General features: G+C 48.3%; 5 protein-coding genes, 1 long non-coding RNA gene and 3 other non-coding genes across 18 annotated transcripts; 4 read left to right on the top strand and 5 right to left on the bottom strand.

Moving 5' to 3' along the window:
- Positions 1-10812: 10812 nt before the first annotated feature.
- ZFR2 (zinc finger RNA binding protein 2) lies at positions 10813-58883 on the bottom strand. 6 transcript variants are annotated; one of them, XM_053580017.1, is made up of 18 exons: positions 58762-58883; positions 35345-35528; positions 34527-34863; positions 34165-34436; positions 29927-30109; positions 28330-28498; positions 26545-26705; positions 25461-25580; positions 23180-23319; positions 22137-22245; positions 21501-21691; positions 19976-20147; positions 17362-17500; positions 14729-14823; positions 14256-14351; positions 13531-13642; positions 12701-12798; positions 10813-12113 (listed from the first exon to the last, which is right to left on the bottom strand). In XM_053580017.1, exons 1-18 carry the CDS (start codon positions 58812-58814, stop codon positions 11925-11927), a joined length of 2820 nt encoding a protein of 939 aa, XP_053435992.1. In that variant the 5' UTR covers positions 58815-58883; the 3' UTR covers positions 10813-11924. The 6 variants fall into 6 exon arrangements, with proteins under 6 accessions (XP_053435992.1, XP_053436001.1, XP_053435982.1 ...); XM_053580026.1 differs by having other exon boundaries at positions 10813-12042; XM_053580007.1 differs by having other exon boundaries at positions 11973-12798.
- Positions 58884-68273: 9390 nt separating this feature from the next.
- On the top strand, positions 68274-125134 carry ATCAY (ATCAY kinesin light chain interacting caytaxin). 2 transcript variants are annotated; one of them, XM_053579934.1, is made up of 13 exons: positions 68274-68656; positions 71526-71643; positions 89811-89869; positions 93998-94219; positions 96706-96891; positions 97268-97370; positions 99013-99144; positions 102894-102980; positions 109114-109212; positions 111751-111786; positions 113355-113426; positions 114728-114760; positions 117942-125134. In XM_053579934.1, the coding sequence occupies exons 2-13, from the start codon at positions 71567-71569 to the stop codon at positions 117949-117951; spliced, it is 1116 nt and encodes a 371-aa protein (XP_053435909.1). In that variant the 5' UTR covers positions 68274-68656; positions 71526-71566; the 3' UTR covers positions 117952-125134. The 2 variants fall into 2 exon arrangements, with proteins under 2 accessions (XP_053435909.1, XP_053435919.1); XM_053579944.1 differs by lacking the exon at positions 114728-114760.
- On the bottom strand, positions 111806-142308 carry LOC128577710 (uncharacterized). The gene is made up of 3 exons (XR_008377617.1): positions 142248-142308; positions 112880-113154; positions 111806-112768 (listed from the first exon to the last, which is right to left on the bottom strand). It is a non-coding gene; the product is annotated as an uncharacterized LOC128577710 (long non-coding RNA).
- Positions 119899-120002, top strand: LOC128580351 (small nucleolar RNA U13). The gene has a single exon (XR_008378645.1). It is a non-coding gene; the product is annotated as a small nucleolar RNA U13 (small nucleolar RNA).
- NMRK2 (nicotinamide riboside kinase 2) lies at positions 125860-130837 on the top strand. Of its 2 annotated transcripts, XM_053579982.1 has the most exons (7): positions 125862-126012; positions 128373-128463; positions 128940-128988; positions 129083-129233; positions 129736-129807; positions 130096-130202; positions 130501-130837. In XM_053579982.1, exons 1-7 carry the CDS (start codon positions 125987-125989, stop codon positions 130584-130586), a joined length of 582 nt encoding a protein of 193 aa, XP_053435957.1. In that variant the 5' UTR covers positions 125862-125986; the 3' UTR covers positions 130587-130837. The 2 variants fall into 2 exon arrangements, with proteins under 2 accessions (XP_053435963.1, XP_053435957.1); XM_053579988.1 differs by lacking the exon at positions 129736-129807 and having other exon boundaries at positions 125860-126012.
- Positions 142309-168445: 26137 nt separating the features above from the next.
- Positions 168446-182903, bottom strand: DAPK3 (death associated protein kinase 3). 3 transcript variants are annotated; one of them, XM_053579902.1, is made up of 9 exons: positions 182781-182903; positions 180859-181008; positions 174711-175071; positions 174362-174491; positions 173999-174047; positions 172650-172676; positions 172118-172270; positions 170239-170284; positions 168446-169699 (listed from the first exon to the last, which is right to left on the bottom strand). In XM_053579902.1, the coding sequence occupies exons 2-9, from the start codon at positions 180918-180920 to the stop codon at positions 169163-169165; spliced, it is 1365 nt and encodes a 454-aa protein (XP_053435877.1). In that variant the 5' UTR covers positions 180921-181008; positions 182781-182903; the 3' UTR covers positions 168446-169162. The 3 variants fall into 3 exon arrangements, with proteins under 3 accessions (XP_053435877.1, XP_053435882.1, XP_053435890.1); XM_053579907.1 differs by having other exon boundaries at positions 180859-180946; positions 182781-182898; XM_053579915.1 differs by lacking the exon at positions 180859-181008 and having other exon boundaries at positions 182781-182899.
- A 3363-nt stretch (positions 182904-186266) lies between these two features.
- EEF2 (eukaryotic translation elongation factor 2) lies at positions 186267-195986 on the bottom strand. The gene is made up of 15 exons (XM_053579797.1): positions 195832-195986; positions 194471-194685; positions 193393-193574; positions 193093-193304; positions 192586-192764; positions 192285-192390; positions 191331-191444; positions 190523-190661; positions 190198-190393; positions 189465-189723; positions 188856-188963; positions 188111-188464; positions 187695-187877; positions 187461-187593; positions 186267-186981 (listed from the first exon to the last, which is right to left on the bottom strand). The coding sequence occupies exons 1-15, from the start codon at positions 195832-195834 to the stop codon at positions 186788-186790; spliced, it is 2577 nt and encodes an 858-aa protein (XP_053435772.1). The 5' UTR covers positions 195835-195986; the 3' UTR covers positions 186267-186787.
- Positions 192847-192911, bottom strand: LOC128580311 (small nucleolar RNA SNORD37). The gene has a single exon (XR_008378610.1). It is a non-coding gene; the product is annotated as a small nucleolar RNA SNORD37 (small nucleolar RNA).
- An 11687-nt stretch (positions 195987-207673) lies between the features above and the next one.
- LOC128580042 (U6 spliceosomal RNA) lies at positions 207674-207776 on the top strand. The gene has a single exon (XR_008378403.1). It is a non-coding gene; the product is annotated as a U6 spliceosomal RNA (small nuclear RNA).
- Positions 207777-222160: the final 14384 nt, after the last annotated feature.

Raw genomic sequence — 222160 nt, 5'->3', positions numbered from 1 at the left:
GATATGAGCCCATGGTTTATTTGGATCAGAGCCACAGGACCAGTAGCTCCAGAGGGAGTGAGCTCCCCATTCCTGAGGAATTGGCCACTTTGAATCACAAAGAGTCCATAGATCTTCTGGTCCCCCAGAAATGGCAGCACCAGTTTTTCCTGCCTTCTGCTAAGGAGCTAGGGGACTCACCCCCACTTCCACCAGTCTGAGTTGGCAGCTGCACTATCAGACTGGATTCTTCACCTTCCATACCTTATTCTTCGTGCTGTCCTGTCAACTTGCCCTGTCCACTTGATTTCAAAAATTCTCTGATCTCCAGGCCACTCTCTGGTTCAGGCTGGTGACTCTGCAGTCTCTTCCCTGGCCTCCTGGCTGCCACTTTCTAATTCACATCCAAGAAAGGGAAATGTGACTATGGCCCTCTCCCACTCTGAATCCTTCCATGGCTCTCTGCTGCCCACAGGACAGAGCCTAAAATGTTCAGCTTGGCATCTTGAGCTCTTCATGTTCAGTCTCCAGCTGATCTCCCATGTCTCATTTCCTTCTGGTCTCACCAAACACCTAACACTCTAGTAACTCTGAACTGCAGGAGTTCCCATGCCTGTCAATAGCTGTTCCCTCTGCCTGGAATGCCTTTTCCCCCTCGTCTAGCTGGCATTTCCAAACCTCACCTTCCCATGTGAAACTCATGTGGTACCATGTTTGTAAAGCCTTTCCCGTGGACATGTCCCGAGGACATGTGGCACCATGTTTGTAAAGCCTTTCCCGTGGACATGTCCCGAGGACATGTGGCACCATGTTTGTAAAGCCTTTCCAGAGTGTGGTTCCCCTGGAAGAACCCCTTGCTGAAGGCACCAGCTCTCTCTTCTTATTGTAGAATGGGGGCATGGACTTGGCCATATCTCCTTGGCCTTGGTGACTGAGCCTATTGTTCTGCCTGAGAAGGCAGCCAGTCTGGAGGAAGATTCCGAGGGAAGAACTAGCTTTCCGAGGAACCAGTTATGCCTGGAGTTCATACAACACCTAATTTTGGAAGCCAGTCTTTGTGATTCCTTTAGGAGGGGGCTCCTGCTACTTATAAACAAAGGGATTTCTAATATTCAAACAATGGTACCAGATATGGGGTGTTGAAATTAATAGACTGTACTGTAGAATTAGTGAGTTGAATTAGATTGCCCTAACCCTAGCTAGAAAGAGGGATGTCTCAAGTTTTTCCTTCCACAAGTTGATAAATTTGCATTCAGAGTCACATGGCATTTGGCTCCTGATACTTGCAATTCACAAGCTTGATGAACACACTGATCTCAAACTTCTAGAGATCACTGGGGCCAGTCTCATTTTAGAACTGGCATAGTTGAGACTCAGAGAGGCAAGGCTACTTGCCTGTGGATTCACCCAATGGGATGGCAAACTTCTTATTCTTCTTTACAAATACTGTTAAACATCATAGTAGGCAATGAACATAGTAGGCAAAGAGTCACATAACAGGCATCTCAGTTAGGATTAGAATCAACTGCATGGGGGCAGCACCTATGGCTAAATGGGTAGGGTGCCAGCCCCTTACACTGAGGGTGGCGGTTTGAACCCGGCCTCAGCCAAACTGTAACAAAAAATAGCCGGGTGTTGTGGCGGGCGCCTGTAGTCCCAGCTACTCAGGAGGCTGAGGCAAGAGAATCACCTAAGCCCAGGAGTTGGAGTTTGTGACACTATGGCACTCTACCAAGGGTGACATAGTGAAACTCTGTCTCTAAAAAAAAAAAAAATCAACTGCATGGGATGGAAAACCCCAAATAACTCGAATTAGATGGAAATGAACCACGACTGAGGGAGATAATCCTGGGAAGTGTCAGAGACCCAGGCTCTTGCCACATTGTTGATTTGCCTTTCTCAGCACATCAATTTCCAGCTGTTAATCTAAGATGGCTCCTTAAGCTCCATCCATCCCCTCTGCAGCCAACAGGAGGCAGGAAGGGGCAGAAAAGGGCACACCTCTTTCCTTTAAGGACTCTTCCTGGAAGATGCACATGATAATGTTGCTTCATCTCGTCAAGTAGAATTTAGCCATGTGACAATACTAGGAGCCAGGGAAGTTGGGAAATTTAGTCTTTACACCAGAAGAGGGGAGGCAGGAATACCAGTCTCCTCTTTCTCAAAGGTACTAGGCATGCTTCTGCCCCAGACCCTCAGGGGTCTTGGACAGTTCATTCCCTGATGTAAATTCAGCACCTGGCTGGCACATAGTAGATGCTCCTAAACATTTTTTAAACCAGTGAATACTGGGTTGGTGGTGGTAACAGGTGGTGCCTGTCCCCCGTGAAATGAGCACTCTCATTGTACTCATTTCAAAGGTGGGAAAGCCAAGGCTCAGAGGGGGATGAGGACACAGGAAGTGGTGGGGCTGGGCTCTGACCCCAGGTGTGTCCAATTCCAGGGCCAAGTGCCCATAGAATGGCAAGGTGTCAGGCGTGTGGAAAGATGGAGAAAGCACTGGTGGCTGAGTCTTTTAAATCTGGAGGACAGGCTGGGAGAATGGGCTGGGAGGCCCACCTGCAGTTGGACACAGGGACACCTGAGCCACTGTGGTCTTGAGGAAGCTGTTGTTTGCCCAGCTGGCCCTGAGCTCTGCTGGAGTCTACACAAGTCAGATCAGACCGCCCCAATTAGCATACCTTTACATTTCAACACCCTGCCCGGGGGCTCAGGAATTCAGGGGAAGAAAGCTGGCTCTTTCTAGGAAAAGTACTACTGTCACTAGCTTTACAACCAGAGTTGCTGTCTGCTAGGCCACTCTCAATTCATTGAATGAAGCCTCTTGGGGCAACCTGCTTTGGGTGCTAATAGGAACACTTGCCCTGTCTTCCTCATACTAAAGATGAGTTGGGCATGTCATTTTTCCAGCCACATTTGCAGGTTTGATTTGTGCAAAGTGGATCTGTGTCACTTTCGGCCTGAAAACCTTCCCTTGGCTCCTGCTGTGCTTAGGACACAACCTGAGTTCACCTCCATGACCTACCCAATCTACGGTCTGGTTGCTGTCCCTTCTCTACTCTTGGGTCCTTCCTCGTCCTCTGGTTCACTCAGCTTCTGGCTCACTGGCCTCTTGCCAATTCCTCAAAAGCTGCAGGTGAAGCCTGGCCTCAGGGCCTTTGCACATGCTATTCCTACCTCCTGCTACTACATCCTTCCCCCAGCCCTCCTGGAGGCTGACTACCTTTCAGCCTCTTTGACTTCACCAGGAGACACACAAAGGCCCTCACAGAACAAAGAACACAGAGACATATGAAAGGGTGAAGACCGAGAAAGACACCAGCTGACACGTGTCACCCTGGAAGGCAAGATGTGTCTGTTGAGAGAAGTCTCTAAGTCCCTCCTTGAGGATCATTCTTGATCCTCTTGAGACCTCAAACTCAGGGCTCAGCAGACTTTCTTTGCAAAGGGCCTGATGGTCTGTGCTATGACTATGTAGCTCTGCCACTGTGGTGCCAAAGCCATGGTAGATAATATGAAAGCCAATGGGTATGGCTTCATCCCAGTAAAACTTTATTTATGGGCACTGAAGTTTGAATTTTGCATATTTTTCTTTTCTTTTCTTTTTTTTTTTTTGTAGAGACAGAGTCTCATTTTATCGCCCTCGGTAGAGTGCCATGGCATCACACAGCTCACAGCAACCTCCAACTCCTGGACCTAGGTGATTCTCCTGCCTCAGCCTCCCGAGTAGCTGGGACTACAGGCGCCGGCCACAACGCCCGGCTATTTTTTTGGTTGCAGTTTGGCCGGGGCTGGGTTTGAACCGCCACCCTCCGTATATGGGGCCGGCGCCTTACCGACTGAGCCACAGGCGCCGCCCGAATTTTGCATATTTTTCACATGTCATGTAATATTATGATGTTTTCAATTTTCACCCCAACTATTTTTTTTTTTTTTATACACAGCTTTGGTTCATGTTTTAAAGTGTATTTTTATTTACAAAATTAGATGATGCATTACAAATCCCAACTACTTACAAATAGTAACAAAACCCCAGATTTAGTTGGAAGGTGCTGTACAAATATAAGACAGAAGGTTAGACACGGCCCTCAGGCTGTCATTTGCTGACCTTTGCTTTCTCATAGTCTTTATTTTCCTATAAGTAGGTGGATTTCTCAATCTGTGAAATTAAATGTGTCTATATTCATGGCATGCAGCAAGCTATCAATAAGTGCTTAAAAAATTAAATCCAAAGTATATAAACAAAGCTCCCCAACTCAACAATGATATTCTCATGGATCTTCTCATTAAAATGAATATTAGCCAATATTTATAGGGTGTTTTACTGTGGTGAAGACAAAACAATTTATGTCCTACTCCCCTGGGGCATCTGTTGCTGTTTCCATAGGCTGTTTCTCTGGGATTTACCTGCATTTTTCCAAATAATGTGTTTTACATATCTCTTGATTTATTGGGTCGATGCTATTTTACTGATTTCCTATTCCTGAAGGCTGAGATTTAGCTCTCTTAGGCATTTTGCTCCCCCTAGTAGTTATATAATGATTATTAGTTAAGTGAAAATTCAGAGGTTGGGTGGTGCCTGTGGCTCAACGGGGTAAGGTGCTGGTCCCATATGCCAGAGGTGGTGGGTTCAAGCCCAGCCCCGGCCAAAAACCACAAAAAAGAAAAAAAAAAAAAGGAAAAGAAAGAAAATTCAGAGGTTATGTTATTATGTACAAATGTTGTTCACAGTGCAGCAGTGTACTCCAGGAACACTTATTTCCTAAAATGTGCTTTTTGATTTCCCTGAAGCTAATCACTGCCTTTGTTTTCTGTGTCTGTAACTCTCCACTGGAGCTAACTTCTCCATTCGGGGCTGTTCTGGCCTCTCTTCTCTTCAGCACAAAGGGATTCCCAGGATGTAGCCCCTATTTCTTGGGTCTGGGTCTCCTTATTTCTTAATTTGCTCCCTTGTTATGGGAATGTACATTCTCTGTGGTTTCCAGAGAAAGTGTTTTACATCTGCCCTCCTAGGTAATTAACTGGTGGTTTGGCTGAGGACAGCAATTCTGGGTGGTAGATAATTTCCTTTGCCCTGTGTCTTCCAGCCTCCAGTCTTGGGCAGCCAAATGATCTGAAGCTGTCCTGCTTCCTTATCTTCTATTTGTCTTATGATTGGTTTGTTTGTTTCCTCTCTCTGAAAGCTCGTAGAATCTTCTTATTCCCCACATTTTGTACTTTCACAGTGGTGGGGTTTGTGTGGTTTGATTTTCACTGGTTGTGCTGAGCACTTGGTGGACTCTGTCTCATGTTCTTTTCCTAGCAAACTTTCTTGAATGATATCATTAGTGATTTCTTCCACTCTGGTCTCTCTGTTCTCTTTGTGGAACACTTCTTTGTCATATGTTGGCCACCTTGGATTGATCTTCTCATTCTCTTGACTATTTTCCTTTTTGTCTTTTCATTCTACTTTTTGGGAAATTTCCTTTACTTTGTTTTCAAACCTGTCTATTGTCTTTTTAAACTTGACTACTGGACTTTTTTTTTTTTTTGCAGTTTTTTTGCCAGGGCTGGGTTTGAACCCACCACCTCCGGCATATGGGGCCAGCATCCTACTCCTTTGAGCCACAGGCACCACCCAACTATCAGATTTTTAATGCCCAAGGGCTCTTTCTGATTCTTTGATTCTCTCTCTCTAGTTTTTTCTTTGCTTTTAAATTTTATTTTATCTTATTTTATTTTTGAGAGTCTCATTCTGTTGCCTGGGCTAGAGTGCCATGGCATTAGCTTAGCTCGCAGCAACTTTAAACTCCTAGACTTATGTGATCCCCCTGCCTTAACCTCCTGAGTAGCTGGAACTACAGGCTCCCACCACAATGCCCAGCTAATTTTTCTGTTTTTAGTAGAGATGTGGTCTTGCTCTTGCTCAAGCTGGTTTCAAACTCCTGAGCTTGAGGGATCCTCCCACCTCAGCCTCCCAGACTGCTAGGATAGGCATGAGCCAGATTGTTCCTCTTTAAATGGAAAATGTATACTTGTTTCTTAGCTACTATATCTTCTGTTATCTTTGAGGATGATATACATATGAGGCTTTTTTTTTTTTTTTCCTGTCTCTGGTATTTGAATCAGGAACATAAGGATTTTTCTGGAACTACTTTCTTCTGCTCTTTTTGTCTCTCTCCTTCAAGCTACTTTTATTTTCTCTTTCTGGGTTTTGGCCTCTTTCTTGTCTAGCATTTTGGAGGGAAGGCATCTGAGGTTACCATTGTGTGGGTGACTTTCATTTAAACAGCCTGTTTTTACAACCTCTCATCTTTGCCCTCCAAGGTTCCTGGATCCCTAAGCCTGAATCTTTCTGTGAAGCAAGAGTTTATTTTATTTAATTATCTGTTTATTTGTTTTATAGAGACAGGGTCTTATTCTGTCACCCAGGCTGGAGTGAAGTGTTGTCATCATAGCTTACTATAGCCTCGAACCACTGAACTCAAATAATCCTCCTGCCTCAGCATCCCAAAGCACTGGGATTACAGATGTGAGTCACTTCTGCATTATAATTTGTAATTTGAAAATAATCTAAATGTCCAACAACAGGAGAATTACACTGTATTCATTTGATGGAATATAATGCAGCTATTAATATTATGTATATTGGGTGGCGACTATGGCTCCGTGAGTAGGGCACCGGCTCCATATACCATGGGTGGTGTGTTCAAACCTGGCCCCGGCCAAACTGCAACAACAAAAAATAGCCGGGCGTTGTGGCTGGTGCCTGTGGTCCCACCTACTCGGGAGGCTGAGGCAAGAGAATCGCTTAAGCCCAAGAGCTGAAGGTTGCTGTGAGCTGTGACCCCACGGCACTCTACCAAAGGGTGACAAAGTGAGACTCTGTCTCTGAAAAAACAAATTATATATCTCTTTACAATAGCCAAAAGGTGGAAATAACCCAGATATCCACCAACATGGTCCATCCATACACTGGCATATCACTCAGCCATGTCAAGGAAGGAGGCTCTGACACAGGCTATAATGTGAATGGACCTTGAGGACATCGTGCTCAGTGAGAGAAGCAGACACAGAAGGACACACAGTGTGAGATTCCATTTATATGAAATGTCCAGAACAGGCAGATCCACAGAGATGGGAAGTGGATTAATGGTTGCCAGGAGCTGGGGGAGGGGATGGGGAAGGACTGCTGATCGGGATGGGGTTGCTTTTTGGGGTGATGGGTTCTGAAGTTAAATAATGGTGATGGTTGCACAATATTGTGAATTCACTGAATGCCACTGAGTTGTACACTTTGAAATAGATGAAGTGGTAAATTTTACCACAATTTAAAAAGATATGTCTGGTAAGTTCATCAAAAGAACTGAATTAAATGAAGCATAAACATAAAGCACATGGTAATCAGGTAATAAATCAATGTTGTTATAATGTCAAGTGAAGAAGAGCAGATCTCAGAATTCTATAAGTAGCCCACCCAAAGCCAACAGTGCATTAAAAAAAAAAGCCAAAGGATAGGCCGGCCACAGTGGCTCATACCTGTAATCTTAGCACCCTGGGAGGCTGAGGCAGGAGGACGGCTTAAGCCCATGAGTTTGAGGCTGCAGTGAGCTGTGATGATGCCACTGTGATGTGTAAATATAATTTAAAAAGAAACTGAAGGGAAACAGAGTGTTCATAGCAATTCATTGTTTTGTTTACCTTTTTTCATTTTTCAAGTTTTTAGTAATAGGAAAAAGCCAATACATTAGGAGAAAATTTTATTTTATTTATTTTTTCTTTTTTTCTTTTTTTTTTTTAGAGACAGAGTTTCAGTTTGTCGCCCTCGGTACAGTGTCATGGCATCACAGCTCATAGCAACCTCCAGCTCTTGGGCTTAGGTGATTCTCTTGCCTCAGCCTCCCTAGTAGCTGGGACTACAGGCACTCGCCACGACGCCTGGCTATTTTTTTTGTTGCAGTTTGGCCAGGGCTGGGTTTGAACCTACCACCTTGGGTATATGGGGCTGGTGCCCTACTCACTGAGCCACAGGCACCGCCTGAGAAAATTTTATTGTGGAAAAATATACATAACATAAAATTCGCCATCTAATCACCTTTAAGTGCACACTTCGGTGTCGTCAAGCACACTCACATAGCTGTGCAACCATCACCACCCTGCATGTCCAGAAATTTTTCATCTTCCCAAACTGAAACTCTGTTCCCATGAAACGCTAAATCCCTAACCTCTCCCCAGTCCTGGTACACACACTTCCACTTTTTGTCTCTGTGACTCTGACAACTCTAGGGATCTCCTGTGAGTGGAATCTCACACTGTGTGTCCTTCCGTGTCTGCTTCTCTCACTGAGCACAATGTCCTCAAGGTCCACCCACGCTGTAGCCTGTGTCAGAGCCTCCTTCCTTTTTCGGGCTGAGTGATAGTCCCGTGTGTGGATAGACCCTGTAGTGTTTGTCCATTCATCCCTCCATGGACACCTGGGTTGCTTCCATCTTTTGGGCTATTCTGAGTCCTGCTGCTGTGATTGTGGGTGTGCAAGTATCTCTTTCCAGATACATTTTATTTTCAACACCTGGGTGGCTATAATCTGGGAGCTCAGTTTTCCACCAGGCTGCCCTCCCCACCTTTGTGAGGAAACGTCCCCTGCTCATGTGCTCAGCAGACCCCTGATCCGCTTACCTGAAACATCTTCTCAGCCCCAGTAGCTAAACTCGGAGGTGGCCAGGGATCAATGTGACTTATTGCAGGCCAGGGACGCAGTACATTTTCACGGCTATCTTGCCATGTTATCCATGACCTTGCAGATGCAGTTGATGGATCTGCCCTTGCATTTCTTTCTTCCCTAAACTGCCTGACAGATTTGGTTCCAGCCCTGCCCACGGACCTGCATCACTTCCCACGCTCACCGGTGTCTCCTAGCAACCCGGCTCACAGCCAGCACCTGCATCCAGGTCCCCGCTCTGGTTCTCTGGAGGTGATTTTCTGCCCCCCCCTGCAGTTTGCCTTCTTGAGTCCAGAGTCTTCCTGCCACCTGCCAACCTGCTCTGGGGTCCCCTGTCCGGTGGGATGAGGACTGGGGAGGAAGAGCCAGAACTGATTGCTGTTTAGTCCCTTGCTGGGCTTTGTCACTCAGACGGTTCTTCCATCTGGACCATATCTTCTGCTAAACCAACTGCTTGGTTTTTGCTGTTGCACTGCCTAAACTTTGGTTTTGGTAGTTGCTAGGAGGGCTGATTTAACTCTTTGTCAACAGGGCTGACTTTTAACTGCCTGGTGGCGGAGGTGCCATCTGCCTCCCCCTGCCCTGGGAGCCAGAGATGGGGATGATGATGAGCCATGGGTTGGGAGGCTTCTGAGAAGAGCTGCCCCCCAGGACAGAAGGGAGTAAGCTGGTCTGTGCCAGAGATATTCTCCTGCAACCGCACAGACACAAATGGAGTTCTCTCAGTCGCCAGGGAGAGACTTGAGACTCGTCTTTGGGTGGCAGCGTGTGGTTTTAAGTCACAAATCAAGGGGGCAGGGATCAGGGACATGCAAAAACAAACCATCCCTGACACCCCATTGGTATGTGACTGTTAAGCATTGAGTGGAGGGTTCTTCGGCTGCAAATGTCCACCTGGCCTGCTCCAGATACAGGGATGCAGCAGTGCCGGGCAGAATTCACATTCTCAAGGGGAAGACAGAGGACACATCATTTCGAGCAGGGACATGTGGTTTAAAGGAAAAGAACAGGGCCACCAGGTAGGATGAGGGGGCCAAGGAGGCCTCTCTGAGGAAGTGGCATTGCCTCTCTGAGGCAGATGACACCTCTACCACCAGGCCCCACAGAGGGGGAGCCACCCATGCAGGTCAAGGGAAGAGCTTCCCAGGCAGCCAGAACAGCACATGTGAAGGCCCCAGGGCATGAGTGAATTTGGCTCCCTAGAGGATCAGCAGAGCATGGTGACAGATGGGCTTGTGGGGGGCTTTGCTAGGATTCAGGGTTTTACCCAAGTGCAGTGGGGACCTCTTGAGCATTTAAGCAGTAAACAGAGCAGAGGATGGAGAGTATAAAAATAGAGACGATAGGATTTCCTCATGGATTGGCTGTGAGTGCAAAGGGATCCAGGAGGCCTCCTGGAGGTGGTAGCAGTCAACCTGGGCAACTGAGTGAATGGCTTAGGAAGGAGCCCAATGGCAGAGAAGTCACCTGTCCCCTGGAGAGGTCTGAGTGGCTGGGTGCCAGTCAGTGGATCCTTTTTCTGACAGACACTGCACTGCCAAACAAGCCCCCTCTCTAGCCACCTGGCTTTCCTCTTTGGCCTGTGCCTGAGAAGGGGTTCCTAACAAGCATAGTCAGTGCTCTAGGCCAACAAGTGCCACCCCACCCCCTCCTGCTGAGCTGTCCCTACCACCTTTCTGCCCTGCTACCCACCTGTTCCTCATGGGCTGGAAGCCCCATCACAAAACTTGTCCACTGTGACTTGTATTTTCATCTGAAGCCCTTCTGCTCACCCTTATGCGAGAGCTTGTAGAGCTCGCTATGGAAAAGCCATCTCTCCCAAACTCAGCTTAGCTGCCTCTCAGGAGCCTCTTGCCCATCTCGCTGAGTCTCCTGGGCCACAGAAACTTCTCCAAGCTAAGGCAGAGTGCTGGGCCACTACCATGGGGTATGTTGACCGGTTTCTTTGTATCCACTAGGATCCCCGCACTGGATGCAGGGATGGCTGAGGGAACCCCTGCCTGAGGGAGCAGCTCTAGCCCCTCTGACCCCTCTCTGCCCACACTTGGGCTTCAGGGCCTCTGGGAGAGGGGGATGGGCTCAGAGTTCAGGGTCACCTGCATCCTGTGGGAAGGACTGCACAGCCCACACCAGAGGATGAGCACATCTCCTTTATTTCTCCCCTCAGTTTCCAGGTCGCTCTACAAAGACACCTGGAAGCTAAGCAACACACAGGCTATTTTTCAACACAGAAAAACAGAACCAAGTTAGTCAAATGACCACACAGACCATGTCTGTTGAAAGGTGGCCTTTCTCACTCAAGGCCAGTGGGCAGCCAGCTAAGGAAACTCCTGGCAAGGGGAGAGGTTTGAATGGGCCAAGGTGGGAACCAGATAGGGGGTGCCCTATATCTCCCAATTCCAGGAGGCCCCCTGTCTCTCACCAGTGTCCACAGGATGACTTCCCTCTCAGTTCCCAGGAGCAGGGCACAGGCTGAGACCTGTGTCAGGGAGGGAAGGAGGGAAGGAGGGAAGGAGGGTGAAAGGTGGTCACATCACAGAGTAGCTCTTCTCTGTGGAAGGCACTCAGTGGTCCACGGTGTTGAGTGGGCATAGGGGTGTCTCTGGGGTCAGGTTCACAGCACTGGGGACACAGGTATTTCCCCAGGGAGGCCCCAGCCTTCATCTTCACATGTTGGCAATGTCATTTGATACTCCGCACAGGGGATGATCCAAGCTCAGACCTGCCAGGCTCCAGGCTGCAGCACTGGTCTGTTTGAAGCAGGCTGGGTTCAGGGGATCTTAGCCCCAGGCGCTTCTTCAGCCTCATCCCATACGGGGTGAATGTGATGACCAACACAGGCCAGCTGGTCACATGCAGCCCCCAGCACCCTACTCTCTCTGGTCCACCCTCTATGGCCTCCTCCGGAACTTGAGGGCCAGTCTTTCTGACATTGGGTCCCATCCAAAGGAAGTGATTTAAAAACCCACATCCTCTGAATGCCACAGGGGGAGTGTAAAGCTAGCAGGAAATACTGGGGTTCGGATACTGGTACATGTGGTACCCAACTGCCTGCCCACCTGGGCGTGGGTGGACAGGGCCCCAGAGAGAGGGGTGCTGCTCCTAGTGCTGGGTGGTGTGACTTTTCTAACGACGTATGCACAGTGCTTTTTAAAAAGAAACCTACGGAACGTTACTCGGAAGGGAAATACCACTGTGCAACGGCCAGGTGACAGCAGTTGGCCGGTGTGCCCATATGGGGGGTGGCTCACACAAACCCCTCTCCATTCCGCTGGCACTGCTTCTTCTCATCTGCACCTTCCTTGCCTTTCTCGGCCTTCCCTGGCTCCAGGCACCTCTTCTGGGAGCCAGTCCCAGGCTGGCACCTGGACTGGGAAAGTGGGTCCATGCCCAGGAACTTGTGGATCTGCCGGAAGGCCAGTAGGCGCAGGGCATACTGTGGACACATACAGTCCATCAGGATCCCTGCCTAGCCCTGCTCCCTGAGTTTGGGGACACAGGAAAGCTGGCATCTGTGGCCACCAAGGGATAGCCAGGCCCATCCTGTACCCTTGAAGATGACTCTTCTTGTGACTGCTGAGTTCAGGTCACTGCAGGGCACAGGGAATCATCCTGGGAGTAGCTCAGTGTCAGTGGATGGCAGCAATCTGCCTAGGAAGCCCCTGGGACACCAGCTCTTTACCACTTTTGGGGGCCCCAAATCTTGCACTACTAGCAATTACATTCATTCCATTAAAGGCAATTCATAAACTTGGACCCAGTATAATTTGGTTTTTGCATTGCTGGAGCATATATAAACACATATGCACACAAGAAAATGTGTGGGCTGGCGGCAGAGGTGGGGGCCACAGCTGGGATTTTATGGACCATGGTGGGGTTCAGGACAGTCCCTGCTACCCACAGGCCACCCTCCTGCCCCCAGACACCTCTCCCGGGCAGGCAGGAAGGAAGAGGAACACTGGGCCGTTTCAGGCACAGCCATAGATAAGACCTTAGTGTGACCCCTGCCGCAGAGCCTCCTACCTGGGCACTGGCTGTCACATCTTCCCGTTCTTGAAGGGTCATGGGCTCGAGGGCGTCCTTCTGGCCTTTCTCGCAGGGATCCTGGAGCCCGGGCCCATCTTTGTGAGGAGTGTAGGGCAGTGAAGAAAGAGAGAGTATCCTTGTGAAAGATGGCATGGCCACTGAGGGCTGGTCAGCGCCTGCACCTGCAGCACCCAGACCTGTGGTTCATGGGTGGGCTGCCCTCTTGCAGGGGTGAGCAGGAGTCCTGTCTGGCTCCCCACAACACACCAGGTGACCGGGGCCTTCCAGCCTTTGTTTGTAAGTGCATGTGTGCCTACGTGTGCGCCTGCCCATGTGTGTGCACGCGCACATGCATGCACGTGTTCATGTAAAAGGCCCAGATGAGGAGCCTGATGCTTTCTCCTCCTTTTTTCCCTTAATTTCATACCGTGTCACTAAAAATCACTGGAAAACACTGCTTTCCAGATCTGACTACCACCTTCTTGTGTGAGTGTGTCTCATGCCCTCTCTTCCCTTTGCTAATGTAAAACACACTGCATTGAATATCTTTGCACACACACTGATTTCTGGTTATTTCCACTGAATGTTCCAGGGAGGTGCTCACCTGAGTCACCCCAACCAAGGGCAACCCCTCTTGCTGTGCAGGAAGTTATGGGGGTTCATTATCTGCCCTCCTTCTGGGAGCACATTGTATATCATAGGCCACTCTCCTGATGGGTGTGGGAAGTGTTTGGTGACAGTAGCTCTCTGTGCCATGGCCATAGCCATTGGTTTCTGGAATTTACTGCCCACATTCTGGGCTCTCTGGCCAGGGCCTAGCGACTGACCTTTCAGGAGCATCCCTGTGGCCACACACTCCAGCACCCGCCTCACAGCATCCCCAGGGCCCAGGGGCTCAGTCGCACTGCTCAGGGCCTTCTCCACCAGCAGTTCCATGGCCTGGTTGCAGGGGGTGGGGGGTGACAGGGTGGACACTGTGCTTTAGGGGAGCAGTGGCAGCCCCCACCCAAGGAGTTTTCCCAGGATTTGGCCTAGGGAGGTTTGGGGTCTTGGCAGGGACCTGGGGGTCTCACTGGGGGCTATGTGGGCTATTCTGTAAGCCTTGAGGGACCCCTTTCCCTTTCTCTCCTCTTCTCATTGGGATAGGCTCAGAGGCCTATGGTCAGGGAGAGAAGGTGCTGAAGCCATAAGAAGTTAGGGCCAGGTTGCCCAGAGGCCATTATGGAGCTGAGATGAGAGTACCCTGGCTCCCTCTCCTCTACCCAGACCTCTCCATCCCATTGCCACCAGGTCTGGGTGGATACCACTCATTTTCATGGTTTGCTCCTGTTTGCATGCTGTGCTGCTCTCATTGTCTCAAGGTTTGGGGTTTCAGATGACAGCAGGCAAATGAGGCTATGGGGAGGACCTTCTCCCAACCCCAGGGGATGCTGTGCCCCACCCCCCCACCACATCTCTTGGGTGCTAATGCTCCTGTAAATCCCTTTGGGGAAGGCCTCACCCTGGGAAAAGGAACACATGTCAAGGCCTCGGAGCCCTTGGGAGTCCTTACCCAGGCTGGCAGGGACCCCCAGGTGGGCAGACGCTGGCAGAGGTCCCGCAGGATCCTGAGGACAAGAACGCATTGCTGCAGGATGCTGGCACGAGCCTTTGAGGAAGAAGCACATGGGCAGCTCTGAGGGACTTCTCTGTCACATGGCAGGGCACGGGGCCAGTTCTGGGCATGAGGCCTGGGGAGGACAACAGGGAGCCAAGCAGCTAGCCTTAAATGTGGCAGGAGGAAGCTGAGTCTGCTTCCAGACAGGCACAAGCCCACTGATCAGAGCTGGCTAGCAGATGGCCATTGGACAGGAGCATCCCCACCTCAACAGCCAGGAGCCAGCCCTTGTCAGGTTAGCACTCAGCAAGGACAGGCCAAGCAATGGGTCAGGAGGCTGTTCCTAGGGTTCCTGTCTATCTGTACAGCATTGGCTGTTGTCTCCAAGCTTGTCCTGCTGTGTCAACCCTAACCCTCCTACCCCCAACCTGGAACCACTTGGCGTGGCGCAGGGCAGCCAGGGACTCGAGGCACTTGTCAGGGCTCAGGACATCTCCTGGGTCAGGGTGAAGCTCCTTTACTTCTAGAAGAAAAACAGCACACGTCCTGGAAGCTGTGTGGGGAAAGTACTCTATCCCCCTATTTCCCCATGTCCCTGTCCCCCTGCCCCCCATCCTACTCTGCTCCCACCCCAGCAGATCGCTCAGGTTGTGGCCCTCTCCAATCTTTAAGCCTGATTTTGTTTATCTGGGAAACATGGTTCCTCTCACTTGTCCTCCTGGGACACAGACCAGAGAAACCTCATCCCCTCCCACATTCGGTGCACAGTCTGGAAGGGTTGACCTTTCTCTTGACTGAGTTACTGAGTGGTACCGGCATTGATCGTCTTGGGAATCCAATTAAGGTGAAGTTTGGGGAAAGATAAAACCAGCCACATTTCCAGAAACTTCCAAAGGCCAAAGGCATCATGAAAAGGGAGAAAGTAGGTTAAATTTCAACACGCCCACTCATTGACGACCTAGGCCCCAGGGTTTGGGAAAAATGACATCTGTTTTCCCTTCCTTATTATTATTAATTTTTTAATACAATTAAGATTCCTGCAGAATTCCTCATGATTACTCTTCAAGCATATTTTTTCTCATTTAGTTATGTAAAATAGCACTAGAGGCCCTGGCTTATTTAGGGCCTGAAGAAAGATTCCCTGTTAGTCTATAAATGTCCCCACCCGGGGCAGTGCCTGTGACTCAGTGAGTAGGGCCCAGCCCCATATACCGAGGGCGGCAGGTTCAAACCCGGCCCTGGCCAAACTGCAACAAAAAAATAGCCGGGTGTTGTGGTGGACGCCTGTAGTCCCAGCTACTCGGGAGGCTGAGGCAGGAGAATCGCCTAAGCCCAGGAGTTGGAGGTTGCTGTGAGCTGTGACGACACAGCACTCTACGGAGGGCAACATAATGAGACTGTCTCAAAAAAAAAAGTCCCCATTGGTTTCTGTCCATCATGGGCAAATTACTCCTCTGTGCTGATGGGGAAATGCCACAGGTGCTTATGTGGATGTGGCTGTGAGAAGTTGCCTCCCCACCATGCTGGCCAGAAAAGGCTGACAGGAAGTGTGGTTTCACTGGGGGCTCAGCTGTTAAAGATCCTTGCAGAAGTATTTCCTGTCCCCTAATCCTCCACCCAGGCCAGGAAGGAGCCTCTATCTAGTGACCACTGACCCTCAACAACCACCCCACTCCTCAGTCTTCTCCTTGTTTGTCTCCGGGCTTTCAGCTAGAACTGAAAGGCATTTTCCTCCTCTTTGTTTATTTTTTAGATGACTATTTATGACAACGGAGGGTGGCTTTCTGTTTAACCCTTAAAAGGCTCTCTCTTTTTTTTTTCTTGGGTGAGGGGTTTGGAGACAGAGTCTTGCTCTGTTGCCCAGGCTGGAGTGCAGTGACGTCATCACAGACCCTAGCAGCCTGGGCTCAGGTGATCCTCCTTCCTCAGCCTTCCAAAGTGGGTGGCATTATAGGTATGAGCTGCTGCATCTGGCCAAAAGGGTGGCCTTAAAAAAAAAAAAAATCTTGGTCAGGTGCAGTGGCTCATGCCTGTAATCCTAGCATTCTGGGAGGCCAAGACAGGCGGATCGCCTGAGCTCACGAGTTTGAGACCAGCCTAAGCCAGACTGACCAGAGTGAGCACTCATCTCTAAAAATACCCAGGTGTTGTGGCGGGCGCCTGTAGTCCTCTACTTGGGAGGCTGAGGCAAAAGAATCACTTAAGCCCAAGAGTTTGAGGTTGCTGTGAGCTGTGATGTCACAGCACTCTACCAAGGGTGACAAAGTGAGACTCTGTCTCAAAAAAGAAAGAAAGAAAGAAAAAACAGAAAAAAAACTTAAGCTTTAAAAATGAATCAATCGAAAGAGAACCATTAGTAGTTCATGGCCCTTGACTATGACTAAACTATCAGGAAGGGGTTCAAGGGTGATGGGAGTCTGGAAGACAGTCCTAAAGATTTTTCTAGGAGATTCTGAGGCTGGTGGGGACTGCAGGGAGCACAGCCATGCAGTGCACCTCTGATGTCTGCCCTGGCCTGGCCCCATGCCCACACTCCCGGGCAAGGCAGGTTGGACTTCAAGCTCTCTGAGCCCCCATGTCCCAAACAGTGGCACTGGAACCAGAGGGGTCTGCTGTAGTCTCTTGGGATGGGCAGAGAGAGTCAAACTCATCTCTTGCCGTGACCTGGGAGAAACAGCTCAGACCTGATTGGCCAACACCAAGGCTAGTGTCATCTGGGCAGGGGAAGCAGGTGCCCAGTGCTGGCTTGGCAGGTGAGGGACAGTGATGTGATGTTGCTCACCTGAGGCAGTGTCTGCCACCAAGGCTCCAAGCCCATCTGAAACTCCGCCTCTAACTCCCTTCTTTCACTGGCCCAAGACCCAACATGTGTGTGACCAGCAGTACCCAGAGGGTGGGGAAAATAGACATGCCAGGAGGCTGCTGTCTAGGCATTTCTGTCCTGATAGGCTGGATGCTGCCCTCTGCCTGGGCATGAGTACCCCTGGGGAAGATGCGTGCGTGTGTGTGGGGGGGTGGGGAGGGGATTGTCGGTGGGACAGGACAGAGAGCTGGGCTGCACCTGGGTCCGTGGACAGGTCCTTCCGCATCAGGGTTGAGGTAACTGACACAGTGACCTGCATTCTGGGCTCCTGGCAGGAGGTGATGACAATGTTGGCTTCCAGGTCGGAAGAAACCTCATACTTATCCTTAGTCACCACCTGGGAGATGTAAATACAACATGAGGCCACATCATTCCAGCCCAAAGTCATGTGGACATAGTGGCCTGCAGCTTCATCTCCCCAGCTCTCCCATGCTCAATGGTTTCCAGAACCTCCCAGTGACCTAGACAGCCTTCCAGGAGTGCAAACATATAAAGATAAATACAGACAACAGACCCTGTGATGTAAGGAGCCTCTGTATGTAAAGAATGCCCACAACACAATAACAACAAGATCAGCAACCCACTAAAAATCTGGCAAGGAAATAACAGAAAATTTGTAGAAAAAGAAACACAAATGACCATTTTTTTGTGTGTGTGTGTTTTTTTTGGCCGGGGCTGGGTTTGAACCCGCCACCTCTAGCATATGGGACCGGCGCCCTACTCCTTGAGCCACAGGTGCCACCCCACAAATGACCATTTTTACATAATGCTGCAAATTACCCCATGGCCAGAGAGAAGCAAATTAAAATTCTAAGGAGATGGTGCCATTGCCTATGCAGCAACCTGGCCTCCCTGCCCACTGTCAGGGCCTACATGCTGTCTGTGTTTGCCTGAAGTGCATCCCTCTCCCCATCCTCAAGCTCCTCCCCATTCAGCGCCTCTGAACTGCAAGTTTGCCCCTAGGGGCTCCATCCACATCACTGGGGCCAAGGCACTGCCAGTATTTCTTGAGGCCTTGGCTATCTTTGTGGGGCTCAGGACTAGTCTTTTGCCTGGGCTGTGAGAATTCCAGAAAGCAGGGCCTTCATCTGAGCCATCTTTGTATCCTCCCACCTCCAGTATTTATTGGAAACTATCATATTGTAGGTGTTCAAGAAATGGGAGATTAATCGAAGTTGGAATGCCACAATCCCTGCTTAAATAACTTTAGACACCCCCACTCCCAGTCCCTGTAAATAATCTCTTTGCATGGCCCTCAGGCCTGGCTGGGTGTAGACCCACCCTTCTTCTCTGATGCTCACCTGTTCTGACTTCGGGTCTTCAGCCTTTGGCCTCTGCAGGTGCTGTTCCTTCTATGCAGAACACTGCCCACCTCCTATCTTTCAAATTTTACCTTACATGTTCCATTCTCTGTGAGGGCACAGACTTCCTGCCACCCTGTCCCTGCTCTGTACCTCATACACAATTTTAATTTCTTCACAGAAGAAAACTGTAAGTTATCTTCCATAGGTCCCTGTTTATTCTGTCCCCCTGACCAGGGTCTGCCCAGCCTCTGGTTTCCAGTGCCTGCTAAACAAGTTGGATGGGTGATGCTGAAATATCCCAGGGATGGCAGATTTGCAAATCTGGAGATGATTGCTACTCGGGAGGTTGAGGCAAGAGAATCACCTAAGCCCAAGAGCTGGAGGTTGCTGTGAGCTGTGACGCCACAGCACTCTACCAAAGGGTGACAAAGTGAGATTCTGTCTCTAAAAAAAAAAAAATCTGGGGATGATTTTTTTTTTTTTTTTTTGAGACAGGGTCTCACTCTGTTGTCCAGGTTGGAGTGCAGTGGTGTTATGTCATCATAGCTCACTGCAGCCTCCAACTCCTGGACTAAGTGATCCTCCTGTCTCAGCCTCCTGACTATAGGCACACACCATTCTGCCTGGATGATTTTTTAAATTTTTAGTAGAGACAGGGTCTCCCTGTGTTGCCCAGGCTGGCCTCATACTCCTGAGCTCAAGTGATCCTCCTGCTTCAGCCTCCCAGAATGCTGGGGTTATTGGTGTGAGCCACCTTGCCCTACCTGGGTTTTTCTTTTTAAACCTAAGATGATCAATTCAACTCTCAGTGTGGTTGTTCATGTGAGAAAAGTATAAGGAACTACTCTGGAGGGAGAGAAATTCAGCTGCCAGCCTCAGTCCTGAGTTGGGCTTTCTCCTCTCCTCACATCTTACTAAGTCCCAGCAACTTCACAGTCTTGGCTGGAAACACTTTCTTTTTTTTTTTTTTTTGAGACTTTTGAGAGTCTCACTATGTCCCCCTTCATAGAGTGCTGTGGAATCACAGCTCACAGCAACCTCAAACTCTTGGGGTTAAGCCATTCTCTTGCTTCAGCCTCCCAAGTAGCTGGGACTACAGGTGCCCACCACAACACCGGACTTTTTTTTTTTTTGTGCAGTTGTCATTGTTGTTTAGCTGGCCTGGGCCGGGTTTGAACTCGCCAGCCTCGATGTATGTGGCCAGCGCCGTAACCACTGTACTACAGGCGCCAAGCCATGGCTGCAAACACTTTCTGTGCCGTTTTCACATTATCCTTTTTAATGACGGGCTTTGGTTCTATTGGGTGGTGGGGCATTTGAATTAATTTCCAAGTTTTAGCCTAAACTCCCTTCACAAGGAGACCCTGAATTTGCCAGCACTCTCCCTTTGCAGCTGTGTATAAAAAGGAAGTCTTGGTGGTTTTTAATAGAAGTGCCTTTTGTACTATCAAGTTGTATAGAAACAAATATGTCCCCATCTGAGGTCCTGAGAGGATGCCTGGGCTTACCAGGAGCTGCTGGGGCAGGTGCTCCACAACCCTCCGCAGCAGGCAGTGTGTTGGCTTCTCGGAGCAGAGCAGGGCCACATGTACCTTCCTGTCCCCACGCAGGAGGAGGCCTTTCGCCAGGAGGCCAACTCGCATGACACCTTTCAGGACCCGAGCAGAGGGGGCATTGCCACTGTCAAGACAAAGCCACAGATGGGCACCGTCAGGTGAGAGGTGCTGGGTACCCCACTGCTCTGCTCATGAGCTACAGGGACCCCGGCGACTTTGCCAAGCCTCTGTGTGCCTTGGTGCCCTCATCTGTAAAATGGGAGGGCCCAAGCCCCTCTGTCAGAGACATCTGCTGGGGTTAAATGAGACAGCATGAGATCTGGGAAAGATGCGCTGCCAGGCACGCCTTAGTGTTTGCAGATGAGTAAACATCTGAGTGAGATGGCAAGTCTGGACACTGTTTTCCTTAATCGTCTGCAAATATTAAGCCCAGGTGCACTTCTCCAGGTACAAAGACCCCACTGTTCTCGGACTTTCTTCATCGGGTTTTGCTGCTCCGTGTTTGGGCTTTACACAGGCTCCAGGGAGAACTGAAGAAAATGCTTCTTTGTACCTTCAGTACTCTGGCATGAAATAAATTCACATACCCACCTAGATGCAAAGGTTTGAGGAGATCCTTGGGCATAAACAGAGGGTGGGCTCGTGGGTGTTTGTGTGAAGAACTTTGTAACTCACATGAGCAAGGCGCACATCTCCTGTGTGGAACAAATGTGATGGCAAAAGGAAGCTCCCTATGGTAAGTGGGATCGGCCAGACGCAGAAGGCCATGCAGTGTGTGATTCCACTTACATGAAACGTCCAGAACAGGCAGATCCACAGACAGCAAGTGGATTCATGCATGCACTGAACCAAAGCGGGTTAGTGTTTCATGGGGACAGAGTTTCACTGTGGGAAGATGAAAACGTTCTGGAGATGGAGGGTGGTGATGGCTGCATAGCAATGTGAGTGTTGTAATGCTGCTGAGTTGTGCACTTAAAAATGGTTAAATTGGTACGTTTTATATTATGTGTGTTTTACCACAATAGAAAGACATTAAAGAAGGAAGATGAAAAAGAAGCTACCCAGAAAGGAAGGACTTGGCAAAGCTAACTCCTCTTGGATGGCGGAGCTCTGTAACAATTACTGAGAGTGCAAAGGGACTTTCTTGTTGGCTAATAATCACGGGGGCTCAGAGGTTGATTCACTGGGCTCTTGGTGCCATGAACTCCTCTGATTACGTAATCACTGCAAGAGGCGAAGGCAGCTCTGAGTCCCATGGGACCTCCTTTCTCAGATGTGGAAACTTAGGTTTACAGAGCTGCTCAATCCCTTATGATGTCAGAGCAACACCTGTCACCAATTGCAGCTCAGCCTCCCTTAGAGCCCCGAAAGCCTAAGCTCTGAGATTTGGGGAACTTTCTGCAGCTTGTGGGGGCCACAGTGTGCCCTAGGCTGATCATAAGTAAGGCCCCTGACTGGGGGCTGACCCTCCAGTTACCTGTGCTCGCTGCCTTCCTCCTCCTGGCTTCTGCGGTCCTCCTGGGCCAGCACATTGGACACCAGCTTGAGGGCCCGTTCCGAGTGGGAAACAGCTTTGTGCACGGCCTGAAGCTCCTCCTCCGTGGGGTAGATGGCGGCGTGCCTGATCATCACGTGCCGGTCGGTGCTAGACTGTGGTCGCCGCCTGGGCTGTGGGGCACATGCATGTCAAGGGAAAGCTAGTGGGAGACTCTTGGGGAATGATGGGCAGGTGTCTGTGGCCAGCCAGGTGAGCATCCAGCTCACACCGAGAGCCATGAGGTGCCCTAGTCCTTCCTGGCTAGCTGTGGAAAGCCCTGGCTGAGCGGTGTGGGCTGATGGACTCCCACCACTTTGATGATATTATTACATCTCTAGGTCAGAGGCTTTTGCTCTTCCCCACAGGAAGATGCAAATCCAATGTTCCCATTCAACCCTGGGGGACAGGTACATCTGTGAAGGGACAAGAGGGGCCCCAGTGTTGGGACAGACAGAGGCTCAGGGGAAGGTGATAACCCCCACCCTCTAGCACCACTTGTGAGTCCTGGAAGAGGCCAGGTCCTAGTGCTGTGTGAGAAGGTCACCTGGCATTTCCACACAGAGGGCCTCTGCCTACCGGGAATGCGGTGGCAGGTGCCCCAGGCTTGCCCGTGGGGGTAGGAGGGGTACAATCAGGTGACAACTGCTGCTGCTTATCCTCGGTCAGTGCCTCTTCCTCCAGCCGCCTGTGGGGACGAGATGGGACAGACAGAGCATTGTCTGGCCAGCCATGGAACCCCATGAGGGTCACAATGGAGACAGTCAGGCCTCCTGTCCCCATCTAAGTGGGCAGAGCCTGCTTGCTCCCTCTGTGGCTGCTCCTTGGCTTTGCAAGGGGACTAAGAAACTGGGAAAGGCAGGGACCTGGCCAAAGTCACACCCTGGGGGCAGAAGGGACCCAGACTGTATGGCCACAGCCCTCCGGATGTCTTGGTCTCCTTCCTAGCCACAGACTTGCTACCACTGGAGCCTTTATAAATCAGACACTGTATCAGAAAAGCTTTGAGATCAGGCACCATGGCTCCTGCCTGTAATCCTAACATGGGGAGACCGAAGCCTGGGGATTCCTTGAGGTCAAGAGTTCAAGACCAGCCTAAGCAAGAGTGATACCCCATCTCTGCTAAAAATAGAAAAACTAGCCAGGCATTAGGGTGGACTCCTATAGTCCCAGCTATTCAGGAGGCTGAGAGAGGAGGATCTCTTGACCCCAGGAGTTTGAGGTTGCTATGAGCTGGCTGACATCATAGCCCTGTAGAGCTGGGGAAGGGGATAAGATGGAGCAAAACTCTATTACCACACCAAAAAGAAAAAAAGAATGTTTTGAGATTGCTCTAAAGTGTGAAGGAGGATGACATGGTGTGTTGATGGTCAGGTGGCACAGTGGACACCAGGCCACTAGCTCCTGTGAATCAGGTTGGCATGCGCTGCTCTTCAGCCTGTCTTCCACCAACACCCTCTGACTTGCCAGTGCCAAGATGGGCCCACTTCCCAGCTCCTGCCTGGGAGCTGACATAAGGACACCCCAACATTAGTGGAGAGTGGGGGCTATTTGGTGTGGGGTTTGCTCTCCTTCTTGAGGGCCGGGCTGTGTGGGGAGGCCTTGGTGCAGTCAGGCATCACCTCCTTTCCTCATGCCAGCGCCGCAGCTCCTGCAGCCGTTCCCTGATCAGGTGCCGCTGCTTCCGTATCCTGCCCTCCAGGAGCTTCCGAACCCTTCGGCTGGGCCTGACGGCGATGGGGAGATCAGGGTCTACTTTTTTCTAGAAAGGTAAGAGCTTGAGAATCAAGACCTTCCCATAGATGAGGATGCTGGGGTAGGTCTCAGGGCGCAGGGAGAGGTCCAGAGACTGACACCCTCCTGTTATGTTATTTATGGAATGGTTGGGCAAAACTCCCAGAGTCTTGAAACCCTCACCCCAAAAGCAATGGTGGTGACATGGGGAAAAAAACAACAACTTTCACAGTTAATAGATACCCTGGTTTATATACTTGACAGAAAAGTTAAAGGGAAGAAGTGCAGGGTACTATTGGCAGATGACATAGGTGTCATGGAAATTCAGTGACAGAGCACCTGCTGATTCTAACTAAAAACACCCATTCCCAGTCAAAACCATCCATGGCAAACACCACCTGTGGGAAATCCAGCAATACACACAACAGAACCTCTCTGTAAGGTGACCATCCAAGGGATGGTAACAAACTGGTCAACATATGGAGGTGGTCAACATAAGGACATAGGCCTACTGTACGAATACATTAATGTGATGTATGTCCAGTGTATGAAAATTAGGTCAACTTGAGGAGGTGATCAGTATAAAGAAGTGGTCAGCTGCAGAGGTGCTACTGTATTTTTTTTTTTTTTTTGAGACAGTCTTACTTTGTTGCCCTTTGTAGAGTGCTGTGGCATCATAGCTCATAGGAACCTCAATATTCTTGGACTCAAGTGATTCCTTTGTCTCAGTTTTTCTTTTTTTTTCTTTTTTGTTGTTGCAGTTTGGCCGGGGCTAGGCTTGAACCCACCACCCTCGGCACATGGGGCCGGCGCCCCACTCACCGAGCCACAGGCGCCGCCCCTCAGTTTTTCTTTTCTTTTCCTTTTTTTTTTTTTTTTGAGACAGAGCCTCAAGCTGTCGCCCTGGGTAGAGGGCTGTGACATCGCAGCTCACAACAACCTCCAACTCTTGGGCTCAAGCGATTCTCCTGCCTCTGCCTCCCAAGTAGCTGGGACTACAGGCGCCTGCCACAATGCCCGGCTATTTTTTGGTTGTTGCCGTCATTGTTGTTTGGCAGGCCCGGGCTCAGGTGTATGTGGCTGGCGCCTTAGCTGCTTGAACCACAGACGCTGAGCCTCAGTTTTTCATTTTTTGTGGAGACAGAGTCTCACTCTTGCTTAGGCTGGTCTGGAACTTGTGAGCTCAAGTGCTCCACCCGCCTTGGCCTTCCAGAGTGCTAGGATTACAGGTGTGAGCCACCGTGCCTGGCCAGTTCTACTGTATTTTAAAAAGCACTGCCAATTCTTTCACTATACTTCATGTTTAGTGCTTAGTACAGTACTCAGAATTGCCAAGTGTCATCAAGGAATATTGATTGGTGGAACAGCCCAAGTATCCACCAACAGATGAATGGATGAACACAACATGGTCCATCGACACAGTGAAATATCACTCAGCCATGAAAAGGAAGGCGGCTCTGACACAGACCACAAGGTGGATGGACCTTGAGGACATCATGCTCGCTTACCCACTCACCCATCCATTCACCCATCCCCTAGTTCCTGAGTCCCCCTCTGTGCAGGCACTAGGCCAGGAGCTGACCCAGAACATAAACTGTGAGTAGAGGCCAAGGGGGAACATGCCCTCATCTCTCAGGAAGTGTGGGAGGAGCAGAGTGAGCATCCAAAGCTCAGAGAGCAAGGAGAGCTCAGGGAGCTGACCCTGCAATCTGGCTCAGACTGCTGCTGGGCAGCACTGCAGGGAAGGTCCCCTGGGCAAGAGGAACAGAGGTGAGGCATGAAGGTATACAGAGCCTCTGACCCACAGCAAGGGCCAGGGGGTTACCCCTCACCTCTCAAGCCGGCTGAGGGGTGCCTGGGAGGAGGCAGGATACCTAGTAGAGGAGGGTTCCTGGAGGCAGCTGCAGAGCCCAGGGGACCCAGTGACAAGGGTGCCCCCTCCAAGCAGCAGCAATGCAAGACAGGACTCAGGAGGGGCACAGGGACCTGAAGAGACCACCTGGGACTCAGTTCCAAGAAAGCAAAAGGCCACTTTTGAGACATGAACCAAGATGTAAAAACCTGAAAATTCCCTCCCCCCAAGCCCCTGTTTCCACATCAATCGGACCACCAGGTGTGGAAAAGACTCCAACCACAGAGGTCCCATCTGAGCACCCCTGCTGGACACACCTTGTACTGCAGCCGGTGCCGCCGCCCCTCCAAGTGCATGTCCCTGGCCTTGGGGTCGTTGAAGCTGCACTCGCACAGCTTGCAGTGGAACCGGATCACCTTCCCTTGGTCGTTGCACACCTGAGACACAAATCACAGCTGAGCACCTGATAGGTGCAAGGCCTTGGAGAGTGTGATATGACTGACACCCAGCCACTGAGCTGAACCCTGTGTCTGTCTTTTTTGAGTCTGCTGAGTGGTTTTGAGCAAGCCCAAGCTTCCCTCTGCCCCGTTCCCTTCCTCCTCTTGCACATGTAGCCAAACCCACCTTGGGTGCAGTATCCCCCACCCTGTTTCATTGACTTTTAGGTGTCTTATCTATTTTCTTAACAAAGTGACAGGGTCTCCAATGGCATGATCCTAACTGCTAGAGTTATTTTGGACTGGACAAAATAAAGAATGCTGAATTGGTTGACCCAAAACAGGAATATGAGAACAGAAACTTCCAGCCACATATAGGTCATTAGGATGCTCAGAGGAGCACTTAGGAACTGGCTGCAGAGAAGCTTTGGAATTGACACAAGCCTTGCAGGTCCACCAGCCCCAACTCTGATATCTGTGGGAAGCCAATCCCAGCCAAAGGTTGGGATTCAGAATTCCACACCATTGGGTGCACGCACAGGGCTGACCAGGCTCTGAAGGCCACAGGCTTGGCCCAGAGATTTGGACAGGGTTGGGTTCTACTGCTCACCAGCCTGGCCTTGGCTGGTCCCCAAACCCCTCAGGCCCCATAAAGGGACCAGAGAGAAGGGCCTCCAACCCCTCCCTGAGCATTTAATGGCTCCGATCCCCTTCCAGATGGGCAGTTCCATAGGACACCACATCAGGAGATGCCTCTGCCCATCTCAGGCCTTCACTAGCCCCTGAGCTGTCAAGTGGCTCTGCATGGGGCTTGGGCTCGGGGGCGGAGGGGTAGTTATCTGTGCAGCTCAGGGACAGGGATGGCTTTGTGAATCTGGCTGCCTCCTAGGAGGGTCCTTCTCAAGCTGAGCCCACACAAACTGGTAGCAACCAGGGTTCAATGGCCAAGATGGCCTGGACTTACCTCCTCTACATAGTCGGGGCCCACCAGCTGCCCAGCACAGCAGGCTCTGGAAGCATGTCCCATGCCTTCTTGAGGGGATACTCCTCTGGGCCCCTCTGATTTGGGTCGGGCTGGCTTTCCCTCCTGGGGTCTACTGCCTGCTGCCTGTGGCTCGGTGGGGCCTGAGAGGAAGAACAATGTCACTAACAACATGATTCAGCCAGAAACCACACCATCTGCAACCCTGCAGGTGTGCAGGGCAGAGATCCACACAGAGGGGGCTTCCTACTTATGAGTCAGTGGGAACCACTCCCTGCAGTGGCCTTTCCTGCCAGCTTATGTCACAACTGAGAAAGCAGCCAGGACGATATGAATTCACAGGGCTGATGGGGACAACCCTGTCTTTTAGTCCTTGTTTGAGAAATTCACCAATGGCACAAAAGCTAGAGCCCTCAACTGATCAATAACAAGGCATCAGGCACTCCAAGGGTTGCACTTAACCTGGCCCCACGGGCACTGAAGGATCATAGGACAGATGAATTTTCTTTGTTATCAAAACCACTTGATGATGGGCGGTGCCTGTGGCTCAAAGGAGTAGGACGCCAGCCCCATATACTGGAGGTGGCAGGTTCAAGCCTGGCCCTGGCCAAAAAAAACAACTCTACTTGATGATTAGATCTACAAAATCACTTTATTTATTTATTTGGGAGACAGAGTCTCACTATGTCACCCTCGGTAGAGTGCTGTGGTGACCCAGCTCACAGCAACCTCAAACTCTTGGGCTGAAGTGATTCTCTTGCCTCAGCCTTCCAAGTAGCTGAGACTACAGGCCATAATGCCCTGCTATTTTTTGTTGCAGTTGTCATTGTTGGTTAGCTTGCCTGGGCTGGGATTGAACCCCCAACTTTGGTGTATGTGGCTGGTGCTGTAACCACTGTGCTACAGGCACTGAGCCAAAATCATACTATTATTCCAGAAGCAGGGATGCCAAGGCTAAAAATGAAATGAGGCCCCCATGCATAGTACGGTGGTCCAGGGCGGACTTTCAGGCAGACTGGGTTTAAATTCTGCCTCCAACTGATGGTGTGGCCTGGGGCCAGGTCCTCTACCACCACATGTTGGCCTTTCCATCTGCATGTTGGGACTAGTGACTCATTGATTTTAAAGAGCTGGTGTGGAGGGAATGTCAGGCAATGCACACAGAGCAGTTAGCAGATGCCTGATGTTTCATCCTAGTTACCACTGGCTCAACTGGAGTCAGCTCTCACCCTGTCATGTGCATAGCTAGGTCTCTGCACACACCATGCAGGGAGGGCAGGGCCACAGGGGACAACTGTAAGCAGCCTATTTTTGTTTCCTGGTACCTATGTAACTCTGAATCAGAGCTCAGTTCTTTCCCCGTGAGCACCAGGGCATGAAGAGGATTGCTTCCCGTCAGGGTGGAGGCAGCAGCTCAGGAACTTCTCCAGGCCCAGGACGGGGTCTTCCAGAAAATGGCCAGCAGCCTAGCACCAGCCCACACTTCACGGAATAAATAGTATCACCATTTCACTGCTTCTGCCTATATGTCCTGGATGTGATCTCAGTGGCACTAGAGTTTGGAGCAGGGAGAACCTGTCCTATCTGGTGGAAACATGGGAAACATAGCACCAGCCTCCTGGGGTCTGCTGTCACCATCCACCCCAAGACAAAAACATACCCTCAAGTTGTCTGGATGATCACACCCTGTGATTTTCATGGGGCAGTCAGGGCCTGGCCAGCACGCAGACATGCCCACAGACATACTGAGATGGTAGGGATACATACCCTCACACAAAGCCTTTGAGGCCACAGCTCTCCTTGCCAGTGCTGGCTGGCCCAGAAAGTGCACGCAGGGGCCAGCGGGGTCCTCAGGCTCAGGGGTGTGCTTTGAGGCCAGGGGGGCTGGCTCGAGGGTTGGAATGGGCTTCCCCAGCTTGGTGTGCAGCTTGACGACCTGGAACAGACCCAGGCCCTCTGTCAGGGCCACCCTTAGCCTGACAGACCACTGAAAGAGGCAAGAAGGGTGTCACAGGCACTTCCTGGTTAAAGGCACTTAGCAGGAAGGCTCCAGCTGGACAGGGCTACTCTGTGGCCTCAACTTGCTAACAGCCACCTTGGACACATCGTCCAGCTCCAGGTGTGACACTTTCTCACAGCTCAGACCCACACCACCTCCCCCTTCAGCCACAGGGTCCCCTTGACCTCCAGACCCAGCCCTAGCCTGGTAGGAGAAAAACCTGTAGGTTGGCCCCACTGGACACCAGCTCCTACAACCACCTCCATTCTCTCCTCTGTGCCTATTGGTTTATCCCCCTGTGGTTCACACAGGTGTCAGGAGCCCATCCTGAGGTCAGCAGGAGAATGAGGAATCCCCCATCCTCTCATACAGGCATCCCATCCCCAAGGTACCACACGGAGGCTCCATCCATTCCACATAAGAGGACATAACACAGGAATTTTTTTTTTTTTAACCAAGTTCTCACAGTCTCATTCTGCTGTTCTGCTGCCCAGACTAGAGTGGCATCAGCCCAACTCACAGCAACCTTGAGCTCTTGTGCTCGAGCGAGCCTCCTGCTGCAGCCTCCCATATAGCTAGGACTATAGGCACCCACCACACTTGGCTAATTTTTCTATATTTAGTAGAGATGGAGGGGTCTCACTCTTGCTCAGGCTAATCACAAATTTAAGGGATGCTCTTGCCTCGGCCTCCCAGAGTGCTGGGATTACAGGTGTCAGCCACCACACCAAGCTACAATATATGCATTTTTAAGGCCTCAAGAAAACAGTGAGATTAAAGCAGGAAGCAGGAAAAGCAAGGCCCTGAATAGAATGTACAGTTGGATCACATCAAAGGATACACTGTCTGTGGCCACACTCCAACACCATGCTTTCTTAAGGGCCTGGGGGTGAGTCCCCAGAACATCTTCCCACTTTTTTTTTTTTAATTTTCTTTTTTTTCCCTTTCTTCCTTTAGCGATTCTCTTGCCCTTTGCCTCCCAAGTAGCTGGGATTACAGGCACCCGCCACAATGCCCAGCTTTTTTTTTTTTTTTTTTTTTGGTAGAGATGGGGTTTCACTCTGGCTCACTCCTGCTCATGCTGGTCTTGAACCTACGAGCTCAGGAAATCCACCCACCTCGGCCTTCCATAGAGCTGGGACTATAGGTGTGAGCCACCATGCCCAGCCACATCTTCCCACTTTTGCATGGTGACTGGGGACTCCTCTGATAACTAGAAAAGGAGTGTGGCTCTGCAGGGATGAAGACACATGGGCCCGGGGCAGGAGAAGCTCGTCCAGGCTCCCCTCTGACCTTGCTTTCTGGGTCTCAAATCCTGACCACGGAATCATGGTCAGAGCGTGAGCCTGACTGAGGGACTTGTACCTTCTGGTGCCTGGCACCCTGGATGTGGGCTGCATAGGTGTCTGGTCCTGTGCAGGACACAGCACACAGGCCACAGTGCAGATGTCCCTGCATCCCACGAGGGCTGCTGTCAGGCTGCACACCTGTCTTCTGAGCTGCCTTCTTCTTTTTGTGCCTCTGGCCTTCTAGATGCTCACGGTAAGTCTGTAGCAGGGAGGGAGAGGTGGGCTGAGGGGCATCTGCCCAGCAGACACTGCCCCTCCCCTGAAGGCCACCTACAGGCTTAGCAAATGGGAGCATAGTGGGTGACAGAGGCCCCGTCCCCATCTTGCCACCCCCTGGCACCTGCGAGGCTCAAGAGTCTCTTCATTAAGTTTAGTTGACAGACTCAGAAGCTTAGACCAGAAGATACACGGTTTCCACCCTTTTCTGAAAAGAGGTTCCTTTTTTTTTTTTGAGACAGAGTCTCACTTTATTGCCCTTGGTAGAGTGCCATGGCGTCACAGCTCCCAGCAACCTCCAGTTCTTGGGCTTAGGCAATTCTCTTGCCTCAGCCTCCTGAGTAGCTGGGACTACAGGTGCCACCACAACGCCTGGTTCAAACCCGCCACCCTCGGTATATGGGGCTGGTGCCCTACCCACTGAGCCACAGGCACCACCCTGAAAAGAATTTCTTTTTTTTTTTTTTTGCCGTTTTTGGCCAGGGCCAGGTTTGAACCTGCCACCTCCTGTATATGGGGCTGGCACCCTACTCCTCAAGCCACAGGCGCTGCCCCCTGAAAAGAGTTTCTTAAGAGAGCATCCTCAAAGAGATCACACATTCAGTTTGCAGGGTTCGGCTGTAAACAGATAAGCCCAGCTTTTCAAAGAGTGACCTCAGAAACTGAGCAAGGATGTATGCTACCCGGATGACGCAGCATCCATTTCATTTTTAGAAAACTGGCTAATAGACTGAGGGGCTCCGTATGTGGGGGACTACACTTGAGGGAAGCTCTGTGTGAATGAGTCACAGGCCTCCGCATCCGGGACTGACAGGCTTAGAATATCTAATGGCATCTGGGGAATGATTGGTACTGCCTGGCATGGAATCCTGGACTTGATTCTTTTGAATCCTGAAACCAGGCAAGCCACAGCCAGGACATTTCACATGAGCCATGAAACCAACGCGCTTTAGCCACGCTGAAAATGAATATTCTGCAGAATAAAAGTGTCCCTGAGAACACATAAGGAACTGGGGACAGGGTGGCGTCTGTGGCTCAGTGAGTAGGGCACTGGCCCCATATACCGAGGGTGGCAGGTTCAAACCCAGCCCTGGCTGAACTGCAACAAAAAAATAGCTGGGCGTTGTGGCGGGCGCCTGTAGTCCCAGCTGCTCAGGAGGCTGAGGCAGGAGAATCGCTGAAGCCCAAGAGCTGGAGGTTGCTGTGAGTCCTGTGACATCATGGCACTCTACTGAGGGTGGTAAATGAGACTCTGTCTCTACAGAAAAAAAAAATTAATTAAAAAAAAAAAAAAACTGGGGACATTGATTCGTTCCAGAAAGGAAAAATAGAAGTGAGCAGAGGGGACATTTTTCTATGTCCTCTCCAGAATTTAGGAATTTTGAACCTTGTAAGCATAGCAACTGAGCAACTGATAATATGCACATAAGCACACACACAAACTAGGAAAAAGAGTCTATCCATGGAATAGAGAAGAGTCTAGAAGAATACACACCAAGCTGCTCCCAGTAATTATTTCAGGGTGCTTTTGGTGTACACTGCAATGGTAAACTGTGGGCTTCAACACACATTGGCTGGATTTCTATCCTCGTCGCTCATACTAACTCTGAGTTCCTCGAAGTACTGTCCCTCTCTGAGCCTCAGGCATTTCACCTGCCACATTGGGCAGATATGAGGATTAAATAAGCTGGCTCGGTGTCTATGGCTCAAGCAGCTAAAGCGCCAGCCACATACACCTGAGCTGGCGGGTTCGAATCCAGCCCGGGCCTGCCAAACAACAATGATGACCGCAACCAAAAAATAGCCGGGCTTTGTGGCAGGCGCCTGTAGTCCCAGCTACTTGGGAGGCACAGGCAGGAGAATCGCTTGAGCCCAAGAGTTGCTCTACCCAGGGTGATAGCTTGAGGCTGTCTCAAAAAAAACAAAAAAACAAAACAGATTAAGTAAGCAATGTAGGGCAGCGCCTGTGGCTCAGTGAGTAGGGTGCCAGCCCCATATACCGAGGGTGGCGGGTTCAAACCCAGCCCTGGCCAAACTGCAACAACAAAAAAATAGCTGGGCATTATGGCAGGTGCCTGTAGTCCCAGCTACTCAGGAGGCTGAGGCAAAAGAATTGCCTAAGCCCAGGAGTTGGAGGTTGCTGTGAGCTGCGATGCCATGGCACTCTTTTGAGGGCAATAAAGTAAGACTTGGTCTCTACAAAAAAAAAAAAAAAAAAAAAAGCAATGTAATAGATTAAACAGATCACATAATGTGCTGGACGGTGCTCTAAGCACAGGTTAAGAGCACATGTTTGCTATTTTGAACATCTGTATTGTCAGACTAGCTACCATGAACACAGACTATGTGTGTGATGAGAACAAAGGGGGCATTCTAGAAAAAGGCACATGGTGGATGCTGCTGGCTCCAAGGGACTCGGACTAAAGCCCAAGGCCCTGTTCCTGGCCCCTTGGGCTAGCCTGGGGGGCTTCAGGCTTCTCCTCGTGGAGACCACACAGAAACTGTACTACCTTGGACTTAGGCCACTTAGAGGGACACCTGGAGGAAGTGCAAAAGTATCACCATCCCAGCTCCTGGGAATGTCGTACCAACCCAAGTCCATTATGAGTAGCAGATAAAGACCATATGGGACAGTTTACATGTTTATGGCACTTGGAACCCTACCCACTGGGCTGAGGAGTCTCACTCTTGCTCAGGCTGGTCTAGAACTCCCGGTCTCAAGTGATCCTCCTGCCTCGGCCTCCCAAAGTACTAGGATTAAAGGCATGAGCCCCTATACCTGGGCTGCATTATTTCTTATAACTACTTGTGTGTCTACAATTATCTTCAGAAAAATTTCAACTTAAAAAATGCAATGAGTATTAGCCAGGAAGAACAAGAGCTGGCGTCTCTGGGGCATATAACCTGTGCACTAGGCACTGTGCTAAAGGCTGGCTTGTTTGGGCACTGTCATTTCTCCAGGAGGCAGGTCGTAGCCTTATAACCTTTCCCACCAGGAGGCTCAGAGAGGCCATGCTGCTTGCTCTGGTCTAACGAAGGGTAGGCTTGGCTAAGTCCAGAGCCCACGCTTGGAATTCACACATGCGACATGCCCTGCACATCTGCCCAGGGGGACATCAAGCACTTCTGCCAAATGCTGCTTGGGAGGAGTCCAGGAAGCATGTGGGGAGATGCTCGCGTTTTGTGTGAGGAACCCAGAAGACATGAATTTTCATATTCAGCAAGATCCTCATGATGTAAAATAAAAATCACACATAGAAATAAAAATGAGAATAAGCAAAGTTCACCCTTTGCTAACGAGCATTCATTTCACAATGGAAGAAAGCATGCTTTCTACACACACTTCTACCTGAGGACTCTTCAAAGGAGGCCATGTCTCTCCCAGCATGAGGGGAAGAGCCATGACCAGGAAAGGGCGATGGGGTGGGGAGGGGTCCCAGCCTGGCCCTGAGCTGATAAGGTTTTCTGGAGGCTTCTCACACAGACTCAGTGACTCTCCATGGCCCAGAGCTTTCTTTCAGAATATTAAAAATAAAAAAAAAAAAAAAATGAGGATGTTGTTTTGCCAAGACAGAGCTCTAGGGTCTAATTATCTTTCCAGGAAATGAGCCCACAACTTCAGCTGGGTTATTTTTGAGCTTTACAACCTCAAACTTACATATCTGATGAGAAGAGACTTCACTCGTGTGTCCCAAACGCCACCCTACAAACACACATGCACACAGGCATGCACACACACACTTTAGGCTTTAGCAGAATATCCAGCTCCATATGTCTGCCCATGGTTCTGCTTAGATGGCCCCTCAGCAAAGGGATGCCATTGCCAGCTGCCATGGTATTTAAGACTAGGCCACTGAGGTCCTGGCAATGCCAGGCCTAGCATCTGTTTCTTCCTCTGGAATGCCACAGGGTCTGTTTAAGGCAATTCTGACACATACTCTATGGTGTAAGTTCAATGACAAGCCTTGATTTGGCAGGCAGTGACTCTGACATTTGGTACTCTGAACTCTGTCCTACTGAGGGAGGAGAGTAACTGACCTGGGGACCCGCACAGCTGATCTTGCAGATGTCGCAGTAATGAAGCTGGGGTTCCCTGGGTACCTCCTTGTGCTTTGGTAGCTTGTTGGGTAACGGTGGCTTCCAGCCAGGCCTGGGGCTTCTCCCGGAGCCCGGGGGCATGGGCAGCAGTGGAGGCTGTATGGGTGGGGGCCCTGGGAGAGGTGGGGGCTGCCTCTGGGGGGACAATGGTGGAGGATAGTGAGGGTGGGCCACAGGGTAAACCAGCACGTCACAGCTTGGGTAGTTTGTACCTAAGGAGCACAGAGAAAAATGAGAGAGGGAGCAAAGACCAGGGTAACCACGCAGGAGCAGAAAGACAGATGGGAAAACACTTGTCTTACCAGTATGCGGGGCATTGGTAGGACTGTAGGAGGCCTCAGGGTAGGAGGTCATGGTGGATGTCTTGGACTGGACACCTGTCACCATAGAGTAGACATAGCCTGATATCGAAGTGCCCTCTGGCTGCCCGACTTTGGCTGGGAGCACTTGTGGAGACTGAGCATAGCTGTGGCCACCCCTGAGGCTAGGCTGCCTATAGCTGTCTTTGCTCTCTAGAGGACAGGCACAGGCTCCTGGCAGGTCTGTGGTCGTGTGCCCGGGTTGGCAGGCAGCAGACTGGAAGCTCTGTCTGTCTTCATAGCTGCTGGTGACCACTGACCATCCGTACCTATAACTGTCCTGCAGGAAGGTTCCACAAGAGAGACAGAGAGAGAGGGGAAAGCTACTTAGAGCCAAAAGTGAAACCATACTTGTTTATCCTCTCAGGACACCTCTGTGTCACCAAGACAGTGACAGGGCCCCAGAGAAGGGAGAGGACGAAGGTGTCCTGGTCCATCTGGAGTTACATGCCAAGGCCACTGCCCCAACCTATGAGACTGTTCTCCTCCTTGACAAAGCTCTGTGCATGACTGTCCCCCAAAGTCCCCCGGGGCTCCCCTCTGTGGGTGTAAAGGTGGCAGGTTCCCCTTTCTCCCTTGAGGGAGTGATTCTGGTTTCATTCTTCCCTGTTTTGTACATAGCACCAGCAGAAAATGCCAGAGGGAAGACCACTATGAAGACTCCCGAGAGAAGGGGTTCAGATGGGGAACTCACTCTACCCACTCACACCACTATGCTCTGATGTTTTCCAGCAAGGCTGGCCAAAGAAGAGACAGGATACCTGGTAGGTGGCTTCGGTGGTGGGTACAGGACTGGGCTCCGAGGGCTGGCTGCTGTCAGTGAAGTCCTGGCTGAAGTGTGGCTGATACTCACCGTGCCCTGCCAGGATGGCTGGGGGAAAGGCCTGGCCCACAGCAGGGCCCCTTCCAGGAGAGGGCTGGGGAGGAGCCATCGGAGGCTGAGCACTAGAATCACAAACACACAGGAGCCCGACTGGATCAGATCAGGTTCTGAGGCACACTTGAGTCAACCACAGAAATTCCAGCCAACGTGGGACTGGAGCTGCATGGCTTCCCTTCATACAGCACTTTCTGTGACCCCTGAACATTGTGGTGACCTTCCCATGAGCCTACGTCTGGTTTTAAGCAATTTTCACAGATTAACGCAGTCTCACGACACTGCCATGAGGTTGCGACTGTCCTTGTACTTGTTTTATAGATGAGAAAACTGAGGCACGGGAAGTGGCAAAGTTGGGACCTGAACTCATTCCACCACTTCTCAGATAACCTACTTGTGCAGTGGGTCTTTTTCTTAACATCAAGATTCTCCCAAAAAAGAGAATCTTGATGGGTCATCCTTCGGTGTTAATGGGGGATGCAACCCAGGACCCCCAGAGGATAGCAAATCCACAATGCTCAAGTCTGGTATAAAATGGTGTATGTAGTGTTTGCACTTAAACTTTGCATGTCCTCCCAGGTACTGTAGTTACCTCTAATTACTTACAATGACCAATACAACGTGAGATCTGTGGAAATGCAGCAGAACCTCTGTAAGCTGACCACCCAGGGACAGTAGCAAACTGGTCAGCATATGGAGTTGGTAAACGTTAGGAACTAGGCCTGCTGTACTGACACGTACATGTGGTGCATGCCTGGTCTCTGAAAATTAGGTCAAATGAGGAGGTGGTCAGTGCAGGGAGCTGGTCAGCTATGGAGGGTCTGCTGTAGTCATCATATTGTATCATTTAAGGAACAATGACAAGAAGAAAAGTCTGTGCACGTTCAGTACAATTTTTTTAAAAAATATTTTCAATCCTTAGTTGGTTGAATCCATGGATGTAGATCCCACAAGACAGAGGGATGACTGTGTTTAAAAATTATATATATAATATGTACTCTTTTTATGAGACAGAGTCTTGCTCTGTTGCCCAGGCTGGAATACAGTGACATCATCATAGCTCACTGCAGCCTCAAACATCTGAACTGAAGCAATTCTCTTGCCTCAGCCTCTGGATTAGATGGGGCTATAGGTGATGCCATTGCAAGACTATGCCCAGCTAATTTTTTTTTTTTTAAGACAGTCTCACTGTCACCCTTGGTAGAGTGCCGTGGTGTCATAGATCACAATAACCTCAAACTCCTGGGTTTGAGCAGTCCTCTTGCCTCAGCCTCCTGAGTAACTGGGACTATAAGCACCCGTCACAATGCCTGGCTAGTTTTTCTATTTTTAATGGAGACAGGATCTCATTCTTAGGCTAGTCTCCAACTCTTGAGCTCAAGCAATCCACCTGCCTCAGCTTTCCAGAGTGCTGGGATTACTGGCATGAGCCACCACACCCGGCCTAATTTTTAAATTTTTAGTAGAGACAGGGTCTCCCTATGTTGCCCAGGCTGGTCTCAAACTCCAGGCCTCAAGCAATCCTCAGACCTTGGCCTCCCAAAGTGCTGGGATTACAGGCATGAACTGCCTCGCACAGCTGACTTTTTTGTAACAAAATATCTGACACGTGGAACAACATAATAAATGCATGCTATTGAGAAGTGATACATGCCAATGTTTTGCTATATGTATCTGTGTCAAAGCTTATTTTTTAAATAAATAGAAGTGAAGCTCCACCCAAGTCTTATTCCCCTTCCCTCCTCCGCTGGGTTGGCAGTCTCTTGATCAATCATGATTTTTACACTTTTCCTCCGTATCCACCAGTCTTCCTATGACACAGGTGGTGTTGTTTTTCTTTTTCTTTTTTTTTTTTTTAATTTTAAGGTGGTGTTGTTTTTCAATGTTACGTGTGTGCAAAGCTACATTCTTATTATGCATCTTATGCTACAACTTACTTCTCCAATGTCCTCCCAAACCTTGTCTGGAACGTGCTCCTATCTGTACAAGTACATGTGGTTCATTCATTTTAACTCATATGGTTACTCCCTGTGCAGCCATCCTACCTGGGCAAAGAGTCCCCTGGCTGGGCTCTGAATTTAAGAGCTACATCATCTGATATGGAACCACCAGCTATAACTGGTATACAATACAATGTGGATGGAACTTGAGGACATGATGGTCAGTGAAATAAGCAAGACTCAAAAGGACTAATCCTGTGTGATTCCACTTGAAAGAGATCCCTAGAGTTGTCAGGTTCACAGAGACAGAGTAGAATGGTAGGTGCCAGGGGACAGTTTTATCAGTGTTTTACATTAAAATTGCATTTTTGATAAAAATACACTTAATTTTTGCACACTCTGATTTTAACAGCATCGCCTGGTTGAATCCTTGTACCCTCAGGCATCCATGTGGGGAAGGAATTTGTTTCCCTGGGAGGCTCTGGAACAGAGGGCAAAGCTTGTGGCCTCAGTCTCTCACATCCTTTTCTGTGCTCTGCAGTGCCCCAGCTGCCATGACAAGGTACCACCCACTGGGCAGCTTAAGCAACAGAGATTTGTGGTCTCAAAGTTCTGGCATCTAGAAGTCAGAGATCAATGTGTGGGCAGGGTGCAGACAGCCACCTTATTCCTGTGTCTTCTCATAGTCGCCCCTCTGTGCGTATCTGTGTCCTAATCTCTCCCTCTTATGGGGACCCTAGTCGTATTGGATTAGAGCAAACCCTAATAATCTCATTTCAATCTAATTTTACTCTTTTTTTTTATTGTTGGGGATTCATTGAGGGTACAATAAGCCAGGTTACACTGTAATTTTACTCTTTAAAGAGTCCATCTCCCATGGGTCAGCACCTGGAGCTCAGCAGCTAGGGCGTCAGCCACATACACCAGAGCTGGCGGGTTCGAATCCAGCCTGGGCCTGCCAAACAACAATGACAACTACAACCAAAAAATAGCCGGGCGTCGTGGGGGCACCTGTAGTCCCAGCTACTTGGGCGGCTGAGGCAAGAGAATCACTTAAGCCCAAGAGTTGGATGTTGCTCTGAGCTGTGAAGCCACGGCACTCTACCCAGGGTGACAGCTTGAGACTCTGTCTCAAAAAAGGAAAAAGACTCCATCTCCCAATCCAGTCACTTCCCAGGGGCTGGGAGTGGGGCTTCAACAAATGAATGTGCGTGGTGATTTTCCTGATGTGAAAATCTTGATTACATAGATGTCGTTTTTGCTGAAATTAAGGCACATAAAATAGATTTTATGGAATACATAATCATTAATCGATTAGTATGTTTTAATTTTATTTAAAACATCCAAACATCATCAGCCCATCAACAGAAATGCCACGATACACACAGTAATACACTTGCCTTAGTGAGACTCTGTCTCTACAATAAATGAAGAAAAGTTAGCTGGGGGTGGTGGTGCATACTTGTAGTCCCAACTACACCAGAGGCTGAGGTGGGAGGATCATTTGAGCACAGGAGTTCAAGGCTGAAATTAACTATAATGATGCTGCCTGAGCAACAGAGTGAGATCCTGTCTGGAAAGGAAGAAGGAAAAGGAAAGAAGGAGAGAGGGAAGGAGGGAGAGAGGAAGAAAGAAAGGGAGGTTCCTGCAAGTTGGAGGGAAACCACTCAGGGGCCATGAAACAAATTATGCCGTGATCCAGCCTAAGGGCCATGGTGTGAGCAAGTGAACATAAATTGTGCAATAAACACCGGAATGGCAAGAATCCCCTTTAAATTCACATAAAGAGTAAGAATTGGGACCCTTCTGCTAAACTACTTCATTCAGGGTATTTTTTTTTTAGAAATGAGAATTTTTAAAATTCTATTTTAAATCTCAACAGCATGAAATATCATTTACATTTTCAGAACAAGGAAGACCATCTTCTGGCTAAGGGGGAAAAAATGTCATTATGGGCCTTTTGAGCTGCCAAAAGGCCTGAAGAATTTTAAAGATCATGTTACTTTTGCTGGTTGCACGGTGAGAAATTCTGTTTGTACAAAATACCTGAACAGAAAGTAGAAGAAATCCTTAGCTAGCAACCTAATTCGTTTAGACATTGGACAGATACTTACTGGGTGTGGTGGGGAGCCAGGTGCCATTACAGCAGTTGGGAATGACAAGACCCAAGTCCTGTCCTTGAGGAGGGATGTGGGTGATACTCTGGGGAGATGACTAATAAGCAAAATAATCACCCCTGACCTACAGGGTGGTGGATGGTTCTAGATGCTGTGGAGAAGGCTGCAGCAGAGACAGGGGCTGGAGTGTGAGTGCAGGGCTTCATTTTCCCATTGGGTGGGTGGTCAGGGAGGGTGCCAGGCCTGGAAGAGGTGAGTGCCTGGAATCTGGACTGTTCAGGAAGGCCGTGTTGCTCAGGAGAGGGTCGGGGATAGCTGAGGTGGGTGGATTTCACAGGCTGTTACCCCGAGCAGAGGAGGGACATGTTCTGCCTTATAGCAGAGCCTCTCTGACTGCACGGCCTGAACAGGTGGAATGGGGGAGCAAGAACAGAAGTGGAAGGTGAGAGAGGCTGTGGTGGTGGGGAGGAGGCGTAGGTCACAGGATGAGGCTGAAGGTGGGGATGAGGAGGGAACATGCCCCCACTTTGGGGTCACACGCCTCCAGGTGGCCCTGGAGCAGGGAGTGGAGAGAGAGGCATGTGCTTGCTTTTGGTACTCAGTCTGAGGTGCCAGTTAGATATCCAGAATCCTGCAGGGCGGGCAACTGTGCAGGGATGAGCCTACAGCTCCAGAGGGAGGCCTGAGTGGGAGTCAGAGATTGGGTGTCAACAGAGTTTTTTAAAGATTGAGATATGCTCCTCACACCATAACATTTACCCTTTAATGTGCACACATCGGTGGCATTCAGCATGCTCACAATGTAGTGTAACCACCACCTCTTAACTCCAGAACATTGCATCACCTCAAAAGGAAGCCTGTCCCCATTAGCAGTCACTCCACACCCCTCCCCAGGCCCTGGTGACCAGGAATCCACCTCCTGTCTCTGTGGGGTTGCCTGTCCTGGCCATTTCATATAAATGGGATTTCACACTGTGTGGCCTTCTGTATTGGATGTCATCTTAAAGCCCTGAAGCTGATGAGATGTCCAAGGCAGGCTGTAAGAATTTTAAGGGCCGGGCAGCTGGGGCCCTTTGACCACTTGGGAGGAGAAAGAGAAACCTGCGGAAGTCAGAGAAGGTGCAGCAAGGGACTGAGGAAGGCTTGTGACTCACTGCAGGGTCCTCAAAGCCAGAGAAAGCCTGGAGGCAGCAATTGGCTATGTCCAAGGCTGGTGGCCAGCTCTGTGAGTCGAAGTGATCAATGGAGACGGGACTGACTACAACTGTCATGGAATTGAGGGACAGAAGCCTGGCTGGAGTGGGCTTAAGGGAGATCAGGAGGAGGGAAACATAGGCAGAAAGCAGAGACAGCTCTCTTAGGTTTGGCTGTAAATGGAAGAGGAGAAATAGGGAAAACAGGCCACGAGAGCACAAGCCATGAAAAAGTCATATTAGTATCCAAATGTGTTAAAGACCTGAGAGACTAGGGTGGCCGAGAGGATGGCCTTCGCTAGGTTGCTGGGTATGAGTTGACAGATGGGTGCTCTGGGTGATCCCTTCTAGGGAAGGCTCCGATTTTCTCAGTGGATTAGAAAGAGGAAATATCCTGGGGGAGAAGAGGTACAGAAATGCAGGAACCAGGGAAGTGCCACGTGGCTGCTGGGCTGCTGGAGGTTGTGATCATGAATTTGTGTCTTCCCTGGCTTCAGTGACAGAGGTGCAGGTGCTAAGCAGGTAGGGAGTTAGATTTAACCAGGGCCTCACGTTAGCCCAGGGAGGTGAGGATGTAGGCAAGGACTCATTGCAGTGAATGCCTCTGGAGTTTATGTTAAGGCCCCCAGAGATGGCCACATCCTAACTCCTGAACCTGTGAACATGGCGCCTCCCATGGCAAAGGGGGTTTGTGGACATGGATGTTAAGAATCCCGAGGAGGGGATGCTACCCTGGATTATCTGGGTATGCACACAGGGGCCAGAAGGTCATAGCACAGAAGGCAATGAGATGATGGGAAAAGAGACAGGAGTGTTGGGGCGACAAGCCAAGAATGCCACAGCTTTCAGGAGGGGAGAGGCAGGAAGGAGTATCCTCTGCAACCTGCTTGATTTGAGCCTAGTAAGTCTCATCTGGGACTTGTGACCTCAAGAACTGTGAGATGGTAAACTAATGCTGTTTTAAGCCGCTAAGTTTGTGGGAATTTTCTCTGTACAGGGCCAAAGAATATTTCGGGCTTTGCAGCCACACGGGCTCTGCGGTATTTTCTTCTTTGTGGTGTGATTGCTTTTGTTTCATACAGCCCTTTAAAAATCAGGAGCTCAGGGGCTGTGATGTACAAAACCAGCCAAGCTGTCTGAGGTGGAAAGTAAGCAAGCAGCTGAAGTCTAGGAATGTCACATAGGCCTGCAACAGAACCGCTGAAGAGACAACCTGGGAGATCTCCAACGCCTGAGAGGGGAAGTCAGGCTCTTAGGCCCTGAGAGTGATGGCTGGGGATTAGGGAGGGGTGGGCAGGGTTAGAAAGGGTCACAAGGAAGAGGAGGGAGGCAAAGATGGGGGCTAGGAGGAAAGCTAGCCATTCTTGTATTAACCATGTTTTTATTTCCTGTATTTGTGATGTTTTGATGGCCATGGAGAGACCATGCTACCTCCAGGGCCAGCCAATTCTTAGATGGCAGAGGGCTTGCTGGGAACACAGCTTCCATACACACAAGCCACCCACTCCTAAGATCCCCAGCCCTCTGTTCTCTAACTCTCACACACTGAGCCAGTCTCCGTCCTGCTCTGTCACTCCAGGGCCAGTGTCTTAGTCCATTTGTACAGCTGCAACAGAACACCACAGACTGGGTAATTTATAAAGAACAGAAGTTTATTTTCTCATAGTTCTGGAGACTGGGAAGTCTGAGATCAAGGTGCTGGGACTTGGCTTCTGTTGAGGGTCTTCTTGTTGCATCTTCCAGGACTGTGTCCTCACATGGCAGAAGAGGAAGTGAGCAAGGCAGCCCAACCCTGCCCCTGCTCAACACCTCTTTTAAAGGGAGTCCTCGGGGCCTCATCATCTAATGCCATCACACTAGTGACATCTACATTTTGGAAGGGACACATTCAAACCATAGCAGCCTGATACCCCGCAGCCCAGAGACCCCAGGATGATTCACACGGGCCAGTCCTAAGCTGCCTTGCCTGGGCCGAAAGCCCCAACAATGACTATGGTGTGTGCTCACCTGAGTTCCTGCTCCTGCCTCCTGGCCACCTCAGTGGTCCCTAAGTGGTGTGGCAGTTTCTCAGGAAATGTGAGTCATAAGTTCTCCTTTCAACACCACTAGCTTTCTTGCATTGTCACTTAATTATGGCCATTAACTTATCGCTCTGAAGGTACACAAGACACTCCCCTACAGCACAGAGGTGAGGAAGAGAGGGTGGTGTGGGACCTGGAGCCAGACGGCCTGGCTTCCGATCCTGGCTCTACCCACTGTGGGGCCTTGAGTGAGTTACTTTATCTTTCTTGGCCTCTATTGTTTACTCACCTATAAAATGGGAACACCTCATGTGTTGGAATGTGCGGCAGTTAAACAAGAACTCTCGTAATACGGGGTCCAGCACATGGTAGGAGCTTATAATGTAGCCCAGGGTTGCCAGAGCATCCAATTGTTTTTCAGGAGACAAAATCTCACTCTGTTGCCCAGGTTGGAGTAGTGTGGCATCATCATAGCTCATTGTAGCCTCCAATTCCTGGGCTCAAGCAATCCTCTTGACTCACCTCCCAAGTGGCTATAACTACAGCCTCCCAAGTGGTAAGCAACTTTTTCTCTTTTTTTGTTGATATGGGGTTTCACTATGTTGCCCAAGCTGGTCTGGAACTCTTAGCCTCAAGAGATCCTCCAACCTTGGCTTCCCATAGTGCTGGGATTACAGTTGTGAGCCATCATGCCTGACCCAGAGCTTCCAATTTTAGGCAATGCTAGAAATCAGGGTTTTGAGTGACATCTCCCAATTTTTTTTTTTTTTTTTGAGACAGAGTCTCACTATGTTGCCCTCGATGGAGTGCTGTGAAGTCACAGCTCACAGCAACCTCAAATTCTTGGGCTTAAGCAATTCTCTTGCCTCAGCCTCCCAAGTAGCTGAGACTATAGACACCTGCCACAACACCCACTCTTTTTTTGTTGCAGTTGTCTTTGTTGTTTAGCTGGCCCAGCCGGGTTCAAACCGGCCAGCCTCAGTGTATATGGCCGGTGCCATAATCATTGTACTACAGGCGCCGAGTCGCCATCTCTCAATTTTTAAGTGCTGGCAACTAATTCAAATAAAGTAAGCAAAACATCTGCACAAGCCAAAGAAAGCAAGTGTGAGACTCAAATACCACCTGCAGGCTGCAAATTTTCAGTGTCTGAGCTACACTGAGGGTAGTACTTGGGGGAGGGGAGTACTTGGGAAACAATAACAGAGTCACAAATTTACTCTAAGTAAAGCCTGCTCTTAACCAATGAGCCTAAGCTCACCCACTGTCACTGCACTGCAGCAGTTGACAACTGCTGTCTCCTTGACAAGAACCTATGTTGCCTGCTGGATGGGAAAGGCAGGAAACTGGGGGAAGCATCAGTTGCCCAGCACTTGGGCAAAGCAGTATTTAAGCCTATCAGTGTTAATGCACATTTATCTTTTCTTTCTTTTTTTTTTTTTAAGCAACCTGAAATGCTCCAAAAAGTTCACATACAAGCCTTCACTGGAATTCTCATCTGTGGGCCCAAGGATACCTTTGGATGGCTTTTCAGCCTCAATGTTTGTTATGGGAAGTTAAACTCTTTGGGATACATCTTCTAGATTAAACTTTGGAATCCAAAGGTGACAAGACCCACTGATATCATTTTACTCACACAGTTACCAAACTCAAGGGGACATTGAAGCCCAGAAGATAGAAGGGATTCTTCCAAGGAGTCCAGGTCCCCTGACCCAGAGCTCCTTCCTTTGGGACATGCTCTCACTTGCTTCACAGGGAAAAATCAGAACCTCGAGTGCAGAACACATTTTAGAAGGACACACTTTGGAATCCACAGGTAGAAGCAGGTGATGAAATGCTTTAGGAAGGCCTGGAAGAAAGTCACTACTTGTTTGCATATGATGATGAACCCTGTTGAACATCACACCGAATAACTCAATAGGAACACACACACACATATATACAAATGAAGCCAAAAACATCTGGCATCCAAGGAAAAAAGATTTCCCTGGAATCATGGGGCTGAAAATCTCATTGTTCTGTTTAAATCATGGACTCCCATCCAAGAAATGGCTCATCACCTATTTACCTATCAACGCAAGTGCATAGCACTCCCTACGTGGCATAAACCACACCAGACAGAATCTGAGTACCAGCCAGTGGGAAAACTAAGCATGAAAGAGCACCTAGCCTTCAGTGCTGCTCATAGAAAATCTCCACTCCAGCACCCCGCCCTCAGTGAGTCTTCCAGGAGTATCTCAGGACAGTATCTCAGGGCTGGGCAGCACTCAGATGGGGATGATGTGCTGTCTGGGGGTCTGGAGAGACTACTTCCCAAGTGCAATGCCAAATGCTAGTATATTCAGTGAAGACAGTCACCAGGGAAAATACATTGAAATCGTTTTGTTTTGTTTTTTGAGACAGTCTCACTTTGTTGCCCTGGGTAGAGTGCTGTGGCGTCACAGCTCACAGCAACCTCAAACTCTTGGGCTTAAGAGAGTCTCTTACCTCAGCCTCACAAGTAGCTGGAATTATAGGCACCCGCCACAACACCCAGCTATTTTTTTTTGTTGTTTAGCAGGCCTGGGTTGGGTTTGAATCTGCTAGCCCCGGTGTATGTGGCTGGAGCCCTAACCACTGAGCATGGGCGCTGAGCCTGAAATGTTTTATTGTTAATAAGATCACATTTCAATTGTATGTTCGCACAAACACACGCACACACCCAGCCATTACTTCACTTGGCACATCGGCTCACAAAGATTATACATTCATATCCATATCAGTCCTGATTTTTTTCTTTTCTTTTCTTTTTTTTGAGACAGAGCCTTACTTTGTCGCCCTTGGTAGAGTACCGTGGCATCACAGCTCACAGCAACCTCCAGCTCTTGGGCTTAGGCAATTCTCTTGCATCAGCCTCCTGATTCTTTTTCTTTTCTTTCTTTCTTCCTTTTTTTTTTGCAGTTTTTGGCTGGGGCTGGGTTTGAACCCATCACCTCAGGTATATGGGGCCAGTGCCCTACTCCTTGAGCCACAGGCACTGCCCACCGATTCTTTTTCTTTTTTTTGAGACAGAGTCGCAAGCTATTGCCTGGATAGAGTGCTGTGGCTTCTTAGCTCACAGCAACTTTCAACTTGGGCTCAAGTGATCCTTTTGCCTCAGTTTTTCTATTTTTTTAGTAGAGACAAGTTGCTTTCTGCTCAGGCTGAAGCAATCCACCCGTCTTGGCCTCCCAGAGCACTAGGATTACAACTGTGAGACACTGTACCTGGCCAACAGTCCTGATTTCCTTTTTTTTTTTTTTTTAAGACAGAGCCTCAAGCTGTCACCCTGGGTAGAGTGCCGTAGCATCACAGCTCACAGCAACCTCCAACTCCTGGGCTCAAGTGATTCTCTTGCCTCAGCCTCCCATGTAGCTGGGACTATAGGCACCCACCACAACGCCCGGCTATTTTTTTGGTTGCAGCCATCATTGTTGTTTGGTGGGCCTGGGCTGGATTCAAACCTGCCAGCTCAGGTGTATGTGGCTGGCGCCTTAGCTGCTTGAGCCATAGGCATGGAGCCCAGTCCTGATTTCTTAAATCAATTTTTTTCTTTTTTCTTACCATGAAAGCCTTATCGTGCATTCTCCATTTGAAATGTCCATTTCAGATCTGGATAACCTGAAAATAGCCCAATTTATTAGAAAGGACTTCTGTTAATTAACTCCTTAGGTCTTGAGAGATACCAAAAGGATTTCATTCCTCCACCCCCACTTGCAACATTCTTCTTTAAAATGTAATCAAGGGGCCAACTTCAGATCAGGACTAGCCTGGTTCCTCAGGACAGAGCCACACTGGGCTGGTTGGGATCTTCAGATAAGAACCAGATTCTAGATCCTGGTACTGAGAGTTTCCTGAGCCTTGAAGGTGAGCCAAACTATTCGGCAGCAGAACACTGGGCATCTCTTCCATGATGGAGCCACCTACAGTCCCAGCTCTCTCCTGTTGCTTTAAGGGGGAGAAAAACCTCCAGAGTCACTTCTATGCTGGCCTTCCATGGTGCTGAAAAGGAAAAGGTCCCTGTAAGCAGCGGGCTGTGTGGTAACCCCTGCTGGTCAAGTGCCTAAGGATGCTGTCTTGAAGATACCAGTGGGCTGGGAGAGGTGGCTCACGCCTATAATCTTAGCACTCTGGGAGGACAAGGTGGGTGGATTGCTTGAGCTCAGGAGTTAGAAAACAGCCTACACAAGAACAAAACCCCATCTCTACTAAAAATAAAAAAAACTAATGAGGCATTGTGGTGGGTGCCTGTAGTCCTAGTTACTAAGGAGGCTAAGGCAAGAATTTGAGGTTGCTGTGAGCTATGATGCCACAGCACTCTACTCAGGGCACCAAGTGAGACTCTGTCTAAAAAAAAAAAAAATATATATATATATATGTAATCTGATGGTAATACTAACTTTCTAGAGCAATAAAGTGACTATAATGTTAAGAAAGAAAGAAAAAAAAAAGGCAGCGCCTGTGGCTCAGTGAGTAGGGCACCAGCCCCAGATACAAAGGGTGGTGGGTTCAAACCCAGCCCCAGCCAAATTGCAACAAAAAAAAATCTGGGCATAGTGGCGGACGCCTGTAGTCCCAGCTACTTGGGAGGCTGAGGCAAGAGAATTGCCTAAGCCCAAGAGTTTGAGTTTGCTGTGAGCTGTGATGCCATAGCACTCTAAACAGGGTGATAAATTGAGACTCTGTCTCTACAAAAAAAAAGGAAAACAGATACTATGCTGATTAAGCTGAAGAGACAGTATTAGGTACAGACCTTCCCAGAAGCAGGACAAATAAAAGAATTTCCAACCAGAATCGGCTCAACATAGGGCTGCTTTTTTTTACTGCTATGAACAAAACTGGCCAACATTTTGGGAGAAGGGGCCACCTATATAGCCCCAGCTCTCTCCTGTTGCTTTAAGGGGCAGAAAAACATCCAGAGTCACCTCTATGCTGGTCTTCCACATGAGCCTCTCATGTCAACAGGAAGCAGGACCAGCCAATACGAAGTTCTCGAAGGCAAGTAGGACAGACAGCCAACCACAAGCCCCGGATTCCACCAATGGAATTAAAATGACAAGGAAGCCACTTTCTTTTTCTTTTTTTTTTTTTTTTTAATTTTTACAATATTGGCCTTTTATTTATTATTATTATTTTTTTGTAGAGACAGAGTCTCACTTTACCGCCCTCAGTAGAGTGCCATGACGTCACAGGACTCACAGCAACCTCCAGCTCTTGGGCTTCCGCGATTCTCTTGCCTCAGCCTCCCGAGTAGCTGGGACTACAGGCCCCACCACAACGCCCGGCTATTTTTTGGTTGCCGTTCAGCCGGGGCTGGGTTTGAACCCGCCACCCTCGGTATATGGGGCCGGCGCCCTACTCACTGAGCCACAGGCACCGCCCTGGCCTTTTATTTTTAATATCTATTATGCCATGAATTCATAGGGAAAAGGTTCAAGCAGCTCAGGGAGGTGCCTTGCCATTGAATGTGACAAAGCTTTGTATGACTATTATGCGATGAATTCATGGGGAATAGGTTCCAGCATCTTATATTATTGTTACATGGGGTCTCTTGGTTATTGTGTGCTATGCTGTATGCCTATTATGAAATGAATTCATGGGGAATAAATAGGTTCCAGCAGCTAATATCATGGTTCCATTGGTTCTCCTGTGTGCTATACTATATGCCTATTATGCCATGAATTCATAGGCAACGGGTTCCAGAGCTCAGGCTCCTTTCATTGGTTCTCACAAAGTGTGCTTCTGTGGGTAGAGCAGGCTGGCGTTTCAGCTGAACCCAGGTACCTTTTTCTTTGGCTTCTTTCTCTTTATGATCATTTTCCTTCACACATTTCAGGAAGCGATCTCTGCTCTTAGAGTGCTTAATATCCTCAATACTAACATTAATCCTCTCAGCAAGAATTTTGCCCTTGTTTATTTACAATAGTGCCAACAGCATGCTGGGTAACACTGTAGACTCTTCCAGTTTTGCCATGGTAGCATTTGTGTGGCATGCCTTTTTGAATAGTACCCATTCCCTTGATGTCTACAATATCACCTTTCTTGTAGATTCACATATATGTGGCCAAAGGAACAACTCCATGTTTTCTAAAAGGCCTAGAGAACATGTATCAGGTGCCTCTCCTCTTTCCTTTTGTGGTTGTCATTTTGGTGAATTACCGGAAGATGGCGTCTCCAGCAGAAAGGGGAAGCCACTCGCTTTTAAAATATTTTTTTTTGAGACAGAGTCTCACTATGTCGCCCTTCGTAGAGTGCTGTGGCGTCACAGCCCACAGCAACATCAAATGCTTGGGCTTAAGCAATTCTCTTGCCTCAGTCTCCCACGTAGCTGAGACTACAGGTGGCTGCCAGAACACCTGGCTATTTTTTTTGTTGTAGTTGTCATTGTTGTTTTTTAGCTGGCCTGGGCCGGATTTGAACCCACTACCCTCAGTGTATGTGGCCAGTGCCCTGCTGACTAAGCTATGGGTGCCACCTGCCACTTGATTTTTAAAACATTCTTTCCAAGGGCCTTAGGCCATCACAGTTCACTCTGCTCTTGAGAAGAGAAACTTTTTTTTTTTTTTTAGAGACAGAGTCTCACTTTGTCACCCTCAGTAGAGTGATGTAACGTCAAGCTCACAGCAACCTCCAGCTCTTGGGCTTATGCAAATCTCTTGCCTCAGCCTCCTGAGTAGCTGGTACAACACGCGTCTGCCACAACAGTTGGCTATTTTTTTGTTGCAGTTTGGCCAGGGCTGGGTTTGAACCCTCCACCCTAGGTATATGGGGCTGGCGCCCTACTCACTGAGCCACAGGCACTGCCCATTGAGAAGGGAAACTTACCAAGTACTTAACCTCATGCAGTAGAATTGGCTTTTCAAGACACAAAATGCTGCAGAGGCTCGGCGCCTGTGGCTCAGTGGCTAAGATGGCAACCACACATACCCGAGCTGGCTGGTTCAAATCCAGCAGGAGCCCGCCAAACAACAATGACAGCTGCAACCAAAAAATAGTCGGGTGTTGTGGTGGGCAACATAGTAGGACTCTATCTCAAAAAAAAAAAAAAAGAAAAAAAAACGGGCAGTGTCTATGGCTCAGTGGGTAGGGCGCAGGCCCCATATACTGAGGGTGACGGGTTTGAAACCGGCCCTGGCCAAACTGCGGCAAAAAAATAGCAGGGCGTTGTGGGGGGCACCTGTAGTCCCAGCTACTCGGAAGGCTGAGGCAAGAGAATCGTCTAAGCCCAGGAGTTGGAGGTTGCTGTGAGCTGTGTGATGCCACAGCACTCTACCAAGGGCAATAAAGTGAGGCTCTGTCTCTAAAAGACAAATAAATAAATAAATAAATAAATAAATAATTTTTAAAAAGACTCACAACATACAAAAACAGTAGGTACAGAATGTCCATTTCCAACTGGCAGATACCTTGGTACCTGGGGACATACAAGGAAACAATTATCAATCTCTTGTGAGGCTAACAGCATTGAAAACCAGTCCCTTAGATACCACTCAGCTACTTTAAGAAAAAGGAAGTATGTTTTAATGAGCCTATAGGTGGTACCAAAAAGTTCTTCCTACAAAGATTCAAGAGTATCTTGAATAAACAACACATTTCAGATTTCAAGTGTCCTACCTACTGAAAAAGACATGCAGAAAACAAAGAAGCAAAAAAACCCTCATGTTTTTGCAAAGTTCCCTAATTTTAGTCTGAATGAGATGGTACCACCTAGCTTATGTGAATGAGCCACCGAACAACTTAGAGCCTTGATCAAAACAAAAACTGGGTTTAAGGACCAGTTGCGATGGCTCACACCGGTAATCCCAGCACTCTGGGAGGCCGAGGCAGGTGAATTGCCTGAGTTCGAGAGGAGTTCGAGACCAGCCTGAGCAAGAGTGAGATCCTAAAAACAGCCAGGTGTTGTAGCCTGTATTCCTAGCTACTTGGGAGGCTGAGGCAAGAGAATCACCTGAGTCCAAGAGTTTGAGACTGCTGTTAGCTATGATGCCATGGCACTCTACCAAGGGTGACAAAGTGAGATTCTGTCTCAAAAAAATAAAAATAAAAACTGGTATTTACTTCTTTTTTTTTCTTTTCTCTTTCTTTTTTTTTTTTTTTTTGAGACAGAGTCTCAAGCTCTCACCCTGGGTAGAGTGCCATGGCTTCATAGCTCACAGCAACATCCAGCCCTTGGGCTCAAGTGATCCTCTTGCCTCAGTTTTTCTATTTTTAGTAAAGACTTGCTCAGACTGCTCTCCAACTCGTGAGCTTTTGCTCAGGCTGGTCTCCAACTGGTGAGCTCAAGTAATCCACCCATCTCAGCCTCCCAGAGTGCTGGGATTACAGGGGGAGCCACCATGCCTGGCCTGATATTTACTTAACACAAAGGCCTGAGAACCGTCTTAAACAACTAAAGCCAGTCAAAATGGAAGGCTCTTCCTCCTAGTTGTGAAATGCACAGTTTCTTTAAATCATCAGACATATTGGCTCGGCGCCTGTAGCTCAGTGGCTAGGGCACCAGCCACATACACCAGAGCAGGTGGGTTTAAATCCAGCCTGGGTCTGCCAAACAACAATGACAACTACAACCAAAAAATAGCTGGGGCTCAGCACCTGTGGCTCAAGTGGCTAAGGCGCCAGCCACATACACCTGAGCTGGCGGGTTTGAATCCAGCCTGGGCCCGCCAAACAACAATGATGGCTGCAACAAAAAATAGCCGGTGTTGTGGCAGGTGCCTGTAGTCCCAGGTACTTGGGAGGATGTGGCAAGAGAATCTCTTAAGCCCAAGAGTTTGAGGTTGCTGTAAGCTGTGACGTCATGGCACTCTACCAAAGGTGACAAAGTGAGACTGTGTCTCAAAAAAAAAAAAAAATCATCAGACAGGGCGGTGCCTGTGGCTCAAGGAGTGAGGCGCCGGTCCCATATGCCAGAGGTGGCGGGTTCAAACCCAGCCCTGGCCAAAAACCAAAAAAAAAAAAGAAAATCATCAGACATATCTATGGCATTGTCGTCTACATGATCTTCTCATTATTAAGTTTTTTCAAACATCAAGCAGAACTCACACCGTGGAGGCAGATGTCATATGTCCACAGTTCTAATTTGGGGCTGGTCTTTAAAAACTAGAACATTTCACACAGAAGGGGGTCTGTGAATTCCCAGCCCACATGACCATAACAAGTTGAAGGTTAACAAGCTGGCCCTTGCACTCCCTGGTTTGAAGTTTCATAAACTCTCAACTTACAAATATAAAATACAAAGAGAAGGGACATGGGGTTTACAAATGCCCTTCTCATATTTCCCTTATTTTTCCAGGTCTATCTATTTATTTATCCAGACCAAGGGTCTTTGTCCCCTAACCATTATAACCACAAAAAAGAACACCAACTACACTCGACGTGAAAAAATCATTTTCCAGGGTCATTTTAAAATGCTTTAAAATTTGATGTATTTCTTTTGATAATTCTAGATACACACACTGGTAAACTCAAAAGACAAAATATAAAATAAGACTAAAAAAAAATCCAGAAACAGAATCGGCCTATGGAAAAAAAAAATACATTTCTTGGGAAACCCTACTTCAATGTTTATGAATTAAGTTTTGGTTCTAAAACAGATAAAATGAAAAATCAAAATCCACACTTCAAACATTTTTAATCTACCTAATTCCTTGTGATATGCCCTCAGATAGCATAGTTCTGTCATTTAAAAAGGTTTCCTGAAAATATACTTAAACCAAGTTTTCACTTTCATTCCAGAGCAGCCTCTCATGATTCTCTCTTAAGGAATTCTTTCAATCCATCCCAGACACACATTTTAGCCTTCCTGAGAAAGGCCTTTAAATAAATGGCAGCAAATTCATCTGCCTTGCTATTCCAGAGTCAAATCCCAGACAACTCCATACTCGGACAAACGGGCAGTACAGTCACTTATTAGGATGCCACAGTCTCAGCTGAGTGGCCACAGCCCTTTTCCTGGATGTTTAGAGCAATGCTACTTTTGGACATGGTAGGGGTGTGTCCCAGCCCCTGAGAAAGCAACATGAGATTCTCAAGGGCAGCCTATGCTTCTTGGACCTAAACGGGGTCAGGTTTCCTCGGGAAGGGCTTGGAGAATACGGGAGGGCAGACATGGAGACTGGGCTAGGTATGACAGGTGGCAGGCAGGGGTTCCCTGAGTGTTAACAGGCTATCTCTGTCTCTGACACTGGCACTGCCTGGGCTGTTCCATGGGCTCCTGGCCTTTCCTAAGCTATCTGCTGTCTATGAGAAAGATTACTGAGAGGTACAGTTGGGTTATCTTTACTTTCCCCATGACACCCAACTAAGTGCTTTCTTGGCTTTCCCACTCTGGAGGGAGTTTTTTTATTTTTTTTCTTTAGGCAGAGTCTTACTATGTTGCCCTCAGTAGAGTGCCATGGCATCATAGCTCACAGCAACCTCAAACTCTTGGGCTAAAGCAATTCTCTAGCCTCAGCCTCCCCAGTAGCTGGGACTACAGGTGCTCGCCACAACGCCCGGCTATTTTTTTGGTGCAGTTCTCATTGTTGTTATAGCTGGCCCGGGCTGGGTTTGAACCCGCCAGCTTCGGTGTATGTGGCCGGTGCACTGCCCACTGAGCTATGGGTGCTGCATGGATTTTTGTTTTCTTCTTGTCCAAAAAGTATAACCCTAGGCCACAAATCTGACCAGGCCCAGGTCACCATGTAAAGAATGACAGTAGCCAGCAGGCACAACCTCTAAGCTGATGTGGCCAAGGCTGGGCTGGCCACTGTGACTGTCTGCCTAGCCTCAAGTATGACCCAGTGTAGGGCAAAGTGCTAGCTTGGGAGCCATACAGCACTGACTCCTATCTGGACCTGATCATTTGCACCATTGGGTCCCTACAACGGTTACTGCATCCCTGAGCCCCATTTTCCTCACCAGCAAAATGAGCATCACAACACTCACCTCGAAAGATTACTGAGGACTCAACAGATGTCCTCCATTATGTAAGGCTGAGACTTACATAATGCAGAGAACCAATAGCAGTAATCGCTATCATTACCCACCACCAACAGAGCTGCAAGGGATTCCAACCACATCTGCAACTTCCTGACATGTTCCAGAGGCAGGAATTCAGCTCAAAGTTCATGCTGAATGAACCAGCTTATAAAGATAGAGCAATCAAGTATTACAGCCAAATCTAGCAGTCCTTGTATTCAGATTTAACAAGAATGCAAGCCAATGAGGTGGTTTACGCCTTTAATCCCAGCACTTGGGAGGGCAAGGTGGGTGGACTGCCTGAGCTCACAGGTTTGAGACCAGCCTGAGTCAGAGTGAGACCTTGTCTCGAAAAATAGCCAGGCTGACAGCACCTGTAGCTCAGTGGGTAGGGCGCCAGCCACATATACCCAGGCTGGCAAGTTTGAAACTAGCCTGGCAAGTTTGAACCCAGCCCGGACCAGCTAAAACAACAATGACAACTGCAACAAAAAAAAATAGCCAGGCATTGTAGGCGCCTATAGTTCCAGCTACTCGAGAGGCTGAGGCAAGAGAATCAGCCCAAGAGTTTGAGGTTGCTATGAGCTGTGATGCCATGACACTCCACCAAGGGTGACATAGTGAGACTCTGTCTCAAAAAAAAAAAAGAAAGAGGGCGGCGCTTGTGGCTCAGTTGGTAAGGCACCGGCCCCATATACCGAGGGTGGCCGGTTCAAACCCAGCCCTGGCCGAACTGCAACAAAAAAATAGCCGGGTGTTGTGGCGGGCGCCTGTACTCCCAGCTACTTGGGAGGCTGAGGCAAGAGAATCGCTTAAGCCCAGGAGTTGGAGGTTGCTGTGAGCTGTTTGATGCCACGGCACTCTACCTAGGGCTATAAAGTGAAACTCTGTCTCTACAAAAAAAAAGAAAGAAAAGAAAAGAAAAATAGCTGGGCATTGTGATGGGCACCTGTAGTCCCAGCTACTAGGGAGGCTGAGGCAGGAGTTGAAGGTTGCTGTGAGCTATTATACCACGGCATTCTACCAAGGGTGACAAAGTGAGACTCTGTCTCAAAATAAACAAAAAAAAAAAAATAGAAAAACTCTCAACTAATACAGGCTGTGAAAAGAAATAAAAATAAAAATAGAAAAACTAGCTGCACTGTGGTGGGCACCTGTAGTCCCAGCTACTCAGGAGGCTGAGGCAAGAGGACTGCTCAAGCACAAGAGTTTGAGGTTGCTGTGAGCTACGACACCATAGCTATGTTGCACTCTACCCAAAACAAACAAACAAACAAACAAACAAAAAAATGCAAAGACATAGCCAACTGTGCAATATCAGTGAAACTGTGACAAATGACAGAACTGCTAAATGAAGACAGAAATGTAACGGAGACAGCCAGCCTGTCATTTTCCACTGGTCTTGACTTCCAACAGCCCGCTTTCAGCTTTCAATATTCTCATAACTGATGTGATTTAAACATGTACAGGCCCTATTGGACTTCCTTACTTGCTCTTGGCCTCACAACTAAAAACTACACTCAGTGCTAATTAGAAGCACTTTCCAATTCAATTTTCCATATGTGATCAATCCTTCGTTCTGAATACTTATGGCACTAACTTGAACTCTGGCATATACCTGTAATCCCAGCACTTTGGGAAGCTAAGGGGGAGGGTCATTTAAGGCCAGGAGTTCAAGACCAGGCTAGGCAATACAGTGAGACACCATCTTTACATAAAACAGAAAAATTGGCTGGATATGATGGCATGTGCCTATAGTCCAGCTCCTTGACAGACTAAGGTGGGAAGATCAGGAGGTTAAGGTTACCATGAGCTGTTATCAATCGCACTGCTGCAGTAAGCCTGAGTGAGACTCTATGTCTAAAATAAATAAACAAAATAAAACTCTTATTATAAAAGAGATTCATACAACCATATGAAAAATAAATTATAATCAACATTATCAATAGGTACTTATAAACTTTTCTATGCCTTCCAGAGTAAATATGTATCCAATTCCTACTGGTCTACAGCTAAATAGTTCAGACCTCCAACCCTACTTAGAGATGGCAACATAAGGAATGTTCCTCCCACGGCTATGGTTATCAATTTTATTTTTTTACTCTGGGTGCAGCGGCCAGTTATTAATTTTGTTTACTCCAGGCACAGTGGCTCACACCTATAATCCTAGCACTTGGGAGGCTGAGGCAGGGGGGACTACCTCAGCTCACCAATTCAAGACCAACCTGAGCAGGAGTGAGACCCTGTCTCTAAAAAATAGCCAAGCACTATGGCAGGCACCTGTAGTCTCAGCTACCTGGTAGGCTGAGGCAAGAGAATCACTTGAACCCAAGAGTTTGAGGTTGCTATGAGCTAAGATGCCACAGCACCCTATTAAGGGTGACCAGGTGAGATTCTGTCTCAAAATAAAAATTATTTTTTTATGGTTATCAATTTTATAACCCAAGAAAATCCAATCAAAACTTCCAAGAAATAAACTGTTATTTTTGTTTTGGTAATTCATTAAATGAGCTTTGTAAGTACTGTTGTCCAAATGCCACCATAAAGTTAGTTCTCACAAAATCAATTATCTAACCGGTTTTTCTCTGGCACATTATCTAAAACATGTATACTTTAAAAACCAAAATTTCTTTCCATTTTTTTTTTTTTTGTAGAGACAGAGTCTCACTGTACCGCCCTCGGGTAGAGTGCCATGGCGTCACACGGCTCACAGCAACCTCTAACTCTTGGGCTTATGCGATTCTCTTGCCTCAGCCTCCCAAGCAGCTGGGACTACAGGCACCCGCCACAACGCCCGGCTATTTTTTGGTTGCAGTTTGGCCGGGGCTGGGTTTGAACCCGCCACCGCCACCCTCGGCATATGGGGCCGGCACCCTACTCACTGAGCCACAGGCGCCGCCCTTAAAAACCAAAATTTCTAAGCAAAATTCATTTCCCCCAAAAGAGATGTCTGGTTAATTTAAAATCATTCACATAGGCCGGGCGCAGTGGCTCATGCCTGTAATCCTAGCACTCTGGGAGGCTCAGGCGGATGGACTGCTTGAGCTCACAAGTTCAAGACCAGCCTGAACAAAAGCAAGACCCTGTGTCTACTAAAAATAGAAAAAAAACTAAGGCAAGAGGATTGCTTGAGCCTGAGTTGGAGGTTGCCGTAAGTTATGACACTACGGCATTCTACCCAGGGTGACAGCTTAAGGCTCTGTCTCAAAATAAATAAATTAATTAAATAAAATCATTCACATAATGCAGGTTATCTAGTTTCAAGGTTTTGTGAGACTGAAATTTATTTTGATATGATCCACATGTTATTTTTAGCTTTAGTTAATAGGTACTCTTTTTCTCAAAGAATAACACACTCTCTTGGAGACAACTCTAAAGACAGTCTAACTCCACATTTGGTTTGTGGCAGTTTCATACCTTGGCTACATGTATATTGTATTATCTAAATCATCAGAATATAGACAAGAGCTACACTAATATGTGTAAGTACAAATTCGAATCAGTAATTCAATAGATGACATAAACATCTTCTGAAGCTCAGTAACTACCTATTTGAACAGTATAAACATTCAATTTCTCCTCTGAAAGATAAAGTGATTTTCCACATCTGACCAAAGAATGCACTGGCAAAAGAGAGAAAGCAAAAAGAGAAAGAAGTTGGGCGCCTGTGGCTCAGTGAGTAGGGCGCGGGCCCCATATACCGAGGTTGGTGGGTTTGAACCTGGCCCGGTCAAACTGCAACAACAACAACAAAAAAAAGCCAGGTGTTGTGGCGGGCTGCTGTAGTTCCAGCTGCTTGGGAGGCTGAAGCAAGAGAATCGGCTAAGCCCAAGAGCTGGAGGTTGCTGTGAGCTGTGATGCTACAGCACTCTACTGAGGGCGACAAAGTTGAGATTCTGTCTCAAAAAATAAAAGAGAAAGAAATTGTAAGTTGGCGGCGCCTGTGGCTCAAGGAGTAGGGCGACGGTCCCATATGCCAGAGGTGGCGGGTTCAAACCTAGCCCCGGCCAAAAACCACAAAAAAAAAATAAAAATAAAAAAAATAAAGAAAGAAAGAAAGGCTGTTCATCACTCTCTATCCATTCCTCCTCCGCTCCCCACCCACTTAAAAAAAAAAAAAAAAAAAGAAATTGTAAGTTGTTTCTGACAATGGGCCTCTGGGGCAGAAAAAAAGAAAAAGAGGCCCAGCTTGCACGTGTAATCCTAGCAGTCTGGGAGGCCGAGACTAGAGGATTGTTTGAGGCGGGGAGTTTGAGATCAGTCCAAGAGTGAGGCCTGTCTCTACTAAAAATAGAAAAATTAGCCAAGGTACACGCTGCCTGCAGTCCCTGCTACTCCGGAGGCTTAGGCAGGAGGATTGTTTGAACCCAGGAGTTTGAGGCTGCAATGAGCTATGATGATGCCTCTGCACTCTAGTTCAGAGTGACACCACCAGACTCTGCTCCCCGCCAAATCTCAATCCTCACCCCTACATCCTCTCTGCCCCATCCCTCCCTCACCCTCCTAGTTCCCTGTCTTCTCTTCCCCATCCCAGGTCTAGTCTCCTGCGAGATCAGGTCCCCACCAGGACTCTGCTTTCTTCTCTCCTACCCGCATCAGAGTAGCTCCTGCTCCCGCCCCTCTCCCTGCCCAGCACCCTCCTAGGCCTCTCATCATCTGATCCCCAGGGTCGTCTCCTGTCCCCTGCCCACCGCAGTCCCCTGCTCAGTGTAGGCCCACCTAGAGCACTGGGTTCCCACCCGGCACGGCTCAGGTTTCTCCCCCCACCCACCGGCCTGGGACTCCTCCCACGTCAGGAGCCCTCTCCTTGCTCCTGACAGGCACAAGTCGGCTCCTCAGATATATCCTGCGAGATCAGGTCCCCACCCAGGACTCAGCTCCCCATCCCGCATCTCGCCGGGTTCTGACCAAGAGAGCACCGCGCCGACTCCTCATAGCGCGGCTTCCTCCGGGCCTGGGGTCAGGGTCAGGGTAGGGTCCAGAGCCAAGACAGGGCGCGGGGGGCCGGTGAGGGGCCAAGCCAGATGGGTGGCCTGCGCTGCGAGGCCTTTACCTGTGCTGCGGGTTGTCGTCCACCTCTGAACTGTAGTAGTTACTCGCCGCCATTTTCGCGTCTTACCCGAGCTCCGTCAGGCCGGTGACATCACCTGCACTGCCCCCGAGCCGCGAGCCGGGCCCCGCCCCTGGTGCAAACCTCCCGCCTTCCAGCCTCTCTGCTCTGGGGGACTCTGTCTAGAGCCCCGCCCAGCGGAGAGGCCCCGCCTCCTATCAGAGTCCCGCCCACTCAGGTGGGAAGTCTTATTCACGCAGCGCCTGCCTCCCTCAAGTCCCAGCCCTTATTCGGAACCCCGCCTTTTAACTACTCAGATGTGGGGGTCTCTGCAGGGTAACCTTGGGAAAGATTTCTGAGACTTCCTACTCAGGACCTGATCCTTCAATCCTGCAGGATCCTCGGGACCACATGAGTGTGCCCATCTGCATGGAGCTCCTCTCGCAGCGGTTCTCAATCTGTGGGTCGCGACCCACAGGAACTGTATTAAAGGGTCGCGCGGCATTAGGAAGGTTGAGAACCACAGCTAGAGGATGGGTTTTCTTTTTGTCCCAGTCAGGTGGGTTTGAGAGCCCTGCTGACCACCTTCTGGCTGGGTGGATGAGGCCCTGCTGACATGGCCAACTTCTGCTTGTCCCTTTAGCATCCTCTGGGTATCAGCCACTAGTGGGGTTTCTAAAGGCTCACTCAGTGCCCCAAATTCAAATATTCAGTGCCTCTAAATTGATGATTCTGAAACAGGGGCAATTTGCTAAGGGCAGCTTGAGAATGTATGGAGACCTTTGTGGTTGTCAACCAATTAGAGGGGATCCTGTTGCTGCTGTCATTGAGGGGATGGAGGCCAGGAACACTACTTGGCACCCTGCAGTGCCCCAGGACAGCCCCGCCACAGAGAGTGATGTGTGTGGCCTGGCAGGCCCAGGCTGGATTTGAACCTGCCAGCTTTGGTGTATGTGGCTGGCTCCTTAGCCGGTTGAACTATAGTCACCGAGCCAATGTGGTTGGTTTTTTTAAAGTTTTTTTTTATTTTCCCTTATAAATTTATGCTTTTAAGTTGATCTACCACAAATTTTTTTTTGTAGAGACAGAGTCTCACTTTATGGCCCTTGGTAGAGTGCCATGGCCTCACCCAGCTCACAGCAACCTCCAACTCCTGGGCTTAAGCGATTCTCTTGCCTCAGCCTCCCGAGCAGCTGGGACTACAGGCGCCCGCCACAACGCCCGGCTATTTTTTGGTTGCAGTTTGGCGGGGGCTGGGTTTGAACCCGCCACCCTCGGTATATGGGGCCGGCGCCTTACCGACTGAGCCACAGGTACCGCCCCAATGTGGCTGGTTTTAAGAGATATTTAATGAGCCACTTATTAGAGTCTGGACCATTTGGAGAATGCAGCAGTAAGCAAAACTGACATTGTACTAGCCCTGTGGGAACTTAGAAGCAGGGAGGCAGATCTTAACCTAACTTTTATTACAATCTTGTACGGTACTTTAAAAGTTAATAACAATTTTATTGAGGTATAATTCACACACCATACAATTCACCCATTTAAGTGTGCAATTCAATATTTTTTGGTATATTCGTGGACTTATATAAGAATCACCACTGTCAAATTCCAGAACATTTTTATTACCCTAAAAAGAAATCCCATATCCATTACAAGTCACTTGCCATTCCTCCTTTCCTTCCGTCCCTGGCAACCACTAATCCACTTCCTGTCTTTGTGGATTCACCTGTCCTGGACATTTCATATAAATGGAATCTTATACTAGGTGGCCTTTGTGTCTGGCTTCTTTCACTGAGCACAAGGTCCATCCACATTGTAGCCTGTGCCAGGGTTTCCTTCCTTTTATTGTCTGGGTGTAGTGGCTCACCCATGTAGTCCCAACTACTCAGGAGGTGGGAGGATCACTTGAACCCAGGAATTAGAGGTTGCACTGTGCCACTGCACTTGAGCCTGGGTGATAGAGTGAAGCCCCGCCTCTAAAGAAAGAAAAAAAAGTCTTGTCTTCTTAACTCTTGAAGAAGGCTTTCACATTATTTGAGTTTTTGATAATGAAGTATTACAGGAGTTAAAGTAAACAGCGCATGGGTTAACTATTGTAGGGTGGTGTTCCTTTGCTTCCTTATTATGAGCAGATACCAAGCTAGTTATTTCTTGGTCGACACCATGGAGAGTCCAAAGTGCCAAGGGAAGCCACATTTGGTGATTTAGTAGATGGCATTCTTCCATCCGTGTCGTCATGACCATGCATGTCCACTAGGAATGGTCTGGCAGATCTGGCCAATGTAGCCTCCCCTGCCCTGCCCTGGCTAAAGTCCAGTGTGATAATTACACGTGGTATCCCTCCAAGTCCCTGCAGTTCTAATTAGATAATGAAGATTTGCATCTTCATTACCAAAGTGGACCTGTTGTAGTGTTTTCTCTCAGTTGCACAGTTTCTTTTTCCTATTATTTATCACAAGCCTTGTCCTAATTGCATTCCATGCACAATCTGATCTAGTCCTCCCAATAGCCCTCAGAAGTAGATACAGTCAATTCTCACAAGTTCTGCTCTATGAAGTCACTGTGAACACCAAATCTGAGAATACTGACCATCACTTTTAAGGGAAACACAGGGATAGGTTCCAGTGAGATGTTAGTCACCACATTTTTCCCAACTGGTCAAAACATGACCTCATTTTATGTCTTTCTGTTTCAAGACTTCTTATTTAGCCTATGTGTGGTGGCTCATGCCTATAATCTGAGCACTTTGGGAGACCAAGGCAGGAGGATAGCTTGAGACCAGGAGTTCAAGACCAGCCTGGACAACATAGTAAAACTTGTTTCTACAATAATACAAAAATTAGCCAGACATGGTGGTGTACCCCTGTAGTTCCAGCTACTTGGGAGGCTAAGACAGGAGGATCACTTAAGCCCCGAAGTTCAAGCCTGAAATGAACTGTAATAATGCCACTTTACTCTAGCTCAGAGGACAGAATTAGACCTTGCCCTGAAACAAAGAAAGTAAGAGAGAGAAAGAGAGAGGGGAAAAAAGGAAAGAGAGAGAGAGAGAAGTGAATGCAATTACAGGCATAATAATGAAAAAAGCCTCAAAATTTTAAATATATGTTTTCAATACATATGGTACCTAGGTATCCACCAGAAAAGTGATAGCAATTGCTGCCCACCAGAAGCATAGAGTTCCCATTTTCACAATTGCATTTTAGTGTAAATTTTATCAAATATAACACGAAAAATATGTGTAATGGAGAAAGAATAATCTTTTCAACATATGGTGCCAGGACAATTGTATTTGTTTATACTAAGAATGAATTTGGACCCCCATGTTACATGTAGGGATCATATACAAAAATTAACCCCAAACGAATCAGAGACCTAAATGTAAGAGCTAAAAGTATAAAATCCTGGAAAGAAAGCATTAGACTAAATCTCCCTGACATTCAGTGAGACAGCAGTATCTTAGATAATGACACCAAAAGCCCAAATAACAAATAACAAATATGGTCAGGTACAGTGGCTCATGCCTGTAATCCTAGCACTCTGGGAGGCCGAGGCAGGTGGATTGCTTGAATTCAGGAGTTCCAGACCAGCCTGAGCAAAAGTGAGAGCGTGTCTGTACTAAAAATAGAAAAAACTAGCCAGGACCAGGTGGCACCTGTGGCTCAGTGAGTAGGGTACCAGCCCCATATACCAAGGATGGTGGGTTCAAACCCGGCCCCAGCCAAACGGCAACAAAAAAATAGCCGGGTGTTGTGGTGGGCACCTGTAGTCCCAGCTACTCAGGAGGCTGAGGCAAGAGAATCGCCTAAGCCCAGGAGTTGGAGGTTGCTGTGAGCAGTGTGACGCCATGGCACTCTACCGAGGGCAATAAAGTGAGACTCTGTCGCTACAAAAAAAAAAAAAGTATATATATGCATAGTAATAATAATAAAACTTTGGGTTGCACCTGTGGCTCAAAGGAGTGGGGCACTGACCCCCATATACTGGAGGTGGTGGGTTCAAGCCCAGCCCTGGCTAAAAACTGCAAAAGAAAAGAAAAGAAAAGAAAAAACTAGCCAGGCATGGTGGCAGGCATATGAGGAGGCTGAGGCAAGAGAATCTCTTGAGCCCAGGAGACTAAGGCTGCTGTGAGCAATTTGATGCCATGGCACTCTACCCAGGGTGAGAGTGAGACTCTTTCTCAAAAAAAAAAAAATTATAAAAAAACCAAGACAACTTAAAAATGGGAAAAAGAAATGTACACAGCTATGATTTAATTTAAAAAAAGAGGGAAAATGAAAAAAATGGGAAAAAGATACGAATAGATATTTCTGCAAAGAAGGTATGCAAATGGCTGATAAGCACATGGAAAGGCACTCAGCATTGTTTGTTGTTTGTTATTGAAAAATGCAAGGGGTGGCGCCTATGGCTCAAGGAGTAGGGCGCTGGCCCCATATGCCGGAGGTGGTGGGTTCAAACCCGGCTGTGGCCAAAAACTGGAAAAAAAAAAAAATGCAAGCAGAAACCACAAAGAGATACCACTGCATACTTTCTAGGATAGGTTTTTTTTTTTTTTTTAAGTTGAAAAATAAGTCCATGTGCAGTGGCCCACACCTGTAATCCTAGCATTCTCGGAGGCTAAGGCAGGTGGATTGATTGAGCTCACAAGTCTGAGACCAACCTGAGCAAGAGTGAGATCCTGTCTCTACTAAAAATGAAAAACTGAGGTAAGAGGATCGCTTGAGCCCAAAATTTCTTTGATTTATGATGCCATGGCACTCTACTAAGGGCAACAAAGTGAGACTCTATCGCAAAAAAAAAAAAAAAAGAAAAGAAAATAAACAAGTGTTGGTGAGGATGTGGAGAAATTGGAACACTTGTGCATGGTGGCTGGTGGGAATGTAACGTGGTGCAGCCACAGTGGAAAACAGTCGTGAAGCTCCTCAAAAAGTTAGACATAGAATTACCGTAGGATCCAGCAATTCTACTTCTAGGTATCTACCCAAAGGAACCGAAAACTGATATCCAATCAAGTACATGAACATATATGCTCATAGCAGCACTATTCACAAACAGCAAAAAGGTGGAAACAGCCTCAAATGTCTGCCCTTGGATGGATGGATGAATACAATGCAGTCCATCTACACACTGGAATACCACTCAGCCATGAGAGGAAGGAGATGCTGACACAAGCTACAATGTGACACGCTCAGTGACAGAAGCAGACGCAGAAGGACAAATACTGTCTGATTACACTCACAGAAGGTCCCTAGAGCCTCAAGTAACAGAGACAGAAAGTTGAATGTTGGGTTCCAGGGCCTGGGAAGTGGGTAGGGAGTTCGTGTTTTATGGGGATAGAGATTCTATTTGGGAAGATGAGAAAATTCAGGAGATAGAGGGTGGTGATGGTTGCACAGCAATATGGATGTGCTTAATGCCACTGAACTATGCTTTTGAAATAGTTAAAATGTAAGTTTTATGTTACCTATATTTTATCACAATTACAATCAAAACAAAACAAAAACAGAGATAGAAGCCAGCTCAGCTACAGCACCACGGATAGCTCCCACGGCCCTCTCCCATTGGCCAGGGACTGCTGTTCTTCGATCACCAAATCCTTCCGGGCAGGGCTGTCTGTCCCGATGGCCTTTCTCCCTCTTCACCCATCTAACTCCTACCTACGCCTCAAGGCGTGACTCACATTGCCATTGCCCCTGCCCCATACCAGGAAATCTCCCCAAGGGCCAGGCTTCAGAGAGACCTCCAAATCAGCCCAGTCCTTTGACTACCTGTTTCTGTCAAGCAAATGACAATTCTCTGAGAGCAAAGTCTTACCCACATCGTGTGCATATGGACTGGTCTGAATGTCCCCTTTGCTTAACAAAGTGTCTCTTCTAAGAGCTTCATTTCTTCCAGCCAGGAGGTGGGAAGACCTTGTGCCAAGGTCTCTGGGCTCTCTCTGTCCTCATCAGGGCTTTCTGCCCCCACTGTGGGGCAGGTTGCCTTAATGCCTGCGGTTTGAAGGGGTCAGACTCTGATGTGGTGAGTGAGGGGACCAGCCTAAGTAGAACATCATCAAATGTCTGTGAAGGGAGCCATCATTCGTGCATCCTACCTGCATGTCCTGAACGTCTTTGCACCAGGAGCTGCTGCCCTATGCGGAGAATATATTGGTAAATGAGACCAACTGAGTCTCTACTCTCTGGAAACTTATACCCTTGTAAGGGGTGGAGGGGCAGAGAATCAACAAACAAGTAAACAACCATTAACCATTTGAGACTATAGTGGTAAGTGCTATGGTTAGTGGTAAGTGCTGTGAAAAAAAATCAGGTCCCTTCATGAATGAAACAGAATTACTAGACCAGGTATGGTGGCTGGTAATCCTAGCACTCTGGAAGGTGAGGTGGGTGGATCACTTGAGTTCAGCAAATAGATTGCTTGAGCTTGGGAGTTCCAGACCTGCCTGATCAAGAGTGAAACCAAGTCTCTACTAAAAATAGAAAAAACAGCCAGGTGTTGTGGCAGGTGTCTGTAGCCCCAGCTACTTGGGAGGCTGAGGCAAGAGGATTGCTCAAGCTCAGGAATCTGAGGTTGCTGTAAGCTATGACACCATGGCACTCTACCCGGGGGGGGGCAGAGTGAGACTCTGTCTCCAAAATAAATAAATAATAAAATAGAATTAAACTTAAAAAAATAGAATTACAGGGCAGCTCCTGTGGCTCAGTGGGTAGGGTGCCGGCCCCATACACCAAGGGTGGCGGGTTCGAACCCAGCACCGGCCAGCTAAAACAGCAATGATAACTGCAACAACAACAATAACAAAAGCCAGGTGTTGTGGCAGGTGCCTGTAGTCCCAGCTACTCAGGAGGCCGAGGCAAGAGAATCACTTAAGCCCAAGAGTTGGAGGTTGCTGTGAGCTGTGATACCACAGCACTCTACCGAAGGTGACAAAGTGAGACTCTGTCTCAAAAAAAAGATAGAATGACCCCATAATTCACTCCCAGGTATATACCTAAGAGAATTGGAAACAGGGAGTCCAGTACTTATATATACATGTCTACAACAGCATGATTCACAACAGCCAAAAGGTGGAAACAACCCAAGTGTCCATCAAGGGATGAATAGATACATAAAATGTGGTCCATACATACACTGGAATATCACTCAGCCATGAAAAGGAAGGAGACACTGATACCAGCTACAGTGTGGATGGACCTTGAGGACATCGTGCTCAGTGAGAGAAGCAGACAGAGAAGGATACACAGTATGTGACTCCATTTATATGAAATGTCCAGAACAGGCAGGTCCACAGGGACAGGAAGTGGATTAGTGGTCACCAGGATAGGGAGGGAATGGGGCATCACTGCTCATGGAGACAGGCTTCTGTTTAGGGTAATGAAAGCGTTCTGGAACTAGATAGCTGTGATAGTTGCACAACACTGTTAATGTCCTAATGCCATTGAGTTGTATAGTCTCAAATGGTTAAAATGGTAAATTTTAAGTTGTACGCATTTTATTAGAACTTTTTTTTTTTTTTGAGACAGAGTCTCACTGTATCACCCTTGGTAGAGTGCCATGCCATCAGAGCTCACAACAACCTCAAACTCCTGAGCTTAAGTGATTCTCTTGCCTTAGTCTCCCAAGTAGCTGGGACTATAGTAGTTGTCATTGTTTTGTTGTTGTTGTTGTTTTTTGTAGAGACAGAGTCTCACTTTATCGCCCACGGTAGAGTGCCATGGCGTCACACAGCTCACAGCAATCTCCAACTCCTGGGCTTAGGCGATTCTCTTGCCTCAGCCTTCCAAGTATCTGGGACTATAGGCGCCCACCACAAGGCCCGGCTATTTTTTGTTGCAGTTTGGCTGGGGCTGGGTTTGAACCCACCACCTTTGGTATTTGGGGCCAGCGCCCTTACCCACTGAGCCACAGGCATCGCCAGGAGTTGTCATTGTTGTTTAGCAGGCTTGGGCTAGGCTTAAGCCCGCCAGCCTCTGTGTATGTGGCTGGCACCCTACTCACTGAGCTACAGGTGCCAAGCCTATTAGAACTTTTTAAAAAGTTCATACTACTTAAAAAAAATTCAAACTAGGCAATGGAATAGAAGGTGATGTTGGGACAGACAAGGTAAAGGGTGATCTGGGAAGGCTCCTCTGAGGAGATAACGTCTGATCTGACACATGAATAACACGAAGATCTGATGGAGAGCATTCTAGGCAGAGTAAACAGCATGTGCAAAGGCCCTGTGGTAGGAATGAACTTGATGTGCTCACTCAAAGAACAGGCGAAAAATCACCCTAGTAAGTAAGAGGAATAAGAGAGAACAGATACCTCTTTTTTTTTTTTTTTTTTCAGATACCTCTTTTTACCTAGGGTCATATATTTTGTTTCCTGGGGTTGCTCTAACAAAATACCACACATTCGGGGTCTTAAAACAACAGAAATGTCTTCTGTCACAGTTCTGGAGGCCAGAAGTCTAAAATCAAGGTGTGCACAAGGTTCCTTCTAGACTCTCTGAGGGAGACCCATGTCATGCATCTTTCTTGCCTTCTGGTGAAAACTAGGAAATCCCTGGTGTTCCTTGGCTTATAGGAGCATTACCTTGCTCTCTGCTTCCATCTTCACACAGACTTCCTCCCTTGTATGTCTTCTGTTTTCCCTCCTTCTAAGGATACCTGTCATTGAATTTGGTATCCACCCTAATCCAGGACAGTCTTATTTCAAGATCCTTAACTTAATCCCATCTACCAAGATGCTTTTTCCAAATAAGGTCACTTTCACAGGTTCCAAGTGTTGGGGCATACCTGTGTCTTTGGGGGACATTATTCAACTGGCTACAGGGTCTCAAAATAAAAAAACGGCAACAGCAAGACCCATGTATAGAAAGCCTTTCCCGTGCTCTGGCACCATACTCAGCACTCTCCATGCACTATTCGGTTACTTCCCGAAAGGCTGGTGCTGTAAAGTCTCCATTTCATTGATGAGGAAACTGAGGTCTGGTGGGTGAGATCCGTTCAAGCCCCCTGTTAGTCTAATTTTGGGGCCTGCATTCTCAGCTCTACACCATTCCATCCTCTCTTTGAACTCCTCCAGGTTGGGGCCACCCCTGTGCACAACTTCAGGGGGCGCTGTTTCCACAGCAGCAGCATAGGGCAAGCTTGTCTGAGAAAATGCTGCCTCCCCAGAACTCAGTCTAGTTCAGGACACACATCTCCATCAGCTGGTTGTGGCTGTGGGAGTCTTATGGAACTACAAAATGGGGACCTCTCGTTGCCTCGTTAGGGGATGCCTCCCATGCCTTTGAAAGAAGTGCCACCAAGACCTTCTTCCCGTAACCCCACTCTCAAAGGAATGAGGCCTATTTACTTATTTGTTTGTTCCCTGTTTTGTTTTTAAATCTGTGATGCGCCATCAGAAAATTACTCCTGCATCTACCCTGCCGTGGTTCTGAGAGATGCTTTGCTTTCAGCCAATGGAGAGGCCGAGATTCCGGCAAGGGGCTGTGCTCTATGGTCAGGCCTGCCCCACTGCCACCACCCTCCAACCTCCTGCACACAAAAGCAGCGTAATTAACTGTCTTAAGAAAGCCGGAGCCTCTGCCAGCTCCGAGTTAGGAAGAAGAAAATACCTCGGTGACAGAGCGCAGGCAGTGATTATGACAGAGGACCGAGCTGCAACAGCCCTGCGCAGGGGAACCTATAGCTAACCGGGAACTGTGTTCCCCACCCCTGGACAAAAGAGCCCCTCGAGCGCTTGCCACGTTGCCCTGAGTGACCTTCCTTGGATGCAGAATCCGCCCCTGTGAGCATCTTCTTTCTTCAATGCTCTGAAGGCCTGGGGACCGCGAGAGATGCCCGGCTGCACCCGGCCAGGGCTGGTCTTTGTTTGCCAGTGAGGAGGAGCAGAAGCCGCAGCTGCGGAGGTGAGTGCATGTACCTTCCTTTCTCCCAGCTCTGCCAGGGATGCTTTATCTGGAGACATTTGCTGCTTCTAACTCCCTTTCCAGCAGATGGGGTGGGTGGGAGCAGAGAACCACAGTCTTGTGACATGCCGGAGGCTCCCACATCCCTGGGAACACACCAGCGCGGCTCATCTTCCACGCACCCTGTTCCCCCACCCCCTCCAAGACAGAGATTTGCACCATTTTCAGGACACTGCTTAGAGTTTAGGCGGATAAAAAAACCTGTGCAGCTGAAATGGACCCGTCCCACCTTCGTGCATTTCCTATTTATAACACCCAGAGGGACGAGGAAAGCCACCAGCAGCAGATTTGGAAGGAAGCTTCTCTAAGTGTGTCGATTAAAGCTTGCCTGTGGTGTGAAGAGGGAGGAAGGTGATTAAAGACACAGATGCCTCTTCTTTCTCAGAACTTGTGTGAAATGTGCTAATAATTTGACAGCAGAGCTCAAATGAACACCTCTTACCTGTCCCTTCCTTCCTGCCTCTTTCTGCCTTCTTTGCCGCCCCCAAATGTGAAGCCAGAAAAGAATCTAAATGCGGGAGTGTACGCCGTACACTGAGGACCCTTCACATCCTGTATTTAGAAGATTATGGAGCCAACACATGTGGCTTCAACAGTGGGTCCACCCCACCCCACCCCAGGACTAAGGAAAATTATCCCTGGGGGCTGAAGTCACACTCAGCACGGGATAAGGAAGACAGATGCAAAGACCACTCCCTCCAGATAGCAAATGAATTTCTCCTGATGATGTAAACTTTCCCTTGCAGTAAGGTTCTGGGCAGGTTGCCATTGCCCATAACATCCGGAAGGGATTTTTTTTTACCCCCATATTCTGAGTTACCGTCCCTCCTCCATGAATGAATGACGACATTCAGCACAGAGAACTGAGTGAAAAATTCTTGGGGTGGGAGGGTCTAGTTTAGTTAACCGCTGCCCCTTCCTGCTTCCTGCCAAGCACTCACCTGCCTTGGTCTCCCTCTGGGTCCTACCTCACTGAGCTGCAACTTCTAATGCAGGCCCACCATCCATGTACTGGGCTTTGGGTGATGGGTAACGGGCGATGACACACTGTAAGCCATGCACCAGCTTCCGAGAGGGGCAGCTGGGGCGTATATGAGTTGAGGGAGGCCTCAGATGCTGGAAAGTGGACACAACAACACAGGAGCTATTTGGAGGATGGAAGGAGGTAGCAGGGTGACAGAATAGGATTCCCTGGAATGATTGCTAAACAGGGGCCTAGGTGCTAACGTACAGAAAAACAGCTGTTTGCTTGAAAACAGGTTTTCTCAGCCCAGGATCTATGGACATTCAGAGCCCAGTCATTCTTGGTTGTGAGGCGCTGTCCTGGGCTGATGGTTGAACACCATCCTGGCCTTCACCCCGGAGCACTGCCACCCCCAGTTATGATAAACAAAATGCCTCTAGACATTGCCAAATGGCACTGGGAGTGGGGGAGGGATGGCAGAATCGCTCCCTGGTGTAAAAACCACTGGTTTTAAAGCACAAAACAGGTGATGTCAGATGAATCATAAGATCCTGGAATGTTATTTATTTTATTTTTGTAGAGACAGAGTTTCACCTTATCGCCCATGGTAGAGTGCCGTGGCGTCACACAGCTCACAGCAACCTCCAGTTCCTGGGCTAGGCGATTCCCTTGCCTCAGCCTCCTGAGTAGCTGGGACTACAGGCGCCCGCCACAACACCTGGCTATTTTTTTGTTGCAGTTTGGCCAGGGCCGGGTTTGAACCTGCCACCCTCGGTATATGGGGCCAGTGCCCTGCCCACTGAGCCACAGGCGCTGCCCAAGATCCTGGAATGTTATGCCTGGAAGTCATCCTAGAGGTCATCTCTCATTCAATTCTTTCATTTACAGACAGGGAAACTGAGGCCCAGAGAGGTGAATGGTATGAGAGTCTGCCATGCCCAAGAACAGATCCCAATTCAGTCTCTCTTGGTGGCTCTGATACTGCCTTGACCACCACAAAGAGTTCCCCACCCACTGTGGGATACTCAGAATAATAAAACAAAATGGGCATTTTGTGGTTGGTGGTGATGATCTCTTTCCACACTGCCTTTGTTAGTACAGAGGTCAGCAGATTGTTAGGACTTGCTTCTTCTCAGGAGGACAGAGGGGCAGAACAGGTGGCTTGGTAAAGGTGACCAGGTAAAGATGAGCTGTAGTTAATCAAGAACTCTTAGAAAGGAGGTAAGTTTAAGCATATCAGTTGTTCACACTTTAGTATAAAGGACTGTTTGGATTTATTGTTTCCCAGTTGAGGTACAAGGTAAGGGAGGAAGGATGAGTCTATTTGGATTATGGCTGTCCTTGAAGAGGGTAGAGTTTTGAGGTTCCAAGGGAGGGGTACTTGTACCTGAAGCCTCAGCCCCTCATTTGAGTTTGAACTCCAGATCCACCTGGATGTTCTCAGCTCTCTATGCCTCTGTCTTTTCATCTGTAAAACAGGGGAGCCTTGGGGAGGTGCTGCACATGGGTGGGTAGACTGTTGTTATGATTATTGTGCAGTAAAACTTGTTCGGGCTCAGTGCCTGTGGCCCAAGCGGCTAAGGCATCAGCCACATACACCTGAGCTGGCGGGTTTGAATCCAGCCCAGGCCTGCCAAACAATGACAGCTGCAACCAAAAAATAGCCAGGTGTTGTGGTGGACACCTGTAGTCCCAGCTACTTGGGAGGCGGAGGCAGGGGAATTGCTTGAGCCCAGGAGTTGGAGGTTCTGTGAGCTGTGATGCCATGGCACTCTACCCAGGGTGACAGCTTGAGGCTCTGTCTCAAAAACAAAAGAAAAAACTTGTTGTTTGGTTCCCCTTCAGGGCTCATCCCTGCTTCAAGACGGTACCTCTTCTTGGTTCCTATGGGGACCACGGAAGCCACACTCCGGATGGAAAACGTGGATGTGAAGGAGGAATGGCAGGACGAGGATCTTCCCAGGTAGGACTTACAGGCTCCTGAGTCAGTGTGAAGGGACTAGGCCCTGTGTCTCTCCCAGGTGTGGTGTAGGGAATACTGCAGTGTGCAGTGAAAGTTTTCTGGAACTGCTGGCTGGCCAGGGTGTCTCTAAAAGGGAACTTGTCAGAGGCTGGTCTGGTTCTAATCCACTTGTTTTTACCTCCACATTCTTTGACGGCTGAGACCATGTGTGTAAGACTTCACTGTGAACTCAGCAGACTAGTCCGGGCCAAGTACATAACAGATATTTAAGATTGCTTTCTCCCCACCCAAAGCTCAAAAAGAGCTCTCATTCCTACATTATTTTAAGAATTTTAAACGTTCTCCTAAAACTATTCCCCTGATACCACAGTATTCTTACCTGGGGCTCCATGAAGCCAGGTGAGAGCATATTTTTACATGCAGCAGCAAGAGGAACCCTGTCCTACCCTAGCTTAAAACCCAGGCAGACTGGGGGCAGTGGCTCAGGCCTGTAGTCTCAGCACTTTAGGAGGCCAAGGTAGGAGGTTTGCTTTGGGTCAGGAGTCTGAGACCAGCTTGAGCAACACAGGGATACCCTGTCTCTACAAAAAAAAGAAACATTAGCCAAGTGTGGTGGCAGGCTCTTGTAGTCTAAAATACTTGGGAGTCTGAGGCAGGGAGATCACTTGAGCCTGCAGTGAGCTATGATAGTGCCACAGCACTCCAGCCTAGGGGACAGAGCAAGACCCTATCTCAATAAAAGAAAAAAGGGTGGGGGTGCTTTGTGGCTCAGACCTGTACCTGTAATCCTAGCACTCCTGAAGGCCAAAGTGGATGGATTGTTGAGTTCAAGAATTTGAGACCAGGGCGGCATCTGTGGCTCAAAGGAGTAGGGCGCTGGCCTCATATACCGGAGGTGGTGGGTTCAAACCCAGCCCCGCCCAAAAACTGCAAGAAAAAAAAGAATTTGAGACCAACCTAAGCAAGAGCAAGACCCCGACTCTATTAAAAACAGGAGAACTTGGGGCGGCACCTGTGGCTCAGTCGGTAAGGCGCCGGCCCCATATACCGAGGGTGGCGGGTTCAAACCCGGCCCCGGCCAAACTGCAACCAAAAAATAGCCGGGCGTTGTGGCGGGCGCCTGTAGTCCCAGCTACTCTGGAGGCTGAGGCAAGAGAATCGCTTAAGCCCAGGAGTTGGAGGTTGCTGTGAGCTGTGTGAAGCCACGGCACTCTACCGAGGGCCATAAAGTGAGACTCTGTCTCCACAAAAAAAAAACAAAAAACAGGAGAACTAGCAGGGTGTTATGCTGGACACCTGTAGTACCAGCTACTCAGGAGGCTGAGGCAGGAGGATCACTTGAGCCCAAGAGTTCGAGGTTGCTGTGAGCTATGACGAGAGAGTCATGGCACTCTACCCAGGTGACAGAGTGACACTCAGTCTCAAAAAAAAACCTCTCAGGGCGGCGCCTGTGGCTCAGCGGGTAGGGCGCCGGTCCCATATGCCGGAGGTGGTGGGTTCAAACCCAGCGCAGGCCAAATTAAAAAAAAAAAAAACCTCTCAGGTAAATGCCTATTCCATTGAAAATTCAGTGTCTAGCCTCCCCCTGCATCTTCAACCTTACTTCCCCTCACTCTTCCATCCCCTGTAGCTGCAGTGGCTTCTTGACTGGCTTACCTTACCTTCAGACTTTGCACTGGCTGTTATCCCCCAGCCCAGAATGCTGTTTGCAGTTGCTCAGCCTGCCTCGCTTAATTCGGATCTCTGCCCATGGGTCACTTTTTTGGTCAGAGCCTCTATGACCCCTTCATTTCCTCTTCCCCAATTTCCTGAATTTTCTCCCTCATCAATCATGGTCCTCCACAAAGATAGCCACACATCCTGATCCCTGGAATCTGTGACTGTTACCTTACCTGGCAAAGGGCACTATGCAAATGTGATTACGTTAAAGGACCTTAAAATGAGGAGATGATCCTGGGTTACTCCGGTGGCCCAGTGTCCTCACAGGGTCCTCACACGAGGTGGCAGGAGGGTCAGAGGCAGAGAAAGAATAGGGCAGATACTGTACTACTGGCTCTAAAGGGGGTCAAGGAGCCCCAGGCTGAGGAATACAGGCTCCAGATGCTGGAAAAGGAGAGAGATAGGCTCTCCCCTGGGTTCCCCAGGAGAAACCAGCCCTGCATAGTGAAACTGATTTCAGGGATACTTCTGGCCTCTAGATTTATATGAGGAAGAACATGTGTTGTTTAAAGACAACATCATAGTATTTAGTTAGGAAGAGACACTGTACCACCTGATATGCTGAATGCTCCACCAAACAGAGCCTCCCAAGAGCAGAGATCTTTGTTGGTTTATCTTTGTTTTTTTTTTAGAGAGACAGAGTGTTTCACTTTGGTGCCCTCGTAAATGGTGTCATAGCTCACAGCAACCTCCAGCTCTTGGGCTTAGGTGATTCTCTTGCCTCAGCCTCCCAAGTAGCTGGGACTACAGGTGCCCGCCACAACGCCTGGCTATTTTTTTGTTGCAGTTTGGCTGGGGCCAGGTTTAAACCTGCCACCCTTGGTATATGGGGCCAGTGCCCTACTCACCGAGCCACAGGTGCCACCCGAGATCTTTGTTTTAATCACTACTGTATCCCAGCCTGACAATAGTGCCTGGCATATAGCTGGTGCTCAATAGATATTAGGTGAATGGGTGACAATCACTAATGGAAATAAAAAAAATCATGCAGGAAAGGAAGCTGTATGCATTTGCTACTGAGATGCATGATCTTTTTTTAGAGCACGGTCTTGCTTTGTCATCCAGGCTGGAGTGCAGAGATGAGAGCTCACTGCAGCCTCTAAATCCTGGGCTTAAGTGATCTGATCCTCCTGCCTCAACCTCCCAAGTAGCTGAGAATACAGGTGTGCACCATCATGGCCTGCTAATTTAAAAAAAATTTTTTTGAGACAGAGTCTCACTCACCTTGTTGCCCTGGGTAGAGTGGCATAGTGTTATAGCTCACAGCAACTTCAAACTCTTGGGCTCAAGACACCTTCTTGCTTTAGCTTCCAGAGTATCTGGGACTACAGGCACCTGCCATAATGCCTGGCTAGTTTTTCTAATTTTTTTTAGTAGAGATGGAGTCTCACTCTTGCTCAAGCTGGTCTCAAACTCCTGAGCTCAGGAGGTCCACCTACCTCAGCCTCCCAGAGGGCTAGGATTATAGGCGTGAGCCACTGTGCCCAGTCTTAAAATATATTTTTTTAGAGATGGGGTCTTGCTGTGTTGCCCAGGATGGTCTCAAACTCCTGGGCTCAAGCGATCCTCCCGCCTCCCAAAGTGCTGGGATTACAGGTTTGAGCTACTGCTTGCATCCAAGGTGCATGATTCTGATTTCTTGAGTGGAGACAACTGCTCATCCCTCTCTTTGAATGCAAGGAATTCATTCCCAGGCCATGAGGTTAAAGAGTTAATTATATAAACTATCTGGGGAGGTATTGTCAAAAGGACTGGGTGTGTTCAGCCTGCAAAGAGAAAATTTGACAAAGAATCTCCAGCTCCAGAAAAATTTCATTCTGGGAAGTTTCCTGAGACCAGAACTAGGCTGAAAGAACAAGCCTGAAAAAGACAACTTTAAAGGCAATACAGAAGAATGCTTTAAAATGATAGGTCTTCTTGGAAATAAATTGGGCTGACGTAGGAGGTTGCTAGCTTCTTGTCAATTCATGTCCAAGTGGGAGTGGATACCCACTGTGGAAGGTGGATTCCCATATTAAAGACTTCAGCCCTCTTCTGAATCTAGTCACTTCCAGGCTTCTGAATCTGGGCACCTGTGTGTTTCTTTCTAGCCAGAGGTGCCTATTCTCAGAGTAGCTGAGACTCTCTTGTCTGCCTGGTACCAATATCTGTGGGAGTTTTGTCAGAGAGATGGTCCCTTGGTCAGTGCCTATATCTCCTATCCATTCACCTTTGCAATTTCCTTCTCCCTTCTATGTGCCCTTCTAGAAGTCTTTCTCTTCAACTCAATATAAATAAGAATAATGCCTGAATATATAGAGTCACCAGGCTGGGCATGGTGACTCATGCTTGTAATGCTAACATTTTGTGAGGCCAAGGCAGGAGGATTAAGACCAGGAGTTTAGACTGGGTATGGTGGCTCATGCCTATAATCCTAGCACTCTGGGAGGCTGAGGTGGGTGGATTACCTGACCTCAGGAGTTTGAGACCCACCTAAGCAAGAGCAAGACCCTGTCTCTAAAAATAGCTGGGCATTGTGATAGATGTCTATAGTCCCAGCTATTCAGGAGCCGGAGACAAGAGGATCCCTTGAGCCCAGGAGTTTGAGGTTGCAGTGAGCTGTGATAAGGCCACCACACTCCAGGGCAACAGAGGGAGGTCTTAGGAATACTCTGGAATGAGAAAGAAATGGTTTTTAAGGCAGTCACTTGCTCCGGATGTGCCCCAGAGAAACATTTAAGGCTTCAGTTTCCCCATGTGTAAAAGATGGAATCAGATAGTGTGAATTCTGTGAGTTTCTCCCAGCAGCAGCCTGGCTTCCCAAAGAGTCTCTGTCCAGTCCTCAGCATCACTCTCCTGTCCCTATGAACTCTGGCCTCCACCAAGACCAAACCATCAGCTTCGAAAATCTTCAACTTGTCCTAGGCCTCAACTTTGAAAACCTTCATCAACCATGTGTCTCAAGGCAGAAAACCCCAAACCATCATAGACATAAAAATATCCTCTATGACTCAGCACAGACCTCTTGCTATACATTCTAATATTATTTATCAAAAAGAAATAAGCTTCAGAAGCAGATGGCCATGGTGCAAATCCCAGTTCCCCAACAGGTTTGCTCTGCCACCTGGGGCAACTTTTTGGGCATCCTAGTGCCTCTTGTTTTCTTAACTGTAAAATACGAATAATAATCTCACTCATGAAATTATGAGATTTAGCTGAGACTGCAGAGATAGGCTCTTGAAATAATGAAGGCTGCGCAAGTAACTAATCATCCCTGCCATGACTATTATTATTAGGTTGTATCTTGTTCGCTATTTTTCCACCAATATTTTTAAAAGTTTTTCTGGCCAGACACATGGGTTACAAACCAGCACTCTTGGAGGATGAGGTGGGAGAATTGCTTGAGGTTCCAGCCAGCCTAAGCAATATAGCAAGACCCTGTCTCTATGAAAAATATAAAAATTAGCCAGGTGTGGTATACACATGTAGTCCCAGCTACTTTAGAGGCTGAAGTGGGAGGATTGCTTGAGCTCAGGAGATTGAGGTTGCATTGAGCTGCTGTGGCACTCTAACCTGAACAACAGAGCAATATTCTGTCTGAAAAAAAGAAAAAAAATTGTTTTAATTTAGAAAACCTAGCCCCTCACCTAAGCCTTCTTGAGACAAAAGTGGGGCTAAAGGCAGCTGCAAATGTGAACTGGAGGCCAACTCTGGAAGGCGTTGAGGATGTCTTTCAAATGGACTTTTCTCAGCTGCAGGGGGTTCCTCTCCCGGTTCAGTAGCTCAGTGTTTCCAGGACAGTGGCATTGCTGTGCAGCCCTGGGCTGTGAGCCGTGCCTGTGCCAACATGGAGCTTCATGCATGAGGCTGCTGTCCTCCTCATCTCTGGAAGAATGAGTGCAGCTCCTTGGTGCAGCGCCCAGCTGCAGCCACACATAGGCACCTCTGTCTGGTACCAGACAGCTTGCAGTTCTGTTCCTTCCAGCTCCGGGGGCCCTGGGAGGTGTGTGTGTGTGCTTCCCAGAGGGATGTCAGAGCGCGGTGCTCTCTGTCCTTCCATCATTTTCCTTGGCTCTTTCCCTCCTTGCCCTTCTGAAGACTCCTATGGAGCTAGAGCTGAGAGCAGCCTGGAGATTAACTAGCTTGCTGCCTCAATTTCTCCATGCATTCATTCTAATAACATGCACCAACCGTCCAGCTGTCCTTTATGCCCTCACAACCCAATTCAAGATGACAGCTGGGTTCCTGGCACTTCAAGAGTCCCTGGGTGGAGTCTGATTCCCAGCTGGAAAGAATGAAAAGGGTTGAACTGGGGAAGGAGACTGGGAGTAGAGGCCACCCATTCCAAGCAGAGAGAGCAGCATGTGCAAAGGCCCTGAGCCCGGTGGAAGTAGGTTGAAGTGGGAGGTTCATTTGAGTCCAGGAGCTTGAGGATTCAGGGAGCCATGATGGCACTGTAGCCTGAGCAACAGAGTGACATCTTGCCAAGCAGGGAAACCAAGGCTGGGGACTGCCTGTCTCGGTCTCCCTGCTGAACAGGAGCAGGTTTAGGTTAGGTGTCCAATGGGTGCCTTAGGCTTATAGTCACCAACCCCCAGGCCATAGACCAGTATGGGGCTGAACAGCATCACTGCCTGAGATTTACTTCCTGTCCCATCCCCCTTACTTCTGTCCATGGAAAAATTATCTTCCATGAAACCAGTCCCTGGTGCCAAAAATGTTGGGGACCACTGCTTCAGCCTTTTTCCTTCACCACCAAGAGGTCTGGGTTTTGTTTGTTTGTAACTTTTTTTTTTTATTGTTGAGGTTTTTTTGTTTTTTTTTCAGTTTTCTTTTTGCAGTTTTTGGCCGGGGCTGGGTTTGAACCCACCACCTCTGGTATATGGGGCCAGCGCCCTACTCTTTTGAGCCACAGGCGCCACCCTGTTTGTAACTTTTTATTTTGATATAATTCCAAACTTTGAAAAAAATTTTTATAAGAATGGTATAAGGACTATCTCTATATCCACACCAGGATTATCCAGTTGTTGACATTTTGCTTTAGCGTTTTCTGTGTGTGTATGTGTGTGTGCATGCGCGGGGATATAGATAGCACCCAAAATCCATCATCTGTATTTCCATATATAATGTGGAAAGATATTATATATATATATGTATCTGTATAGCTATATGTAAACACAGCTAGAGTGAAATCAGCATTCATCTATCTCTGTATATAATACAGAGGATAGTATGTACAAGGAGAATAGCACATATAGAGAGCACAGTACAGTCATCCCTTGATATACACAGGGGATTGGTTCCAGGACCCCCAATATCAAAATTCACACATACTCAAATCCCAAGATCGGCCCTGTATAACACACATGTATAAAAGTTGGCTCTCCATATACAAGGGCTTCATACTCCTTGAATACTGTATTTTCAATCTGAGTTCAGTTGAAAAATATCTACATATAAATGGACCCACAAAGTTCAAACCCATGTTATTAAAGGATCTACTGTGTAGAGAGAGAAAATAGCGTGTGTGTATGTGTACATATATATATAGAGAGAGAATACGTATATAGGTGTGCACCTGTAATCCCAACTGCCTGGAAGGCTGAGGCAGGGAGGATCACTTGAGCCCAGGAGTGTGAGGCTACAGCAAGCTATGACTCCAGCCTGGGTGACAGAGAAAGACCTTGTCTTAAAAAAAAAAAAAAACAATAGTATGTAGAGAGAGAATAACACAGAGACAACAATATGTGTAGAGAGAATAGCATATACGTATGTATACAGAAAACAGTGTATGTATAGAGAAAGTATAGTGTGTATGTGTCTATCCATAGAGTCCCATATCCACCTATTCTTCTATATAATAAAGTTTGATCTGTAGGGGTTCACTTATAGGCAGACTTTTTTTTTTGTAGAGACAGAGTCTCACTTTATTGCCCTCAGTAGAGTGCTGTGCCATCACACAGCTCACAGCAGCCTCCAACTCCTGGGCTTAGGCGATTCTCTTGCCTCAGCCTCCCGAGTAGCTGGGACTACAGGCGCCTGCCACAGTGCATGGCTATTTTTTTTGTTGCAGTTTGGCTGGGACTCGGTTTGAACCTGCCACCCTTGGTATATGGGGCTGATGCCCTACCCACTGAGCCACAGGTGCCGCCCGGCAGACTTTTTTTCTTTCTTTTTTTTTTTTTTGTAGAAACAGAGTCTCACTTTATGGCCCTCGGTAGAGTGCCGTGGCATCACACAGCTCACAGCAACCTCCAACTCCTGGGCTTAAGCAATTCTCTTGCCTCAGCCTCCCGAGTAGCTGGGGCTACAGGCGCCCGCCACAACGCCCGGCTATTTTTTGGTTGCAGTTCAGCCGGGGCCGGGTTTGAACCCGCCACCCTCGATATATGGGGCCGGCGCCTTACCGACTGAGCCACAGGCGCAGCCCCGGCAGACTTTTTTTTTCAATAAATACATTGGACTCAGTGGTTAAGGTGGGCCTCATGCTTCAGGGCTGGTGGGTTCGAACCGGGCCTGGGCCTGCTAAACAAACAAAAAAATAGCCAGGCGTTGTGGCGTGCACCTGTAGTCCCAGCTACTAGGGAGGCTGAGGCAAGAGAATTGCTTGAGCCCAAGAGTTTGAGGTTGCTGTGAGCTATGACGTCACGACACTCTACTAAGGGTGACAAAGTGAGATTCTGTCTCAATAAAAACAACAAAACAGGGCGGCACCTGTGGCTCAGTGAGTAGGGCGCCGGCCCCATATGCCGAGGGTGGCGGGTTCGGACCCAGCCCCGGCCAAACTGCAACAGAAAAATAGCCAGGCGTTGTGGCGGGCGCCTGTAGTCCCAGCTGCTCGGGAGGCTGAGGTAAGAGAATCGCGTAAGCCCAAGAGTTAGAGGTTGCTGTGAGCCGTGTGACGCCACAGCACCCTACCCGGGGGCAGTACGGTGAGACTCTGTCTCTACAAAAAAAAACAAAAACAAAAACAAAAAAAAAACCAACAAAACAAACACATTGGAAAATGTTTTCGAAATTTCCAACAATTTGAAAAAACTTGCAGAGGAACCACACAGCCTAGAAAAATTAAGAAAAATAATAAGAAAAAGTTAGCTATGTCAAAAATTTTTTTAAATGAGAAAAAGTTAGAATACAAAAAATATATGTAGGTATGAGTTTATTTTATCATTTACAACCATAAAATGTGCACACCTCTATTACAGAGTGTTGAAATTAGGAAAACATATGCATCCAAACACAGACAACACACGGCACCATTCATAGCCTAAGGAAGTGTGAGCAAACACAGAGGTGCAGTTTATAATCACAACTGAATAAAATTAATGGCATTACATGCCGTACTCCCATCATCATTCCATGGCCACCTCCTGCTTCTAGTACAGTGAGCGCCACACCACACAACGCTAATTGTCTCCACACGAGCAGCTTGTTCTCTGGTATCACAGTAAAATGCGGTCTCTTGAGGTTCTCATGTGTTTTTCATCCTGTTTAGCACAATACCATAAACCTTGAACACCACCAGAGGACCCGTATGTAAGTGGCACTGGTGATGCTGGAGAATCATAATATGATAAGAAAAAGTTGAATTGTTTTGTCTGTACTGTAAATTGAACAATTGTCTTCCATTTCAGACAGATGATTCTGCTTGTGAACAGATGCCAGAAACTTACTGTATTGATAAATACAGTACTGAACTGTAAATGTATTTTTTCTTTCTTACGATTTTCTTAATAACATTCTCTAGCTTACCTCACTGTAAGAATACAGTATACAATCCACGTAACATACAAAATCTGTGTTCCTCAACTTTTGTTAGCAGTGAGGTTTCCCATCAAGAGGAGGCTATCAGTAATTCAATTTGGGGAGTTAAGTTATATGTGGATTTTCAGCTGTGCAGGGGTTAGCGCCCCTAATCCTGAGTTGTTCAAGGGTCAAGTGTATAATAAATATGTGTCTGTTTACATGTATGTATATTTTCTAATTATTTGAAAATAAATTGCAGATACTTCTGCATGTATTTCCTCCAAACAAGGAAGAATTTATGTAATACTTTCTGACATACACACAATGCAATTATCATAAGCAGGAAATCTTACAGCATATAATACAGTTGTCCGCATACAAAATTTCACCTTGATTGTCCAATAATGTCTCATAAGGCCATTTAGCTCAGCCTCACCCTAAAGCTCAGGTCCAAGACACAGTCTGGGACCATTCAATACATTAGGTTGTGGGTCTCCCTGGAGGTGTTTCTCCCAGGGATGTGACTCCCAGGGATGGGCCTCCTTTAGCGTGGAGCAATTCCAGAGCCCGTCTCTGTCTGTGATAACCTGGACATTTAGAAAATATCAGATGGTTACTTCAAAGAACACCCTTAGGGGTGTTTGTGTCTGTCTGTCTGACGTTTCCTCACTATCAGGTGTGTGTTTTAGGTAGGAGGCAGCTGATGTCAAGCTGTCCCACTCCTCTGATGTGGGCTGATACTAAGCTAGCCCAGTGCAGGTCCCTGTCTCTGAGAAGGCTATTTTCTCTTTTGTAATTGACGAGTGTCTACAGGAGGCCCTGAGACCATGTAAAGAACCCACCTTCACCAAACTTGCAGCATGGGTGATGATTCCTGCCCAGCTTGTTTGTTACCAGGATGTGCACGTGCCTTGAGAGGGGGCCTGAGTTTCCTGGTTGTGCTGCCACAACCCAGTACCACAAACTGGGTGGCTCAAAACAATAGAAAGTTATTCCCTCACCATTCTGGAGGCCACAAATCTAGACTCAAGGTGTCCACAGGGTCAGCTCCCTCTAAAGACTTGGGGGGTGGGAGGTTGGGCGGCGACTGTAGCTCAGTGGGCAGGGTGCTGGCCACAAACACCGGGGCTGGCTGGTTCTAACACGGCCCGGGCCTGCTAAACAACAATGACAACTGCAACAACAACAACAATAGCTGGATGTTGTGGTGAGCACCTACAGTCCCAGCTACTTGGGAGGCTGAGGCAAGAGAATCGCTTGAGCCCAAGAGTTGGAGGTTGCTGTGAGCTGTAACTCCACAGCACTCTACCCAGGGCAACAGCTTGAGACTCTGTCTCAGAAAAAAAAAAAAAAAAGGGACTCTGGGAGAGGATTCTTCTTTGCCTCTTCTAGCTTCCAGTAGTGGCCGGCAATGCTTGGTACTCCTTGGTTGTGGCTGTGTCACTACAATCCCTGCCTTCATTGTCACGTGTGGCCTTCCCCCCTTTGTGTCTTTGCCTAAACTTCTGTCATCTTATAAAGATATCACCATTGGCTGAGTGGCGCCTGTGGCTCAGTGGGTAGGGCACTGACCCCATAAACCGAGGGTGGCAGGTTCAAACCCGGCTCCAGCCAAACTGCAACAAAAAAATAGCTGGGCATTGTGGCGGGCACCTATAGTCCCAGCTACTTGGGAGGCTGAGGCAAGAGAATCGCCTGGGCCCAAGAACTGGAGGCTGCTGTGAGCTCTGATGGCACAACACTCTACTGAGGGCAACAAAGTAAGACTCTGTCTCCAAAAAAAAAAAAAGCCAGGCGTTGTGGTGGGTGCCTATAGTCCCAGCTACTCGGGAGGCTGAGGCAAGAGAATCACCTAAGCCCAGGAGCTGGAGGTTGCTGTGAGCTGTGATGCTACAGCACTCTACTGAGGGTGACACAGTGAGACTCTGTCTCAAAAAAAAAAAAAAAGATATCGCCATTGGATTTTAGGGCTTATTCTACTCTGGTAAACCTCCTCTTAACTTCATGACATCCGAATGAAGGCCCCCCTGCTTACAGGACTGAGCATCTGGACTTGGACGTATCTCTTTGTGGGGGAGGACACAATGCAGGCCATGCAGTGCACTTTGCATGTGAGGGAACCCCCCACTTCTTCCCTGAGCGACCCGTCACAGGCTTTGTGCAGAAGCTCCACAGAGAGCCACCTGCTGCACCTTGGGCCCCTGGGGGATCGACAGGTCTGGATATTTGAGGTTTTCCTGGGCTTGGGGGAAATAACGAGCTCACCTGGGCTTGAAAACCACAGATCCATGAATGAGCAGGGTGGGCAGTGCACCACCAGTCAGGAAGCAGTGGGCTAGAGTCAGCTTCTCTGGGTCCTGTAATCTCAAACCTTTGTTGAACTGCTGTGTTTGGAGGCTATACCGGGTGCCTCAGCCTCGTGACAACATCCTACCGCCATGACACCCCATGCCTGCCCTGCCTCCTCCCCACCCTCATTGCTCTCTGTGTGCCAGGCACCCTGATCTGCTTTCTGATCTGTTCCCTGAATTCACCTTTGCCCCAGCTGTTCCTTCCATCTGGGGTGCCTTTCTCCCAGTCTCCACATAAAAGTCACATCCTCAAGGAAGCCTTCCCTGACCACCCCAGAAATGATTCCCTCTTTCTCCACCTCTATTTTGTTCATTTTCCTTGTCATAAGTCTCACGTCTGCTTTGTTCATTTTATATGCCTACTTGATATCTTCCTTATACATATATGATTTGTTCTGAGAAATCGGCTCGCCCAATTGTGGGGGTTAGGGGCAAGTCCGAAACCTGCAGGGCAACTCTCAGGCAGGAGGTGGTGCTGCAGCCTAGAGGCAGAATTTTTTTTTTTTTTTTTTTTTTGCAGTTTTTGGCTGGGCGGGGTTTGAACCTGCCACCTCCAGTATATAGGGCTGGCTCCCTTTGAGCCACAGGCGCTGCCCTAGAGGCAGAATTTCTTCTCTCTCAGTCAAATCTCAATGTTTGCTCTAAGGGCCTTAAGATCAATTTTCACATAGTTGAGGAAAATCTTCTTGACTTTAAAGTCAACAACTGTAGATGTTAACCACGTCTGCAAAGTAAGCAACATCTAGACTACTGCCTGATCAAATAACGGGGTGCTGTTACTTGGTGTTGACACTGAAAGCCACCCATATCACCCTCCAAACTGGACACTCATTAGCCTGGACCCCTGCATCTGTCTCATACAGCCCCGTGTCCCAGAGACCAGACACCTGACCTATATGGTCATGTGACATGGAATGACACTTTGGTCAGTGGTGGGCCACGTTATACAACCATGGTCTCTTGGCATTATAATGGAGTTGAAAAACTCCTGCCCCTTAGTGGCATGGTGACTGCTGCAACATTGTAACACAATTACTTAACTTTTGCATAACTTTAGTGTGGCCTGAGTGTACATGTTTGTGAAGCATGCAACAGTGCACAAGGATGCCCTGGGCCTTTGCATTCACTCATTGACTCACCCAGAGCAACTTCTGGTCCTACCAGCTCCATTCATGCCAAGTGCCCTATACAGGTGAACCTGTTCTATCTTTGATATTATATTTTTACTGTACCTTTCCTCTATTTAGATACACAAATACCTTTGTGTTACAAAAGCCTACAGTATTCAGTGTGGTGACATGCTGTGCAGTTGACAGCCTGGGAGCAAAGGACTACACCATGTGGGTAGTCCTGGGTATGCAGCATGCTGTGCCTCCTAGGTCTGTGTGAGCACTCTGTGATGTCCATACAAAGATACAATTGCCTAACAATGCATTCCCCGTTGCACGTGACTGTATTTGTTAAAAGAATGAAAAGTAAAGTAAAAAAAAAAAAAAGAAGAATGAAAAGTAGGTGTCAGCACTGTTCCCATTTTACTGATAAGGAAAACTGAGGCTCAGAGAGAAGGCACGGCTTGGTCTCCCTCACCACTTCTGTGCCGCACTGCTGGGATACCTTCTGCAGTGTGATGTTTCAGCTGGAGCCTGGTGACAGTGCACCTGATGAGAAGCCGATGTCAGATGTGCATGGACAGCCCAGAGTCAGAAAGCTGACTTACATCCTGATGAGCATCCAAGCCAGTGCCGGCTGCAAAGCAAGAAGAATTTCCCTCTGGCAGGAGTTGTTGGTGGCTGGACAGCTGGTAGAGATTTTTTTGTCATTGGAGTTCATGCACATGCGCCAATTGGGCAGGAGGGGGCAGTCAAGCGCAATGACAAAGTGCTTGGGGCTGGTGTCAGGGGATGGAATCCCAGCTCTGCCGCCTTGAACAGTTCAACGTGGGCAGGATCTTCTCACTCAGCCTAAGTTTCCTCTTCTGTACAATGGGCATCTACATGCCTCATCAGGTTATTTTATGGAGTAAATAAGAACATGCTGTGACAATCCCAGTGTGTTACATGGTGGATATCCTGCATAAGTTATGTTTCTAGATGATTCTACAAGAGGCACTGGAAACTCAGATGCTGATGGGTGCTGGGAAGGCAGAGAAAGAAGCCTGAGGAAAATTCTGAGGGAGAGCATCAGAAGACAATCCCTGCTGATTGTTAGATTGTTATCCGCTGGGAAGGAAAGGTCTCCTGACTCAAGAAGATGGAAATCTAGGCCTTTTGGTCACATCTCTGATTTAACAGTAAATGTAAAATGTTTCTGAATGCTGTGTGGGCAGGACGCAGCTAGGTTTGGTGCATCAGCTGTCAGCCTGCAATTCTGTGGCAGCATTTCGGATAATGTTGTAAGTGGTTAACGTGTTTCTTACATAGCAGGCACCGAGGTGTGAGTTGACTCTTCAGCCTCAGTGTGCCTCTTTAAAACCTTCTTCTGACTTTATTTTAAGCTTTTTCTTTTTTTTTAAGTTGAGGTGAAATTCTTACCACATAAATTAACCATTTGAAAGTGCACAATTCAGTGGCATTTAGTGCACCCACAATGTTTTTTTTTTTTTTTTTTTTTTTGTAGAGACAGAGTCTCACTTTATCGCCCTTGGTAGAGTGCCGTGGCATCACACAGCTCACAGTAACCTCCAACTCCTGGGCTTAGGCCATTCTCCTGCCTCAGCCTCCCGAGTAGCTGGGACTAAGGCGCCCGCCACAACGCCTGGCTATTTTTTTGTTGCAGTTTGGCCGGGGCCGGGTTTGAACCAGCCACCCTCGGTATATGGGGCCGGCACCCTGCTCACTGAGCCACAGGCGCCGCCCAGTGCACCCACAATGTTGTACAACCACCATCTCTATCTAGTTCAAAGATATTTTCATCGCCTCAAAAGGAAACTGCATTCTATTAAGTCACCCCTAAACCCCCAGCCCCTGGTAACCACAAAATCCAGGTCCGGTCTCTATGGACCTGCCTGTTCTGGACATTTCACATAAATACAGTAACACACTGTGTCCTTCTGTGTCTGCTTCTCTCGCTGAGCACGCTGTCCTCAAGGCCCGTCCACGCTGTAGCCTGCGTCAGGGCCCCCTTCCTTTTCAAGGCCGAGTGATACTCCTGTGTGTGTATGGACCACTTTTTATGTATCCATTCATCCCTGGATGAACACTTGGGTTGTTTCTACTTAGGGGCTTTTAGGAATCATGCCGCTATGCTCATTCAAGTATGAGTTTTTGTGTGGACAATGTTTCTGTTTCCTTTGGACACCCTTCTGTTATAACCTTTTTCATCCATGGGAGCTGGGTGACGTCTGCTTTATCCCTTACCTCCAGGACCAGCTATGCCCTAGGAACACAGTAATTCTTCAAAGAACATTTCATGAATGAGTGAATGGGGAGAAGAGGGTGGGGGGAGGAGCACTGCAATAAGGTTGCCAGCTCATGCCCTAAGCAGAACAGAGGCAAGGGAATAAATATTCTTTCAAAAAGAAAAGGAAAAAGCATTTCCACCATCCTTCCTGTCTCAACAGCTAAGCAGGCAGCGCTGAGTTGCAGAGAAGAACAAGCTGCCTGGCTTCCCTGAGTCAGCATTCCCCATGGCTAGGAGCTCTGGCAGCCCCAGCAAAATGGTTCTGCCTGGAATGGAATGTTTTGAGGGGAGCAAAGGAGCCGGAGCTCCTGAGTCAAGCTCAGGCAACCTGAGACCTTTACTTCAAGTAGTCCAGGGATTGCCAGAGAGCCGTGCAAAGTCTGAGCAGGGATCCAGGGCTGCATTAAAGGGACATCAATATACAGTTGGCTATATTTCTTTTTTTTTTTGTAGAGACAGAGTCTCACTTTATGGCCCTTGGTAGAGTGCCGTGGCCTCACACAGCTCACAGCAACCTCCAACTCCTGGGCCCAAGCGATTCTCTTGCCTCAGCCTCCCGAGTAGCTGGGACTACAGGCGCCCGCCACAACGCCCAGCTATTTTTTGGTTTGCAGTTCAGCCGGGGCCGGGTTTGAACCCACCACCCTCGGTATATGGGGCCGGCGCCTTACCGACTGAGCCACAGGAGCCGCCCGGCTATATTTCTTAAAATAAGCTTTATTATTTAGAACAGTTTTAGATTTACAAAAAAGTTGTAAACTTGAGTTCCTGAGTACTTTTCACCCAGTTTCTCCCATGATTAGCAGAGTACATTTTTTCTTTTTTTTTTTTTGTGGTTTTTTGGCCAGGGCTGGGTTTGAACCCGCCACCTCCGGCATGTGGGACTGGCGCCCTACTCCTTGAGCCACAGGCGCCACCCCAGAGTACATTTTTTCAATTAATAAAGCAAGATTAATATATTTTTAGTAACAGAAAGTCCACACATGATTCAGGTTTTTTTTTTCTTTCTTTCTTCTTTTTTTTTGATTCAGATTTTCTTTTTTTTTAGAGATGGAGTCTCACTCTGTTGTCCAGGCTGGAATGCCCTGGCACAATCACAGCTCACTGTAGCCTCCAACTCTTGGGCTCAAGCTATCCTCCTGCCTCAGCCTCCCTAGTAACTGGGACTACAGGCGTGGACCACCATGGCTTTTAAAAACTATTTTGTAGGGTGGCGCCTGTGGCTCAGTCAGTAGGGCGCCGGCCCCGTATACCAAGGGTGAAGGGTTCAAACCCGGCCCCGGCCAAACTGCAACAAAAAAATAGCCGGGCGTTGTGGCGGGCGCCTGTAGTCCCAGCTACTTGGGAGGCTGAGGCAGGAGAATTGCTTAAGCCCAGGAGTTGGAGGTTGCTGTGAGCTGTGTGATGCCACGGCACTCTACCGAGGGCCATAAAGTGAAACTCTGTCTCTACAAAACAAAAAACAAAAAACTATTTTGTAGGCTCGGTGCCTGTAGCTCAGCAGCTAAGGCACTAGCTAGCCACATACACAGGAGCTGCAGGGTTCAAACCCAACCCAGGCCTGCCAAACAACAATGACAACTTCAACAACAACAAAAATAGCCAGGCATTGTGGCGGGTGCCTCTAGTCCCAGCTACTTGGGAGGCTGAGGCAAGAGAATTGCTTAAGCCCAAGAGTTTGAGGTTGCTGTGAACTGTGATGGCACGGCACTGTACCGAGGGCAACATAGTGAGACTCTGTCTCAAAAAAATAAATAAATAATAAAAATAAAAACTATTGGGCAGTGCCTGTGGCTCAGTGGGTAGGGCGCCGGCCACACATACCGAGGGTGGTGGGTTCAAACCCAGCCCTGGCCAAACTACAACAACAAAAAGAAAACATCCAGGCGTTGTGGAAGGCGCCTGTAGTCCCAGTTACTCAGGAGGGTGAGGCAGAGAATCACCTAAGCCCAGGAATTGGAGGTTGCTGTGAGCTGTATGACGCCACAGCACTCCCGAGGGTGATAAAGTGAGACTCTGTCTCTACAAAAAAAAAAATAATAATAATAATAATAAAAACTATTTTGTAGAGATAGGAGTCTCACTGTGTTGCCCAGCCTGGTCTTAAACTCCTGACCTAAAGCAGTCTTCCAGCATCAGCCTCCCAAAGTGCTGGGATTACAGGCATGAGCCACTGTGTCCAGGTTTATTCAGATTTTCTTAGTGCTATTCCCCTAATGTCTTTTTTTCTGTCCCAGGGCCCCCACCCAGGATCCCACATGATATTTTGATGTCATATCTCCTCAAGCTCCTCTGGGCTATGACAGTTTCTCAGACTTTCCTGCAGTTGTGTGCAGCCCACACCTCGTAGGGAGTTCTTCACCTCCCTGAGGGTAGATAGCTACATAAATTATTTGCAATTCTTCTGCAGGGAAGATTTGTCTCTTCTTCCCTGCTTATTTATTTATACCAGTATGGACTCATGGACATTTATTTTCTACTTTGGGTGATAATCCAATATTTCATTATTTATTCAGTTGCTCATATTCTTCCAGCTTTGGCATGGTGACTTCTTATGGTTGACGCTTCTGTGCTATTTTCACACTCTTTGCTGCATTCGACAGCAACTCATCAGAGACCAAACCCTGTAAGTCACCCTAGAAAGAATTCAATTCATATTCCAAATGATATGAAGCCATGAGATACAGGATGAGACCTCCATTTTCTGCGGGCTTTACCTTTCCCCATCCAAAAATCTCTGAAAGTCTTAATATTAATTGGATGATCTGAAAGGAGCCCTCCAGTATTGCTATCTTATTTTTCCACACTAAGAAAAAATGTATTTGGGCCCAGAAATTCCCCCAAACTAAATACATTTTGTTGCTGTTGTTGTTTTGTCTGAACTCACTTGGCTGGACCCATCTGGTCACTTGGTGCTCTTCTGGCTGGATCTGCGGTGCCTGGTGTGATGCCCACTGCTGGTTGGGTCTGTAGGCCACTCCCAGAAGAGACGGGGATGGAATTGCTTGGCAGCCCAGCAGAAGACACATCCTGTAAGTTTCCACATGCCCAGAAACGGGTCCATTATTTTCAGCTTTCAGTTCTTCCTGGGGCTGTTACTATAAAAATATCAGAGGCCACACCTGCTGGGTAGAATGTTTGGGTCTGAAACCTGCAGAGGAAGTGTCCAGATGGTCAGTGAGAGCACTGTCTCAAAGATGGCTTGCACTGTTGCTGTGTGTCCTTGAGCTGATTACTCAACCTCTCTGTGCCTCTAGTTAGTGATCTAAATGTGGTTAGCCATCTTCTTGCAGAGGGGACATGTAAGGTTGTGATACATGCAAAGGGTTCCAGGAGGGTGCCCTGGGAGCCTCTGCTCCTGGGATCCAAATCTCCAGACATCTCCTAGCACTCTGGAAGGCTGAGGCAGGTGGATTGCTTGAGCTCACAAGTTTGAGACCAGCCTGAGCCAGAGTGAGACTGAGTATCTATAAAAAAAAAAAAAAATGCTGGGTGTTGTGGCAGGCACCTGTAGTCCCAGATACTTGGGAGGTTGAGGCAAGAGAATCACTTGAGCCCAAGAGTCTGAGGTTGCTGTGAGCTGTGATGCCACAACACTCTACCAGGGACAACAAAGTGAGACTCTGTCTCAAAAAAAAAAAATCTCAACATCAGGGACAGGTGTCTCCAAAGTGGGCCCTGAGGGGTAAACCCAGCTTCCCCAGCTCTTATGATTGTGCAGGATTTACCAACTTACCAGCTCCCTTTTCCATCCTCTCTGGTGTTTCATCTCCTAAATGCAGGCACCAGAAAGGAAGTGTCCACATCATTGTCCCATGAGTATTTGGGGCTGAGCTGCAGCAGCCCCTGTCACCTCAGAACTCCATCCCAGGATGGGCAGTGGAGGAAGGAAGGAAGGGATTCCTGACAGGGACAGAGCCAGCCTGGGAGACAAAGAAGAGGGAACACTCACCAGGTCCCAAAGATGTGTCCAGCCCACAGCCAGGAGTATAAGCAGCCACCTCTGGTCCCTTGTATGGATGTCCCCATATGCACTAAAATCTGTATGAGGGCCCTAGGGGTTGCCATAATGAACCACCACAGACCAGGCAGCTTAAGTAACAGAAATTTACTTTCTCCCAGTTCTGGAGGCCAGAAGTCCAAAGTCAAGATGGCCCAGGTCCTCCAGAGGCTATGAGAGAGGGTCTGTCCCACACCTCTCCCAGCTTCTCCTTGGTATTCCTTGGTATAGAATCATCACTCTGATCTCTGCCTCCATCTTCACATGGCGTTCTACCATTGTGCATACTTGGGTCCAAATTTCCCCTTTTTGTAAGTCATAATTGGCTTAAGGGCCCACTGTACTCCCATGTGAGCTCATCTTAACCAATTTCATCTACAATGACCCTATTTCCAAATAAGGCCATATTCTGAAGTCCTAGCATCAGTTTCCAGCCTTTTTTTTTTTTTTTGTCTTCTTCACCATGGAAGAATTAGAGTTGCCTTGGGCCACACATTAAATACACAAACACTAATGAAAATTGATTTGCAAAAAAAACCTGTGCATAGTTTTTGTGCTAGCCAACATCACCAGATAAGCAAAAAAAGTCCTCACAAAATCAGCTGCAGGTTGGACACCCCTGTTAGGGTAACTATGACATGAATTTTGAGAGGACACAATTCAACCCAGAACACTCTGTCTTCCGATCCCTCAAAAAATGTGCAGCCTTCGACGTGCAAGATGTAGTCACATTCATACCATTCAATGTCCTCAGAAGGCTTGGCCCACCCCAGCATCAACTTTAAGTCCAAAATCTCATTTAAGTTTCATCTGAACCAGATACAGGTGAGACTCACATATGGCTCATCCTAGGGTGAAATTCCTCTCCAACCTCGAGCCTATGAAACCAGACAAGTTACCCACTTCCCAAAGAATGACTCTGGGGCAGGCAGAGGCTGCATGTTTTCATTCCAAAAGGGAGAAATTAGAAGGAAGAAAGAGATTGTAGATCCAAAGCAAGTCTGAAACCTGGCAGGGAAAATTCCATTTGACATTTTCCTTTTTTAGGGCAAATTTTGTTTTTAAAGCTGGAGAATAATCCTCTTTGGCTCAAAGCTCTGTCCTCTGGGCCACATGGTGGCATTCCTGCCTCCCTGCTAGTGACAAGTGTCACGTCAGCACCTTCAGTCCCACTGTCAGCTTTGTCTTATCAGGAAGAGATAGCAATATCTTTTATCAAATACACCTAATTCACCACTCCAAACCCACTTCCAAGGTTGGGTGACCCAAGAGGACTAGAGTCTAATCCCAACACCGTCCCTCCCAGCAAGCTGGTTCTGCATCAGACTCCGCCCCCCTGTTTCCATCTGTGAAATAGGTACCATATCCTTCCACACAAACTTGTGGTGAGATCTAGAAATTACATCAGTGCCCAACACCTAGGGTTTCTTAAGCATTTTCTACCAAATGATTTTTGTTCTTAATCATTTTCTACCAAAGCACACATTTATGTCCATTTTCTGAGGCAGGTACCTTTGACCAGCTATTTAGGGACCCAGTAGTTTAAAGGAAAAAAAGAAAAACAATAGAGGAAGCTGAGCATCGTGGGTCATGCCTGTAATCCCAGCACTCTGGGAGGTCAAGGCAGGATGATTGGTTGAGACCAGCAGTTTGAGACCAGTCTGAGCAAAATCAAGACATTGTCTCTATAAAAAAATAGAAAAATGGCTGGGCACAGTGGCTCACACCTGTGATCCTACTACTCTGGAGGCCGAGGTGGGTGGATCTCATGAGCTCAGGAGTTGGAGACCAGCCTGAGCAAGAGCTAGACCTCATCTCTACTTAAAAAAAAAAATTGCCAGACATCGTTGTGAGTACCTGTATGTAGGCGCAGCTACTTGGGAGGCTGAGGCAAGAGGATCACTTGAGCCCAAGAGTTTGAGGTTGCTGTGAGTTATGACGCCACAGCTCTCTACCCAGGGTGACAAAGTGAGATACTATCTAAAAAGAGAGAGAGAAAAGAAAAAGAAAAACTAGCTGGGCATTGTGGCATACACCTGTAGTCCCAGCTACTCAGGAGACTGAGGTGGGGAGATCACTTGAGTCCAGGAGTTCAAAGCTGCAGTGAGCTATGATGATGTCACTGCACTCCAGCCTGAATGGCAGAGCAAGACCCTGTCTCAGACAAACTACAATGTCTGAATATTCAAGGAACTCAAACAATTCAACAGTAAAGAAAAAAACTTATAATCACATTAAAAAGTGGACAAAGGACATGAATAACATGAATAGACATTTCTCAAAAGAAGATACACAAATGTCCAACAGGTGTATGAAAAAATGATCAACATCATTAATCATCGGGGAAAAGCAAATCAAACCCACAATGAGATATCATCTTCCCCCAGTTAGAATGGACTGTTATGAAAAACACAAAAAATAGCAGGTGTTGGCAGGGATGTAGAGAAAAGGGAAGTAACTCTTCTGCACTGTTGGTGGGAATGTAAGTTAGTACAGGCTCAATGGAAAACAGTATGGCTCAGCCTTGTAAAAATAACTAAAAATTGAATTACCATTCAATATAGCAATCCCACTACTGGGTATTTATCCAAAGGAAAAGAAATCATTATATCAAAGGGATACCTGCACACACACCCCCACCCCCCCGTTTATTGGAGTCCTATTTACAATAGCAAAGATATGAAATCAACCCAGAGTCCATCAGTAGAGGACTGAATTAAGAAAACGTGTTTTAGGCCGAGCTAGGTGGTTCATGCCTGTAATGCTAGCACTCTGGGAGGTTGAGGCAGGTGGATTGCCTGAACTCACAGGTTCGAGACCAGCCTGAGCCAGAGCAAGACCTCATCTCTAAAAAAAATAGTTGGGCATTGTGGCGGGCGCCTATAGTCCCAGCAACTCAGGAGGCTGAGGCAAAAGACTCGTTTGAGCCCATGTGTTTAAGGTTGCTGTGAGCTGTAATTGGAGGCAGGGAGTGTCCCCATAGGAGAGTGGTTATGACATTTACAACTGCCATGAAAGGACAGCCACTGAATTCTACTGCTCCACACGATGGGATCGATATGGGATTGAGCATAGCCTCTGTCCCCACAAGATTGGAAAATGGGGAAGAGAAAAAAAGAAAAAAGAAAGAAACTTTTTTGTTTTTCCCCTTTCCCTGCAGCCCCTCCCAATACGCTGAATTTTAACGGAGCTCATCGTAAGAGAAAGACACTGGTGGCCCCAGAGATTAACATTTCTCTGGATCAGAGTGAGGGCTCCTTGCTGTCCGATGACTTCTTGGATACCCCTGATGACCTGGATATTAACGTGGATGACATCGAGACCCCCGATGAGACCGACTCACTGGAATTCCTAGGAAATGGCAATGAATTAGAGTGGGAAGGTGAAGGTCATGGGTGTCTCTACAGCTTGCTGGAGCCATTGTCCCTTCATCCTTGTAGGCCTAGAGAGTGACAGGTGGGGCAGAGTCTCCACCTGGGCTCCAGAAGGGTCCATCCATCATTCACCCCTGCAACTTGATGCACATTTTTCTTGTGGGCTTATGAATTTTTCGGGGGGACATGGCTGTCACCAGATTCTCCTGTGACTGAAATCCAAACACCCTGCATCGATTGATGCAACAAATATTCACTGAGCATTTACTCTGGGGGCAGGTCCAGATACAAGTGCTGGGCATGTGGTGAGAATGTCACAAGAGAGATGGTTACAAAGACAGACACAAAGTAACGAATCAAATGTGCACAAGACCATTAGTCATCAGTGCTGTAGGGAAATAGCGTGAAGTGATGGAAAACAACGGTTGTTGTCACCGGGGCCGGGGGGAGGGGCAATTCAGCCCCCCAGGGGATACTTAGTAATGTCTAGGGAAATATGTGGTTGTCACAACTTGAGGGTACTTCTGGCATGGAGTAGGTAGAGGCCAGGGAGGCTGTTCAGCACCCTGAAGGACCCAGGATGGCCCCACCCCAGAGAGTTATCCAGCCTCAAATGTCCACAGTGCCCAGTGGAGAGAAACATTGGGATGGGCATGGAGGCTCTTAAAGGATAGTCTGCACAAGCCACCCTGAATAGGTGTCATTTTAGCTGAGAACCAGGGGCAAGACAAGGATCAGAAAGGTCTCCAGTGTGACTGACATGGGGGGATGGGCAAAGGAGTAGAGGAAGTGGAGGGCCCAGGAGGTTGCAGGGAGGCGTTTCTTTTATTCCCACTAGTCAGTGGCCTCAGGATCCGCCAGATATGATCTCCAATGTGTTTAGAAACCCTGTCTGTGGCATCCAGGGAAAAACGGATGGTGGGAGAGGGACTTGGAGGATGGTGTCCTGGGATACTGTGGTGACCCTGGGGATGGAGAGAAATTAGCAGGTTTGGGGTCCCCTTTAGAAGCAGAGCCCCAGCACTTGCTGTGGGGGAATGTGGGGTGTACAGTGAAGACAGGGTCAGAAATGACACCTTGGTTTCTTTGGCCTGGGTAGGTGAGTGTATGGATGTGCCATGTCCTGAGGCAGGAAGAACAGGTGGGGGAAAGGGAGTATTTTAAGAATGGTTAAGAACCCTGAGAACACTTGTGATCCCAGCAATCTGGAAGGCTAAGGTGAGAGCATCGTTTGGCTCAGGAGTTTGAGAACAGCCTGAGCCAGAGAGAGACCCTGTCTCTACCAAAAATAGAAAAATTAGCCAGGTGTTGTGAAGCCTGTAGTCCCAACTACTCAAGAGGCTGAGGCAGGAGGATCACTCAAGCCCAGCAGTGTAAGGTTGCTGTGAGCTGGGCTGAGGCCATAGCACTCTAGCCTAGGGCAGAAGAGAGAGACTCTGGGGAGAAAAAAGAACCTTGAGAAGCCCAAGAGAGGCAGGTGATGTGTAGAAGATTATATAGCAAGTCCTTTGGAGAAATGGGGTCTACTCAGGTTACCTGATTTGCACCTCCCTGAGCACCTTCTTGGGTTCCACAGCTTTAAAAAAAAAAAAGAGAGAGAGAGAGAGAGATTAGTATTTGTAGGTGGCATGATCCAACTTGGAGTTTTAAGAACAACTCCTTAGGCTCGGCGCTTGTGGCTCAAACTGCTAAGGCACCAGCCACATACACCTGATCTGGTGGGTTCAAATCCAGCCCAGGCCTGCCAAACAACAATGATGGCTGCAACCAAAACACAGCCGGGCATTGTGGCGGGTGACTGTAGTCCCAGCTACTTGGGAGGCGGAGGCAGGAGAATCGCTTGAGCCCAGGAGTTGGAGGTTGCTGTGAGCTGTAATGCCACGGCACTCTACCCAGGGTGACAGCTTGGGGCTCTGTCTCAAAATAAATAAATAAATAAATGAAAATAAAAATAAAAAACAACTCCTCAGAGGTTGAGAGACAGACTGTAGGGACAAGTTCAGAGGTGGCTGGATCCAGACACAAGAGAGACAGGGCCCTGGAGATGTAAGGAATGCCAAGGGCTGGGCAAGATTTGGCGACCGCTAGAGCATGGTTAATGAATCCAGATCCCAGAACGAGGCATGATCCTGCCTCTCTGTGTGCCAGGCTCCCAAGAGAATAAAAACCAAGCACCCCTGCCCTGGAGTGCACTCACGGTTCAGGAAGCAACCCTTTTCACGGGCTGAGAAGCCCAGAGAAGGGGCCAAAACTATCAGAGCACTCTTGGGAGGCCAGCAAAGGAAATGTCTGAGAAAGCTCTCTGGGGAGGTGGCATGTAAGCTGGGTCATGAAGGGGAAGTAGGGGAGGAAAATGGGCCAGCTTCTTGCTCCCAAGAAGCAAAAGAAATGTGGCCTCCAGCAGCAAAGGGAGACACAGAGGAAGGCTGGGTGGGCAGCTGGGAGAGGTCTCAACTCAGATATTTCTTCAGCTCACCCCCCAGTCTGGTTCCAGATGACACCCCTGTGGCCACAGCCAAGAACATGCCTGGGGACAGCGCGGACTTATTTGGGGATGGTGCAGCAGAGGACGGCAGTGCTGCCAATGGGCGCCTATGGCGGACGGTGATCATTGGGGAACAAGAGCACCGTATCGACCTGCACATGATCCGGCCCTACATGAAGGTGGTCACCCATGGAGGTGAGAGTGACACAGCACACCCTCCCAGCTCCAGCCAAGGCTGCCGGGCAACTGGAGGCCATCAGTGCCCCTCTTTGGACCTTAGTCTCTTCATCTGATGCCTGGAGATGTTAAGGTGTTGACTCGCTTGGGGTGGGCAGATGGAGGGCAGAGCAGAGATTTCAGGGCATACCCTGAGCGCCTCTGCACTTCCCCACCAAAGGCAGAGACTGCTCATAGGGTTGCTGGCTCACCTGCCAGGTGCTGCAGCCCAGAGCTGTGCCCTCCTGAGCAGGGTGGATGTGGTAGGTAGTGCATGGGGCAGCTCAGATCTCAGAGAGGAATGTGGCGTCGCTGCCTGGGAGCTGGGGGCCACTCACTGACTGCCTCCCCACAGGGTACTATGGTGAAGGCCTCAATGCCATCATCGTCTTTGCCGCCTGCTTCCTCCCAGACAGCAGCTCCCCAGACTACCACTACATCATGGAGAACCTCTTCCTGTGAGTCTCCTCCCTACTGCAGGCAGCCTCCAGCAAGTTCTGGGGCCTCACTGGCCTCTGGGGGCACCAGAAAAGGGTGTGGCTGCCACAGACCTCGAACTGAATCCCTGGTGGCCCATCGACTTCCCAGTGGCCTTCTCTGTGTCTCCCAGTCCTCCTCCACCTTCTCATCACATCATTGTTATTACCATTTCTGTCATTTATTGAGCATTCACTATGTGGCAGCCACAGGCCAAGTGCATCCTGCCTTTACCACAACCCTATGGGATAGATGCCATTGCCTCCCAGCCTATGGGTGAGCAATCTGAGGCACAGAGATGCTGGGACAGTGTGATTATAACAGATAACAGTTAATACATAGAAAGCACCTGATGATATTAAGATTCAGTAAATCGTTAGTACTCTTACCATTTTTATTAAGATTTCCAGGCCAGATGCAGTAGCTCATGCCTATGATCCCAGCGCTTTGGGAGGCTGAGGTGTGAGGATCGCTTGAGGCCAGGAGTTGAAGGGCTGCAATGAGCTATGATGATGCCACTGCAAAGGAACCTAATGGAAAAGGAAGGGAAGGGAAGGAGAAAGAGTGAGAGAAAGAAAGATTTCCATTTTATGCAGGAGTGCTTAGGTGCCAGGTTAGACCCAACAGCACAAGAAGGGGAAAAATGTGGTAAGAAAGAAGGAGTCTGGGGAGTTTGGAGGGTGCTCCTAGCATGGGATGATGGTCAACAAACACCCTGCAGTGCCCAAGACAGCCCCTCCCCATAAAATGATCCAACCCCAAAGTCAACGGCCGAAAGTAAGAAATCATGATCTGTCCACTTCCCTAGTATGTGTTTATCTCTTCATTCATCTGTCTCTCCACTCATCCGTCCAGTCACTAGCGATTTCTGGCTATGCATCTGGGGATACTAATGAATTTAATACAATCCCTGCCCCTAAAGATCTCATAGCCAGTGGGAAAAGGGCTGCCTTTTTGGATTCATTCCTCCTCTTCTATCTTACCTCCCATTGCCAAGCTCTGTTGGTTGGTTCTCTGCAGAACATCAAACATGCAGAGGTTTGTCACATGGGCCTTGGACAAGAGGAGGTAGCCATGGAAGGTCAGAGCAGAAAGTAGCCCGAGATACCATGAAGCCCGCCTCCCTAATTTACAGACAGGGAAGTAGAGGCTGAGAGGGAGGAAAGTAGTAGAGGCCTGAGAGGGAGGGATTTTTCCGGCATCACTCAGGGAAAGACAAGTCTAAGGTGGATGTGAGCCCTCCTAACTTCTGGTGCCAGAAGTAAAGAATGCCTGCCACACCCCTGACTCTCAATGGGCACCTGCTTCCTGCTCTAACTGGGGATAATGGCCAACCCTCAGGTGACATTAAATGAAATTATGCATATATAAAACACTGGTAACTAATAAGTGCTCAATAAAATAGTAGCTTCTGCAATGATGGTGCCCACTGACACACTTGCGGGCTGGGCAGGGATTATCTACCTTCACCAGCCCTGGAGTGTGTCAGGACACCAGACAACACCTGAACAGGTGAGGCTGGCCAGCCGGGATGGGGGTAGCAGCAGACAGGGCAGGGGACACAGGTGTCCTGATGCTGGTCTCCTCCACGTTGGGTCTCTGCCTTCTGCACCCGGCAACCAGGTACGTCATCAGTAGTTTGGAGCTCCTGGTGGCAGAGGACTACATGATCGTGTACCTGAACGGTGCCACACCCAGGCGGAGGATGCCTGGCATCGGCTGGCTGAAGAAGTGCTACCAGATGATTGACCGGAGGTGAGGGAATTGAGGTGAAGCTCTCCGGGTGCTCGGGAGCAAGCGGGGTATGTGGAAAAGTTACACAGAGCATGGGACCTCTTGTGTCCTTTCAGAGGTCCTTCTGAAAAGTGGCATAGTGGATTGCGAGGGCTATTGTGACACAGTACCACTAACCAGGTGCCTTAAGCAGCAGACAGTTAATTTTCTCTTTCAACTCTGGAGGCCAGAAGTCTGACATCAAGGTGTTGGCAGCACTGGCTTCTCCCAAGGTGTGTGAGGGAGAATCTGTCCCACATCTCTCTCCTAGCTTCTGGTGACTGCTGGTAATCTTTGGGGTCCCTTGGCTTCTAGATGTATCATCCTAATTTCTGCATTTTTTTTTCCTGGGGCTGGGTTTGAACCCACCACCTCCGGCATATGGGGCCAGCGCCCTACTCCATTGAGCCACAGGTGCGCCCCTAATTTCTGCCTTAACGTTCACATGGTGATCTCCCTGCGTATATGTCTGTATCCAAATTTCTGCTTTTTATAAGGATTAAAGGTCCACATTACCCCAGGGTGATATCATCTAAACTCACATAATTGGCTTGGCGCCTGTAACTCAAGGGGCTAAAGCGCCAGCCACATACACCAGAGCTGGCGGGTTCAAATCCAGCCCAGGCCTGCCAAACAACAATGACAACTACAACCAAAAAATAGCCAGGCATTGTGGCGGGCACCTGTAGTCCCAGCTACTTGGGAGGCTGAGGCAAAAGAATCACTTAAGCCCAGGAGTTGGAGGTTGCTGTGAGCTGTGATGCCACGGCACTCTACCAGGGCAACAGCTTGAGGCTCTGTCTCAAAATAAATAAATAAATAAACAAACAAACTCACATAGTTATATTTACAAGGACCCTATTTTCTATATGAAATGGGGGGATTTGAGGAGGTAGAGGTTTTTTTTTTTGCACTTTTTGACTGTGGTGGCCTGGGTTTGAACCCGCCACCTCTGGCATATGGGGCCGGCATCCTACTCCTTTGAGCCACAGGTGCCGCCCCAAGAGGTAGAGATTTTGAGATGCATGCAGTTGCCTTTTTTTTTCTTTTCTTTTTGTTTTGTATTGTTTTGTTTTTTTCCATTGAGACAGAGTCTCACTCTGTGCCCTGAACAGAGTGCAGTGGCGTCTTTATAGCTTACTACAGCTTCACACCCCTGGGCTGCAGGGATCCTGCTGCCTTAGCTTCCTGTGTAGCTGGGACTATAGGCACAGGCCATGATGCCCAGATGTCTTCTTTTGCTTTTTGCCATGATGCCCAGCTGTCTTCTTTTGCTTTTGCTTTTTTCTTTTGCTCATTATTGCTCAGACAAGTCTCGAACCCCTGAGCCCAAGCAATCTTCCTGCCTCAGTCTCTCAGAATGCTAGGATTACAGGCATGAGCCACCTTACCAGGCTCCAAGGACCCTATTTTTATTTTTTATTTATTTATTTTTATTTTTATTTTTATTTTTATTATTATTTTTTTTTTTTGCAGTTTTTGGCTGGGGCTGGGTTTGAACCTGCTACCTCCAGCATATGGGGCCAGCGCCCTACTCCTTGAGCCACAGGTGCCACCGGGACCCTATTTTTAAACAAGTTCACATTTCAAGCCAGGAGTGGTGATTGAAAAAAAAACTGAGGCAAGAGGATCACTTGAGCCCAAGAGTTGAAGGTTGCTGTGAGGTATTGACATCACCACACTGTACCCAGGGTAACAGCTTGAGACTCTGCCTCAAAATAAATAAATAAATAAACAAGTTCACATTCTGTGAGTGCACAGGTCAGTGGCATCAAGCACACTCACATTGCTGTGAAGCCTTCACTATCCTCCATCTCCAGAACTTTCTCATCCTCCCAAACTGAAATTCTGTCCCCATGGAGCATTAACTCCCCACCCCTTCCCCAGCCCCTGGCACCACCATTCTACTTTCTGTCTCTGTGACTCCAAGGACTCTAGGGACCTCCTGGGAGTGGAATCACACAGGATGTGTCCTTCTGTGTCTGGTTCTCCCACTGAACATCATGTCCTCCAGGTCCCTCTGTCCTGGAGCATGCGTTGGAATTATCTTCTTTTATAAGGTTGAATTATATTCCATAGTATGGATACACTATATTCCATTTGCCAATTCATCTATCAGAGGATAGTTGGTTTGTTTTCACCTCTTGACTATTGTGAATAGCCACAGAATGCTTTTTTTTGTTTCTGAGACAGAGTCTCATGAAGTCGCCCTCGGTAGAGTGCTGTGGCGTCACAGCTCACAGCAACCTCAAACTCTTGGGCTTAGGTGATTCTCTTGCCTCAGCTTCCCAAGCAGCCAAGACTACGGGCACCCACCACAACACCCTCAAATCCCCTCATTTCATATAGAAAATAGGGTCCTTGGAAATATAATTATGTGAATTAGTTTATTTATTTATGTATTTATTTTTGAGACAGAGCCTCAAGCTGTCATTCTGGGTAGAGTGCTCCTGGGCTTAAGCGATTCTCTCGCCTCAGTCTCCCAAGTAGCTGGGACCACAAGCGCCCGCTACAATGCCTGGCTATTTTTTTGGTTGTAGTTGTCATTGTTGTTTAGCAAGCCTGGGCTGGGTTCAAACCTGCCAGCCCTGGTGTTGCATGACCAGAGACGCAAAGGAACAGCAGCTTGGTCGTGGGTGTAAACTCGCTCCTGTAATTATTAAGTCAAGAAACAGACTACACGGGATAGGATGGCATGTAGCGAAGTTCTTTATTTAGGGGTTTGATTTTATACCTTTCTAGTCACGTACACACTTAATTTATTATCTGTTAGTTTCACCATTACCTTAATTTACTTATCTGAAATCAACTTGAAAGGAAATATCCTGTTACCATATCAACACAATCACTTTTGCAGTAAACATCTTCTTCTAGACACTGACTAATCTCTGGACAGGTGTCTAAACAAAATCATAAAGAAGAAAGTAGCCACAGGAGAACAGAGTTAATGGAAGAGTACCTTCAAGCATTCACTCAGTTTACTCAGTATGAAGTAACGACTGTGTCTTTTCCTCAGGGCAGAGCACCTATAGACCTCTGACAATGTGTTGTTAACATACGTCAACCCTCTGGCCTGTATCTCTGAGGAAGGGCGGCATGCCCTTTGATCTCAGGCTTCACGGGGCTCACAGCTTCAGAGAATGGGCTTGTGGAATTTTAACTCCAGTCAAGCCAACTCTGTGTGTGTCCCAGGGGGGCCCAGGTGCCTTAAGCCTCTGGAAGAATAGCAAGTCATTTTAAATGCACACTGAGTTCACTTTGTGTGCTTGATGTAGGATATGTTTATTTCTAAATATTATCCTACACCTGGCGTGTGTGGCTGGCGCCTTAACCACTGAGCTACGGGTGCCAAGCCGAGAATGATTTTTTAAATTGAGCCAGCTACCACATCCTTGCCCCCTAGTTAGTGGACATGCTGGTTCAAAACCTGGGTACCTGGTTTGCTTACCCTGCACCACGTGCAAGAATCTCTCCCTTGCCTCCCCCTCCCTCACCCCATGGTCATAGGGACTAAAAGGTGTGTCTTTATTCTGCCATGGGATCCATGACTCTTGGTTAGGACAAAGATTTGAGCAGAGGTCTGACGGTACCTGACACTACATGCAGAATGAGCAAATGTGTGGCAAAGGCTTGCCTGGGGCTCTCCCTCCCTGCTCTTCTCCCTCCCCGGACCCCTCCGTCCCCAGGGTTCTCCCAGGAGCCCATCTTGCTTCCTTTGCCTCCCTATACAGATTACGGAAAAACCTGAAGTCCTTGATCATTGTCCACCCTTCCTGGTTCATCCGGACTGTGCTGGCCATATCACGCCCCTTCATCAGGTGAGACGAGGGGATTGGAACCTGCACTGGACATCCCATGAGGGGGTGTGTGTTTAATCTGCATTTTCCAACTTCTCTAAGATGAATCTGTACTATTGCTTTAAACAGTTGTAAATGATATATATGTATAGTTATTAAGCGACAAACACAGGAAAAATAAGAACAACAATTTCTCATATATTGAATGCTGAGTACTTGTTTTTTAGAGACAGAGTCACATTCTGTCACCCAGGCTAGAGTACAGTGGTGTGTCTTCATAGCTCACTGAAGCCTCCAACTCCTGAGCTCAAGTAATCCTCCACCCTCAGCCTCCTGAGTACCTGAACTACAGGTGTCCGCCACTATGCCTGTCTAATTTTTAATTTTATTCATAGAAGCAGAGTCTCACTATGCTGCCCAAACTGGTCTCAAACTCTTGGGCTCAAGAGATTCCCCTTGCCAGCCTCACAGAGTTCTGGGATTATAGGTATAAGCTACCATACCTGGCCTGTTGAGTATTTTTTAATATTTACAACCACAACCTTGTGAGGGTGATGTTATTGTGTCCATTTTATGGATGAGGAAACTGAAGCTTAGAAGAGTCAAGGAACTCATTCAGAGGCACACAGCAAGGGCTCTAGCCTCCCACTCAACCCCCAAAGTTCAGCCTTGCTCAGTTAACTTCAGAATCTGTGTGGCATCCAGTGGGACACCAGGAATGTATCACCTATGCCTGACCATGTCCACATCAGTGGGTCAATAATGTGATGACCCAATGCATGTGTGGGTTGGGGATCCCCAAGACCACTCCTTCAGGTTCAATGATTTACTAGAAGGACTCATAGAACTCAGAAAAACTGTTGAACTCATGGTTATGATTTGTTCCAGTGAAAAGATATAGAGCAAAATCAGGAAAGGAAAAAAGGGGCATAGGGAAGTTCAGGAGAGATCAGAAGAAAGTGTCTAGCTCCACCTCTCCTTGTGGAGGCTTATAGGCAGCCCTTAAATTCTCCCAGCAACAATGTCTGACAACACATACAAACTATTGCCAACTGAAAAGCTCACCTGAACCTCAGTGTCTAGGGGTTTTGTTGGGGGAACCCCCACGTGGCTCACCTTAGTCTCCTCCCCTCTAGAGTTCAGACTGAAGTAGTGTGGACCAAAGCCCGGCCATAAACTACATCATAAGACTTAGAGGGCTTAAGGCCCCAGGTAAACAAAGAGACTCTTATGAGGCAAGATAATCCAAGGGTTTATAGATTATCTCTCAGGATCTGCCAAGAGCCAGTTATTTTTTTGGAATGGGCAAGGTTTGAGCACTCAAGCCTGCAGAGTTAAACCTTTATTGCACAATTTAAAAGTGCCAGGGAAAATCAGTGTAACCTGGCTTATTGTACCCTCAATGAATCCCCAACAATAAAAAAAAAAAAAAATTGAAAAAAAAAAAAGTGCCAGGGAAAACAGATCAAGTGGGATAAAATTAGGCATGTTAAATGCTTTATTCAATCTGATAAAATGTGATATACATTTAATTTAATCTAATTCAAGGCTGGCAAGGTGGCTCACACCTGTAATCCTAGCACTCTAGGAGGCCAACGCAGGTGAATCCTTTAAGCTCATGAGTTTGAGATCAGCCTGAGCAAAACTGAGACCCCGTCTCTACTAAAAATGAAAAACTGAGACAAGAGGATCACTTGAGCCCAAGAGTTTGAGGTTGCTATGAGCTTTGACTCCATAGCACTCTACCAAGGGTGACAAAGTAAGACTCTGTCTCAAAAAAAAAAAAAAACTAATTCAAAACATTAAATTAAACAAAAATAATAAATAATTTCCACATTCCCAATTAAGAGTTTGGGGTGGTGGTGCCTGTGGCTCAGTGGGTAGGGCACCAGCCCCATATACCGAGGGTGGAGGGTTCAAACCCAGCCCCAGCCAAAACCACAACAAAAAAATAGCCAGGCGTTGTGGCGGGCGCCTGTAGTCCCAGCTGCTCGGGAGGCTGAGGCAAGAGAATCGCCTAAGCCCAGGAGTTGGAGGTTGCTGTGAGCTGTGACGCCATGACACTCTACGGAGGGCGATAAAGTGAGACTCTATCTCAAAAAAAAAAAAAAATTTGGTCTGAGTTAAAGAGACAGAGATAAACTGTGATGGTGCACATCACAGTATGTGTGATTTTCTTTCTTTCTTTCTTTCTTTTTTTTTTTTAGAGACAGAGTCTTACTCTGTCGCCCTCAGTAGCTTATGGCAACCTCCAGTTCTTGGGCTTATGCTATTCTCTTGCCTCAGCCTCCCGATTAGCTGGGACTACAGGCACCTGCCACAACGCCGGCTATTTTTTGTTGCAGTTTGGCCAGGGTCAGATTGGAACCCACCACTCTCCCGTATATGGGGCCGGCGCCCTACCCACTGAGCCACAGGTGCCGCCAGTATATGCAATTTTCAAGGAAGTAAGTTTAGGCACGCTGTTTTCAAGGACTCCTAAGCACCCTAAAGGGACTTATTTGCATATCACTGAAATTAAGTGAATAATACACTGCCCCGGCCCGCGGGGAATTCAACGGGGACCTGGGAAACAAAGGGGTCAGTCGAATAAGGGGACAAGAGACACGAAAGAATGAGAGCAAGTCAAGAGTCTGATCAAGCTCCGTCGAGTTTATTTTTCAGCTGGGCTTATAAGCACACAAACGAGGAAGTAACTAAGGGCTATTCCTAGCAGGGCGGGGAGGGGGCTAGTTTCTGCAAAATTACTAGGAGAAGGACCCTAAGGCGGGGGGTGCATTTTTGAGGAGATAAGCAAGGGGAAAGTACCGTTGCTGTTTACGGTTGAATTCCTGAGAATAGTTTGCTCGTAAAATCAAGATAGCAAGGGGCATTTTTGTGATATGTTTTGGCTCCCGGCAATACACTAATTAGGGATTGTGTGCAATAATGAACAACCCAAGCCGTCAGTCCTTTATACAATTCAATAACTTCAATATGCTTTTGCCTTTAATGTAGATAATTGTATCACTTTTGGTTTCTTTTCTATTAGAAAATGTTGAGAAGCTCATTTGGGGCTCAAAAAGGTGGTGGATAAAGCTGCCCCCATTTGAAAGCCAAGGAGGCCTGTAATCCTAGCACTCTGGGAGGCTAAGGCAGGAGGATCCCTGGAGCTCAGGTGTTCTGTGCCAGCCGAACAAAAGCAAGACCCCAATTCTACTAAAAATAGAAAAATTAGCCAGGCTTTTTGGTGAGCACCTGTAGTCCCAGCTACTCAGGAGGCTGAGGTAGGAGGTTCACCTGAGGCCAAGAGTTTAAGGTTGACACCAAGACACTCTCTACACAGAGTGACAGAGTGACACATTAAATCAATCAATCGATCAATTAATGTTTTTAAAAACTGACTTCTATTTTTAAGATAAATAATTAATTAATTAAAATAAATAAAGGGGCTTACCAAGGTGGCTCACACCTGTAATCCTAACACTCTGGGAAACCAAGGCAGGAGGATTGCTTGAGCTCAGGAGTTCGAGACCAGCTTGAGCAAGAACAAGACCCCATTTCCACTAAATAGAAAAAAACTAGCTGGGCATTGTGGCAGGTGCCTGTAGTCCCAGCCACTCATGAGGCTGAGGCAAGAGGATCTCTTAAGCTCAAGAGTTTGAGGTTGCTGTGAGCTGTGATGCTGCCATGGCACTATACCCAGGGTAACAGGTGAGAGTCTGTCTCAATAAATAAATAAATTAATTAATTAAAAAAAGAAAAGAAAGCCGAGGAAACTTGATTGTGAGCTGCTATACATGTAAGGTTTCATGATTGTAACTTAAAAAAATACTTCCGTTAGGCGGCGCTTGTAGCTCAGTGGGTAGGGTGCCAGCCATATACACCCAGGCTGGCAGTTTCGAACCCAGCCCTGGCCAGCTAAAACAATGAGAACTGCACCAAAAAAACAGCCGGGCATTGTGGTGGGCACCTGTAGTCCCAGCTACTTGAGAGGCTGAGGCAAGAGAATCACTTAAGACCAAGTGTTTGAGATTGTTGTGAGCTGTGATACCACAGAACTCTACCGAGGGCAACATAATGAGACTCTGTCTCAAAAAAAAAAAAAAAAACAGGGCGGCGCCTGTGGCTCAGTCGGTAAGGCTCCGGCCCCATATACTGAGGGTGACGGGTTCAAACCCGGCCCTGGCCAAACTGCAACCAAAAATAGCCGGGCGTTGTGGCGGGCGCCTGTGGTCCCAGCTGCTCAGGAGGCTGAGGCAAGAGAATCGCTTAAGCCCAGGAGTTGGAGGTTGCTGTGAGCTGTGTGAGGCCACAGCACTCTACCGAGGGCCATAAAGTGAGACTCTGTCTCTACAAAAAAAAAAAAAACAGAAAAAAGAAAAAGAAACTTCTGTTTGTTCCACGATGATCTAAACGCTGGGTAGATGCCTTCCCCTGGAGTACAGTTCTCCCTCCTGAGAGCCCCTGGTGAGACAGAAATCTTGATTTATAGGACATTTTCTCAGTTGAGACACAGATATCAGTTTCCAGTGATAGATGTGTTGGACATTACCATGTCATGGTCACTGTGTGACTTGGGCTTGTATTTACAGACCAGCTCTCAGAGCTGCAGGTGTTGTTCTGTACACAATTAAAAAGAACTTTGTAACAAATTGTTCCAACCCAGACTTACTTAGGTAGGATCTGGACAGCCTTGACAAGATGGGTGGGGGCATTTGCCTTTTACCCAACCCTCACATCAACTACAGAGAGACCTCCTGATCTGAAGATAATTGGGTTTTCTGAATCTTAAAAATGAATTCAAACTGCATGAAAGCAGCTGGAGGTGTCATTCACTTTAGTACTCAATGGCCACTTTGTGACTAACTAGGGGAAAATATCTCTATAATTTCCTAGTCATTTACCATTTGCCTTCTGCTAAACAACTGGTTTATTTTTCCCTGATGGATGCTGTGAATTGTATTATTCATCATGTGTCTCTTTCTTGGTGTTAGATGTCAGAAAACTTGAGCTGAATTTTTATCTAACCCCTAAAAACATAAGCAAACTGTCTTAACATACTTTTATATATTTCTGCTCTATTTTACATTTCTGACATTGGTCTTCTATGTTTCATCCTTAAACTTTTGTTTTACTTTGTAAAGAGCTTACATTACATTTCACCAAATGTAGTTTAAATGTCTTTCTTTTCTCTTTTTTTTTTTTGAGACAGAGTCTCACTTTGTCACCCTTGGTAGAGTGCCGTGGATTCACAGCTCACAGCAACCTCAAACTCTTGGGCTCAAGTGATCTTGCCTCAGCCTCCCAAGTAGCTGAGACTACAGGCACCCACCACAATGCCCAGCTAGTGTTTTTAGAGGTGGGATCTTGCTCTTGCTCAAACTGGTCTTGAGCTCAAGCAATCCACCCACCCTGGCCTCCCAGAGTGCTAAGATTCCAGGCTTGTGCCACCATGCCCAGCCCTTTAATTTCATCTTTAAAAGAATAACCATGAGTTTGAAGCAACATGCTGGTGATAAAAAACTTGAGTTCAGACAGCCGGAGTTCAGGTTTGGACAGGAGGGAGCCATTCATCTGTAAAGAAAGGAGAGTAGACAGCTACTCTCCAAGGCAGAAGGCTTGCTTGAGGCCAGTAGTTCAAGACCAGCCTGGGCAATATAATGAGACCCCACCACTACAAAAAAGTTTCTAAAATCAGGTGGGTGTGGTGGGACACACCTGTAGTCCCTGCTACTTGGGAAATGAGGCAGGAGGATCACTTGAGCCCAGGAGTTCAAGGCTGTAGTGAGCTATGATGATGCCACTGCACTCAAGCCTGGGTGACAGAGCAAGACCCTCTCTCAAAAAGAAAGAAATGAACAAATGAACAAAATTATGGGAAAACTGCCCAGAGTCCAATAGAATCTCCTTGCCTCTTGATCTCTGTCATATGAGATCCCCATTCCCCAGGGACAGATGGAGGGGGTGCGTGGCACTGCTTGCCAGGGCTTTGGGGCAGACCTGGGACCTGCCCTCTCCACCTAAGGGAAGATTGAATCTGACCTTGGGTGGGTCAAGGTGGGGAACTTTGAACATACGTGCTGGGATATCCCAGAATGGGGTCCTGCATGCATCCCTGGCCCCATTGCTCTGTCTGGACCTTGGTAACCCCAGCCTCTGCATCCTCTGTCAGCGTCAAGTTCATCAATAAGATCCAATATGTGCACAGCTTGGAAGACTTGGAGCAACTTATCCCCATGGAGCATGTCCAGATCCCAGACTGCGTCTTGCAGTAAGTGTCCCTGGGCCACCTCCACCCTAAACACCCCACCTTCACCCCAAGGCTCCTCCCTGCCCAGTCCCCACAGATGTGGGAAGCCAGCAGTGATGAGAAAAGCACAGACATAAATGGGGACTAGAGCCCACCCATTTTATTACCTGGAGCTTTTCAGGGACCACTCTCAGAGCCTGGGGACTGGACGAGCAGCTGCAAGTTTTGCTCTTTTTTAGATAAGCATCACATCAAAATCGCCTCCCTGTCATTTCATGCCATAGAAAAGTCTCCTAAAGCATTTTTTTTAATTGTGGTAAAATACACATAACATACAATTTACCATCCTCACCATTTTTCAGTGCCCCGCTCAGCAGCATCAACACACTCACTCACATTGCTGTGCAGCCATCACCACCCTCCCGCTCCAGAACTTTCTCATCTTCCCAAACTGAAACTCTGTCTCCATGAAACACTAACTGCCTGTCCCCTTCCCAGCCCCTGGAACCCACCACTCTACTTTCTGTCTCTGTGAGTCTGACAACTCTAGGAACCTCCTTCTGAGTGGAATCACTCAGGATTTGTCCTTCCGTGTCTGGCTTCTGCCACCGAGCATGATGCCCTCAAGGTCCATCCACACTGCAGTCTGTGTCAGAGCCTCATTCCTTTCCAATGGCCGAGTGAAATCCAATGTGTGGATGGACCACATGTGCTTATTCAGTCACCTGTTGATGACACTTGGGTCATTTTGACCCTTTAGCTATTGTGAGTAAAGTTGCTATGTACAGGGGGGTACAAATATCTCCTTGAGCCCCTGCTTTTGATTCTTCTGAGTATGTGTCTACGAAGTGGGATTGCTGACAATTCATGTTTAAGTTTTTGAGGAACTACCATACGATTTTCCATGGAGACTACATCAGTTTACATTCTTGGCAGCAATGCACAAGATTTTAAGCATCATCTTTCAAATTTCAATTTGTATTCACTCGAGATTGAACAGTTGTCAAGCTATGTTTTAAGAAAGTCCAAATTTTCTCCTAACACTGATAAAATGGTTGTTTTTCACTCCCATGGTCACATATTCAGAAAATATTAAAAACCTCTTTTGTCACATAGACATCTATAATCAAAAATGAGTATATTATACTCAATATTTTAAAAATTCAGAAATGTAGGGTGGCGCCCATAGTTCAGTGGGTAGGGCGCTGGCCACATACACCAAGGTTGGCAGGTTGGAACCCAGCCTGGGCCAACTAAATAGCTGGGCATTGTGGCAGGTGCCTATAGTACCAGCTACTTGGGAGGCTGAGGCAAGAGAATTGCTTAAGCCCAAGAGTTTGAGGTTGTCATGAGCTGTAATGCCACGGCACTCTACCCAGGGCAACAGCTTGAGACTCTGTCTCAAAAAAAAATAAAATTCAGAAATGTAGAGGGTCAAAATAATCAGTATTATCATGGCTTAATTCTAGGCATAAATAAAAATCCATAATAGGGCGGCGCCTATGGCTCAGTCAGTAAGGCGCTGGCCCCATATACGGAGGGTGGTGGGTTCAAACCCGGCCCCAGCCAAACTGCAACCAAAAAATAGCCGGGCGTTGTGTAGTCCTGTAGTCCCAGCTGCTCGGGAGGCTGAGGCAACAGAATCGCTTAAGCCCAGGAGTTCGAGGTTGCTGTGAGCTGCGTGAGGCCACGACACTCTACCGAGGGCCATAAAGTGAGACTCTGTCTCTACAAAAAAAAAAAATCCATAATAAACTAGGAAAAAATTTAAATGAACAAAAACACTTTTTCCTTTGCTCCCAAACAGATGTTTACTAATATAGATAAAAGTATAGCTTTTGTAGCTTACCCCAAAAAACAAACAAATAAAATATTTTCCAAGTGTCCTGTGTATGCATCACTTTTAATGGCTGCATAATATTCCCCTATCAAGCAAGTGTAATTCTAGAGAGGCCTCTGTCTGTGGTTGCCAAAGCAACACATGTGAGGTCAGAGAACAGGACAGTGCAGGGTAGCAGTTTTCAAGCCACAGACCTCTGCCTGTGTTTATAAAGAAAGTTTTATTAGCACACCATTATGCCCATTTGTTTAAGGTCATCTGTGGCTGCTTTTGTGCTGCATTAGCAGAGTTGAGTAGTTGTGACAGAGACCGGTCATCGAAGCAAAAAACATTTATGTCCTGGCCCTTTGTAGAGAAGGTCTGGCACAGGGATATGTAGATTAACCTATGTCAGGAGGGCATTGCCTTATAATGGCACTGTCCAATCACTAGTGTTGAATTAAGCAAAAAATGTCTGATGAGTCACATCTGCACCAATGATGGAATACACTAGCAAAATAGTTGTTCCCTACCTTAGGGAAATTTGCAAAGTAGATACAGGAAATGTGGGGAAAAGGCAAGAAACTATCAGCTTGGGTTATATACATTGCTCTGCAGCCTGGGGTGTTCATATATGACTATGAGATTGTTTCTCTGCTCACAAAGGAGAGGAAATTTCCCCCAAAGTATATCTACCCGGGAAAAGAGGGTTGTGTCTGACACCCTTTTCTTCCTTTCAGATATGAGGAGGAAAGACTCAAAGCCAGGAGAGAGAGGTACGTGTAGAGTGCCCTCTGCCAGGGCTGGGGGCTGGGCTGGGTCCTTATGTTGGGGATGCCCAGTCATTTCCACTTAGCAAGGACCAATGTACTGTGCACAGTTCAAGACCCTTCCCTTCTGGTGAGGGCTTTAGAGTTAGACCTGGGTTCATGACACCTCAGGAACAAAGTAACCAACTTGCCAAAAAGGATGGGCACAAACATCATGCTCAACAAAGAATAATTGCTGGCCAGGCACGGTGGCACACACCTGTAATCCCAGCACTCTGGGAGGCCGAGGCAGGCAGATTGCCTGAGCTCACAAGTTGGAGACCAGCCTGAGCCAGAGTGAGACCTTGTCTCTAAAAATAGCTGGGCGTTTTGGTGGGCGCCTGTAGTCCAGTCCCAGCTACTTGGGAGGCTAAGGCAAGAGAATCACTTGAGCCCAAGAGTTTGGGGTTGCTGTGAGCTGTGATGCCACAGCACTCTACCTTTCCCAAGCCAGGGTGAAGAATAAACAAATCATAGTGGGAATGGTGGGGAATGAGAAAATAAGACACACAAGGGAGAAAGATCACACAAAAGATGAAAGTGATGGGGCCAGGAGGTCTGGAAGAGCTAATGGCTGCAGCCAGCACCAGACCCTGTGAACAGCTTTATTTATATAGTACCTAAACTAGGTTGCTATACTAACAATGTTGCAAATGAGCAGAGAAAGCAAGTGGGAATACTTTCATCTTACAAGGCTGAGGGGCAGTAATAGTATATGGGGTAAAGATTAACTTATGGAGAGAAGGCTATGTGTTTTTGGCAACATATAGGAAAGTACACAGAAGCTATGTGACTTCTGGCAGAGGGAGCAAGAAGAAAGAACTATAGTTTTAGGCAGGGAGGAGAAGCAGTTTGGGGGTCGTTCCTTGAACACATCTCCCAGGCTGTGGGGGTCTTGCCACCTCCCAATCTTCTGCACTCCACGACTACAGAGGGCAACAAAGTGAGACTGTCTCAAAAAAAAAAAAAAGAAGAATTGTTATCATGGTAACATCAAGTTCTCCTTTGAAGCCTGATACTCCCTCTTGATAGACACAGAAATGCACCCTCACTAACTTACTCGCCCAGTGTCCGTTGCCAGCACAGCTATTAGCATCACACACAGAATTTCAGAACTATTCTGGCCTTGACCGGTTATGGAGTTCTTGCACCATCTCCTGGGTACTTTTGAATCCCCTGTGAGAGCCAGGCAGGGTGAGGATTCCTATCAGCATCTTTCAGCCTGGGAATCTGTGGCTCAGAGAGGGCAAGGTACCACCCAAGGCCACATAGCAAGTCCATGAGTGAACTGAGGCTTTCTGTGGTTCAAAAGTATGTATCATGCCTGACGCCAGCCTGGAAGGAAACAGAGGCAAATAAGACAGAGTCCTGATTCTGGAAGTTTTCTCAAATAGCATAGGAGAGGGACACCTCACTAGACATGGAAAACAGGACCCAGAAGTAAGGGTAAAGCAAAGAGCCCAGTGGGGAGCTGAGAGCCCCTCAGCCCAGCCTGGCTGGTCCCTCCCTTGACACCTCATTCTTTGTGCACACAGCGCGAGGCCTCAGCCAGAGTTTATCCTGCCCAAGTCCGAAGAGAGGACAGAGGCAGCAGCAGTGGAGAACACGTAAGTGTGCAAGTGACTATGGGGCAAGACCAAGGGGTACCAAGGCCCCAGAAGCAGAAAATAGAAGTAGGCGCTGCCTTAGCCTCGGAACAAGGTAGGACACAGAATTGCATGGTCTGCACATCACTGAGCTGGTCCAGCTCATTCACCACCCCCTGGGAGCTGCAGGGGTTGACCCACCTCAATGGGCTTTTCCCGGAAGGGGCTGCCCTCAAACTGTTCCGCGAGTGCCCACAGGAGCCAAAACTTGGGTGTTGGGGCAGGAGGGTCCCTACACAGAGTGAGAAGTCAAGTGTACTAGTCACTGGTTTTCCCCAGACCTCCACCTTAAGCCAGAATGACTCAGAACAGCGTGAACATTTCAGCCCTACTCTGTCCTAACTGTGACTTCACACACATCCATAACCCTCTGGGCCTCAGTGCTGTCACCCGTAAAGTGGAGATGACAACAGGGCCATGTGAAGATTGAATAAAGGAACCCACATTAATGCTCATAACGTCTCACTGAGTTCAAGGCGGAGCTCGCATAAATGTCCAATAAAAGTTACAGTGATGTTATGCTCCCTTGATCAGATGTTATCATAATGTTATCATAATGATGAAAGGTGACTTTTGTACAAGTCCCAACAGATAGATTCAGCCTCCCCAGGTCATGCCCTAAGCAACAGTATTTTTTTTTTTTTTTTGCAGTTTTTGGCCAGGGCTGGGCTTGAACCCACCACCTCCAGCACATGGGGCTGGCGCCCTACTCCTTTGAGCCACAGGTGCCACCTTATTTATTTATTTTTTTTTGAGACAGGATCTCACTCTGCCACCCTGGGTAGAGTGCCCTGGTGTCACAGCTCACAACAACCTCAAACTCTTGGGCTTAGGCGATCTCTTTGCCTCAGCCTCCTGAGTAACTGGGACTACAGGTGCTCACCACAACACCCAGGTAGTTTTTCTATTTTTAGTAGAGATAGGGTCTCACTTTTGCTCATGTACGTCTCAAACTCCTGAACTCAAGAAATCCACCCACCTCCACCTCCCAGAGTACTAGGATTACAGTCACAACACCCAGCCCTAAGCAACAGTATCGATTGCATTTTGTATAAGTGAAAAGCCTTGGCCAATTTGCTCAAAACTGCACGTTCAGGCTTGTTTGTTATGCAGCAGATGCACATTGATGCCTGCTTCATACCAGATAAAGATGAAGCAGTGTCAGCCCTCATGGGGCTCACAGCCTCCACCAAGAGGTAGAAAATGCCCAGGCACCCAAAACTAGGCAAATAATAACTCCAGGCCCCCTCTGTCTCCCACAGATCTGCTCCAGCCATAGAAGACAGGGAAACAAGGTGAGTGTGATACAGTCTTGGTGCCTTTTTCATTTTATTTTATTTATTTATTTTTTGAGACAGAGTTTCACTGTGTCGCCCTCGGTAGAGTGCCGTGGCATCACACCTCACAGCAACCAAACTCTTGGGCTTAAGCGATTCTCTTGCTTTAGCCTCCCAAGTAGCTGGGACTATAGGCGCCCATCAAAACAACCAACTATTTTCTTGTTGCAGTTGTTTAGCTGGCCTGGGCCGGGTTCAAACCTGCCAGCCTCGGTGCATGTGGCCAGTGCCATAACCACTGTGCTATGGGTGCCGAGCCTTGGTGCCTTTTTCAAAATGTCCTAAGTGGAGGGCCAGGCATGGTGGCTCATACCTGTAATCCCAGCCCTTGGGAGGCTGAGGCAAGTGCCTGAGCTCACAGGTTCGAGACCAGCCTGAACTAGAGCGAGGCCCTGTCTCTAAAAATAGCTGGATGTTGTGGTCCCAGCTACTTGAGAGGCAGAGGCAAGAGAAGCCCTATGGCCGAAGAGTTTGAGGTTGCTGTGAGATACGACGCCACGGCACTCTACCAAGGGTGGCAAAGTGAGATTCTGTCTCAAAAAAAATGTCGGGGGGAGGGTGCCTGTAGCTCAGTGGGTAGGGTGCCGGCCCCATCTACCAAGGGTGGTGAGTCCGAACCCAGCCCTGGCCAAACTGCAACAAAAAAGAGCCAGGCGCTGTGGTGGGCGCCTATAGTCCCAGCTCCTTGGAAGACTGAGGCAAGAGAATTGCCTAAGCCCAGGAGATGGAGGTTGCTGTGAGCTGTGACACTACAGCACTCTACCAAGGGCGACAAAGTAAGACTCTGTCTGTAAAAAAAAATTTTTAAATGTCCTAAGTGGAGCCTAGACCCAGGACAATTACCCCACGACTTATGTGGGGCAGGGGACGCTATAGCCAGGAGTCAGGGAGGCAGCGCTTACCACAACCAGTTGGGCTGCTCCTGCGCATCTCCTGGGGGCACCTTGATACAGGCCAGGATGCAAATGAGACCCAGAGATATGCAAGGGTCCCCTAAAGCCCACAGCCTGCCTTGTGTCAAGGGTTCCCAAGACCACCCTCAGGCTCAGTAATTTGCTAGAACTCAGCAAAATTATTGTACTCACAATTATGGTTTATTGCAGTGGAAGGATGAAGTTGAAAATGAGCAAACAGAAGAGGTGTAGATGGTAGGGTTCAGGAGAGACCAGGCAGAAACTTCCAGGTGTCCTCTCCCAGTGGGGTTGTGCTGACAGCCCTTAATTCTCCCAGCAAGAATATATAACAATACACACAAAGCACTGGCAACCAGGGAAGCTCACCTGAGCCTTGGTGTCCAGGGTTTTTATTGACAGTCAACTACATAGACATGGCTTACTGTCCACATGGCTGATCTTACTTAAGCCTCCAGTCGCTCCAGAGGTCAAGTTAACACTATACAGCCCAAGTTGCCACTCTAAATCACATTGTTAGCATAGACTATCTGATAAGACCCAAGGTGTACAAGTAAACAAAGACACTGAAACTCTTACCAGGCAGGATAAGGCCAGTGGTTCTCAACCTTCCCAATGCCACGACCCTTTAATACAGTTCCTCGTGTTGTGGTGACCCTCAACCATAAAATTATTTTCATTGCTACTTCATAACTAATTTTGCTACTGTTATGTAATGTAAATATCTGATATGCAGGATGGTACCCAACAAGAAAATTATAGACCAATATCACTAATATTGATGCAAAAATACTCAATAAGATCCTAATAAACAGAATCTAACAACACATCAAAAAAATTATACACCATGACCCAGTGGGATTTATCCCAGGGTCTCAAGGCTGGTTCAATATACATAAATCTATAAATGTAATTCAGTATATAAACAAACTAAAAAATAAAGACCATATGATTCTTTCAATTTATGCAGAAAAAGGCGACCCCTGTGAAAGGGTCGTTCGACCCCCAAAGGGGTCATGACCCACAGGTTGAGAACAGCCGCACTAAGGGTTTAGCAATTAACTCTTAGCAATCCAGGAAAAGGCCACACTTTTCTTTGGAATGTGCAAGGTTTATCTTCAACTACACACTCACACAAATCGGTAAGATGGCTGGACACATGCCTTACTACCTGTGTGACCCAGGAAACCCCAGGCTGAAAAATACACTTCAAAAATAGTCTTATTTTAAACTTCAAAAATAGTACTGCCTCAGAGGCACTGAGTAGAAGTTAAGTTCTCAATGCATTTCTGAAAAGACCACCTCAACTCAAGCCTTCTGGAGATGAGTTCACATCCTCAAACACAGAACACATAAGGAAATCATCCACCATGAGTGAAAATCAGCAGATACAACACATAGAATTACACCCCACTCCGGGAGATCCTTAGGGTGGAGCTGATAAAATAAGCACGCTTAAAAAAATTAAAAACACAAAAGAAGGAATTATAGGAAGTGATGGATGAATGGATGGGTGGATGGAAAGATGGGTAGGTGAATTTATGCATGGAAAGATGGATAGAAATATGGGTGGATGAATGATGGATGAGTAGGTAGGTGGGTGGGTGGATGGATGAATGATTGATGGATGGATAGACAGACGGATGGGTAGGTGGGTGAATGGATGGTGGATTGACGGATGGATGGACAGATGGATGGGTAGGTGGGTGAATGGATGGATGGATTGACAGATGGAAGGACAGACGGATGGGTAGGTGGGTGAATGGATGGTGGATTGACGGATGGATGGACAGATGGATGGGTAGGTGGGTGAATGGATGGATGGATTGACAGATGGAAGGACAGACGGATGGGTAGGTGGGTGAATGGATGGGTGGATTGATGGATGGATGGACAGACGGATGGGTAGGTGGGTGAATGGATGGGTGGATGGATGAGGGGTGGATTGATGAATAGGTGGATAGATGGACAGATGGGTTGAAGCCTCCTTCGGTCTGATTGAGAGCACAAGTCCCAAGGGTCTGTTTTGCTGGGGCACCAGGAAGGAGGCCCCCTTCAGAGCCTCACTTGGAAAGTGGGTGGCAGGTGGCAGGCCCTAAAGACCAAGTACATTCTTGCTGTTAGAGCTCCCCCAAACCAGGTTAGATCATTCTTTTGAATGCCACATATGTGGAAGAACATTTTCCACTTTTAATAATAATAACAAGTGGGCCTATGTTTCTCTCTAGCATGTCCTGAAGTGATACAAGTATAGAGGACACAAAAGAAGATTCCAGATGTCAGGAACCCTTTGTAAGACTCCCTCCGGCCCTGGATCTCATCCCTCCTCATCTTAAGTCTCAGTCTTCTGAGGGTGCCAGTTTCCTCCACTCTTCTCTGAAACTCAATGTTCTTTTTAGCTGCTTGAAAACTTAAAAAAAAAAAAAAAACTATGCAGTATTCATGCATTCCAGACGAGGGCCGGGTCTGGGTTCTCTACCCCTCCACACTCACGAGCTCATAGGCCTGGAAAGTGAGAACTGCAGGGTATGGACCACGTGGCCCCCAGCGGCCTCTGTTCCTGCTCCAGCCCTGCAGCGCCCTCACACACACCACGTGCTGTCCCAGCTGGCCCCTGGCCAGCACCAGGCACAAATTTCAAGACCCTCCTCCTGGTTGTCATCTGTAAACTATCCTAGGTTGGAGCCACAGACACACCCCCATCCCCGGCACTCTAGCTGGGTTTGCATTTGTTCGTGTGCCTTTCCTTCCAGAACACAGCCCTGGGCTAGAAGCTCGGCTCCTTCTTTCCTCCTCGCTGCAGGGCCATGTCCAGGGCCACTTCCCAGCCTACAACCTTCTGTCTAAAATTCACACCCATGGTTTTTCACTGGACCTTCCCCCTTTGCCTCTAATAACACCTACCTTCTCTGGAAACATCAGAGGCCCCAGCACAAGTCAGACCTGCTGCTAGTCATTCTTGTCCTACCATTGCAGAATGACACTCCACCAATTTAGAATATTCTCTAGCCCCTTTAACTCAGATGCCACACACTACAGGGCAATCCAAACCAGTACCTCCAACCAAGTGAATGAACTGTGTCCACCTCACCACTCCCCCACCCAAAGAGGCTGGCTCCAAAGTGGAAGGGCCCAGAAGCAGAAAGATACAGGGTATTAGACGTTCAAATGTTTTGAACATCACCTGGGAAAATTGCAGTGGGGGACTGGCTGTAGCCACCTGCACTCCAAGCCGGGAGCAGCGGGTCCTCACTCAGAAGGAAGATTTACTCCTGGATGAAAGACAGACTTTTCTAACATGGTCCAAACACCATCACCTGGTCAGGTGGCATCTAAAGCAGTGAGCTCTCCATCTCTGGACGCATTTAAGAAAAGGCTGACAATGTTTGCAGAAAAGTGGTATGGGAGGTCCCCTCTAATCCTGGGTTGTCTCCATGTCTATGAAACTGAGCAAAACTGGACCAGGCACACTCTCCAGGCCCCTTTCCCTGGCTTTTCAGTTGTCTTCTTAGCAAATGCTTTTGAAGTTCAGTTGACCAGCATCACAATTTACTGAGGTTCTTGGCCTCAGTGGAAATGTTGAGAGCTTCCCCACCAGGAACAGCAAGGAGGTATGTTTTGGATTATCCCAATGACTGGAAGGAAGCTGGTGGCATTTAATGCTGAGGGGCAGGGATGAGGAACAATTTGCTGTATAGGACAGGGACCTGGACATCCCACTGCAAAAGCCAGCAGTGCCCACCTACAGCAAGCCAGGGTTTTTGAGGGGTCTTGGGCCTGCAAGCCCCACTGTGGAGGTACTGGCTATGCCAGGGACATCTCTGAGTCCCATCATCCTTCTAGTGAGGCTGGGACATTTGGAGGTCTGGTGTGTTTTTTTTTAATTTATGTTTCCCAAATGTCAAATAAAGGACAAAGGCAGGGATGGTGTCCTAGGGTCAGAGCAGTGGTTAGTGGATGGATGGTGATCTCTTGTCGCTCTCCAGAAGACCTGGCCACCCTGGGGCCCTGCCCATGGCACCTGCTTTTACAAAAGGTGCTCTGTGAATCTGTCTGGCTGCCCAAGATCCAGGCCCTGGTGGTTGGCCATGCCCACCTGAGGTCGACATATGATCCAGAAGGCCCCAAACTCCTACCCCAATGAATGGCATCTCTGCCTCAGCCAACACAAGATGACAGATGCTCATCCTTTTGTAGTTCATAAGCGTGATGATTGGGTTTTTATTCACATGCGTGAGACGTGCCTCCCACAAACCTTGTCAAGACATCAGCACATTACCCATCTGATGTTAAGAAAAAAAAATGACAGATGCCATCAGACCAATCTGATAACAGAGCCTCTGGCAGATGCCAACCGGGCCTGGCCACCACCATGATTTGTCTCCCATGACCAAAGGGATATTGTTCCAGCATGAATCTTTCTCCCACAATAATGACAATAACTCCTGAACTTTGATCTTCCTTGAAGACAAGGGCCTTCTCCAAGCCAAGTAGAAGAGCCAGAGGTGGGAACAGACTCATTCTACCCAACTGGACAATTAATTATTGTGCCTATAGTGGTAGCAATGTGACAAATAAGACCCTACCCCACCCTCAAAGCACCTGTTCGCTGAAGTCTGGCCCCACAAGAAAGCCCCATGGGGACCACTTGTGATGCCATGGCCGACCCACTGCCCCTTCAGATCACCAGCGCAGCAACAGACTATGGCAAGCAGGACCTCAACTCAGCAGACAGACCCTCCAGAGCAGAAGGAGCCCCTCACCCCGAAAGGCTACAAGCCTGTGCCTCTGGGCTGGTGTCCACCTGTCATCAGTTTGGACAGCTCTGTTCAAATAGAGCCACCATCCCCAGGTGGTCCACTTCTGCACCATCCACAGATCAGTTATGACATATTTATATCTGGGGGGGTAGGGGAAACAGTTTTGGACAAAATTCAACAGACCCTGAACCCTTGTCCTAAAGAAATGTTCGATTTCTCTCTGGTGACACATGATACTTCCCCCAAAGAAGTATCTTAATTAAAATTAAATATTTATTATTTAAAATCTAGGTCATATGGGGCGGCACCTGTGGCTCAGTGAGTAGGGCGCTGGCCCCATATGCCGAGGGTGGTGGGTTCAAACCCAGCCCCGGCCAAACTGCAACAAAAAAATAGCCGGGCGTTGTGGCGGGCGCCTGTAGTCCCAGCTGCTCGGGAGGCTGAGGCAAGAGAATCGCATAAGCCCAAGAGCTAGAGGTTGCTGTAAGCCATGTGACATCATGGCACTCTACCCGAGGACAGTACAGTGAGACTCTGTCTCTACAAAAAAAAAAAAAAAAAACTAGGTCACATCCACAAATTTTGTTTTCAGGACTCATGCATTTAACATTTATTGTATGCTGTAATTTGATGAATAAATGATTAAGAGAAGGCCAAAAAAAAAAAAAAACCTCCCCTCAAAGTCATAGCTCTCACACCCAGCCCTCCTCCCGTGGCGAGTTTTGTGGTTTTTCAAAAGGAGAAACAATCACTTTGATTACTATTGTGATGTGAAGACATCATCTCCATGAGCTCTGGGGGATTTTTATGTGAAATAAATAAACTGTCACTGAAAAGGAGGTCTGTGCGTAAGATCGTTATTTTTAAAGTTAATGAATGTTTTAAATTCTTCTCAGTTGTCATGTATAATAGGGTAAATATTATTAATGACTGCAATCAATTTAACCAGAAGATTCCTCTGTTCTTTTTTGTTTGTTTCTTCTTCTTTTTTTTTTTTTTGAGACAGAGCCTCAAGCTGTCACCCTGAGTAGAGTGCTGTAACATCACAGCTCACAGCAACCTCCAACTCCTGGGCTCAAGCAAGTCTCCTGCCTCAACCTCCCAAGTAGCTGGGACTACAGGTGCCCACAATGCCCGGCTTTTTTTTGGTTGCAGCCGTTATTGTTTGGCGGACGTGGGCTGGATTCGAACCCACCAGCTCAGGTGTATGTGGCTGGAGCCTTAGCCGCTTGAGCCACAGGCGCTGAGCCTTTTTGTTTGTTTTTTGAGATGGAGTCTCACTATGTCGCCCTTGGTAGAGTACTGTGGTGTCACAGCTCACAGCAACCGCAAACTCTTGGGCTTAAGCGATTCTCTTGCCTCAGCCTCCCACGTAGGTGGGACTACAGGCACGTGCCACAACGCCTGGCTATTTTTTGTTGCAGTTGTCATTGTTGTTTAACTGGTCCGGGCTGAGTTTGAACCCACCACCCTCGGTATATGTGGCTGGAAATGTTACCACTCTGCTGCGGGCGCCGAGCCTCCTCTGTTCTTTTTAGAAGTGACAGGAGCTTTTGACACCAATACATTTCATTTGGGGGCTCTCACACACTTCTGGGCGTAGGTCTCAGCTCCATGGGTCAGCAGCTGTTTGAACTTGGGCAAGCCCATCATGGCCGTCACAACCCAAAACAAGTGACTGAGGCAAAGATCTCAATCACTGGAGATTTATAAAGCTAGAGTTTGAAGATGTGCCCAGGGAACAACACAAACCACAGAAGCATCTATGATCTTTGCTGTCTGTTTTTTGTTTTTGTTTTTGAGACAGAGTCTCACTACATCATCCTCCGTAGAGTGTTACGGTATCACAGCTCACAGCAACCTCAAACTCTTGGGTGTAAGTGATTCTCTTGCCTCAGCCTCCCAAGCAGCCGAGACTACAGGCGCCCGCCACAATGCCCGGCTATGTTTTTGTTGTAGTTGTCATTGTTGTTTAGCAGGCCTGGGCCAGGCTCGAACCTGCCAGCCTCGGTGTATGTAGCTGACACCCTACTCACTGAGCTACAGGCACTGAGCTGAGCTTTGCTCTCTGAAGAGGGATTTGGAAACTTAGTATTTAAAGGGAGAGAGTTTACATTAAGAAAAAGGAGGGGGGGGTGGGTAGAGGGAGGGGGATCGGTGGGATCACACCTGTGGTGCATCTTACAGGGGTATTTGCGAAACTTGGTAAATGTAGAATGTAAATGTTTTGGCACAGTAACTGAGATAACGCCGGAAAGGCTATGTTAACCATTGTGATAAAAATGTGTCAAATGGTCTATGAAGCGAGTGTATGATGCCCCATGATCATATCAATGTATACAGTTATGATTTAATAAAAAAATATATATATATAAAAAAAAAAGAAAAAAGAAAAAGGAGGGTGGGGTAAGCACTGAGGCGAATGGTTACATTCTGTGAGACTTTGGTTAATGCCCAGGAAATCTACATTTCACATAAGATAAGGCAAATGTTAGAAGAGAACAAAGGAGTGAAGGAAGAATCAAAAAAAAATTTTTTTTTGAGACAGAGTCTCAGTTGGTCGCCCTCAGTAGATTGCCGTGGCATTTTAGCTCACAGCAACCTCAAACTCTTGGGTTTAAGCAATTCTCTTGCCTCAGCCTCTCAGGACTACAGGCGTCTGCCACAGTGCCCAGCTATTTTTTAGGGATGGGGTCTCACTCTTGCTCAGGTTGGTCTCGAACTCTTCAGCTCAGGTAATCCACCTGCCTCAGCCTCCCAAGTGCTGGGATTATAGGAGTGAGCCACCATGCATGGTGAAGAATCAATTTTTGGATGTCCCTGGGTAGGTGGAGGGAGAAATGACTGATCTTGTCTTCTGTTTTGCACCTGAGAAAATAAACTTGTAACCAAAGTCATTAGTGTGGAATCCAACAGACTTCAGTTTTCTGAGCTAGACTTAGCCAGCAGATCTAAAGTTACAATTTGCATGTCATTATGTGTGAGAGGTCAGGGAAGAATTTCTTTATGAATGATCTGTGGGGGCATCCCTTGTGGATGCCTGAGGCCTTTTACCTTTCTATGCATGGAGGCTAATGCATAATGTTCATAATGTTCATAACAGATATTTATTTGGAATGGGGGCTGCATGACTTAGCCTCCAGGTTTGATCTTCCCTTTTGCATGAGGAGTCAGGGCGTGGTCCTGAGATTTTCGTTTTCCATGGTAGGCTGCGTCCCCCAGCCTTTGATGGGTACAGTGATTAAAAGCAGTCCTTGACCAAACTGTAGCAAGAGTCTTCTTTACCTGAGTAATCCCCGTCCTTGCATGCCCTCCAAGAGCCCAGTCGCAGCAAGAATTCTGCCTGTTGGGCAGTGCCTGTGGCTCAATGGGTAGGGCGCCGGCCCCCTAACCACTGAGCAATGGCGCCAAGCCGACTATTTTTAGAAATGAGGTCTCTCTCACTCAGGCGGGTCTCAAACTCCTGAGCTAAGACAATCCACCTTCCTCGGCCTCCCAGAGTATTAGGATTACAGATGTGAGCCTCTGCGCCCTGCCTGGTCGGGGGTTTTTTTTGTTTGTTTTGTTTTGTTTTTTTGAGACAGAGTCGCACTTTGTCCCAATTGCTACAAGGGGGCCATGGCGCGGTGTCACAACTCACAACAACCTCAAACTCTTGAGCTCAAGTGATTCTTTTGCCTCAGCCTCTCAAGTAGCTGGGACTATAGGCACCTGCCACAACACCCAGCTGTTTTTAGAGATGAGGTATTGCTCTAGCTCAGGCTGGTCTTGAACTTGTGAGTTTAGGCAATCCACCTACCTTGGCCTCCCAGAATGCTAGGATTATAGGTGTAAGCCACAGTGCCCAACCTCTGGTTGGTTTTTTTTTTTGAGACAGAGTCTCACCGTGTTGCCCTGGGTAGAGTGCCATGGCATCATCACAGATCACAGCAACCTCAAACTCTTGGGCTCAAGCAATCCTCTTGAGTTTCCGGAGTCGCTGGGACTACAGGCTCCCGCCACAATGCCTAGCTAATTTTTCTGTTTTTTAGCAGAGAGGAGGTCTTACTCTTGCTCTGGCTGGTTTGGAACTTCTGAGCTACAGATGCGAGCCACCACGCCCAGACTCTGCAGGTGTTTTTAACCTTTGTCTTGCATGTTATGCCCTATTAGTGATCTAGTATCTTAATGTTACAAGAATAACTCCAAAAGAGAGGGGGCATAACTCAGTGTGTCTGACCACCCTTCTCATGACTGGGCAACTCAGTTTTAAGGTTTCTTTCTGGGGTACCATTGGCTCTGAGGAAGTCTATTCAGCCAGCTGGTGGGGGGCTTAATATTTTATTTTAGTTCACAGCACCCTGAGCAAAGTCTACCTTACCATTTTGATAAGCATCAGAATAATTTTTTCCCTTTGCCGACAGAAACAGGGAATCAATAGGACGGCTCCTGTGGCTCAATGGGCAGGATGCCAGCCCCATATACGGAGGGTGGTGGGTTCAAACCCAGCCCCAGCAAAACTGCAAACAAACAAAAAAAAAAAAATAGCCAGGTGTTGTGTCAGGTGCCTGTAGTCCCAGGTACTAGGGAGGCTAAGATAAGAGAATCACCTAAGCCCAGGAGCTGGAGGTTGCTGTGAGCTGTGACGCCACAGCACTCTACCAAGGATGACAAAGTGAGACTCTTGTCTCTTAAAAAGAAAAAAGGAAGGGCGGCGCCTGTGGCTCAAGGAGTAGGGTGCCGGTCCCATATGCCGGAGGTGGCGGGTTCAAACCCAGCCCCGGCCAAAAACCAAAAAAAAAAAAAAAAAAGAAAAAGAAAAAAGGAACAGGGAATCAACAATGGGGCCCCCGCCCCAGGCTACTATGGGCTGAGATGAGTGATTCCTGGCCATGCCATAGACACACCAGGAAGGGCCCCTTGTGTCATGCTGAGATTTTCTGGCCAGGAGCCCTGGTCATCAGGGCAAAATTATCTTGTGATTCACCACCATGGATCTTAAGCCCACCTTGGCCTCAATATCCCTGGGAAAGGAAGTTCCCCAAAGCGTCTTAGCCCATCCAGGGCTTCAGTAGGTGGGCAGCTGTTGCTGCTTCTGGCAGGGGTGAGCTCTATTTCCTTGGCACCATCAGAATGAGTCTTAATGTTGGGGTCAGGCTGAGGATACACAGTGTGATATTTTTAGGGAGGGCAAATGTAGAGCTGGTGATCTGAGCTCTCTGGCCAAGAGGGTGGTGCAGGGGAGGGGAAGGAGGAGGGAGAGACAATCCTTAGTCTGGCCAGAGTGACTAATTTAGGCAAAAGGCAGCCAGGAGCTATTTCCATTCAAGGTGGGAACAGGTGCCCTTCCCTGACTGCTGCGAGCCTTGCCCTCCCCACCCCCCCACCTCTTCATGGGGGCCACCTCCCTCTGGCCACCTCTAGATTGCCAGACCTATAAAGGCCCTGGGTTGGCTCCATGAAGGGAAGCCCAGCTAGGGCCGCCTGGAAGCCACCCACCCAGCGCTGTCCTCACCGCCTCTCCACTCGTGGACATGAAGCTCATCGTGGGCATTGGAGGGTGAGCAAGGAGGAAGAAGAAGTGGAGGAGATGGCAGATGAGGAGGAGGGGGAGGAAGGGACACGGGATAGGCGGGAGAGGCTGGAGAATTAAGGGAAGGCTGCAGGTGGCACCTGAGGTCAAGGGCCCATTACCCAAGGTCTAAGTCAGGCGTCCTCAAACTTTTTATTTTTTTATTTTTTTTTTTTTTTGTGGTTTTTTTTGGCCGGGGCTGGGTTTGAACCAGCCACCTCTGGCATATGGGACCGGCGCCCTACTCCTTGAGCCACAGGGGCCGCTCCCTCAAACTTTTTAAACAGGGGGCCAATTCACTGTCCCTCAGACTGTTGGAGGGCCAGACTATAGTTTAAACAAAAAAACTACGAACAAATTCCTATGCACACTGCACATATCTTATTTTGAAGTAAAAAGCAAAACGGGAACAAATACAATTCACACCGCTTCATGTGGCCCGCAGGCCGCAGTTTGAGGACGCCTGATCTAAGTAGTACAGGGAGGATACTCTGCCCTGGGGGTGTCTCAATGCCCTCAGCAGAGAAAGAGGCTGGATACTGAGGTCAATTTTTTATTCTTCAAATAGAAATCATTTCCCCCCACTGATTATCCTTAGCATCAAAAAGCAAAAATCTTAATTTACATTTCCCACTAGAGGTAAAAAAAAAAAAAAAAAAAAAAATCATTCCGGATAGAAAATTAACCTAAGTGCAGAAGACCCTAAAACCACTTGGGGCCATCATTGGAGAACCCAGGGACAGATATGTGGGTGAGTGAGATAGATCCCCACAATGTCTTGGGCAGGACGTGTGTGTACACCTGCCTTTGAAGCCCCTTGTGTGTGACCTCAGGCGAGAGCCTCTTCCTCTCCCTCTCCTTCAAGACTCAAACTCTCTGCTTTACCAGCAATAATGAGGGAAACGTTTAATTGGCAGGGCTGCTTCCCTAAGCTGCCCCAACCCCCAGAAAGAACCAGAGCTTGGTTTAATGCCCCACCTCTTGAAATTCCTGTTTTGTGCAAGGGGCATTTATTTTCATTTTGGAGCCAGTTCTGCAAATTCTGCAGCAAGATGTGAGCACAAGAGAAGGCTTTTGGGCGGCGCCTGTGGCTCAGTCCATAGGGCACCAGTCCCATATACCCAGGGTGGCGGGTTCGAACCCAGCCCTGGCCAGCTGAAACAGCAATGACAACTGCAACAAAAAAATAGCTGGGTGTTGTGGCAGGCGCCTGTAGTCCCAGCTACTCAGGAGGCTGAGGCAAAAGAATCACTTAAGCCCAAGAGTTGGAGGTTGCTGTGAGCTGTGATGTCATAGCACTCTACCCAGGGTGACAAAAAGGAGACTCTGCCTCAGAAAAAAAAAGGGGGGGCGGCGCCTGTGGCTCAGTGAGCAGGGTGCTGGCCCCATATACCGAGGGTGGCGGGTTCAAACCCAGCCCCGGCCAAACTGCAACCAAAAAATAGCCGGGTGTTGTGGCGGGTGCCTGTAGTCCCAGCTACTCGGGAGGCTGAGGCAGGAGAATTGCCTAAGCCCAGGAGTTGGAGGTTGCTGTGAGCTGTTTGACGCCACGGCACTCTACCAAGGGCAATAAAGTGAAACTCTGTCTCTACAAAAAAAAAAAAAAAAAGGAAGAGAAGCCTTTTCCTGACAACCTATATCAATGTCATGCATCTTCTCACCTGCTTCTGAGTAACATATGGGGGCCCTCTATTCCCCTTAGTCCTTTTTAACAGCTGCTATGTTTGTTCCCTTGTCTCACACCCTGCTTTATGGCCTGAATTCCTACCATAGTGATAATTGGGGCAAAGAGAATTGGATTCCACAAAGGCTTCAAGGGTGATCCTTGTGTTTTGTAAGCTCTGGGAGTCAAGATTTCTTGTTCTCTTTTGCCATGGGGTAACCAGCCCTTCTCAGGCAAACCAGCCCCTGTATGTTGCCAGCTGTATTTTTTTCCCGTTTCCTTTTCTTTTTGTCTTTTCCTGGTTATGAACAAGGTTGTACATCAAAGGAGGTTGTACATCATGGGTTTGCATGAGGATGACGTCAGCCCACACGTATTAAGGAGTACGTGGAATGTCCTTGGTACATGCTAAGTCTGTGTATGTGTTAGCTTTGTTTCAATGCTTTCTGCCTCTTTTCTCTGCTCAGAAAGCCTTCTCTTATCCTCAGTGAATATAAGTGTTCTCTTTTTTGCACTACAGTTTACAGTTTTCTGTTTTCTGTTTAAGTCTAATCCTGAAGAGATCATTTATAGGGAGGTCCTCAGACCCAGACAAGCCCTGGTGGGCCTGAGGCTTCCCAGCCGAACTGCCTGGCTTTCTCCCAGCGGAGGGGTCTGAGCAGCCTCACACACGCTCTCTCACTAGTGTGACCAATGGTGGCAAGACAACGCTAACCAACAGCCTACTCAAGGTGCTGCCCAACTGCTGTGTGATCCACCAGGATGACTTTTTCAAGGTGGCTGCCCTTCCCCGGGGGTGGAAGGGGAAGGGGGCACAGTCAAGTGGGCAAGCACCAGCCTCCACTCCCTGCCCAACCCCTCTTGGGTGGCTCTGGGAAAGCAAAGGACACATGCCCAACCCACTATACTGGACACAATTACAGTGGGGAACCCCCATTAGACTGATGGGGAAACAGCAGTCCCCACAGCATTGTGACCTTCTGAGTAAATGCTCTTTCTTCCTGTGCACCTCAGTTTTCCCATCTGTCAAATGGGCTCTGAGCCTGCCCTGGCTGTACTGTTATGGGTGAAGGCTAACGAAATGAGAGAGACAATCCAGGTGCCACCCTGGGCCCCCTTTCCTCCCAGGACCTTGGAAGCTGTAAGCAGCAGCCCCACTGAGGGCTTCCACCCCAGCCGGGCACTTCATCACCCCAAGGTGGGGGTGAGGTAGGAATAAGCACTGAGCCCAATTTGGGCTCCTCTGTTTCAGCCACAAGACCAAATAGCAGTTGGGGAAGATGGCTTCAAGCAGTGGGATGGTAAGGCCAACAGCGGCCCAGTCTTGCCTACACCTGGTCCCCCACTGTCCCTGGGCCCCAGCCCTCCTCCAACACCTGCCCTGCCCACCCCTAGTGCTAGAGTCGCTGGACATGGAGGCTATGCTGAGCACCGTGCAGGCCTGGCTGAGCAACCCTCAGAAGTTCGCTCGTGCCCATGGGGTCAGCGTCTGGCCTGAAGACACCCACATCCTCCTGTTAGATGGCTTCCTACTCTACAGCTACAAGTGAGTATGTGTGAGCTAGTCCCAGCCCTAAGGATGCAGACCCTCCTGCGTGGGTCCTCCCAGGCTGGGTCTGGACATATTTCTGTGTTGACTAATGGGACACCAAGGTCCAGGGGCAACAGGAGGGCAGGAGTCAGGGACAGAGCTGGAATCAACTCAGGTCTGGGCCAAACAGCGGAACTTCCTGGGGAAACTGAGTCCTCCTCCTAGAACTTCAGCCTTTTCAGACAGACCAGGAGCCTGAAGTGGACCCTCTAGCCTTGCTGTGTGACTGGGTAAAAACTTGTACTGCTCTGTGTCCGTCCAAACAAGGGGAAAGGCGTAACTCCATTTTGCGGGGGAGGTTGCTGAAGGGATGTTGGCCAATGCTGGTTCCCTCCCTGACCCCTAAACTCACTGGCTCAGACACACCCCACCACCAGAGGCCAAGGCCATGGGTATATTTTGACCAAGGTTGCAGAGAAGCTCACCGGGGCTAACCATATCTTCTTCCCCTGCCCAGGCCCCTGGTGGACTTGTACAGCCGCCGGTACTTCCTGACCATCCCCTACGAAGAATGCAAATGGAGGAGAAGGTGGGGCTGGAGGCTGCAGGGCTGGGGTGGGGGTTCCCACAGGTCCTGTCCACCATGGGACCATGAATGAACCAGAAAATGCCACTGGACATGGCAGGCAGGAGACACTTAGCCAGCCAGGGCTATGTGCCAGGAACCCTAAGCCCAAGGCCTGGAGAGTGTGGCTCCTGGGGCCACTGAATTAGGGTTCCCTTTCTCAGTGCCTACTGTGGCCTAGTTCCAGGGCCTGTTCTTGGCCTGACCTTGGGCACCATGGCTATTCCTAATTCTTGCTGTCTTCCTGGATAGTACACGAAGCTACACAGTCCCCGATCCTCCCAACTTGTTTGATGGCCATGTGTGGCCCATGTACCAGAAGTATAAACAAGAGATGGAAGTGGATGAAGTGGAAGTGGGTAAGGTCCTGAGTGAGACCAGGCCTTTTCCTGCCTGGGGGACCCTAAGCCCAGCTCCTCTGTATCCTAAATGCCCTTTAAGCCTCCCTACTTTGGGAAAACTGAAAGTCCCTCCTCAAGTGTCACCACCAGTCCTTCTTGCTGTTGCCCCCAGAAACTGTTTGATTCCAGCAGGCTGACCCTGCCGGTTGGCTTCCCTAGAGCTAGCAGGCCACCTGTGCCCCGGGCTCTTGCCACCTTCCTCCTGGCAGCATCTCTGGTGACCCGGCAGCCCTGACTGGAGCTTTTCTGATTCCAGTCTACCTGGACGGCATGAAGTCCCGAGAGGAGCTCTTCTACCAGGTCCTGGAAGACATTCAGAACTCACTCCTGAATGACTCCTAGGCCTCCGCCACCACCTTGGTTCACCCCTCCAGACTGCAGGGACCCAGACACGGTTGTGGCCACAGAATAGCCAGGCCTGCGGTGTCCCAGCCAGACACTTCATGACGGTTTCCCTCTGGGGAGTCTGTGTAGACGTGGGAGAATGGAGGCCCCACCCCCAGTTCTGTGTCTCAGGGCTCTGGGTCTCAGCCCCAAGCTATCCTTGTGACCTTCACATGGCTTGAGTTATTAAACTGGGTCCTGTTTTTTAATCACCAGTGTCCAGCATGTTCTGTTTGAGGTCCTGTCCCCTCTCCTTGGTTCATCAGTGGCCACTTAATGTGCCCAGTGGGCTGCTTGTGTGTGTGGGGGGGTGTCTGTGAAACCTTAGTTTCACCAAAGGAGAAATTTCCTGGGAGCTTTCACGAATTTCCTGAGGTTGCCCTGGCTCTTCCCTGACCTTATCCCTCCTCTACCCTCATCCTGTCTTTGTTCTCTGTGACGGAACCAGAATGTTCACAAAGCCCACACTTCCTGTCCAGGAACTCATGTCTCCCTGAATCCTCCCAGCAACCTTGGTGAGACATTATTTATGCCCATTTCATGGAGGGGTAAACTGAGGCTCAGCATAGCTGGTGGAGCTGAAATTTGAATGTAAGTCTCCCCAGACGACATTCTTTTTGCCCAGGGCTGGCAGAAGGGGTTGGGGCACCCCTTGACCTGAGGGTGACACCTCATGGCCAGCCATGGAATTTCAGTCATCAGCCCACAGCCCAAAGGCCTGAAAACCTCTGTAGTCCAGACAGGTTTGGACAAAGTCAGTAACCATTTACAAATTATAGGGAAGAGGAGAAGAAAAGAAAAAATCCATAATCATATGACCCAGCAATTCCACTCCCAGGAATATACCCAAAAGAATTGAAAGCAGATGTTCAAACAAAAGTGCATTCACCACTCTGGGAGGCCGAGGGGTAGATTGCTTGAGCTCAGGAGTTCGAGACCATCCTGAGCAAGAGCAAGACCCTGTCTGTAAAATATAGCGAGGCATTGTGGCAGGTGCCTATAGTCCCAGCTACTTGGGAAGCTGAGGCAAGAGGATCACTTGAGCCTAAGAGTTTGAGGTTGCTGTGAGCTATGATGCCATAGCACTCTACCCAGGGCAACAAGGTGAGACTCTGTCTCAAAAAAGAAAAAAAGAAAAACTAGCAGGTGTTGTGGCCTATAGACCCAGGTACTGGGGAAGCTGAGGCAAGAGGATCGCTTGAGCCCAAGACTTTGAGGTTGCTGTGAGCTATGATGCCACATAATGAGACTCTGTCTCCCCCAGCCCCAAAAAAGCGCATTCACAAATGTTCATAGCAGCATGATTCACAATAGCCAAACGGTGGAAACAGCCCAAATGTCCATCAAGGAAAGAATGGAAAAACACAGTGTAGTCAGTCCATATGATTAAATATGATTCAGCCTTGCATAGTGAGACTCTGTCACAAAAAAAAAAAGAAAGGGTGGCACCTGGGGGCTCAGTGAGTAGGGCTCTGGCCTCATATACCAAGGGTGGCAGGTTCAAACCCGGTCCTGGCCAAACTGCAACAGAAAAATAGCCGGGCGTTGTGATGGGCGCCTATAGTCCTAGATACTTGGGAGGCTGAGATAAGAGAATCGCCTAAGCCCAGGAGTTGTGAGCTGTGTGATGCCACGGCACTCTACTGAGGGCAATAAAGTGAGACTCTGCCTCTACAAAAAAAAAAATATATATATATATGTATGTATGTATATATATATATGTATATATGATTCAGCCTTAAAAACAAATGAAGTTCTGGGCAGTGCCTGTGACTCAAGGAGTAGGGCACTGGCCCCATATACCGGAGGTGGCAAGTTCAAACCCAGCCCCGGCCAAAAACGGCAAAAAAAACATAAATAAATAAAAAGAAATGATGTTCTGATCCATGCTGCAAAGTGGATGAACCTTGAGGACATTAAGAGAAAGAGGTCAGTCACAAAAAGACAGGAAACATCCAGAACAGACAAATTATACAGATAAAAAATGGGTTTATGGTTGCCAGGGTCAGGGAAGGGGAGTGAAGAATGACTGCCAATGGGGATGGGTTTTATTTTTGAGTGACAAAAACCTTATGGAACTGGAGAGGCAGTGGTTGCGCAACATTGTGAATGTAGTAAATGCCACTGAATTGTTTACTTTAAAGTGGTCAATTTTAAGGCTCAGTGCAGTGGCTCACGCCTGTAATCCCAGCACTCTGGGAGGCCAAGGCAGTTGGACTGCCTGAGCTCAGGAGTCTGAGACCAGCCTGAGCAAGAGGGAGACCCCGTCTCTAAAAAATAGTCGGGCGTTGTGGCAGGCAACTGTAGTCCCAGCTACTTGGGACACTGAGGCAAGAGGATCACTTGAGCCCAAGAGTTTGAGGTTGCTGTGAGCTATGATGCCATGGCACTCTACCCAGGGTCACAAAGTGAGACTCTGTCTCAAAAAAAATAAAAAATTTAGGCTCAGTGCCCATAGCACAGTGGCTACAGCACCAGCCACATGCACTGAGGCTGGCGGGTTCAAGTCCAGGCTGGGCTAGCTAAACAACAATGACAAATGCAAGAAAAACATTGCCAGGCCTGTAGTGCCAACTACTTGGAAGGCTGAGACAACAGAATTACTTAAGCCCAAGAGTTTGCGATTGCTGTGAGCTGTGACACCACGGCACTCTACCAAGGGCAATATAGTGACACTCTGTCTCAAAAACAAAGTAATAATAAATTTTTAAAAAATAAATAAAATGGTCAGTTTTATGTTATGTGAATTCCACCTCAATAAAAAGAAAAGGAAAGCAGGAAGGGAGAAGGGAGGGCATGATCTCATGGGTATGTGACAGTCCCAGTGTGCGTTGCTTCCTTGCTATATTTGGAGTGAGTGGAGGAGAAGGTGGTAGAGCAAGGCCTTTGGGCATCCAGTGCCTGCCCCTAGCTTGCCCCATGGCCCAGGCACCTCATCTCACATCCCCAGGCTTCCCATGTGTGGGGCATGTAATGGGCTTTCTGTGTGCCCCTGCTCTTCTCCACAGAACTGGCCAGGCACTGGGGCAGTCCTGTGAGCTCTGCCCCTGTGAGTGCCACTTCTTTCTTCTGCCTGGCTCCAGAACAGGAGTCCCACACTCTCAGGAAACTGCTCAATTCCTCTGCCCCAGCCCAGAGCTGTCCCCCCTCCCCCAGTTCATGCCCTTCACTTCTTCCCTCCTCTGGCCTCCAGACCCACCACAGAGCAAGGCACAAAAGAGAGCATGGAAAGCAGAGGGCTGATAGATTAATGGAGGGATGGACAGATGGACTGACAGATGAGTAGATGAGATGGATTGACAGATGGACAGAGGAATAGATGGACAGAGAGACGAATGGAAGGGTGAGTTGACCAATGAGTTGATGGATGGATAGAAGGAGAGGTGGATGCATGTATGGATGGATAGTGAGTGGATGGATTGGTGGGTGGAATGGATGGCTGGACAGGTGGGTGAGCAGATGGATGGATAGGTGGGTGGATAGGTGGGTGAATGGATAGTTGATGGATGGGTGAGCGGATGGATGGATGGAAGGGTAGATGGAGGGATAGATGGACAGATGGAGCTGAGATCTGCTTTCTCCCCACCAGTAGCTGCTGTCCCATCACAAGCCCAGTGCTATTTCCTGTTTCCAGGCTTTGCTGCCAGACCAGCGGATGTAGGTGAGTGAAGGGCTCTCCCTTGGTACCCAGCTCAGCAAAGGCCTCATGGAATCCCTCTCCCCAACCCAAAGACCCCATTCAGGTCACCTAACAGGTGACCAATTTGTCCTTGATTGCTTGGGACTTCCTCAGTTTTAGCCATAAAAGCCCTGCATCCTGGGAAATCCTTCAGTCCCTGGTGAACCAACAGGGTTGGTGGGTCTCCTGAGCTACTTGCCTGAGGGGACATCAGGGGACCTTACAGAGAGGCAAAAGGGCTCACAGCCAGAGAGTCAGAAGGGCCCAAGCTGTGTGTGCTCATGGCTTGGAACCTCCAAGAGTCCTCACTTATTTAAGGAGAATTTGAATCTGTTAAGTCTCTCCCTGTTCAAAACAAACAAACAACAATAAAGACTATATGGGCTGAATTGTGTTCCCCCCAAATTCATATGTTGTCTCTCCAACACCCCAGAGCAGCTGAGTATGTGAGGAGCCAAATAAAAAGGTAATTAAGGTACAATGAGGCCATTAGGGTGGGCCCTAATCCAGTGTGACTGGTGTCCACATAAGAAAAGGAGATAAGGACACAGACAGACACAGAGGGATGACCATGTGAGGACACAGGGAGAAGATGGCCATCTACATGCCAAAGAGAAAGGCCTCAGAAGACACCAGCCCTGCCAGCACCTTGGTCTTGAACTGCCAGCTTCCAGAATGCGGGACATTAATTTTCTGTTGTTTAAGCCAGCCAGTCTGTGATATCTTGTTATAGCAACTGGAGAAGACTAATGCACACACCATAGTGAAAGTGAAAAGACAACCCAGAATGGGAGAAAAGATTTGCGAATTATGCATCAGATAAGAAACTTACATCTAGAATATATAAAGAATTCTTACAACTCAACAATACAAAGACAAACAACCCAATTTAAACTTGGGCAAAGGATATGCACAGACATTTCTCCAAAGAAGATAACAGAATAGCCAAGAAGCACAAGGAGAGAGGCTTGACATCATTAACATAGGGAGATGCAGATCAAAACCACAGTAGATACCCCCACACCCACCAGCACAGCTGCGGTCAGAAACACAGACAATAACAAGCTTAGAATGTGGAGGAACAAGGGGAGGTCGAGGTGGGTGGATTGGCTGAGCTCAGGAGTTCCAGACCAACCTGAGCAGGAGCAAGACCCCATCTCTAAAAATAGTCAGGTGTCATGGAGGGCGCCTTGTAGTCCCAGCTACTCCAGAAGCTGAGGCAAGACTTGCTTGAGCCCAAGAGTTTGAGGTTGCTGTGAGCTATGTCCCAACTACTGAGGATGACAAAGTCAGACTCTGTCCCCCCAAAAAGAAAAAAACGTAGAGAAACTGGATCCCCTAAGAACATTACTGGCAGGAACGTCAAAAGGTGCAGCTGCTGTGGGAAACAGTTTGGAAGTTTCTCAAAAGGTGAAAGGTAGAGTACCACGTGACCCAGCAATTACGCTCCTACGTGTATATTCAAGAGAACTGAACTCACGTACAGCCACATAAAAACTTGTAATGCTTGTTGACAGCAAGCAGCATTATTTGTAATAGCTGCGATTGATTTCATCCCATTTTCCAGTATGCAAAGAAAAAAGTAGAAACCCGCCAAATATCCGTCCATGAATGTATGAATGGATAAATGTAATATGGTCCTACATGCGATGGACTATCACTGAGCTGCCACAAAAAAGGACAAGGCTCTGACACAGGCTACAACGTGGATGGACCTTGAGGACATTGTGCTCAGCGAGAAAAACAGACACAGAAGGACACACAGTGTGTGACCCCATTTATATGAAATGTCCAGAACAAGCAGATCCACAGGGACGGGAAGTGGATTTGTGATCACTAGGGGCTGGAGAGGGAGGAGGGAGTGACTGCTGACAGGTATGGGGCTTCCTTTTTAGGGGAAAAGAATTTCCTAAAATTGCTTTCATTAATGGTTGTATAACCCTGTGAATGTACTTGAAAAATTACAGTATACACATCAAATGGGTTGATTGTATGGTATGTGAATTCTATCTTCATATGACTCTTTTAAAAATCCTTAAGGACTTGATAAGAAACAAAACAAAACAACATATGCACAATGTGACTTGTATTTTATTCATCGGTATTTTCAATATTTGTGACTTTAATAAAAAATGCGTTAATGACCATCTACTCATTAACAGCACATTACTGCCACACTAATAAATTGGACTTATAATGCTTTAATGGGATACTAAACAGTTCATTCAACATCAGCTTCTATGGCCTGATTTCTTTATACAGCCTAAGAGCTAAGAATGGTTTTACTTTTTTTTTTTTTTTTGGAAAGACAGAGTCTCATTTTATCACCCTGGGCAGAGTGCCGTGGAGTCACACAGCTCACAGCAACCTCCAGCTCCTGGGCCTAGGCAATTTTCCTACCTCAGCCTCTGGAGCAGCCAGGACCACAGGTGCCTGCCACAATGCCTGGCCATTCCTTATTGCAGTTTGGCCAGGTCCGGGTTCAAACCCAGCACCTTCAGTAAATGGGGCCAGCACCCCACCCACTGAGCCACAGGAGCCACCCTTTTTTTTTTTTTTTCAGAGAGACAGAGTCTCACTTTGTTGCCCTCGGTAGAGTGCAGTGGCTGTCACACAGCTCACAGCAACCTCCAGCTCTTGGGTTTAGGCGATTCTCTTGCCTCAGCCTCCCAAGCAGCTGGGACCATAGGCACCCACCACAACGCCCAGCTACTTTTTGTTACAGTTTGGCCGAGGCCAGGTTCGAATACACCACCCCACTCATTGAGCCACAGGCACTGCCCCAGAATGGTTTTACATTTTTAAATGATCAGGGGTGGGGTGAGGGGGGGAAGAAGTAAATTTTCTGACACGTGTAAATTGTATGGAATTCGAATTTCAGTGCCTATAAATAAAGTCTTATTGGCACTGGGCCACATTCATTTGCGTACGTGTGGTCTGTGGCTGCTTTGGCACTACAATGGCTGAGTTGAGTCTCTGAGACAGAAATAGTCTAGTCTGCAAAGCTAAAAATATTTACTATCTACCCTTTTGCGGGAAATGCAGGCTGACAGATATGCATGGTCTAGAGTTGGGGATAGGCAGTGTCTGAGGTCCCTGTGCCCTGAAGGACGGGCAGGAGTGCAACAAAATGAGGAAGAAGAGGACATTTGCCAAGGCTTGTCCTTTGCCACAGCATGAAACATGGTAAGGATGATCTGCCGGTCACTGTGCCCAAAATAGTCCAGGACAGGGACACAGGAGAGGTGGTTCCAGGGCAGCCAGAGCTCTGCATGGCCACTTAAGCACATTGGTCATTATTGTTTAAAAAAAAAAAAAAGAAGATGAACAGTAGAGTGCATAAAGTGACCAACTCAAAGAAACATGATGACAAGTGTTAGCGAGGATGGGGAGAAACTGGAACCCTTCTGCACCGCTGGTGGCAATGCAACATGGTGTAGCCAAAGAATTAAACAGAATTACCATAAGACTCAGCAAGTCCACTCTTAGGTATCTACCCACAGGAATGGAAAGCAGAGATTCAAAGAAATACCTGCACTCCCATGTTCACAACAGCACCATTCACAAATAGCCAAAAGGTAGAAACAGCCCAAATGTCTATCTACAGATGGATGGATAAGTACAATGAGGCCCATCCACACACTGGTATATCACTCAGCCACTAAAAAGAAGGCGGCTCTGACAGAGGCTACAGTGTGGGTAGACTTGAGGACATGATGCTCAGTGATCGGAGTCCAACACAGAAGGACAAATCCTGACTGATTCCACTCATAGGAGGTCCCTAGAGTCAGAGTCACGGAGACAGGAAGTAGAATGGTGGGTGCCAGGGCCTGGGAAAGGGTAGGGAGTTAGTGTTTCATGGGGACAAGAAGAATGAGAAAGTTCTGGAGATGGAGGGTGGTGATGGCTGCATAACCAAGCACATGTGCTTAATATCACTGAACTGTGCACTTAAAAATGGCTAAAATGGGGCCTGGCACAGTGGCTCACACCTGTAATCCTAGCAGCACCCTGGGAGGCTGAGGTGGATGGATCACTTGAGCTCAGGAGCTCGAGACCAGCCTGAGCAAAAGCAAGACCCTGACGCTAAAAGTAGCCATAAATTGTTAGTCACAACTTTTCTTTTTTTTTTTTTTTATCACCCTTGGTAGAGTGCCGTGGTGTCATAGGTCACAGCAACCTCCAACTCCTGGGCTTAGGTGATTTTCTTGCCTCAGCCTCCCGAATAGCTGGGACTACAGGCACCTGCCACAATGCCCAGCTATTTCTTTTTGCTGCAGTTTGGCCAGGGCCGGGTTCAAACCCGCCACCCTGGGTATATGGGGCCAGCACCCTGCCCACTGAGCCACAGGTGATACCCCACAACTTTTCATTGTATAGACATTACTATAGTCCCAGCTACTCAGGAGGCTGAAGCAAAAGGATCACTTGGGCCCAAGAGTTTGTGGTTGCCATGAGCTATGATGCCACAGTACTCTACTGGGGGCAAGAAAGTGAGGCTAAAATGGCACATTTTATGTTATGTGTATTTTACCAAAAATGTTTTTCTCAATGAAAACAAAAGCATTAGTGTAACTAACTCATCCCAGTTTGCCTAGAATGGTCCTAGTTTTAGCACAGAAGGTCCTGTGTTCCCAGGAAAACTAGGAGAGTTAGTCACCCTAAAGGGAACCAATAGCTGGGAGAAGTCAGATTACTCCACGACCCATTTCTACAGGGTTCAAAAAGGGAAATGGACTTGCCCAAGGTCACCTAGCAGAGCCAAGGTTTGAGTTGGGTCTGTCAAATGTCAACCCTGTGGTCTTCCACAGCTAAGAAAGAGTGGCCAGGCTGCTCCCATAACCCTGTCTGGACTGGTGTCTTCCCTCCCATATCCTGGGAAGAGACCCTGTCAGCCCTCCCAGTATGGTCTGAGGGGCCCAGGAAATCTCACCCCAGTGCTGCCTGAGCTTGGCCAGGCTCTAGGCACCCTGATTAGTTACACCAACCCCTGTTTGCTTTGTAATCCCCACCCTCCAAAGATACAACCAGTGATTTGAGCTTCTCAAAGACACATCAGATGCAACCCCTCCTGCTTCCAAGATTCCCTTCAGTCAGCCATGAGGGGACACCCTGAAGCCACACAGGCCAGAATGCAGACGGGTGGCTCTGGAATCCAGACGCCTTGGCCCAAACCGTGGCAGGCCCTGCCACTCCCTTGACAAGCTGGCCTCTAGCAGGCAACATTTCACCTGTGTGCCTCAGTTTCCTCTCTTGTGTGCTCAGCGCAGCACTGGACACTGGTGTTATGGGTGCTGCTAGGTTTACAGCCGGTGCTGCTGTTCACCATGATAAAGAGGCAAGACTGGCTACCACCCAGGCCAGACCCCACACCAGGTCAGCCCTCTAGGCATCCAACAGGGTTCAGGCTCTCCCCACTGCTCACTCTGTGAGGTGTGTGCAATAGTCCCTTTTGTAAAAGAGGAAATGGAGGTTGAGGGAGCAGAATCCTGTGCCCAAGGACAGGTGGAATAGAGATTGGAAGCCAGGGGAATAAGCCTGGCAACCCAGGTGTGTCCACTGTCCTGTGCCTGGGCTAATATGAGGATCCAGGTGCCTAGGGGCTTCCTTTACTACAAGAGAGATGCCCCTGCCACAGGCTCCAGTTCCCTGGGATTCCCTCAAGGTCCTGCTGATTCCCCAAGTCCCCCAGCACCCACCTGCCTGACTCAGCTCCTCCGGAGCCCTCATCCCCATCCTGCCCTCACAGTAGGGGCTACAGCTGCAGAGACCCCCAAACTGTGCCCTGGTTAGTTTTTCTCATGGGTCTCACTTATCCTATTGATTTTAACTAAATTCCTTTGGAAAAGACACTTAATAGCATTACACAGGAAAACTCAAATATTCTGATATACGTGAAAATAAACTTTAGAACTACTAAGAAATGCTTAAAATCACCTGAAGCCACCCCCATGGTCACCAGCACTGAGTGCCCTTGCCTTCCTTAGGTCAGTGGTTCTCACTGGGGGACAATTCTACCTCCCACAAGGGACACTGGGTGATATATGGGGACATCTGTGGTTGTCATACTAGGGGGGCCTCCTAGCCTCCCAGGGTGGGTGGGAGCCAGGGACTCAGCACCTGCAGTGCCCAGGACGGCTCCCACCCCAGAGGACCCACCTTAATGTCCACAGTGCTAAGGGGGAGTGACCCTTCTCTGAAGGGCAGTCTGCCCACACACACACACACACACACACACACACCTCTACTCCGTTGAGGTGCCCTGGGACACATAGTGCACACATGGCCCCAGACACCAACCCATCCAGTGGCTGACACCTCTCCGGCTGACACCTCTCTGGCCAAGTCATGCTCCAGCCCCAAGGAACTTGGCCGGGTGAGGCTGGGCTTTGTTGAAGGTTCCCTGATAGGGCCCCTTCCCTGACCGCTGCAGGCCCAGAGTGACCTCTGGGGCATGGGGGAGGACAGAGGAACTGAGGGCCACCTGCCCAGTCTTGTGGGATTCAGGGCTCTCTGTGTGCCTGCATGAGGTCAGGAGACTAGTGCCTAGAATAGGGACCGCTTAGTTGAGGGCCCCCTGGGAGGCATTACAGAGGGGTGTCTTGGGATTCCAGGGGCCTTAAGGGGACAGGTGGAACCCCATTAGGCCAACTAGGAAGCCAGTCTGTCCCCCCTCCCTGCTGGAGAGATGTTACCCCACCTGACCCTCAACACAGTCCCTTCCACGCAGGACCAGAGCACCCACCCCACCCCCTGATCACCCAGGCCCGGGACTCTGCACTGGGGCCCTTCCCCAAAAGTCCTGACAGCCACCAGAAGGGAGAGACTGAAACCCACCTGGCAGAGGCCCTGCGGGGCAAAGGACTGAGCTGCAGGGCTGACTCCCCAACTCTACTTCAGGTCTCCCCTCCCCCAGGCATCTGACACTCAGGTCAGGTAACACTCGGTGGCCCTTAATCAGCAGTTATACTGCTGCCGCCACCCCAGTCCCACCAGTGCCAAAGCTGTCATCTCCAAAGGCCACCTGGCTCAGGTGCCCCAGACTCCTAGCCACCAGGCCCCTAAAACGGGCTGTCCTCAGGGACAGGTGGGGTCCAGCCAAGGCCTGGGGCCTGGGGAGAAGCCAGTTGCAGGAGCAATAGGGTGTGGCAGATGGCCTTAGACCACTGCATACCCTCGGCCCTGCCCAGGAGTCCCCCACATCTGTCCAGCACATTCTGGGGTGAGCTGGAAGTCCCAAGAAATTATCATCTCCTCCCTGTCCCCATTACTCAATGAGGTCGAGAAACGACTGAGCCTGAAGAAGACCAGGGTCCATCCCTCTTCAAGGTTGAGAAGTGGTGGTGGGGAAGCTGGGCAGCTCCCAGGGTTCAGCCAGTGCAAATAGGGCTCACTCTGGACACAGCCTGTAAGTCCTCCCATAGAAGGACCTTCAGACTGTGAGACCCTAGAGGGCCAGGAGACCCCAGGACAGATGGGGGTGAGGGAGGGACAAAAGAGAGGGACATAAGGGAAGAAGACCCCTCCCTTGTCCTTGCATTCACCCCCGGCACTGAGGGGAGTCATCACCATGGCCACATCACTGCAAGATACACATGCATCCTTAGGGTTTCCTGGCCTGGGTTGAGGGTCCCAGCTCTGTCCCCTCTGGGGCAAAGATAACTAGTGAGAAGGCCCAGCCCCCAGACAACTGAGCCACCTCCTTCCCCTCCCCACTGCTATCTTCTCCACTCTGCCTCAGGCTGAGACAGGCCTAGGCTGTCCTGGAGGCCACCAGACCTCCTGGGACAGCTAAGTGCCACCGAGCATCTGTGTTTCAGACGTCCTATGAGTGGGGTATCTCATTTCGCCACTGTTCTGTGTCTCACTTTCAGGCCACGACATGGGGCTGGTCTGCATGGGGCCGAGCAGAGGGACAGGGAAATGGTTTTGGTACTTACTTTTCTTTTTGTCTCACAACAGGGGGGTTAAGGTTCTCAGGGGCTGAAGGAGCCGCTGGGGGCTAGCAGGCCTGGCTTTATAGAAGCCTCCCCACCATGCCCCGGGCACAGGGAAGGCAGTTATTAATAGCAGCAGTGGCTGCTTGACCGTGTATGGTCAAGGGCCCCACTGGGGCTTGGCTGGGCCCAGCCCTGCTCCTAGCACCTGCTTTGAATGCTGGGCCCTGTGCCAGGGCAAAGAGCACACAGAGCGTCCTCTAATCTACAAAAAGTGGCTATGCTCACTCAGCCCAGCATGATTTGGCCATTACCATGTCTGAGCCCTGCCAATCTAATAAGATTCATAGTGAGGGGCCCCTGCTATGTGCCAGATCCTGAAACACCCCTTCCTTCCACCTTCAGCACCACCTTGAGAGGCAGCGGAGTCCCTGTTCCTCAGGGAAAGGGAGGCAGTAATGTTTGCCAAGAGCCCAAGCAGAATTTGTTCAAACCCAAGGCTGACTCAATTTGCAAGGTATGGAACCCAATCCCAGATGCAGCATAGGGCCTAAAATTACAGCTCACTGTCCTGTGCTGCTTTAATGTCTCCAGGAAGGCTTTCCCTAGACTCCTACACACGAGATTCCCTGGCCAAACAGCCCTCCTCCATCGGAGACTGGGCACAATTCCTTCTTATCCCTGAGTAGCATATTTCAATTCCCTGCAAGCCCCAGAATTTTTTTTTTTGAGACAGTCTCACTATGTCACCCTGGGTAGAGTGCTGTGGTATCACAGCTCACAGCAACCTCAAACTCTGGGCTTAAGCGATTCTCTTGCCCCAGCCTCCCAAGTAGCTGGAACTACAGGCGCCCGCCACAACGCCCGGCTATTTTTTGGTTGTAGTTGTCATTGTTGTTTAGTAAGCCCAGGCTGAATTTGAACCCCCCAGCTCTGGTGTATGTGGCTGGCGCCCTAGCCACTGAACTACAGTTGCTGAGCCATCACACCCCAGAATTATTCGAACAAGCCAGTCACTTCCTCTCCCAGGATCCAGGAGCCACCTCACCCTCTTGTTATTATATAGCCTGCCTCTCCTGGTTGGTCCCAAACACAGCCCCTATGTGGCTCTGAGGGATGTTCCATGTTTCCCTCCCCTAGACCGTGAGCATAGTCTGGCTCATATTAGTTGCCCGACATGTTTAATCACTGAAAGCCCTAGGTTGTTGGCACACATTAACCACTTGCTTCCTGCCCCCAGTTCCCCTTGTTCTCACAGCAATTTGGGTTGTTTTTTTTGTTTGTTTGTTTTTGAGACAGAGTCTCACTTTTTGCCCTTGGTAGAGTGCTATGGCATCACAGCTCACAGCAACCTCCAGCTCTTGAACTTAGGCGATTCTCTTGCCTCAGTCTCCTGAATAGCTGGGATTACGGGTGCCAACAACAACACCTGGCTATTTTTTCGTTGTTGTTGCAGTTTGGCAGGGGCCAGGTTTGAACCTGCCACCCTCGGTATATGGGCCTGGCGCCCTACTCACTGAGCCACAGGCGCCGCCTACAATTTGGGTTTTCTGTTGTTGTTTGAGATAGGGTCTCACTCTGTTGCCCAAACTGGAGTGTAGTGCCAAAATTATCACTCACTTCAACCTTGAACTCCTGGGCTCATGGGATCCTCCTGCCTCTACCTCCCACTAGCTGGGACTATAGGCATGTCCCATCAAGCCCATATAATTTTTATTATTTTTTGTAAAGAGAAGGTATGGGATGTTATAGTATTCTGTCCAAAATAATAATAATAATAATGTAGAGATAAGGGCTTGCTGTATTGCCCAGGTTGGGCTTGAACTCCTAGCCTCAGGTGATTCTTCCACCTTGGCTTCCCAAAGTGATAAGATTACAGTCATAAGCCACTGTGCCTGGCCTAACAGCAATTATTAACTACTCCTTTGTCAAAGCAGGAGATAAATCCAGGGTCACCAGGAGAATCTATGAGAATGCCCCTGAAAATGGCATGACAAGCCACTGATACCCAGAAGCCTGGTTGCTCAAGGTGTTATCTGAGACTAAAAGTGAAAGAGATGTGCCCCGCCCACCTTACCCCACTGCCTCATCTCTGTGACAAGATAAACCTGAGAGGTTTTGCCCTCCTCTCTTCCTCCTTGGCCCAAATTGAATAAATCTTCGTCTATCTCCAAGCACTGGGGTCAGTGTCTGTCTTTAGCTGCACACAGGGTACACCAGCCTGAATTTGGGGTTCAGCAGCATGAGTGATAAAATGCTGTTGGGTCTCATCTGTGCAGTGTCAGACACCCTCTGTCCAGACATCCCTGTGACCCTTTTCCAATGCCCTAGGATTGAGTTGGCTCCTAACCCAGACTGCCTGGCCCTTGAGATGTGCCTACCACCACACTCTACTGGGGCCCCACAAGCCAAGTCTGCTCAGTAGAAGCAGAACAGACACCCACAACACAGGGAGCTGTAGGCCGTCTCTGGATATAACATGGGGGGTGCTGGGCAAAGAACATGCCATCACTGGCACTCCCCTATGCTAACCTTGGTCCTGGTGATGTTTCTAAAACTTGCTCTCACTAGGTGGGCTTCAGCCTCCTACCCCCTCCTCTGCTTCAACCTGGTCTGGCCCCTCCTGCCCCTGCTCTTTGCTGGCCATTGGCATTACCCAAAGTCCTCCTGCCCATGCAGGAATCCCACAGGCCAGATTCTACTGACCCAGAAAGACCAGGCTTCAGCCCAGAGCTGGCAACAGGTGTTTTCACCACCTGGAAATCAAACCAATGACTATCCCAGCCTGGATGAGCTGACAACTGGAGCTTACCTGGGACAAGCTGATTCTAGCCATAATCACGGGACTACCCATAGCACTGTGCCCAGGGTGGATTCCCATGATGGCTATGCATCAACCTTAGAGCCACTATATTCATTTTGGAGCTGCCATACCAAAGCACCACAACTGAGGGCTTAGAACTTCAAAAACTTACTCTCTCACAGCCCCAGAGGCCAGGAGTCCACCATCAGGGTGTCTATAGGGCCATACTCCCTTTGGAGGACCCAGGGGATCCTTCCTGCCTCTTCTGGCTTCCAGGGGTGGCTGGCAATCCTTAATGTCCCTTGGCTTGTAAATGCATTGCTCTAGTCTCCACCTCACAGTGTTTTAGGGTTTTTTTGTTTGTTTGTTTGTTTTTAGAGACTGAGTCTCACTTTGTCGCCCTCGGTAGAGTGCTGTGCGTCACAGCTCAAAGCAACCTCCAGCTCTTGGGCTTAGGCAATTCTCTTGCCTCAGACTCCCAAGTAGCTAGGACCACAGGCGCCTGTCACAATGCCCAACTATATTTTTTGTTGCAATTTGGCAGGGGCCAGGTTTGAACCCGTCACCCTCAGTATATGGGGTCTGCGCCCTACTTACTGAGCCACAGGCGCCACCCTTGGTTTTTGTTTTTTGAGACAATCTCCCTCTGTTGCCCTGGATAGAGTGCTGTGGTGTCACAGCTCACAGCAACCTCCAACTCTTGGGCTGAAGAGATCCTCTTGCCTCAGCCTCCTAAGTAGCTGGGACACAGGTGCCCACCACAACATCCAGCTATTCTTAGAGACAGAGTCTCACTCTTGCTCAGGTTGGTCTGGAACTCCTGAGTTCATCTCACAGAGTGTGAAGATTACAGGCGTGAGCCACTGTGCCCAACTGCCTTCTTACAGAGACACCTGTCATTGGATCAGGGCTCACCCTTACTCCCGTGTGACATCATCTTCACCAATTACATCAGCAAAGACCTTATTTCCAAAGAAAGTGCCATTCCTAAAGACTGCATTTTATTCTCTGCCGCTGAGCTCAGGCTCCCCTGCTGTCAAGTGACCAGAACTTGACCCTCTGAGGATTGGGGGATAGGTAGGGGACCCTCTAGGCTGCACCTATTAACCAGATCAGAAGTACTGAAATATTTTTTATTGTGGCAAAATATCTGTAACATAAAATTACCATCTCAACCATATTAAAGTGCACAGTTATGGCATGAAGAACATACATTGCTGCACAACCTCTCTGGTGCTGTCTCCATCGTGGTCAGTTGCAGTCACAGGACACCACAGATGGGGGCACTGTAAGCAGCGGCCATTTATTTCTCACAGATCTGGAGCCTGAAGTCCAAGATCATGGGGCCAGCATGGTGAGGACCCACTTCCTTCCCACATGTCCTCATATGGCTCTGTCTGTGTCTTATTAACGTACTAATTCCGGCTCAGCATCTATAGCTCAAGCAGCTAAGGTGCCAGCCACATACACCAGACCTGGCTGGTTTGAATCCAGCCCAGGCCTGCCAAACAACAATGACAACTACAACCAAAAAATGGCCGGGTGTTGTGGTGGGCGCCTGTAGTCCCAGCTACTTGGGAGGCTGAGGCAAGAGAATCGCATGGACCCAGGAATTGGACGTTGCTGTGAGCTGTGATGCCATGGCTCTCTACTACCCAGGGCGACAGCTTCTGTCACACACAAAAAGGTACTAATTCTATCATGTGGGTCCCACCCTGGGGACCTCATCTATGCAAAGGCCCCACCTCCAAAGACCACCCCATTGCAGGTTAGGGCTTCAGTGTTATGCATGTGGCAAATGCCAGCAACCACCCACCTTCAGAACTTTCTCATCCTCCCATACTGAAACTCTGTCCCCACAAAACATTAACTTCCAGCTGGGTGAGGTGGCTCACACCTGTAATCCTAGCACTCTGGGAGGCCAAGGTGGGTGGATCCTTTTGATAGGCTTAGTGGGCCTAGGCTAAGACAGAAAGGTGTTAGGCTTAGGCTATAATGGAAAAATATCAGTTAACTTGTGGCAAATTTCTGGACTGCAAGCTTTAAGAAAAAGAAATGAAATAAGTCTAGTTCACTCCCAAGATAAATGAGAAAGTACTAATTGATTTCTTGCTTCTAGTTCACTCCCAGTTTATTGCTTGGCTAACTCCCTGGGAAACAGACCAGGAAGTACCAACTGTCCCCCGACTGACCTTTAAACAATACCAAATGAAGAAATTACTGAAACTAAGATGTATGGAGGGTGCTTGGAGAATGGGACTGAAGACCCCATTCTTGGCAAAGGAAAGCACCCCCAGAAAAAGAGGAAAACTAAACAGTAAGCTGAGTGAGTCGGAACAAAGAAAAGCCAATTAAGTTTACATTTAAGCTAGCCTTTGCTAGCAAACTTCTTGCCTTTACTGAAACTCTAGCCTGTTGGGGACACAGTTTACAAACACCCTGCTGCGTCTGTGAGCACTCTGAGGAGAATAATGGTCATAGAAGAGGCTATGAAAATGTCCTAGAAAAGATACATCTTCTAGGGTGTTTCCTGCCCATTAAACAGGCAAAGCAGGTACTCATTGTGGAGATTTGCATTTGCCTGGGGCAGAGACCAAGGGAGTAGCTCAAGCTCTGAGATCACAAAGGAAATTCCTCTGTGGTGGTGATGGGAGGAAAATGCCTCCCTCCCATGGATCCCTCAGAGGAGATTAAAGGCTGGTGGGGTTTTAATCCACAGAGAACTAGCGGAGTTTAACACCTCCCTAGAAATCTGTGGTGACATCAAGCAGGAGGTTCTCCCAAAACCAGGCTCAGATTTCAGATTACTGAAGGCCACCCTTAAGGTTAATAATAATAACAATAGCAGCTGATATGATCAATCTATTGACGTCTTTGTTCCCACCCTCATCTTACCCTATGGGCAAACAGACTTCAATCAAATCAGAGTGGAGCACTCTGGGCCATTGCTGGAGTCCCACATCGGGCAATGGACTCCTGAGCTCCACTTTTAATTCTGCTCTATGTCTCTTGTCATTTTTTGCCACTTTATATTTCCTTAGCTTCAAATGCACAATTTAGATTCATATACTTTTGTTCATTTGTATTCCGTATTGTCTAGTTAACATATTATAATTTGTGCTTCTGCTCTGTTGCCAGCCTTTGGTGTGTGCTGGCCTCCTACAGGTTCCTTTGATCCTTCCTTATGCTGAAGATTTGGAAAGCAGTCACCAGAAAGCCTGCCCACCGTACTCAATTTCCTTACATTGATGTATGAACCAAGTTAGTGAATAACCCCCCAGCTTGGCTCTATGCCTGTTCTCGCTATCTAGAAACTACAGTTTTAGTAACAAAAACCCCATCAAAAGTGCCACCCCATCCTCCCAGTGAGAGAGCAGGCCCCGTAAGCCAAGCTGACGCCATTTTGTATACCCCCAGGAAGAGCCAATCAGTTATAGGCGGGAAAGCACCCAATATTCTGAAGCTAGCACAGCCAATAGAATTATGACAGGTTGTGAATCAGCCAATCAGGAAGGTTGGCAGTTGAAACCGCTCTCACTGTGACCATTCACTATAAAACCCCTTGTGTTCAGAGAGGCGGGGCTCTCAGCTCTCTCCTGCTGTGCCAGGTACATCTGAGGGTTCAAGCTCGAGCTTGAATAAAGGCTCTTTGCTTTTGCATTGGATTCAGCTCCTGGGTGGTCTTTGGGAACTCCGTGATCTGGGCTTAACATTTGGGGGCTCATCCAGGATTCCCAAGACCCCCGAGGACTCCAACCCGAAGAGCTGGTAAGTGTTAAGTGTTGGTTTGAATGTTTCTGTGTGTCTTTCTTTTCTGTTCTGTTCGTGTTCTCAGTATAGGGCCCAGAGTTTAGTGGTGCTGGGGAGGTCTAGGCGGATGCGTTAGAGGGCCACTGGCCTGGGGATTCGGAAGACATTCCAGTGCCTTCTGAAGGGGATTTGATCCCTCTGGTTTCTTTGAGTGGATGTAGCAGGTCACTCCCGCGAAACGGCAAAAGGCTGTCGTCCCAGTTTCAGTTTTGCCTTCAGTCACTCAGAGGACTGGTACTGTCTGTCTTGTGCGCGCTGTGTGTGTTTTTTGTCTTGCATTGGATTGTACGGACGAACAAAATGGGGACAGGCAGAAACAAGAGGAACAACCCCTTTGTCTCTTATTTTAGAACACTTTAAGGACTTTAAGGACAGGGCCCAAAGTTTGGGACTTATTGTCAAGAAAGGCAGATTAGAAATTTTCTGTAGGAGTGAGTGGCCCACTTTTAATGTGGGCTGGCCTGCGGAAGGGACTTTCCATCTCCTGATTATTTTCCAAGTTAAGGACATTGTGTACCAGCTGCGAACTGGTCATCCTGATCAGGTTCCTTATATCACCACCTGGCAGGACCAGGTAGAGGACCCTCCTGCCTGTGTCAAGCCAATTTTACCACCTCCACAGAGGCAGCCCGACATGGTCCTCATGGTTTGTAAAAAAGCTCATGGAAAAAAAAAACAGCTAGAGCCACCGCGCCACCTTACCCCGTCCTACAGGGTGGTGTGGAACCAGAAGACCTTTATCCTCCCCCTTACTGGCCTCCTCCCGCGGGCCCACCACAGCAGGGACAACTTTCCTTAGGAGAGGCAGAGGTGGTGGTGGGGCCAACGGGGAGCCCACCTTACATCAGACAATGGGCCCATTGTTAACAGCCCCGGCCAGCGGCTAACTCCACCGCATTGCTGCTCCGAGCTGTAGGGCCCCCAGACAAGGACGGGAGCCAGCCCCCTCATTATTGGCCTTTCTCCACAAATGATCTGTACAGTTGGAAGATGCAAAACCCTAAGTTCTCAGAAAAGCCTACAGCTCTCATTGATTTGTTAGACTCTATCCTTTTTACCCACCGGCCCACTTGGGATGATTGCCAGCAGTTGTTGCAGGTATTATTAACAACTGAAGAAAGAGAAAGAATTCAGACGGAGGCCAGGAAGTCAGTCCCGGGCAACGACAGGAACCCCACTGCAAACCCAGCACTGATAGATGCCGCGTTCCTGCTAGTTCACCAGGACTGGGACTTCAGTACGGCAGAAAGTAAGGAGAGGCTCTGGGTCTACCGCCAGGCTCTGATGGGGGGGTCTCTGGAGAGCGGCTCGGAAGCCGACTAATCTGGCCAAAGTAGGAAATGTACAGCAGGAGAAGACTGCATCTCCTGCAGCTTTTTTTTACAGTTTTGGCTGGGGCTGGGTTTGAACCCGCCACCTCCAGCATATGGGGCTGGCGCTTTACTCCGTTGAGCCACAGGCGCCGCCATCTCCTGCAGCTTTTTAAGAGAGGATCGTGGAAGTGTTTCGTACTTACACGCCCATGGATCCAGAGGCTGAGGAGAATAAGGCCGCTGTCATTACGGCCTTTGTTAATCAGTCTGCCCCGATAGTAAAAGAAAACTTCAGAGAATAGATAGGCTAGCTGAGAAATCCTTACAAGACTTATTAGCAGTGGCAGAAAAGGTATATAATAATATACCCCAGAAGAGAAACACACCCGAACTGCGGCAGCTACAAGCAAGAAACAGACACAGGAGTTAGCCAAGATTTTGCTTGCTTCCACGGCAGATTCCCCCAGAGAACGAGAACGGAGGTTGCGGAAGCTTGCCACCAGAAACGGTAAGGAGCCATCCCTGGGGGAGCACCCACGATTGCGCAAGGACCAATGTGCATACTGCAAGGAGAGTGGACACTGGGCCAGAGACTGTCCAAAGAAACAGGGCCATCCCCAGGGTAAAACACACATTTTGGAACTTGGGGAACCCAGTGATTAGAGGGGTCAGGGTTCGGATCCCCTCCCCGAGCCCAGGGTAACTCTCAAAGTGGAGGAGACTCCCATAGACTTTTTGGTTGACATGGGAGCTCAACATTCAGTTTTGATTGAGAACCAAGGCAAGTTAGTTAACAAAAAGTCCTGGGTACAGGGAGCCACCAGGATGAAACAGTATTCATGGACTACCTGAAGAACTGTTGACTTAGGGAGGGGCCGGGTATCCCATGCTTTCATGGGCATCCCAGACTGTCCATATTCATTCCTAGGTAGAGACCTTTTAACCAAAATTGGGGCCACAATTTCCTTTGGACAAGGTAGCCTCCAGGTCATGGACAAACAAGGGCACCCTCTTCAGGTCCTGACAATGCTCCTAGAAGATGAACATAGATTCCACCACCCAGAGCCAAGCCCGTCCGAGTAAAACAATATCCCATGTCGTTGGAGGCCAGGAGAGGAATCCGGCCACATATCAGGCACCTCCTCGAAGCGGGGATTTTAATTCTCTGCCAAATCATCCTGGAACATTCCTCTGCTGCCAGTCAAAAAGCCCCATACCAATGACTACCGCCCGGTGCAGGACTTATGGGAGGTCAATAAGCGGATACTGGACATACACCCAATCATACCCAACCCGTACACTCTCCTAAGTTCCCTGCCCCCCTACCAAATCTGGTATACAGTACTAGATCTAAAAGATGCTTTCTTCAGTCTGCCCTTGGCACCCCAGAGTCAAGCCCTGTTTGCTTTTGAAAGGTGCGACCCAAAACGGGGCCTTAGTGGGCAGCTGACCTGGACCCGCCTACCACAAGGATTCAAGAACTCACCAACTATCTTTGATGAAGCTCTACATGAAGATCTGGGTGAGTACTGCAGGCAACACCTCAATCTCACCCTCCTCCAATATGTAGATGACATCCTGATAGCTACAAATAACAAACAAAGCTGCAAGAGCAGTGTACGGGACCTGCTCGATACCCTAGGGAATCTGGGATATCCGGCATCAGCCAAGAAGGCCCAGATCTGTCAGACAACAGTAAGTTATTTGGGCTACATTTTAAAGGATGGGCAGAGGTGGCTTTCAGACGCCAGGAAAGATACGGTTCTGAAGATCCCCAGTCCCAGTACACCAAGACAAGTTCGGGAGTTCCTGGGAACTGCTGGGTTCTGTAGATTATGGATCCCCGGGTTCGCTGATGTAGCCAAGCCCTTGTACGAGGCCACCAAAGAAGGGCAACCTTTCCGTTGGTCGGAGGACAATGGAAAAAGCCTTTCAGAACCTTAAAACTGCCCTGCTGTCCTCCCCTACGCCGTGCCTCCCAGACATCACAAAACCCTTCCACCTTTATGTGGATGAGCGCAGAGGCATAGCCAAAGGGGTGCTAACCCAGACTCTGGGGTCATGGAATCCGCCGGTGGCATACCTATCAAAAAAACTGGACCCGGTAGTGGTGGGCTAGCCCCCACGTTTACGCATTATAGCAGCTACAGCCTCAATGGTTAAGGATGCAGATAAGATAACCCTGGGACAGGAGCTGGTGATAACCACCCCCCATGCCATCAAAGGAGTGTTGAAACAGCCACCAGATCAGTGGATAAGCAACACCAGGTTAACCCATTACCAAGGGTTACTGTTGAACCCTCCTGGATTCAGTTCATGCCCAGCACTGCCCTCAACCCTACTACCCTGCTGCCCAACCTGGACGCAGAGGCAACCCTCCATGACTGTGTAGACATCTTGGCTCAAGTCCACAGCCTCCGGCAAGATTTAACTGACCAGCCACTGCCAGATGCAGAAAAAAACTGGTATACAGATGGCAGCAGCTTCATGAAGAATGGACGCAGGTACGCGGGGGCAGTGGTAGTCTCAGAGACTGAGACGTTCTGGACAGGGGCCCTCCCCACCGGGACCTTGGCGCAAAGGGCAGAGCTTGTGGCACTCACCAAAGCCCTAACTTTGGGTAAAGGAAAAAAAGTAACATCTATATAGACAGCAGGTATGCATTTGCCACCGCCCACGTCCATGGCGCCATATACCAAGAGGGAGGCCTACTAACCACAGAAGGAAAAACAATTAAAAATAAACAAGAATCCTAGTTTTACTGGCTGCCATCTGGTTACTGAAAAAGTTAGCAATCATTCACTGCCTGGGACATCAAAAGCTCAACACCCCAACAGCCAGAGGAAACCACCGGGCAGACCAGGTAGCTAAGGAGGTGGCCCTTGTAGCAGAACTGGTGCTGGCTGTGCAGCTTCCAGACCCCAGGTCCCCAGAACTGCCTGACCAACCAGAATGCCCCAAGGAAGACATCGTATGGATAAAGAAGATACCCATGACCCAGGACCTGAACAGATGGTGGCTCACCTGCGACGGTAAAGTCCTCTTACCTGCCTGCCTGGGACTGCAGGTGTTGCGCCAAATGCACAAAGCTACCCACATGGGATCCAGAAAACCGAAGGACCTCATCCACCATGCCAACATTAAAATTGAGCATTTAGACACCAAGGTAAATCAGGTAGTAACGGCCTGCAAGGCATGCCAATTAACCAACGCCAAGGGCAGGCCCTACCAGCCAAGGAACCCGATTATGGGGCAATAAGCCCGGTGCCTACTGAGAAGTGGACTTTACCAAGATAAATCCCAGGAAATATGGGTACAGATATCTCTTAGTCTTTATAGATACCTTCTCAGGATGGGTGGAAGCCTTCCCCACCAAGCATGAAACCGCCTAGGTAGTGTCCAAGAAGATGGTAGAAGATCTTCTACCCAGGTATGGATTCCTTACCCTGCTGGGTTCCAACAATGGACCAGCCTTTATCTCCCAGGTAACTCAGGGAATAGCAACCACTATAAGGGCAGATTGGAAATCACATTGTGCATACCAGCCCCAAAGTTCAGGGCAGGTAGAAAGGATGAATAGAACCCTAAAGGAGACCTTAACTAAATTAACCCTAGAGACTGGCGGGGACAGGGTGGCTCTCCTTCCCTATGCCCTATATAGGGTTAGGAATTCCCCTTATGTGCTAGGACTTACCCCTTATGAAATTATGTTTGGTAGACCCCCTCCCATCACTCCCAGCCTACAATCCAAGATCACAGCTGAATTTGAGGACCATGACTTACTCTTTTCTTTGCAATGCCTCCAGTGAGTCCATTCAGATGTCTGTCCTGCCCAAGGCAATTTACGAGGCCAGATCTTACCCAGAACCACATAAGTTCCAGCCGGGCGACTGGGTCTACATCAAAAGACACCAGCAGGAAATGCTTGCACCTCAGTGGAAAGGACCTTACGTCGTTGTCCTGACAACCCCCACCGCCCTCAGGGTTGACGGTATCACTTACTGGGTCCACCACACCCACGCGAGATTGGCTGATCCCTTCGCCATCAAGGAGGACTTTGTCCCACAATGGAAGGTCGAGCAGAACAAAGACAACCCTCTGAAACTCAAACTCACACGTTCTACGCTGCCTTCCTGACGCTACTATTGACTGTATGCACATCCTCCTCAAGTCCACATCAACCCCTAAACGTCACCTGGCAGGTCATCAGCACTAGTACGGGGACTATCTTGAATCAGACCTCGGGGAATCACCCACAAGGCACTTAGTTCCCCAAGCTCCTGGTGGACATAGAAGACCTCATAGATACATCAGGGTGGGGAAAAGATCATTTTTATGTATGCCTAGACCACTGGGTAGATAAGTGTGGAGGGGAAGGAGTCTATTTTTGTGCATCATGGAGCTGTGTTTCAACGGGCCAGATCTGGTGGAGTGCCCCCAAGAAAGGAGATTTCATAACTGTAAAAAGAAAAGTAAACCCTGGTTGTCGCAGAACTTCAGTTTGGATCAGAACTAACCCCTGGTGTGACCCAGTAAGCATAACCTTCACCCCTGCAGGCCGCACAGCACTAGAGTGGGAAACCGGAAAGACTTGGGGCATCCGGTTATATGATTGAATCAGGATGGGTTACTGAGACAAAGGAGGGCTTTTTACCCTCAAGGTGCTGTACACCGCCATCACCAGCACGCCCGTAGCAGTGGGACCAAACCTAATCATAACACCCCCGAACAAACTCATCCCACTGGGAATCCCTCAACCTACTCCAGGCAACCTGGATACAGACCCCATTTGGAACCTCCTCACCAAAACATACCAAGTACTAAACACATCTAGGCTGGACCTTACTAAATCCTACTGGCTATGCCTTGATGTGAAGCCTCCTTACTACGAAGGTATCACCCTACAAGGCAAACTTACAAATGCCACTGAGGCAGGCGCTTGCCGCTGGCAACAACAAGGTTGGCCCTTGATCACCCTCCAGTCGGTCTCAGGGCAAGGAACCTGTGTGAGGCATGTAACCCCTACCTATCAGCACTTATGCAGTAATACCCATAACTGGACTGAGACAGGGTATCTCATCCCCCCCCCAATAATACCTGCTGGGCATGCTCTACTGGACTAGCCCCTGTGTCCATACCTTAGTCATGAACTAGACCAGTGATTTCTGTATATTAGTGCAACTCATCCCCAAACTGATTTACCATGAAAAAGAGGCAGTGTATCGGAAAACAGGGACTTATGGTTACCGGGCAAAGAGAGAGCTGATAACTGCCGTTACACTATCTGTCATATTAGGACTGGAATTAGCTGGGCAGGAACAGAAATCTCATCACTCGGGTGGCACCTGTGGCTCAAGGAGTAGGGCGCCAGTCCCATATGCCGGAGGTGGCGGGTTCAAACCCAGCCCTGGCCAAAAACCACAAAAAAAAAAAGAAATCTCATCACTCATTCTATAGGATAAACACTATGGTGCCTTAAGATCCGCCATAGATGTGGACATAGAAAGGCTCGAGAAATTTATTTCTCACCTCCAGGAATCCCTCCCTCACCTCCCTCTGGGAGGTAGTGCTCCAGAACAGAAAAGGGTTAGACCTATTATTCTTACAGCAAGGTGGCTTGTGTGTGGCCTTAGGAGAGGAATGCTGTTTTTATGCAGACCACTTGGGGATCATAAAGGAATCCATGGCATTAGTTAGAAAAGGCCTCCAGAAACGCAAGCTAGAACGAGAGCAGTCACAGAGCTGGTATGAAGCAATGTTTAACTGGTCCACCCTTGCTGGACCCCTGCTTATCTTGTTACTACTGCTGACTATTGGACCTTGTGTAATCAATAGACTCCATTGCCTTTGTTAAAGAACGAGTGGGGGCAATCCAACTCATGGGGCTCAGATCACAGTATATTCCCTTAGCTGAAACCCTGGAGATGTCATCCTCAGTGGCCCCAAGATTGGGACCTCTGAGGTTACAAGTCAAGGGGGGAATGAGAGAGCAGGCCCAGTGAGCCACGCTGATGCCATTTTGTATACCCCTAGGAAGAGCCAATATTGGGAAAGCACCCAATATTCTGAAGCTAGCACAGCCAATAAAATTATGACAGGTTGTGAATCAGCCAATCAGGAAGGTTGGCAGTTGAAACTGCTCTCACTGTGACTGTTCACTATAAAACCCCTTGTGTTCAGAGACTGGGGGCTCTCAGCTCTCTCCTGCTGCACCAGGTAGAGCTGAGGGTCTGAGCTCGAGCTTCAGTGAAGGCTCTTTGCTTTTGCATCGGACTCAGCTCCTGGGTGGTCTTTGGGAACTCCTCAATCTGGGCTTAACACCAACACCTGAAGAGGTGAAGGATCCTGTCCTCAACACTCCGCCTTACCATCCTTGCAGCCCTTCAGTCCCTCGAGTCTGTATTCCTGGTTTAAGTTCCGCTGGTTTAGATTCCTGGTCTGAATCCCTCTGGTTTAAGTCCCTGGTTTGGATCCCTCTGGTTAATTTGGTTAATTTCTCTGGTTATCAGTTTAGTTTTTGTTGGTCCATTATTGTGTTATCAGTGTGCCTTTTTGTGCCTCTCTGTGCTTCACAGACACTTGTCTTTTTAAAATAAGTTCCTCCTCTTCTAAGGCAAATACCCCACTGGGTTGTTTATTAAGGCATTTTAAAGGTATTTCCTCTACAAATAAGAGTGATAAATATAAAATCAAGTTTCTAAGGAACATCTTCAACCCTTTGTGAGCTCAAATAGCCAACTTTCAGTGTGGGCTGGTCCCCCAAAGTCTCCTTTAACCCCTTTCTCTATTGTCAGGACTGGCAAGTGATAACAAAAAAGTTGGGACATCCGGTCAGCACCCCCCATATCACTGACCTGCTGTTGTTTATAATTACTCCATTTTTTAGTCATCTCACTTCCCAGAAAAAAAAAAAAAAGAGTCCAGGCTGCCAATTGGGTGGCATGAGAAGTGTGCCAAAAAAACCAGTAGGACTTTTGGGTGGTGCCTGTGGCTCAGTGAGTAGGGCGCTGGCCCCATATACCAAGGGTGGTGGGTTCGAACCCATCCCTCGCCAAACTGCAACAAAAGAATAGCCAGGTGTTGTGGCAGGTGCCTGTAGTCCCAGCTACTCAGGAGGCTGAGGCAAGAGAATTTCCTAAGCCCAAGAGCTGGAGGTTGCTGTGAGTTGTGACACCACAGCACTCTACCCAGGGTGACAAAATGAGACTCTGTCTCTTTAAAAAAAAAAAAAAAAAAAAGAGTGCAAATGTAGATCTTGCATGACTAAGGACTGGGGAAATGCTGGCTAAGTGGAAAGCTCAGATTCCAGGTTAGAAAATAGGGTAGAAAAAGGTTAAAATTGTGTACATGTAAGTTCTTAGAGACTGAATGAAACAGATAACAATAGGCAGGCTTTCGCGCACTCCCCTTCACAGGGTGAAACAATTGTGTGAGTGGCCCCTGTTTGTAGCTCAGTGTTTATCCCAGCTGGAACTTATCTGTGGTTTATCTGAGGAAAGAAAATAGAAAACACAGGGAAAAGGGAAACCCACCCCACTGAAAACCATACTGAAGCATTTTTTTTTTTTTTTTTTTTATTGTTGGGGATTCATTGAAGGTACAATAAGCCAGGTTACACTGACTGCAATTGTTAGGTAAAGTCCCTCTTGCAATCACATCTTGCCCCCATAAGGTGTGACACACACCAAGGCCCCACCCCTCTCCCTCCGTCCCTCTTTCTGCTTTTCCTTCCCCCCAACCTTAATTGTCATTAATTGTCCTCATATCAAAATTGAGTACATAGGATTCATGCTTCTCCATTCTTGTGATGCTTTACTAAGAATAATGTCTTCCACTTCCATCCAGGTTAATACGAAGGATGTAAAGTCTCCATTTTTTTTTTTGTGGTTTTTTTATGGCCGGGGCTGGGTTTGAACCCACCACCTCCGGCATATGCGACCGGTGCCCTACTCCTTGAGCCACAGGCGCCACCCAGGTCTCCATTTTTTTTAATAGCTGAATAGTATTCCATGGTATACATATACCACAGCTTGTTAATCCATTCCTGGGTTGGTGGGCATTTAGGCTGTTTCCACATTTTGGTGATTGTAAATTGAGCTGCAATAAACAGTCTAGTACAAGTGTCCTTATGATAAATGGATTTTTTTCCTTCTGGGTAGATGCCCAGTAATGGGATTGCAGGATCAAATGGGAAGTCTAGCTGAAGCATTTTTTTAATTTTTTTTTTTTTTTTTTTTTTGTAGAGACAGAGTTTCACTTTATTGCCCTCGGTAGCTGAAGCATTTTTTAAAAAGGCTTGTGAGAGACTGCTATAACTATGTCTCCAGAAAAATAGAAAACTTTGAACAGAAATAACTCAAGAAACTTATTGTTCAGGTAACTATGTTTCCTTTAAAATAAAATTAATTTTAAGCCTGTTATTAAAATCCAAAAGTTTGAAAATTGTAAAACCACCACCTCTGTGATATTTCTAAAGTTACTAGTTTCAACTGTGAGCTTATCTAGAGAGTATGGTCTGCAGGGTGCAGCCAACTTGTGCTTAAGGATAAATGCTGAAAAAGAAACAGAGTCAAATTTCTGAGTGCACCTCAGCCTAAGAATGAGAAAGATCCCTGTCTAACCCTAAACAAGAAAATCCTGTATCAATATTATATTCCATAAACTGTCCCTCATTTTTATTTTTATTTATTTTATTTATTTATTTATTTGTTTGTTTTGTAGAGACAGAGTCTCACTTTACCGCCCTCAGGAGAGTGCCATGACGTCACAGGACTCACAGCAACCTCCAGCTCTTGGGCTTACGCAATTCTCCTGCCTCAGCCTCCAGAGCAGCTGGGACTACAGGCACCCGCCACAACACCCAGCTATTTTTTTGTTGCAGTTTGCCAGGGCTGGGTTTGAACCTGCCAGCTTCAGTATATGGGGCTGGCACCCTACTCACTGAGCCACAGGCGCCACCCTGTCCCTCATTTTTAAATGTAATAATTTGGTTATTTAAATTATTTGGGAAAGTAAATCTTTGTCAAAGAAAAAGATTCTTACCTTTTAAACCTTCTAATTGTCAGTCTAGCCAAGTAAATAATTAACTTCATAGTACACTGTAATGCTATTTTGTTAAAAAATGGGCTTTTGAAAGTGAAAGAAATTAAATAGAAAGAAAAATGGAAACTCATAAAAGGAAATTTGTAAAGGAATTTACATGTAATCCAGTTAACTATGTATTATCTTTAAAATCTTTTAACTTGTAATCTTGTTTAAAGAAATACTTTAGGGCAAAAAAAAAAAAAAAAAAGAAATACTTTAGGGCTCAGTGCCTGTGGCTCAAGTGGCTAAGGCGCCAGCCACATACACCTGAGCCGGCAGGTTCAAATCCAGCCTGGGCCCGCCAAGCAACAATGATGGCTGCAACCAAAAAATAGCCAAGCGTTGTGGCATGTGCCTGTAGTCCCAGCTACTTGGGAGGCGGAGGCAGGAGAATCTCTTGAGCCCAGGAGTTGGAGGTTGCTGTGAACTGTGATGCCTTGGCACTCTATCCAGGGTGACAGCTTGAGGCTCTGTCTCAAAAAAAAAAAAAGAAAAGAAAAGAAAGAGAAAGAAAAAAATACTTTAAACCTTTAATATTTGACAAAACTTCTGAAATGAAAACTCTAAATTTAGTCTTTTTGAAAAGACATATTAAGCTTATTTGAAAATATATAGGAAACATTGTCAAATGTGAAATAATAGTTAATTTTATATAAATTATATTTATATGTATATTCCAATATTATAAAATATTAGTCTGTCTTGGTATATATTATCAGTAATAATTTTAATTTGTCTCAAAAAATTTTTTTTGTAACTGAGTCCAAAGTTTGTCCTTCAAAAAATATTAAGAGAAACTGATGAATTCTCTTGAATTCAAATTTATAACATCTTTGAAAATTAAATACCTTTGAATAAAAAACAACTTTTAGAACTTTGATTGGAAAATTAACACGTCTACAAGTATTGCTAACCTAACTTCAAACAGAACAGAAGTCAATTGCATGGAACTGAGCAGATTAAGGCTTTTTGTTTGAAATTTTATTGATTCTTTTTGTGTCCTGTTTTTCAAAAGTCAAGAAAACCATTTTCTCTTGTAAGTTATTTGTAGCTTTTCTTTCTTTTTTTTTTTTTTTTTGCCAGGGCTGAGTTTGAACCCGCCACCACTGGCATATGGGGCTGGTGCCCTACTCCTTTAAGCCACAGGCACTGCCCTATTTGTAGTTTTTCAAGCAATGTATGTACTTATGGGCAGAATTTAAAACATGTATTTTTTTCTCTCTCCTTGATTTCTCCGGAATTTAAAAGCCATTTGTAAGTATTCTTAATTTCTAATAATACAGTTATTTGCATAAGTTTAGTAAGAATCTGTTTTGTTCTATAAAACATAATAAAAACACTGGTTATTTCACCAAGACTTTAGCTGGAATAGCATTTCCAGAGATGTCCAGACTGCATTAAGGAATTAAGGTTGACTTTATAAGACCAATAAAAAAGCCCTTTGGAAAAACTGGCCAGATACCCATCAATAACATTTCCTGATCTGTGGTAAGTAACAAAGGTTGCTTTCTGACAGGTCTGGGAATCAAACTGTACTTGGGAACCTCAAGAAAAGAGGAATTTACCCAATGCATACAGGTATCTAATGGCACAGATGAAACCTGGGCTTTCAAGTCTAACCTGAGATTCCTTATAAAAAGTTCCAGAAAAGCCAATTTTAAAAGAAAAAAAAAAAATGGTGGGTGGGGCCTTGGTGTGTGTCACACTTTATGGGGGCAAGACATGATTGCAAGAGGGACTTTACCTAACAATTGCAATCAGTGTAACCTGGCTTATTGTACCCTCAATGAATCCCCAACAATAAAAAAAAAAAAAGCCTAGATGGGAATAATTATACTTACCATACATTATGCAAATAATCAAACCCAGTGTACTGAAGGTACAATTTATTTTGACAACTAAGTTAATTCTATTATAATTTATCTTTAGTAAAAAGAGAAATTAGAGAGAGAAAAAAATGGTTCAAGGAGAAAAGAGGCTGTGGGCCACCTGTATTAAATCCCAGCCTTGTCTATAATGTCAGCTCATAAAATGAAACATAACTGTTTTACTAATCTGTTAAATGAAATTAAGAAACTGAACAAAGAGTATGGAATTAAACTCAACAAGAATTGTCTATTGGCCACACTAAAATATTTGTACAGTATTAAACGTTATCTGCTGTGTCTATATAAATACCTCAAGAAAAATTGAAACCTGAATGAGAATAATGTAACTGTAACATAGCCTCATAAGTAACCCCACACCCAACCAATGTACAAGAATACCTTAACTTCATCTGTCAGTAATAATTAACCATGTTCTATTTAATACAGCAAAGATGAAAGAAACCCTCACCTAAATTTCTCACTGCTGACTAAAAAAAACTTCACTACCCTATAGAAAGCAAAAGTAGGGTGGCGCCTGTGGCTCAAAGGGATAGGGCGCCAGTCCCATGTGCTGGAGGTGGTGGGTTCAAACCCAGCCTCAGCCAAAAACCACAAAAAAAAAAAAAAAAGAAAGCAAAAGTAACTTTTTTTTTTTGAGACAAAGTCTCACTTTATCACCCGTGGTAGAGTGTGGTGGCATCACAGCTCACAGCTACCTCCAACTCCTGGGCTTAGGTGATTCTCTTACCTCATCCTCCCCAGTAGCTGGGACTACAGGTGCCCTCCACAACGCCCAGCTATTTTTTGTTGCAGTTTGGCTAGGGCTGGGTTCGAAACCCACCCCCTCAGTATATGGGGCTGGTGCCCTACCCACTGAGACACAGGCACCATCCAGCAAAAGTAACTTTTAAAACAATCAACATGCCCTGCTCCAGCTACATACTGGAAGCTGGCTGGTCCATGCATGGCTGAAACCTGAGAAAACTTGCAGAACATGTCTTAAATCTTTAAACTTTAAGAGAAGAGGAGAAAAAAATGTAATTTAAAATTAATGATTTAATTTATGATCCTAGACCAGGGGGATTGATAGACTTAGTGGGCCTAGGCTAAGAGGGATTGATAGGGTTAGTGGGCCTAAGGCTAAGACAGAAAGGGTGTCAGGCTTAGGCTATAATGGAAAAATATCAGTTAACTCCTGGCAAATTTCCAAGCGTCAAGCTTTAAGAAAAAGAAATGAAATAAGTCTATTTCACCCCCAAGATAAATGAGAAAGTACTAATTGATTTCTTGCTTCTAGTTCATTCTCAGTTTCTTGCTTGGCTAACTCCCTGGGAAACAGACCAGGAAGTACCAACTGTCCCCCGACTGACCTTTAAACAATACCAAGTGAGGGCGGCACCTGTTGCTCAGTGGGTTAGGGTGCTGGCCCCATTTACCGAGGGTGGTAGGTTCAAACCCAGCCCTGGCCAAACTACAACAAAAAATAGCTGGGTGTTGTGGAGGGCACCTGTAGTCCCAGCTACTCAGAGTTGGAGTTTGCTGTGAGCTGTGACACCACAGCACTCTACCAAGGGTGATGAAGTGAGACTCTTTCTCTTAAAAAAAATAAAATACCAAATGAAGAAATTACTGAAACTAAGATGTATGGAGGGAAAGTACTGAAAACAAAAATGTATGACGTATGGCTAACTAACCACAAAATTCTGCTTCTATACAATGCTTGCTTGCTAGCCCACCCAAATGCACCTCGACAGCCTGCACGCCAACCAGGATGCAGACCAAACATTAAAAACCCAACCCCTTAAAAAAAAAGAAGAGAAAAACCCGACCCCTTTAGCACTAGGGGCTGCTCTCAGAAACCCCATGTTGGGACACTGAGGCAGTCATTGGCTGGCTCTTCAATAAAACTGCTGTAAATTTGACTTGTTTGGCAGTGTGGTCCTTGTGGAACTTCTGGGCACAACACTTTGAGCTCAGGAGTTCAAAACCATCCTGAGCAAGAGTGAGAACCTGTTTCTTTTTCTTTTTTTTTTTTTTTTAGAGACAGTCTCACTTTGTCGCCCTTGGTAGAGTGCTGTGCTGTCACAGCAACCTCAAACTCTTGGACTAAGGCAATACTCTTGCCTCAGACTGCTGAGTAGCTGGGACTACAGGCGCCCACCCCAACGCCCGACTATTTTTTGGTTATAATTGTCATTGTTGTTTGGCAAGCCCAGGCTGGGTTTGTACCTGCCAGCTCTGGCGTGTGTGGCTGTTGGCCACCATAACACCTAGCTATTTTTTGTTGCAGTTTGGCTGGGGCCGGGCTTGAAGCCGTCACCCTCAGTATATGGGGCCGGCGCCCTACTCACTGAGCCACAGGTGTTGCCCCTGACCCCATTTCTAAAAAAGTATGTGGGCATTGTGGCAGGCGCCACTTGGGAGGCTGAGGCAAGAGAATCGCCTCCCAGCTACTTGGGAGGCTGAGGCAAGAGATACGCTTGAGCCCAAGAGTTTGAGGTTGCTGTGAGCTGTGACACCATAGCTCTCTACTAATACTCTGTCTCAAAAAGAAAAAAGAAACACTAACTCCCCACCCCTACCCAGCCGCTGGCACCACCATTCTACTTTCTGTATCTGTGAATGTGACAAGTCTAGGGACCTCCTATGAGGGGAATCACACAGGATTTGTCCTTTCATATCTTGCTTCTCACTGAGCATGGGCTCCTCAGGATTGATACGTCAGCCATATCAGAGCCTCCTTCCTTTTTTATAGCTGAATTATATTCCGCTGTATATAATTGTGTTTAACCACATTGTGTTTATCCATTAACAGACACTGTGGGCTGTGCCTGTGGTTCAGTGGGTAGGGCGCCGGCCCCATATACCGAGGGTGACAGGTTCCAACCTGGCCCTAGCCGGGCCTTGTGGTGGGTGCCTGTAGTCCCAGCTACTCGGGAGGCTGAGGCAAGAGAATCGCTTAAGCCCAGGAGTTAGAGGTTGCTGTGAGCTGTGTGATGCCATGGCACTCTACCGAGGACCATAAAGTGAGACTCTGTCTCTACCAAAAACAAAAAAAAGAATAGCCGGGCGTAGTGGCGGGTGCCTGTAGTCCCAGCTACTCGGGAGGCTGAGGCAAGAGAATCGCCTAAGCCCAGGAGTTGGAGGTTGCTGTGAGCTGTGACGCCAGAGCACTCTACCGAGGGCAATAAAGTGAGATTCTGTCTCTCTCTAAAAAAAAAGACACTTGTGTTTCCACCTTTTTGCTGTTGGAAACCCCGACGCTGTGAACACGGACGTGTAAGTATCTGTACAACTCAGAGGTTCTTAAATATTTTAACAGCTGATTTGTGGCTCATCACACTGGGCTGTGGCATGTGTCATCCTGGACCTCTGAAGCAGACGCCGGTCTCCAGGACTGGGGGCTGGGAATGCCCGGCTCTGCAGCGCCACCTCGTGGCTACATTCTCACATGGCTCCCTATTCTAGGCTGAAGTCTGCCCACAAGATCAGCAAACTCTAGTCCCATGGCCAAACACAACCCCCTGCCAGATTTTGCAAAAAGTTAATGCTGGGGGGAAAAAACAAAAGTTAACGCTGGCACCCAGCCACGGACACTCAATTACCTATTATCTATGGCAGCTTTCCCACAGCCATGGCCAGAGGTAAGTAGCCACAACCAAGTCCTGCCCTTTACAGAAAAGCCTTCCTGCCTTCAAGACCCAAACCTCAAAAACGATCCGAGCAGCTATGTCCCTTGGAAAACCTGCGTGGGTGAGAATTATGAAATGGTCATTGTTCCTGCACTGGATTTTTTTTTCTTTGCTTTTATTGTTTTATTCATCACCAGAGCATCTGAAAAACAGTAATACACATTTGGACTGTCAGGGTGGTGTCAATTCCAGCCGGAAACTTGAAGGGAGCACACAAAGTCTTGTGGGCAGCAAACAACTCCTGCCAGCAATCCGTGATCTGAGCTCACTGCACCAGAGAACTGTGGGGTAGACCACAGCGAGGACTGCCATCTCTGGGGCAAGGAGAGCCTAAGGCTCCCAGGGGTTCTGCCTTTACCACAGAAGGCAAGTGCTTGCCTCAGGGTGCTGGCAGTGGCATGAGGCAGAAAGAGGAAAGCATGTGTGATTGATTCATCTAACTCTCTAGCACTTGTACCAGGGGACTGAGGAGAGTTATTTATTTATTTATTTATTTATTTTTAGAGAGCCGCAGCTGTCGCCCTGGGTAAAGTGCTGTGGCATCAGAGCTCACAGCAACCTCCAACTCCTGGGCTCAAGTGACTCTCCTGCCTCCGCCTCCCAAGTAGCTGGGACTACAGGCGCCTGAAACAACACCTGGCTATTTTTTGGTTGCAGCCATCATTGTTGTTTGATGGGCCGGGCTGGATTCAAACTCACCAGCTCAGGTGTATGTGACTGGTGCCTTAGCCACTTCAGCCACAGGCGCTGAGCCTTTTTTCTTTTTCTTTTTCTTTTTTTTTTTTTGAGACAGTCTTACTCTGTTGCCCTTGGGTAGAGGGCAACGGCAACCTCAAACTCTTGGGCTCAAGCGATCCTCTTGCCTCAGCCTCCCAAGGAGCTGGGACTACAGGTGCCTGCCACAATGCCTGGCTAAAGTGTTTTAATTATGCAAAATACACATAACAAACCTTAGTCAGTTAGGGAGTACAATGCGGTGGCTATCGCCTGTGTTAAAGCCAACACTTTTATTTAGTTTCTGAACATCCCATCAACCTCAAAAGCAAGCCACGGCTCGGCACCTGTAGCTCAGTGGGTAGGGTGCCAGCCACATGCACCAGGGCTGGTGGGTTCAAACCCGGCTAAAATAATAACAATAACAACAAAAAATAGCCAGGCATTGTGGTGGGCACCTGTAGTCCCAGCTACTTGGGAGGCTGAAGCAAAAGAATCAATTAAGCCCATGAGTTTGAGGTGGCTCGGAGGTGTGATGCCACTGCACTCTACCCAGGGCGACATAGTAAGACTGTCTCAAAAAAAAAAAGTCAAAAACAAAGCCCCATCCCATCAACACTCCTTACCCTCTCCCCAGTCCCTGGTGACCAGAAATCCGGGTCTTATCTCTGGATCCGCCTGTTCTGGACATTTCATAGAAATGGAATCTCACACTGTATCCTTCCGTGTTTGGCTTCTCTCACTGAGCATGATGTTCTCAAGGTCTCCAGTTTGTGGATGGGCCACATCAGGTTTATCCATTTATTACAATGATATATACTTGCCATGTTTCTACCTATAGCAGCTTTTACAAATCATGACAATGTGAACATTCACATATAAGTCTGTGTGGATACGTGTTTTCCTGTTTGCATTCATGTGCTAAAACCACTAAACTGCACTCTTTAAAAAGGCGAATTTAGGGCTCAGTGCCCATAGCTCATTGACTAGGGCACTGGCTACATACACCAAGGCTGGCAGGTTCAAGCCCAGCCTGGGCCTGCTAAACAATGATAACTACAACCAAAAAATAGCTGGGCGTTGGTGGTGGGTGCCTATAGTCCCAACTACTTGGGAGGCTGAGGCAAGAGAATCACTTAAGCCCCAAAGTGTGAGCTTGTGAGCTGTGATGCCATGGCACTCTATGGAGGGTGACATAGTGAGACTGTCTCAGACAAAAAAAAAAAGGTGAATTTAGGACTGGATGCAGTGGCTCATGCCTGTAATCCCAGCATTCTAGGAGGCCGAGGTGGGTGGATTACTTGAACTCAGAAGTTCAAGACCAGCCTGAGAAAGACCCCGTCTCTACTAAAAACAGAAAAACTGAGGCAAGAGTTGGAGGGTGCTGTGAGCTGTTGCCACGGCACTCTACCCCAGGCAATAAGCTTGAGACTCTAAATAAAATAAATAAAAAATAAAAAGAGGAACTTGGCTGATCACAGTGGCTCACTCTTATAATCCCAGTGCTCCAGGAGGCTAAGGTTGGAGGATCACTTTAGGACAGAAGTTCAAGAACATTCTGAGCAACATAGCAACACCCCATTCTACAAAAAATAGAAAAATTACCTGGGCATGGTGGCACCTATAGTCCCAGCTACTCTAAAGGCTAAGGTGGGAGGATCACTTCAGCCCAAGAGTAGAAGGATGCAGTGTGCTATGATGATGCCACTGCACTCTAGCTTGGGCAACAAGGCAAGACCTTATCTCAAAAAAAAAAAAGAGAGAGAGAAACTTGCCCCTCAGTTTCTAGAATGAGGCAATAGAGCTATACCCAGGGCCACCAGCTCTGGAGAAGGAAGGAGCATGTGAGAAGGGCCCCTCTTTGGAACTGTATTCCAGACCCAGGACTAAGCTGGACTGTGTCCCCTACTGAGGGCCACCTTTCAAGCAGGATCCCCAGTGTGGAGGCAGGAGTGTCCAACATATGACATCACAGCATCTCAGAAGGTAAGAGGACAAGAAATCCCTCTGACCCAATTCTGGCTGCCTGGACACTTCTATCTCATTGCAGAAAGATTCAGGCAGGCTGAGGACACTCTGAGGGTCTGAAAGACCTGCCCCCACAGATCTACCCTCTTTTTGTTGTTGTTGTTGCAGTTTTGGGCTGGGGCTGGGTTTGAACCCACCACCTCCAGCATATGGGGCCATTGCCCTACTCCTTGAGCCACAGGCGCCGCCCCTCCCCCCCCTTTTTTTCAAGGTCTACTCTCTTCTTCCAGAGAAAAAAAGGCTGGCAAGGGACCGCAAGAAAACAAACACAAAAGCCAGCCGGGCGCAGTGGCTCACACCTTTAATTTCAGCACTTGGGAGGCCAAGGTGAGTGGATTGCCTGTGCTCACAGGTGAGAGACCTCATCTTTAAAAATAGCCAGGTGTGTGGGCGGTGCCTGTGGCTCAGTGAGTAGGGCGCCGGCCCCATATGCTGAGGGTGGCGGGTTCAAGCCCAGCCCCGGCCAAACTGCAACAAAAAAAATAGCCGGGCGTTGTGGCAGGCGCCTGTAGTCCCAGCTGCTTGGGAGGCTGAGGCAAGAGAATCGCTTAAGCCCAAGAGTTAGAGGTTGCTGTGAGCCGTGTGACACCACGGCACTCTACCAGAGGGCAGTATAGTGAGACTCTGTCTCTACAAAAAAAAAAAAAAATATCCAGGTGTGGTGGCGTCTGTAGTCTCAGCTACTTGGGAAGCTGAGGCAAGAGAATCGCTTAAGCCCAGGAATTTCAAGTTGCTGTAAGCTATGACACCACCGCTCTCTACTGACGGTGACAAAGTGAGACTCTGTCTCAAAAAAAAAAGAAAAAAAAGAGAAACCCTCAGAAGGGCATGCCACTGGATGGCCAAATGCTGGCTGTCTTCTGCCAAGGCCCGAACCACAGAGAACATGTAGATGTCAGAGAAGTCAGTATTTTATTTTTCTTGGCTTGCAACAGGAGCATTCTTGCATAGGAGTACACAGGCAATACAATGGAGCTCAAGAGGGGTATGCAGCATATGCCACCACAGGGTGGGGTACAGGCCTCACCACAGAGGGCCTGGGTACAGGAGAGGCTGAAGACCCCTCTGCCAACCACACACCAGGTCCCAAGCCCCTGCCTCACATTGCAGGTTCCTGGCAGCCTGACCTCTGGCCAGCAGCCCCAGCATGCTGGGGGCTATCCCCACCTGCCCAGTCCCCCTTGCTCCCACTTCACCTGTCCCAAGGACTCCTCCTAAACCAAAGGGCAGCACATAACAGTGCCCAACAATGCTGTTTCCCTGATCCCCTCTGCAGCCCACAGGGCCAGAGCAGCACTTGGACAGCCACTGTGGCTCCCATGACCTGTCTGTCCTGATAGTCCCAGCCCCTCGCAGAGCACCTGGGGCCATGCTTCCCTGGAAGACCCTACCATCAGCGATGCTGCAAGACAGAGGGGATGGGCTGGGAGTGAGGGGTTGGCCCAGGCCCCTGCCCCTCCTGGGTCCAGACCTGGGCTCTTCTCACCTCAGTCCCCAGGCTGGGATTGGCAAGGGCTAAAACAGGGATGATGGGAGAACCAAGGCCCCTGGGGAGGCATCCCCGACTCAGGCCGGGGCACTGGCTGGCACGAGGGCTGCAAAATACCTAGCGGAGGCCACACTCCATGGCCTGCAGCTTCTCCTGGTCCAGGGCCCGTACCAGGTCCTGCACAAACCGCACCTCAGATGCCACCTGCTTGGCCAATGCCTCATAACGGTTCTCCAGGCGGCTAAAGCGGCGCTTGAGCCCACTGGTCCCCAGCAGGGCACCCCGGGCCTCCTCCTGGGCCTGCCGCTTGAGTGCCTCAGTCTTGTGTAGTTCCTGCCGCAGCCGCCGCAGGTCTTGACCCAGGCTGTCACTCTCCTCACGATACCAAGCCTCCTTTTCTTCGTAGATGGCGGCCAGTGCCTCCATGTCCTCATGGCACAGCCGCCGGCTACGCTCTAGCTCACGTAGGCCCTCCTCAGCTGCTGCCACCTCCTCCAGCACCTTAGAGAAGCGCTCAAAGTTGACATAGGAGTTGTTGGGTGGCATGCTCGAGTGTGACTTGATGGTGTACTCCTTCAGACGCGTGGTCTTCAGGCGCCGCCGCTCGGGCTTCTGGCCTGTGTCCTCGCTGCGCACGTTCCGCCTCCGGATTGCCTACAGGGAAGGCCAAAGGGAAACTGCAGAGGTCCCAGCTGCAGTAGTCACAGCTACCTGGACCACATCCGCTATTCCCCCTGCTCACATCCAGGAATCACATTTTATCAGCACCACGGTTATCCTTGCAGCTTTCTTCAACAACCACAGAGCCACATCACTGACAGACAATACCCAGCAGCTGTCCAAATGTTGCTCTGGCCCCAACCCACACAGCCATATGCATTTACCCATGGGCCCTCCAGAGAAAAGGGCTGCTGGACCCTGGCCCAGAGTTCCTGAGTCAGCCCCCCTGGACACAGACTTGGGCTGATGACCCTACCAGGGTCTCAGCAGGACAACAGCAGCCCCAAGCCAGTGACCCAGGCTCCAACACCACCTCTCAGTGTGAGCACCTCCCACTGCCCAGGCCACTATCTGGAGACCATCACCAGACACTGGGGCTCATCACATCTATACCCCTTTAGTGTTGGGAGACCACCAGGACCCCACAGAGAAAGCTGAGGCAGCCAGCCCCCACAACAGCCCCACCCCCTTACCTTGATCCAGGAGTGCTCCAGGCTCTGGGCGATGGTCATTCTCCTCCTGTAAGACACCCCCACCCTGCCCTGGTTATGACATGCAGGCCACCCGCACAGTCTTTCCCCCAGTGCAGGGGAAAGGCTGGGCAGAAAGCAGGGCCAGAGAGTCCAGCCTCTCCCACTGCGGCAAATGCAGCCAGCTGGGCCCTCCCAGATTCGCAGCCCCTAAGGTTACCCTCCAGCCTCTATTCAGCCAACCACAGGGGGCTGCAAGGTTTTCAGGAAAGTTTGTCAACAGATTTGAGACCTGGGGCTAGGGTTACAAACTCAGCTGTCCACAGAAGGGGCCAGATGGCCAGGGGAAACTGAGACAAAAGGGAGAACCTATACACAAGGGAGGGTTCACTGTTGCCAAGATTCTCGACTTTTCTAGGGAAAAAAAATAGTCACCTGGAATTTTATATAAAACCCATTTTATCAGCCGGCAATAAATTTTCTTTAAAAAATGACATGGGCAGCTGGACAGTGGCTCATGCTTGTAATCCTAGCACACTGGGAAGGTGAGGCAGGTGGATCACCTGAGCTCAGGATTTCAAGACCAGCCTGACCAAGAGTGAGATCCCGTCTCTAAAAATTAGCCAGGTGTTGTGGGAGGCACCTATAGTCCCAGCTACTCAGGAGGCTGAGATAAGAGGACTGCTTAAGAGTTTGAGGTTGCAGGCGGTGCCTGTGGCTCAGTTGGTAAGGCGCCGGCCCCATATACTGAGGGTGGCGGGTTCAAACCCGGCCCCGGCTGAACTGCAACCAAAAAATAGCCGGGCGTTGTGGCGGGCGCCTGTAGTCCCAGCTACTTGGGAGGCTGAGGCAGGAGAATCGCTGAAGCCCAGCAGTTGGAGGTTGCTGTGAGCTGTGTGATGCCACGGCACTCTGCCGAGGGCTATAAAGTGAGACTCTGTCTCTACAAAAAAAAAATAATAATAATAAATAAATAAATAAATAAATAAAAATAAAAAAAGAAAGCTGATGCATTAAAAAAAATAAATAAATAAAAATAAATAAATTAAAAAAAGAGTGTTTGAGGTTGCTGTGAGGTATGACGCCGGACATTCTACCCAAGACAACGGAGTAAGACGCTGTCTCAAAAAAATATACATATATATAGCAAGGAGGTCGAGCGTGGTGGCTCACACCTATAACCCCAGCATTTTGGGAAGCCCAAAGCAGGAGGATCACTTAAGGCTAAGCAAAAGAGAGACCCCATTTCTATTAAAAATAGAAAAAAAATTTTTTTTTTTTTTTTGTAGAGACAGAGTCTCACTGTACCGCCCTCGGGTAGAGTGCCGTGGCGTCACACGGCTCACAGCAACCTCCAGCTCTTGGGCTTACGCGATTCTCTTGCCTCAGCCTCCCGAGCAGCTGGGACTACAGGCGCCCGCCACAACGCCCGGCTATTTTTTTTTTTGTTGTTGCAGTTTGGCCGGGGTTGGGTTTGAACCCGCCACCCTCGGCATGTGGGGCCGGCGCCCTACTCACTGAGCCACAGGCGCCGCCCTAGTCAGGCATGGTGGTGGGCACCTGTAGTCCCAGCTGCTTAGGAGGCTGAGGTAGGAGGATCTCATGAGCCCAGGAGTTTGAGGCTGCTGTGAGCTGGGTCAACACCACAGCACTCCAGCCTATGTAACATGGACCAAACACTGCCACTGGTTTGCTACCTCCGGCCCAAAGAGAAAGCCAATCCTGGTTCTCAGCTTCAGGGAGGTGTCACTGGAAAGAGATTAATTCTTGAGGCTACCATGAAGGGAAGAAGGCCACTCAGCCACTCATCTCATGCCCCATCTTATTCTAGATGCCAGGGTCAATCCCGTAACCCCTTTGCTATCAGCCTCCACACCCGTACTTGGGGTCTTTGACAAGCAGTCGGCGGATGAAGTCCTTGGCCAGCTCACTAGTGTTGCCAAAGTACTCCTCATCAAAGTCATAATTCACAGCTGAGATGTTGGTGAGCGTCTCCTGCTTGGTCTCACCCAGGAATGGGGAAGCGCCGCTCAGGCTGGAGGATAGGAAGGGAATCAGTAAGGCCCCTAGGTACCCGCCACAACCTCACCGCCTCCCAGGCTGCCCCCAACTCTGTCCTGTTCTCAATAGGTTATCCACACACCCACCAGCCCCTAGAAACTGCCCCCAGGGAAGAGCTGAGGGTAGGTCCCTTCCTCAAACATTCAGAAGGAGACCATGCTGGCAGCCAAGAGTCAGGAAAAGGGGGATACACACTCTCCCAGATTGAGGCTTGCACCTCTTCATACGGCAGCATCCTGCCTTCAGAACTCTCTAGAAGCCCCTGAGACAGCAACCACACAAAATCATTCTTTCACTCATTCATCCACTATCCACCTCAGCTGGTGAAGGCAGGACAGCCACCAGATACTTACAGAATGTAGGTGATGACACCAATGCTCCTGAGGACAAAGACAGTAGTCAGCCCAGTGGCTATACTCACATAAGATTACCTCCCACTCTCTAAAAGGCCATAAAACCCAGAGGCTGGCAAGGTGAAAGGCTGAGGAAGTCAGGCCCAAGGCCAGGCAGGCAGCAGGTCTGTCTCCCTGAGGATATCAGGAGCTGCATGGTCTGCTCTGCCTCCAGGCTCCACAGAGTCTCTGGTCCAGTCCCTTTCTCTGCCTGGCTCTGAGGTCTCAGGATCTGATAACCATGCACCTTCCACCACAGCTGCCTGTCAAAGTTCAAACCAGCCAGGGGTAGGGACAGAGTAGAGTACACAATGGCCCCACAGATGACCAGATCAGGCCAGACAAGCCTAGCCAGTCCACCCACACAAGGGGACCCTCCACAGGGCCTGGTATGGTCTCAGGCAGGCTAGAAAAATCTTTCCAAAATGGATCAAGCTTCATGGCCACAAATGAACTCTATCAGCTATTCACTAGTTTAATTTTTTTTCTTGAGACAGAGTCTCACTATGTTGCCCTTGGTAGAGTGCTCTGGCATCACAGCTCACAGCAACCTCAAACTCTTGGGCTTAAGTGATTCTCTTCCCTCAGCCTCCCAAGTAGCCGGGATTGCAGGCACCCACCACAACGCATGGCTATTTTTTTCGTTGTTATTGCAGTTATCATTATTGTTTTAGCTGGCCCGGGCTGGGTTTGAACCCGCCAGTCTCAGTGTATGTGGCTGGCACCTACCCACTGAGCTACGGGCAGCACCCACCAATTTCTTTTTCTTTTTTTTTTTTTTTTTTTGTAGTTTTTGGCCAGGGCTGGGTTTGAACCCGCCACTTCCGGCATATGGGCCCGGCACCCTACCGCTTTGAGCCACAGGCGCTGCCCCACCAGTTTCATTTTTTAACAGCGCTTTAAAAACGTGAAAACCGGGTGGCGCCTGTGGCTCAGTCGGTAAGGCGCCAGCCCCATATACTGAGGGTGGCGGGTTCAAGCCCGGCCCCGGCCAAACTGCAACCAAAAAATAGCCAGGCATTGTGGCGGGCGCCTGTAGTCCCAGCTACTCGGGAGGCTGAGGCAAGAGAATCGCTTAAGCCCAGGAGTTGGAGGTTGCTGTGAGCTGTGTGAGGCCACGGCACTCTACCAAGGGCCATAAAGGAGACTCTGTCTCTACCAAAAAAAAAAAAAAAAACGTGAAAACCACTCTCAGCCCACAGGCCAATCAAGCCCGCAGCAGGAGTTGGCCCAGCCCATTCTGAGGCCCCCACAGCACCAGAGCCCCATGGATGGCTCCACCTTATCTCAGGCCCAGGCTCCACACTCACCACATGTCTGCCTCTAGACCCAGTGGCTCATAGTTGACAATCTCAGGGGCTGTGGGACAAGGAGACAGAAAGTCAGGTGCTGAGAAAACACTGGCCAGCTAAGAGGACCACAGCTTCATCTCAAGAGTCTCAGGATGCAGACTTTGGGTCAAGGCTTTAGCAGCTATTTCTGCACTTGGGAGTGAGCAATATGGCAGGGCTGGCCAGCAGCAGCACCCCCAGTGCCAGGCCAGTGCCAAGCCCAGGAGGGAGAACCTGGGAGCTATAAACCGGGGCCAGGCATGACTCATCCCATGCTCAACAGGACTCCTCAGACAGCCCTCACCCCCACCTGGGCCCCAGATGTACCCTACCAGGCCTTACCCACAAACTCTGGGGTGCCAAAGATGTTCTTGAACTCATTTCCTGCCTCAATCTTATGGGCAATGCCAAAGTCAATGAGCTTGATCCGAGGGTTGGGCACATTCTTATCCAGGAGCATAATGTTTTCTGGCTAGAGTAGGAGAAGGCCTCAGTGACTGCTGTCAACCCAGCACCTGGCCTACACCTTTGGGGACAGTCCCAAACCTTCCCTGGGAACCTCAGCCCATGGGTCCTAGGCCAGGCAGTGACAGGGTCAGGAATGTGCAACCTGTGCCACCGAGATTTAAGCCCTCACTCTGGTCCTCATCCCCTGCATTGGGCAAGCTCAGGTAGTCAGGCTAGGGCTTACCTTGAGGTCAAAGTGGGCAATGCGCTTGGAATGCAGGTAGTGGACGCCATCCAGGATCTGCTTAAGGAACTGGGTGGCCTCATCCTCCGTCAGTGACTCCTTCTCTGCCAGGAAGTCAAAGAGCTCCCCACCTGACACCAGCTCCAGGATGAGCACCACATCAGTCTTATTCTCAAAGATGTCATGCAGGGTGATGATATTGGGATGCTGGATCTCCCGCAGGATGTTTACCTCCCTCTCAATCTCCTCCCGGCTCACCCCTCGCCGGCTGGAAGATAGGCGGCGCTTCTTGATGAACTTGGCTGCATACTCCTTGCCCGTGCCCTTCTGTTGACATTTCCGCACAATTGCAAACTGGCCGCTACAGGTAGAAGAGGGATGAGATGAGCACGGAATAGGGGAGAATTCCTGGACAACTCCCCTTCTCTTCCGGGTGTGACCCTGCCTAGAGAAAAACGACCCAGTGCCTGGCTAACAGACATTCCGCCCTGGGTACCTAGCAGGTATATGGATAGGTGAGCACAGAGTAACACACTAGACACCAGCATTGGAGCATTTCTGGACAGTGTAAGGTTAGAAAACACCCAATGCATAGCATATGTAGAGGGAACTGGGAAGAATTATGTTCAATCAAGTAGAATTTTATCTAGGCTCGAAGAAAAATGGGGCCACCTCTTCACGTGCAGACTAGAAAAGGTAATCACAAGGACTTGCTAAGTGGCACAGGAGATGTGGGCTTTTTATTTTAAAAAGTCTATAGGACGCGAGGCAACCTGTTAACAGCAAGATCCATCAAGAGCAACGGAAGCTCAGGTAGAGGAGGGGAGTCCACTTCTTAGGTGATGCAATTCTATCCTGACTGAATTTTTCAGGCAGGTTTCATGGGTTTCATTTTATCTTTTTTTTGGAGACAGTCTGAAGCTATTGCCCTGGGTAGAGTGCCATGGTGTCATAGCTCACAGAACCTACAACTCTTGGGCTCAAGTGATCCTCTTGCCTCAGTTTTTCTATTTTTTTTTTATTAAGTCATTTGTACATAGATCATGAATACATTTATGCCACTATGGGATTCAATATGTTGATTATTTAAGTTTTTCTATTTTTAGTAGAGATAGGGTCTTGATTTTACTCAGGCTGGCCTCGAACACCTGAGCTCAAGCTATCCACCCACCTCAGCCTCCCAGAGTGCTAGGATTACAGGCGTGAGCCACTGTGCCCACCCGGATTTTATAGTTTTTAAAAATCTGATGGAAAGGGCGGCGCCTGTGGCTCAGTGAGTAGGGCGCCGGCCCCATATGCTGAGGGTGGCGGGTTCAAACCCAGCCCCGGCCAAACTGCAACAAAAAAATAGCCGGGCGTTGTGGCGGGTGCCTGTAGTCCCAGCTGCTCGGGAGGCTGAGGCAAGAGAATCACGTAAGCCCGAGAGTTAGAAGTTGCTGTGAGCCATGTGACGCCACGGCACTCTACCCGAGGGCGGTACAGTGAGACTCTGTCTCTACAGAAAAAAAAAAAATCTGATGGAAAAAACTGACTTCAAACAAGCTCCTTCTACACAAGCAGAGTGGAAGAAATACACACACTCACAAAACAAGAGAAAAAAGTGAGGACTGCGGCATCCTGCATAGCTGCTCGGGGACAGCAGTGGCTCCTCAGGAACTTAACACAGTATCCACATGACCCTATTTTTCCACTCCCAGAAATTCAAGAAAATTGAACCCAGATGTCCACAAAAATATTTATCCATGAATGTTCATAGCAGCAAAATTCACAACAGCCAGAAGACAGAAACAACCCAAGAGTCCATCTATAGAAGAATGGATAAATCCAACACATTTACCCATGCACTGGAATATCACTCAGCCAGGAAAAGGAAGGGAGTCTCTAACACAGGCCACAATGTGGATGGTTGCACAACTCTGTGAATGTACTAAGTCCACTGAATTACCTACTTTAAATGGGTGAACTGTATAACATAAGAATTCTATCTCTAGCCGGGTGCTGTGGCGGGTGCCTGTAGTCCCAGCTACTCAGGAGGCTGAGGCAAGAGAATCGCTTAAGCCCAGGAGCTAGAGGTCGCTGTGAGCTGTGTGATGCCACAGCACTCTACCAAGGGCCATAAAGTGAAACTCTGTCTCTACAAAAAAAAAAAAAAAGAATTCTATCTCAATAAAGCAGTTCGAAAAAGAGGAAGAATGGAAAGAGAGACTTCGTACCCTACTCCAGGGTGCTGTCCAAAGTCCTATACCATCCAGGTACTTGGTCAAATCAACTATCAATATAATTCAGGAGTTGACAGGGAAAGGCCAGACGGTAAACATTTCAAACTTTGTGGTCCATGTGGTCCCTGTTACAATTGTTTTTACAACCCTTTTAAAAAGTAGACTAGGTTGGCCGGGCATAGTGGCTCACACCTGTAATCCTGCCACTATGGGAGATTGAGGCAGGTGGATTGCCTGAGCTCACAGGTTCAAGACCAGCACAAGCAAGAGTGAGACCCCATCTCTAAAAAATAGCTGGGTGTTGTGGCGGGTGCCTGTAGTCCCAGCTACTCCAGAGACTGAGGTAAGACTATCGCTTGAGCCCAAGAGTTTGAGGTTGCTTGAGTTGTGACACCACAGCACTCTACCAGAGGCAACAAAGTAAGACTCTCTCTCAAAAACAAATACATAAAAATTTAAAAAAAGAAACAATAAATAGGCTCAGCGCCCATAGCAGTGGTTACAGCTACAGCCACATGCACTGATAGTGGCGGGTTCAAACTCAGCCCGGGCCAGCTAAACGACAACAACTGAAACAAAAAATAGCCAGGCGTTGTGGTGGGTGCCTGTAGTACCAGCTACTTGGGAGGCTGAGGCAAGAGAATCGCTTAAGTACAAGAGTTGGAAATTGCTGAGAGCTGTGATGCCAGGGAACTCTACCAAGGACAACATAGTGAGACTCTTATCTCAAAAAAAAAAAAAATAAAATAAATAAATAAGAATGAAATGAAATGTAGGTCCTAGCCCTCTGGGAGGCCTTGACTGGTGGAATGCCTGAGCTCATGGGCTGAAGACCAGCCTGAGCCAGAGTGAGACCTCATCTCTAAAAAATAGCCAGGTTTTGGTGCCTGTAGCTCAGTGGTTAGGGTGCCAGTCACATACATGGGGGCTGGCAGGTTCGAACCCAGCCCAGGCCTGCTAAACAACCGACAACTGCAAAAAAAAACAAAAACAAAAACGGGCATTATGGCAGGTGCCTGTAGTCTCAGCTACTTGGGAGGCTGAGGTAAGATAATCACTTAAGCCCAAGAGTTTGAGGTTATGAGCTGTGATAGCTGTGCTGTGCTGTGCTGTGCTCCCACAGCACTCTACTGAGGGAGACACAGTGAAACTGTCTCAAAATAAATAAATAAATAAAAGGAGGCTGGGCACCGAGCTCAGTGGTTAGAGACCCAGCCCTGCATAACAGGGGCAGCAAGTTCAAGCCTCACCCGGGCCTGCTTAACAATAAATAAATAGGGCGGCACCTGTGACTTAGTCGGTAAGGCGCCGGCCCCATATACCGAGGGTGGCGGGTTCAAATCCGGCCCCGGCTGAACTGCAACCAAAAAAAAAAATAGCTGGGCATTGTGGCGGGCGCTTGTAGTCCCAGCTACTCGGGAGGCTGAGGCAAGAGAATCGCTTAAGCCCAGGAGTTGGAGGTTGCTGTGAGCTGTGTGATGCCATGGCATAAAGTGAGACTCTGTCTCTACAAAAAAAAAAAAAAAAAAACAATAAATAAATAAATAAAAGGAAGAAATTAATGACACTACTAGAAAATTTCAACAAATTACCTCTGTGGCCTGCATAATATATCTATTGAACCTTACTGACATGGAGTTGCGTGATTCTTTTTAACAGTTGTATCACATTCTACCCACAGAATCAGTGGCTTGGGAGAACCACTTAAGAGGTGCCCTTAGCCAAGCGCAATGGCTCATGCCTGTAATCCTAGCCTCTGGGAGGCTGAGGCAGGTGGATTGCCTGAGCTCATAGGTTCAAGACTAGCCTGAGCAAGATTGAGACCCCATCTCTATAAAATAGACAGGCTTAGCACCCGTAGCTTAGTGAGTAGGGCACCAGCCACATACACTGAGGTGGTAGGAACCCAGCCCGGGCCTGCTAAACAACGACAACTGCAACAACAACAACAAAAAATGGCGGGCATTGTGGCAGGCGCCTGTGGTCCCAGCTACTCGGGTGGCTGAGGCAAGAAAACCACTTGAGGTCAAGAGTTTGAGGTTGTTGTAAGCTGTGACACTACAGCACTCTACCGAGGGTGACATAATGAGACACTGTCTCAAAAAAATGAAATAAAATGAAATAAAATAAAATAAATAGTTGGGTATTGTGGCAGGTGCCTATAGTCCCTTGAGCCCAAGAGTTTGAGGTTACTGTGAGCTATGACACCATAGCACTCTACCGGAGTGACAAAGTGAGAGTCTGTCTCAAAAAAAAAAAAAAAAAAAATGGGTGGCGCCTGTGGCTCAGTGAGTAGGGCGCCGGCCCCATATGCCGAGGGTGGCGGGTTCAAACCCGGCCCCGGCCGAACTGCAACAACAACAACAACAAAAAAAAATAGCCGGGTGTTGTGGCGGGTGCCTGTAGTCCCAGCTGCTCGGGAGGCTGAGGCAAGAGAATCGCGTAAGCCCAAGAGTTAGAGGTTGCTGTGAGCCGTGTGATGCCACGGCACTCTACCTGAGGGCGGTACAGTGAGACTCTGTCTCTACAAAAAAAAAAAAAAAAAAGGTCTCGGTACATGTAGCTCAAGCAGCTAAGGCGCCAGCCACATATGCCAGAGCAGGCAGGTTCGAATCCAGCCTGGGCCTGCCAAACAACAATGACAACTACAACTAAATAGCCGGCCTTTGTGGCGGGCGCCTGTAGTCTCAGCTACTTGGGAGGCTGAGGCAAGATAATCACTTAAGTCCAGGAGTTGGAAATTGATGTGAGCTGTGATGCTACGGCACTCTACCCAGGGCAACAGCTTGAGGCTCTATCCCAAAAAAAAAAAAAAAAAAAAGGTGGTGTTCTCATCTGCTGTTCATATACACATTGCTACAGCAACTACCCCCATTCTTAATTCCACATCCACGTATGTATGTATTTTCACTGATTTAATTCTCAGAGATGAAATCAGTGGTTTATAAAAAGAATACAATTTATAAAAAGAATAAATTTTTCCTGGCCTTTGCCACACTACCCCCTAGCAGGAGATCCTAATACATTTTTCTGAAGTATGAGATTTCTCAGGAGGAGGAGGTAAGGGTGTGCCTTCTTTACCACGCTAACAAAGGAAATTCCTGAAGGAAAGATTTCAGGATCCCAAATGAGCCTGAAACACTCTCTAGCCTGAAGCATCATGACTCAGTTATTTACATTCCCTTCTGGTGACATCAGGGGGCGGGATGAGGCAGCTCCAGGAAGGCTGGCCAACAGCAAACTCACCAAATAAGGTTTGAGGCTCTACAAAAAAAGGGCAGGCCTAATGGTGCGGGGCTGGCTGGCCTGCATGGGGGTGGTAACTGGGGGACCCTCCAAGGCCCAGACAGGCAGGAAATCAGCAGCCTTGCTAGAAGGGGAAACCTCAGCCATTTCCCACAAGAATGCTAAACAATTGGTAGGAGTGTAGGTCTAGGCAGAAGGCCCCCAATCCCCTTTAAATGTGCAAGAGCTGGGAAAACTTGAGTGTCTCTCAACAAAAAAAAGGATTTTTTATAATCTAACATGTAAAGAGCTTAGAGAACAGATCTTTGAATAACAGAAATAGCATCTATTGCTCTCATGCCACGTGCAAGGTAATGTACAGTGTATTATTAGGTGCTGTACCTACTCAGTTACTTTTCTCCCCAAAGAAAATACACAGAGGATGCTTAAGAAATAATTCACTGTTGGGCGGCACCTGTGGCTCAAAGGAGTATGCCAGAGGTGGCAGATTCAAACCCAGCACCAGCCAAAAACTGCAAAATAATAATAATAATAATTCACTGTCGGGGCTGTCTGACTCGACACACCCCAAATGCGTTCCACCAATAAATGACAGTAACACATTCTTTCTTGGGATAAAAAGAGAAAGGCCAGGAAGGGTGAGTTACTATTCAGGAGTCCCATGTTCAGAGGGGATTGCTCACCTGCCCAGTTCTTCTCCCATCTCATAGTGGTCCTCCACGTCTTCCTGTCTGAATGTGGACATGGCTGGTCTGCCTTCTAGCTTCCACTCTGGGAAAGCAGAGACACAGCAGCCTGGAGACAGGATCTTAAAAAGTTCCCTAACCTTTACCCTGAAAGAGACACAGAAAGAGGCCAAACAGGAGCTGAGAAGCCAGCCCTTCCTCCTAGGTAGAGAGATCTGCTCACCAAACATAAAGCTCACATCACTCCAAACTGAAGTTCCTAATTCCTCAGAAAGATGCTGCATTTAGTGGGCTCATCCTTTTACATGTCACTGCTTTTAGATGCTGTAACCACCCTCCTGCCACATAATTGATTCCCCACAAACTGCCCACGTTCCCCTTTTTTAAATTTATTATTTTTTTTGAGACAGAGTCTCACTCTGTTGCCAGGATAGAGTGCCATAGTCTTAGCTAGCCGCAACCTCAAACTCTTGGGCTTAAGAGTTCCTCTTGCCTCAGCCTTCCAAGTAGCTGGGATTACAGGTGCCAGCCACAACACCTGGGTATCTCTAGTAGAGACAGGGTCTTGCTCTTGCTCAGGCTGATCTCAAACTCCTGAGTTCAAGCAATCCACCCATCTCAGCCTTAGATTGCTAGGATTACAGGAATGAGCCATCCAACCTAGCCCTTTTATTTATATTTTAATTCAATTTTTGAGACAGGGTCTCACGCTGTCCCCCAGGCTGGAGTGCAAGTGACATCATCACAGCTCACTGCAGCCTCAAGCTCTTGTAGTCAAGCAATCCTCCTGCCTCAGCCTCCCAAGTAACCCACCTAATTTCGTCTATTTTTGGTAGAAATAGGGTCTCACTCTTGCTCGGGCTGGCTTCAAGCAATCCTCCCATCTCAGCCTCCAAAAGTGTTAGGAATACAGGCGTGAGCCACAGAGCCCAGCTCCACATCTTTGTCTTTCCAGGCCAGACCTCCCAACCTGCTCAGCCAAAGCACACATTCCCCCACATTCCTACAAACTCACATTTTTCATGCCCCCAAACCCCAAGGAAACATTCCTCCCTGTCCAACATCCTAACTGAGTTCTCATTCCCAACATATTCCATCCCGCCCCTCCACATATCCCCCAACCAGGACGGGTCTATTAAGACTTTCATCAATGAAGTGACACACCCCAAACCCCATCTCTTACTCCCTCCAGTCCTTACTTCCCCAGGAACTAGACCAGGACTTCCAGGCTCCTGCAAGCCCACTTCTACCTCCAGCTGACCTTCACCCTCCTAACAAAGATTAACCTCTTGCTTCTCTTAAGCTGGGCGAGGTGGCTCACTTCTGTAATCCCAGCACTAGGGAGGCCGAGGAGAGTGGACTGCCTGAGTTCAAAGGTTCAAGACCAGCCTGAGCCAGAGCTAGACCTCACCTCATCTCTAAAAATAGTCAGGAGTGTGGCGGTCGCCTGTAGTCCCAGCTACTTGGGAGGCTGAAGCAAAAGAGAATCGCTTGAGCCCAGGAGTTTGAGGTTGCTGCGAACTGTGACGTCACAGCACTCTACCAAGGGTGACAGAGCTGTCTCAAAAAAAAAAAAAAAACCCTTGCTTCTCGTACCAAAACCCCAACCGCAGTGTCCCCCAATCCTCAAACCAGCCCCCACAAAGTGCCGGATCTGAATCTCCATCGTCCTTCACCTGCTCTCACCCCCAACCTCCGCACAAGCCCCAAAGCAGATGCCAGGAGTGATTCTTTATTCCCCAAGGCCTTCCCAATCCCCAACGTTCCAGCTCAAGAAACCCTGAGGTCGCCACGCACCTCGCAGGCCCGGCCACCCAAAGCTCCCCATATCTGTCTACCCTTACACCTCCCCATCCTCCACGGATCCCCGAGGCGCCGCTCCAGCCCCACTCAACCCGCCGACCAAGCCCGCTCCTCACTCTCCGCGGCCCAGTCCAACTCCGCCGCCGCCACCGCAGCGCTGGCCCCGGACGCCTCTGCTCTGGCCCTGCCGCTTTGGGCCCCGCGGTGCGCCTGTGCTGACGTCACCACGTCTGCCAGTGCCGTTCTCCGGAGGCGAACCCCACCGCCCGTTGGTCAACGTGCCTGCCGCTCCTCCCGCACCCTGACGCCCCGCCCCCCGTTGCTTTTCCGATCTCTGCACCCGGATGCAGCTTCGCCATTGGCCAATCGACTCACTCGCCCTGACCTGATTGGTTGTAACAGACCCCAGTCAAGAAAAGGGAAGGCCAACTTCCGCCCCCAGAACATCCCGCCCACCTCTCCTCTGACCCTGGTCCTGAAGCTGCGAAAACGTATGCTGAAGCGCTGCATCCGAGCTGCCTTTTTTGAGCGTAAGCTTGAATAGATGGCCCAACCGTGTTTGAGGGCACAGAGCAGCTCCTGGGATGGGCCCTGAGATTACTTTAATTCCCATACGGCAGTTTTTTCCTCTGTAAAACGTTACCCAGTTTCTAAATACTTAAATCAACACAGAAATAGTTGGTCGCGTTACTATTCACAGGATCCTTTTAGAACTCCAGTTTTTCTCAAGCTAGATGGTAAAAGTGAACATTTTATTGAGACTTAGAACATACCAGTAGACACCATGAGATATATTATTTCCCCCGTTTTACAAAAGACACAGCTAGATAAGTTAAATAACCTGCCCAAGGTCAAACAACTAGGATGATGCCCAGATAGATCGGCCCAAAGCCAAGGCCAGATGGCATCAGACGCCAAAACCTTGTTTATTTTGGCCACTGATTGCCCCAACTTCATCCCCTGCCACTATTTACGCCATTTGCCCTACCAACTAAAACCATTTTCCATGCTTCTCACCTCAAGCATTTCATTCCTATCTCAGGTCTTTCAAGTACAAACAGCACCTTCTCTTGGAAGGCCCTCCACCTTGTACCTGGGTGGCCCTTTATAGATCTCATCAAAGAGTTTTAAGTACAGACCACCTTCTAACCGTCCTGCTGGGAATAGAAGCCACTCTGCCCCCTCTGCAAACCAAGCAGAAGGTACACTGGTGGACTTCTCTTTGCCACTTGACCCTTTACCCCCTACTCGTTGCTATATTCACGTCAAGTTTAATCAGTGCAACGTAACTCTATAGAGTTAACGTTTCTCTGAAAAGTAAATTGAACATTTTAGACTTAAGGCAGGGAACTTTTTCAATGCTATAGAATTAGACATGGGGGAAATGTTAAGAGTGGGAAATATATTGAGTGGCACCTGTGGCTCAAAGGAGTAGGGCACCAGCCCCATATGCCGGAGGTGGCAGGTTCAAACTCAGAAAAACTGGTGGCCAAAATCTGGAAAAAGAAAAGAGTGGAAAATATGGCCAAGTGTGGTAACTCACACCTGTTAACGGGAGCCACAGTGAGCTATGATGATGCCACTGTATGTGCTCTCCAGCCTTAAGAGACTCTGCCTCCAAAAAATGGCTCATGCCCATAATCCGAACAGTCTAGATTCTAAAGGATGAGGTAGGAGGTTTCTTTTGAGTCAGACCAGCATGAGAAGAGATCCTGTCTCCACTAAAAATAGAAAAATTAGCTGGGGTGGCGCCCATCACTCAGTGGGTAGGGGGGGCTGGCCACATACACCCAGGTTGGCAGGTTCCAACCCAGGCCAGGGCAGCTACATAATGACAACCGCAAGAAGGAAAAAAAAAAAAAGCCAGGCGTTGTGGCTGGCACCTGTAGTCTCAGCTCCTTGTGAGGCTGAGGTAGGATTGCTTGAACCCAGTAGTTTGAGCAAGATGATACCAATGCACCCTAGCCTGGGCAACAGATTAACTCAAAAAACATGCAAATCTAAGGGGAATTTAAGAAAAGCAAGCTTGGGCTCAGCACCTGTAGCTCAAGCAGCTAGAGCACCAGCCAGACACCAGAGCTGACAGGTTTGAATCCAGCCCAGGCCCACCAAACAATGACAACCACAACCAAAAAATAGCCAGGCTTTGTGGCCCGGCGCCTGTAGTTGCTTAAGCCCAAGTTTGAGGTTGCTGTGAGCTGACATCACGGTACTCTACCCAGGACAACAACTTAAGACTCTTGTCTCTTAAAAAAAAAAAAAAAAAGGAAGCTTGCTTTTAGGTGTGGTTTCTTTTACTATTTTTTTTTTCTTTTTCTTGGACAGTCTAATTTTGTTGCCTTGGTAGAGTGCCGTGGCGTTGTAGTTCATGGCAACCTCAAGGTACTGGGTTCAAGTGATTCTCAGCCTCCACAAGTAGCTGGGACTACAGGCACCCACAACACCCAGCTGTTTTTAGAAACTGGTGTCAAGGGCGGCGCCTATGGCTCAAGGAGTAGGGCGCCGGTCCCATATGCCAGAGGTGGCGGGTTCAAACCTAGCCCCGGCCAAAAAAAAAAAAAAAAGAAACTGGTGTCAAAACTCCCAAACTTAGGCAATCCACCCCACCTTTGCCTCCCGAAGTGCTAGGATTACAGGCTTGAGCCACAACGCCTGACCATCTCCCACTTTATTAGCCTTTTTTTTTTTTTTTTTTTTTTTGTAGAGACAGAGTCTCACTTTATGGCCCTCGGTAGAGTGCTGTGGCATCACACAGCTCACAGCAACCTCCAACTCCTGGGCTTGAGCGATTCTCTTGCCTCAGCTTCCCGAGTAGCTGGGACTACAGGCGCCCACCACAACGCCCGGCTATTTTTTGGTTGCAGTTCAGCTGGGGCCGGGTTTGAACCCGCCACCCTCGGTATACGGGGCTGGCGCCTTACCGACTGAGCCACAGGCGCCACCCCACTTTATTAGTCTTAATCCACCACCTTAAGAGGACTGTGGCATCATGACTACCTGAAACTCTTGGGGTCAAGAGATCCTCTTACCTCTACTCCCAAAATGCTAGGATTACAGGTGTGAGCCACTATGCCCAACCTGAAATTTTTTTTGAGACAGAGCCCAAAGCTGTAACTCTGGATAGAGTGCTGTGACATCACAGCTCACAGCAACCTCCAACTCCTGGGCTCAAAAGATTCTCCTGCCTCTGCCTCCCAAGTATCTGGGACTACAGGCACCCACCACAATGCCTATTTTTTGGTTGCAGCCGTGGTTGTTTGGAGGGCCCAGGCTGGATTCAAACCTACCAGCTCAGGTGTATGTGGCTGGCCCCTTAGACTCTTGAGCCACAGGTGCTAAGCCCAACCTGAAATATTTTAAAACTTCAGTTCCTTGGTGCACTTGTCCTACTTCTCGTCCTCAGCAGTGCCACCTCCACCACCCCACTGAGTTCCACTGGGCAAGCACCCACTACTCAGACAGCCTCTTCCCCTTGTGTCTCAGGCACCTGAACAACCGTTCTAGGCTGCATTGACCTCTGGTCCTGGCATAGCACTGAAGCCTTGATACTGGATTGTGGGAGCCCTGCTCCCCTACAAAGATGCCACAAGAATGAGACAGAATGAAGTCACCACCGTATCAAATTTATTATTCCAATGGCACTAACACAGCTGGAGTTGCTCATGGTCACACCACACAGGACTCCCTGCCTTCTAGAAATTACCTACCCGCTGTTCCTTCCTCCTTTCTGGGGGAAAAAACCACACTACGGGCCATTTGCCCAAATATACCTCTTAATGCATTCATTTAAAAATTTTTGGACATCTGAGTTTCCCTCTGAAGAAATGGAAAAAAAAAGTTGAGTGTCCCATCCCTCCTCCCTCTGCCCCACCGGCCAAATCAGTCCCTATAAAGAGGGCATTTCTGCTGCCCCGCAATCTGGAAATAAATATCAAAAGAAACAGCATCAAGTGTTAATGTTGAGCGATGGCCCCAGAACCTCTCAGGTGGAGCATCAATCACTGTGTCGTGTCGGGACAGTCTCAAGGTGTTGTCTGAGAATGAGGACGTTTTGCTGTGGTCAAACTGAGTGTGGGTGCTGAGCCCATTCCACCGAAGTGGGGGGCACTGCAGCAGGGGCAGTCTACAATTTGTCCAGGAAGTTGTCCAGGGCTGGGATGCCTTCCTTCAGGCCTTTGCGCTTACGGGTCTCCGCCACAACCTGGCTGGGGCGACTGGTGTGGTCAAAGGGGTCTCCGGGCAGGATCTGCCAGTGGTCAAATACGCACTGGGGGAAGGCCTGGCCACCTGTGTTGGACCTCAAGTCGGCAGTGAAACCTGTAGGGGAAGAGAGAACAGAGACAAGGCTCACTGGGCTACCCAGGAAAAGTGGGTCCTACAGGAACCCAGGATAGCTTGTTGGCCCCACAGGCAAACATGTATGAGAGGGTGACTAGGACACTACCCCTCAATTTCAGACAACTAAGCACTGAAATAGCCCTTTATAGTGGTGAGCTATATAGCCCAGCTGCTCTTTCAGCCCCGTCCCTGAGACATTCCTAAACTACATGCCCAAAAGCCTTCTCAACTTTGGGGTAGCAGAATCTTTCCCCCTACACTTAAGTGATTTGGAGTCTAATAGGGTCTAGGACTGGGTTGCCTCCCAAGTGCAGAAGGCAGCAGACTATACCAACTGCTCCCAAAGAAGCCCAGGCCACATGCCTTGCCAAACCCAAATTAAGCTAGATGTCTGTCCCTCCTGACCTGGCCTGACTACAGCCTGCTGAGATTTGTAAGCACACTGAGCTGCCACTTACCAAAGGACTCATTGACGGGCAGGTAGGCTTTAACAATAAACATGGGGGTGCCAGCCACCTGGGACTCCTCGAAGACATGGCCCCGCTTCCTGTTCAGTACACCGTATATGCCACCAACCACTAGTTCTGGACACTGCCATGAAAGGGAAAGAAAGCCACTCACTCAGCAGCCGTCAGGCAAAATATCAACCATACAGATCTCAGAGGGCATGGGCTAAAGGGAAGGCTGCTCACTTGTATTTCCACAAGGTAGATGGGCTCCATGAGCCGGGGCTGGGCAGTCAGCACACTGGCATACAGGCAGCGCCGGGCTGTGGGGATGATCTGTCCTCCCCCACGGTGGATGGCATCCGCATGCAATGTCACATCATGAACATCAAAGCGCACACCCCGCATGTTCTCTTCACACAGTGCTCCCTTATGAGGGCAGAGAAACAATCAGCTCCCTGTGTCAAGCCCTTCAGGTCTTAGCCCCAAGCGAACCTGGTGCCTCACATCTTGCCTACCTCAGCAGCTCTCATCCTCACCAGGGGCCACACGCTACAAGCACAGATGAGGTACCCATACTCCCACACAAGTGTTTGCCTCCTGGGCCTGACACAAGCATCCCACTGAACTCCCAACTTGGCTCACAAGAGCTATGTCCCCACCTCCTTGGTGGCCCACTGGAAGCCAGCCACCACGCTGTCCTTGATTTCATTGAGGTACTGCACGCCCTTGGTGATGTCAGTGAGAATGTTTGGGCCAGTGCCATCAGGCCCAAAGCACCAGATCTTGCGGGCCTCAGCCACATCCCACTCGTACTTCTCAGCCAGGTATCGTGCCCGCTGCTTCAGCTCCTGGCGGGCAGACACCTCGCCCTTGTCGATGTCCTCAGCCAGACCATCAGGGAAGGGCCGAGCCTTCATGTAGAGCCGGTTGTGCTTGTTGGGGGACTTAGAGAGGCAGAGCACACTGGACTCCTCGCTAACTGTCTCACGATATGAGACAACTGGGTCAGATTTCTGCAGAAAGAACAGAAAGGTCACACCCCAGAAGGGAAAGGTGATCTTCACAGAATTCCTAAAGCTTTTCCCAATGAGACACAGTTAACACAGCAGTGGTGTATTAAATTGGAATAAATTGAACCACATATTTGTTAAGTACAGGGGCATGGTCTACCCTGAAGTCTGTACCCACTGCCAGCAGGACCCGGGAGAGACAGTAGCATCCACTGGAAAATAACAAATAACAAAAGCTTTGCAAGCAAGCCTGGCCTGAGCCCATGGAGCACATTGCTATTTTCTTACAGAGAGTAAGGGAAAGCTAGCATGCAGATAATTCACAACTAGAGCACGCAGTGGCAAGGCCTAAGGAGGCTGGTGTGAAGGGTGTGGGAACAGCGCCCTTGTTCACCTTGATGGGGATGCAGGCGTGGTCCTCCTCCAGGTCCTTCAGGCAGATTTCCAGGTGCAGCTCACCGGCGCCCGCAATAATATGCTCCCCAGACTCCTCAATGATGCACTGAAAAGGCCAAGCATGAGCCCTGGGTACTAGCCTAGCACCATACGTAGGCCCAGGGATAGTATGGAGACGTGGACTCGAAGGATGAGCACAAAGCAAGCCTTATGTATCCTCCAGCAAAAGAGGCTCACCTGCCCCAAAATAAGGACTTAGGGGAAGCATGTCAGAGATTTGGGACACCCAAAGGCAGCAAGAAGCCCTATAACTCCTGCCACTAGATTCTGGCCTCACTATCCTTAAACAAAATTTAAGATCCACACAACCCACAGTAGACATGTAGAATCTAAGTAGTCTTAAAAAATGGAGACAGCAGTCACCCAGGCAAGAAATCACCACCTGAAAGGCAGCAGTTATACCTGGGAAGGTACAGGCCCACCACAAACCAGAGATCCCTACTTTCATGAATCTCTGAAATCTTAAAACCATAGCAACCAACTCAGCCACACCTCAGACCACAGCAAATGCTACCTCTACAGGTGGCATCTGTTTTCCCACGCCTACCTGCACCATGGGGTCAGACTTGGCCAGGCGCTTTAGCCCCTCCACCAGCTTAGGCAGGTCAGCTGGGTTCTTGGCTTCCACGGCAACCCTGACAACAGGGCTGACACTGAACTTCATCACCCTCATGTTGTGGGCATGCTCAAAGGTGGTGATGGTGCCCGTCTTCACCAGGAACTGGTCAACACCCACCAGGCCCACAATGTTCCCACAAGGCACATCCTCTATGGGCTCCACGTAGCGGCCCATCATCAGAATTGTTCTGTGGAGAGGAGGGGTCAGTGGGTCAAAAGACAAGGGTTGGCCAGGTCACATCCCAAGAGGCAAGACAAGGCCTTTTTGGAGCCAAGCACTGACTGCATTCCAAATGTAACCCAGATAACTAACTTAGGCGCCGACTTGCCTGCGACACAGATCAGACTCCTGAGGAGCTAGAACAAGTGCTAAGCCACAATTGCTGCTGGGGTAGGGATGCCATTAAACATCACCTTTGCGGTCACTGCCCACTCTGAACATGGGACAAGACCGTTGCCTGGAACTCAAGGACATTTACATCCAACTCTGAACTGGCTTCATGATACACACAGTTGATCAGCTCACTTCCCCAGAGACTCTACTCATCCTCACTGGGCCATGACAAAATAAGCTGGAAATAGCTTAACACTACCCTCTCCATACCCTCCTCAGCCACCTGCTAAACAGGGAAGCAACCCACCATAGGTAGTGAAGTGCTCACCTCTGGATGGGCTTCAGGTAGAGGTCCTCCTTCTTCCCGGGGGTATAGTTGGGCCCCATGATCCTGACCTTCAGGCCGGTAGACACCAGCCCCGAGAAGACACGTCCGAAGGCATAAAACCGACCTTTGTCGGAGGTTGGCACCATTTTGGAAATGTACATCATAAGGGGGCCTTTGGGGTCACAGTTTTTAATGCCTGAAAAGACAGATAAAACCCAGCTAGGACAGCCTTATTGCTCTGCAGTCTATCCTTCTAGAACCCTTCCCTGGAAGGCATCCTGACCAGAGCCACATGCCATAGCTCAGCCACTCATGATCCACATACCCATGGCAGCCTCGTCGTCTGGGGGCCCCTCGTACAGAAGTTCACAGCGGTACTTCTGGGCCGTCACGGGGGAAGGCAGGTGGATGGTGATCATCTGCAACAGGGCATCCCCAGCAGGCAGCCAGCGGCGCATCACAGCCTGTGGGACAGAAATAGAAGGGTTTGCACAAGAGTTGGGAGCACCCCAGGATGAGCTTTCCTTTCCTTTCCTGGGGATCTGGTAAGTGAACAGTAGAAACTATGTTCTCCCTAAAAAACATGCCCTTTATTTATTTTTATTTATTTTTTTTTTGGTAGAGACAGAGTCTCACTTTATGGCCCTCGGTAGAGTGCCGTGGCCTCACACAGCTCACAGCAACCTCCAACTCCTGGGCTTAGGCGATTCTCCTGCCTCAGCCTCCCGAGTAGCTGGGACTACAGGCGCCCGCCACAACGCCCGGCTATTTTTTTGGTTGCAGTTTGGCCGGGGCCAGGCTTGAACCCACCACCCTCGGTATATGGGGCCGGCGCCCTACCGACTGAGCCACAGGCGCCACCCAAAAACATGCCCTTTATAGAAAGGGATCCATGCAGTGCATATGCCTGCCCATACACACCGTCCCAGAGGAGGCTGGCTGTGATGCCTTAAGGTAAAGAGCCCAGAAATCAGAGGTCACAAGAGAGACTGATAGCCATCTCCCTGATGGGGATTCTCAGCCCCCAAGGACCAGGGTCTGACCACCCATAAAAATGGCAACCTGAGCTCCACTTAGTTCAGAAAGGACTACCTAACTGGGCTTTACATAAGGACCAGAACCTCCTCACGCACCTTCAGCAGAGGTTTGCCTTCTTTGTCCTTATCTTCACTGTCCAACTTGATGTCCAATTTTTCAATCAGTTTTGCTGTCTCCTCTTTCTTGAAATTCATGATTGCATGAAAGACCTAAGAAAATGGGAAAAGTTTAAGTAACCTGCTTTCAGCCTAAAGCCAGGCACAGAACAGCAGCTACACTGTATAAAGCCTGACCCACTTACCACCAAGGGCATGACCCAAATGAGCAAATCCAGATAAAGCCTTGTGGTAAATTACTTGGGTAAGGGGGAAAAAAAGGGCACCTGATTGGCAGGGAAGTAATTTATTTTTTGTAGAGACAGTGCCTCACTTTTCAGTGTCTCCAGCTCCTGGACTTAGGCAATTCTCTTGCCTCAACCTCTGGAGATTGAGGGAGTAGATGGGACTACAGGCGCCCGCCAGAATGCCTAGCTTTTTTTTTTTTTTTTATTGCAATTTGGCCGGGGCCGGGTTTGAACCCACCACCCTCGGTATATGGGGCGGGTGCGCTACCCCAATGAGCCACAGGCACCACCTGTAAAAAATGTTTAATTTACAATATTTTAGACTCCTATGAAAGCCCCCACCTACCCTCCATCTAACCACCATCTACTAGAGAAGCCCTCTCGTCCTCACTGTGCAAGTCCTGAAAATACTTTCTCACCCACCTACTGAACCTCCTGCCCCTGCCCTGTTAGGAACCATTAAGTGAAAAGATTTTTTTTTTTTTGTAGAGACAGAATCTCACTTTATCACCCTCGGTAGAGCACCGTGGCATCACACAGCTCACAGCAACCTCCAATTCCTGAGCTTAGGCGATTCTCTTGCCTCAGCCTCCACCCTACCCACTGAACCACAGGCGCCACTCCGAAAAGATGTTTTTATTACCACTAATGGAGATGCCTGACCATGAGCACCTGCTGTGGGGCTCAACTGGGATCTAATCCTCACCTTGAAGATGGGATCTAAGATGAGCTGACAGAACGTCCGGGGAAGCTTCTTTCCGTCAGGGCTGGTGGCTGACTTGCTGAATTTGCCATTGGCTGGGTCAAAGTACCTAGCAAGAGAAAGCCCAGCCCAACCAGGTTAGGGGGTTGCAAGAAACCAAGGTAGCTATGAAGACTAGAGCATGGGTAGAACTCCACAAGGTGTCTGGTGAGCTTGAGCTGTGTCCTGAACACCACTTCCACGCTGCTGGAGTGTCACAGATTCCCCCTGCTCTGTCCTCCCCTCTCCTCCCTGTGAAGCTCACCGGTCACCCCACAGCTTCTTCATCATGTCCTCCACTTTCCTGGCCCGCTCAGCTGGCCCAAGCTGGCCCTCGCCCTTGGCTGCAAACTTGGCCACATACATCTCTGCAAACTGCTTCAGGGTGAAGGCCCAACCATGGAGGCCAGACCCAAAACCCACAGTGCCAAGGACAGGGTCAATCTGGGAAAACAGAAAAAACGTGAGCAGGGTTTAGTGGGGCCCTGGGCAGATCTGCAGCTGTAACCCCACCAAACACCATATGCCTCAGATACTAGATTTCTTCAGTAGACATCAGGTCAAAGTGAAGAAATGTCAGTCATCATGTACAGGGGCCCACCCAGCCCCACCTGCAGGCAAGCCTCAAAGGCTTGATCCAATCAGATACAGAAACATTCCAGCCCTTTTCTCTTCCACCCCGCTTCCTGAGGTGAACATTCTTCTAATCTCAAGTCCCCAAGGACACCTCCTGGGCCAGGCAGAAAGCCCTTCAACTTGCAGGGACACATACCATGATGTTGCCCATGGGGCCGCTCTCGCCCTCCCCGTAGGTGGAGATGATGACATTCACGTTCTCCACAATACGCTGGAAGGTCTGGTAGAGCTCCTCAGGCTCCAGCTGCAGCTCAAGCAGAGCACGGTCCATCTTGTTCATCATCAGTACAGGCTTGATGCGCTCAGCAATGGCTTGCCTCAGCACCGTCTCTGTCTGCACACACACGCCTAGAACAGGCAGGAGAAAAAGCACCCATCATCCACAGGTGGGGATGGCCCAAGTTCCAGGCCCTGCTGCTGAAGACCTGCTGCTTACCTGACACACAGTCCACCACCACCAAGGCGCCATCGGTGACTCGGAGGGCAGCTGTCACCTCTGAGGAAAAGTCTACATGCCCAGGAGAGTCAATGAGGTTGATGAGGAAACCAGAGCCATCCTTGCTCTGCTTAATGAAGTTCAAGTCATTTTCAGAAAGCTCATAGAAAAGGGAGATGGCACTGAGGAGAGAAGGGTAGGTTAAGACTGGAGCCACACTTGGCCCTCAGCTATCCTACCCACCCTAGGTTGCTCCCAAGGGAGCCAGTGACATCCCCAAAAGCCAGAGCCACCACTCAGCACTCTCCACCCTGTCCCCTCCCCTTCTTGATTACTCATCCCTAGAGTTAAACCTCAGGTTTCCCACACAAGAGCTGACCCACCCACTGCCTCTACCAGGGATGGGGACTCCAGGTACCAGTCTCCCACACCAGCTCCTCAGAGCCCCTTCTGGCTCTGCATACGTCGCACCTGACTCAAAATAGTGACCAAGCAAGACTAAAACCCCAGAGACCACTTTTGCCCTTTCTTCTTCCCTAGCCCCAGCTAAGATTAATCAGAGAGAACCTTACAACATTAACATCTGATAACAGAACAGACGGCACTGATGGTCACTATGCCCTAGTGACCTGTGCTTGCCCTTTCCAGTCTCATCCTTCTCCTATTTGGGGCCAAGACAGTCACAGGGGGCTATCCTGTCAATGCAGGTAGTTTTCAGCATCCCTCCATGCCAGTTACATTCTCCCTATCAGGGAGCAACGTATCTCCTGATGTTACCAAGTATCCCTTGGGGTCAGATATACTCCCCCAAAAGTGAGTACTAGGTTAAGCCTCCACTTCAAAAACCCCCAGCTCCCAATGCCCTTTCACCCGTGCCTCTCCCAGTTGTCACCCTGGATAGAACCTCACCCCCACAGCATAACACAGGCCCTAACACACCCCAACATTGACTGGGAAGGTCTGAGGAGGAAAACCACGGTGCCCACAGGTCTGTCCCACCAACTTAGCCCATTGCTGCTAGCTGCCAAACCAGAGTGGCTAGTCCCCACCCAGGTCCACAGGGCACCAGGGAGCTCACGTTGACTTGATGGTGATACAACGCTCCTGCTCGTCCTTCCGGGTGTCAGTGAATCGTGTTTCCCCAGCCCGGGCCGATGCAATGATGCCTGCCTTGCACACCAGGGAGTCTGTCAGCGTGGACTTGCCATGATCCACGTGGGCAATGACAGACATGTTACGGATGTTGGCCTTCTTGTCCATAATGGCCCGGATCTGGTCTACCGTGAAGTTCACCTGAGAGAAATGAGGTGGCTCAGATCAGCCTGGAACTCTGGGAACCCAGCCTGGCACAAAACATCCAGTCAACACCAAAACTGCCAGGTCAAAGGCCAGGAAGGAGTTGGTGCTGTGGTGGCCCACAATGCCAGCCCTTTAAAACCACTCCACCCCCAGCTGCTCGGGAGGCTGAGGCAAGAGAATCCGGTAAGCCCAAGAGTTAGAGGTTGCTGTGAGCTGTGTGACGCCACGGCACTCTACCGGAGGGCAGTACAGTGAGACTCTGTCTCTACAAAAAAAAAAAATAATAAAAAAATAAAATAAAACCACTCCACCAATCTCAAGGCACCACTGATTCCAGCTGTCATTCAGAACTCACAACCCAAAAGACAACAGCATAATCCCAAATATGATCGATTTCTTCAACACCAGGAACAACACTGGGAAATTCTACATGTCAAATATGAAACTAATAAAACCAAAACCGTCTCCAGGCTGTTGTTAGGCCACCCTGGCTTCCCTCAACCAAAAAAAAAAAAAAAGCTTCTTAAAAACGCAAGGTCACCCTTCTCCCCGGGGAATCAGAAAGATCCGCAACCGCCGGATATCAAGGCCCAAGAACAACGCTAACCGGCAAAAATCCATGTCCCATGGCTCAGACCCCAGCTTTTCCCACTGGAGAGTCAAAGGAAAGACTAACGCCCAGGCTGCAGTTATCACGAGGCTTTCGAGGTATAAAGAGAAAATTTTCTTGCGTCGCTTCCCGTTTGGCCATTTCCCCGCTGTCCAAGGCCCCTAGCAGAAAATCGAACTCAAACTCGCGGCCTGCGGGTTACATAAGGCGCCACCCCGACTCTCAGCTTCTACCGCGGTGCCCGCCATTACAACCTCTGCCACATCACCGCACCCCACCCGCGTTCACGCCACCACCCCAGCACCAACCGGGCCCGAGCTCTCGTAAAGAACAGCGTCCCCGGAATCCGAAACGGGGCTCGGCGAAAAGGGCGACGCGCCGACATGGCGGCGGCCGCTTCCCCATACCCGACTCAGCCGCCGCCATGTATACGCTTTATCCGGTCTGCTCCAGCGTCCCAGGGTAGGCAGCGCCAGCCCCGCAGAGGACCCGCCGCAGTTCCGGGACAACAGCTGAACAGGGCTACTCACCATGGTGGCGGATGGCGGTGGATTCTTCCAGGTAGAACCAAGCGAGGCGAGTCGCGCCGAGGATGGCGGCGACGACGGCGGAAGAGAACGCTGACGTCAACACTGAGCCTTTTGTAGGCGGACGCCGGCTGGGCGGGTCATATGACTGCGTTGCGGGGGCGGGACAACGAGGCGCGGCACGCAGGCGCACAGAGATGCGACTCCTTGTTAACCCAGTAGGTGCCAGCCCGGCCTATAACAGGTTATGGGGTTGGCGTCCGAGGGGCAGTGGTCGTACCCACTCTGGGTCTGGACTGTGGTTTGCACTGTTGAGGTGTATAAAGCGGAGAGCGTTGTTTTAGCGAGAATAATAATCAGAAAAACTGCATTAGTGTGCAAAATGTCAAGTACTTGTATCAAAAGCACAGAGCAAGGTGAATACAGTCTGTGAATGAAACCGAAGTCAATTTGCTTGTTTGAACATTGTTATGTAAGCAGATACCAGTGGCAGAAGCTGAGAGAAAGAACACTCACAACCTCTCTGTATTGTTTGTCAATCTCTTGCCTATCATTTCAACATAGAAAGCTTTTTAAAAGCAGGTATTATACAACTATTATGTACCGATAATAACTTAAAATACTGTGTATAATTTAAAATGGTGTTAATCACTTTTAGCCCACAGGTACTTACTGAGTGTCTACTATGTACCAGGCATCATTACAGATGTGGATAAAGCAGTGAATAAAACGCCTTCCGGGCTTCATCAAACTGCTTGTTCTTACACTAGCTAGTAGGGTTGCTCTGTGCCTCAGTTTCCTCTTCTGTAAATTGGGAGGGGGGAATAATCAGTGTTAATTTGGGGGAGGTAGTGTAAAATAAACTGAATACATGCATGGGGATTAGCACCATGCCTGGCAACCAACGTTCAATAAGTTAGCTATTTTAATCACCTATCAATGCTCTTAATAAAACATTTATTTTCGTGCACTCGTTTGCCGTGTCACAGGCACTGGCTTAAGCACTGACTTAAACTCTTTCTTTGCGCAATCGCATTTTCTCTTCCATTTCTTCTCCAGGGGGAGGCGCAGGAAGACTGTTTAGCATTTGTGTCCTAATCTGACCCTAAAAAACAGTGTTATGTATTTCAGATCTTTCGCTCGAGGAAATGAATTAACATTCAATCGAATATCTTTATGCTTTATAAAGAACCCAGCTCAATGCTTGGCACCTAGTAGGAGTTTTGTAGTTACTTGCAACGTTAAATGATGTCCTCCTAGCGCAATTCTGAAAAACCCGTTCAGTAAATCTTACCCCAAACTCACTCTATAAAAAAGGAGAGCGACTTCAGTGCTTTTACTGGCTGAGAGAGGGGGAGGTGAGCGTCTACAAAAAGCAATGCAAATTCGAAGCTGGACTTTGGAATAAACCATTCACTCCTCCCTCTCCCTGAAAATTTTGCTTTGTGCACTTTGCTTATACAGCTCAGTCACAGCCCTGCTTTCGTTTAATCAGAGATTGCTATTGCCATCACCATTTAACCTGGGGGAAATGGGGCGACTAGGAGATGGTCAATAAATACCTATTGAATGGGTGAGGCTCAGAGCAGCCAAGGGCGTGGCAGGGAGCAGACGTCAGCAATACCTGGAGCTGGCCTCGTGTCACGCTTTATGTTCACTTCCAAGGCAGGCTTATAAGCCATTTGAGCTGGGGCATACCTTTTTTCTTAACAGATTAGTATCTGGTTTCTCATTCTTCATAATTTTTTTTTTTTGAGACAGTCTCACTATGTCGCCCTCGGTGGAGTGCTATAGCGTCACAGCTCACAGTAACCTCAAACTCTTGAGCTTAAGGGGTTCTCTTGCCTCAGCCTCCCAAGTGGTTGGAACTACAGGCGCCCGCCACAACGCCCACCTATTTTGTTGTTGTAGTTGTCATTGTTGTGCTGCAGGCCCAGGCCAGGTTTGAACCCGCCAGCCTCAGTGTATGTGGCCAGCGCCCTAACCTCTAAGGACGAGTACGGAGCCAATTTATTTATTTATTTATTTACTGAGACAGAATCTCGAGCTGTCGCCCTGGGGTAGAGTGCCATGGCGTCAGCAACCTCCAACTCAGGCTCAAGCGATCCTCTTGCCTCAGTTTTTCTATTTTTAGTAAAGATGGGGGGTTGGTCTCACTTTTGCTCAAGCTGGTCTTGAACTCGTGAGTTCAAGCAATCCACCCGCTTCGGCCTCCCAGAGTACTAGTATTACAGGCGTGAGCCACCGCGCCCGGCCCTTAATAATTCTTTTTATGTTTAAATGTACCAAACGCCTACTGTGTATTGGGTTCCATGTTAGGCACATCGCAGCCGTTTCTTCCTTACACAAACAGGAGCATTTGAGATGCAATGCCTAGGTTTTCATTAAAACAGAGTTGAATTTGCTATGGAGTGAATGCATTGCTAGTATGAAATTCTAATGTAATGTAAGTTATAGAACCTTGGGGAGAGTTTAAGGGGGACAGGGAAATACCTCCTTCGTGGGCAGGTGTTCAACTCCACAGCTGCACGAATGGAGACAGGTGGAGGTGGGAAGGACCTCTCCTCATTGTCATTCCCATACTCACGATAGCAGAAATTGGAGTATTATCAGCCACAGTCAGGTTTGCCGTAATTAACAGAGTAATAAATATAGTCTGGAGTTAAAGGGTGAGGAACAAGGGAAAGAAAAATCACACGCCTGCAGGGAGATATCACTGCGCATGCGCCCACTGCAGCACCTAGCAAGGACAGAGACCTCCGCAGCGGCGCCTGCTGACCAGCAGTGGCCACTGCACTTCTCTCGGTGCTGACTTTTGCTACATACTTATCGCTTATTAAGAGCTGGCCATACGCCCTTTCACTCAATTAATTAATTGATTTGCTTAATTTTCCCACACACTGGGCTTTACGTAGGCTCGTTTATGCCTGAGGATCAGAGACTTAAGACTTTTGCCCAAGGTCACACAGCTACTAAGGGTGGGTTCAAATCACATTCAAGAGGACTCAGTTTCAATAGGAAACAACCCTAACCCACTATTCCCTAGATGTATTATTTCAGATTTGGTTCCCAGACACCCCGAGTTTAAATTCTGGTTCTAACTTCGCTGGCTGTGTGACCTTGGACAAGTTACTGAACCTCCCTGAACCTTAGATGCTACATGTAAAACACTGAACAATGACAACCTATTTTATGGGGCTCTTGTGAGACTTAAAGAAATTAATATATGGGGCAGTTCCTGTGGCTCAGTGGGTAGGGCACCGGACCCATATGCCGAGGGTGGTGGGTTTGAACCCAGCCCCAGCCAAACTGTAACAAAAAAAAAAAAAAAAATAGCCGGGTGTTGTGGCAGTCACCTGTAGTCCCAGCTACTTGGGTGGCTGAGGCAAGAGAATTGCCCAAGCCCAGGAATTGGAGGTTGCTGTGAGCTGTGATGCTACAGCACTCTACCGAGGACGATAAAGTGAGTCTCTGTCTCTAAAAAAAAAAAGAAAGAAAGAAATTAATATATGAATAAAGCACCTAGTTTTTTTTATGAAATCTTTGTTTTTTAGAGACTGTCACTTTGTCACCCTTGGTAGAGTGCCATGGCTAATTTTTCTATTTTTAGTAGAGACAGTGTCTCATTCTTACTCAGGCTGGTTTCCAATTCCTGAACTCAAGCAATCCATCCCTGAGCTCAATCCTTGGTTTCCCAAAGAGCTAGAATTACAGGCCTAAACCACCTCACCTGGCCATTATTATTTTAAAACTAGGGTCTATGGTGGTGCCCATAGCTCAGTGGGTAGGGCACCAGCCACATACACCAAGGCTGGTGGGTTTGAACCCAACCAGGGCCAGCTAAACAATGACAACCACAACCAAAAAAATAGCTGGGCATTGTGGTGGGCGCCTGTAATCCCAGCTACTTGGGAGGCTGAGGCAAGAGAATCACTTAAGCCCAAGAGTTTGAGGTTGCTGTGAGCTGTGACACCACAGCACTCTACCTAGGGCAACAGCTTGAGACTGTCTCAAAAACATAAAAATGCAGTGCCCGTTGCTCAGTGGGTAGGGCACCAGCCACATACACTGAGGCTGGCAGGTTCAAACTCAACCCCGGCCACCTAAATGACAATGACAACTGCAACAAAAATAGCCAGGCATCATGACGGTCACCTGTAGTCCCAGCTACTTGGGAGTCTGAGGCTGGAGAATTGCTTCAGCCCAAGAGTTTGAGGTTGCTGTGGGGCAGGACGCCATGGTACTCTATGGAGGGAGACATAGTGAGACCCTGTCTTAATTAATAAATAAACAGGCTCAGCGCCCAGAGCTGGCAGGGTCGAATCCAGCCCAGGCCTGCCAAACAACAATGACAACTACAACCAAAAAATAGCTGGATGTTGTGGCAGGCACATACAGTCCCAGCTACTTGGGAGGCTGAGGCAAGAGAATCACTTAAGCTCAAGAGTTGGAGATTGCTGAGCTGTGACAACACGGCATTCTATCCAGGGTGACACAATGAGACTCTGTCTCAAAAAATATAAATATAAATAAATAAATAAACTGGGGTCTATATAGGTTGCCCAAACTGGTCTCAATCTTCTATCCTCAGGCAATCTTCTCATCTCAACCTCCCAAATCACTGGGATTACAGACATGAGCCACCACACCTGACCCAATAAATTTTTTTTAAGCAAAAAGAAAAAAAAAGTCCACAAAACATAATTTTCAATAAAGATCAATATTCCAGATTCTCTCTTTTGCCCCAGGTTCCAAAGGGTGCTTCGTTATTTTAATCTCAGCCCTGCTAGATGCCCTAACTCCTTATTGGATTACATTCTCCCTGAAGTGCTTTAGGGAAGTACATTTTTTGCCCTCTCTTGACAGTTATTCAAATAGGTTTAGGGAGGTCTGGTGAGGTTGTGAGGTGAGAATCGGAGCTGGAAGCAAAACGCCTCTGATGGCTGAGCTATGCAAAACCTTAATAACCAATAAAAAGCTCTTGTCTTGGCTGGGCACACTGTAATCCCAGCACTCTGGGAGGCCAATGTAGGAGGACCACTTGAGCTCAGGAGTTCAAAACCAGGCTGAGATCCCATCTCTGCTAAAAATAGAAAAATTGGGCTGGGCGAGTTGGCTCACACCTGTAATCCTAGCACTCTAGGAGGCTGAGGTGGGTGGATTGCCTGAGCTCACAGGTTCAAGACCAGCGTGAGCCAGAGTGAGACATCATCTCTAAAAACAGCCAGGCATCGTGGCGGGCACCTACAGTCCCAGCTACTTGGGAGGCTGAGGCAAGAGAATCACTTAAGTCCAAGAGTTTGAGGTTGCTGTCAACTGTGATGCCATGGCATGCTACCGAAGGCGACAAAGTGACACTGTGTCTCAAAATAAATAAATAAATAAAGATAGAAAAATTAACCATGGCTCGGCGCCTGTGGCTCAAGCAGCTAAGGCGTCAGCCACATACACCTGAGCTGGCGGGTTCGAATCCAGCCCAGGCCTGCCAAACAACAATGACGGCTGCAACCAAAAAATAGCTGGGCGTTGTGGCGGGCACCTGTAGTACCAGCTACTTGGGAGGCGGAGGCAGGAGACTCGCTTGAGCCCAGGAGTTGGAGGTTGCTGTGAGCTGTAATGCCACGGTACTCTACCCAGGGTGACAGCTTGAGGCTCTGTCTAAAAAAAAAAAAAAAAAAAAAGAAAGAAAAATTAACCAGGTAGGGAGGGGGATTGGGGCGTTGGTGTGTGATACACCTTTTGGGGGCAAGACACGATTGTTAAGAGGGACTTTATCTAACAAATGCAATCAGTGTAACCTGGTTTCTTGTACCCTCAATGAATCCTCAACAATAAAAGGAAAAAAAAATTAACCAGGCATAGTGGCCGTTACCTGTAGTCCCAGGAGGCTGAGGGAGGACAATCTCTTAAACCCAGGAGTTTGAGGTTATTGTAAGCTAGGGTGACTCCATAGCACTCTAGCCTGGGGCAACAGACTCCTTCAAGGAAAAAAAAAAAAGGGCTCAGCACCCCTTGCTCACTGGTTAGGGCGCTGGCCACATACACCAAGGCAGGTGGGTTCGAACCCAGCCCAGGTCTGCTAAACAACAATGACAACTACAACAACAAAAAATAGCTGGGAGCCAGAAACTGTGGCAGGTGCCTGTAGTCCCAACTACTTGGGAGGCTGAGGTAAGACAATCACTTAAGCCCAAGAGTTAGAGGTTGTTGTAACACCAGGGCATTCTATCAAGGGCAACATAATGAGACTGTGCAAAAAAAAACAAAAACAAACAAAAAAACACTCTTTCTGTGATTGTTGTGCAACCCTAGCTTACAGAGGCATAGCTGAGAATCTCAGCTGGACTCCACCTTCTGCTCAGGGCTTTAGGCCATGATTTTAGGGACTTCCTTTAGAGCCTTCAGCAAACTGTTTTACATTTCTTTGTTTTCAGGCTGCCCTATGGGACTTTCCACGAAGCCCCCTCCCTCCTCATCTTCAGACACTGGTGAATTTTCCCTGGTTTTCAATTTCTCCCCAAACCCAGTTCCTCCCATCACTCAGACCTCAGGCACTCCATGGGTCCAACAAATATTTGGGGTGGGGGGAAACACAGCTGTGAAGGAAAACAGACAAATACTGCCACAAATCAAACCTCTCAAATTGTGCCAGAAGATCCAAGTAGGAAGAACAAGGAGAGGGCCATATTCCCCAGCCTAGGGGATCCTGAAGGGCCTCCTGGAGGAGGTGACTTTAAGTGTTATTTGAAAGCTGAGTAGGAGTTAACAGAGCAAAAAGGGGAAAGCAATCCAGGGAGAGGGTGAGAGGCATGAGTAGGAAGTAGAATGGAAGCCTGTGAAGCTCCCTGCACTACCACCTCTAAGACAGAATAGGCACTCTACCCGGAGCAATAGAATGAGACTCTGTCCCCCCGCCCAAAAAAAAGACAGGAGAATAAACACAGGAGCTAATACTGCATGAGATTACCAGAAAACAAAAACAAAACAAAAAACACAGGAGTGGGCTCTTTGGATGCACTGGCCAGGGCTTGACTTTAGAGAACAAAGTCTTAAAGCTTACACCATAATCCTAGCACTCTGGGAGGCTGAGGTGGATGGATTGCTTGAGTTTAGGAATTGGAGACCAGCCTGAGCAAGAGCAAGACCCTGTCTCTAAAAATAGAAAAAACTAGCCTAGTGAGCGTTGTGGCTAGTCCCAGCTACTTGGGAGCCTGAGGCAAGAGGATCACTCTTGCCCAAAAGTTGGAGGTTGTTGTGAGCTATGACACCATGGCACTCTATGAAGGGCAACAAAGTAAGATTGTGTCTCAAAAACACACACACAACAACAAAACACACACATGCACACAAAACAAAGTCTTGGCTCAGCACTTGCAGCTCAAGTGGCTAAGGCGCCAGCCACATACACCTGAGCTGGCAGGTTCGACTCCTGCCAAACAACAAGGACAGCTGCAACCAAAAAATACCCGGGCGTTGTGGCAGGCGCCTGTAGTCCCGGCTACTTGGGAGGCAGAGGCAGGAGAATCGCTTGAGCCCAAGAATTTGAGGTTCCTGTGAGCTGTGATGCCACAGCACTCTACCCAGGGCGACAGCTTGAGGCTCTGCCTCAAAAAAATATAAAACCAAAGTTTTTTTGTTTTGTTTTTTTTTTTGCCCTCGATGGAGTGTTGTGGCATCACAGCTCACAGCAACCTCAAACTCCTGGGCTTAAGCAATTCTCTTGCCTCAGCCTCCCAAGTACTGGGACTGCAGGCGCCCTCCACAATGCCCAGCCATTTTTTGGTTACAGTTGTCATTGTTTTAGCAGGCCCCGGCCGGGATTGAACCCACCAGCTTCAGTGTATGTGGCTGGGACCCTACTACCTGAGCTACAGGCATTGAGCCAAAAAAACAAAGTCTTAAAGGGCCCAACGGAAAATATTTTGGCTTTTAGGACCAAACAGTTTCAGTTAGAGCTACTCAGCTATGCTGTGATAGCACAAAAACAGCTATAGATAACATATGAACAAACAGACATGGCTGTGTTTCAATAAAATTTTATTCATGTGCACCAAAATATGAATTACATACAGTTTTTATGTGATTTGAAGTAGGCCCCACCCCAGAGAATAATCCAGCCCCAAATGTTGGTAATTTTGAGTCTGAGAAACTGCATCAATCATTTGGAAAAGACATTGAGCGCAATCCCTAGTCACATGATACATAAAAATAAATTCCTGATGGCTCAGATGGCAAAAGCCTCTCTCCTTCCCCGTTCAAGGTGTAGATTTAAATGTGTGCAGCCTCCTAGGACCTCAGCAGAGCACGTGATCGTGGGATGCAGAGTCTTTTGCAGGTCCATGACATCCTGTAACCCCAGGAGTCTCAACTAGCATGATTTCTGCACCCAGGGACACTGGCAACATTTGTGCTCTGCTCTGGGCAGAGGCCAGGGATGCTTCTCAACACTTTACAATGCCCAGAGTAGCCCCATCACAGAGAATTATCTAGCCCAATTGTCAACTGTGCTGTGCTTGAGAGACCATGAACATGGTTGTTTAAAATTGTAATGTGAAAAAATAAATAAATAAAAAATAAAAAAATAAAATTGTAATGTGCTCAGGCGGCGCCTGTGGCTCAGTGAGTAGGGCACCGGCCCCATATGCCAAGGGTAGCGGGTTCAAACCCAGCCCCAGCCAAACTGCAACAAAAAAATAGCCGGGTGTTGTGGGGGGCACCTGTAGTCCCAGCTGCTTGGGAGGCTGAGGGAAGAGAATCGCGTAAGCCCAAGAGTTAGAGGTTGCTGTGAGCTGTGTGATGTCATGGCACTCTATCCAAGGGCAGTACAGTTAGACTCTGTCTCTACAAAAAAAAAAAAAAAATTGTAATGTGCTCTAATTAATTCAGAGTTTTCATGTGTTCATTGTGTTCACCATTCCACACATACTTAAGTGAACACTTCCTTTCTGACCAACATTGACACACTGGGAACATAGCCCAGGTGGGTCTTAGAGTTTAGTGAAAGTGAAGCAGGGAGAGGATGGGGCAGGTTGTATAGTGCCTCCCTCACAGGGAGGCTTTGATTTCAAAGGAGGTGGGAGCCATCCAGGGCTGTGGGCAGAGAACGGCCTTTCTCTGACACAGGTGCTCCCAGGCATCCTCTAGTGGCTGCTGTAGGGAGGACAGGCCATATGAGAACAAAAGTAGGAGCCTGGAAACCGCTAAAAAAAAAAAAAAAACTGGCACATTGGCTCAGCACCTGTGGCTCAAACGGCTAAGGCGCCAGCCACATACACCTGAGCTGTTGGGTTCAAATCCAGCCCAGGCCCGCCAAACGATGACAAGGGCAACCAAAAAATAGCCGGACATTGTGGCAGGCACCTGTAGTCCCAGCTACTTGGGAGACAGAGGCAGGAGAATCACTTAAGCCCAGGAGTTGGAGGTTGCTGTGATACCACAGCACTCTATCCAGGGCAAAAGCTTGAGGCTGTGTCTCAAAAAAAAAAAAAAAAAAAACTAGCAGATTCCCAAAGTTCAGTGTTCCTTAAGGCCAACAGAGACCCACTGTGTGAGCAGCACCCACTTGTGCCTATTGCACTGGACATGGGACCCAAGAAGAGGAACAGATGCCAACATGATATTAACTCTGTGCATAAAAACATCCTTTGTGGGCGGCGCCTGTGGCTCAAGGAGTAGGGCGCCAGTCCCATATGCCGGAGGTGGCGGGTTCAAACCCAGCCTCGGCCAAAAAACCACAAAAAAAAACAAAAAACAAAACATCCTTGGTGGGTCAAGAGTGTTTGCTGAGCTGGGCACCTGTACTCAGTGGTTAGGGCGCTAGCTACATGCACCAGGGCTGGGGGGCTCGAACCCCGCCCAGGCCTACTTAAAAAAAAAAAAAAAGTGTTTGCTTTTTCCTATAATCCCAGCACTTCCAGAGGCCAGGAGTTTGAGACCACTCTGGACAACATTGCAAGACCCTATATATAAAAAATAATAAGTTACCTGGGCATGTACATACCTGTGGTTCCACCTACTAAAGAGGCTGAGGTAAAACTCAGCGCCCATAGCACAGTGGTTACGGTGCCAGCCACATACACAGAGGCTGGAGGGTTTGAACCCAGCCCCGGCCAGCTAAACAATAATGACAACTGCAACAAAAAATAGCTGGGTATTGTGGCAGGCGCCTGTAGTCCCAGCTACTTAAAGGCAAGAAAATCACTTAAGAGCAAGAGTTGGAGGTTGCTCTTAAGCCTAAGAGTTGGAAGTTGTTGTGAGTTCTAATGCCACAGCACTCTCCTGAGGGCAACATAGTGAGACTATGTCTCAAAGAAAAAAAAAAAAAAGAGGCTGAGGCAAGACAATCACTTGAGCTCAGGAGTTTGAGGTTGCTATGGGCTATAAGGATGCCACTGCACTCCAGCCTAGATGACAAATTGAGACACTGTTCCTAAAAAGTTTTTTTGGAGACAGAGTCTCACTTTGTCACCCTTGGTACAGTGCCATGGCATCATAGCTCACAGCAACCTCTAATTCCTGGGCTCAAACAATTCTCCTGCCTTAGCCTCCTGAATAGCTGAGACTACAGGCGTTCCCCACAACGCCCAATACTTTTCGAGACAGGGTCTTGCACATGAGCTCAGGCAATTGACTCACCTCAGCCTTCCACGCCTTACAGGCCTGAGCCACCATGTCTTGGCTATTTTTAAAATTTAAAAACATCCTTTGTTTCTTGTATTTTCTTACTTTGTTTTTTTGTGTGTGCCCTCAGTAGAGTGCCATGGTGTCACAGTTCACAGCAACCTCCAGTTCTTGGGCTTAAGCAATTCTCTTGCCTCAGCTTCCTGAGTAGCTGGGACTACAGGCACTCACCACAACACCCACCACAACGGCTATTTTTTTGTTGCAGTTTGGCCAGGGCCAGTTTTGAACCCGACATCCTCAGTATATGGGGCCAGCGCCCTACTCACTGAGCCACAGGTGCCGCCCTGTTTCTTGTATTTTCTGCCAGCTTCCATGAAACAGTGACAGGCTTACTTGTTAAGGTGAAATACCAGAATATTGACAGAGTGCGTGGCTCACGCCTGTAATCGCAGTACTCTGGGAGGCCAAAGAGGGTGGATTGCTTGAGCTCAGGAGTTCCAGACCAGCCTGAGTAAAAGCAAGACCCCCGTCTCTACTAAAAATAGGAAAACTGGCTTGGCGCCCCTAGTTCAGTGGTTAGGGTGCCAGCCACATACACTGGGGCTGGCGGTTTTGAACCTGGGCTGGGCCTACTAAAACAACAATGACAACTACTACTACAACAATAACAACAAAATAGCTTGGCCTGTAGTCCCAGCTACTTGGGAGGCTGAGGCAAGAGAACTGCTTAAGCCCAAGAGTTGGAAGTTGCTGTGGGTTGTAACACCACAGCATTCTACTGAGGGCGACATAGTGGGACTAAGTCTCAAAAATAAATAAATAAAAATAGAAAAACGGGTATGAGGACTGCTTGACCCCATGAGCAGGAGGTTGCTGTGAGCTATGATGCCACATCACCCTACCCAGGGTGACAGCTTGAAGAAAAAAAAGAAATCCCAGAACATGATGCTATTATTAGTCCCATTTTTTTTTTTTTTTTTGCAGTTTTTTGGCCGAGGCTGGGTTTGAACCTGCCACCGCCAGCATATGGGGCCAGTGCCCTACTCCTTTGAGCCACAGGCACCGCCCTATTAGTTCCATTTTACAGATAAAAAAAATTGGTACTTGGGTGGCACCTGCGGCTCAAAGGACTAGGGTGCTGGCTCCATATGCTGGAGGTGGTGGGTTCAAACTCAGCCCTGGCCAAAAACTCAAAAAAAAAAAAAAAAAATTGGTACACAGCTTGCTTCAGTAGCACATATATTAAAATTGGAATGATACAGAGAAGATCAGGATGACCCCTGGGCAAGGATGACATACAAATTCATGAAGCATTCCATATCTTTCATCTACACATAAATGAATTAGAAAACTGTGGTATATGTAGCATGGAATCCTATTCAGCCATAAAAGATGGAGACTTTACATCTTTTGTTTTAACCTGAATGGAATTGGAGAACATTCTACTTAGTAAAGGATCACAAGAATAGAAAAGCAAGAATCCAATGTACTTAATACTGGCTCAGTACCTGTAGCTCAGCAGCTAGGGTGCTACGCACATATACCAGAGCTGGTGGGTTTGAATCCAGCCCAGGCCTGCCAAACAACTACAAGAACAACATAAAAAATAGCCCTGTGTTGTGAAGGCCACCTGTAGTCCCAGCTACTTGGGAGGCTGAGGCAAGAGAATCGCTTAAGCCCAAGAGTTTGAGGTTGCTGTGAGCTATGACGTCACAGTACTCTACCCAGGGCGACAGCTTGAGACTCTGTCTCAAAAAAAAAAAAAAAAGTGTACTCAATACTAATATGAAACCAGTAATACATACTGGGCCACCATGCCCTGCCCCTAAACCTTTTTTCTTTATAAATTAAATACAGTGCTGAGTGTGGTGGCTCAGGCCTGTAATCCTCTGGGAGGCCAAGGCACGTAAATTGCTTGAGCTTACAAGTTGGAGACCAGCTAAGCAAGAGGGAGACCCAGTCTCTACTAAAAAATAGAAAAATTGAGGCAAGAGGATCACTTGAGCCCGAGTTGGAGGTTGCTGTGAGCTAGGATGCCATGGCACTCTACCCAGGGCAATAGCTTGAGACTCTGTCTCAAAAAAAAAAAAAAAAAGAGGTGCTCAAAAGTAATCTGCCCAAGGTCATATAGCACATAGATCCTGAAGTTGATGTTCAAACCCAGAATAACGGACCCTTGCTCTTGTGCTATATAAATAAATAGGAACACAATTCTGACACAGGCTACAACAAAGGTGAACCTTGAAGACAATTATGCAAAGTGATGTAAGCCAAACACAAGGGTCAGCATGATGGCTCATACCTATAATCCCAGCACTTTGGGAGGCCAATGTGGGAGGATCACTTGAGGCTAGGAGATCTAAACCAGCCTGGGCCACATAGTGAGACACCATTCTCTACAAAAAATATATATATATAGAAAAATCAACTGAGCATGGTGGCTAAGGTAGGAGGATCTCTTGAGCCTAGGATTTTGAAGTTGAAATGTGCTATGATGATGCCATTGCACTTTACATAGGGCAACAGAATGAGACTCTGTCTCAAACAAACACAAGCCCAACACAAAAGAACAAATATGATGATTCCGTTCATAGAAGGTCCCTAGAGTAATCAAATTCAGACAGAAAGTAGAATGGTGGATGCCAGGGGCTGGGGAGCAGGTGGTGAGTTAGTATTTCATGGAGACATAGTTTCAGTCTAGGCTGGAGTGCGGTGGCTATTCACAACAGTGTCAAATTCCTGGGCTCAAGCAATTCTCATGCCTCAGCTTCCTGATCATGGGACTATAGCATCCATTATTTTGCCTGGCTGGAATTATTCTTTTAATTTTCTTATCAGAAAATTAAATTTTAATTTTTGTGTTCATTGCTAGTAGAAATACAGCCGATCTTTGTGTTTTGATTTTGTGCACTGCAACTTTGCTGCTGCCTTCATTTATTTCTTCCAGGAGTTTTATTACGGATCCTTCAGGGTTTTCTACCTAATATGATCAACTCATTTGCAAAGAGGGATAATTTTGCTTTTTCCTTTCTAACTTGAATGCTTTTTTTGTTTCTTTTCTCATTGCTCTAGTCAAACCCCCACTACTATGTTGAACAAAAAGGGTGAATGGGCCATCTTTGTCTTGTTCCTTATCTTAGTAAACAAGCTTTCTGTCTGTGAACACAGTATGATGTGAGGTGAAGGCTTCTCATACATGGCCTTTCTTTTTTTTTTTTTTTTTTTTGTGTTTTTTGGCCAGGGCTGGGTTTGAACCCACCACCTACGGCATATGGGACTGGCGCCCTACTCCTTGAGCCACAGGCGCCGCCCTACATGGCCTTTCTTGTGTGGTAGAAGTTACATTCTGGTGGCGCCTGTGGCTCAAAGGAGTAGGGCACCAGCCCCGTATGCTGGAGGTGATGGGTTCAAACCCAGCCCCAGCCAAAAACTGCAAAAAAAAAAAAAAAAGTTACATTCTGTTCCTAGTTTAAGAGTTTTTTTGTTTCGTTTTTGTCATAAAAGGGCATTGATATTGTCAAGTGCTTCCACAGTCCAGGATAATGTTTCAGACCTCTTTGCATAGTCATATAATTTTTTTTTTTTTTTTGAGATAGAGTCTTACTCTATCTTTCTGGGTAGAGTCATGTGGTGTCATAGCTCACAGCAACCTCAAACTCCTGGGCTCTGGTAGTCCTCTTGCCCCACCCTCCCAAGTAGCTGGGACTACAGGTGTGAGCCACCATGCCCGGCTAATTTTTGGTGTAATGCCAGTGTTAATTCGGCCAGACCAGAGATAAACTCAGGCATGGAGGGCAGGTGTAACACACTTTATTCAGTTCACACAGTGGCAGGAGGAGCACGCATGGCAGGTCTGCCCTACTTCCTGGAGGCTGGGGAGCTAAGTTACACATTGCAATCTGCGGTCCACAATCTGCACACGGGAAAGGTCCTGTTTCCCTTTATACACAGGGGAACAAAAATGGCAACCTGCCAAGCAGCAGTTACATAAGCATACTTCACTGTACACAGCTATGGCTATCTAGAAATACGTGGCACCTTCCTGCAAGGCCATGGTAGAGAATGCATAAAACTTTTCCCTACCCCACAGATGAGTTGTCACTCTTACTCATGCTGGTCTCGAACTCCTAAACTCAAGCAATCCACCCATCTTGACCTCCTAGAGTGCTAGGATTGCAAGTACGAGCCACTGTGCCTGGCCAACATAGCCATATTTTTATGGGCCTCCAGAATGCCTTCACTCTGTGCCTACCTGGACTTCTGGGCCCAGATTTAGGGTCTGACTCTCTGGTTCCCTACTGACTCCTTTGGGTTGCCTAAAACTCAACATGAAACAACCCAACTCTGGTTTATTTCAGAGTAAACTGAAGGCACCAGAAGGAGATGATAGTGCTTGGTGTCCCTGGGGAAATGCCCTGAGGGTGAGGTGGGTAGAGAGAAAGAGAGAGAAAGGCAATTTTTTTTTTTTTTGAGACAGAGTCTCACTATGTCACCCTTAGTAGAGTGCCGTGGTGTCACAGCTCACAGCAACCTCAAACTCTTGGCCTTAAGAGATTCTCTTGCCTCAGCCTCCCTAGTATCTAGGACTAAGAGTGTCCACCACAACACCTGGCTATTTTTTTGTTGCAGTTCTCATTGTTATTTTTTTTTTAATGTTTTATTTTTTTATTTTTTAAATTTTTAAATTTTTTTTTTTTTTTTTTTGTGATTTTTTGGCCGGGGCTAGGTTTGAACCCTCCACCTCCGGCATATGGGACCGGCGCCCTACTCCTTGAGCCTCAGGCACTGCCCCTCATTGTTATTTTTAACTGGCCTGCGCTGGGTTCGAACCTGTCAGCTCAGGTGTGTGTATGAGGACACTGAGCTATGGGCACCGTCTGTTTTTTTTGATACAGAATCTTACTTTATTGCCCTCGGTAGAGTGCCGTGGCATCACACAGCTCACAGCAACCTCCAACTCCTTGGATTAGGCGATTCTCCTGCCTCGGCCCCTGGAGCAGTTAGGACTACAGGCACCCACCACAATGCCCAGCTATTTTTTTGTTGCAGTTTGGCCAGGGGCCGGTTTGAACTGGCCACCCTCGATAATATGGGGCCGACACCCTACCCATTGAGCTACAAGCACCACCTTTTTTTTTTTTCCTGAGTCAGAGTCTCACTTGGTTACCCTCAGTAGAGTACCATGATATCTTAGCTCACGGCAACCTTAAATCACATCAATTTCTTGTGCTCAAGAAATTCTTTTGCTTCAGCCTCCCAAGTACCTGGGACTACAGGTGCCCACCACAATGCCCGGCTATTTTTTAGAGACGGGGGTGGGCTGGGGGGGGGGTCTCGCTCTTCCTCAGATTGGTCTCGAACTCGTGAGCTCAGGCAATCCACCTGCCTCAGCCTCCCAAGTGCTGGGATTACAGGCATGAGCCACTGCGCTGGCAGGGAGACAAATTCTTTAACTCCCAATTAGATCAGGCTTGTTTCTTTCTTTTTTTTTTTTTTTTGTAGAAACAAAGTCTCACTTTATGGCCCTCGGTAGGGTGCCATGGCCTCACACAGCTCACAGCAACCTCCAACTCCTGGGCTTAAGCGATTCTCTTGCCTCAGCCTCCCGAGTAGCTGGGACTACAGGCACCCACCACAACGCCCGGCTATTTTTTGGTTGCAGTTTGGCCGGGGCCGGGTTTGAACCCGCCACCCTCGGTATATGGGGCCGGCGCCTTACCAACTGAGCCACAGGCGCCGCCCAGATCAGGCTTGTTTCTAATACCTCTTTTAGAAGTAGAAAATGTCATCATTTGTGGTAAGCTGCTGTATACTGGAATGTATACATATAAAAACACATACTCTGTATTTAGATTTAATGTGCTTTAGATATGCAGCTAACACCAAATTCACAATTTCACAAGTTTTCTTGCCCAGGAAATGACTCCATTTCTTTAAGTACAAAAAGGAAATAACTATCTATATATACGTCTCTCCATCTATCTCATGTCTGTTACATAACAGCAGAGGTGGTATGTGAATTTGGGCAAAATTGGGAAGGATCTTATTTAGACTTGATGAATTCTGTCCAAAAGAAAATGGGCTATAGCCCAGGGTGCAGTAGCTCCAGGCCTGTAATCTTAGCACTTTGGGAGGCCAAGATGGGAGAACTGCTTGAGGCCAGGAATGGGAGGCTGCAGTGAGTTATGATTGGGCCACTGCACTCAGCCTTGGCAACAGAGCATGACTCTATCTCAAAAAACGGGCTCAGCGCCTGTGGCTCAAGTGGCTAAGGTGCTAGCCACATACACTTGAGTGGTGGGTTCGAATCCAGCCGGGGCTTGCCAAACAATGACGACGGTTGCAACCAAAAAATAGCAGGGCGTTGTGGCAGGCACCTGTAGTCCCAGCTACCTGGGAGCCAGAAGCAGGAGAACTGCTTAAGCCCAGGACTTGGAGGTTGCTGTGAGCTGTGATGTCACAGTACTCTACCCAGGATGACAGCTTGAGGCTCTGCCTCAAAAAAAAAAAAAAAATAAATAAACCAACACAACTACAACTTGTACTCTACCTAACAAATGCAAATAATGTAACCTAATCTTCTGCACCCCATGTTAATCTGAAATTAAAACAAAAACAAAAACTGGGTGAAATTGTAAATTAGTTGTGCGGGGATTTTCCATATCCTTCCTCTCTGCTTTATTTGTTCTGCATACTTCTCATCACTGTTTGAACTTGTTCTGCATTTAGCTTTTTTTTTTTCCTCCTTCCTGTTTTCTTTTTTTTTTTTTTTTTTGTAGAGACAGAGTCTCACTTTATGGCCCTCAGTAGAGTGCCGTGGCCTCACACAGCTCCCAGCAACCTCCAACTCCTGGGCTTCAGCGATTCTCTTGCCTCAGCCTCCCGAGCAGCTGGGACTACAGGCGCCCGCCACAACGCCCGGCTATTTTTTGGTTGCAGTTTGGCCGGGGCCAGGTTTGAACCTGCCACCCTCGGTATATGGGGCCGGCGCCTTACCGACTGAGCCATAGGTGCCGCCCTCCTCCTTCCTATTTTCTTCTCTTTTCTTTCCTTTTTTATTTTATCTTTTGAGACAGAGTCTATGTTGCCCTCAGTAGAGCTGTGGTATTACAGCTCACAGCAACCTCAAACTCTCATGCTTAAGTGATTCTCTTGCCTCAGCCTCCTATGTAGCTAAGACAGCTACCCACCACAACGCTTATTTGTTGTTGTTGTTGTTGTCATTGTTGTTTAGCAGGCCCAGGCAGGGGCCTGCCAACCCTGGTGTATGTGGCTGGTGCCCTGACCACTAAGCTACAGGCGCCAAGCCATCTTTCCTCTTTTTCTAGAGACAAGGTCTTGCTCCATCACCCCAGCTGGAGTACAGTGGAGTGATCACAGCTCACTGCAGCCTCCAACTCCAGGGCTCAAGTGATCCTCCTGCCTTAGCCTCCTGGTAGCAGTTGAGATTACAGGCACATGCTACTATGCCTGATTAATTTTTTTTTTTTTTGTACAGACGGTCTTGCTATATTTCCCAGGCTGGTCTCCAACTCCTAGGCTCATGGGTATTTCCATTTTGGCCTCCCAAAGTGCTGGAATTACAATGATAGGTTACACCACACCACAATGATAGGCTACCACCCAGCTGTATTTAGTTTGGCTTTTTTTGTTTGTTTTTTGTTTTTCATTTTGAGATAGAGTCTCACTTTGTGGCCCTCAGTAGAGTGCTGTGGCATTACAGCTCATAGCAACCTCCAACTCTTGGGCTTAGACGACTCTCAGCCTCCCAAGTAGCTGGGACTACAGGCGCCCACCACAACACCCAGCTAGTTTTTGATTGCAGTTGTCATTGTTTAGCAGGCCCTGGCTGGATTTGAACCCGCCAGCTCCGGTATATGGTTGGCGCCCTTAGCCGCTGAGCTACAGGCACCGAGCCCTGTATTTAGCTTTTTAATTTGCTGTTGTTCACCCTCATCCTGGAATGTCAGCTCCATAGGGACAGGGAATTTTGCTGTTTCAGTCACCACTCTGTCTCAGCATCTCCAACAAAAGTTAGCAAACTTATAATACTCAACCCAAATCTAAAATGACACCATTTTCGTATGGTTCCTGAGCTAAGAATGGCTATTTTTTTCTCTTTTAAATGTTGGATGAATAACATCTTATGACATGTGAAAATTCATAAGATTTAAATTTCAGCGTTTATAAATAAAGTTTTACTAGCACACAGCCATGCCTACATACAGTCTATGGTTGCTTTTGGCCTAGATGGCAGAGTTGAGTAGTTGTCACAGACATAGTATGTAGTTTACAGGCTCAGCGCCTGTGGCTCAAGCAGCTAAGGCGCCAGCCACATACAACTGAGCTGGTAGGTTTGAATCCAGCCCGGGCCTGCCAAACAACAATCATTGCTGCAACCAAAAAATAGCTGGGCATTGTGGTGGGTGCCTATAGTCCTACCTACTTGGGAGGCGGAGGCAGAAGACTCGCTTGAGCCCAGAGTTGGAGCTTGCTGTGAACTGTCATACCACGGCACTCTACCCAGGGTGACAGCTTTAGGCTCTGTCTCAGAAAAAAAAAAAAGTTTACAAATAGAAAATACTTACTACCTTGAACTTTGTAGAAAATGTTTACAGATCCCTGAACCAAAACAATGTCTGGCATATAGTAAGCACTAGATAATGTGGAGCGTATTACAAACATCTAATGGTAGCTCAGCACCAGTAGCACAGTGGTTATAGCGCCAGCCACATACACCAAGGCTGGCAGGTTCAAACCTGGAACTTTCTGGTGGATGGAATATGAGGCACAAACAGCTTCTTTCTTCTTTTGGCTGAGTACTAAAAAGTGAACCAACTTGCCCCTAACCACCAGGCCAAGAAGGTTGATAGACCATCTTTTTTTTTTGAGACATAGTTTCACTTTGTTGCCCAGTAGTGTTTTTTTGAGACATAGCTTCTCTTTGTTGCCCCTGGTAGAGCTCACAGCAACCTCAAACTCTTGAGCTCAAGCAATTCTCTTTCCTCAGCCTCAGGAGTAGCTGGGACTACAGGTGCTCACCACAACACCCAGCTATTTTATTAAAGATGGGGTCTCGCTCTAGCTCAGGCAGGTCTCCAATTCATGAGCTTAGGCGATTTAGGCTCGCATCAGCCTCCCAGAGTGCTGGGATTACAGGTGTGAGCCGCCACGCCCAGCCAGACCATCTTGATTTTCTTCTGCTTTGTCCTTTGGGTTGTAGAAGATGGTGACAATTCCTGGCCTAAGATTTACTCACTGACCAAAAACTTGTTCTTTCTCTTTGGCATGTGTTTCTTTTCTTTTTATTTTTTGAGACAGAGCCTCAAGCTATCGCCCTTAGTAGAGTGCCGTGGCATCACAGCTCACAGCAACCTCAAATTCTTGGGCTTAAGAGATTCTCTTGCCTTGGCCTCCCAAGTAGCTGGGACTACAGACGCCAGCTACAATGCCCAGCTATTTTTTGATTGTAATTGTCATTGTTTGGCAGGCCTGGGCCAGATTCAAATCCACCAGCTCTGGCACCTTAGCCGCTTGAGCTACAAGCACTGAGCCTGGAATGTGTTTCTTTCTTACTGTTCTCCACATACTGGCAAACCTCTACGTCTAAGACAGTGTTTCTCAACTATGTTTATCCAGACCTACCCCCAGGAAGCACCTGTGCTTGGTTTTCTACTACTGCCCATCAGCAGAAACTATTTTCCTGAGGTTGACTTAATGGAGTTTGTGTTATGACCTTGGGCAGAAGGGTTTGAGACAATCTCACTTTGTCACCCTTGGTAGAGAGCTGTGGTGTCATAGCTCACAACCACCTCAAACTTTTGGGCTCAAGTGATCCTTCATGCCTCAGCCTCCTGAGTAGCTGGGATTACAGGTACAAGCAACAATGCCCTGCTATTTTTAGAGGTGGAGTATCGCTCTTGCTCAGGCTGGTCTCGAACCTGTGAACTCAAGCAATCTACCCATCTCGGCCTCCCAAAGTGCTGGGATTACAGGCTTGACCCACCAAGACCAGCATTTTTTGTTTGTTTGTTTGAGAGTCTCACTATATGACCCTCCGTAGAGTGCTGTGGCATCATAGCTCACAGCAACCTCCAATTCCTGGGCTCAAGTGATCCCCTGTAGCTCGGCCTCCCAAGTAGCTAAGACTATAGGCACTGACACAATGCCTGGCTAGTTTTTTTTGGAGATGAGGTCTCGAACTCCCAACTTCGAGCAATCCACCTGTCTCAGCCTCCCAGAGTGGTCTGATTACAGGTGTGAGCCAGGCATGGGTACTGCAGAAGGACTCACGACAATGGGTTTTTTCAAACTTTGTGCATCTCTCCATCCCACCTTGAGAATTACAGCTTTGAACTAGTGTTCTCAATCAGGCAATCTCAGAGATCCTGAGAGAACACCTCACCATTCTGTGAAAGGTCTGGGGACCCAACGTGTGAGTCTGTGCAGAGTTAAGCATGGTTGTTCACGTAGTGCCACATGGGCCAGAGGCACAAGCACAGAGGTTGTGGTCACATGGCAACAATCGATATAAGATAGTTACCCAAATAAGTGATCCTGAGCCATCATGTGCTAATTTAGATCATCAGCAAAATGAAAATAGAAGGTATAGAGGGTGGCTCAGTGAGTAGGACACCAGCTCCATATACCAAGGGAGGCAGGTTCGAACCCGGCCCTGACCAAACTGCAACAAAAAATAGCTAGGCATTGTGGCAATCACCTGTAATCTCAGCTACTCGGGAGGCTGAGGCAAAAGAATTGCCTAAGTTCGGGCAGCACCTGTGGCTCAGTCGGTAAGGCGCCGGCCCCATATACCGAGGGTGGCGGGTTCAAACCCGGCCCCGGCTGAACTGCAACCAAAAAATAGCTGGGCGTTGTGGTGGGCGCCTGTAGTCCCAGCTACTCGGGAGGCTGAGGCAAGAGAATCGCTTAAGCGATTGAGGAGTTGGAGGCTGCTGTGAGCTGTGTGAGGCCACAGCACTCTACTGAGGGCCATAAAGTGAGACTCTGTCTCTACAAAAAAAAAAAAAAGAATTGCCTAAGTTCAAGAGTTTGAGGTTGAAGTGAGCTGTGACACCACAGCACTCTGCCGAGGGTGACAAAATAACTCTTGTCTCTAAAAAAAAAAAAGAAAGAAAGAAAAGAAAAGAAAAGAAAAGAGAAAGAAAATAGAAGGTGTAGAGCATTATAGTAGAAAACTTACAGCCCTCTCCCTTCTGAGTATATCTGTGAAAGAGCCAAATTTGAGAAACCCTGTCCTGAATGAGTCTATCTTTTTTTTTTTTTTGGAGAGACAGAGTCTCACTTTACTGCCCTCGGCAGAGTGCCGTGGCATCACACGGCTCACAGCAACCTCCAGCTCTTGGGCTTATGTGATTCTCTTGCCTCAGCCTCCCGAGCAGCTGGGACTATGAGTCTATCTTTTACCTGTCCCTTGAAAACTTAATTTCTTATCAGGAAGCTTCTTCTAAAATTCTAAGATTAAGTTTATTTCCTTCTGCAGTTTTTAGTGAAAAATTGTCAATTCCTAATAAAGTACCCATGGATGACATTAAAGAAAAAAAGAATATTGGGGTTGATAGGAATATAACACGGAGGCACTTTGATCTGCCAGTTTCTAGGAAAAGAGCTCAGGATTGTCAGCTAACTGAATACCATGAATCTCCCTAGATCCAACTTCCACTTTCATCAATCACTTAGCAACTCCCAGTGTATTTCATCTCTTTCCCCTCCACCCACATCTTCCCCATTCTTCCTTTTCATTTGTTTTTCTTTTTTAAAACAAAGTCTCACTTTGTTGCCCTTGGTAGAGTGCCGTGGTGTCATTACAGCGGTGCCACAGCTCACAACAACCTCAAACTCTTGAGCTCAAGTGATTCTCCTGCCTCAGCCTCCTGAGTAGCTGGTACTACAGATGCCCGCCACAACGCCCAGCTATTTTTTGTTGCAATTTGGTTGGGGCCGGGTTCGAACTGCCACCCTGGGTATACGGGGCCGGCTCCCCACTCACTGAACCACGGGTATTGCCCTATTTTTATTTTTCATTTATTTGTTTTTTGTGTGTGTTTGTTTGTTTTTGAGACAGAGTCTCAAGCTGTCACCCTGGGTAGAGTGCCGTTGTGTCATAGCTCACAGAAACTTCAAACTCTTGGGCTTAAGTGATTCTCTTGCCTCAGCCTCCCAAATAGCTGGGACTACATGCACCTGCAACAACACTATATATATATATTTTTTTCGTTATAATTGTCATTGTTGTTTGGCAGGCCCAGGCTGGATTCAAACCCACCAGTTTCTTTTTTTTTTTTTTTTGGCCAGGGCTGAGTTTGAACCCACCACCTCTGGCATATGGGGCCAGCGCCCTACTCCTTTGAGCCACAGGTGCCACCCTCAACCCACCAGTTTCAATGTATGTGGCTGGCGCCCTAGCCGCTGAGCTACTGGCCTGAGCCTTCTATTTTTATTTATTATTTTAGACATAGTCTCACTCTGTCACCCTGGGTAGAGTACTGTGGCATTAGAGTTCCCCTCAAACTCCTAGACTCTAGGGATTCTATTGCCTCAGCCTCCCAAGTAGCTGGTACTACAGGTACCTGCTACTACACCCAACTAGTTTTTCTATTTTTTTTTTTTTTTTAGTAGAGATGGGGTCTTGCTCTTGTTCAGGCTGGTCTCAAACTCCTCAGTTCAGGTAATCCACTAGCCTCAGCCTCCCAACATGCTAGGATTACAGATGTGAGCCACTGTATCTGGACAGTTTTTCTATTTTTAGTTGAGATGAGGTCTTGCTGTGTTGTCCAGGCTGGAGTACAGTGGCTAGTCACAGGCACAGTCTTACAACTAATCAGCACAGGGGTTTTAACCTGCTCCTTTTTTTTTTTTTTTTTGGAGACAGAATCTTATTATATCACCCTCGGTAGAGTGCCATGGCATCACAGCACACAGCAACCTCAAATTCTTCGGTGATTCTCTTGCCTCAGCCTCCCAAGTAGCTGCGACTACAGGTGCCCACCATGTGCCTGGCTATTTGTTGTTGTTGTAGTTGTCATTATTGTTTTAGCAGGCCTGGGCCTGGTTCAAACCCAGCAGCCCCAGTGTATGTGGCAATCACTGAGCTATGGGCGCCAAGCCTAACCTGCACCTTTTCTTTTTTTTTTTTAGAGACAGAGTCTCACTTTGTCACCCTCGGTAGAGTGCTGTGGCATCACAGCTCACAGCAAACTTCAGCTTTTGGGCTTAGGCAATTCTCTTGTCTCAGCCTCCCGAGTAGCTGGGACTACAGGCGCCCGCCACAACACCTGGCTATTATTTTTGTTGCAGCTTGGCTGGGGCTGGGTTCGAACCCACCACCCTGGGTATATGGGGCCGGCGCCCTACTCACTGAGTCACAGGTGCCGCCCAACCTGCTCCTTTTCTAACTTGGAAATGGTCCCCTACTCCAAGGAGGTCACTATATTGATATTGAATTTAATGCAAACATCTGATTAGCACAGTGCTCTATAGCCCAGAACTCCTGTGCTCCTGCCTGGGGTACCTCAGTAGAAAGGACAACAGGCGTACACCACTGCACAGGATTCCCATTATTTCAATGCAAATCCTATGCCATTTCTTCTATGCTTGAAACTGGTTTCTGATAAAGATTTTTTCTAAAACATAGACAAATACAATTACCATACAAAACCTTCAAACCACAAGAGTTGCAAAAGTCTACAGGTGTGATAAAATTTTACAGAACTACACACATACACACAAAGCAAGGTGTATGTAAAATCTGATGAAATCTAAATAATGTCTGTACTTGAGCTGATTGCATTGTACTAACACATCAATTTCCCGGTTTCCATAACATACTATAGTTATGTATGCTGTTATTATTGGGAAAAGCTGGGTGAAGGGTGCACAAAACTCTCTACTATTTTTGCAAATTCTTATGAATCTTAAAACTTTATCAAAATAGGTAAAAATTAGACTAATTATAATGGCTCATGCCTATAATCCTAGCACTTTGGAAAGCTGAGGCAGGAGGACTGCTTGAGGGCAGGAAATTGAGATCAGCCCTGGCAACAGTGAGACCCTATCTCTATAAAAAAACAGAAAAATTAGCCAGGCTTAGTGGCACATTTCTGCAGTCCCATGAGCTGAGCAGAGGAGGTTGGCTTTATAGACAGAAAAAGGTTGAAAGCAAAAGCAAAGAACAAAGAGTGTATTAGTGCTTTCAAAGGCAGTGACAGACAGAACAATAGAAAAAATAACTGATTAGTTAATGTCAGGTTACTTCACACTACTTTTTTGAATGAGGATTAAAGCAAAGGGAACTTTATTATTATGTTCATTGAAGGTTTAGACTGGCCTGTTTGAGAAAATTAGCCGTTTTGTCTCCCTCCTGACATCTCAAAGGTCACATAATTTAGGTTAGGTTTGGTGACCTGGAACATTAGTGTGAATGGCTCCATTTGTTGGTGTCTAGGGCAAGAGCTTAGTCCAAAACAATTTTAAACACTGCCTTTACTAAAAATTTTGGTATTTCATCTATCATGGATACTTTTGCATTAATTTTTATGTTTAAAACGTATCACTGGGGGCGGCACCTGTGGCTCAAGGAGTAGGGCGCCGGTCCCATATACCGGAGGTGGTGGGTTCAAACTCAGCCCGGGCCAAAAAACATATCACTGGGCTCATTGCCCGTAGCTCAGTGGTTAGGGCACTGGCTACATACACTGAGGCTGGTGGGTTCGAACCAGCCCATGCTGCTAAAACAACAATGAGAACTGCAACAAAAAAACAGCTGGGTGTTGTGGCAGGTGCCTATAGCCCCACCTACTTGGGAGACTGACGCAAGAGAATCACTTGAGCCCAAGAGTTTGAGGTTGCTGTGAGCTGTGATGCCATGGCACCCTACCGAGGGTGACATATTAAGACTTTGTCTCCGGGCGGCGCCTATGGCTCAGTCGGTAGGGCGCCGGCCCCATATACCAAGGGTGGCGGGTTCAAATCCGGCCCCAGCCAAACTGCAACCAAAAAAAAACAGCCGGGTGTTGTGGCGGGTGCCTATAGTCCCAGCTATTTGGGAGGCTGAGGCAAGAGAATCGCTTAAGCCCAGGAGTTGGAGGTAGCTGTGAGCTGTGTGAGGCCATGGCACTCTACCGAGGGCCATAAAGTCAGACTCTGTCTCTACAAAAAAAAAAAAAAAAAGACTCTGTTTCCAAAATTAAAAAATAAATAAATAGGCTCAGTGCCCATAGCACAGTGGTTACAGTGCCAGCCACATGCACAGAAGGTGGCGGGTTCGAACCTGGCCCAGGCCAGCCAACCAACAATGACAACTGCAACAAGATAAAAAAATAGCTGGACATTGTGGCAGGTGCCTGTAGCCCCAGCTACCTGGGAGGCTGAGGCAAAAGAATCGCTTGAGCCCAAGAGTTTGAGGCTGCTGTGAGTAATGACGCCACAGCACTCTACCAAGGGCGATAAAGTGAGACTCTGTCTCTAAATAAATAAATAAATAAAAAGACTACTGAATTTGCTTTTGGGACCCCCATTACATTTTTGCCTCATTCCTACCCTGAGAATTATAATCTCAGGGGATAGGCTTTAGATTGTTCATGTTGTCCTCTCATCTCCTGCTCTTGACTCCAGAAGGTCTGAGCTCTGCCTCTCGATGGCACTAGGAGCCAAGGGGGGCTTTAGAGCAAGAGAGGTCCCGGTCCGGATA

Source organism: Nycticebus coucang, chromosome 2, assembly GCF_027406575.1.
Source record: "Nycticebus coucang isolate mNycCou1 chromosome 2, mNycCou1.pri, whole genome shotgun sequence".
Lineage (NCBI taxonomy): Eukaryota > Metazoa > Chordata > Mammalia > Primates > Lorisidae > Nycticebus > Nycticebus coucang.
This window is presented reverse-complemented; position numbering and strand designations above follow the sequence as displayed.

Excerpts from the sequence above, each read along its gene's own strand:
- ZFR2 (XM_053580007.1), bottom strand. The coding sequence starts at position 58,814 with ATGGCGGCGAGTAACTACTACAGTTCAGAGGTGGACGACAACCCGCAG. Across the intron at positions 35,529-58,761 it reads GACGACAACCCGCAGCACAG|TGCTCAGCCTCCGATGGCTC; the intron begins GTAAAGGCCTCG and ends TTGTGATTCTAG. Across the intron at positions 22,246-23,179 it reads CGCTGGCATGAGGAAAGGAG|GCGGCTGGAGGAAGAGGCAC; the intron begins GTGATGCCTGAC and ends TCGTCCCCACAG.
- ATCAY (XM_053579934.1), top strand. The coding sequence starts at position 71,567 with ATGGGGACCACGGAAGCCACACTCCGGATGGAAAACGTGGATGTGAAG. Across the intron at positions 97,371-99,012 it reads ATCATGGAGAACCTCTTCCT|GTACGTCATCAGTAGTTTGG; the intron begins GTGAGTCTCCTC and ends CCCGGCAACCAG. Across the intron at positions 102,981-109,113 it reads ATATCACGCCCCTTCATCAG|CGTCAAGTTCATCAATAAGA; the intron begins GTGAGACGAGGG and ends ATCCTCTGTCAG.
- NMRK2 (XM_053579982.1), top strand. The coding sequence starts at position 125,987 with ATGAAGCTCATCGTGGGCATTGGAGG. Across the intron at positions 129,234-129,735 it reads TTCCTACTCTACAGCTACAA|GCCCCTGGTGGACTTGTACA; the intron begins GTGAGTATGTGT and ends TCCCCTGCCCAG. Across the intron at positions 129,808-130,095 it reads GAATGCAAATGGAGGAGAAG|TACACGAAGCTACACAGTCC; the intron begins GTGGGGCTGGAG and ends CTTCCTGGATAG.
- DAPK3 (XM_053579902.1), bottom strand. The coding sequence starts at position 180,920 with ATGTCCACATTCAGACAGGAAGACGTGGAGGACCACTATGAGATGGGA. Across the intron at positions 174,048-174,361 it reads TGGCACCCCAGAGTTTGTGG|CCCCTGAGATTGTCAACTAT; the intron begins GTAAGGCCTGGT and ends CTTGTCCCACAG. Across the intron at positions 169,700-170,238 it reads TGGAGCACTCCTGGATCAAG|GCAATCCGGAGGCGGAACGT; the intron begins GTAAGGGGGTGG and ends CCTTCCCTGTAG.
- EEF2 (XM_053579797.1), bottom strand. Across the intron at positions 193,305-193,392 it reads GGTGGTGGACTGTGTGTCAG|GCGTGTGTGTGCAGACAGAG; the intron begins GTAAGCAGCAGG and ends TGCCTGTTCTAG. Across the intron at positions 187,878-188,110 it reads TCCAGTGGGCCACCAAGGAG|GGAGCACTGTGTGAAGAGAA; the intron begins GTGGGGACATAG and ends TGCCCTCATAAG.